At 39.0% G+C, this 288,358-nt stretch overlaps 2 protein-coding genes across 2 annotated transcripts; both read right to left on the bottom strand.

The window, feature by feature from the left end:
- Positions 1–25,963: 25,963 nt before the first annotated feature.
- On the bottom strand, positions 25,964–91,124 carry ENPP1 (ectonucleotide pyrophosphatase/phosphodiesterase 1). Its single transcript, XM_004422326.3, has 25 exons — positions 90,870–91,124; positions 62,868–62,940; positions 60,203–60,319; positions 59,346–59,471; positions 58,370–58,430; positions 55,833–55,930; positions 54,292–54,371; positions 53,277–53,396; positions 52,111–52,220; positions 50,634–50,699; positions 50,268–50,340; positions 48,045–48,153; positions 46,938–47,069; positions 45,098–45,129; positions 43,996–44,123; positions 42,228–42,297; positions 41,409–41,496; positions 40,123–40,292; positions 39,245–39,296; positions 37,560–37,711; positions 35,893–36,022; positions 34,754–34,834; positions 33,764–33,896; positions 32,103–32,265; positions 25,964–30,045 (listed from the first exon to the last, which is right to left on the bottom strand). The coding sequence occupies exons 1-25, from the start codon at positions 91,122–91,124 to the stop codon at positions 29,875–29,877; spliced, it is 2,790 nt and encodes a 929-aa protein (XP_004422383.2). The 3' UTR covers positions 25,964–29,874.
- Positions 91,125–152,504: 61,380 nt separating this feature from the next.
- Positions 152,505–276,004, bottom strand: LOC101406263 (ectonucleotide pyrophosphatase/phosphodiesterase family member 3-like). The gene is made up of 25 exons (XM_087444123.1): positions 275,818–276,004; positions 226,870–226,945; positions 216,040–216,162; positions 214,217–214,342; positions 211,019–211,079; positions 207,853–207,950; positions 200,228–200,307; positions 198,130–198,249; positions 197,462–197,571; positions 196,146–196,211; positions 193,116–193,188; positions 187,588–187,696; positions 186,024–186,152; positions 185,610–185,641; positions 182,573–182,700; positions 177,167–177,233; positions 175,024–175,111; positions 173,525–173,703; positions 171,634–171,685; positions 170,459–170,613; positions 164,008–164,143; positions 161,441–161,518; positions 160,694–160,826; positions 158,951–159,107; positions 152,505–152,760 (listed from the first exon to the last, which is right to left on the bottom strand). The coding sequence occupies exons 1-25, from the start codon at positions 275,899–275,901 to the stop codon at positions 152,590–152,592; spliced, it is 2,631 nt and encodes an 876-aa protein (XP_087300249.1). The 5' UTR covers positions 275,902–276,004; the 3' UTR covers positions 152,505–152,589.
- Positions 276,005–288,358: the final 12,354 nt, after the last annotated feature.

Genomic DNA, 288,358 nt, shown 5'->3' with positions numbered 1-288,358 from the left:
CTATTCAACTCTGCCTTTGTAGCTCAAAAGCAGCCATGGACATTATATCAACAAATGAGGATGGCTGGGTACCGATAAAACTTTATTTACAAAATCAGGAGGCAGGCCAGATTTTGCCTACAGGCCGTAGTTTGCCAACGCCTGCTCTAGAGAGAAATTGAGTACAATTATCAGGATGGAAGTCAGGCAACAAAAACAAAGAGTAGACATCTACTACATGCATCCTACAATATAGATAGGCCTGCTTCTCTGGGTCTTTAGCCCTTCTCCCTCTTTATAATAAGAATCTTAACAGATGACTTGAGAAGGCTGCTTTTCTTCCAAGTTCACTTGGCTTCAAATTAAAATGGTCTCCGGAGCGTCCAGGTGGCTCTTGCAAACACCTGGAACCCAGAAGGAGAGGTGACAGCCTTTATGGCAACAAGCCTGTGGGTTGTAGCAGCTCCAGCAACAGATAATTTGCCTCTGGATACAACACTTTTATATGCTAAGATATATAATCTTTCCCTCCAGCCCCCAAAACAATCTGCTTCTTCCCCAATCTTTCCCATGTCAGGTAACGGTACTGCCTTTTGCGCAGTCATTCAGGCCAAAAGCTGAGGTGTCATCCTTGATTTTTTTCCGGCTCACACTCCACAGCCAAGCGGTCAGCAAGCTCCACATCCAAAATACATGCTGAATCGACCGCCTCTTCCTACCTTCACTGCCACAACTGCAGTCCACGTCCCCAGTGTCCCCCTTCTCTAGTGGCCCCCCCACGGGTCTCCCTCCTTCTTCTTGCTCCTCTTCTATCCTTTCTCTACTCAGCAGTCAGAGTAATCTTTCTAAAATACAGATCCTCCCACGGCTTCCCAATAAACTTAGAATTAAATCTAAACTCCTTAGCATAGTTCACAAGCTCCCGTGATCTAGACTTTCTCAACCTTCCCGGCCTCATCTCCTAACACTCTCCCCTTTTTAACCCCATTCCAGCAATGTTGTCTCTGGCCATTTCTCCAATGGTCTAGGCTCAGCCCTGCCTCATGGCTTTGGACTTTCTATTCCCTTTACCAAGGCAGATCCTTTCCTAAGAATTTCTAACAATGTTAAATGCAATAGAACAGGATGTTGTTTCTCTTGTTCTCCACTACATCTGTAAGATATAGAACAGTACTTAACATGTAGTCAATAAATATTTTCTGGATGAATGAATGAGGCAAATGTGGTAAGACAAATGAGGGCAGATATGTAGACAATGGGCTAATGCAGAAATGTTCAGATCGGTGCAATGATTCCAAGGTTCCTAAAGAAAGACAGACAATCTCTCTGTTTAAAGTTTCACTGCCTGGTCAGATGGCTAAACTAAGAAAATTTAAAAGTAGCATTCACTCAATAAATAAAAATAAACCAGAAACAACAACAACGAAAAATCTTAGTGGTTGCAACCTTGCCATAATTGATGAAAGGTTGTGTTCTCCTGAGTCAAGGTACCTCATTTATCTAGAGCTCAGAGAAGAAAGTACAGATTCACACCCACTGTAGAGAAATAAGTAGTGTGCTAAATTAAGCCGTTGGGAGATGAGTTGATTTCATTAATGCTAATTTTCTAAGATGTGCAGAAAGAACCTTGCAAAGAATTCCTAACACTAGCAAAATTGGCAACAAAGAATATTTCACCCTTGTAATTGAAAAACATAAAATGCTTATGTCAGTAAATCCCAGAAGATGTCACTAGGGACAAATAAGGGACTTTATTAGTCATTCAAATATCTCCATGACTTCACTCCCAGCATTCTGACACCGAGCCTCATGGCCAGGTGACATGGGAGACACAGGGATTACCTTTAATGTTAACTTTCTAATTCTGTTAAAGTGCTAATTACTATAAAGTATGTACAACACTATTCTGGGAAGAGTGGAACATGCTGGTTTTCTTTACTGATGATTAATGCAAAAATCCTCTTTTTCAAATGGGATCAATAAAAGGACAATGAGAGGAACCCTCTCGCTTGGGGGCGTTTTCCTCCTGAACACCCGTATTAGTCACCTTTCCTTTGGTGACAGACCAGTCCCAAATCTCAGTGGCTTGTCACAACGAACATTTCTCTCTCTCACAATTCCATGTTAGCAGCTGCACCCCGGCGGCTGAGGCTGTGCCCCACGTGTCTTCTCATGCCAGGAACCAGGCTAAAAGAGCAGCCCCTATGTGGGACACTACATCCTTACTGAGGCCGAGGGGCAGGGGCAAGAGGGAGAGCCGACCACCCATTGCCCTTAAAGCTGTTGCTCCGATGTGGCGCTTGCACTCCCCCTGGCTGAAACAAGTCACATGACCAAGCCCATAAGATGCAGGAAGTGTATTCCACCCCTACGGTGGCTCTGGGAGTCACAGGGCAATGGATGGGAATGCGTAATTATCCTACAGGGAAGGGAATGAGTCTTTGGAGCAATAATGCAACCTACCAGAAGACCCAATTAGCACAATCATCCTAAGTGTATCCTTCCCCCAATAGACTGCACCAAATTATATGATTTGAGGTTCTGAAGCTTCCTGCAGTTTTTAAGTCTAGTTAAGTCCTTGATCCTGGGTTCAATTCTATTTCTCTGTTCAATTCTGTTCTCGCATGGGACACAACGATTTAACCCATCTTCCCTCTTTCCTAGACCCTACTACCAACCTACTAAGTACCAGACACATTTGTCATCTTATGTAATCTTCCCAGGAATCTCTGCATATTCAAATAAATGGAAGGTCTGCGAGGCTAATGAAGTTGCCAGACTTCTCACTGCTAGAAATTGATATGTCCAGGATGTGAATTCCACCTGTTTCCGACATACCTTGCTGCCTTCCATGTGGACTTGCCTTATCCAGGAACGGGAAGACCAGGTGTGGACTTGGGAGAGAGGAGTTGTCAGGGTCACATGAAGGCCTTGGTATGCCCTGAGTTCTTTCACGATGGAGGTTCCCCTCTGCATCATATAAAACATATCAAAATAAACCCTCATTAAATATAATTTTCAGCTGTAAAGTTTTTGAAAAGATGTTTATAATTTTACTTTTGAAATTATTTGTCTACAGGTAGTGTTTGATTTTTGGTTGGCTATGACTTGTCAGCCATCACCACGTATACTTAAGAAGGAAGTGTTTCAAAGTAAGAAATTCCAACTTCCAAAATTGTCTTCAAATGCAATGAAATTTGTATAAACACTAAATTTGACAATTAAAACAGTTGACACAGTGTTATATTTGTAGATTCAATTTTCCAGTTTTCTTATATTGCTTGGAGCCCATACATACTTTTTTTTAGGACTCAAACATTTTTGTATGTCTTTGAAAAGCTGTTAGGCTCCAGAATACATGTCTGTACTGCCTAATGGATGAAATAGCCCTGGAGATGCTTTTATCTCAGAACTATTCTGGGTGAGAAAAAATGTATCCTCAAAACATGGATCCCAGAGACAGAGCCTTGAGAAGAAACCAAAACAAAAAGTCAGATATTGTCCAAATGTCAAAGAGTAGCATCTATGCATGAGACAGCAGGAGAAAAGTGAGAAATTTGAGAGGAAACCTGAGAAGTAGGAGTGACTGGGAGGAAGGGTTGGAAGGGATGCTAAGCAGTAAGATCGCTGCAGCCTTTGGTGGCTCTGTGGCCTCTGTGGAGATGGGAGCTGTTGTAAAGCTGGCTTTTAAGCACAGCTCCTTTTTATGGTTGACCTGGGGCAAAAATACGCCTTTGACTTTCTGGCCCCACATGACTGCCCTCCTAGACTCCAGAACTCCGGTGCTGACACCATTCCTACGCTCAGTTTTCTGAGACATCTCTGCAGCTCCCCTTCCGGGCTCGCTGCGGGAGGTACTCACTTCCCTGAGCGGCCCCAAGGGTTCCTCCCTTGGACGTTTGGCTGTCCTGAACTTTCAATGAAGGGTCACTGACTCTGATCCCAGAAAAGCCTATATCCTTTCTGATGTGTTCCTCTCTTCTTGATTTGACTTGTCTAATGGAAATTGTTGAGTTGTTGAGGCAGATTCTTTCTGTAGGTGAAGATGCACTTCTGCTCCCCGGATTCAAAGCGATTTCCACGTCCACTCTCACTCCATTATACTTACACTAACTCTATTACTGTTAGAGTCATGTGGCCTCAATGATTCAAGGATTTCTCTGACTGTGATGGAGCATCTCAGCTCTCTGACTTCTTCCATTTCCCACTGAATTCATGTCTCCAGTCTGGAGGAGACCACTAGACTTCCATTTGATTTTGAAGCAGAGACAATTGATATACTATCAGTAAATTGTTTCCGCAGCTTCTCCCTAATGATAAAAATCAGGCGTCGTTTCATTTCACTTCTGGAATTTAATTACTGTTTCGTTTTTTTTACAAAAATGTTTTTTCACCTTTAGAAATGATGCCCTGATTGATGAGGACCAAGATTATGAGTCTGACCCCCGCCCAGGCCTAATCTCCTCCTTTCTTTATCATAAAACATGAGGACAAGACATTTTCTCAAGCGATCTCTGATCATGGAGCTATTATAGAGGTGTCTGTTCACGGTAAAGAGCTCCCCTGGAGAGAAGTATCATCAGGGGAGACACGGCCACCTGCTCCAATCCTGGTGGATTTGGAGGGAAGTTGAAGAGATGGAGGAAAGCACATCATGAGAGAAGCTGATGGACGGAGAACCTGGAGCTGAGGATGCTCTGGATTCTCCCAACCAGCCAGGCTTTAGGTGGGGAGGCTGAGCTGACAGCATCTTTGAAGGCCGCTAGCAGTGCACTGCAGTGTGAGTGGTGTCTCCTGGAATTATGCAGTGAGCCATCTGTGTAATTGCACAATGTGAGCCTGACAAAGGAACTGAGCCTGGTGCCAGAGAAACGGTGTTGGGAGCAGGACCGGCTAGGAGAGGGCAGAGCCTCAGCTGTCCTGGGTTTCAGAACAGGAAGAGCCAACCCGAGGCCTGGGGGTGGTCATACAGTTTGAGACTGCGTGGGAATAACATCACTGTCCAGAATGGTAGCCACCAGCCACACGATATTATTGAGCACTTGGAATGTCTCTAGGGTAACCGAGGAACTAAGTTTTAAACTTTATTTAATTTTAATTAATTTAACTTTAAAATTGATACTCAGTTCAGTTATTGGAAAACTTTTATGTGTGACTGGAATAACTCAGGTGTGTGAACCTTTTTTCAGCTATAAATTTTATGAAATCTAAACACATCAAATATTTCCCATGAAAATTTAGTGTCCAAATTGAGATGAGCTGTAAGTGTAAAATACACACCATATTTCAAGACAAGGTATGAAAAAAATGTGAAATATATCCATAATTTCATATTGATTTTATGTTGAAATAATAATATTGTATTGGGTTAAACAAAATATATCACTAATATATTTTATTATATAGATTAATATAGTGTTAAAATATATCATTTATATACTAAATATTTAATATTTAAATATAAATATGTTAAACATTTATATACTTTATGTAAAATATAATTATGTAAATGTAAAATTAATATTTTTAGAATGTATTAATATATCATTACAATTAATTTTATCTGTTTCTTTTTACTTTTTAAATGTGACTTCTAGAAAATTTTGTGTGTGTGTGTGAGGAAGATTAGCCCTGAGCTAACAACTGTTGCCAGTCCCCCTCTTTTTGCTGAGGAAGATTGGCCCTGGGCTAACACCCGTGCCCATCTTCCTCTACTTTATATGTGGGATGCCGCCACAGCATAGCTTGATAAGTGGTGCATAAGTCTGTGCCTGGAATCCGAACCTGCGAACCCCGGGCCGGCAGAGTGGAGCGCGTGAACTTAACCACTATGTCACCAGGCTGTCCCCTAGAAAATTTTAAATTACATATGTAACTCATATTTCTATTAAACAGAAACAGCTTCTTTATTATCTATTCATGTATATCCTCTAGATTGTCTAATAAATATAATTTTTAATGGTCAAATACGGTACAAACTATTTAATAACCTTTTTTCCACTTCTCAATATGTCAAGAACATCTTGTCGTATGAATAGAGAGTATTCATCTACAACCTCATAAGGATTAAAATAAATGAGGGGCCGGCCCTGTGGCTTAGCGGTTAAGTGTGCACGCTCCGCTGCTGGTGGCCCAGGTTTGGATCCCGGCGTGCACCGACGCACCGCTTCTCCGGCCATGCTGAGGCCGCGTCCCACATACAGCAACTAGAAGGATGTGCAACTATGACATACAACTATCTACTGGGGCCTTGGGGAGAAAAAGGGAAAAAAAAAAGGAGGAGGATTGGCAATAGATGTTAGCTCAGGGCTGATCTTCCTCACAAAAAACAAATAAATAAAATAAATGAGAGATCTTTGTTTGCTCGGATGAGCTTCTTACTGAGCCAATTATATGAGTTGAATCTCCATTCCTTAATTAGACTTTTTCCTAAAATATTGAGGGCAGCAGGCTAGCAGGTGGAGGAGCCCCAAACCATTCAATGAGATGTTTTTCCCAGAATCTGAGTAGGCTTGGATGAAAAGAGTGTTTATGAGCAAAACCTTTCAGATTACACTGGCCCTGGTTGCAGTAACAATAACAGACCATTGTCTGTCAGTAGCATCTATGGGCTATTCTCTCCTACAGGCTTATGATCAAGCAAGAGCGCTATTTTTAGGAGGTGACTCTGCAGAGCTGACAAATCCTGCAGCAGCCACAGACTGCCTCCAAGCAACCAGTGCAAAACAGATTGATGGGACTCACTGCATTTCAAGTCTTAGAAGAGGACAGGGAGCAATAAAGCCTCAGAATAGATTGTCTTATAAGAAACTTTTCCCTTAAATGTCAACTTTTGAAGTCCAACTCAAATATAGCAAATCTGGACTTCTCAGACATAAGGAAGAATTATTTTGTTTGTATGCCTACTTAGACTGGCACAGAAAGCCTAAATTTCTTTACAGATTTCCAGATCCCAAAGCAATAGTTAATGGCATCAATATTCCCTGCACAGGAAAAATTGTCCAGGACAATATTCACTATTAATGCTACTTCTCAGAGAGGTATTTTGGTGCTGTGAAAAAATCAGGAGTTTCTAGTGCTTCAAAGACTGGCATTTAAAGCCTGGATCCACATTTACTGGTTGTGTGACCTTAGAATATAACTTAGCCTTCCTAAACCTCGGTTTCCCCATCTGTAAAAGGAAGCAATAACAAATACCTTGTACATCAATGTGAATATCAAATTTACTAGTGCATTCAACAGATTCTAAGCATTTATGTGTGAGACACACAGTAGCCAATATATAATAAGAAATCAGTAAATATTCTTTTTTTCCTTTCCACCTTATCTTACTTAAACATCTACCTGGTTACATTAGAGAATACACAGGTAAAAGAGCAGAGATAAGGAGAAAATAGAAACAAAGCACAACCGCCCGCCACAACAGGCTAATAGGTCTATATATAGTTTTGGGGTTTTTTCTCATTTCACTTGCCTGTAATAATTTAGTTTTAAAAGACATTTTAATGGGAGTTCACTGCCATAAATCACTGGCTCTTTCCTTTAATTATACCGACGTTTGTTGGTCATCTCAACACATGTCTGGAAATTGAGGATTGTTGTTCCCACATTTTTAACCTTCATCTGCAGAGATGCCATATAAGGAGTTGAGTCTCAACATTCAAGAATTAAATAAAACAAGGCCCAAGTAGACACTTATTTTGGAGGCTTTATTACACATCATATCAAACATATTAAAATGCATCCACATCCACATTCCTAATTACATACATTATATAGATAATTGTAAGAATTGAGATTAGTTGACTAATTGACATATTGTTTTGTGTTGTAGGTCGTTAATGAAATACTTATTAATTTTAACTTACAGTTTGGTATTTTCTTTTTGTGACTTGGAGATAAAACTTTGCTTTTCAAATTATAAACATTTTTGTAGGCCTTCAAAATCTTGTGTCCCTGGGCATGCCATGTATCTTGAGCACCTAGCAGATGAAAGGCTGTATGTCTCAGATGGCAGGGCTTCTCAAACTTTAGGATCATGAGAATCCCTGCAGGGTTTGTTAAACAAAGACTGCTGGTCCCCACCCCTAGAGTTTTTGACTCAGTAGGTCTGGGGTGGGACCTGAGAATATGAATTTCTAACAAGTTCCCTGATGATGCTGAGACTCCTGGTCCAGGCACGACACTTTGAGAACCACCGGTGTTGTGTTTGCAACTATGAGAATCCAGACAATCAAGAACATACCATCAGCGCAGGGAACTACAATTAAATAAGCCAGGACGTGTACAGATATACAGGAAATATTTTGTTTTTACCCCAAACCACTTACTATGGGGCAAGAGTTAGTGTCTGAACGACATGGTGTTGGTGCAAAAACATGGAGTTCCAGTTTTTCCATTAATTTGTAGAATTCTCTTGAGAAAGTCACTTCCCCTCTCTCAGCTTCAGTACTGCCTGCAGAGAGTGGGTTTTGAGTATCAGTGAATTACGAAATGGTAAGGCATTGTATCGATGAAAGTTATTATTTTTATTAGTATTAAATGAGAAGTGAAACAAATGGGGAGTTTAACATTCTTGCAAGAAATACGTGCATCTAAACAATACTGCAAAGCAGGAGGGCAGGGAGAATCTGGGTGGAACGAGCTGGTTTGGCACAGTAGTTGGCTGAGGCTAAAAGGCCCTCAGGACCAGCTAATCTGTCACAGCTCTAGAAAACAGTTGCTGAAAAGCTGGTAGTGAATTAGAAGAGCTGTAACCTTGCTGTCCAAAGGAGAGTACCAGCAAGGATGAAATTGCAGCGGTAAACTGGCCCCTGGACCCAGCAGGACTGATGTTCAACAGCGCCACCATGTGGCAATGACTGACAATAGCTGCGCTGAGGCACAGAACAGTTCTCTGTCTGGGGCTTGGAAGAGGACAGACTCCTTTTGTATTAAATAGTCCCCAGGAGTTCTTGAATAGTTTGCTCCAAAGGGTGAAGCCTCAAAAGAGAGACTCCAGATTCTTTTAATAAAGGCCATTAGATTTAAAGTGATTACACAGAAAAATAAAGTGACCATATTTTTACACTAAAACTGATGACTTGGGTCATGCCTATAATCTATTGTTTCTGCCATGGAGAGAATCAGGCAGAATCAAGACTATAGAATCTATATCTTCACCCCTAGAGATACAAATAATCAGATAAGGGGCAGCTGCCATGGGTCCCACCCTGTTGTTGCATGTGTCTATGGATGCTAAGGTCTGCTTGAATAATCCTTAGATATGAAAGATTCGCTGGATGGATTTCTGTTTCTGGGCAGCAGATAACCTGAACATTCTGCCACTATGAACCTAGAAATTCTGGGTAAAATATAGCCAACATTCTTTAAAATGCATTTTTGAGCTCTCAAGGGAAAAAAAGGCAATTCTATAGGGCCTTCAAATCATAAGAAATGAAAAACTACAGCTATGAGTGTAAAATAACACTGAGGCTACTTGGGAGGAAAGAGGATTTTCACTTGCGGTATCCAAGAGTCTGGGGTTTTAGCACCCACATGAGCACTGAATATGAAGCCCTGACCCCAGGAGGTGGAGATGAAAATAAGACCACCATCCCAGGCCCCTGCCCCAATAAAGCTGGAACACTTGCTGAACCAAACCCTCAGTGAAAGGATGGACTAGAAAAAAACCACCCACTAGCACAGGAGTAGTTTGGTCTGCCTGGATAGGAAAAAAATCTCTGGCATTTATCACTGTGGGCCTTCTCATAAGCAGTTTAAAATTTGAAATAGCACTACTTATGTAGTCTGGGAACCCCCAAGCTGGGAGATTAATATAAAAGTTAGTCTCAAGGTGCTGATATGTCCAAGGTACCTGACTAAAGCAAATTGGAAACCTTTTTAGAGAGGCATATTCCCAAGCCAGACAGTGGGTGGAGAATTTCCATCTTTATGATGAGTTCACAATTCAAAATTACAAAACATCTGTTGAAATAATCTTTCATGGGGGGAATGTTAGAACACAAAAAGAGGAATTTTAGACCTCTAAGAATTAACAGAAAAGAGAAATAGAACATCAGTTAGGGACAGAGATGGGGGTGAGAAATAGGTCTCTGCTCAAAGCAAATGGTAGATGACTGGTGGTGGGCCCTGAGCTCTGTCTTGAGAGGAGCCCACGTCCAGACTCAGTGGAGAAGCGTGATTGTCATGTACAGTGTTCTCTTCCTAGTGGAAAAGTTTGTTTACTTTATCTCTCTGGATCAAGGATGCCAGGACCTGTCAGGTGGGGAGTGATGAAAAAGTTTGTGTCTAAAAAGAGGAAGAAGTAGCAGGGAAAAGTTAAGTCCTCCATAACGGCTTCCCCAACTTACTCCCTCCTATGTGTTCTCACCGCACCGTGCACACCCGTTTATTATCACTTATCAGGGACTAAGCTTAGAAGTTCACGAATCTGCCTCCAGCACTAGGCAGTGAGCTCTTTGGAGGAAAAAAGTTCAAGTTGGTATCCCTAGGACCGATAGTAGTACTTAGCACATAGCCTGGGTTTAATAAAAGTGTGCAAAATTCAACTGAAGAAGAGGAGTGAGTGAGGGGAGTTAAAAGTCAGAAAGCAGAATCATTTTTTTTTTTTTATGGATAGGGTCACATGCAGGGTATTTATTTATTTGTTTGTTTGTTTGTTTATAGGGAGATTGGCCCTGCGCTAACATCTGTTGCCAATCTTCCTCTTTTTCTTTTTTTTCTCCCCAAAGCCCCAGGACATAGTTATGCATCATAGTTGTAGAGTTGTGGCTCTTCTGTGTGGGATGCCGCTTCAGCACGGCTTCATGAGCAGTGAGTAGGTCTGCACCCAGGATCCGAACCAGAGAACTCCAGGCTGCCGAAGGAGAACGCTGAACTTAACTGGTAGGCCACCAGGCCGGCCCATAGAATCATTGTTAACGGAAGCAACTACTTCATTTTTTATGTTATCTTCTCAGACAAATGAAAACCGTTCACTTTATCCAAAGCACCAAAAAAATCAATCAACATCATATTTATTTTTGAACACCCCTTCCCCCAGCACCTGTCACTGTTCTTGTCACAGAGCAGGGCTCAACAAATTCCTGACAAGTGATTGGCAGGTCAGCTTTCCCGAAACAGAGCTTCTTGAACTCTTAGCTGAGCTGCCCGTCTTCCTGGAATCCTAGAGTCCATGGGCTGAGTAGTGACCCCAGCTGGTTAGAAGCATCAAAGACAGCAATCAGCCCTTGGAAGACAGTCCCAGTGGGGCACAGGGAGTCAGCTAATGACAGGGTTAGCAGCAGAACTGCCTCAGATACCACCTAAAGCCACTATTTTTACTCCTCACAAGATATTTTCCACTTCAAAATTGTTGCCTTTCCCCTTCAGTATATTTCTCACTTCCCAATTAAGTTTCAGGTTTTCTTTCTTCCAGTCTCAAACCAAAATTCCCTCCCCAGAGATATCTCTCCAAACACGGTTTTACAAGGGAGGCTGACAGACCTGGACTGTAGGGGTTGAGGCCACCTTTGATATGGATGAGAGCACAAACAGCCCTCTCTCCTCTGGGGAGCTGCCAAACAGGCAACCACTTTAAATAGACAGAGCGAGCCCCAGCAGCCCTGCCCTCCTCCCCTTCATTATACCCCACATCCAAAATCTCTATCCATCATTCACACTCCTGTTTGGTCTGGACAAGGGAGTGACCTTGGCAAGGCTCTCAGAATATCCTTCATGAACTCCAGCATTCCTCTGCGGTCTGGTCAACCACAGTGGATTAGTTCAGTTTCCCCTTTTAACAGAATTTTAGGAGTTAGTGGACAAATTTAAAGACTTGTGCTGTTGAGAGATCAGATTACTTGGAGTAGCGGAATAGAAAGGATAAGGAGAAAAAGCTCCATAGAAGAAATGGCGTTTGAACAAGATCTTGAGGGAAATGGGGACAGATGCTCCATGGGGCTGGGGAAGAGCACACAAAGATGGAGCAGAAGATGGGAGGCGGCTGCGGGGCGCACCAAGGGTCATGGTTTGAGTACTGTAACCAATATAATAGGATGAGTGAAGATGAGAAGTAAAAAATGATGCTAATAAGTTGGTTGGGGTCAGACGGTGAACGTAAAAGAATTGCAAAGATATTCTGTGGCAATAACCAAAACCACAACCATGGAGCATCTACCATGTGCCAAGTTCTACCATAGCCACTGGGGTTACCATGATAGCCCAGTCACAGGGCTCAAAGGCCCCACAGAAACTCACTGTCTAGTGTCTAATCACTAGACTCTTGAGAAACACACATAACAAAATAAGGCTATTTTACCCTGTGACATAAACAAAGTGCCTTAGGAAGCCAGAGGCATGGGGTGGGGGGAGTGGCAAGGGGCATGGAGGGCCAGTTAATGTCACTGCAGGAGGAGGTAACTTTGTGTTTTTTATTTTTACCTTTTGACCACCTTCCCCCATTTCCTCCACCCCCTAACTCTGGCAACCACCAATCTGTTCTCCATATCTATGTGCTTGTTTGTTTGTTTATCTTCCACATCTGAGTAGATCACACAGTATTTGCCTTTCTCTGACTTATTTCACTTAGCATAACGCCCTCAAAGTGCATCCATGTTGTTGCAAATGGCAAGATTTCCTTCTTTTTTATGGCTGAATAATATTCCTTTGTATGTATATACCACATTTTCTTTATCCATTCATCCATTGACGGACATTTAGGTTGTTTCCACATCTTGACTCTTGTAAATAATGCTGCAGTGAATATGCAGATATTTCTTCAAGACATTATCCTGTGGATAAATAATCAGAAGTAGGATTGTTGAATCTTATGGTAGCTCTATTTTTAATTTTTTGAGGAACTTCTATACTGTTTTCTATTGTGGCTGCACCAATTTACATTCCCATCAACAGTGCACAAGGGCTCCCTTTTCTCCACATCCTCACCAGCACTTGTTACCTCTTATCTCTTTGATGATAGCCATTCTAACAGGTGTAAGGTAATATCTCCTTTTGTTGTTGATCTGCATTTCCCTGATGATTAGTGATGTTGAGGACCTTTTCATGTACCTGTTAGCCATTTGAATATCTTTTTTGGAAAAATGTCTATTAAAGTTCTTTGCCCATTTTTAAATTGGTTTACTATTATTATTATCATGTTATTATTGAGTTGCATGAGTTTCTTATACATTTTGGATATTAACCCTTTATCAAGTATGTGGTTTGCAAATATTTTCTCCCATTCAGGAAGTTCCCTTTTCATTTTGTTGATCATTTCTTTTGCTATGCCGAAGCTTTTTAGTTTGATATAGTCCTACTTGCTTATTTTCGCTTTTGTTGTTTTGTGCTTTAGGTGTCATATTCAAAAAATTGTGAATAACAATATCAAAAAGCTTTTCCCCTGTGTTTCCTTCTAGGAGTTTTATGGTTTTGGGTCTCACATTTAAGTCTTTAACCCATTTCGAGTTAATTTTTGTGAGTGGCATAAGATAGTGGTCCAATTTTATTCTTTTGCTTGTGAATATCTAACTTTCCCAGCACCATTTATTGAAGAGACTGTCTTTTCTCCATTGAGTATTCTTGGCTCCCTTGTCAAATATTAGTTGACCATGGGACGGGGTGAATTGAACTGGGCTTTAGAGAGTGAGATAACCCCAGAGGTTTGAGAATTGATAGGACATGTGAGCAGAAGAGGTATTGCTAAGGGACAAAGCAAGTGCATTCGGATCAGTGGAATATTGGTAAATATTTAACAACCAGCTGGAGGAGGCAGAAGGCCCTGGTTGGTAGAAATAGATTTCTATGGTAAATGCTTCCATGATAGCCAGTTTTAAACTACCAATGTAAAGTCAGTCAGCTTGCAAAATCTCTGACAAATTATCAGTTGGCTTCTTTGAGCCCATAGAGGCTGGATCCAGCACACTACTGCCTGGTTTGAACATGTTGAATTTGAGATGACTGTCAGACATCTAGGTGGAGGTGACTAGTAAGAATTACAGGTCTGTTGTTCTGATGAGAAGCTGAGCCAAAGAAGAGTTTTCAAAGTCCCAAATGTGTGATTTTCTTGGGCAGAGTGACACTGAGAAGTTAAGCTCCAGGGTTCCTGCCCCTATTCAACTAAAGCAGCTCTGCTGTAAATCTGTTTTATGCTTAAACAGTAGGTACCATGTCACCAGTTTAGAGGCACCAGATAAAAGAGTATATCAGGTGATATTCAATTAAAAGCTAACTTCAGATGAGCATGATGTCCTATATGCTCTTGGAACTACCCTTTGCAAATAGCCCCAAGTAAACTCCAAGGTCCTTTACGCTGATGCTCATTACAGTATTTCCCGTGATCCCTCACTGCCACCTGCTGGCTGGAGAGATGCAGCACTCAAGGACAAATTGTATCTCAAGAACCAGTTGAATTCTAAGTAGCTATAACTTCTGAGCTCTTTGTCCTCTGACGTCACTGTTGGTGATAAAGCAAAAGCCAGTTGAAAAAAGATAGTCCAAACAGTTCAGAGAAATGTGCCCAGTGGCATCTGCAGCCATTGCTGGCCATTCTGAGAGCTTCCACATGCTTGGGGAGGGTCTCGACTGATTTGCCCAGATTTTAGTGACCCTCGAGATACAAGGGAAGGCACTTCTCCCATCTGATGCTCCTGCAAACGGTTCCTCCCGGTGGTCAGTGCTCCCATTGGATACTCAAAGGGACAGGCGTGGTTGCCAAGGGATTCTCATGGCATCTGTATATCTAGGACATGAGCATCATATGCCTGTAATATTTCCTAAACTGAAGATATCTTATGGTGATATTTCACCGAGATATAATAATATTTAAAAGGTTTTTGTATTAGCCACTTTATTCTATCAATAAGCTGAGAGTTCAATTTTTTGGCAAAGTGATTATAGCTCATCAATTCTACATAAATTGCAAGAACCAACTATAGCTGCTGACACCTTCTTTTCTTACTTTAATTCATAAGGATGAGGACTACATTAAGAGAAGAAAAAAACACCACTCAACAGAAGGCACAAAAGATATCTGAAAGTAATTGATCAGCTAATTATTAATGTGATCACTGCTTTTCATATAATCACTAAAAGGTGAAATTTAAAATTATTTATGAATACACCAATGGTTACTATAAAATTTTACCAGGAGTGCAAGTTTTTCTTTGTATTATTTAATATTTTTCCAGTATTTAAAAAAAATAACCACTCTTTTTATACAAAAAGTGGATGCTCATCATAAACATAACTAATTTTCAGATTTAAATTGATTGAGAAAAATTAAACTAAATGGTTTCTTGCACCTTAGAGTGATGGATAAATTACACTGTTACATATGTTTCTATCAAAAGAGAATACCAACATATGCCAAAAACCTTACAACTAACATCATTTTTAAAGGTGAAAGATAGCGTTTCTCTGGTAGGATCAGGAACAAGGCAAGGATATCCACTTACCACCACTATTCAACATGGTACAGTAACTTCTAGCCAATGCAATGAGGCAAGAAAAGGAAATAAAAGGCTTATGAATTAGAAAGGGAAAAATAAAACTCCTTATTTGCAGATGGCATGATTGTCTGCATAAAAAATCCCAAGGAATCTAAAAAAAACTCCTAGCACTAATAAGAGTTCAGCAAGGTTGCAGGATACAAGATCAATATACAAAAATTAGTTGTATTTCCATACCCTGGTATTGAACATTTGGAGACCCAAATTTAAAATATAATACCATTTACAATTGCTAAAAAAATATTTAGGTGTATCTCTAATAAAAAAATATGCTGGAACGATAAAACAATGATTAAAGAAATCAAAGATCTAAATAAATGCAGAGACATACTGTGGTCATGGATCGGAAGACACAAGATAGACAAGATGTCAATTTTCTCCAAATCGATATATAGGTTTATTGCAATTCCTCTTAAAGTCCCAGCAAGATATTTTCTAAGGGCAAGATTATTCTAAAATTTATATGGAAAGGCAAAGGACCTAAAATAGCTAAAACAATTTTGAAAAAGAAGAATTAGGTGGGAGGATTCACTCTACTGAATTTCAAGACTTACTATATAAGTAGAGTAAACAGACAATGTGATGTCAGTGGAGGGATAGACTCGTAGATCAATGGAACAGAATAGAGAACCCAGAAATAGACCCATAAAAATACACTCAACTGATTTTTAACAAACGTCCAAAAGTAATGCAATGGAGGCAGGGTAAACAGCCTTTTCAACAGCTGTGCTGGAGCAACTGGATATTCATAGACAAAAACATGAACCTTGCCCTAAACCTCATACTTTATGCAAAAATTAATTCCAATTTTTGGATTATAGATTTAAATGTAAAATATAAAACTACAACACTTTTAGAAGAAATAATAGGAGAATATCTTTTGGAAATAAGGCTTGGTGAAGATTTCTTAGACCTGATACCAAACACATGATGCTAAAGGAAAAAAAATGGATAAATTAGACTTCATCAAAATTACAACATTTGTTCTTCACAAGACCCTGCTACAGACTAGGAGAAAATATTTGCAAACCACATATCTGATAAAGAACTCATATCTAGAATTTATAAATAATTCTCAAAGCACAATAGTAAAAAAGTAAACTATCCAACTAGAAAATAATCAAAAGACCTGAAAAAATACATTACCAAAGAGGATGTACGCATGGCAAATAAGCACACGAAAACATATTCAACATATTAGCAAATCGGGAAATGCAAATTGAGATCACTATGAGATATTATACACCCATCAAAACAACAGAAATGAACTCTAGTGGCACCTGGAACGTTGGCAAGGGCGAGGAAAAACAGATCTTTTATATATTGCAGGTGGTGATGTAAGATGGTACAGCCACTCTGGAAAATAGCTTGGCAAAACTAAACATACAATTATTATACCACCCAGCAATCATCCTCCTGGGCATTTATGCCAGAGAAATGAAAACTTATGTCCACACAAAAACCTGCACATGATCATTCATAGCAGTTTTATATGTAATAGTGAAAAACTGGAAATAACCAAAATGTCCTATAGTGGGTGAATGTTTAAACAAACTATGTACATCCATAACAACAAGACTACTCAGCAATAAAAAAAAAACAGACTAGTGATATATGTAACAACTTAGATGAATCTCAAGGACATTGTACTACGTGAAAAAAAAAGAGCCAATATCAAAAAGTCACCTACTGCGTGATTCCATTTATAAAACATTCATGAAATGACAATATACCTTAGTGTATTTCCTGCATTTGATGTACATGTCTATGTCTCTCTATTAGATGTCATCTCCAGGGGCTAATGTCATCTATTAACAGATCAACAGTTGCGGGGGTTTGGGATGGTGGAGGGAGGAGGTGGGCATGACTATCCAAGGGTAGCACAGGAGGTCTTGGTGGATGGAACACTTCTGTATCTTGATTGTGCCGGTGCTTCCCAAATCTAAACATACGATAGAGTGACAGAGAACTATGCACACATTTTGTACCACTGTCAACTTCCTGTTTGGAAGATGCAATCACTGGGAAAACTGGGGAAGGATACATGGACTATCTGAACTATCTCTGCAACTTCCTGTGAGTCTGTAATTATTGCAAAATAAAAAGCTGTTTTTAAAAAATCCAACTAGAAAAAAAAAGAGAATGCTCTTTGACAATTAATATATTTGTGTGCCTATGTATGATCAAATTACCTCTTCTTAATGAATTCTAAGGGCAGGAGTTCAATTTACTAATTATACTTCTGCTGAACTCCTTTACTATATCACATGTATAACTCTTCACTGCATTTGATTTAATGATTTACCTGTCTGTTTCACTCTGTCAGATGGCAAACCCAGGTCCACACCAATGTCATCTTTGAAACCTGTGTTTGGCACAGCACTTGGCACATATTAGGGATTAAATAAAGGTTGGTGAATAAGTGAGTTATATCCAAATAAACTGTACATTCATTTTAAGAAACGGAAGAATGAATGAGTGAATAGATACAGATAATAGCTATGAGATTTTAGTGTCTATACAGTAAATATTTTGGAGAATAAAAACACTTAATCTTACAGGGAACATGCTTATTTCCAGCTGTCTTATTTCCTAAAACTGAGCAATTCCAAGATGGCCAGCAGGGGGAGAACTACTCCTTAGTTTAGAGTTGGAATCTAACAAGTGCTATCTGTGGCTACAGGAGTTTGCTATGTTCAATTTGATCTAATGCCTACATTCAGAGAACTAACAATGTTTCTAAAGTGACAACTGATTTTGTTATTTTTACTATTTATTATTGCTGTGAAGTATATTCATAAACTTGCAAATTTCCTATCTACAATCAAGCCTTACCACCTATCCTGTCAATACGTCCTTCCCCCCTCCTCAATTATTTTTTAAATTGTGGTAAAACAAACAAACAAAAAACACATAACATAAAATTTTCCATTTTAACCATTTTTAAATGTTTAGTTCAGTAGTGCTAAGTATATTCACATTGTTATGCAACAGATCTCCAGAACTTTTTCATCTTACAAAACAGAAACTCTTTACCCATTAAACAACAACTCTCCATTTGCCATCCCCCAGCCCCTGGTAAACATCATTCCACTTTCTGCTTCTATTAATTTGACTCCTTTAGATACCTCATATTAGTGGAACCATACAATATTGTCTTCTGGTGCCTGGCTTATTTCACTTAGGCTAATATACTCAAGGTCCATCCATGTTGTAGCATGTGACAGATTTTCCTTCTTTCTCAAGGCTGAATAATATTTTCTTGTATTTATATACCACATTTTGTTTATCCATTCACCCACTGATGGACATTTGGGTTGCTTTCACCTCTTGGGTATTGTGAATAATGATGCAATGAACATAGGTATGCAGCAACATGTCCTTTTAAATATGGAATCAATACACACACATAAATGACTTTTCTCAATTTTTAACTCAGCCTTGTCGTCTTCAGAGTGCTTCACAAACAACTGGAGACAGATTTTAAAGAATTGCGAGATTACATAACATATAACCTGGATAGCCCTTCCTTTTGCTTTCAACAGTCTCTTTACCATTGTCTGGTCTCTGCCCACTGCCTGGTTCCAAAGTTGATGTCACATATTTCCAGTTGTACTCACAGTGCCACCCACTTTCAGGTACCAATTATATATCGTAGCATAAAAACCACTTTAAGATGTCGGATCTTCAAAGAATGAGTTAATATTTCTCATGATTCCGTGGCTGTGCTCAGCTGGTGGTTCTTCTGATGGTCTCACCTGGGGCCACTAAGCAGCAGTCATCCAGCAGCTCCATTAGGGCTGGAGGGCAGAAGATGGCCTTACTCTTGTATCGGGCTTGGTGCAGGCTGTGAGTTGAGCCTCTCTCCTCCATCGTCTCTCATTATTTAGTAGTTTAGCCTGGGCTTCCTTACACAATGGTAGGAGCATCTTCAGAGCTGAAAGCATAAGCTGCAAGGCAACCTCATCAATGGACACCTCATCAGTGGAAATGTCACTTCTGCCACATTCTATTGGTCAAAGCGAGTCACAGACCTAGCCCACATTGAAGGGATGGAGCAGCAAAGTCACACTGCAAAGGGGCATGCAGGATGGAAAGAGCAAACAGTCTATTACAATGTAAAATGGGGACATAATGGAAGAAAAAAACAGTGAAACGAGGAAAGAGAAAATAGGGTTGACAGAGATGAGCAATCTCCTGGGTATGCACTAAATTGCCAAAGTCCAAGAGCATCCAACACAGGAATTGTTTATACCTCAGATGAAGTGCACTTTTGTGTGACACAATCTCTCAAGAGGGAAAGAGCCCAAATATCATAGAATCTCTAAGACAACCTCCACCAATCTTTTCTCCGACCCCTACTCTACCCTTGGGTTTCAAAATATAGGACACAAAATGGTCCTCCCGGATACTGTAGTTTAAAGGAAAAAACAAATGACTCTCAGACACAATTGGAAGATGGTCACTCACTCCATCTCAGGGTAAAATAGAATGTCAACCATGAGTAAGATAAAAAGAAATAGCATTAGGGGGCCGGCCCCATGGGTTAGCGGTTAAGTGCGTGCGCTCTGCTACTGGCAGCCCGGGTTCAGATCCCGGGCGCGCACTGATGCACCACTTCTCCGGCCATGCTGAGACTGCGTCCCACATACAGCAACTAGAAGGATGTGCAACTATGACATACAACTGTCTACTGGGGCTTTGGGGGGGAAAAGGGGAAAAAAAAAAAAGGAGGAGGATTGGCAATAGATATTAGCTCAGGGCCGGTCTTCCTCAGCAAAAAGAGGAGGATTAGCATGGATGTTAGCTCAGGGCTAATGTTCCTCACCAAAAAAAAAAAAAAAAGAAAAGAAACAGCATTAAACTTAGCACATGTTCTATAGGATAAAAAACAGGGGAGGAAGGAAGGAAGAGAGGGATGGACGCTTCAGTCTACCTATTCCACCTCGAAGAAAACAGAAGTCGAAGAATGAGAAGAAACATCAAAGAAATACTTCACATTATAGAACAGGTCAATAGGAACACGAATCCAATAAATAAAAATAAACTCAAAGAAGACATGATAAAACAATAGATTTAAAAAGAGGGGCTAGCAGGCCCAAAGAAATAATGATATAGAAATAAATTACAAATAGCAAAGAAGAGACAAATGTCACTGAAAAATGAAACCAGGGACATATAGGGATGCTTGAGATAATCAGAGTGATTGAAAATATAAAAGAAAAAGATTAATGCAATAATGGAGAAGCTAATAAAGTAGACTGAATGTTAAGAGTGGGAGGCTGCGTGGGATGATTGTGATTTTCCTCCTTACACTTTACATTACTTTTTTTATTTCTAAAATAAAAATAAAAATCTATCAATTAGGAAATCATTGTTATTTTTTAAAAGAGAGGTTATGGGAGGGGGAAGGTTTGGGGAGGTGGTCAGAAAACAGCTTACTGGAGTTTCAAAGAAAAGGGGAGAGGTTAGTGAGGAAATAAAGTCAGGAAATGAAAACCAATCACTTATTTGTCCTGTCCCACAGGTAAAGGAGAAGACCACTGTGAGAGCCAGAGGGGCAGACGCAACGGGGTAAGCACTTTAGGAAAACGGAAGGACGAGTGCGCGCTCAAAGCAGAGAGATGGAAGCAGCACAGAGGTAGGAATCACAGAGGTGTGTGAGAAAGAAGGGTAATAATCAAGAAAACAAAGCCCTGGAGGAAGTGTGGAGTCAGGTCTGAAGAAAAAGAATCACACTTCCTCTAGAGGGGCTAGAAGGAAGGTGGGCAGGTGAGAACACAGAAACGCTTGAAAGTGGAAAGGAAGATGATAAAAGACAAACATCTTGTGCGGTACGGCAGAATCCAAGTCAGAAGGGGCCTTTTGGAATTGTGTTAACATCTCCGTGGCGAATAGCGATGTAATGAGGGAATATCACGCATGCACTTTCATCTGCACCTAATCGATATCCGTTGTTGTTTGTGCTGTGGAGTCCTAGCACCCCTGCGCACAGCAGAGCAGAACTCTGCCTGGTCTTTCTGCACCACTCTCGCACCTCCCAGTGCTCTATCAGACAATGCTCATAGAGTTTTTCAGTATCCTTAGGTGCTGGATATTTTCTGCTGTTTGGACACTTACCACCACATATATAGATATGGGCAAAGACGCTTCAAATACTTTAAGAGATTTAAAAATATTTTTTGCCTAAATGAATTTCACCAGTGTTTTTTTCCAGGTTATAAAATTAATACATTATAGGAGAACAAGAATGTGAAGATCACTCCAAAGCCCACCATGCAGATATAATCATTGTCAACATTTTAGTGCATTAACTTCCAGAGAGAAGAAAGAGCGTGGAGAAACTGAAAAGGAGAGATACAGAAGTAGGGGAAGAGAGGAAAGAGGAGGAGAGAGAGGAGGAAAAAGGGATTTTATTTTTCTTTTCACTAAAATGGATATATTATCATGTGCTATTGCAGAAGCTGTCATTTTCAATTCCCATATTGCAAAGTTTTCCACTTCAGTAACTTTTGATAAACATGAAATTTTAGAAGCATATTCTATTGTATGAATATATTATTACCATTTCTCTAATAAAAGTCAGCCGTTTAGATTGAGCATCACTTTGTGTCTTCCTACAATGGCTTCTTCAGAATAAATTTGAAGAACTGAAATATGAGTCATAGTTTATGAACAATTTTTAGGATTTCGGAACACAATTATCAAATGGGCTTCAGATATGTCGTAGGATCTTGTCCTGCCATCCTCAAATTCTGACTGCCTGTTAACTTCACAACACTGGAGATCTGCATCTTTTTAATCCTTCCCCATGTGGTAAGCACAAAAATACATCATATGCATATCTTTAATTAATGAGCTAAAACATTTTTATATATTTGTTTGCTCTTTGCCTTTCTTTCCTATGAATGTCTTAATCCAGGCTTTTGCACATTTTTCAATTGAGAGTTAACATTTTTGGTTTTGTTTTCAAGTGCTCTTTTTTTATTGGTGATATTTCACGCTATTGATATACTATTAATAAATTTATCTAAAGAACTATTTTAGAATTCGGTTACGGATAGAGTAGAACTTGATGAACCTGAACATTTTCAATGTGCTTTTTAAGGAGGCCGTTATGACATACTGTTTAAACATATGAACTTTGCCAAGACCTTTGTTCAAATCTCTGCCAGGGATAACTCACTAGCCAGGGTTAGGATTAGTATTTTCACATTACAGAATTGTTGAGAAAATATATGTAAATCATTTATTACAATGTCTGGAACAAAATAAGCACCCAGAAATGGGTAGTTATTATAATTACATGGTATTTGATCTAGTTTCAGAGATCTTTGTTATCTCAATCACATTAATGATTCATCCAGTATGTGGAAATTTAAGTTTAATCACTGCCAACCTTCCATCAGACACCTGATGGATGGGATGATTTCACCCATCCCTAACACTTCCTAGTTCCCTACTGTCTTAGCCAATGCTAGATTCATGGCCCTGAATTTCAAAGACAGGAGGAAGGAGTGGGACGATCTCTCCTCTTTGGTAAAGCGAAGTTGCCTGAAATCTATTTGTTCCGGGTGCTCCAATGTGGTTGCTGTCATCTACTTATTTCCTTCCAGGCTGATGTGCTTTTCCTCACAGCAGAAGGTGTTACCAGGAGTTAATGGACATGAGAACTAAGAGATGATCCCGTGCATCTCCACCTCTGCAGTGAATGTTTACGACAGCAGCTTGTTGTCAGAGAAACACTATGTGCTTTGTAGAGAGGTTTTCATTTGAGATGTCAAAACTCTGAAAAGTTCATTCTTTCCTCTTCGGTTCACCGGGCATCATACTTTCCACGGGATGTAGTCAATGACACAACTGTGAATGACCCTTGAAAGGCGTTCTGGTCTTCTATTTACTATCTTTTAAAATTCTGCCTTGTGCACTAGGAAGATATCTATCACTGAACTTCGTTTAAAAAATATCCCATTGAAGATACCATCTGGCACTTAAAAACTAGGGATGCAAAGAGTAATTAATTTCTGTGTGATTGCTCTAGCTGCATTTCTGTAACCTGTGATTCCTTGGCTATCTTAAATGGACATTTTGGTAGGATCACCTCATTGGTTTTCATTCATCTGGACTTGTTCTTTTTACTAAGTTACTACTGTGTGCCAAACACTGTGATAGAAACAGTGGGTATAAAGATCATTTCTGGTCTCAATGACAGATGACTTTGGAGACAAGACAGTAAATACATGAAAAGGAATCTATTAATTTAAGAAATATATGCTAAATGCCAAAAGAGAATTACAACCACTGGAAAAAAGAATCCCACAGTGTTGAGTTGTAGTCCTTGTGAAACAACACACTCTTGACATAATCATTACCAAAGTTACAGTTTTCGGGAATAAGCTCAAAGGATATAGTATTAGGAAATCTAACAGAAGACCACAGGCTGGGATATGTTTAGATAGTGCAGCTTCTTGGGACTTCTCAATTTCCTTATGAGGTTTGCAGTAACCTGTTCTCTTTAGGATGCGATCCTGCCAGGTCTCTGGAAGTCCCAAGTGGAGGCTAACAATCCTCTTATACCTACAATCACACCACCTTGAAATTATTTTCTTTCCTTTTATGGTTTCAGACTGCCGTTAGCAAGCCACGTGTCTGGATCTAGCACCGGAATCTGGGTCCAACTTCTTAGTTGGTCACAATGTGATGTAACCACATTGTGCACAGGTTATGGAACAATAAATTGCATTAGATATGTGTAATTAGTTGCAACTACATAACCAGGACGAGCCTGTGGGTGTGTGCTGTTATCTCCAGTGTCTAGGAGAGTTCGAGCACAGGACCAATGCCTGCGGGGTACAGAGAGGAGGACTGGTGCCATAAGAACAGGGGACTTGGGCTGGACCTTGAAATAAAGGTGGATGTTGATAAGTGAGCACCAAGGGGGCAGGCATCCTGTCCGTCCTGTTCTCCAACATATTCCTAATGCCTCATTCCCCAAGAGTCAGCACAGTTCTGAAATCTATTGTCAATCTTGATCTAATGGACTCTCACCCAGCTGTAATGTCTGAAAGTGTGCTACTGAGTTCAACAGTGATGATACCTTAAGCCAAGTACACAAAGGAAAGCCCCACCCTGTTTACCACTCTGTTTCTGTTTGGACCTTCATACAAGTGAGTAACTCTTCAAACCAAAGACAGCGAAATTCTGTCAAGGTATAGAATAGTTTCTGATAGAGAATTCAAAATTCTAAGTGTTAGTTGAGACTTTAAAAATTGTGAAAATTTGAGCAATGAGATCCCTTCATTGGACTGAGAAAATTTTGGCCTCATTTAAGATCCTCTCAAGTTTTTATTAACTTATAAACTTTCAGTTCCAAGACCCCCATCTCACTTCCTTTATAATACACCCAGCATGATGCCATCCTGGTGTAGGTATAAAAAATTTTTGATAGTGAAAAATACCTGGGGCCGGCCCTGTGGCTTGGTGGTTAAGTGCGCACGCTGCAATGCTGGTGGCCCAGGTTCGGATCCCGGGTGCGCATCGAGGCACCACTTCTCCGTCCATCCTGAGGCCGAGTCCCACATACAGCAACTAGAAGGATGTGCAGCTATGACATACAACTATCTACTGGGGCTTTGGGGGGAAAAAGTAAAATAAATAAAATCTTAAAAAAAAAAAAGAAAAAGAAAAATACCTGGACATCATGGGGCAAAATTATCAACAAATGTTGTAAAAATCTCATTTCGTGGATATTCATTAAATTGCTTTGTGTGTCTATTCTGTGAAAGCTGAAGTCTATTCTGAGTTCTGAATTTCTGATACATAGTGAAATTGGACATGAATTTTAAATGAATGTGTTATTTTTATTAAAATCCTCAAATTATCCCCAAAACTGAGGAGTTATTGGCAGGTATGAAGTTAAATTTAAAACAATGGCATTGGGGTGGAATGAAAGGGGTTTCTTTTAGGTTGTTGCACCCTTTGGCATCCCAGAGATACAGTACCTATTCTAGAGATTTTTTTACTTCTAGTAGGCTAAAACGTACTTAACTATCTGTGGTTTCCGGTATGGATATGATTTCTAGCAAACATCTTTATTTTTCCTTTAATCACTATTTATATATAATGAAGAGGATAAACACAGAAATTTCATGTTGAAAAAAAAAATCTATGGAAGTTACAAGATGAAAACTTTCCCTCTGGTTTCAGACCATTCTAACTACTGGAAGGATTTTATATATGCCTGTTGCTTGTTTTCACCTGGAAGTAAAATTAAATGTAATTAAAATACCAAAGCCAAGAATATAGGTCACATCAGAAAGGGTGTTTACTCTGTGAAGCGGAAATGAACTTTGGATCTTTTTTCTCCTTCGAACAATACAGCTGTGGTTAATTGCCCAACACTTGTACTCAGTACCAATCCCAAGCAAACCACCACCAACCATTCCCTGGCCCCACCCTCCAAACACACACACGTCCACACAGGAAAGCAGCCAAGCTTCTGTACAGACAACTTTTATTTGTAAATCCATATTTTTTAGCTTAGAGACACTTATATTTTATAGAAGATTTTTTTTCTACCTTATAATATTTAGACTGGCCAAAAATCAGGGGAAATGTCCCTGGACTGTAGCCGTAGTAAAATTTTACTTAATGCTTGTGAAAGCACCTATGCACCAAATTCCTGTGATAGGCTTCAGCATGAAGTATAACCACCACATTTAGTTTCAAAGTTCAAATACCAGTTTCTTTTATAGATAAGCATGTACCTACAAAGCCGGGCAGGACAGTGATGCATCCAACGACAGAGAAAAGTCAGAAGGGCTAACATCCTCTCCTGGAGGAGAAGAAGGCCAGCTCCATCCCTGTCTGTCTTATCTCCTTAAACAGGACCAGGCCAACTGGGCTAAGGGTCCTCTCCATCTCCTTACCCTGCTGGAACCTGAACATTCACCTTCTTACCCCAAAGGTCGGCCTTCTTTTCTCTGATTCTTGGAACTATTTTTAAGTTCCACCTGGTTCTTTGCTCTGCCATGAATGAACTGACTAGCTACGAAATTTTGTGTGGAAGTTACTTACTTCATTTAAGAAATACCAATTGGAGACATGGCAGTAAAATTAGGGATAAATAAAGATTTTGCTGGGCACTTGAAAAGCAAAGAATAGCCCTTACTGAAAAAAGCAGGATAAAGGTGTTGCCATATATGGTTGTGAATTTACCATTCAAATGGGGGAAGTGGAGCCCAGTTACATGTTTTAAGTTGATGAAATAGTGAAAGGAGGGGTCTCTTTCAAGATAAAAACTGAAAAAACAAATAACGTATAAGAGCAAGGAACAGATGTGGATGCCTTTTCCTTTAAATTCAGCATAGAATTTATAATCTGACACTTCCTTTAAGAACAGGAGATTACTATAACAAAGGAAAAAAATGAAATACTTGTATATCATAAATTGGTCACAAGGACACTTGTAGAAAATATCAGAAGTAGCAGTAAATGGGAAACTGCCAAAAACATAACCATCCAAGGCAGGCCAGAATGCACTTCCTCACCTGTTCACCTGGAGAGCTCCAATTCACCCTTCAAGTCCCAGCCCAAATGTCATCACCTCCAGGAAGCCAGTGGTGACACTGCCAAGCAGCACCAATGCCTCCTTTGTACCCCTTGCACCCTGCCCATGGCTCCATTGTAACATTTACCACCCTTTAGGGATCATTTACACTTCTGCTGCCTCCACTCTCTTTCCAGGACTGTAAGGACTGTTAACTTGTTTTTCTTTGTATTCCCAGTGTCTGGAAAAGGGGAGAGACATCTATCCACTTAATTAAGATCTACTAAAATGCTTTATATAGAGGCAATCACGTGTCTGCATGTGTTTTGAAGAATATATAAAAATCAATGAGACACTTCAACAAAGAAGTAGATATCCTTCTGCTAAATACAGATAAAAAGCTTAGACATTACATATAAAACAAACATAGGAAGATTCTGACAGGTGGAGAGGAAAGGCAGACAGGCGAGGGACCTCGGCAACCAAGGAGGGACACTGCGACGAGTTCCCCCGAGTTTGCTTTTTAGCTCATATATCTCAGACCTGGAGCTGAAGTAGTCAGTAATCTGAAAATGTCAACGAGCGCAGACGGAAAGAAGCCCTGAGAGGGCTGCTCTCTCTCTAGCCAAAGGACCAGAAGAGGAGCAGCCCAGCAAGAGAGAAAACAATAACTGTTCCACTCCAGCCACACACCACAGAAAAGACCAGGACCCCACCCATGCCAGCAAAGACTGAGTGGGAAGCCTAGACTTCCACATTTGCCAGGCTGTGAAGAGATGCCCCAAGTGTGGTGGTGTCAGAGAAGGCTGGTGGTGGTGCCAGGGTGCTGTCAGAGAAGGCTGAGGAGGGAAATGGTAATTTCATCCTCACCTGGTGATAATAAAGCTTCCCTGTCACCCCTGTCCACAGCGTCAGTGGAGACCACAAGGGAGCAGTAACAAGGTGCCCTGCACATCCCCAACTAGGGAGGCATCAACAGATGCCCAGTGGGGAGCTGAATTCCCACCCTGCCCAGTAACAACCAGGGTCCCCCTCACCCCCAGTGTCAATGGAGGCTGAGCAGGGAACCTGAACACTAGCACATCTGGAAATAATAAGGCAGTGCCCCCAATTCCCCTCCTAGGGTGACATCAGAGAAAGTTAGCTAAAACAGAAGGCTTAAATAAGATCCATAGTCCCATAACATAATACCTAAAATATCCAGGTTTCAACTGAAAATCATTCATCACACCAAGGACCAGGAAAATCTTTTTGAATGAAAAAAGACAAGAGGTGGCAACATAAAGAGGACACAGATGTTGGAATTATGTGACAAGGATTTTACAGCAGCCATGATAAAAAGGCTTCAATGAGCAATTACGGACATATTTGAAACAAATGAAAAAACAAAAAGTCTCAGCAAAGAGAGAAAAACTCACAGCAAAGAAATAAAAGATATAAAGAAGAACCAAAATACAATAACTGAAACACAAAAATCAATGGATGGGCTCAACAGCAGAATGGATTAGACAAAGGAAAGAATCAGTGAACTTGAAGACAGAACAATAGAAATTACCCAATCTGGACAGCAGAGAAAACAGACTGGAAAAAAAAAAAGGTACAGAACCTCAGGGACCTGTGGGACTAAAACAAAAACAAAGGAAACTTTCTACATTATTAAATAATTTTCAGATGCAAATTGTATTATCTAAAGGTCTTTGTGACCCCAAGGCTGTTGAGCAATGAGTATCATATGAAGGACAAATACAAACCTTCGGTGTACTAAAATAACACCTAAATCAGACCCCGGTAGCCTAAAAGTGACTGTAGCATTCAAAGGTTCACAGGCTGGGACTAAAGGGTATAGTCCATACAGTGGAGAAATCAAGTTCTTTTATCATACCCACCAAGAAGATATTAAGTGATGATAACATGTTCCCTTCAAATCTACGAAACTTCAAAATGAATAGCTCAGCACAGTATAGCTCTGCTGCTGATGGGGTCATTTTTGTGCACAAAGGAAAACATTCCCACCATCTTGATGAAAAATGCCACCTTGCATATGTTGACAAGTTCTCTGAAGTATTACCAAGATATTTTTAACAGTCTAAAATAACCACTTTCAGAGCTATTTTCAACCTATGTTAATTACCAGTGAGCAGGAGGGGAATATTTGTCTTCTCTTCTACAAATGTAGAATGAAATTTCATAACAGGTAGATATGATCAATTCACAGATCTTCCCTCAAAGTTTAACTTGTTACAGCCATTAAATCTGGAAAGGCCCAATCACAATAAAAAATTAACACAGGATTACATATTTTGGCTTTTCAGGGGGTGTACAGAAAAGACAGAAATAGGACCCCAGAAATATTTTTGCTTCCATTAATTTTTTTGATTAAAACTGAAAGAAATGAAACTCCAAGTTAAAAGGAGTCCAGAACCACTTTTAAATTCTTGTGAAGAGACTAACGTAACACGGACTATTCCAATCCTATTCATTAGTCTATTATTTGCCAGCTGCATAAAAGTTTATTAATGATAATAAGATTCAAATTATCTGTTGTCCAGACAATGTTCACAGCTACTTCTGCCCTTAAGAGAAGTAGAAGAGCAGTTTTTGGTATGGTCTGTCTTTATTCCCCAAACCTGAACAATGCTCACAGCTCTTACACATTCAAACATGTGCGAGACTCAACAGGAACACTCCCCTACTGCTATGCTAAGGCCACAAGTTTCCCTGAGATGGTCGTATCACAGAGGATTCCCAGTTCTAACTCTGGTTGACAGTTTCCAAACAATGCAATAATGTGAATAGAGGACTGTATAAAATAGAAGGTTCTTTCGAAAAGATTTATGGTGTGTTTCTGGAATAAAAAAATCAGTCTTCTTGGTTAAAAATTGGCAAGTGTGTTTTCAACTTTAAAATGTCTGAAACTGGCTCTTTTCTTTCTTGATAGAAGCTGAGTCCAGTGATGAGTTCAACATCGGTAATCCGAGCTCTGTGTAACCTCAACAACTCTTCAACCCATGAGGATTCATGCTTCCCGTGCTATGAGGGTGGGACATAAAGAAGAAAAGTCACTGGAGAAGTGAGAAAAGTCCTACAAGCTCTCCATCTCCCCACTTTAATCGGCTATGACACTTTGGCTTGCAAATGGCAGATGCCACAAGATTTGTTAGACATAATCTCTGCTCTTGAGTAGCTCACCATCTAATATATACCACGCATATTTGTTTAATTAGACATATCAAATCTGGGAAGAGGAAGGTATACCAGGAACAGATGCTCATCTATTGCATTGCTGCAAGAAATTTCAACAGTGTGGGGTTTAAAAATGTTGGAAAAGAGAAGCAACACGGAATGGTAGAAAGAATATAGGAATTAGCATGAAGAAACTTGGACTCAAGTTCTGATTCTACCATTATCCTACCAGGGTACATCTTCTAGGTACATTGTCAATTAGCATTTGATAAAATGTTTGTATTTAAGATATTGGTAAAATAGCTTTTGGAATGGTAGAGACAGAAAGGGAATTCAACACCTAACTCATGGCACTTAACATCATTTTGGTCAATGAGATGTAAGTATAAGCCTAGTGCTGCTTTCCTTTTTTCTGGGAGAGCCCAGAATTCAGACGTGACATCTAGAGAAGTAGAAGCCATCTTTAGCCCACATGGGCCATGTGCTAAGAATAGTGGCGCAGGAAGACAAGAAAGATCTGGGTCCCTAATGGTGCTGCTGTCCCAGTACACCATCCCAAGACCATCTCCCTCTGGACTTTCTGTTACATGAGGATCCCCTTAAATGCTCAAGTCACTGTAACTGGGTTGTCTGTTATTTGCTGCAGAATACAACACTAACCGATACTTTTATTGACAATTTAATCTCTCAAGGAAGAGAAAGCAATGAAGAAGGGAATACTTGGTATGTGTCCAATAGTGTCCACCATATTGACCAGTTAGCAGAGTTTGATGCCCAACAGGCATCCAAAGAGTTAAAATCCTGCTATTCTGTATTTAATTCTAAAAAATAAGGAAAAAATAACTTAAGGAGAAATGTGCTCTATGAGGACTGGTCAACTAATACTGAAAGCTTATCAGAGAAACAATTAGAGAGAGACATATCTTCATTAATTTTATGAATGATACATAGAAAGACTACGAGATCAGGGATGGCAAGTGGGTCACCGTATCCACTCCTGGGCCCACAGCAGAGACCACTGTCTGTTCTGTTCACTGCTGGGCCTCGGTATCTAGAGGACCTGGCAACAAGTATGTATTAAAGGAATGAATGGCTGGATCAAAGGAGGGATAAATGAATGAATGATGGGATGAATGAATGAATGATCACAGCCCTTTTTCCTGCCAAGCTCAGACTGGATGGGCCTCAAGATCCTTTGACCACAGGACTCCAGGTATGCACCGCCCATCCATTGAGGCTGGTGAGAAGCCAAATCTATTCACCAGCTTAGGTCTAGACTTACTTTGTGTAACTTCAATGGACAAAAAAAAAAAAAACAACTAGAAGTCTTGAAAGGAAAACATTTTGGCTCACCATAAAGAAAAACTTAAAAATTGCTAAAGTTTTAGTGCAATCTTGACATTCAAAGACTATAGTTCAGATGTTTTAAATTCTGAGCAAATAAGATAACATGAAACAACTATTTCTAAACACTGGAATGACAACAGAATAAGAAAATTACGGAAAAACATGATTTTTATAATAAAGTGACACATAGAAAATTAATTTGAAATGTTGCCTAACCACAACTTTAAGACTAATTTATAACTTGTGGAATTATAAACCCAGTTTTGAAACAACAATGAATTCACACTTCAAATAAACCTAGAGTTTAGTGGCTAAGCTACACAAAAGCACTAAGTTTTTACAATTTGATCTGATTTTTAGTGTTTTTAAAAGACAAGGGTGTTCTTTGAAGATATGTCATCTGAGAAGATCAAATTTAAAACCATCCTGTAATTTCAAAGTACATATATATTCAAGTTATGGGGTTGCTCCCACAGTAATGGTAGATGTAAGACATACACAAATATACTTATATTTATATATTCAATGTTTAAAGTAAATTAACGCAGGCTACTTACCACACAGCTCTCAGTGTTATCAGTCCTGTGAGGCAAAATGAAAGCTGAGGCATCTAAATTTTCACACTGTGGGAGAGCCCGCGATGGATTGTTACAACTTGTTAGCACAATAAAGAAGTGAGTTGGAATCAGAACTTCTTGATTATGGATGAGTCTGCTGTTCCTGTAAAATACGGCAAGACTCACTTTAAGAAAGAAATAACTATCTTCCTTTTAATGAATATTTCAGTAAAGCATATTTTTAATACATCTAAAAATAAAATTCAAAGAATTAAATGTACTATAAGAAATTAGTAATCATAATACCTCAACATATTCTGCCAGATTGAGAGCAAGAATTAGAAGACAGATAAACATGATCCAAATAGTTTTTATTTTCTATAGAAATTTATTGAAGTTGGGAATTGTTTTTTAATCCTACCTCGAGACACTGAAAAGAAAATATCATTTCTGAATACCTACAACCAAGATTCTAAAGCACGACTGATAGTCTTTTAAACTCTCTGCAGTTATCGGCAGAGAGTAGACAGAGAGAGAACTGGTTTGGGACTTTTTTACTCCAGCTCCTTCAGAGAAGCCATGTTGCTGTGAACTCTCCTTTGTTTTAACTGGATTTCCCTTCCTATCCCAATAACTTTATTTTCTTTTTAATTGCAGCATATTCTCAAAGATGTCCCAAGCACTTTTACACCATTTTAATTCTCCTGTTTCCTTTGGTCTCAAAGCTAGGTTCGTTAGTTGGTTTTTTCAACATCTTTCAAAGTTTAAGGTGGTGGGATCACTGTCTTCAAATATAATTTTATGTGTACCATAACACGTAAAACAGAGAACTCTGGTTGAAGCTGTGAATGGGAAAGGTACGAAGTTCTCTACCCCATTCTGCTGTGACCCAGGAGGCAGCTACGGGGAACCCTCATGCCTCAAGAGATATAGTAAAAAAATTGACACTTTACCAACAAATGTGATCACTGATATATGTGTATAAGCCGTAACCCCTAAGTCAGCCTGGGAGAGTCGTTCTCACAAAGGGGCTGAATCTCAGGGGAGGTTTAGGTCTCTTTTTTAAGTAGCCTTAATAGCAAAAGTTCTTCAAAAAATCTTTAGTTATTGTTTTAATAAAGATCACCCAGTTTCTAAAATGTTTTCCCCCTCTCCTTTATAAAAACAGCATCACTGATGGTTTTCTCAAGATGGTCGCTCCAGCCAGAGTTGGGTAAAAGCTGTGACATTTCCCCAAGACCTACAGCTGGGCACAACAGCTTATACTCCTGTTGATTCCTTGACTCAGGATGCCCCTGGCCACATCATATGGTTCTTCAGCTTCTCACTGGCAGTATGTTTATTAAAACAGGATCTTAACAATTAGCCACACATAGAGTTATCTTCTTAACATGTGGCCGAGTTCAGTATTTAATCTAAGCTCAAGAATTACTCATCTGAGCAGAGTGGGGGAGAAACTCTACTTCTTTTACCTAAAAATATTTTATGAACACTGAGCAAAACATCAAAATTAACCAGATGTTTCAAGGGGCTTCCAGTGTAATCAGAAATATCACGTATGTTAACACGAATAGTATCAGATGGAAAAGGTTCTGCTGACTCAACTGGAGAGTAATCCCACTTGATAGCTGTTTTTAAGAGGAAAGGAAGTGCGTTCTTACTGCTTCAGAGTCTCCCAGGAATCAAAACGTCCATCGTAGTCATGGTCAAACACGGGACCGCTGACAACATTGACGCCACTTCTTTCTTTGGCGTACCTTGGCAGTAGAGTGTCATGAAAGTAGCGCCATATAACTGAAATAAGGAGGAAGACAGTGCAGTTTCAGAAGAACAAGGTGCCATGCTGTCGTGTGAAATAAATCAACACCATGATTCAAAATTAGCATTTGTAGTAATTAGAGATGAACTCAAGTTTGGCTTCGGTCTTAGTGTGAGGCCAAAAATCCGTTGTTCGGCTCTGGCCTTTGGAAGGACTAATGGGCAAATATTGAATTCAACTCTATTTCAGGCCTCCCTGAGCAGGTACATCATCATGGATTTGTGATCACATTTCTTCATTCAGCATAAAAAAATCATGAACACAAGCAAGGCGGGTTATTCAGATTCATTGTTAATTTCTGAATATTCCCTTTGAAATAGTCACAAGCATTCTAGATAAAAAGTAGAGTAAAAATCGCCTTGTATGCTGTATATTTTGAAATTCTATGTCACTTGAAGTGTAAATGTATATTTATTCTTGTAAGAGCCAAATGCTGCAATAATTAATAATGACATAAAATCTATTCATTTTAAGATCAAAAATAATTATCAAGAACTTCCAAATAGTTAAATACAGAAACGGACTGAAATTAATATAAGCGCTAGTAGACTGTATTAGCTAGATAACTTAGGAATAACATTACATACTTTTTCCACCAAAAGTGTTTATAAACATTTAAATACAAAGCAGAATAATAGATATTGGAATACATCGTAATTCAATGCTTGCAGAATTTTCTGTGTACTGGTATTCTCAAAGTTAAACAAATCTATAAGAATGTATTTAATATTTAGTCATTTAATTTAAAGCATCAGTCTTATTACATATAAATTACACCTATAATGTACAGAAAATCATTAAAATTATGAGATATAGGGTTAAAATGTTTTACCTTGAAAACTCTGGTACATTGGCACTATATTAGTAGTAAGCAATGCTTCAGAATATATTTTACTGGAACCTTTATTTAGTTCTACAAAGGAAATAGAGAAAACAACTATTTCATTCTTCCCAAATAACATTAGAAATTATAATCTCTCATGGGGGGCACTTTAAAAAATTAGCTGAGTATCATCTTAAACCTGTAAAACTTTCCCAGGTACTGGTCCAGTAAAAATGCAATGTGTTTGGTCAAGTCCCTTAAAAAAAACAAAATATTTAGATCTTTTATTCTTCAAGGTGAATTTATCAAAGAAACAAAAACTATAATAAGAAAGGTCCAAAATTAAATATATTCAAATTTTCCCTTATCGGCCTTATTTCAACTAAAGCATATTGTGTGGACAATCTTCTTTCCTTACACTCTTTCACAGTGAAAAGAAAAAAGAGAAAATCTGGCTTCAGAACAATACCTACTACCCAGAAAAAACGTCACAGGGTGTCCGCCTCGAAAGGCTGCACAAGGCTTCTTTGTATGGATTTGCGGCTTGGAACTGGTCTGCTTTTATAAAGCAACAGCCAAGTTCTGACTTCAGACACTCACTCTGGGGACTGGACTCGGGTTTTTGAGCACCTGGAGCCTTTGGATTTTTGCCTTTTAAGGCCAGCCTCAAAATGTCTTCTTATTAACATACACATTTGCCACTTGAAAAACTAGAACACTTAACTGGGGAAAAAAAGCCATTCCCTAGGGGCTCTGCCTCGGCGAAAAGGCAAGCGCATCAGTCTCTACTTTTACCTAACTCGCCGACAAATTACACTTTTCTTTTTAAACAACAAAATGATATCTCCTTCCTAAGAACCCTGCTGCATCCTTGTGACCTCCCTGAGTTTGCCCAAATTCTGTTTAAAAGAAATGCAGCAAGTGAAGAATGTCCTATCCACAGTGTCTGCACTGAATCAACCACCCTCCAAACAAAAGTAAAAAGTTTCCTAAAACTCAAGTTTTAAGCACTTTAAAACTTTCCCTAATAGTTATATTTCTCATTGACAATTTTCACCAATAAATAAACAAGACAATGTACACTGCCTCCATAAGAAAGAAAAGGAAGAGAAAGGAGGGAGAGGGACGGTCGGGGGGAAGAAACTTACGTGGCGGGGCGAGGAACCCATAGCTCAGTTGAGCGTTATTTTTATAAAATGAACATTTATGGACAGGACTAAGAGAAATTCGAAGATCCTGATAGAGACAGTCGGAAAAGTCTTCTGTAGAGAAGCGGTCCTGAAAAACAAAATGAAAAGAACCGTCAGGTATGAGGCCTACAGAAGAAAAGGAGACGATAAATAGTGAAAGGTGAACCACATGGAAAACTGATGGAGCTCTGGTTGTCTGTTCACATCCTGCACCATTTTCCATTTTTCTAGTGGTGTAATCGTCTTTTTTTCCAACTGGAGTGCAAAAACTCTTTACAATATTAAGGATGTTAATCATTTGTCATATATGTGCAAATATTTTCCTATTAAGTTGTACTAATTTTGTTTATCATGTTCTTGATTACTCAATTTCAAATTTTTATATAGTAAATTGCTGATTTTTAGAGATCTGAGCCTATCTTCCATACTCGACTACACAGACTAAAGTTGGTGGGGGGGTGGGAGTCACTGAATAACAATGCAATAGGAAAACCTCGGGAGTAGTGATGACTGTGAATTTATGCAGTGTTGATTATATAAGAAAACTGAAAATTCAAACAGAATCAAAGAACACCATAATTAAGGTATTAAACAACAATAAATAGGATGAGGACCCATAAAACATTGTGCAGACTGCTGTATATACAAAGTCAAGTAAGAAGTGTTTCAAGTGTTTGAAGATAGTCTTCAAAAATTTTAAAAAATCAAGTTTAAGGTAGAAACTTTATGTAAATGTGTATGATATATATATATTTTTTAAACACAGAAACTACATATATACACACATATCTCTATCTCTTTATTTAGCAATCTCGGTGAGTATTAACAATAGCTTTATTTTTTAAATACAACTCAACTAAGCACTCTGGAATCCCCTTTCCACCCCCCAAGGGCATCCAAGAGCTTGCCAGATACTTTCAGTTTCTGAAAATCTGGTTGGTCTAATTTAAACTTCAATTCCAGGTCAGGTGTAAATCTCATCTCCTCCCCCTATTCTCTCTTCCCAGGTCTGTTTCCTTCACCATTTTTCTTTCCACCATGGCACCCAGGGGGTGGGGGTGGGGGAATGGTGGTCTTATTCTGGGATATTTTCCCCACTCCTTTCAAGGCCTAGCTCCTCTGGTCTGGGAGATGGACAGGATCCCCAGCCTCTCCCCAGTTGGGTCTGGGGGGTCTTCCCATAGATGGCATATGCAGTGGTATTACTGAGTTTAATGGCCTTCCTTCTCCATCAGTGGGGAGCCCCTGAGACTTGGGCAGCTGAGGGAAATCCTTGTGCTCACACAGCTATGTATTTAGAGATGAATAATTGTGACTGATTTAAAACTGATTTCAAGAAATTAGAATCATAAAATATCAAAACCAAAAAAAAAAAAAAGCAAAGGAGAATTCTTGACTGCACACCCTCATTTCACAGGGGAAGAAAGGTGCTCTGAGTCTCAAAGTCATGCAGCTAGTTAGGGGCAGAGCTGGAACTTAATTTTCCTGACTCCTGGTTCAGAGATCTTCTACTTTGGGAACTGATTATAGAGCCAAGATTAACCGGGAGAAACTACTCTTTTCCATGTTTTGCTTAATGATAATTTGAACAACCACCCATAGCTAAAGAGGTGACAAATACTTGCATTTCTGTTGACAGTATAGGACGTCCAAAGGGGCATCAGGATGTCCTCGCTGTAACCACTCACAAACTGGTGCTGGTAGAGAAGACAGATGGTGCTGTTCTGGAGAACTCTGGGCCTTCCATAGGGTAGAGTGCCACGCTTAATAATCTCCTCTTAGGTTGTATCGGGAAAATAAAACCACCATTTAAACGTACTTAGTGTGCATTATATAATAATATATAATGATACACTCCTCTAATTCTTTCCTCTACTTAACCCTATTGAAAAATTATTATTTGTTTATTGACGTCATAATAGTTTACAACAACGTGAGATTTCAGTTGTAAATTATTATTTGTCAGTCACCATATAAATGCGCCCCTTCACCCCTTGTACCCACCCTTCATCCCCCTTCCCCCTGGTAACCACCAAACTGTTCTCTCTGTCCGTGTGTGAGTTTATCTTCCACATGTGAGTGAAGTTATACAGTGTCTGTCTTTCTCGGGCTTATTTCACTTAACATAATTATTTTTAACTGTAAAAAAAATCTAATTACAAAGAGCAGAACCATAAACAATTAAGAAAACAAAAGGGATTCAGTGCAGTTTTTACCTATGAAGATTCTGAAAGACCCACGCAACATCAAGATGTCACAAGAAGACACTACATGAAATTGCTAGAAATTTCGGCAATTAGGACATAAATTATATTACCAAAATTCTTTCACATTATTTTAATTACTTGTTCTTCAGGATACACTCCAGAAGGAAAATTTTCTGGATGATGTGTGTACTTGGAAAGCAAAATTTAAGAACTGAAATTATGAGACTAAACTGAATGAAACAGTAATAGTATATACTGTTTATTGTCCTTTGCCCAAGTGTCAAGTGCTTTGTAGAGTTCTTTGTTTACAGCATCTGATTTAATTCTTATAGATCCCTATGAATTAAGGTTACACACCCATTTTACAGATGAGAAAACAGCAGCTCAGAGGGAGTAATGCTTTTTCCATGGACACATAGTTCCTAAGGTCATATCCAAACCTAGATCTATTCAATTCCAGAAGTGTCATTCTTCAGCAAAACACTTTGCTACCTTGGGATCATCAGAGATTTCTCTAATGCAAACATTTACATAAATTTTATATAGACAAGTTTAAATCAGGAATAGTGCAGAATTCACCTTTTTATTCCAGCAGGAAACAACTCTGAGCCCAGTAACTTAAGGATCAGAGACCATATCAAAGTGACGCTGAACAGTGAAGCCACAACCAACTAATTTCATCAGGTAGCTGCATATTCTTTATTTTTATTTAAAAGTTATGAAGAAATAACTTTATATGAATAATTTATACTCTCTTGTAATTAACTAGGAACCAAATGAAATAGAGATTTAATAGGTATTTTAAGTGGAAATCTGAGGATCTATTATAAACCTATAAAAACACTTCCACTATGTTCATAAAAAGTGATTCAGCTTCCATTAAATATATTACATGCTGTTTCCACTGCAAATGTCCCTTTCCTTACGACAAACAGTCTAGACTGTCAAGCAAAGAAATCTCTATGTTTCATCAGGTGGTCCTCCATTACTCCCTTTATTTTATTGGTTTTTCTGAAGTAATGCCCCCAAACCAATTCTCTGTCTCACACCGTTCAGAAAAATCCTGCTCCCACATTCCAAGTTCAAGAGTAAACACGCCTTACCTTCTGCCATGGTCAGATTCCACAGTGTCTGAAAATCCACAGCTGGCAAAATCTAAAAAAGTTAATAACACTATTTCTAAGGATTAAAAGACATGTTTTAATTTTGTAACAGACAACTTCCATAGCTTAATCATTCCATCATAGAACAAAGATAACATTTTAAACCATCTTGTACAAGTGAAAGTTATTTTTTTAATGAAGATAAAAGGATAGGAGTGATGGTTACAAAAAGACAAAATTGTTAGCATAGCACAATATTAACTGAAAAATAATATAATTGCTGCTTTATAAATTCTTATATCTACTCTTAGTCTTTCTACAAGCCTAAAACAAAATGGAAAGCATCAAATCAGCTACTCTCCAAATTTCTATCTTTATGGATGCGATCAATTTTGTTTATAACTTGTCACATATTTTTATCTTGGTACAACAACTATATATTAAAATAGGGGTAAAAAAGGAACAGTGCCATATATCCATTTCATACCAAAAAATGATATTTTCCCCCTAAATTTAAAATAGGTCGGGATGTATTCTACAGAAGGAATATTGTGATTGGTTCATAATCAAGACCTCACTGATAGGATATGACACAGATTCTAGGATTCCAGATGCTCAAGGACTCAGCTAGACTTCTCTCAACGTGCACCCAAGTCAAGTCACAGCACCAAAGGATAAAAATAGAGGTGAAAATGCAAAAACTAGGAAGAGGAATAATAAATAATACAAGGTCTGCATGTGTCACTAGAATTAAAAATAAATATGTTTACTTCCACTTATAAGTTTCAATTTGATCATTAAGTACTTTTACAGCACATGCTCCAGAGAGGGTGCTATACAGTCACACACAGAGGGCTAAATTTCTCAGCAATACTTACCGAGGGATCACACGAGCAGCCAAGGTTATCTCTGGGGGTTCTTGTGAAGGGGCACTGTACCAGGGAGCCGACTTCTTTGGGATGCTTTGGGGTATAAACAGGATTCTTTAGAAGGTGGTTAAGACTTCCATGAGTTCCATTATTGGAAGCTGGTCTCAAATTCAGTAAATCTGCATAATTCCAAGAATGGTAAAGAGTCACTTAGAAGTTTCAAAACCAAATAAATAAAAATCATAGTACAAGTCAACCATTTTTTTAAAATCAAATCTATGCAAGTCCTTTACTCTTTACCTAAGATAAAATTATGAAACGTCCTTAGATTTTAGAGCATTTATGACTACGCTATTCTCATTGGAAATACTGATATGTATACCGTATTTTTCTATAAAAATTTCTGAATTTTCATGTGTATAAAAACTATAGTATCACCTGCTGAATGCTTATGAAATGCCAATCACTGTGCTAATATGTCTTTCTTACTTAATCCTCAAGACAATTTAATAAGTTATTGTCAGTATTTGGTCGATGAGTAATCAGAGTGCTTTGCTCAAGGTCTCAGAGCTACTAATGTAGTCAAAACCAGCTAGGATTCAAAATTAGCTCTGAGTCTAGGACTCCTGCTCTTAATAATAATAATAGCTAACACTTATATAGTAAAGCATTTACTATGCCAGGCCCTGTTCCAAGTGCTTTAGGATATATTAACTCATTTAAGTACATAGGCTCCCACTAAAAGAATTCAACTTAGGACATATTTAAGGTTTTGCAAATGCCCAGTATCATTATCCAAAAAAGGAAGTGATATTTAAAATGCAATACCCAACCATAAAAACACTAATTAGGAAGGGATAGAGTAAACCAAGAATAATCTAATGGCCCTCCTCCACTTCTATAAGCTTGACATTGCCATCCATTCAATGATTACTGCTACCAGTGGTTCTGCCCGGTTTGTCCACCTTTCACAGCCTCCAGGCTCATTTCTCTGGCCCCCAGCCCTGATCTGACTCAATTGTCACGTAATTAAGCCCAGGGCCTGGCAAAGTGCTAGGCGCTAGGGATGGACACACGGCCCTGCCCTTCCACTAGCGGGCAGCCTAGGAGAAGAAACAGGTTAGCAATCAGACGGTATGTTCTGCACATTTTTCCAACGACTCTGGGTCAGGAGGAAGAAGGAAATGAGAGGGTCTGTCTGGCCTCGTCATCATCTCCCACTATGTGACCTACTTGTGATAATCCTACTCCAGCTCTGTTTTCAGAAGGGGTGAAAGCTGCCTGTTCACACTTACCGCACATTAAGTTATAGACTTCGATATTTTCAAAGGAGTCCACTTTAGTGCCGTGCTTAAATCCAGGTCCATAGCCAATGAAGAGGGCCTAGATTGGCCAGAAAAGTAACTGCTTATCAATTCATTTCAGTCATGTATGTAATTGGTCAAAAACTATTTTGTATTATCCATACTGTACATATATAAAGTGGCTATGTTAAGATAAGGGGAAAAATACTATGCCCAAGGGACTTTGTAGGATATCATTTTAACCCCCATTGCACATTTAATCTAAGGACATGTAGGGTATTTCTCTCAGCTTTACTACAATTCTGACTTGACAGTCAGAACAGAATGGATGATGAAATCCTTTTTCATCTATGAAATGGGACATCAACCTCACCCTGCCCACCTCACACAGTGCTGTAGGGATCAAATTAGATGATTACTATGAGTATATTTAAATAATTTTAAAGTACTAGGTAAGTGTAAGGTCTTATCTTCACTTAGCACATAAGTATGATATCTTTTCACCTATTAAATCACTGGCTTTCATTTACTATGGAGCAATAATCTCAATGGAGCATAACACACGAAAAATTATTAGAAATTTAGTAGGAGGTATAAGTCACATGTTCATGAAATGTGAATATAAAACTTTAACAAAATTCTATTAATTTAATGTCCAAAGAAAGATAGCTATATGAAAGTATAAGCTTCATTAATTCTTATGCAAGACATATAATCACAATCTGTGTTTTTAAGTCTAAAACTTCACATACCAGTTTTTCTTCAGATATAAACTATCATTTTTTTAAAGAGTAAAATAGATTTACTCACTTGCATATTTGAAACTAAGTTGTCAGAGCCATGAAATCCACCTCCACAAGGTTTCTTTCCTGAAGGATTCCTAATTTTTACATAATGTGAATTATAAGTCCATTCAGCAAAATAGATAACCATAGTATTATTTTCATTAATAAAGAATAAGGAAGTATTTTGTTAAACAAAGCAAAAACGGTAAATAAAACCACCTGGCTTTGAAAAGCATGAAGGGGCCACCTTTATCTTTTATTCTGTAGACAAATCAACCAGAAGCAACATGGTACAAAGGAGAAAAACCACCAGCCTTCAGACAGGCTGGTTCTGAACCCTGACTGTGCTATTTACTAGCTGTGACTTTGGCAATTTATCTTCTCTAGGTTTCAATTTTGTCATGTTGGGTTGTTTGTAAAAATTAAACAGTTTAACCTAAAGAAATGCTTGGAACACAGTAGATGTTCACTAAATATTAGTTCTCCCAGGAGGGGGAAGACCATCCCTTCTTTCCTCTTCTCTTCCAAACACTAAAAGCTCAGCTCTCTAATAAAGCAGAGAGTGCCACTCTGTTGACTGAATTCTGGTTCACGGCTTAGGTCTTGCTTGATGGGGTATTCATCATCCCCGGCTTCCTGGCAACCATCAGAAAGAGTTAACGATAAAGTTTCCCCACCCCCCCGCAAAGCCCCAGTAGATAGTTGTATGTCAGAGCTACACATCCTTCTAGTTGCTGCATGTGGGACGAGGCGTCAGCATGGCCGGAGAAGTGGTGGGTCGGTGTGCGCCCGGGATCCGAACCTGGGCCACCAGTAGCGGAGCGCATGCACTCAACCGCTAAGCCATAGGGTCGGCCCCAATGATAAAGTTTTGAGATGTTAACACTATTAACCATCCAAATAATTTGCCGAACTCACCAATAAACTGACGTGTATTGATGGATTAGTATAACAAGAATGAAAAAACAACTCTGTATAATGATGAAGGTAATTGCTCATTATTATAAAGTAAAGAGCTGTTGACACTTATTTGTGGACTTGGAAGGTATTCGGCATAACTGTAACATGCAGAAAAGATACAGTGACAACTGGTAACAAATGTGGAACATAAGAAATAATCAATACTGGGCCGGCCCCATGGCTTAGGGGTTAAGTGCGCGCGCTCCACTACCGGCGGCCCAGGTTCGGATCCCGGGCGCGCACCAACGCACCGCTTCTCCGGCCATGCTGAGGCCGCGTCCCACATACAGCAACTAGAAGGATGTGCAACTATGACATACAACTATCTACTGGGGCTTTGGGGGAAAAAAAAAAGACGATTGGCAATAGATGTTAGCTCAGAGCCAGTCTTCCTCAGCAAAAAGAGGAGGATTAGCATGAATGTTAGCTCAGGGCTGATCTTCCTCAAAAAAAAAAAAAAGAAATAATCAATACGTATGTGAGCAGACAGAGCAGTGATTCTGAGATGGGGGGTGATCTCCCCTCCCCAGAGGACTCGGGCAATGTCTGGAAACATTTTTGGTTGTCACAACTATAGAAAGGGTGCTTTTTCATCTAGTGAGTAGAAATCAGAGATGCTTTCAAACATCCCAGAATATACAAGACAGCTCCCCATGAAAAAGAATGATTGATCCAATACATCAATAGGCCAAGGTTGAGAAACCCTGGGACAGAGTGAAGAGAATCATACTTGTGCAGTTTTCATGTAACAACATTGTTGGAAAGGGCCCCACGGTGACCTTGAATTCCTAATAGATTGGGCTAAGTCTACCGGGGGCTCTGTCAGAACTTACAATGCAAGCTGCCACTGAGGGTCCAAATAGAAAGCCAAGGGCTCAATCCTGTCATTTTTGGCAAAGTGCAAACGCTTGGGTAAGAAATGTTTCAGGTAAGGTTTGAAGTGCTGGTTTGGTTCCCGGCACTAAAATAGTAGAAGGCAAAGATAAAACATTATTTCCATATTTTCTTAGGTGTAAACTTCTCTTGAAATTGTTTTCTAACTCCATATGAATTTTTTCTCACAATACTTTACCAGCATGCCCAGGAAGTCACACATGCAAAAATAACGGAGTTCTTACTACTAGTATAATGTACAAGTTCAATATTCCCACCTATTGAATATTCTTATTTTTACAGGAAATCCTAATTAATGCATAAAAGTCCCAGGATGCTTAGACTGGGTCACTAGATTACATTCAAGTTACTACAGATGATCCTATTTTCAAACACTCTTGTATTCTATCAAGTAAAAAAAAAAAATATGTAGTATAGAAAACTCAGCACTAGGACAAAAATTTACTTTAAAAAATAGGCATAGGGCCGGCCTGGTGGCGCAAGCGGTTAAGTGCGCGCGCTCCGCTGCGGCGGCCCGGGGTTCGCTGGTTCGGATCCCGGGCGCGCACCGACGCACTGCTTGGCAAGCCATGCTGTGGTGGCGTCCCATATAAAGTGGAGGAAGATGGGCACAGATGTTAGCCCAGGGCCGATCCTCCTCAGCAAAAATCAGGAGGATTGGCAAGGGATGTTGGCTCAGGGCTGATCTTCCTCACAAAAAAAAATAGGCATAAAAAAAAGACTGGTAGGAAATATATCACAGTGCTAACAGTGCTTATGGTGGTACAGCTATAGGTTTTTACCTTCTATTGTTTTCAATTATTTCTTTGTCCTGTCGTATAAATTTAACAATGTCAATAAATAAATTCTTAAAAACTTTCAAATCTAGATTATTGGGACGTGTCCTTAAAGAGCTTTAAGAACTATAGAGCAGTTAAAAGTTGGCCCAGATCCTCAAAAATTCAAATCCTACAATCCCAAGAGTAAATACTGAACTTTTTTCTAAATATATATTATACAAAACTAAAAATAATTAGATAATGGAAAAATAAAGATACTCACAGAGAGATTTCTGGCAACACCTTCATAATCAACTGAAGGGGGACAGAGATAAGAATTAATAGTTGACAGTATGCTACAATTAGAAACAAAAATAATAGAAAAATATAGAATGTCAGACCCAAATCCTATCTTTAAATACCAAAGCGGGTTTCAAACAGCTCATTTAAATCATTATATATTAGCCATTGACAGGAATAAGACAGATCTTTAGAACCACTCTCCCCGCCATGCCTGTGAAATTATGTCAAACTGTTAAATGAAAAGGCAAGTCACAAAACATCCATCTATCCAACCATCTGTTCATGTATCTATCCATGTATCCAAATATCCATCCCTCCATCCATCTATCTAGATCTTGTGTGATTTCACTTGGTAAAAATAAAATGGATGTGTTTTACATATGCAGGGAAAATATTTGGGAAGACACACGCCATCCCTTATCTCCAGAGAGAGGAATTGAGTTATGAATTAGGGGGGTTTAGGGTGGGAAACTATCACTTTTCACTTTATATACTTTGATATTCACTGATAATTCCAGAATTTCCAAATAAGAGGGACACAGAGGGACTTGGAAGAGAGGGCAAGCAGAATAGTTTTGAAACTGAATTTGCATAGCAAGCCCACAGTGTACTTACTCAGCGTACTTTGTGCTACAAATCAGTAACTGTCCAGCTTTTTAAGAGTCTTTGAGCTACACTTTACATAAGTTTAAGAAAATTATCCAGATAAGAGAATATGTATTGTATATACATTTTATGTATGTATGTATGTATGTAGATAAACAGATAAAGTTTTTACTTAATTGGGGAAACTTGAGGGCCTAGTTGAGATAAGGGTGTGGCTAAAGCTTGGCCATCCCATTCTAAACATCTCTGGGGGTTGCCATTGCCCCTATAGTTTTTATAAGAGGTTTTATAACCATCATGTACTACTTTTATAAATTTTTAAAAAATAGTAATTAAAACTTGTCATGCTATAGCGTTTTGGGTCACTATGTTAATATATTTGCAAAACCATTTTCCTGCAGTGAAATCTATTTCTCCCCATGAATATACAACAGAATCCACTGAAACACAGCACTGCAGTGCCCAAAACTAACCCAATTCTGCTAACTGTCACAAAAGCTTTTTTTTCTTTCTTTTTCAAAGTTCAGTGTAACAAAAAGATAAACAAAATTTGCACTGGGGATCTGAAAGTTACCAAGGATGGCAATCCAAAAGAGTGGCATAAACAGAGGTACAGTTTTGAAACAGGCTTGACTTGCAAAAGAATTAATATTTCAAAGTTTAGGTTCGACATGTGGTCAAGAGAGAACGTAAAATTTCTTCTTCTCCTCTGTTTATAAAATATATTCTTACTGTTTTTTTGAATGGTTTAATAAAGTCATTTCTGAGGACAGAAATCAGTGGTTATAGAATTAACCATCTCGGCCAGCATTCCTTCTCATAATAGAATATTATTCTGCAACATCTGGAAGTTATTTTAATGGAATGTCATTAATTAAAGTTGAATAAAGGTAGCTGAACTTTTAGGTTTTTTTTTCTTTTTTCCTAGTACAAGTAATCTTGAACCTAATCCAAGCAAAACACACACTACAACGTAAAATTGTACTAAGCTCATCAAATAACATGCTCGGGCCATGAACAACAAATATATAAGTAGTTAGACTTGTATCCTCACATCTAGTTCCATAAAATCCCTTTGGGTGCAGAAGATCTGCACTGGATTTTTAATCATGAAAAGGAAATCAGTTGATCCACTTTAGTTTGGAGATAGGATGATTTAGAGGAATGTATTTTGAACCGAATCATATTCAAAGTTAGTATAGAGATATACTTACATGAATAGTATTTATCTGGAACATCAGAGGGTCTGAGTCGAGCTGCAGGTCCATATATAACTTTAATATCTTTAACATCTCCCAAATATTTATTTAGGTATACATATTTCTTACAATTGTCTTGTTCCATGCCTAGGAGAAAAAAAATCCCAAAACATGTTGCAACTTTAATGAAAAATTTAATACACAGAATAGAATTTCTTTTACATCCAGAATTTAATTCACTAAACATGTGTTCAGCACTCATGTTAGTTGAACATCCAATCAGTAAGACACAGAATTTCAGCTTTTTCTACCACTTTTAAAAAATCTTTTCCCTTTCCTTCATCCAAAGTTTAATGTTTCTTCTTATTTATGTATTACAATATCTTTATGTGAGTGAGGAGGAATATCACAGTTTTAGACTGAATATGAAAGCCTGGTTCTTTTTCCAAAATCACCTAGGATGTTAACTGGGAGTATAAAACTCTCAGTCTCATTCCAGGACCAGAGCTTCTTTAAAATATAGCCTCTTAGGATTGTTTCTAGAAATAGTTTTCAGTAATTACTTCTGAAGCAACCAACAATAACAATAAGAAAAAACAAACAAATAAAAAGAACCTGTTTTCTATTTTCTTGTATACATACCATTTCTATAGTCCCAAAGCCATGCACAAACATGTGTTATAAAGATCACAGCAAGTAAAAGGGAAATTAAAATATTGCCAAAATTAACATAAACTCCCTCTAAAGTCAGATTAATCATGCTAAAGAAAATAAAAGTACCTAACATTCTGTACAAATTAAATCTAAAATTCTTAGAGTAGATTTACTAAAATTTAATATTGAAAAAAAATTTTTTTTTAACTATCCAAATTCCTGGTGCAAGCCTTCCCCAAATCAGCAGATGGGTGCACTGTGGCAGATAGGCTGGTGGGTCTCTGTGAATTCTGTATTTCACTTGTACTTTATATTGAATATAATTTTTTCCTAAGACTTTCCACAAGAAACAACATTTCAAAAAAAGAATTAACTATAACAATCAGAGGAAACAATGAAACAATAATCAATCAAACGTTTGGGGGGCACCATTTAACTTGAAAGGGAAATGATGAAAATTTAGATTACCATGATCTGAAACAAGGATGAGGTTCAGGCATCGATGCAACTTCAGCTCTTTTAGACCATCCATCAGCATGCCGACCACGTTGTCAACTCTCTGCAAAGCTCTGATGACCTAAGGAAGGGAAGCAATCTCACGTGATGCATTATATACTAAAGGCTGCTTCTATATAAAGCTATCTCTGCGAAGAAAGAAAAAGTGCAATGGATGCAAATACTCTGATGAACCGACTCACATTAGGCTAAGACAGTCAGGTAAGACAGGAAGGGCATGAGATATTTGCAAGTGTTTTCTGTAATGTACCAAATTAGTCTAATCTTTATTTATGGTCAGTGTATTTCACTGTAATATGAAACAAGCTCTTTCAATACAATCTTTCATTCACTCAAAGATATCCAAGCAACATGAATTGGAATTTTTAAGATAAAACGGGTTTTGATGTGCCACTTACATGAGAGTTTAAGAGAGTTTACAAGTTGGTGAATGATTTGCAAACCAATGGGCTCAACTTTGAATGAAGATGAATGAGGGTACTTTGGAAAATCTTTAGTGAATTACAAAAGGTAGCACTGATTTTAAAACTTATATGACCTGATAATCAAACAATTACAAAATAATTCTCAGATTTACTTGTAGCCACACTGACCTAGACATGGGTTTTAAGTGTCAGTGACTTTAGTGAAAGAATAAAAATTATACTAGCATCTGGGCAATTGTTGGAACCCAGATAATAGCTACAAGAAACTTTTCCCTTTGACCAATTAGACCTGGCCACACTGCTGGCCACATACCTTCCTTACCTCACCTCTAAGAAGGAGCATTGCTGCTTGAAGGGCAGAATCAAAGGAAGGACACATAGGTTACTAACTACATGGGAGCTGCCAGAGAGAAAGAAGACAACAGTAAATATAGACCCACATGAGGGTAAGCTTCCCTCTCTCTCTGTTCTCTTGTATCTGATGAGATGGCACCCATGAGGAACCCACTCTTTAAGAGGGGCAAACCTAGGGTAAGCCCAGGGTAATGGAAAGTAGGCGAAGGTGGTTTAGGCAGCTGCATTCAAGTGAGAAAAATGAGCACGTTTTCTCTCTTTCTTCTGCTGTTTCTGAAGTGAGCATTTAGAGCAGCAGCACCCTCAGAAACAGGCTCACAATGGACATGTCAGGCCAGGCTTTAGTCTGGACCTTGTGCTAAAGAGTCCCTGAGGCTCACAAACTGTCCAGCCTGGGCTCCCTGGGATGGGGATTCGGGAGTGAAACTCTATCAAGGAAGAGTGTGTTTTCCTAGTCTTTTATCTTTTATCTGTTGGAATCACCTGGGGCAAAAGATAGGTAGATAGGGATTCTGAGATTAGGGATCCTGGCCAGACCTCTTCTCCCTTTCATTATGAGCCACAATATTCACAGATCCTTCCTTATTGTTTCTTCTCCTATCTTAGGTCACAGATAAACTATAAATCATAAGGAAAGTCAGCTTAGAGGGACCAGGAAAGAAGCTCAAACCATTTTCTGTTCTAATGCTTCCTGTGCTCCAAGATACAAAAATGACATGCCCACACGAAAACTAAAAGCAGTATTTGATGTTTTAAAGCACTATACCAAATACAAACATAGCCAGGAGCAGGCTAAGTTCCTAAAACAGTGTCAGGTCAAATAAGAATTTAGATTGAAAGCATTAGTCCATGAACTGTTTCCTCATTTCTAGTTTCCTAGTAAGCACTCAAACAATGATTACTTGAATTTCCCTAAACTTTTGACAAAATCTCCCACCCTTCCATGCTCGGGCTCTGTTGTAAGCATGGTCTCGGAAAGTCAGAGATATATCTCCTAAGGAGGAGAGTTCATAGGAGGCTGCTTCTGCTATTTGACATATTATCTTACATTTTCATAGAAAATTGGAGTCTTACCCATTTACAACATTTTCAAAAAGCACTTACTTTTTAGGCTAATGTAGGGAGATATGGAGTGGATAAAGGCTTTGGAATTGAAAATCTAGAATTTAATTCATCATCAGGTCAATTTAGCACTGTGGAAAGTGTAAACAAAACAATTCTCCCAACTCTTATTTTGATTAAAGTACATCTTTTGGTTTAGTAAAAATGTGCTTCATACTCACTTTCTTCAGAAATCATGGAATCTCACAGAATGGTCTAGAAACCTGCTTCAAAGCAAGGTTCAGTTAGATGTTACCAGGTTTAATGAAGTAATCATTGATAAAGATGTACTTACTTCACTGCTGACTGGTCCGTATGAATGACCTGAAGAATCTGGTTCTTCTAAATACAGAGTGTAAAAGTGTGGTCTAAATCAAACAGTATCAAAATGTAATATTTTATGAACACATTGTGAACAGAATGGAAAGAATAATTCAACAGTTGATAGTGAATACAAATTATACAACATGGGGGTAATTTCTAAACTCGCTGAGAAATAACTTACAGGTTTGGAATTCTTCACAATGTGGCTGTAACAGCTCACATTTGGATATAAAACATCATAGCCAATAACCAAGTTTTCTTATCATCTGTTTTAAAATATTGTGTAATTTCTACAAAACAAAGGCGTATTTACAGCAGAAATCAGTCATCTACATACCTTTCATCTTTAGGAAGCTGCAGCCACTTAAGAACAGCTAAAATTCTTTCTTCATATGGTACTGTACTAAAATTAAGGATAAACAAAATGAAACAAACTTGTGACAAGTGTTGGGTTTAAAATATAAATGTTTTTCTTACCAAAAATTACATTAAGGGAGACTAAAACAATCCAGTGTATCAATTGTGTTTGAAGCAATGCAATTTTATTTGAAAATGTAAATTTGTCTTCCCAACAAAGGAACGAAAGTTAGGTTTTACACATATGAAAGTTGTAATTGGGCTTAAAAATTTGCTTCCTATACTCTACTTGAGGATATTATTCCTGTCCCCGAGAATAGCAATTGTTACCACATGAAAAACCCACATGTCAATACACCCCTCAAAGGGTGTCTCATGAAGAACTCGCTCATTGAAGTCTCTTAGTAAAATTGGGAAGTGGGCTCCTGAGGAGCAGACAGTTCCCCAGGCAACAATTCTTTTGCAGAATTAATTACGCCTTCCTCTGGGCGCAGGATTTTGTTTACATAAGTCCATCAGAGTCCTTGCTCAACCCAAGTACAGTTAGTTGCATTCTCTATTAGCCCTTGAGAAACCAGAGAACATATATCACTAATCTTTGGATCTCACATGCCTAGCACAGTTCATGGCACATAAAATATCAACTACCATCCATGGAAAAAAAATAATGGCAAATAATAAGGTGGGAAGTGGCACTGCACTGTGCTCATGTTTATTCTTCATGGTTTGAAGAATAAACAACAGCATAAGATTGCCAAAGAAAATCACTATGCGCTTCTTGTCTGGAATTTATGGTCTTTTCTGTTAGTCCTCCAAATCCAATGTTGTATTGATTTTGTGACATAAATTTCCTAAGTGTAAAATAAATAAAATTATTTTGGTAGTCTCACTAAAATTATCCAAAGGGAGTTTTCCAGAAAAAAAGTTTCTGTTTTTTTCCTCAATACCTCATTGATTTTGAATATCATAGGAAGGTTATTCTAATCAGTTTCTCACACTAGATGGCATATTTATTAAAGTAATTTGTAAATGCAAATCCAGAGATGCCATTAACATCTTCTTTTAAATCATATTTCCAGATACCAGAGAGTCATTCCTACTGAGTCCTCTAATACTTTCATCTCCTTCTCCTAGTTCTTTTTCTTCTTAAAGTTGTGCAGTGCCTCCACTCTGAGACCTCTACCTTCACCATGACTTCATCTTTTATTTCTGCCCAAAGATCTGAATGCCAACTCCACAGGTTGCTTTCTAGAAAACCTCTAGAAAAAAACTTGTCGTGTTTTACTATTTACCATCTAAAACTGTTTGAGATAGAGTCCCATATTCAGACAGTTCTCATGTGTTAGCCAACATTATCATTCAAATGCTAGAGCTTAGGACTTGATAAAAAAGAGAAGTTGAGGTAAAAATAAGCTGTTCTATATTATAGGCCCTAGAAAAAGTACATCTACACATACCTATTATATTTTTTATAGATGTCTGGGAAAATTCCATTAATTTTCACATCTGATCCTGGCCAAAAAAATGTGCCCGTCTTCAGGCCTTGATAGTTAGCTGTGAGCCAAATCTGGGGAAGACAAAGAAGGCAAGTCAGGAAATTATGCAAACATTCATCTTTTAGGAACGTATGCATTCATGCAACACCACTGCATCCCTCTCGAGTGCTGGAATGTTTTTAAGGTTAACCAGCTCCAATAGTTAGACTACAAATTAATCATATAACATGACTCTGAAGAGCAGAAAAAGAAATTAAATAACTAGAGATAAAATTAACCTAAAAATATGGACTTATGTCAGTTGGTAACTCCTGCAACTTTCAGAGCCATCCCTCTACTTAATAGGTTCTCCTTAAAAGAAGAAACATTTACAAATATACATATCTTTAATTTACTGACGTTTTTGCTTATGTAACTAACACTTAGGCACTTATTATCGCCAAGTACAGTTCTAAAGAGCATTCCTATAAGCATCCTAGATTATTAATTTAAATAATCCTCACAATAACCCTATGAGGTAGTTAATAGTATTATCTACAGTGTAAATAGGAGAAAACGGAAACACAGAAAGAATAATGTGCCTGAAGTCACACAGCTTTAAATGTCAGAGCTAAAATTTGAATTTATAACCTGCAAATTAAACATCATGCTCTTTTTCCTTCTAAGAGGAATATCAAGACTACTCAAATAGACCCTATGTAATTATTGTGGCAATTTAAAAAAATAAAAAGAACACATCTAAATGACAATCAGAGAGAATCTTCTGAGTTAGCATGTTCAAATGGAGTCAAAGTTTACCTCCTTCAGAAACAATTAGCTTTGTGTAAGTCAAAATATTACCCCCAGACTAGTGCTACACGCCATTGGTACAAGAAGGTAGAAAAAAAAATGGCTCAGCCCAACCCAAACCCAGCTCTGAAATAAACTACTCTCATTACATAAGGATACAATCTGCGTTTAGGATGACCCGCATTTTCCTCCACTTACGAAAGGACGGCCACAGACAGTAAATGAAATATGTTATTAAAAGCTCCAGGGAATCTGATATTTTACTCTGATTAAAATAAATGAGCATAATAAAAAAACTATTTTAGTAGCCAAAACAAATAAACAAACAAACAACTCACTGGTTCTCCTTTGTACCACTCAGGATTAAATTTTTCTTTACTATAAAGTGCAAAGAAAGCGTTCATTTTGGGATCGTACATTTTATTGTCAATTATGCCATGGGATTCTGGATAAAGTCCCTAAAAAATACAAAATACACGTTTTATGCAAGTTATGAGTTTTTTCATGTGAAATAAAGTCACAGGACAAAATCATCAAAGAGAAACAGATAACTGAAGCTACAAAGAACTTAACATAGTTTAAGGAGGGAAGAACAAAACAATGGGTGTTGTCAAAACACAACCAACCCGTCAAGATTTTACGTAGTATTTGTGTTTTAAATTACGTAATAGGAGAGAATAAGTTAGGAATGCTATGGATGAAGGTCTACATAAATAGACAGCCTCTCAAATTTGAAAAAAAGTGCTCTGTTGTCCTTTTGCATTGCTGAGTAAAGCATTTCTGCAGAACAAACTCTTTCTTGGTTAGGTCTGAGAACAGCTTGTATAAATACAAGCTAAAGTATTAATTTTCTGGCTTCAACCCTAAGGCCTAATGAATTCTACTTTCTTTCTGAATTCTACTTTCTTTCTGGATTCAAATTAAATTTGGAAACTTTTACTGAAACAAAACGTCAGGCAAAGTGGCTGGCTGAAATTCATTCATCAAGATGCTGGGAAAGACGAGTTGAGAACATGTGAGTGCGGGGCAGTTTGGGGCTGAAATAAACTAAGCTATAAAACCAGCAAGAAGAAACAGGACACAAGAATCAGAATCTTAAAACTGAAAGAAAACCTAGAAGTCATTTCCTGGGATCTTTAGTCACGACCTCTTTTCATAGATGGGGACATCGAGGCTCAGAAGGTAAAGTGACCTTCCCAAGACCACAGCTAGTTAGCAGCAAAGACCAGAACCCAGGTTTCCTTGCTTAACTACACAATGGACAAGAAGTTATTTTTTTCTGATCTGATATCTAATTATTCCCCTGAACATCTCACTTCTGTGAGCACATAAAAATTGAAATGTGTAGCTTACTGTAACAATGCTGTAGTGATTGGGGAAAGTTTTTGTTGGATATACTGGTCTCATGTTTTTAGTATACGTTCCACAGGTTTCTACAGGAAAAACAAATTAAAGATTGTTATTAAATACAACAAACAATCTGTTTACCTCACATAGCTCTGGTACCACAGAAATCTAAACAGTATAAAAAAATTAACCATGAGGGATTTATAACCATGTTAAAATTCAGGGTGAATTACAAAGGAACACTGTGTATTCAAATTCAATGTTAAGATAAGAGCTAATTTTTCTCTTAGTCAGAAAAACATTAAACAAAATAATTAAGCCAATGAAATAATCCCATACATATTAAAAACATTAAGTTCCAGATGGCCAGTTGTAATAATGATGCTTGCTAGATCTTTGATACTACTTGGTGGTGACATACCTAAATTACAAGAGGTAATACAAAAAACAAAACAAAACAAACAAAAAAACTGCACTAGTAGGTAAATCTGCAAAATTAAAATAAGGGTGAGGCAGTAGCTGGGCTGACAGTGGACCAACCCATTGACCCAGAACCAGCCAACTTTGGACAAACTCAACGCTGCTCTCAAGACAAAAGGCATCTTTTGGCTTCAAGTCAGAGAAAGCACAGAAGTCAGACGATTCCTGATGCAGCCCTGGTGTCATGCTCTTCTCCCGCCTCTGCTACTGAGGAAGGAACACATAACTGATGATTCTAGCATTTTAATACCTCATTGCCAAAAAATGTTCTTGGATTGGCATGTGTCTATATACCTCACTGCCTTCCAAACAGTTCAGAATTACAGGCTACGTTCCCCAATTATCCAAAGCAAGGGCTTAGGCTAACTGTGTGCAGTCATGCATAACGATGTTTCGGTCAACGATGGACCACATGTAGACAGTGGTCCCATAACCATACAGTCTGGGTGTGTGGTAGGCTATACCACCTAGGTTTGTGTAAGTACACTCTATGATGTTTGCACAACAGCAAAATCACCTAACAACACATTTCTCAGAATGTATCCCCGTCATTATGCGACGCATGACTGACTGTACACATTCTACTACTGCATCAATAACTTATAGAATAATCATTCAATTAAGACCTTTATTGAGACAAAGAAACTGGAAGGATGCTACATTAGCATGAGAGGCATATATTCCATGTCTACACTACTAGTATCATATCAGAAATAAATGATTTTCCCACAGAAGGAATCCAAAATTCTAAGAAAAATATTAATATATACTTATTTATATGTTTCTATTTTTATATTTATATATAAACTTATATATAAAATGTATATTTTTTATCAAAGTGTAAAAATCCTAAGATAACTGCATTATCTTAGCAGTATTTAAAGGGCAGTTTCAGAGTAATTACAATATGAAAGACTAGTTCCATATCATCAGATCCAACTACTTTGCAAGAGAGAAGTTTGGTCAAACAGGGTCTGCCAGTATTTTTCCAAAAAAGGCTGCCTCCCTAGGCTATCTCACTGAAATCAGGACACTCCAACAGTACTTTACACTCTGAAGTTACTCACTCAGTTTGTTAATAACAGGAAGAAGTCCACCCCAGGTGTGTAAATATTCTGCCCTGAAACCATCCAAAGAAAACAGGAGGGTAGGAGGAGTTTCAAACCTGGGTACGGAGAAAGAAAAAAGAGAATGTTTAAAGAAGCAGAAAGAAGACACCATCCAGTGAAGACTCCCTCCTCCCTGCGCACAGGTCTGGGGAGGATTCTCCACGGAGGTCGGTGTGTAACCTAAAGTACACTAAAGGGGCCGGCCCGGTGGCGCAGTGGTTAAGTGCGCGCGCTCTGCTGTGGCGGCCCGGGGTTCACCGGTTCGGATCCCGGGCGCGCGCTGATGCACCGCTTGCTAAGCCATGCTGTGGCGGCGTCCCATATAAAGTAGAGGAGGATGGGAACGGATGTTAGCCCAGGGCCAATCTTCCTCAAGAAAAAAAAAAGGGGAGGATTGGCATCAGATGTTAGCTCAGGGCTGGTCCTCCTCACAAAAAATAAATAAATAAATAAAGTACACTAAAAACCGCAGCAAGCATCCTCATAAAGGATACTTTACAAGCATCTATATTTATATGCGTGCTTTTGTATCTCATTATACACATAAATCTATCATCAAATAGTATTTATTAAGCACTCATAACATTTTGAGCCACCCTACAGAGAACATCATCCATGGTTCCTGCTATTCCAAAAGCTAGACCAGATGCTGCAAAATGTAATGATATTTTCCCAATCTGCAGGAGAATAAATTTAAACAGCGTTTTCTAAATTAGGTTCTTGTTTCAACTAATTTTTTTTCCTAAACAACTACTTCCTGATTATTGTCTCTACTTGAATCTAATAGATGGTACCTCATATCACACAAATTATATACAATATTTAGTTTTTAAGTCTAATATATTTAAAAGATATTAATATTTAATATAGAAGTTTGAGAAGTATTTACTACACTTAAATACATAAACAACAAAGAAATGATCCAAAGCTAGCAATGAACAAGCAACAAGGCTATACACACACACACACAAACAGAGTTAATGTGTGCGGTGTGGAAATCCAGAGGGAGGGAAAAAAACATGTATAATGATGGACCCAGAAAAAGAAAAGAACTATGGACGACTGTTACATGGCTATCCCAAAACAGACACGGTTCAGAAATTTTGCAGCTTCTAATGACATCTGGGAGGTGGCAGCAAAGTTGGATACCCCTGGATAAGCATGAAAAAACTTTCCACTGAATATTTACTTGGTAATTTAAAATTTGAGAGCAAATACTCACCTTATCTTGTCTTTTTCAATTCTACCTCCTCCCCAGCTTACTCTCATAGATAAACACAAATGCAAAAAGAAGAAAATGTGTATATAATTTCCATTAATATTTGTACCATAGCTCTGTTGGGAGACTCTGCAGAACCAGCTGCATATAGTCACAATGGTCCATAATTGTACAAAATTATTTATATTCAAACAACAGAAAACATAAAAACAGCTTACTGGGTCACCAGGTAAATACACTGGTATACTAATTTCCAGTATAATAAAATGTGTTCTAAATTATGATCTTCTTGTAAAGAAAGAAGGAATTATATTTTCCACTAAAAGAGACAACATTACAATTAAAAAAGAATGATCAATGTTTAGAAGGAAAAGAAAGATTCAAAATTCACTAAGTCTAAAATTTCCAATATACCTTCGACTTAAAAGACAGCTGAGGGTAAACGAGAAGCCCCTTTGCAAAAAAGTCTCTTCTGCTGGAATTTATTGGTTTGGGTTTAATTTTTGCTGCTGTTGTTACTGTTATTTTAAACAAAAAAATACTCTCCCATTCAAAAGAAAAAAACTATACATCTTATACAGCAAAAATAAATTATATATAAACAAAACAAGCTAAAATATAGCTTTAAAATTTTTAATAGTTTGGAAAAATCATTATGTTAAAAAGGTAAAAATATATTTCTGAAGATGTATAATTCAACTTATATGAGGCAGTAGATCTCAAGTGGATCAAAGATAAATATACCTAATGCTTTCATAAAATTTCCACCCTTTGAATTCCACACAAACTTTTTTTGATGGCCCAGTATATATAAGATACTGTGCAAAATACTATAAGGACAAAAGGAACAAATATGAATTCTAAAAATTATGTGACACCCTTTCACAGACATGTTGCTTATCCTAAAAATTTATAAATGAATCAAAATACAAAAAATTAAAAGAAGCTGTAAAGCAATTTGCTACAAGTTCAACTCTCAAAACTCCAAATGAAAGTAAAGGTCCTTCCTTCCTAAGAAAGAAGACACAAATACTTCCACCCAACACTCATGAATACTAGAGACTAAATATTCATGACTTCTCTTTTTCCCACCAGCCTCCAGAGTGGCATCATGCCACAAGCATCTCTATACCACCAGTGCAAACATAAGGCCCGACTAAAAACAATGCTTAATGAACCAATGAATAATTATTATTTTTATCTTTTTAATTTGGAAAAAGAAAACAAATGGTACTTCTAAAAAAGAAAAGATCAGCATCTCAGAATATAATCTTACCCTGCTGGACACTGTGGCTCATTAATGCTCTCACACTTTTCTTCTACCCAACTTTTCTCACCTAAAATATTTTCAAGAAACAAAATGAGTTGAAGACACTTGATAGTAACAACAATTGTGATGCTATGAGACATAGTAGGACTGATTCCAAAACCAAAATATGTTAACAGATATACAGATAACATGGGTCCTGATTCTAGGGAAATATGACAAATACAGGGAGTCCTTCTGTTTCAGAATAAGAGTTAGCTGATATCAGGAAGAAAAAAATGAATGTACAATTGCAAGACTAAAACATACTACAGTATTTATGAGAACTTGAAGGCATCGTTTCCATTTTCCAATTGTTAATACTTTCAGCCCAAATTTACAATCCTCCTTCTATCTACCCAACAAAATCTTCTGGTATTAAATCCTTGATGTCTTAGTTGCTCTCACAGAGAGCCAAGTTCTGTCAAGGAATTTCAAGGAACCCTGTAACACCCAGACAAGACACGGAAATAACATCAGTTTACATAACACCCTATAATCTTGGGCAGTAATTTCACATCTGCTCTCCCAAAGCGTGGCAGGCACTGTCCTCAGTTACTACGAGGGAACCGGGACATAGAAGTCAGAAAGACTGCTGAAGTGATCTTTCCACAAATACAGCATTAAATATATAGCTAAGAGCAAAAGAACATGAGAGGGTGGCAGCGGGAGAGTGAAGGACCATGAATAGAACGTGACTGGCCATGTGTAGACGATAATTATTAAGCTGGTTGATGGGTACAAGGTTCACTACATACTCTCTTTACTCACAAATATGTTTGAAATTTTCTTTAATAAAATGTTTTAAAAATATTTTGTCAGCTAATATAGTTGGTCAATCAATATGACTCCTGATATAAAAAATAACACCGATGCAAAAGCCAGCTAAGACCCAGAAGACATCAGGCTGCTGTAGAACCCGTGCGTGCATGCATGGAAACCTGACCTTGACACACAGAGCTGTAGTTGATGCAACAGTCGTCCTTGTCCCTGCAGTCATCCGAACAGGAGCAAAGGCTTCTAGACAACCTCTTCTCACCACACCTGAACTTGCTGCAAGTCCATATACGTTCTACAAACAAGTAGCAACAAAATACATATTACGGTCCAAATTCAACACATCCAAAGACAGCCCAGAACACGATCCATGAGAGACAATGAACTCCTTCATAACTCTTAGTCACTCACAGAATCTGCCACCACAGAGGTCAATCTGAACTAACAGATGAAAAACATGCAGGCAACAATTATTATTATTTCACTAAAAAAACAGAATTTCATCATTTTAAAACAGGGACAAACATAATTATCATCATATAATTCATATGTAGATCTTGGCTTCTTCCACCAGCCATTTTCAGAGTTCTCAAAATTTAATTGAAACCCGGCTCACTCCCATTTAAATATTTTTCCATGTCATATGTGGAGAAGTCCAAATGAAACAGAAAATTTACATATTCCAATAGTTATATTTTAAAGTTTAGGTAGACATCTAAGAACTCTTGTTTTAATAAGCCCATAATGAGAATATTCATGCATTTGAAGCAGCCTTTTTGAAATTAGTTTAAATGCAAATAAGACTATATAGGCTTTCAGCATACCTTAAAAACAGGCATGGCTTTGCTATCCATAAAATGTTTAATGAAGGCACAATATGTTAATATTTTTCTCTAAGGAAATATAAAGGCCAAATTTTTAAAACTCTCATATGAGTTAGGTAAATCACTTACGTAAAAGATACAGAACTCTCCTTTGATCTCTTACTACTGCCCATGACTCCATCTTTTCCCTGCACATCTTTACCTGGTTCTATACATGTCTCCTGGTAATCTAAACAACAGTTTCCAAGGTCAACGCAAGCAGCATCACAGCGACAGTTCCCAAATGTTCTCTCAAAACAGCGACCTTTGCAACTTTTAACTGAAAACATTGAATAGTGAGTTAGATGTTTCTAATCATCATATAACTACAAAGTAAATATCAACTAGACAACTAAGTTAGATTCAAATACTACGTTAAAGACACAGATGGGGTAATAAGTTACCCAAGAATCTTTTCACAAATACACACAGAAAGCGACACAAATAGAAGGTAACCTTAAGTACAGAGTTTGCAATTTTATCTCTTGCCATAGAAAAAACCAGCTTTTTTATTTATGAGAAACCCTGCTGGGTCTGATAAGACCTCAATACTCATGGTATGGTAAGGAAAAGTCAGAATACAAGTTTGTTCTGAATATTTTATACTCTGAAAAGGTTGGGTTAAACAGCCATGGAGTTCTCTAAAATTTCAAAATGTGAGAAAAGATTTTCAAAGTGATTAGCTATGAATATTTCAGAAAGAGAAAGAATATCTGACTTACTCTCAGTTGGTGTAAAAAAGAAGTAATCTGTGCAGACCACATTCTGCAGGACTGCCCATCCCACTATCACCTAAAACACCTGTTTCACCATCAGGTCCAGCCTGGTTCCCTCTGGGAGGCCTTCTCAAACTCCCCAGTCCAGGTCCGTTTTCCTTTTTTTAAGATTTTATAATACCTTGTCCTTCTCTTCAGTCACCATAATTTCATTTATTCCTAGATTATGTGGTTAGTATCCCAGTCTCACCCTAGACTACAAACTTCTTAGGAACAAAAAGCACACCCGGATTTTGCCCAGCATCGTGTATCCCTGGTACCCAGCAAGATGCTTGACTAGCGTTGGTGCTAGTATGTTTTTGTTAAATAGATAAATGACAGATATGGGAAAAAAATACTTTTCATTAAAAAAGACAATTTTATGGGCCTGGGACCGTGGCTTAGCGGTTAAGTGCCCGCACTCCGCTACCAGCGGCCCGGGTTAGGATCCCGGGCGCGCACCAACCCACCGCTTCTCTGGCCATGCTGAGGCCGTGTCCCACATACAGCAACTAGAAGGATGTGCAACTATGACATACAAGTATCTACTGGGACTTTGGGGGAAAAAAAAAGGAGGAGGATTGGCAATAGATGTTAGCTCAGAGCCGGTCTTCCTCAGCAAAAAGAGGAGGATTAGCATGGATGTTAGCTCAGGGCTGATCTTCCTCACAAAAAAAAAAAAGAAAAGACAAGTGTATGTTGTAACTCTACTAGATACCTGGAATAAGATAGGTGTTTATTGGATTACTAAAAAGTCAGGATGGTGAGAAAAAAAATCTACTTGTAAAATAATAGGAGTCCAACAGAAAAAAGGAATAACCCCTAGCTCTTGACTTTAATGGTTTCCTGACCCAATAAGACACTGCCACAAGATTTAATTCTCATGACACTGGGAAATTAGGCAATTTTAAGGACATGAAATGACAATAATTATTTCTAGAGTCAGAAATACTAACTTTCCTGAGCCGGGTGGGGGTGAGGAGCTTTTAGAATAATAGCTATTACTTGAAGCTTATTAATATGCACCCAGTAATTTTTTAAAATACTATGCATACTATGTTAGGTTTAGAGTAAAACTGCTATTTTTAATTCTTCAGTTTTATTTTTGCATGTCCAGCTGAACTCCAGGTGAATTACTCCATGCCTTAAGACCACGTACGGGAACACTAACGTCTGTAGCTTTTAATTCTGTTAACCTTAGATATATTTGCTCTGAATAGATGGCTGACTGAATACATAAAATTACTACATTTCATTCAACAATAAATGATAGCTTAACAATCACTATAATTTTTTTAAATGACTAATATTACAATTCCAGAAGAACTGAACAGGAAAAGAATGTGTTCAATTTTCAAAAGTGAATTCCTTAAGAAGACCATCAATGGTTTTACAAAGGGAAGAAAGACCTACCTCAGAGCCAAAATAATGACAACTACAATGCACTGTGATTCAAGGTTTTATTATTTATAGTAATCTTGTCAGTGCTGGATAGATTTCTGCACTTGACATAAGGAAAAAAATATAGAAAGAAGCTTAAAAATATCTCTATTCCTTCCAAATTGCCAATGTCTGCAATTTTAAGAGCCTTAGGAGCACATAACGATAAGTTTCTGGTTGCCCAGGGATGCTAACTGGTCACCTGGTAACCTCCAGGGCTACTTCAGTGACTAACTCCTTGGGGAGAAAGTGTCCTAGGAGTCCCTGGAGGAAGCCAGGGGGAGGCCTCCAGGGACGCCCCACCAGAACCTGTCGGCCATGGCTGGTTGTTTGTTTCTTTGTTCTTAATTTATTTTTTGTTGTTTTGGGGGTTTTCCCTTTGGTTGGTTGGTGTTTTGGTCATAGCCCCTCTTCGTTGTTTTAGGATGAAACTTTGCAAGTAAATAAAACATTATGTGGCTAAAATAATAAAAGAGCATCAAGAAGGCTCAAAACAGCATCAAATTTGCAATATCTCTGGAGTACCCACAGGATTAGGGCATAGTGCTTATCTCAATCACATTCTGAAGAAGGCTGAATATCAACACACACGTGTGCACGCGCACACACACACACTCACATTGTACTAATTACCTTCTTTGGCACAGCTTGGTTTCAACCCAAATATACAACCAAGGATTGTTGTTAACACACAGACTGACAATACCTGTGGGGAGAAAAAAGAAAATTACATAGCTTCAAAACCCTTTTATTTCTTCAAATGTGTCTAAACTTGCTGGTGCTGCTCCGTTTCCTGATCCGGGTGCTGGTCACACGGATGTGTGCACTTTGTGAACATTCAAACTGCACACTTATGCTTTATGCACTTATCTGTATGTAGTATACTCAAATGTTGGCAAATGAACCTATGCCATCCAAGGCTAATGCTGCCAGAAATTTCCCAGCTGATGTAAATGAATCCAGTCAGAGAACTTGTAATGATTAAGGGTGGGAGAGAGGAAAATCTATTTAGAGATTCAACTTCCTACCTGTTGTTCATAAGAGGCAGTATGAGAACATCAGATGCCTCTCTGAACAGCTTAGCCACCCACACCTAAACAAGATCCTCCCAGGCACTGTGGCAGCTTGCGGGGACAAGCATTGGACAGGGTTGGGCTATTACATCCTGGGCCCAGACGTTTCCACAAACTGGTTGTGCGATTTGGGGCAGGTCACTTAAGCATTCTAGACCTCAGATTCTTCACCTATAAATTAAAGGGTTGGACTACATGCATCTCTCAAAATCTTCCCAGCTCTCACACTTCACCATGTGCTTATTTTCCACTCTTCTGGCCTTTGACATTTTAAAATAAGTGGATACACCATACAACTCCTAGGAACAATGACAGAACTTTCATTTGTGAGTTAGAAGGAAAAAGAGCAGAATAATCCATAAAACAATCTTCTATATTTTTTAGTGGGATGGAGTTTCCTTGATGGCTCTCTGGAGCATCACTTTGCAGGGCACTTCAACAAAATATGCATTGAGTACCAACTATGTGTAAAGACTAGGTTATGCACAGAAGAATAAGTGATATCTCGGGGAGCTTCTATTTGTGGAGGAAAGGTAAAAATAACAGCATGAATGGCTCATATTTGGTAGGCTCTAGGAAGCAGTTGCAGCTCCATAGTTGTTTAAGGAAGAAAAAAGGTTGGGTGGTTGGGGAAAGGGAGATCAGAAACAGCTTCAAAGAGAAAGCCTTTGGGCTGGGCTCTGAAGGGGGAACCGATGGTATGATATTGCCAGGCAGAGCTGGGGGAAGGGAAGAGAGGAAGAGTAAACTTCTAGGAGGGAGGCCAGCATAGGGAAAGGCTCCAAGGAAAGCAGGCATATGGAAGACAGCAGATGAATAATGAGCAGCCTATTTGGCAAGAACAAAGAACATGCAAAGGGCAATGGACGCCGTATGGACAGATAGAGTGGTATTTCCTGAAAGCCAAGATGAAGAGATCAGAGAGACAGGAGGAACCAGTGAATGGGGCAAGGAGATGGTAGATGGAGGCTTTCATGAATTCATTCCCTCCAATAAAACATATTGAGTATTGATCATATGCCAGTCTCTAGGCTGGGTACTGGATACTCAGTAATAACACAGACACGACCTCTGTCCTCAAGGTGCCTACTGTCAAGTAAATGCAAGAACTAAAGAGGAAGCATAGAGAACTAAAGTTTTATTTCTTTGTAATAAACTCATCAAGAATAGTTGGAACAGTGCATTGTCTTCTTCTCAACATATAACTTACAGTACAGAGTGAGAATCTTTTCTATGCCTTGGTAAATTGTCACATTCCTTTCTAAGTTTAGATCAGTTTCCAATGTTTTAACCTTTGCACTTTCAATATTATGAAATATCTCCAAGAGTCCCTTTAATATGAATTTTTTGTGCCAGTGTCACTTCCTCGGGGACATCTTCACCCTTTTCATCCCAACCACGCTCCTCATTATGTCAATAAATTCAGTGTCACTAAGCTCTTCTGGGGCAATCCCAGAGTGTGTTGAACAGCAGCAGCATTAACATTCCCACAGTCAGCTATTTCTTCCACAACCCCATTTACATTTGATTTGAGTTTCACTTTCAGCATTATCACTTTTCTTTACTGCACTTTCATCTTCATCAGCCAACTCCCTCTTTCAGTTATCCAGTTTTATAAAGCGTCATGTAGGTTTACCACTGGGAGACAAAGAAGTAATACAACTACTTGCCTTGCTGTCTGTGTGGAACTGACAAACAGATGCATAGCAACCAATCCCTGACAGCCTTTAAAAAAAGTGACATTGGTCGCTGACCACGATACACATCCATTATTTACATAGGGATCTGTGGACTGAAAAAGCCAGCAGCAAAGATTATACTTCATGCAATTACTCACAGTCAATAAATCTTGGTAACTGAAATTTGAACCATGTTGTTGGGGGACTGGTGTGATTTAACTAACCAGTGGTAGCTGAAACTGTGCATGTCAGAGAGTCATGCAAAGCTAGGACTGCCTGTGCTCTCACAAGTGGGCAATACAGTTATCCAAGGATGTTTATTTCAAAACTGCTTGTATTCATTAAAAAAAAAACAGAAACAATCTAAGTTCATTTTAAGAAACTGGTTTAAAAAGTCAATTTAATCTGTACAATGAAATACTCTCAGGGGGTTAGCCTCACAGATAGGCGTGTCAGAAAAAGGCCGAGAAGAAGATATAAAACACAAAAAAACTGGGGTGTAGCCATAGGAAGTTGGAGGCAGCTGTGGATTGACCTCCTCAATCTTCATGGGCAAGTAAGAAGCACCTGCTGGGAGTGAGGCAGTCAAGGCGGGGCTCTGAAGTAATGGAGGGAGCTGAGGACATCCTCTGTGTGGGATGGCAGCAAATCAGTGGGGACAATGGACACTGAGTCAATAAGGGAAGAGTGAAAAGCTGAGATCATGGGTTGTAATGGACCCAACCTGCCTGGAATTCCAGGAGTGGGAGGGAGGAATGGGATAATGGGATAATAAGATAAAAAGATAAAAGGATAATGTGGCGTGGGGAGAAGGGAAGGAGGGAAAACAGAGCAGAAAAGGGGACAAGAGAGTCGAGGTGTGGCTACCATGGCTGAACAGGGTTAGGGCCACATGGACATGGGTATTTTAATGGAGAACCAGGAGAAGAGAGGGGGTCAGAGAGTCAGGGAGTGGGAACGAGGGAGGGAGGGAAGGAGGAAGAAGAACAGAAGAGCCCTGAAAAGAATTTCAGAGTCTGACTTCTCAGAAGTGGGACAGTTTGGAATAGAGATGAAACCAAACGTAGAAACCTGAAACTGGCATAAGGTTCTTGCTGGAATAAGAAGACCCAAAAGTTCTAGTACTTTCACTAGCAATCAGAGTTAACCATTTACCAATGAATGAAAATCACAATAAGAGAACTTTATTTATAGTTTTAAATTTATTGACTTAAAATACAGATTCCCTCACTGCTGTGAGAAATTCAGCCATGAAGATGTATTACCAATATCTTTACTATTCTTCCTAAATATAAAACAGAACTTATGAACAGTTCTGTTACAAATAAGTCTCATCTTGAGGAAGACTATGGATAGATTTGGTGGTAAGCAAGCATTTAAATCGTTAAGCATGAGTTTAAAACACACATGGTATATGCAGGGTTTTACCCTCTTGTTAAGCTGCAGAAGACACATGCTGACTTTTTTAATCACCTCTTCATTGCTAAAAGATGTCACCTTTTATATGATAACGTATAGCATGGAACTGAAACAAAAGTGTGACAATAAAAACAATCATTTCTCATCTATAGTCACATTCATAAAAGATGAAATTCAGATTACCTACTATCTTGTTACACAACACCCAGTCAAAATAGTTTTTAGCAGGAAATTCCTCTTCAACAATTTTCAGTGCTGTGAAATCTAACCCAATTTGAATTTTCTTCTGAAAGTAGTTTAATCCAGCAACATCAAAATCCACCACCCATTTTTACCTCTATAACAACTTAGGTGGTTTTCATATTTTGATATTTTCTTAGAAACTACAGATAAAACATTTTATCCTAGAAAACATGGAGCTAGGAGACATACTAGTACCAGTAAAGTTGTTGGAATGCTTGCTTCTATGTTAGAAGAATATTTATTTGGAGTTTCTTGCTTGGTTAGTTAGAATCTCTAAATTATTAGGTCTTCTTGGACATTTAGTGAATCAAAAGAAATAGATATAAAAAAGAAATCATGCAATTTTTTTCTCACCTATTTCCTCAAATATAGTGGCCTTAATATAATGCATATTATTCTTTCTTTATCAAGCATTCACTCAAATATGAGTGTCTACTATGCACAGTCCCTTTGCTAAAGGCCACAGACTCAAATGAGAGCAACTCCTACCCAGACAGAGGAGGGGTAGGGGGTGGTAGTTCAAGCAAATGATTACAATGGAACTGGACGAGAGCTACAGCAGAAATATGTAAAAAATGTTAACATGCTGATAGTACAATAGAGAGAAGAAAAGGAGAGAATGGTTACAAAAGGCTTCACAAAGAGAGATTTAGAGAAAAAGAGATTTCCCCCTCCATCAATAAGCAAATGTCTGAGTGTCTGCACCATGCCCTGTATTTAGATCTGTGGGGAAATACAAAAATAAAACATAAAAAGAATTGTGGTAAAACTGCTAACCTCAGAGTTCATAATCTAATCAGGGTGACAAGTCTAGAATTTGTTGATGATAAAGACCTGAAATAGAGAGAAGCAACCTAACAATTCAACTATGTAGTAGTGACAGTATTTGCAATGGTGCTTTGTGCAAATCCAGGGAAGTACAGACGATAACCCCAGCCTGGGAAAGATGGAATGACAATGACAACAGTAACAGCCATCCCTTCTGTGGTCATCACTATGTGCTGGGCACTTTTCTAAGAGTTTTATATCAAATCATTTAATCCTCCCAATAACATTATGAGACAGATTATTGAGATTAACCCAGTTGAAGGAAACTGAGCTGCAGAGAGGTTAGTAACTCCCAAGGATCACAGAGTTGATAAGTGGCCAGGGCAAGATGTGAACTTAGGAGTCAGGCTGTCAAGGGAGCAGGGCAGTAGGGGGCATGGGAGTCGCTGAAAGGGGGCTGCAGACTTAGGGGCAGTCAGTGGGCAGCTGTTGAGGCATTTAAATATGGAAGTGACGTGACTGGATTTCTAGAAAGATCCTTCGGCAGCACTGTGGAAGGCTGTGGTGTGAGTCCAAGTGTGAAATGAGGGCTTGGACTTGCCTGCGTCTCTCCTCTCAGGAGATGCTCTGTCCTCCTCTAGGTCCTTCCTCATCCCCCAGTCACTGCAGCCCTGACCACACTCCAGGAGATTTGTTTGTCTGTCTGTCTCTGAGCAGACTGTGAGGTCCAGGAAGGAGTAATTTACCATTTCTGTATTTTCCGTGTCTAGCAGGGTGCCCAGCACATAGCAGACATTCAACAAACAACTGTTGAGCTGAAAATCAGTAAACTGTGATTTAATTAAACATAACTTGGGGGAAACCCATAAACCTCGCCCTTTTCTTCATCTGAGTTGACGTCAAAGTGCCTTTGTGTCTGCTTTATATAAAGGATGCCTGTAATAAATACACAAGATAAACTTTTTTTTTTTAGGAAATGGTAGATTGCTGGATTTGGTAGTCAAATATGACAGATGGAACAGAAAGGCCCATCCGATGTGAAGACGAATTAGCTGACCGCACTGCCCATCAGTCCTCTGACCTTGACCAAAGCTGTGTGCTTTCTGAAAACAGCTCTGTGACAACTCAGGCCTGCACACTGCTGTGAGTCTTCAAGGATTTCCTTTCTCGGAGGATGAGGATTAGATCCTAATGCACTAAGCCCAGTGCTAAGAAACTTCTACATAAGATTCAGAGAGAGACTCAAAGACAGTGTCACGTTCTTGAGGAACTGTTATGCATTACAAAGTTCAAAGTAGAAGTTACAACAACTGCTTGTGTGGATTTAGGAACTTTTTACAGGAAAGGTTCTAACTCTTGCTTGGTTCTTATATGCTCAGTATTGTTTTAGTTACATTTGACTCAACAGAAGATTCTCCCAAAGGGCAGTAAAATTTTATGTGAAGCAATTTACCTAAGTGATCAAATGAAAATTGGGAAAGGAGACACTAAGCACTAAACAAGCACATCACTTAGGGGCAAACCTCTCAGTGAAACAGTGAAACTCTGAAGAAGCTGACATCTGCCTGGTAGAAAAAGTTTCAGGTTCAAAATGACTAGGGTTTGAATCCAACCTCTGTTAACATCTTTTTTCAGCGTTCAACAAATATTTCTGGAGAGGCTACTACATGTTGAGACTGATCTAGTGCTGGGTATACACCAGTGGACAAGACAATTTCAGTGCTCTCAAAGAACTTACATTATAGAGACTTCTAGGCAACCAACAACCATGTGACACAGCAATGTTTCACACCCTCATTAAACCTCATTTTTTTAAATCTATAAAGTGGTGATGATACCCACCTCACAAAGGTGGCACAAGCCTTGGGCATAACGTACAGAAAGTGCCCACATTGGTGCCTGGGGCACAGAGGTGCTCCATATATGACAGTTCCTCCTAGGATCTTTAACACACTGAGAGGACAAGCCCACTAGAGATTCTTCCACAAGACAATATAACCTTATCAATGTTTAATCAAATTACAGGGCATTCTTTTTTATTTGCTCTTAAAAGAAAGGCCATAAACTAGTATAGTAACATTTTCCTCTCTCTTTTTTTTTTTGGTTTGGATTCTGCCGTAATCTGTTTTCAGCAGTCGTTGAAGACCATGCAGCGGTAAAGAAAATCCGTCCAAAAGATGTAATAGAGAGAGAAGAAAGGCAAAATATTATTTTGCAGGGAATGGTGTTACTGGTAATTTTAGTTCTATCTACATAGCAGATCTCTAATCCAGGCTGCTGAAAAAGCGATCCGTGTAAACACCAATTTGCGTATTAGAGAGGACTACAGATTCATGCCTGCACAGTTAACAAAGGACAGCCTTAGACTGATCCAAGCATGCGGGTATAAGAAGCTCTAGAAAAATTCTAAAACAAACACCTTAACATATCCATATTCTTTGGCTCAAAAATTACACTTCTTGCAGTTTATTCTAAGTAAAAAATTATGTACAAATATTTAGATACAAATATATGCATGCAGTGCTATTTATAAGAAAAAACAGATATATACACAATGTCCAACAATAGGAAAATGGCTAAAGAAAATATGGAATATTTATATAATTGAATATTATACCACCATTAACAGTGATGACTTAGAAGAATATTTTAATGACATGAAGAAAGACTCATTGCTGAGTATGAATTTCAAATTATAAAACAGAATGGGAAATATGGTCCTAATTTTATGTTATACATGACGTATTTTATAAATAGTTTTATCTCTAGCTGATGGGCTTACAAGTGATTTTTGTTATCTTCTTGGTAATTAGGTTTATTTTCCATAGTTTCCACAGTGAATTCATACTTTTGGAATCAGTATACAGAACTAAGGGGACTAGTACGGATATTAGTGACCCAGAGGAAAGTGTTCCTCCTTCTGGCATTTCAGGGATTTTCAGCATAATAGGAAGCTCCTCTCTGCACACTTACTGGAAACAAACTCCAGGCTACAAAAGGTCTAAGATCAACGCCAAGGAAAATAAAGGGAAAGGAAGAGAAAAAAATGTTAAAAACACATCTAGCTAGTATTCTCAATGGGATTCAAGAAGATATATACCAATCTTTAAACCAAAAGGTCCTAATATCAACTATCTAGAATAATCAATCAAAGAAGACTCATACTTATTCACATCATTGTAAAATTCCAGAACGCCAAGGATAAAAAGATCTTAAACTAAAAGGCTATGCCAATTTCATAAAATAAGCAATAAAGATGCCTAAGATCAGAATCAGTTTTTCCTTGGAGGTTTAGTAGAACTCACTGGTGAAGCTCTCTGGGCCTAGAAGGATCTGTGTAAGAAGTTTATTGATGTCTGGTTCAGTCTCTTCATGGGTTATAGAATTATTTAGATTTTCTAATTTTTCTTGAGTCAGTTTTGATAAGTTGTATATTTTCTTGGAGTTTTTCATTTCACCTACATTTTCAAATATACTGGTATAAAGTGATTTATAATAGCCCCTTGTTATTTTTTCAGTGTCTGTAACATCAGTATTTGTGTTCCTTTTTTCATTCCTGATATTATTTGTGTCTTCTTTCTCTTTTTGCTTAATCAGGCTCACCAGCAGTAATCTCACCTTTTTTTTTTGAGGAAGATCAGCCCAGAGCTAACATCCATGCCAATCCTCCTCTTTTGTTGCTGAGGAAGACTGGCCCTGAGCTAACATCTATTGCCAATCCTCCTCCTTTTTTTTTTCCCTTTTTCTCCCCAAAGCCCCAGTAGATAGTTGCATGTCATAGTTGCACATCCTTCTAGTTGCTGTATGTGGGACACCACCTCAGCATGGTCGGACAAGTGATGCATCGGTGCACACCCGGGATCCGAACCCCGGGCCGCCAGCAGCGGAGCGTGCGCACTTAACCGCTAAGCCACGGGGCCGGCCCCAGTAATCTCACCTTTTTAAAGAATCTACTTTTTGTTTTGTCAATCTTTTCTTTAATATGTTTATTTTTTATTTTACTGATTTCTGGCCTTTATTTTTTCTTTCCTTCCATAACCAAGGTATAATTTTCTGGGGTTTTTTTACTAAGTTATTAATATGGATGCTGAGATTATAGCTTTTTAGACTTTCTTCTCTTTTAATATTACTTTTATTTTAACTTTTAAACTCCTTAAAATATTATTGTTTTATTATCAGTTCATTTATATTTACCCAATTATTTACAATTTTATGCATTTTAATGCATTTTTCCTTCACACCTTTCATCTGGAATCATCTGGAATCAGTTTCCTTCTGCATAAAGTATATTTTCTAGAATTTTCTGGATGGCAGATTCTCTCAGTTTTTGTCAGTCTATACATGTCTTTCTTTGGTTCTCATTCTTAAAAGATATTTCTCTGGGTATACAATTCCAGTCTGGCAATTATTTTCTTTTGTCACAGTGAAGATATCTTACACTATCTTATGTTTTTAATCATTAATCATTAATTCAGCAGTCAGTCTGTCACACTTTCGAAGAAAATCTGTCTTTTTTCTCCAATACTTTTAATTAAAATTTTTTATTTTTACCTTTGTATTCCACAGTGTTATTCCGTTGTTTGTTAATATTTATTTCTTTTATTTATTCAGCTTAAGATTTGATGACCTACTTGAATCTGAGGATTGGTATCTTTCATCAGTTCTAGAAAATTGTCATCTCTTCAAATAGAGTCCAAAATAAAAGGAAAAATGGATAATATTAACAGAAAACAGTAAACTATAATAAGTAACCTAAAAAGTTTTTTTATTTTTCCTTTGTGAGGAAGATTAGCCCTGAGCTAACATCTGTTGCCAATCCTCCTCTTTTTGCTGAGGAAGATTGGCCCTGGGCTAACATCCATGCCCATCTTCCTCTACTTGGTATATGGGATGCCACCACAGCATGGCTTGATAAGCGGTACATAGGTCCGCCCCTAGGATTCAAACCTGCAAACCCCAGGCCACCAAAGCAGAGTGCCCAAACTTAATGCCATCAGGCCAGCCCTAGAAAGTTTTTTAAAGAACTAAATAAAATTTTCTAGAAGTGAAAAATAGAGTGAACAAAATTAATTCAGTGATAAGGCTTCACATCAGAAGAGACACAGTAAAAGACAGAATTAGTGAGCTGGAAGATAGCTTAGAAGACATTATCTAGCATGTATCACAGAAAGAAAGATCACAAGAAATTATCCTTCTTCCAATTCACTATTATTTTTTCCATATTTTTTTTCAAACATAGTCAAGAGTTTCATAATCTGTGTCTGATAACGCCACCATCTGAAGTCTTTGTGTGTCTGCTTCTGCTGTGTGATATTTCTGCTGGTTTTTGCTCAGGGTACCATTTTCCTTTGTGTGCCTGGTTGTTTTGAACTGTATTCTGTTCATTGATGCTAAAAATTTTTAGCAGTCTTTGAAGCCTAGGATGAGAGTATTTTCCTCCAGAAAGGATTTATATTTGCTTCTGCCAAAAACATTGGGGAAACTTCAAGTTTGAGACCACTTTCACAACTAGAGGTAAAGTGAGATCAACTTGCATATATCTTTACATATGGGAATACACCACAAATTACGCAATAGCTATGTCCTTCACATACTGTTCTAACTTTGTACAATATAATACAAATATAATACAAAACATTTGTAACATAATATACAGCATATAAGGTATACAAGCATGCACAATTTTTACATAGAGTGAAATTATGACACTGAAACTTTATCTCCATTTCTAATTTATGATAGCTTCCAAAAATATATCTTTTATATCTGTCTCTCTGACCCATGCTCAACTCCATCAAATTCAATTTAAGAAATATTAATGTCTGCCTGTACCGTGCCAGGGAACATCTAATATGACAACTGTCTTCAGCAGAATGTACTTTATCCTCACAAGTATGTCAGCTTTGGCAATTATGGGAATAGTGATATTGTTTATTATCTCATTAACAGGTCTCAATGAAGAGTCACAGAAATCATTATAGCACTATCCATCAACTTACAACTAGTAGAGGGTGAAGACTACAATGACAGAAGGGGAGGTGCTAAAATAAAAGAGTAATGTAAGAGTCACTTTATGAAGTTTTAAGCAATAACTAGCAATTTATTAAGCTACACACACACACACACACACATATAGAATGACAACAAAACCACCAAATTATCTAGTGTTTGGCAGACAAGGCCATTTATTACCAAACCACTGCTTGAAATACAAGAAGTATTTGCCATTTTAAAAAATGGCAAAGGACCAATCAGAAGGCTAATGACAAAATAACAAAGGGGACACTACGGTGGGTCCTTTGGTTCCACGCAGACCCAGACGTGTGAGGCAGAACTTGTTACCACCTGCTCCGACCCAGCTGCTCAAGTGTGTCTAAGACCTCTCTGTTACAAGCAAGCGAAAATCATAAGCCACAGCACTTTCCCTCAGAGAGGCTCCTACTTCTGTGGACAAAAAGAATCTCTGCTCTGTGGATAGCAGCACAGCACTTTCCACAAACATAAAAAGGAAAATACTGGCTTTAAAACGAGAGAGGTTAACACAGGAGTCCACAAAAACAAGCTTCAAAGACACATCACAGAAATTTTTCTTGACTTTCCAAGAATCCACCATCAACACATTCTTTTACAATAATGATTAACAGAATTGCTGGATGTATACCATCATTTCAAACAGTACTTGCTTCTAATTTATCTCAGAAATAGTGCCATGAATTAGGTGCATTTTTTAAAAGGGTAAATACTTCTCATTTTTAGTAAGTGGGGAAAATCAGCAGCAGGCTGAGTTTAACAGACTTTACCAAAGTGGATTCTAGTTGTGAGTAAAGAGAACTATATTCATGTTGAAAAACCACATACTTTATTGGGGGATCTTTATGTTCTTCTTTTTCTCATATCTTTATTTAAAAGAACAGAAGAGAAAGTCAGAAGGAGATAGAGCAGATTTGTAAGGCACAAAATAGAAATCCTTAAATCATTACTACTTTAAATACTGGCTCTCTGAAATGTTCCCAAGTGTCACTCAGGGGCTCTGGGCTTTAATCCTTTCCTAAGTGAGAAAGAAAGATAATAGCAGATAGATATTTTTTAATATTCAGCTATGACACTACGTACATGAAACAATGGAGAAGACAAGACCCCCAATCTAATATAAATCTGTTAGGAGTTGCCGATGATAGAAAGCGCAGTTCAAAACAGTTATTTGAATAAGCACAGTACATATTTGGTTGAATCAGTCTCTTGGGCAGATAAAACTATGAGATTCTTCTCTAAACTAGAATTAATAGTCCAGAAAAGGCTTTTTGGCACCTTTGATATTTAAGCAAACAGTCATTTCATCATTTCCCTAATTTTCAATGACTTATCCTGGTAAATAAGCATTTGAAGAAAAGTCTCAAAGAAAGAGCATATCAGTTGCTCATGGGAGCTGGTAATGATAACTGAAAATAATTTTTTTTGGAGGACAGGTTAAAATGAAATACCAAATTGAAAGGCTGGCTTAAGAAAACAGAAACAATGTCACTGCTTTACCATAAACTGTAAGGAAATTATCAAAATTCTAGCTATCTTCAAGTAAAAATATAAGTATGGCAAAATTGTGGCCCTAACCACAAAGCGACCAATAACTCTCATGCCTTTATGTCCAGATTAAGATGTGAGTTGCATTTGGAGCTTTGTGATATTGAGAAAGCTATGTCATCCATAGTCCCTTCATTGGGCTGGACTGAATATTTTCTGTGGTCCCTAATAAATCTAAAATTGATCCTACCTTTATTTAGATCACTTCTGACCTCACATCCTGTACCCTCCTCTCTTAAGGAACATTGCCCCAAATACGTACATGTATTAAAATTCTTGGTTGTACACAGGCCAATGGAATAAACTATTAGGCCTGTCATGAGAAGTACCTGAAACACCAGCCCTGGAACCTTCCTTGCCCAGGCAAAGCAGAAAGGGGGTCGGGAACTTACCTGAGCCACATTCTTCATATGAGAAGTTTTTCCTGGGACCCTGCAAGGCCTCCAGAGAACTGATTTATCTAGGGCAGCGAGTCTCCTCTTCTATAATGTTCATTTATTTTTATCCAGTTTTATTGAGAAACAATTGATGTACATCACTGTATAAGTTTAGGATATACAGCATGATGATTTGATTTACATATATTGTGAAATGATGACCACAATAGGTTCAGCTAACATCCCTCATCTCATACAGACACAATAAAAGGAAAAACATGGTCACTTATTTTTGTTTCCAAAAGTACCAAGCATTTTCAAAGGAAAGAATATCCAGTACTTATAACTCCTGCCTGAGTGAGCCAATCACTCCTCCAGGTGTCACCAATGGCTCTCACGGACCACTTCTCTCCGAGGTTAAAGGTTAAAGGACACAACTTCCATCTGGTAGTATAAAGTAATGCTTGCAGGAGAGACTCAGCTTTGAGGGCAACCCTCACTTCATGACATGTACCCCTCACTGAATCCCGAGACCAAGCACCCAATCAACAAGATCAGTAACAGAAGACACCTCAAGACAAAGCAGGATCACTCTTAAGACTGGGGTCCCTCCTCAGACGCAGCCTCCTGCCACTAGAGCGTCCGTTACATCCACAGATGGATAACGTCCACAGTGATCACAGCATTATTAAATATCAACACTGGTCTTGGTCTGATGGCTACCTTAACTGTCTTCAACAGGACTGTTAGTAGGCAAAATACATTTTTATGGTCTTTCTATATATAATATTCTGATTTACTTTAGCTTCTTAAGAAAAGCAATCTATTGATAAAAGAGATCTTGAGGAAAGTGTCTAGTAAATTGGATTTCTATCTCTTGCCTTAGAACAAATAAAATAACAGATGGAGTAAATATTTAAAGGTTTAACATGAAATCACTACAAGAAAATACGGATGGACAAATATTTTTATAATTTTAGAGTGGTAAACATCTTTACAAGCCTGACACAAAATCCAGAAATTATAATGGAAAAGTTGATACATTTGAATCCATAAAAATTAAGAATTTCTGTAAAACCAAAAAAAGAACATCTACGAAATGAAAACTTGGAATGGGAGGGAACTAGGATAAAACATTTTCAACATATGACAAAAGGTTAATGTCCATGATAGATAATGAGCATATAAAATCAAGTAGAAAAAGATAACCCAAAGTTTAAAATACCAAAAGTAATAAACTAGCTATTTAAAGAAATAAAACAGCTAATAAAAATATAAGACATTCACCTTCATTAAAAATCAAAGAACCATAAGTCAGAGAGTCCCTTTTTTACCCAACAAAATTGACAAATGTTAAAAAGACTGATAATTACAAGTGTTGGCAAAGATGTAAGGAGTGACAGGTGCTTCCACACTGTGTTCAAACATAAATTTCTTTCTAAAAGGTAATTTAGATGAATCTATCTAAATTTAAAATGTACGTATCCTGCACTCCTGCGATTCTGAATCTATTAATTTATCTGATAGAAACTTTCACATAAGCGCATAAAAATATCCATACAGAGATATGTATTTATTGTAGCATTATTTGTAATGGCAAAAACATGCAAATAACCTAAATTTCTGTTAATAAACAATTGACTAAATATAATACATTATGGTAAACCCAAACAATATAAAATCCTATCCAATTACTTTAAAATTATGTACATCCATCCCTGGAATACTTACTATTAAAGCCTTCAGCCCCCAAGTAAGAAGTAGTCTACTCTGAGGCAATACTGTGAGTAAGCCCAAACCATCCCATTCATCGAGAGCATGTGGGGAGGTCTTGAACCTCCCCGAAGTGGGAGAGAGATGCTGGCTAGCATCTAGATGCTCCATTCCCTGCTGCTGCCACTCCAGCCTCCATCTGACTGCAACAGCATGACAGACCCTGAATCACACCCGCCCAGCCACACCCTTCTTGAATTCCTGACCCATCAAAACCCGTGAGAGGTTTTTGAGTCTATGGAGCTGATGACCAGATGCTGAACAGAGATGAATTTATCAAGTTGGTAGTACTAACAAATACGGCTCCCTGACCACAAGAGAGAACATTCTCGCTTTTCTCTCTTTCCCAGATTTTATGCCAAAATCATTCCCAAGGTGAAATGATCAATGAAGGAATCTAAGAGTTGACTCTGCTGAGAGTACACAACTGGACAGCTGCATTCAGAGGTAACGACCTAGGTCTTCTCTTCATTACTTTACGGGAGGAAGGGAAATGCCTGAAAACGACTCCACACAGTGATATGGAGATGTGAGTGTGTGACGCGTACTTTGCTCCCTTTGGTAAATGCACAGAGTTTAGGCACAAATGTTTATATAAGTCCACTTCCAATTTTCAGGTGGAGAAGCAGACTTTTGGTCATATTTACTAGTTTTAGATTATCAAGAATATTAGTAAACTTTCAGGAAAAAAATAGGAAAAGAAGAGCCTGAAACATCTTGTAGTATCAGAAAATTAGGAAGTGCTAAACACACACACACACAATGATGGGAGTATGTGAAAGGGATACAGGAGCCAACTCCCAATGGCTAAAGCTGGAACAATTTGAGCAAAAAGATAAATAATATATTATTGGGTTATAATCCAAAGTATAAAATAAATATCAATGAGTTCACACTGATATAAATAAATGATTGAATAAATAAATAAGTGGGGAAGAATAAACCAATCTCCAGTACAGAAGAATTCCAAATAATTTATGTAGATACTCCCCTGTCAAGGTGGAACATAACTCTCTACTCTTTAAGTGTGGGCTGGGCATAGTGACTTCCTTCCCAAGAGTACAGTATGGAAAGGCACAAAAAGGAGTATCTTTGCAGTGAGAAAAACCTGATAAACTCTACCTCAGCCAGGCAATTAAAGTTAACATCATCAATGATTAAGTCATATTAACGGCACAGACTCTCGATATGAAGCGTTGAGACGGCACTTCACCTCTTCGGGCTGCCTCCCAAAAGCACACGATCCCAGTCTAATCATGAGAAAAAACATCAGACAACTCCCAATTGTGGGACATTCCACAAAATCCACGATCAGGACTCCTCAGAACTGTCAAGGTCATCAAAAACAAGGAAAGTCTGAGAAACTTAGCAAAGTTGGCAGGTCAGAGAGGAAACAAAGGGGAAGAAAGAACATCGTGCTCAGTTATGCTTACGGGATTTCTTTCTGTATGCTTTTTTTTTTTCCTGAAATAAGTTTTGGAACATAATGACTATAGCACCTTGTATTTATTCTTGAAGAACAGGCTCAGTGGAAACAGACAAGAAAAAGTCAACTATTCAGGGGATTTTTGGTAATTCTTCCTGAGAAGAGGAAATGGGATAACAGGGAGATAACAAATGACATTTACTTCCTGCAAAGACCCAGGGGTTACTCCCTCACAGTTACAGTGGTAACTCAAAAACTGGGGATGGATACATGGTGTATAATTTAGGAGGCAACATCATTTCATAAATGTGTCACCTTTTAATGTGTATATTTAGCCTTAAGTCCACTTAATTACAATCACTCATTTGGATAAGGAATCTTAAAATTATCTTTGTAAGAACATTCACAACTTAATCCTTTCAAGCAATTTATTTTGTTCTAACAAATGTTTCTTGAACAAAGAACATTTGTTCTACGTACATTTTCATTATGACTTGCCGGAAGAACTATAAAAGTAGAAAAACCCTACATTTATCACAACCTTTGAGCACTACGTCACAGAAGTTTTTAAGACGATAATTTGTTCCATGCGTCTGTGCTGCCCAGTAGGACAGCAACCAGCACATCACTGCCGAGCACTTGAAAAGTAGCTAGTGTGATTGAGGAATTCAATTCCTTTTTAGTTTGTTTAACTTTAACTAACGTAAACTTTAATTTAGATAGCCACATGTGGAACTTAAACTCTAGCAGAAAAGAGGAAGTAGCTATGAAATGGCCAAGTGAAAACACAGGACTATGCTTTCTACACTCACCACGCTCTCTTTAACTTGTTTCCACCACTAGAGCTAAAATGACTTTTCCAAAAGGTAAATCAGATTTTGTCACAAAGAACAAAAGTAGAAATAAAAACAAACAAACAGAAAAAGACTTCAGTGATTTCCAACTACAATTAAAACAAAAACCAAAATCTCTAAGATGGTCTGCAAGGCCCCGCCTGGACCTGGCCCCTGGCCACCTTTCCAGCCCCGTCACCATCGCTCACCTGTCTGTACACCAGCCAGCCTGGCCTTCCCCCACTCTGGGATAGGCCATGTCCCTGCTATCTCAGGGCCTTTGCACGAGCCACTGCCTCCCCTTAGAATCCTCTTCTGCTCGCCTATTACTTCCCTGGGGACGCCTGCTCAGATCTCTGTGACTGAACCAATTCCCCCTCACTGCTCTCTCTCAGCCCTGTGGACAGTTTCTAGGCAGCACTTACCACAGCTGCAACATGAGACAATCTTGTAGGATTCTTGGGTAAATATCTGGTCCTGTGGGAATGGACCATGAGAACGGGGAGTAAGTCTCTCCTTGTCACCAGTTAGTCCCCAGTCTCTTGCACAGGACTGCTCACACAGCAGGAACTATAAATATTTGTGGAATAAGTTACTAACCATAACAATAACAATAACCCCTAATCTAGCATCAACTATCTCTCAGGCATTTTTATAATTAGTTTATAAATATTAATTCATTTAACCCTTAAATACTCATGAGGTAGCTACTATTATTATCACCATTTTACAGGTGAGGAAACTAAGGCACAGAGAAGTTAAGGGACTTGCCTAAGGACACACAGCAGTTACCGGCAGACACAGGATTCAACTCCAGCAGTCTGGCCCTTAACCACCAAGCCTATGGCCTCTATATGATTAAGCGGCAATAGAGTGGTTCAGGGACAGGGAGATGCGCCCAAAGAGCAGCTAAGGAATGTTTTGTGTGCAGAAGTCGACTGAAAAATGCCCGAGCCTTCAAAATCTTAAATCCAAGTTCTGCATATAACATACGCATGCCCTATAGGTCATATGGGACACCGAGTCCCACTGACGTGTGGGTCCCAGACCAGACTCAGTCACCACCCGACAGGTTTGCTCCCTCCTACCTCACACCATTGTGCCAATTAAAGGAGATAAAGTGTTTAACATGGGCTCCGACAAGAGTCAACTCACTAGAGGCACGTATCAACAACACTCACATCCACTGACGACGTGCAGGGGCCCACTCTGAGTGCTTGACAAATGGTGGCTAACAAACGGCCCCACATCTACGTCCCAGGCCTTCAGGCTGCTAGGAATGGATGGAACTGTTCACGCCAAGCCCTCGAGTGGTAACTGTTACTCGAGTGACGAAAAATAAGTCTGAAAAAAAGACTGAGTTTAGGAGCACACGTTGTCCCATGTATGTTGTGGCAGTCTCTGGGAAATTCTGAGTGGAAACGTAAGGAAGGAAAGTCATTACTTTAGGAAAACTAATAAGCGAATCATAAAAAAGAGACACGAGAGATGCAGGTGAGGAATGAATAACACAGAAAACGTCTACTAAAAAAATAAAAATAAATTCTTAGGGACTGATTATGCCTGAGTTACGAGTAGAGATGGTTTCAAAGATTACCCCATCAACTAAGGTTAGTAAAATAAGTCTCAAAATCTTATTCGTGAAAGGTGCATTAAAAAGCTGTCCAGCAATGGTAAAACCTCACAATGGAATATAAGTGAAAAAAGAAAAGGGAAGAGTACACACAGTATGATCGCACTTTTGTTAAAAAAGTGATTCATACACATAGAAGAGTTGAGTGAAAAAAACAAAATTTAAATAGCAGATAAGGAGAAGAATGCAATCTTTATTTTCTTTACAGTTTTTTGCATTTTCTGAACTTCCTGCAATAGGCAGTATTTTTATAACAAGAGGAAAATATTATAAGCTCTCTATACACAGATTTTAGATCCAGGAGAAAGTCACCTAATTCAAACCCTTCGTATTATGGTTAAAGAGACACTCAGAGAAGCAAAGCAACCATTCACAGGTCACATAGCAAATAACTCTTGTGATTCCAACTGCAGGACTTTTTACATGACCCCTGTCTCTCAAGATCTTTGCCGGAATCATCCCAGAAAAATCAATGTCCTCTTTTTCTTTGAAAGTTTCCAAGAGATGACAAATGTATAAAGTCTTTCATACGTCAACATTCTTCACATCTACTTCCTTTGAGCTAATTAGTAAGGTATTTAAATAGTGTACAAGTAGAAGTTGTTTTGTACTTATTTCTCTGGTTAATCCAAAAAGAGACAAGATTGACACAGCCTATTCATAATGCTCCTAAACCACACCCTTCCTACCTGAATATACGTCATTCACCTGTTTCCTAGACTCCAGAAGATCCTAATCTAAATGCTGCTGGGTGGCACTTTATAGGAAGCCAGTGTGTTTGGCGGACGAAGTATTATGGAATAAACCCTGTGCCAAGGACATTTAACCTGATTCAACGCCACCTGAAAATGCCCTGGGGTAAGATTCCTTTGTTTTAGTTTTATGTTAAGTAGATTGTAGATTGCTGAGAAGGTACTGCAGTGGAAACTTGGAACTAAAGAGTTCTATTGACGGTATGATGCAAAGTGAAATCTACTTGATACTCTGATGAATGGCTGGTTGAACTGCAAAGAACATCGCAATGTTATGGGATCACAGCAAAGGCGGAAGACTGGCAAAGCTGAGAGCAATCAAGAGCAATTAAAGGACAAGCCAGGGCTGAGCAGGAAAAGGCAATTCAAGTGCCAGAAACAAGAGAGCACAGGCAGGCTCCTGAGGGAAACTTCACCGTGAAGGGCGGTAGGAGGCCATGGGCAGAGTCCGCGACGCAGGACAGGGGCAATGGGCTACTTTAGCAAGGAAGGTCCAAGCAAGGAGAGGGGCCAAAAGCAACCAGGAGCAGCACCATTTCAACCCAACGCCAACACACCTGGGGTCCTTAAGGAACAGTTAGTAGTGTTTTTTCTTTTATCATAGCATCCTGTATGAAGTCCAAGGAGAACAAGGGTTGATTAGAACCCCAGCTAAAGAAATTCAGGTTGGTGCGTCTTCTGTACCACCTCACAGCCCTATGGAGCGCTGCTCCCCAAACTTCAACGTGCCAACAAATCCCCAGGGATCTGTGAAAATGCAGACTCTGGTTCTGCAGGTCTGGGGTGGGGCCCAAGATTCTGCACTTTGCACAAGTTCCAAGGAGGTGACACTGATATGCTAGTCTGCAGACCACACTTTGGGTAGCAAGGATGTAAAATATCTTCTGAACAGGGAAAAATAAAAAATGCAGTCACACTGAAGCTTATCAATAATAACAAGAAAAACAACCACTCAGGGCACACGATGTGCCACTTTGTATGCATTATCTAATGTAATTCTCCTAACACCTAACATGTTTTTTTCACCTCTGTTCTATGGTTGTGGAAGCTGATATTCAGGAAACTTAAGTTATCTGCCTACATTCAAACAGCTGATAACAGTACCAGGATTTACATCCAATTCTGTCTGACTTCAAAACCATTTGTCTATAAACTACAGCAATGAGATTAAGAGAATTATTAGTTTTGTGATCTTGGAAAGTCTTCCAAATTTTGTGAGCATGATTTTTTCATCTCTAACATGGGGGTAATGGCAGAGCTATGGTTTGGACCAAATGAGGTAGCAGATGTAGAAGTATTTTGAAACCTATAAAGAACTTTACATACATAAAGACGTAATTGTTGTAACTAGCTGATTGTTTTTATATGTCTTATTCTCCTTTCCCTCTCTCCTCAGTTCTTAAAATAGTATTGAATGCACACTTTTCCTTAAAAAAAATTCTCAAACTTCTGGTCTGAGAATCCCTTTATACCCTTAAAAATTAGTGAGGACTCTAAGAAGGCTTTTCAGATAGCTGTGGACATTCTTCTTTAAAACTACACCAAAATTCTATGAGTGGTAATTTCTTAAAGGCAAAATGCAACATGAAACTTGCAATAATATTACTGAACTTTTCATATTGTTACATTAAAATCCATTAGTCTGTCTTGCACTTTGAATGGCACTTATATCCATGCATGATTTTGTAAATCAGCCACTGGTCTTTTGGAAAATATTGGTTCACTGAGCTACACAGTTCTTCCAAAGGTTGACACATGTCATTATATCCTATGAGAAAATCACATTCCTTACTACCTCCATCGATTTCATCAGAAAAGTCTTTAAGGATTAGGAAGCTATCAAGCCTACAATGGCAGATATGAGTGCTCCAAAATTCTAATTTTTGCCTAAAAGGTCAGATTTTATCATAGGCAACAGGTACCTTAATTTGTTTTCCTTGAAGTGACAAGCTAACTTTATTCATTTTTGAGAAATGCGTGCCAATGCCCAAGTCTAAATAACCAGTTTGTCGGGTCTTCTTTCAGATAAAAATGGTGTTCCATGAAAAAAAGTAGCTAGGTCAGCTCACGATGCCAACAACAGCACAAGAGCTTTTCCTCCAGAAAACAATGGTACTTTAGTATGTAACAGATGTATAGGTATATGTATAACACACATCTATGCATTACATGTATATGTATGTAATGCATATGTATAATGTGTATATGGATAAACATGTATGTGTATATAATGATGTCTGTATAATGCATATATAGCATATGCTATATGCATACTTTCAACTTTTGTCACACAGAATACTAAAAAGGCAGGCAATTTAGGTTGAGATTTAATGAAATCTGCTTCATCAAGGACATTTTTACTACTTCACCTAGTACATACTTTTAAGAAATACTGGCTTCTTTTGTTTTAATTGCAAGTACACGACTACTTGTGCAACTGAAGCCACTGCCTTGATTCGTGCTAAGATACCAACAGTTTTACTCACCAAGGCTTTGATACTACCAGTGTGAACACCAACACGGAAAAGAGCAAATAATGTCTTACTATTGTTGTTAAAACAGTTTGAACTTTGAAGTCCCTCTGAAAGACTCTTAAGGACTCCCCAGACCACACTTTGAGAAATGCTGTCTGAAATATTTTTCTTTCTTTTTTTTTTTTTTTTTTTTGTGAGGAAGATCAGCCCTGAGCTAACATCCATGCCAATCCTGCTCTTTTTGCTGAGGAAGACTGGCCCTGGGCTAACAACCGTGCCCATCTTCCCCTACTTTATATAGGACGCCGCCACAGCATGGCCGGAGAAGCGGTGCGTCGGTGGGCGCCTGGGACCCAAACCAGGGCCACCAGCAGCGGAGCGCGCGTACTTAACCCCTATGCCACAGGGCTGGCCCCTGTCTGAAATATTTTGGCTGAAACTTTGTTCTACCTGTGTTGCCTTTTGCCTATAAACATATTTATCCATAATCATGTAAAGGTACTCTGGAGCAATGTGAGACTCTATCTGGAACAATCTCACAATGACAGTTGTATTTATTTTGCTGCACAATAGCATCCTAAGAAACTACTTGAGTTCCTTTTCCATTCTCTCTCTCCAGGAGAGACCACGGGCTCCAGGGGCTCACTGATGCCAAAACGCTATTCAGGGGAAAGAAATCAGCTTTAGGAACAAGCCACTTTCTCAGGAATATTTCCCAAAAACCCAGACAGAATGATCTTTAAGAGTTTAAACCACACCTGTGATAGAATGTTAGCCACCTAAATCTGTGTAAAGTTCTAAAATATGGTCAGAAAATGATCAATCCACACACGAGATACGCTTGCGAAAATTCATTCCCTCCAAAAAGATTTTCTATCATGACTCTCTATTTTCCTATTCCAGTACACGTTAAAATGCATTAAGAAGGAAACTCAAATTAAGAAGAAGAAAGTCACTTTCCCCAAAATTTGTACACTTTGGAAGCTCATAACATGATTATTGACTTCACACTGATAAAAGGCAAAACAATGGGATGCCATTAGCCATTCCTCCAAATAACAATCTGTAGTTAAAAGTCCTGTCGGTGATCACAGTCTTCTACCTACAAACGATGTGACTTTTGCCTATAAATTTAAGCCACTGTTTCTAGACGTGGAGTAAATGAAGCAACTACATCTGAGTAACTTGAGGAGCTGGTCTAAAAACCGCAGATTCTCAGGTTCCATTCCTATCTTAGTCTGTTCAAGCTGCTATAACAAAATGCCATAGACGACAGAAATTCACTTCTCACAGTTCTAGAGGCCCGGAAGTCCAAGATGAAGGCGCTGGCCAGTTGGCTTCCTGGTGAAGGTCTCTTCCTAGCTGGCAGAGGGCCTTTCCTTCCTGTGTTGGGGGAGGAAGAAGGGGAGGGGGTGCAGGGAAGGGATGAGGAGGTGGAGGGGAGGGAGAAGGAGCATGTGCTCTAGATGCCCTCTGTCTCCTCCCCTTCTTAGAAGGCCAGTAATCCCATCATAAGAGTCCCACCCTGATGATGTCATCTAAATCTAACTACTTCAAAAGGCCCCATGTCCAAATACCATCACATTGGGGGTTAGGGCTTCGACATGAATTTGCAAGGGACTTTAGTCCATGACAATTTCAAATCTTCTAAATCACAGCCTCTGGGACTGGAGCCCAGGAATCTGTCTTCCACAGTTCCCAGGTGGCTCCTATGCACACTGTTTAAGAAACCTGATTGCCACCTCGGGCACCTTAGTTTCCTCATCTGTAAAGCAGGATTGACTGTCACCATGCTTTCCCATTTCAGAGCTGCTGATGTTTGGGGATGAGTTAAGAACATATGGGAAAATGCATTCTAAAACTGCAAAGTGCTACGTGAATGATAATCATTTAAACTTTACCACCTGCATTTCCACCAAATCTTATTCTAAAAACCAAAAGTAAAGGAGAATAAAAGGAAAAATACTATAGATGTTATCTTAATTCTTGTAATTCAACTTCAGATAACTAAAATACTCAAGAAATTGAGTGTTCTAGTTAATATTTAGCAGAACATTCTGGTCACTTTTTTGAAAAGCCCTTTCAAATATATTATTACACTTTCTTGGTAAATACATAACTTGGATCTTACATGATGCCAAAGGGTTTTTATTTGGAGTCAGCATTCTGAATATCGGTTCTTGCAGCACAGGACAGGCTCAGCAGAGTCATCTAGGCTCTGCCTTGACCTCAACCGTTAAAGGGTTTCTTGCTTATTTCTTGTTGTTTGGGAGATATTTCATGGTTGGCAGAGGCGTGTTTATTTTAACCAGGGGCAGGTCTCTAATTACAAGTTGTATTCCAAAAGCTTATTTATTCCTAAGTTGTTTGCAACTTGACATGCCCCTCCCCCTACCAAAGAAAAAAAGGCATAAATCACACTTAAGTTTTCTGGCTTGTCCAAAAAGCCCATAATATAGATGAAATACATTTGCTTTGCATTAAAAATCACACAAATATTTTACAATGGAATTTACCAAACTTAAAAACAAAATTGAATATAAAACTATTTTCATTGACCTTTAATACTGATATCTGAGAAAAAGAGTTAGCTGGAGGATGATGAGATGCTGATAGATAAAAATTTCTGTAACTTTTCTAAAAAGGTTAATGGTCCCAGTTCTTTATTACACAGAATGCATAGGTCTCTCAACATGGCCACTGGGGATTTTCTCCAGAGTCAAGATTAGGAAATGATGCGGCAGGAGACGGCAAAACTGAGTGTCCAGAGTTAACTGAAAGAGTGGAAAAGAAGAGAAAAAAGAAAGGTGGTGAAGGGTGGCTGCGTATCCACGAGAGAGAGACTACATGGAGTGGACATAGCTGAGATATAAAAGGTGAGAGAGAGAAAGACCAGAATATGACAGGAAGTAACAGAAACCAACACTGGAGAAAAGAGTTCCCTACAAGAGCCACAAAGACTGAATTTGAGGTGTCATGGCAAAGTCACCTAAACAGAAGAGGCCCTGGAGTGAGGGAGACTCATCTGCACCAGAAGGACGGCCTCACTTGTACCTGCCAGATGGCCACACGTGGGTTGTTGAACCTGACGGATGCCCAGGGGCTAGATCCTGATTCTGAACCCAAGTTATCACAGAGGCCCTGTCTGGCCTCTCAGGCACGATGGCCTTAGCTGGTAAGCTCTGTTTATAGTTCACTCACTGCCTCTTCTATCTACCCCTGCGCTAACACAATGAGATCCCAGTTTAATCCTATCCCTAATTTACACCCAAGTGTCACCTCTATTAGTGCATCTGTATTTAGATTCCAGACCTTCAACTGGACATATGGGTCTTTGGTTGTGTATTCAGTCTTCCCATCTTGCCCTTTTCCAAGTCAAAGTGTCACTCAGGCTAAATAAAAACACAAGGCACTCATTCATTCAACCAAAAGCTGACACCGAGCGTCAGGCAATGTCTTGGGTCCAGTAGTAAACACAATGGTCTGTTGGGTTCCTAGAAATGTTTGGTGCATTTTATTAGAACATGTGAAACAAATACCATAAGGGGCAAACAGTAAACTTCCCTGGCCTCTAAGATGCTCTGGTCATTTTGAAAGAAAATGCTAAACTATGGTTGGATGGATATTAAATTTTACAAACCAAAGAGCAATGTGAATTCCAAGTCAAATCAAGAGCAGAGAACTATCTTGAATATTCTCCAGGCTGTATTCTGGAGATAAGATAATGTGTTGTAAGAGGAACTGGAGAGAAGCTAACAGAATTAATAATTTTCATACCCAAATTTCTGATAAACAAGGTCAACTTCTGCCACTTACAAAAAACTCTTTCCTTTAAAAGTGAAAGGAATCTTCACTCACCACCACCCCCACACAAGGGCCTTGACACACACACGGGTATATGTATTCATAAGCACAGCAGAAGGTCACAAACACAAAATAATCCTGTACAAGGGCTCAGCAGAGAAGGGAGGAATGTATTGCAATGTGGTTGAAAATTCCCTGTCCTTTAAAACAATGCCAGGAACAAGAAGGACATTTCAAATAAATCTTCAAGTCCAACCTCAGTGGAGGTTGGCACTTCAGTTCAAAACTTAGCTTCAACGAAGGAAAGGCATCTGGTATTCAACACGTCCACTGAAGCATATAGAGACCAATACCTGGATTTGCCCTCTGGCTGTTTTCCGGGGTCTGGCTCAGGGTCCAGGCATGAGCATTTCCAGGGCCCAAAGCCCCAGAGCAGAGCCTGCTGGTCTTCCCCTGGGATCAACACTACACTGGGGACGGGCGAAAGGGGGGCAGCATATTCCCTCTGCATCCACTCGCACATACCTACATCGTCCAGGTTTACCTGAAATATGTTCAGAAAAACGCAAGTCATACCACCACTGATCATCTGTCTGCAAGGCAACTGTTGGGTTTATCCCACTAGATAGAAACCGTGTGGCTGAGGACCACCTCAGCGGTCTGCCTCTAGTAATCCCAACCCCAGATGCAATTACTCATCCATTTCTTCAGCTTTATGAAAAGTGTGCTGATGTTTAACCTGAAAAAGGAATCCCATCGTTGCAGCTCCTTTCTAGAAGACACGTCCCAGAGAACTTCAATACCAACTGTCAAGTGCCTTTTGGAGACTTTTCCCTTCGGAAGTGCATCATTTGGGGAAGGTCTGGGGGGAAGAAGGGTATTAAAGCAGGGAAGGGAAAGAAGAATGGGTAAGAGGTTTCACTTTCAGCTCAGTTATTAATTAAGAATTTCAAAAATACAGCAATGACTTTTGGTCTATTAATGTCCCACAGTATTTCACCAAAAGACATGAGGTAACTATTCGTTCTGGCAATAAATAAACCAGAATGAAGATTAAAAAAAAAAAAAAAGACATGAGGTAAGAATGCTTCCCAATTCAATTTATGTTACAGCAAAAGGCCCCACCTTACGGGATAGAAAGTATCCAGACTGTCCTACTTGTGGAAGTCAGTCCCGAGACACTTTCGTGTCAAATGCCCAGGGGTGCAGCATCAGAGCATAACAATGCTGTTTGACCAGCTGACTTCAGGTGACAAAGACTGAAATGCACGTCCCAAAGGTAGACCTGTGCTGATAGCTACTGAGAAGGAAAAGATTTAAAAGCTGAATTTAGCAACTGGAAATTTAGCAACCTTTCAAGACTACAGGCATTTAGAAATGATTTCACATTCGAGTTACACACTGATTCAATGTACAATTATTGAATACCTTGTAGTATGCTCAACAACTGCAAGTACTGATACTAAATAATTTAAGTGACCCTGTTGTAAAAGCTAAGGTCTCCCATGAACAAAAACAAAAAAGGTGACTTAATAGACAAAACTAAGTTCTCATCAATATCACGTGTTCTAGACTCAAACGTGATATATGATGCAAAAATACCTCTTGAGATACACACATTATGATTTGGGATACTTACTCTTTGAACCTTAGGCTTATTTAAGGACTAAGTACATGACACCATCTCTTTAGGAATGTCAGTTCCTCAAAGTATTGTAACCTCTCCATGACACCCAAAATACAGTGAAAAGGGAAATGCTTACGAAAGGAAAAAGATTTCAAAAATCAGAAAAGATATTCTCCACCCAGCAATGTCCAATCATAATATGTAAGTGAGAAAGTATTTTAGGATACACTATGCATAGAAATCTGTTACTTCCATATAATACAATAAAAATGATTGCATCTCCTTGTAGTTTTCGATTTACTTCCCCATAGACATTGTTCCGTTTGATCCTCAAGATAGTCCCATGCAACGCACAAAGGAGTTGACGTTTTAACACAGAAAATGAGGTTTGGGGAGAGTTCTACAAGGCCTCTGCAATTAATAACGGCCATGAAACCACGGACCCAGGCTTCTCTCAGTCCAGTAATTCCCACCATAGATCCAGAATGAAAATCAACCCCCACATTTCCTAAAGTTGACTGTGGATCCTGCAGCTGTCATAACAAAACAGCAGAGGAATAACGGGGACTTTTGTTAGCAATAAAAACCCCTGTGGCCTATGGTTAAAAGAGTGGACAAAGAATCATAACCGTTTCATCACACTGACATAACATGAAGATTGACAGAATTTGTGAACAGCTGCAAGGAAATTCCTAAACACAGCCAAAGGAGAAAGTATTTTCTAAAGTTCCTGATAAAACTTCAGGATCTCTGTTAAATCTTTGCAAGCTGAATCAGTTCACGCAAGGAAAGTCATCAATACGGCACCCAGAGTCTCCCAAAAGACGGGGGAAAAAACCACCTACTTGGTCCTTAAGACCCCAACCTTTCGGGCTGGTCATTTTTCCCCTATGAAAACCTTGCACCGTCTGGGGGAAGAGGTGGTATTTCCCAAGAGCACACTTTTGTGCCTGCGCTCGTGAACAGGCCCTTATAAGCATCAGCGATGCAGGGGAGCGGGAGCTCTCCCCCAGGTACAGGGCAGGGAGCCGAGGGAGGCGCACGGACACCGCCGGCAGAGGCCCGCGGGGCGGCGCAGGGGGCGCGGAGAGGCGGCGTCTCCCCGGCCGGGGCTGACCGCGCTGGGGCGCACGAGCCGGGCGCGCCCTCCCGCCTCCCGGCCGGGCCCCGACCTACCAGCGAGAGCACCTTGTAGGTGTTGGGGTCCTTGGTCACGGGGGCGCGCGCCGCCTTCTCCGGCGGCTCCTCCCCCAGGTCCATGGGGGCCAGCAGGGACGCGGCCGCCTGCGGGTCCCCGGGCGCCTGGGCCGCACGGCCGCGGCTCGGGTTGCGGGCGTCCCCCGCCGGGCCCTCCCGGGAGCCGCGCGCGCCCTCGCCGCCCCCGTCGCTGCCACCCCAGCTCCAGCCGCCCGCGCTGCCGTCGCGCTCCATCGCGGCCCGGCTCGGCCCCGCCGCCCCGCCGCGCCTTTAATAGGCCCGCCGGCCCGCCCCGCCCCTCCTGGGCCCGCCGCCCCGCCCCTCCCGCCCCGCCAGACCATTGGCTCCGCCCCTCCCGCGGGACCCCAGGCTCCACGCCCGCCGCCCCGCCCTCCGGGGGAGGGGAAAGCAACCCAACGCCAGGATTATTTGGCTTCCTGTGTGATTTCGGGCACTCGGCGTATCGGTTATTTTGGGTCCTTTGCGTGGGCGCGTCTTGAACTTCCCTCCAAGCCGCCGCTGCTCGCGCCCCGGGCACCGTCCGAACGCTTGCGGGAATCGCCCTGCGTGGCCTGGCGGCGCGGGCAGGACTGGAAATGCAGAGTCTGCAGAGGGCATGAGCTCATGGGGCCCCAAGATAGAGCGGGAGGAGACCAGGCTGTGCAGCTTCTGGAAGGCGGGAGAGTGGGGTCAGGACAGACCTGACCCTGTGTTTCTGGATGGACGTGCAGATGGTATAGGGTGGGGCGTGGGGATGGCGATCGTTTTTCCTACGTAGAAACGGACAAGAATTCCCTAAAGCCCTGCCACCCACTGCCTACGCTAATCTGAGAGGAATATCCACCCTTAAAATATCTGTCTTTACACATATAAGGGATGTGTAGTTTTTCACGGTTTTGTGTGGTTTCTGGGTATTTGTCGCTGCTCTCGTTTTAATTTGTTTATTTAATTAGTCCTTTTAGACTTTGTACATTGAAGGCTTCAAAGTGTAGGCGTTGCGCCATCCTGAGGTTGACGCTGACACTTGGTTAGCAATATCAATCTACCACAATCTGAAACACTCTGATACTGAAGGGAACAGTGGGCCGTAATTCTCGGTGGGTTTTGATTCACCTCTGATTCTACAACTTTTACATTTCCTTCCTCATCAGTTAGAAAAACCACAAGCGTGTAGTGAAGCGTGTAGTGAAGTGAGTCTTGCCTGTCAAATGGAAACCAGGGACTTTCAACTGCTTCGCAGCACCCGGGCCTAACTACAAGGACCAGGCGAAGTTGTACAATCCAAAACCAATTCACTGTCAACTCATTCTGATTACACGAATATGTACAAGTGTTTTTAAAAATGAGAATGGATGTTAGAGTGTGTGTTGTCCTCTTTAAAATAGTCGGCTTGGGATGCTTTCCACTTATATTGACTCATTCATTCATTCGTTCAATAATGAATCCATCAATTCAATCTTTTGCCCTCAACTATGCATAGCATCTCAAAGATGAATAAAAGTATGTTTCTCCCAAGTGGCTTTCAGTTTGGTGGAAGGGGGCGAAGGCAATAAAAAAAAAAATTTAAACCAAGTCATCTCTGCAGAATGGAGTCACAAATAGGATATTATGGAAGCTCAATGGAAAGGGAAACTAACAGCTGGAAGGAGTAAAGGCCATCCCTCAAAGTGTTATTGAGCTTTTTTTTTTTAATTACCTTTGAGTCATCTTACAAACCACCCAAGAGAAACAGGTTTTCACTATTTCATAGTCACACATATTTTTTACCCCAAACTTGGCTCCAAATTTTCCTTTAACTGTTTCCAAAAATCAGATTCAAGGGCAAAGATTTGCTCCACGGAGACTGATCAAATGAGTGTCAGAACTTCTGAAAGCGACTCAGCAGAGACCTTCTAAAGAGGCTATGAACCTGACAAAACAAATGCCATCAGTGTATTGTCTGCATCCCGAGGCAAGGAGTTGCTGTAAAGGCTTCACCCATTGGAAAATCAGTGAACAGGGTGCAGGGTCACAAACTCAAAGGTCAAGGGATCGTGAGGACCATAGATGAGTGAGGCGGCCCCTGCAGGTGAACTGCCTGCCCTGTTATAGAGTGCGGCTTTCACTCAGCGCTATTGTGTGCCCGTTGTGGCCAGAGAGATTTCTCAAGAGAAACAGGAAATTTAGATGTTTGTGTGAATTCTCCAGATTGCAAAATTTTGTCTACAAAACTCAGAAAAACAATTTCTTTAAACACTTTAACAGCCAAACAAAATGTAACACATCTGCAGAGTGGGCCTGGCAACCAGGCCATCAGGATGTGGCCTCTGCCTTATGCTCATTGCTTCTCCTGTGCCAGTTGGGACTTTTATGGGTAACTATAAAAATCCAGTTGAAATTCTGAAATCGGAGGAGTAAAAATGGCTGGAGTATGGCACTCATATTGTTCAGCAGTGGGCACAGCAATGCCTGTAGTGAAGTCTTGCCTGGTCTTGTTTCTATTCCAAATGGTCCGAGGGACAGCTTCCCACTCCAAAGTACAACAAGGGCATGAGACATACAGAAAACATTCCTGAAGTTTTACTGTACAGAAAGATTTAAACGTTTCTCCCTTGGTGCCTGAAAGTTTCGATGTAGATAAGACCAAAACACTAAACAAAACCCACTTATCTATGTTTGAACTATGACTTCTCAAAGCTGAGAAACAGCTCCTCTCAGCTTTTAAAAATGAAATATGCTGTAGAGTAATTATTTTAGCAGCTGCTCCAGAGCTCCTCCAGCTTCCTCCAATTCTCCAGTAAAACACCAGAGACATCTAGCCCAGTCTAAAAAGAAAATAACCACATGGCTCTTTCATCTTTATGAGACTTAGAAAAAAAATTTTTGCTTGGCATTATTTTTAAGATTTTGCATGACATCCTGATTGCTCTTTCTTTTCTGTAAGCACAAAAATATGCCTTCTGGAAGTAGCTTGGATAAGTACATGACCTTGTACAGATTACAAGGACTCTCTGAGTCTTGGTCTCCTCATTTAAAAAATGGTGTTACAAATAATACCATAGAATTACACTGCTATCTCTAAATGGCGGCAAAATGTTTAATATTTCCCCAACTTTACATAAAAGTTTAAATTTATCCTTTTCATATGTAAATCAACTAGTCCCTACCCCTAAGAGAGAGAATGAAATGATTTAATTTTTACAAAAATTATGAGTGATTTATACATAATTTCTGGGAAGGTTTGGGAGCTGCCATTGGATATGTGTGTACACGGGGAGAGCCTGTGGGGTCTGGAAGGGACGCTGGTCCCTCTGGGATGGAGGAGAGACACCTTGTTATCAAGTCAGGTAACAAAATGAGTAAAAGGAGCCCAGAAGTGTAAGATGCAGTTGTGAGTAAAAAACTGTGGGAAAATGGAAAACGCACACCTACTCTAACAGGAGCTGCTGTCCCATCCTTCGTTTTTGGTTGTCCGCAGTCTGTGCCACTCCCCGTTGTCTCTTATGCCTCATTTGGGACAAAACCTCATTTGGTTGCCAACAATTTGAATTGGTGCCTGCCACTTTGCTATGGATTTTCTATATGCCTCTTTTCTGTGTGTGTCTCTCTGTTTCTCCTTCACTTCTTTAAATTTGTGTTAGAAATATTTTTTATTATGCCAAGTTAATTCTGCTATTGAATTTTAGCTTTTTTTAAAAGTGATTTTCTTAGTAGTTGCTCTAGACGTTATAATATGCATCTTTAACTTACCCTCTACTTCGGATTAATGCTGACAATTCTGGGAAAATATAGCATGTTTTCTGTAATACATCTCCATTTCCTCATCTCTCTCTTCTGCTATATTGTCAGGTATATTAATCGAAATGTGACATAAAGACAACAATGCAGTGTTATAATCATTGTTTTAAACAACCTTATGTTTTCCAAAGAAATTAAGAGAACAGGGTACACACACACACGCACACACACATATACAGATTTTTTTTTCCTGAATGTGTCACATTTTCTTGTTTCCTTGCATGTATTGTAATTTTTGGATGAAAATTGGATTTTTAGGTGATATAACAACCCTGGATTTTGATTATTTTCTTTTTCAGTACTCTCCTAGACTTACAGCTACAGATTTTTCCTGCTGTTTCCTACCAATTTGTCATTTTTACACACTACCATCACCCCACCAAATCAAGTCCACCCCTGGTGGCTAAAGGCTGCAGACTCCCACTGTTCTTACCCAAAGCACTAGCAGTTTTTCAAGAATAAATGCTTCTCAACTTGTCTGCCTTTGGTCAACTTACAAAACCCAGAAATGGTTGTTATTGAGAGTTCTGTCCATTTTTATACTTGCATTTTGTGGAGCGGATTTGCAAATCTTTTCACACTAACATAGCTGGAAGTCCATCCCAGATTTTTAAATAAATGCTGGAAATTGGGATGTTTCTTTAAATTTTTAAATATTAGCAACTGAGTCAATATTTTTAAAGACACCGTGGAGGCCAACAAAACATACCTGAGGGATTGATTGACTCACAGGCTCTCGATTTGCAAACTCTATCCTAGGAGTACACCAGGTGTGCCTGCAAAACACTGAACTTCTCCATCCGTCTTGGTTGTAACTCCAGGGTAGGAATTCCCTATCTAGGCCAATGTCTATTCTATAAAGACTATACCACAGTCCCTCAATCCCTTTGTATCTTTGGGGTAACTCAGTGACTGGGGTATGATATAAAGAGCCAAATGTGTGTGAGCTGAGTTAAGGTGTGAGGAAGGGACTGGTTCCCCAATATAGTGTGTTGTTCCAGAAGAAAGGGGATTGGATGATAGATAGCAAAAACAATAAATGTCCACCACAACCTCTTAGCTCCTTAAGTACTATTGGAACTCTCTAAGCATTGCGAGGTCTCCACGGGCAGTTTCATCTGAGATGACAAATTGCTACTAAAAAGATCACTCACTCTTCCTTATTGTGGGCATTGCGTGTGTTCTTTGGAAGTCTCTTGAAATTTTAGGAAATATGTGTAGAAGAGACACAAATTTACACATTACTATTCAGATGTGCGAAATAAATAAATGATCCAGCCTTCTTCTAAGCCCTCATCTCACTGGGTAACTAGATTGAGGTGGGTTGCAGGGAGGGCACTAGATCATGTTATCTCAATCTCTTTCAGCGGCTTTGGGCTGACTCAATGTTTGGGGGTAATTGTGCCCATTCTTTCTGTTTTCTCCTGTATTTCTGCTCCACGTGATGTTTGTTGGCAGGGGTTGGACAGGGTTCTTGAGGCAATGTGAGAGTGGCCCTGCATTGGCTTGCTTCTCTTTGGGTTGTTCTTTCTACCCTTGCTTATTTATGTGGACAGTGTCTGGTCTGATATGGCGCCTGAGCACCTTTCACTTGTGTCTTCTGAAGCGCTGTTAGTGAATGTCTGACTTGTTTTCCTGGTGCCAACAAGGCTCAGAAATCCTTCATAGTTGATGAAACTCTACTTCAGCTCATGGTAGGGATGCAAACACTTCTGAGTACGGCCACCTCCTCCATCCAACCATGGTCTAAGCTCTTCATATTTGGCCCTCTGAGTTTGAGTCACTGCGTCTTTAACTATAAGGCCCACGGTGTAACTCCACTGACTCTCAACTCAAGTACCTTCTACAGTCCCAAAAGGCATGTGGGAACTTCTGGATTGCTCCCTTCCTGCAGGAGAGCCAACGAAAGCTTTAGAGTGCTACCTCAGATTCTGCCTAGCCACATCTTGCAGATATTTTTTTATTTGGAAGGAGCCCCTCCATATTGATGAGGGGAGCATTCTACTGACAGTTCCTCCATGATGCCCAATCAGGAAGCAGGGTAAAAGCATCTTTGCTTAGGCTGTCTGTTCAACCTACCTAACACTTACCCCCAACCCAGGATTTCAGCTTGCAGAAGGTGAAGCCATCCTAACAGTCTCAAACTGAGGGCTCTCCTTAGTGCTATCACTCTTCTCCTTTCCACGCTCCACAGAACCAAGGAGTCAGCTTTCTTTCATTCTGACATAGCAGGGACTACTCGTACATCACCTCCTGAGTTCTATATTCCATTGTTTATAGTAAACTTAGTAGTCAAATCTTTCAGGCTTCACTCTTAATATGTCTGTGGGAACTTAAGAAATTGAGATATCATTTTCTCTCTTAAAACACTTGACTTTGGGGGCTGGCCCAGTGGTGCAAGCGGTTAAGTGCGCGTGCTCCGCTGCGGCGGCCCAGGGTTCACCAGTTCGGATCCCGGGCGCGCACCAACACACTGCTTGGCAAGCCATGCTGTGGCGGCAAGCCATGCTGTGGCGGCGTCCCATATAAAGTGGAGGAAGATGGGCACGGATCTTAGCTCAGGGCCAGTCTTCCTCAGCAAAAAAAAAAAAAAAAAAAAAGAGGAGGATTGGCAGATATTAGCACAGGGCTGATCTTCCTCACCAAAAAAAAAAAAAAGAGAAAAAACACTTGGCTTTGAAAACTATTGCTTTGCTACATATTAGAATTATATTTTTATAGATGAAAGCTGATAATAACACTTCCTTTATCTTTGTATATTTGGCATAATAAAGCCAAGGCTCCCTACCTTATCTTCCTTCCCTGGCTCTGAGGCAGGTGGATGATTCTCTCTATACCTTAAGCCACCTGAAACCAAGATATAGGAAAGATAGGACAAAAAAGGGATAGCTCACATTTTATTCCAAAATAAACTTCTAAGAGATAAAAATGTAAGCAAAAAATAAAAAAAAACCATAAGTGCATATGAAGAAAATAGAGGTGATTATCAAAAATTACCTCATAGTTCCTGGACTTTCAAGCAAATATTTTTTGAAAGAATGAATGAATATGAGCAATAAAGTACTACCTTTATTAATATGCAAGGAGCTTTATAATCATTTAAAGTTAATGACATTTTAAAAATTTTAAACTCTTTAAAAAATGACAAGCCAATTCTTTTTTTTAAAAAAACATAGCCACTTAGCAGAAATAGAAAAGCGTATGGCCAAGAAAACATGTAAATTGATGCCCACACTAGTAATAGAATCACCAATCAAAGGAACACTGACTTACCAATGCAATAAAATTAGATAAGACATATTTTTAAAAAGTGGGGTTTTTTTGGCACCAGCCCAGTGGCTTAGTGGTGAAGTGTGCTCACTCTGCTTTGGTGGCCCGAGGTTCACAGGTTTGGATCCCAGGTGCGCACCGATGCACCACTTGTCAACCCATGCTGTGGCGGCTTCCCATATAAAATAGAGGAAGATGGGCACGGATGTTAGCCCAGGGCCAATTTTCCTCTGCAAAAAAGAGGAGGATTGGCATCGGATGTTAGCTCAGGGCTAATCTTCCTCACACAAAAAAGGGGGGGCCGGTTTGTATTGAATAACAGGCAGCTAAGGACTGCTATCCTTTATGTAAGAGAAATAAATGAAGTGGTCTTTATATTTGCATCAGCTTATAGCCTAAACGCAGTTTTGAGGCCACAGTGCAGAGAATAGGAACCCAAACAAACTCTGTAGCATCACTGAATTGAAGAGTCAGATCTTGGTGTTCAGAAAAGCCAAAATAGCCATAATCTGTGGGGAAGATTACCAGATAGGAAGGAACTGGAGAGAGAGAGAGAGAGAATGAAAGGGGGAAGAATGCCCTGAGACTTTGTAGAGAGGTGCCCTTAAGACTCTGGGAATTGTTTGTGTTCCTACTGGCCAGAGAGGACAAACCTTGGATAACACAGGGCACTGTAGATTCCTCAGAAGATTATCAGCTTGGTAATGAAGTTAAAATAGATCCAGACCAAAGGAGGCTCTGGATCCAACCTAAAAAATCTTAAAAGTCAGCCTTGAAAATATCCAACTGATTCCAAGTAACCTAACTGTGTGTCAGAACAAAATACAACACAATTCAAAGGAATACAACAAAATCCAGCAGTGGAAAACATAAAATTCATCATATCAAACATGTAGTCAAAAATTACCAGCCATTCAAAGAAGCTGACAAATATGACTTTTAACTATGAGAAAAACCAATCAGTAGAAACAGACCCAGAAATGACAGGGACAATGGAACTGCAGATAAGGGCTTTTTCAAACATGACAAACAACTCCATTCTTTCTTTTTTTTTTTTTAAGTAGCCACTTAGGAGAAATAGAAAAGCATATTATAAACATTATAACACTATATAAATATTATAAATATAGCTGTTATAAATATTCTCCATATATTAAAGAAGTTAGAGGAAAACATCAGCATGATGAAGAGAGAAATGGAAGATGTAAAAAAAAAACCCCAAATGTAACTGCTAGAGATAAAAAATATAATATCTGAAAAGAAAAATACATTGGATAGGTTTAAGAGGATGTTAAAAACAGCAGATAATATGAGCAGTGAAATTGAAGACACAGCGATAGAAACTATCCAAAATAAGCACACAGAGAAAAAAAAATGACTAAAAAATAAAAAGCAAAGCATCGGGGACCTGAGGAACATGTAATTAGCAGTCATGTAACTAGAATTCCAGAAAAGGGGGGGGGGGTGTAGAAAAAATATTTGAAGAAATAATGGAACAAAATAATGGAATAAATAGATCAAAATTTTCCAATTTTAAAGAAAACTATAAACCCACAGATTCCAGAATTTCAACAAATTGCAAGCAGAATAGACACAAAGAAAAACACACCAAGGCATGTCATAATCAAATTGCTGAAAACTAGTATGAAAGAAAAATCTTAAAAGCAGCCAGAGAAAAAAGATGCATTATATGCAGAAAATAAAATAAAAGGGGGAAAATAAAAGATAAGAATTACAACAGAGTTCTTGTTAAAATCTATTCCAGCCAGAAAATGCAGAGAAACATCTTCAAAGTACAGAGAAAAAAAAACTTGTCAAACTAGAATTCTTTACTCAATGAAAAATATCTTTGAAAAATAAAGGCAAAATAAAGAGATTGTCAGACAAACTAAGCTGAGAGAATATATCCCCAGCAGAACTGCACTACAAAAAATATTAAAGGAAGTTCTTCAGCAGAAGGGAAATGATACCAAACCAAAATTTAGATCTATACAAAGGTATAAAGAGTACAGGACATTGTAAATACTTGGATAAATATAAAGAAATTTTTCTGAGTTTAATCTCTTTAAAATATAATTTATTTGAGCAAAACTAATGACAATTTATCATGGGGTTGACAGCATATATAGAAGTAAAAGACATGTCAACACAGGATGGGAACTTGAAATGGAAATTTACTGTCGTCAAGTTCATACCCTATATGTCAAGTGCTATAAAATTATTGGAGGATAGGCTGTGTCATGTTCAAAGATGTATAGTGTAAACCTTAGGTCAACCACTAATAAAATAAAACAAAAACCACTAAAATGCCAATAATGGAGAGAAAATGAAATCATAATTGATTGTTCAAATTAATCCCAAAAAAAGAGGAAAAAGAAACAAAAAAAGATAGGAAAATAGAAAATAAATAATGCAGTAGATTTAAATCTACTTAATTGATAATGACATGAAAAACAAATGGATGGAAACTATTCCAATTAAAAGGAGAGATTTTCCTATAGAATAAAAATGCAAGACCTAACTTGATGCTATGAACAAGATACCCATTTTAAATGTAAAGACAAGTAGGATAAAAGAAAAAGATGGAAAAGATATACCATGCAAACACTAATCAAAAGAAAGCTAGCATGGCTGTAATAATATTAGACAAAGTAGTTTTTATAACAAAAAAATTACCAAAGATAAAGGACATTTTATTATGATGAAGGGACCAGCTTATCAAGAAAAGCTAACAATCCCAAATGTGTATGCACCAATGACAGAGAACATGGAGCAAAACCTCACAGAATTGAAAGAAATAGACAAATCTGCAGTAATACTTGGAGATTTCAACATTCCTCTCAGTAACTGATAGAACAAATAGACAGAAAATCAGTAAGGATGTAGAAGAATTCAATAGCAATATCGACCAAGTTGACATAGTTGGCATGTATAGAAAACTCCACCCAGCAACAGCAAATGCACCTTTTTTCATGTGCTCATGGTACATAAATCAATATAGATTATAAAATAAGCTTCAACAAATTGAAGAGGATTGAAATCACATAAAGTATGTCCTCTGAACACAACAGATTCAAGCTAAAAATTAAAAATTCTCAAATATTTGGAACTTAGCACACTTCTAAATAGCCTTTGGTTCAAAGAAGAAATCCCTAGAGAAAATGGAAAATATTTTTAACTTAATGAAAATGAAAACACAATGTTTCAAAATTTGTATTAAGCAGCTAAACTAATACAGGAAATTTTATGACATTAATAAAGTTAGAAAAAAAAGAGTCTTTTCTTTTAGAAAAGAAACGTTCTTTTCTAAATGGTCTGAAATCAATGATTTAGAAAGAGATGAACAAATTAAATTTAGATAGGCAGAGTGAAAAATAAAGAGAAGAACAGAAATTAATGAAATTGAAAACAGAAAGAAGTGAAGAAAGTCAATGACATCAAAAGATGTTTCTTTGAAAAGCTTAATAAATTGATAAACCTCTAATTAGACTTACCAGGAAAAAAAGAAAGAAGTCACGAATTCCCAATATTGTGAATGAAACATGTGACACTAATACTGCAGATCCTATAAACATTAAAAGGATAAGGGTGGGCCGGCCCGTGGCTTATCGGTTAAGTGCGGGCGCACTGCTACTGGCAACCCAGGTTCGGATCCTGGGCGCGCACTGATGCACCGCTTCTCCGGCCATGCTGAGGCCGCGTCCCACATACAGCAACTAGAAGGATGTGCAGCTATGACATACAACTATCTACTGGGGCTTTGGGGGAAAAATAAATAAATAAAATTATTTAAAAAAAAAAAGGATAAGGGAACATTATAAACAATTTTATGTGAAATTCTAGAAAGGCGAAACTATAGTGACAAAAAGCATGTTAGTGTTGACTATAAATGGGCACAGGGGACTTTTTGGAGTGACAGAAGTGCTCTACATCATGATTGTCATGGTTACATGTCTGCGTGTATACATATGTGAAAACTCATTGAATAGTACCTAAAATCAGAGAATTTTACTATATATAAAATACGCCTCAATAAAGCCGATCTTTAAAGACAAAAATGAAATGAAATAATGCAAACAGGGAATTCTGGGAAAAGATGATGGATTAAACACATACATTTACTTTCACTTTCTCCCAAAACCACAATAAAACAACAGAATGATTTTTTTTAAAGGCATAAATCCACAAGGACAAGTAGAATTGGAGAAGAGACGACCAGAATAACACAACATTAGATGGAAAAACAGAAGGACACTTGATGACTGCTTTAGTAGACCAAAGAAAGCTTAACCCTAAACCAGAAGTGACAAAGGCCAAGATGCAGCAGATTTATGTGTGAAACGGGCTGCGCCAGGTACTGCTGTTAGACGACAGGAAGGTGGACTAAAAAACAGGAGAATTGGTTGAGTCTGTTTGAGAAGCAGTTAGAGGGCCAGAAACCCTCCCCAACTCCATGCAGCTGGTGACTGTCTCTTCCCCCCTTGTCAGCAGAAAGCTGGAGGTTTATTCTGTGAAGATAACAAAAAACGAGGCTTTGGATTCTAGGACTCCAGAACTGAGCAGCAGGAAATTATCATATCAATCTATTTAATTAGTTATCATATAATTACCAAAATAATATATTTTGGATGGTAGATAGATTGAAAATGTTCATACCAAATGCCAATAATACACCAGCCCTCTGAACACACATTTACTGATTACCTACTGTATACCAAGGGCTGTACTAGAAACACTGGGGATACAGAAGGAAAACAAGAATGGCCCATGCTCACAGGAAGCTGCTGGCCCAGTGGGGAAGGGAGATGAAATGTTAACAGTTAATCGCTCTACAGTATGTTGAAAGCTATGAAAGGGCAGCACAATATTTGGGAGCCCACTGAAAGGTACCAATCCCGAATTGGAGCACCATCATCATTGCCTACACCTCCCACAGTCCACTTTAGAAAACCTATTGCCCCGAGAGCCGCTAGAAGGGGCAGCCCCACGTATCCTGGGACATGGCCCTGCCCCTGTAGTCATGACTGATTTGCTCAGAGACAGATGCCTCCCAGAAATCCTGCCCATCCATTGACTCTGCTGTGACCGAGGTCTTCTCTGGCTTGAGCTGTGAGGTTTTCTGTCACTTGAGAATTTTGCATCAGACATAGCTGGAAAGTCGTAATGGAGAACGAGCAGCTGAGGGAGACCATGTTGGGTTGTGTGCAAGGCGAGTCAGCAGAGGAATCTGGTACAGACAGAGAGGGAAGCAGGGAGCAGACACTTGAGAGCAGCAGTCAGGAGGGAACATGAAGTGACCTCCTGATTCTCAGCCCAGCCCGGGACCGTGGGGCTCAGCTCTACCTTACTTACTGTCTTTGGATTTTATCTGTTGTATTCTTGAAAGAATGCCCCTCCTTTTTGCCATCATCTAATTTGCGTGGGCTTCTCTCCCTACATACAAAAAGACCAGGACAGGGGTCATGAAGACTTCCTGAAGGAAAATGATGCCTGAGGAAATCTTGAAGAACCAGTAAGAGTTAGTGAGGCAAAGAATGAGAAGGGTGGTGTTCCAGGGTGAGGATCAGCCCACACAAAGACTCACAAGCACAAGGAAGTGTGGCTCCTTCCAGGAACTACAGGACAAGCAGTTGGTACAGCTGAAGCACATGACATTGGAGAGAAAGAGACCAGGGATGTGCCGCTGTCCTCGGGGCACTGAATGAATAAGATGACTCAGTGAACTCTCAGCCCATCCATATCTTGAAAAAGTTATTTCTGCAACTCAAAAAGAGATAAATAAGTTTACTGGAAAGTTTGACAAGACAATTAAAAGACGGGATGAGTTGTGATATTCTGGTTCCAAGAGAAAAATTTACAGAAGTATTGCTGTGTATAAACATGCTATTTAGAAAATGATTTCAGTGGAGAAAAAAATGCTTCCAACATATCTTCATTGTCTATGAGTTATGAGTAAATTCATTTTAAGAAATTAAATATAAGATGAATGGAATGGTAATTATTCACACCTCAAACTTTCCATGTGGATCTAAAATCAAGTAATTCTGAGTTCTTGCTATCAATAAATTGAGAATCAAAGTTGAAATTATCTTTATTATAACAGAAAAATTGATTACCCAGAAATCCCCAAATTATTGAAGTCATCATATTTTTCTAAAGAAAAATGAAAGTCTTGAACTTGCAAATTTTATTATCCAAATTAAAATGAAGAAAATCAAAGTTTCAAAAAAATGTATGAATAATTAACTTTGTTTACTCCTGGTCATATATTTCTTGATTGTGGAAATCCTGAAAGGACTGATAAAACTTATACTAAATATTTAACTATTTTAATAAAATTAAATAAAATCAAGGTAAATATACATTTTAATATGCATGATTACTAAATAGAAAAAATAATTTCACATATTTTTACAACTAAAATTTCATTGATTTATCCTTTATTAACACTTTTACAGGTACTCGTACACACACATATAAATCTTTCTATCTCTATCTACATATCTGTCCGTTGCACAGCTGTAGAAAACAATTCAACTATAGGAAACAGCATATTTGAAGGAACAAATAACTTCCAGTTTCCGGAGCCATAATCGGGACTTCAACAAACTGAAAAATTCAGCAAATTGATTTGATCTGGAATGGAGACTCACAATAATAATATCGGCTATCATTTTATTGAGTGCCACCAGGATCTGGTCATGGTTCTGGTGACCAGAACCATTCATTCATTTTTTCACCTCTTTATTAATTCATTTATTTATTCATTTATTCACCAAATATTTATTGAATCCCTACTATGAGCCAAGCCTTATTCCAGCCTCTCTTGCCCTGAGTAAGGGCAAGAGAGGGCAATTAGGGCAAGAGAACATCAGTCTCCTCAAGGAGTTTAAGAGTCTAGCGAAGGAAGATAGATATTAATCAAATAAGTGCTGAGGTTTATAATAAAAGATTGTAATAAACACTATGGTGAAAAAACATAAGAGGCTAGATTATATTACTGGAGTGTCTGAATAAATCTGTGGTAGGGGAGGATGCGGTCAGGGAAGGTTTCGCTAGGAAGTGATGCTTGACCCAAGATTAAGAGATAAGTAGGGCTTTACCAGAGGAAGTGGAAATAAGACCACAGACCCAGATGATTTTGAAACATGGCTTCCGTTGGTTGTGTAAGATCTGTATATAGGAAGAAATGAGATATTCCGACCATGAGTCATAACCTGGAGACTATTCACGCTTCAGTTCTTCATCCACCAATTTTATGGGTTCCCTTTTATACTTGAGAACAATTCAAGATCCCCCCAACATTGCCAGAAATGGTTTTGGGATCCAGAGAGCAGGGGAGCACTGAATTGACAAGTAAAAACACAACTTCAAAGGAATGACAACAATAATATACATTTGAAATGTGACTCAGATATATACATTTTGAAAATAAGAGAAACAGTAACTCAGGCAAAATATACATTTGAAAATAAGAGGTGTCACAGTAAATAAGAAAAGTTATACATCTGAAAGGAGATTTGGAAAGAAAGCAAGTCACAGAATGATAGTGAGGAAGGAAATCAGTAAAGATATTCCTTGTTCTGATTTAACTTGTGTTCTGAGACACTGTAAGTAACAAGTGACCTATGGTAGGTTATAACAGGAAATTGGAAGTCTTGTGCTTTTTCTTCTCAATCACAGAAAGTTAAACTCGCAAAGAGTGTCACAGGAATGAGTGCTGACAACACTGAAAAAGTGCAACATAAAGATTCATTTTGGTTATTTTTATACTTTCTTGAGAATAGAGATATCTGAAACTTGTAAATCACAAGTTGTAAAATGTATCAAAATTTTATTTTAGTAAATTATTATGTGTCTTTCAAAACAGGGGGATGTGGACCCTGTGGGTCACAGTGTTAGGCCTTTGTCCATCCACAAGGAAGCAATTGGCTCCCCAGCTGGGAAGGAGGCTGCCACGTGAGCAGCCCGGGCAGCCCTCTCCCCAGCAGTTGCTGTTTTGTAAACACAGGGAGGTCATCCCAGTTAGAGACAAAAAGGACGTTAAGGATTCCCTCAAGCGTGTTCTTCTGCTCCCTGGCGGTGAGCCATGACAGGGGCTGGCTGGGAGACAGCTGTTGGCGACAGCCCGTCTGGCGAGCAGCTGAGGGATGGAGTTGCTCTGTTTGAGCAAAGGCTTAAAGCCAACGACATCTCCGACAGGCACTGATGCAAACAACCATGGGCGCCTCAGAGAGCCTTGTTGCGATGGGACTCTATTAGATGGAGAAAATAAATGATGATAAATAATAAAATAATACTATGCTTTGGAGCATATACGTACACTAGGCACTGATCGAGGCAATTTGCAGACTCTCTGCCTGTCATCACTCCAACTACTCTTCACAGTCACTGAACAGCCAGGGCTAGAGAGCTGTGCCGCCACATCCCTGAGCAAAGGGAGAGCTCCTCGACTCTGTTTACTCATGAGGAGACTAAAAGGGTTTCAGTAGTTTCACAATGTTCCATTGCACCAAGGACCCACGTTTTTAAACCAATTCCCTATAGATGGATGGAGATATTAGGCTGTTTCTGATCCTGCTGCTACACACAGTGTTACAATGAATACCTTTGCATGTGCTGTATTTCCTGTGTGTGTGACCACATTTGTAGGATGTATACTTACACATGGACATGCCGCATTGTCACTTTTTTTGGTTTCTAAGGATCGTGGCAAATGTACTCCTCTACATGGAGTTGATGAATTTACTCTCCCACAAGCAATGTAAGAGCGTTCCCGTCCCCACCCCCAACCTCTCAATATAGCATTAATACTAGCAATCCCACGTGGGTGCCCATTATACTCAGACGCTGTTCCAAATGGCTTAACTACATTAAGTCATTCAATCCTCACAAAACCCTGAGTTAGGTCCTGTTGTTATCATCACCGTTTTATAGGTGAGGAGCCTGAGGCAAACGGAGATTAACAAATTTGCCCAAAGTGACACAGGCAGTCATCCAGGCAGGCTTTGGATTCCTGGCCCCATGCTTTTAAATCCCATGTCATACAGTTCAAGTTTTATTTTTGCCAGTCTGTTGGGTAAAAAGGGGCACCTCGTTGTAGTATTTACTTGCATTTCTCAGTTACTGAGTAAGATTGACATTCTTTATATAAGAGTTTGTATTGCTTCTTTCTGTGAATTGGCTGCTCCTTTTGTTCCCTTCTGTATTGGGTCGTTGGACTTTTTCTTACTGATTCATCACATAATCAAGATCTTTTGACTTTACTTATGACTCTTGCTTATGGTAGTTTTTTTGCCTAAGCAATATATTATTATTTTTATGTAATCATATTTATTGATCATTTATTTTATGGTTTCAGGATTTTATATCACACTTAGAAAAATCTTCCTTCTAAGTTGTTTTTATAATGCTCCCGTGTTATCTTAGTAACTTTTTGTTTAAGTTTTTTACATTTCACTCTTTGAACCATCTGTAATTTATTTTGGTATGAGATACGGATTTTATTTTTCAAATGGCTACCTATTCTTTCCCAAACCATTTATCGAATACTCTGTATTTTCTTTACCTGTTCTAGTTACCATTGCTGCATAATAAACCACCCCAAAATTAGTGGCATAATTTAAAAACTCATCGTATGTACTAAACAATGTTATATTGTACTCACAGGTTCTTTGGGTCAGGAATTCAGAAATGTCACAGCAGGAAAGGCTTGTCTTTGCTCCACAATGTTTGGGGCCTCAGCGGGGAAGACCTGAGGGCTAGGGTGACTAGACAGCTGGGGACTGGAGCCGTCTGAAGGTACTCTCACTCAGTGGTTGATACTGGCTGTTAGCTGGGACCTCAGCTGAGGCTGTCGCTCAAAATGCCCGTGTGTCTCTCCATGTGTCTGCCTGGGCTTCCTCAGAATATGGCATCTGGGTTCTAAGAGCAAACTTCCCAGGAGAGCTAGGGGGTAATTATTGCATTTTATCACCTAGTTTCTAAAGTCACATGGTGTCACTTCCACATTAGACACAAAGGCCACCCAGGTTCAAGAAAAGGAAACATAAACTCCACCTCTAGAAGTGAGAAGTGTCAAATCACATTATAAGAAGAGAATTGCAGACATCTTCAGAAAATGTCACACACTAGAGTGTACACTATATAGTGTATGTATAGTATACTATAGGATAGTGTCATACGGAGAAGTTTTACTGTCCTAAAGTTTTACTGTGCTCCACAAAGGATTCATTCATCCCTCCCTTCCCTCTTACCCCCTGACAACCACTGATCTTTTTACCGTCTCCATATATTGCCTTTTCCAGAACGTCATACAGTTGGAATCATACAATATGTAGCCTCTTCAGATCGGCGTCTTTCCCTTAGTAATATGCACCCTCTCCCCTTTCTCGAGACTATTTTCTCAAGTCCTCCTGTTCACACCCCATCATTCACAGATATCACTGGTATCTTGCTCACAGAATTTCCTCCCGTGCCAACTCCTGCCATGATCACGGGCAATGCCAATGTTCACAGGGATAATGTTCCTTTACCTCCTAAGTCTGACAGTCATTATCTTCATTCTTCAGCAGTCCATGCTCCTGGCTGAACTCTGGATCTAATATCCACCTAGATTGCCTATCCTCTGGAAATGCAAACTTCAATATTCTAGTTTCTGATCAGAGCACTTGTTACCTCAACCCAACCTCATTTCCACTATCCCTGTTCTTTGACGTTATCATGACCTCTTTTCTTTGCCGCAACCAATCATATCCCTCATGTCTTGACTTCATGACCTTTGCAGTGGTCATGGGTTGAACTGTGTCGCCCAGAAAGATATGTTGAAGTCCTAATCCCAGGTACCTTAGAATGTGACCTTATGAAGTGAGTCTTTGCAGATGTGATCCATTAAGTTAATGAGGTCATGATGAAAGGGTGGCTCCAACCCAATGACTGGTGTCCTTATAAAAGGAGGGAAATTTGGACACAGACACAGAGACCAAAAGAAGACACCCTGTGAAATAGTAGATATATTAATTGGTCTCTGCCCCCAGTTCCCAGCACAGAGCTCCTAAAACCCTGGTAATTTCCTGAGTGATAAAAGCACTAGGAGAATCTTTTGTCTAATATTTGGTCTTTGACCCTGGTCCCTGACACTAAACTCCTAAATCTTTTGATATTTTCTAGGTGATAGGAATGTCTTTTGTTCTTTTTTTTTTTTTTGCTTTAATGACATCTTCAGGATGACTTTTTTTTTTTTTTTCTGTGAGGAAGATCAGCCCTGAGCTAACATCCATGCCAATCCTCCTCTTGTTGCTATGGAAGACCGGCCCTGAGCTAACATCTATTGCCAATCCTCCTCCTTTTTCTCCCCAAAGGCCCAGTAGATAGTTGTATGTCATAGTAGCACATCCTTCTAGTTGCGGTATGTGGGACGCGGTCTCAGCATGGCCAGACAAGCGGTGCATCGGTGCGCGCCCAGGATCCGAACCCGGGCCACCAGTAGTGGAGCGCACGCACTTAACTGCTAAGCCACGGGCCAGCCCGCTCTTTTGTTCTAATGAAGTCACTTTTGGTGGGCTCCTGTATGTGAGCTGGTCACCAGAAAAACCAAGCCATAATTAGAAGCTTGGAATTTTCAGCCTGTGAGATAATATGTTATATATACTGGTCTCTGCCCCGGGTTCCTGACACAGGGCTCCTAAAACCCTTGTAAATTCCTAAGTGATAAGAACACTTGGAGCATCTCTTATTCTAATATTTGGTCTTTGATTGTGTCCCTGACACAGGGCTCCTAAAACCCTTGTAAATTCCTAAGTGATAAGAACTCTACGAGGATCTTTCATTCTAAAGTGGCAACTCTAGATGGGCTTCTAGATGACACCTGAATGAGAGCTGGTCACCAGAAAGATCAAGCCATGATCAGAAGCTTGGAATTTCAGCCCTGCCCTCCCCACTTCTCTAGAGAGGGGAGAGGGCCTGGAAATGGAGTTAACAATTGATCACGCATACATGTGGAAGCCTCCACCATAATCCCAATAGTACAGGGTTTCAGGAGCTTCCAGATTGGTGAACACATCCATGTACCAAGAGGGTGACCCACCACAACTCCATGAGGACAGAAGCTGCTGTGTTTGGGGCCCTCCCTATGTATCTCTTCATCTGACTATTCATCTATATCCTTTATCATATCCTTTAATAAACTGATCAATGTAAGTAAGTGTCTGCTGTAGCAAATTAATTGAACCTGATGAGGGGGTCATGGGAACCTCTGATTTGTAGCCAAGTCAGGCAGAAGTTGTGGGTAACCTGGGGACCTACTACTCGTGATTGGCTCTGAAGTGGGGTAGGAGATTCTTGTGGGACTGAACCCTTAACCTGTGGGATCTGACACTCTCCAGGTAAATGGTGTCAGAATTTAGTTAAATTGTAGGATTCCTAGCTGGTGTCACAGAGAATTGCTTGGTGTGGGGAAACTCCCACACACACATCTGGTGTCAGAAGTGTTGTGAGCGTGGTAGTAGTGTGAAAGTAAAGGAGACACTCAGGAGGAGGAGTTGAGTTCCTACTCACACACACAGAGGGAAGATGATGTGAAGACACAGAGCGAAGATCATCATGTAAAGCTAGAGGTTGGGATTATGCAACTACAAGCCAAGGAATGCCAAGGATTGCCAGGAGTCAACAGAAGCTGGAAGAGGCAAGGAAGGATCCTCTTCTAGAGCCTTCAGAGAGAGCATGGCACTACTGACACCTTGATTTCAGACTTCTAGCATCCTAGAACTGTGAGAGAATAAATTCCTGTTGTTTTAAGCCCATGGTTTACGGTAGTTTATTATGGCAGCCCTAGGAAATGAATATAGCACTTTAGACCCTATATATAGGCTTCTGAGCATTAAAACTCATAATAAAAGAATGGATTCCACCATTAATTAATGGCCTTCAACTTTAGCTGGATCCTTAACATCATTCATCTGGACTTGAAGATATCTCTAGTCTTCCCGTTGTCAACTATAGCTATGCTAATCTTTATCAACTCTCTTCAAACCACCTAAGGAGGCCACCACTGCTCACCACCACGTATCAACAGCAGCTGTAGTTGGGTTATGACTTGATTATGTTTGCAGTAGTCACTCTCATCTGGCGGGACCTATCTGGTTTATGTAGGGACCATACATTTAATTTGCCAGTAAATTAATGTGGACATGAAAGGGACCACCACTTAGGAATCCTTTGGTTCTTTAAGAATGGCACAAATTTCTGCCATTTCCCTTGGGATGTACAATTGTTTTAGGTTTAGGATTTTGGCTGAGGAGGCAGTTTTAGAGGCTTCTGCTTGGACTTCCCACTATGTGATAGCTGTTATCACACAGACCAAAGAATCTAAACGAGCCTTCCTACAACTACCAAGTATGTCCACTCCAGTTACACATTCAGAGACTGAAGAACCAAACACTTTGTTAATCTATGGGCCCCACATGAGCTGGACATGAGCCTGGACTCCATTTATTGCTTGGCCAGCATATGCCTCTACCCTACTAGAGAGGCCAGGTTGAGGCTTCAGGTCCTTGACTATCAATATCAAGTCAGATCTTAGGTTCAACAGTTCCCAAAATGTCGAGGTATATCCCTTTTCCCAGAATATACTTACCTGGGAAATGGCTGTAGATTCCTTTCAGAAAGAATTGGAAAGAATCATTAATGTATCCTCTTGCTGTGGTGTTACAGTGGTCCATCCTCATGGGGACCCTGCATATTCTTGAGTCAATATGTTATGGGTCTGAAAACTGGCTCAGCTCTGGAAATTAGGCTAGGGACTGTGACATTTTATTGGGCTATCTGCCCTCACCCTCCTAATTATCCATCAGGATTTCTTTTGTAGTTTACATTGAACAATACCGTTGTCGTCTGCCCAGCTGTCTTGCGCTAGGAACATCATGCTCCATTAACTAACTTCATAGTTCTTGGTGGCTCAGGCTCTTCTGCTTGCCACTCCTGCAGTGCTGTTCAATATGATAATTGCATCCACTTTGCTCCTCCTGAAGGTTAAACCTCATCAACTGGCTTCCATCATCACCATGGCTTTCAGGGAGCCAGGTTCTGTAAAACTGTTCCTATCCTCAGCCCTGGCCTCCAGAAAAGAACATCTGAGCTCCACAACAACACTGGTGCCCCCTCACCAGTGCCTTCCTTATAGCTTTGGTCAACTGGTCGAATTCTTCTAGGCTCTCCCACAGCTGGTGGCCTCTCAGGCCCGACATAGTACATCCAATCTAGCAGACCTGCTTTCATGAGCCTCTTGATCCCTTGCTCAACCATTTACCACAGAGTTCTGGAATTTCTACTTTAGTGAGTGTGAGCCACCATTTCCCCAGTCTAGCATGTATTAGCATCATATTCAGTGGACCCTTCCAGTGTTAAATCCTGTGTCAAGAGAGGTGGTTCCCATATCAATAAACTCTTATTTTATTATATTAAATTTTATATATTATATTCATCCCACTGGATTTGGCACACTCCCAGAAGTTCTCTTCTAGAGACTGCCGGTATATGTTAGCTGGATTCTACATCTCGTCTGGTGTAAAAGGGACTTTTCCTAGCAGGCCGAACACTTTCCACTCTGGATGTCATTTCCCCAAGTGTGACTTGACCCTAGTTATTATTCTGGCAAGCAGGTGGCAGGGAGCGGGGGGAGGTCACATCCTGAGATGGCCTTGTGTTTTCTTGCAAGGCCTCAGCATCATCGTCAAGGTGGGAGTGCTAGCCTTTAAAAAGGAAGAGTGAGCCCATTCTGTGGGTCTGGAGTCCTGTTTTCTAGCAGAGAATAGGTACTTTTGAAGGGTAGTAAGATAAATTCTTCTGAGATGGGGGGCATGGACCCAAAGCAGTACCAACACATCATATTAGGAGTTGTTGCTTCATTGTTCTGATCATCTCTGGGAGGAGCGTGAAGCTGTATTTTTGATGTTTTGAAGGAACAGCAGGACAAGTTCTTGCTGAGTCAGGATGCTCATATTACTGCTTCAGTATTTCATGTGCTTTTTCGTTGTTTTCATTTTATCATTTCTGTGATGTTCTGAAGATCTCCTAAGTACTTATGTGGAATCCCAGAGGAGTCACACAATCTATTAAAGGTCTATTACAAAATAGCTGTTTCTGAGACTCCAACATGTTTGGAAAATCTGCTTCCTAAATATATTTATTTACACAACTTCCACCATTGGTCGCAGATATTTTATTAGGAAATTTTGTTCGAAGAGGGGGTGAAGAGAAGGGGAGGTGGTGACAGGAAGGCAGGGGAGTGGAGATGAGATTCATATCCGTGAACCCCAACTGGACTGCACCCAAATATCTTTATTTTGAAGGGTCTGCAGCTGTTTGAAGAGGTAGTTAAAGAAATATCATTTTGTGGTGAGTAAATGCTTTGGAACGAGAATACTTTGTTGAAATCCTAGTTTCTCTAGTTAACAGTTGGATGACCCTAGCCACGTCATTTAACTTCTTTCGGTTGTGGTTTCCACATTTTCAAATTAAGGATAGTAATACTATCCATTCTGCCAATTTCAAAAAGGTCTGTGTGAAATTTTAAGATTCTGGATATGAAAGCACTTTGTAAATTTCAAGAAACCATTAGGGTCGGTGCTGAAGCTCCTGTTTGAATTACTACGAAGCAGTTGCAAACTAAAGGCAAACTACTTATTCCTAAAGGGGGAATTTGCCACTTCAGGGTGGTGATTTATTTCCTCTGAAATTCCTAGGATTTTATTCTTTAGTTTCAAACAATAAATATTGGAAAACATAACTTGCAAACATTATATGATTTAAATTAATGCTTATTTCTAATTTCATACATGACTATTGAAAAACTATTTAATACATGACTGTTGAAAAACAATTTTTTTTACCCTGAAAAAAAAAAACTACAGGTTGTAACCACAGAGAAGGCAAACTGGTTTTTCTTAATTACTCCAAAGGACACTCTATTCTGAGGTGATAATTGTGTAGATTTGTACACATGTCTGAGGACTCAAAGTAAATTTCTAAACATACAGAACTCTGTGCAAGAAAATGATCCTTTATTTCAAAGTAAAATTCAAGTTTAAAAATAATAGTCAGTGTGCTTTTTTATAAGATCTGTGATGAGATAAACAGACCTGCCCTCCCGCTCCCCTGCCCCAACTGTAATGACTTTCTTTCCTAAAGAAATCACATACCATTTGTTTGCTACTTAATATTATTTCTTTTTGACCCAATCCTGGCCTAGTTTCACTCCCTTTGACTCTGTTATTCTAAGGTGACATCAGCTTTCAGGTAATAAGCAACATTCAAATATCCTTTCATAAGGAAGATTCTGGATATTCCTTGATCCTCTCATCCCCCCAATATCCTCTGTTTTTTTCTTTCCAAAGATGTGTTATTACTATATGATATATATAGTATAATTAGATACAATAATACAAAGATGTATTGTTATCATGAATAACTAAAGATTTTGCTGATTCTAAATTACTCTTTGGCTAATAGTAGAACAAAGTCTTTGAAAGATATCAACCTGGTAAAGAAACAGCACTTTGAAATGACTCTCCTGCATGTATAACAAGCTTACAATGGGAAATAATTAAGCTCATAAAAAAATGATCACTTGGCTTGTATAGCATCCTATGTTTCTAAATTTTCAACGAGTATTAGAACGAATCTGTGCTCAAGTTTAAATTTGGGAATCATTTCCTCTTTTCCATGAACACAGGGAAACTAGAAGGGAAGAAAAAAAATATGCTTATCAAATTGAATTATTCAGTTGGCTGTTCCCTTTAATCAAGTCACTGGGATAATTGCTAAAGCCTTTCCTTTGAGTGGCATGCCACACACTCCTAACAGAACCAAAATACCAAGAGTGTTTATAAAGGTGAACCCCCTACAGAGCAGGGATCTGGGCAATTCCAGTGGCTCTCCACCTCCCCACCCCTCACTTCCATGCCCCTGGTGACCAGGACCCCTGGGGAGATCACCCACATTTCAGACCAAAGATCTTCTATGGGGTATATTAGACTTTCAGGGAGGCATGTGTGTTTCAAAAAAACCCCAAAGCATATCAATATTATGATACAATTTTATATTTGGAAAACCAAATAAGAATGTTTATTTTGAAATTTCAAATAATTTATCATTAATTTGTTTTTCCAGGGGAGGCATAGATTTGATATGTTGAAATGCTGTCCATATTTTTCTCCCTTGCTGCTCCTTGTGAGAATTTGCCTGACTCATGCCGGAGCCAATACCTGTACTGAGGGTGGGTATCACTGAGACCACCAGCTTCCCAGGGTGCCAGAAAAAGAGATCCAGCCTCCATCAGCCCCCTGGCCCAGGGCACAGACACCCTGTGTTTGCCCCCATCCTTCTCTTCCTCCATCGGGCTTTCTGTAGAAACTAAACCCAATGCTCAGGGGCACACATGAGGCTCGAGTTACCTGCCTGCAGAGTGAACTGACAGAGCTCTGGAAGAGAGTTTGGAGACAAGAGGGGTCGCCATCCCAGACAGAGCAATTTTCTTCCACATCAATCTCCTAGGAGAGAAGTAGGATGGAAGAGGGGGAGGGGAAACCTGGCTCCCATTTATCAGCATGGGCTTACTTAAGCCTTTTTCTAAGTTACCATAGAAAAATACATGAAACCAGACTTCATTACTACAACCAGAAAGTATTTTTTATGATTAATTGCTGCTTAGTCTCCAAGTCCTGGAACACAGCTCTGCTGACCAGAATGCACTAACGGTTCTCAGAAAACCCACAGGCAAAGTTAACTTCACGTGTGCTGGAATTATCAGGAAATATTAATGCATACGTATTGTGATGTTGATAATTTCTTATGAAGAAATAAAGATGGAAGTCAGTTTACCACACCGAGTAACCAATGGGGATTGACAAAAAGGATGGTGAATTGGCTAGCTTTCTATACCTAAGATTTACTAAATCTTGACATTTCTTCTTGATCAATGGCGATTCCAGAGGAGTGAGGTCTAAAGATTTTATGGTCTCTACATTCTCTGATAAAAAATGGAGCACCTTTGTACATAGATCAGTCTTTCCAGGGCCTTGAGGATCCTCAGCCTTAGGAAGCATAGAACTCACTGAGGTGACATTTAAGTAAAGACCTGGAGGAGGTGAGGGAGGAGATCTGGGAAAGAGCGTTGCAGAAAGAGGGAAGCAGTGAGTGCACAGCTCTGAGGCCAGAGCCCACCTGGCCTGTCTGAGGACGAATGCTCAGGAGGCCAATGTGGCTGGAACAGTTAGTGAGGGAAGATCAGAGCAGGTGAGGTGAAAGAGGTAAAGAGGCTGGGCCTTGGAGGTGAGACACAACCCTGACCATCCCCAAATCCCACAAATGCGGAGTACCACTGTGGGACACCCCGCTAGGGAGCTTCCACTAGGTCTTCACATCCTTCCTATGTGAGAGCAGCCAGAGGACTGGCTACACACATCTAGATGTTCTGCCCTCTGTTTGGAGCCTCTGCCGATTTAAGGCAAGATCCTTGTGTATCAATGGCAGTTATGTTGGTAGGTTTTTATCAGGAATTGTGTTTGCTCTCAGTTGCTATGGAGATGTAAATTTGTGGGGATTTGTTTGCTGTTGACTTTTCAGCCAATTGATTCAAGAGCAGAGAAAGTATACCGAAGGACTCACAATCAGAGTTACAGGTGTTTTTCAGCCATGTCACCAAGTATATTGAGATGAGATAATCACCTACAGAAGATGGCAGAGGTGGTTATGAATCCTAAAGGGGACACAATTGGCTTGCGTCTGTTGCAAGGTGTCCACAGTGCCTAGATCGGCTCTTCAGTCTCCCCTCCACTGAATAAATGCTTGCTTCTCCACAAACTAGTACTACCTTGTCAGTTAAGACTTGCTACCTTTTGAACTATTTTATATTTCATAGTATCCAGATGTCATTTTAATTTTTTAATGAGGAGGAGCCTTTTAAGAAAAGCTTAAGATTGAATCCAAGGGTGGGGAGCAGTCAGCAGCAAAGAGAGATGAATAGACTCTGGATTCTAACCCCACCCTACTCTTTTTATAATCACCATGGTGTGCCATACAACTTCTCTGTATTAACAGCAATTATTTAGAACACTTACTCTGTACCAGATGCTGTGATAAGCACATGTTAACTCTTTACATGTAGTAACTGTGGGAGATCAAAATTGGCCACCCTGAAATATATCTCTTTACCTTAATTACTTTCTGACAGACATTTGACCTCCCCCAAACTGCCCAAAGGAATTTAATTCTGGGTATGGACAGACTGGCAGGGTCCTCGCTAAGCCCATTCTTTTCAAAGTTCTGTTTACCAAATATTTACATTTGTAAAGGTATCTCCGTCTGTGTGCTGGGAAGAAGGGGGTGATGGCCTTGTCTCTGGAAACTCTTATCAGTACGGAAGGAGAAGACTTAAGTCTACATACTCTAGATTACTATAATTCCTCTCTATCCGGCCACATTCTCTATAGGTGGCCCTGCAAAACATTGTCTGACAAACATTTCCATTTCCCTCTTCATGTAAATTGTCTTCTTCCTCTCTGAAATCCCAAAACACCACCCACCCCCAACAACCTCCTTTGTCTTTGGCTGAGGATGGTATTTAAGACAAGAATCTCTGCCATTGTGTTGAGAAACTCAGTGTCCCTGGTTTCTCCCATGTATACATGTTATTAAACTTGGTATTATTTTCTCCTGCTAACCTGTCTTGTTAATTATTTGGCCAGCCATAAGAACCTTAAGGAAAAGGGCAGAGGGGTATTCTCCCTCTTACCCCACATAACCCATAAAAAATCTCTGACAGATTCTATTATTATACCATTTTATAGATGAAAAAATTGATACTTAGAGAGTTTAAGAAATTCAAACTGTGTTTCTATGTGTAGCTGCCAAAGACACACATTTTCACTTAGTCTGCAGAGGGAGGCATGGAGAACTGGTAAAATACATTCAAATTTAAGAAGCAATGAGCAGACTGATATCATTAGATTTGTGATATTGAGTCTAGTTTATTCCCTGGTAGATTCTCTGATGGACAAGGGTATGTTCCCTTCAGGAGCTGGGTGTAGGTCAGGAAAGTCGTTGGAAATCTTGGCTTGCTCAAATTGTACAGGGCTGCCAATTGGCCCGCAAACCTTGTAAAACAGATACAGACACATTATTTCACTTTTTCCGTATCTAAGCCCAGTTTCAACCAACGAGGTCAGAATTGTGTGCTTAGGGAAAAATCATGGAAATAAGCTACACAAACTGAGACACTCCCAGGTAGACCGTTGGTCCTGCTGGAGTTCATGCAACACTGCTTCTCTGTGATCTAGTTGCCTCTTCCTTATCTCAGAGTGAAAAACCCAGAAAAGTCTTCAAGAAATGAAAAAAGGAAGATGTCCATGAAGGGTCTTGGCCATTCCTTTCCTTAGCCACAGCTGACAGAGGAGTGGCTCTGAGATTTCAGGAAACTCCCCAGTGGGGACTCTGATGAATCCAAAGACACATTGTTTACTTTCCTAGTGGTTGGGTCACTTAGGAGCACACAGAGTGCCTAGAATCTCAAAATCCAAACTCCCCATTAATTTTGTGTTAAAATCCTTTACCCTCTGTTCCCCCCGCCATTTCCTTGTTCTCTTATTTCATTGCCAATGACTTAAATCCACAGCATTTGCATCAAGTGAGTCTCTCTCTATAAGTATGTAGCATTCTGGAAAAGTTCCGATTTACTTATTTGCAATTTTTATAAATTTTATTATAAATTTATAATTTATAATAAATGGGGTACATCGTCATTTCAGACATGCCATCTCACTTGAAAAGGACAATTTATATATATACATATATATTTTTAATTTGTATGTTCAATATACATATACTATTTTACAAGCTATATTGATAGTCACATGTCCTGATGCCTCAAAGTTTTTGAAATCTCATATTTAAGAAGAATATAATTTCTAATAAAATCATCTTTAATCTTGAATTAAAGTTGGTTTACTTCTGGTAAAATAGCATGGTAATAAGATTTGAAAAATTCAAAAAGACCTGTTTTTATCTCCAAATATTTTCAGATCAACATCCCTCTTCTAAATTAAAAAAAGAATTCATTCTTTTAACAAATATCTATTCATTTAACAAATACTTATTTGGTGGTTGATATGTGCCTTGAACACCCACCACCTGCTGGGCACAGTTGCTAGGCAATGGAAATACTATGAAGAGATGAGCACCAACAAAGGTGATCCCTGCCCTCATGGAGTGTAGAGTCTAATGAAGGTGCTAACCAAAAATCACACAAACAAATAAAATTTAATTATACTATATGATTTGATAACATAAATATAAGCAATAAAGACTCTGAAGGAAAGATATCCAGGGTTTACCAAAAATTCAAACCATTTATATGGTAAATGGTTTTTATCAATAAACTATATTAGGATGCATATAAATTGTTTGGGAAGTATCCAACTGGTTACTCAACCACTGCATTTAGATGTCTAATCAACACCTGAACCTCGGTACGTCAATACTAAGCTCCTTACCTTCTCCCTGGCCTTTTCTGTTTTAGTGATTTTAGTTGATGTCAACTAAAATGTCAATCCATTCAGTTGCTTAGGACAAAACTCTTGGTGTCATTCTGAATTCTCTTTCTCCTTCAATCCTTTTATCCAATCCTTCAGCAAATCTATAGATCTACCTTCAAAACACCTGCAGAATCTGACCACTTCTCACTCCCTCCACTGATTCCCTAGACACTGAGGTCTCAATTATCAGAATACAGGTGGTATTAACTCTTTCCCGGATTTTACAATACCTCCTAAATAGCCTGACTTCTACATTTTCACTGTTAACAGCCTAGTCTCAACGTGGATGATGCAGTGACTCTGCTAAAAGCTTAGTTAGAGCGTCACATCTTTGCTCAAAACGTTCCAGTCCCCCCTACCCATTAAATTCACAGCCCAGCCCGGGGCCCCATTTCCCCTCTGTCCTCACCTCCTGCTCCTCTGCTCCTCACTCCCTCTACCCCGCTGTCCTGCCCTCCTTGCTTGTCCTGGGACTGGCCAGGCTCATCCCCTCTTCAGAGCGTTTGCTCCCCCTGTTCCTCCTCCTGGAATGCCTCTCCTCGGAGATCTGCGTGGCTCACCCCCTCCCTCACCTCCTTCAAGTCTTTGCTCGAATGACACCTTTCCAATGAGGTTCACCCTCTATTTAATATGGCAACCTACCCCAGCCCCCACTGCCCAGCATTCCCCATTCCTCTGATTCTGCTCTTTTTTTTCTTTTTGCCCCAGCACTTAGCACCTGTTAACACGTATATAATTATATATAAAATTATATTATTTCTTTTGTCTGCTGCTCCCACTGGAATCTAAAACTTAAAAGGGCAGGAAGCTTTGTCTTTCTTCACCTGTGTATCATGCATATTTAGAACAGTACCTGGCATACAGTATGCACTCAAAACATATTTTTCAAATGAAAGTAGTATAAGAACGCAAGCTTTGCTAGGCCAACCTGAGTCCCAACACTGGTCTGCACTTTCTAGTTGGGTGAGCTCGGGTGAGTTACTACATACGCTGAAGCTTCAGTTCCTCCAACTGTCAAGTGTAAACAATTGTGTCATTTCAAGAATTACAGGGGAAGCGCCCAGTGTGACATAGGTTTGATAGGTGTAGTTATTACTAATATCATTACAATATTTTTATATGAAATAGTTCACAAAACATATAATGCTATATTTTCTCAAGCCATGTTTTGTAAGTCATAAACATAGCTTGAACACTTAATAATACTTGCTCACTTTGGCACCCTAGGTCCTATTCAAAATGTTAAAACTCATCAACAGCATAACCTCTTCCAGGCTTCTCTGTGAGAACTTCAGCAGTTCAGTTAGTTACTGGAAGGTATTAGCGGCTGGAAGACACGATTGTCTGACACCAGGGTTTTCTTAAGTCATAAACACCTAAGGATAACCAAATGGTCCCACTAATAGTATTCAAAGTTAGAAGACTGGAGAAGACAGGCTCATTCCTTGTGGTAAGTCGTGTAATATTGACAAATGACCAAGAGAAAGCAGGAATAAAAATTTGTCCAATTTTGCTTTTTGCTTTCTTTCAGGAAGAATGGACTTCATACCAAGAATGGTAGAACAAACAATAATGAGAGGATATGGAAGCATAAGAGATGTGAGATTATGAGAGAGAAACGGAGGCTCCTCTGAACCAGTTCATCCGCACAAAGTGGTGGGTCCCCAGGGAAACTGCTCTTAAGATCTCTGAGTTGTTTCCAATCACTTTTGAGAAATGAACTGAAATATACTGTTATGAAACAGAAGATGACAGTAGGGCTTACTATAGTCACAATTTCCTAAAGTAAATTGCACAAGCCATAGCCTGGCTTTAAAACACATATGTTTTTCATTAATGACTGATTGGATGAAGGTGACGAGAGAGGGTGGGGTTCAGGCTGAGTCCCACTTTTCTGATGTGGGCCACTGAATGAATGCTAGTACCATTACCCAATCAAATACAAAGAAAATTTAAAACACATGTATTAAAACCAGTCAGAGGGAGTAATAGAAGCCCACATAATTCAGGAAGTACAAATGCATTCGTTCATTCAAAAGTGACTTACTGAGTGCCCACCATGCGCCAAGCACTCAGTAAATGTCTTTTGAATGAAAACAATCCCCACCCTCATGGAAAACGACAGCGTGTTCTTTTTTGGTGGGCTGTAAATGAAGGCAATGCTGTAGTCAGAGAGCAGGCGGATCTTCAAAAAGCATTTGACAAAGACTTTCATGGGATCCTAATAAAGTAGGTGTCTTCCCAACGGATTGACTGAACACGTTGAGTGAGCCAAGAAGATAACTTTGGTGGGATATTGTCTTGACATGAGTACAGCCATGTTTGGCTGCTCCATTGACCTACAGCCACCAGCACAAAAAGAAATATAAAAGCTGCTTTCTGCGTGGTGGGAACTGGCCCTTCTCCCACGGAGAAAGTTGCAAGTTGTAACATTTCAAGGCTCTTGGAGCATCATAGCACGGGATGGACTGGCCATCTGTGCCAGGCTAAGACGATAACCAAAGAGAACAATGCACGTACAGAACTACTGGGCTGGGACGTTAGCCAAGGGGCTCAGTACACGTATGTCACTGATAACCATTTGTGCATGGGAACACTAGATGCTTGCTCTGCAAACTCTGTAACTGCTTATATAAACTGCTGGAGACTGAGACCCGGTGAGAGTTCCACCTGTGGAAGGGACACCTTGCCCAGGATGTGTGATCCTTGCCCAGCCATGTTGATTGACAGGACTCTCCCGGCAGTGGGGCATGGATGTTGTGAGTAATTGATTTACTGTGAAGTAATTGACCTGATGTGTTCTCTTTTCAGTCAACCTGGTGTTTCTCTTTCCGGTTGATTTGTGTCATTTCCCTTCAGTCGATCTCGTGTTTCCCTTTCCAATCGATCTGATATTTTTCCCTCTTATTATATGACCTATTCGGATCTGCTGCTATCTCAGCCGATGTGGATGTTTTCCCTTTCCAGTCGAGCTGGTGTTTTTTCCCTCTTATTATTTGACCTATTCGGATCTGTTTGCGGACTATCGCCTTTACTATCCTCTATATAATAAAATATACCTTCAGTCCATTTATTTGGAGTAGAAAATTTCTTTTACGTCTCCGATCGAATCCCCAAACCTCTCATAACATAATTGGCGCTGTGAGCAGGATTCGATTAAGGAGATGGCTTTCCTGTTCAAACAAAAGGTAACTGAAGCCAAGGTGGAAGAGATCCCAGGATGGGAGGACCCTCCCTTTTGCACTCTGGCTGGGGAGTGGACTTATAGGTCAGGATTATGTGAATCTTGGGATGTTCATCTGCGAGATATGAATCATTGGATGTGACCAAAGCTTTGCAGACGATAGGAAAAAAAGAGATGATGTTTCTTTTCTGGCCCAGCGAGGTTGGTGTTTATTGACTGCTTATCGTGGGGCTGTAAAGGATAGGGATAAAATACAAGGGAGAATGTACTTTTGGAAAAAGAAGTTTCAGATTTACAGTCCCGGCTGATGTCACCCAAAATAGAAACTCTTTCCTTGCCACGAGCCTGGCATTCTAGTTTTATTTGGCCCCTCTTAAGTGACAAATAGAGAGCCTGAATATGTATCCAATAATAATTTGGCGAGCCAGCTGGGAGGCTCTTTGTCTGTGGCTCGGTGGGCCTGGGCCGGCTGGGATGTCCTGGGAAACAGTCCAGCAGCTGCCTAGGTGATTTGCCCTAGGGACTGCTCCCAGTGCTTTCCATCTGACCTGGCATTGCTGACCCTGGGCGCATTTTTCTTATGACAGGGAAACAGGCTCTAGAATTATTTGTTTGTTTGTCTATTTGTTTGTTTGTTTTTGCTTACACCAAGAACTCCCTTCCCCTCCATCTGGAGTCCTGTCTCTTTAAGAGGCAGGGCTATCCCTACTGGAGTGGGAATAATTGTAGAACTTTTACCCGGAATCTGTTAGATGCATCTATCTGTTCTGTTTGGGATCCCATTTCACTGTCTGTTCTGTATGTTTGTTATTCTTAAGGGGGGAAGTTCCATCTGTCCCCAAGGAGAGCCTCTGGGCCACCTCTTGGCTAAACGGGCTATATTCAGCTAGGAGCTCATGTCCAAGAAGAAGATAGTTTTTTTCTTGTAACACCACATGGCCACAATATTCCATAGACTCCAGACAGAAAAAGTGACCAAAATGGGTGTCCTGACATGAGTACAGCCATGTTTGGCCGCTCCATTGACCTATAGCCACCAGCACACAAAGAAATACAAAGCTGCTTTCTGTGTGGTGGGAACTGGCCTTTTCCCGGGAACTGGCCTTTCTCCCACGGAGGGAGTTGCAAGTTGTAACAGTTCAAGGCTCTTGGAGCGTCGTAGCACGGGATGGACTGGCCATCTGTGCCGGGCTAAGACGATAACCAAAGAAAACAATGCACGTACACGACTACTGGGCTGGGACGTTAGCCAAGGGGCTCAGTGCACGTACGCCACTGATAACTGTTTTGTGCATGGGAACACTGAATGCTTGCTCTGTAAACTCTGTAACTGCTTATATAAACTGCTGAAGACTGAGACCCGGTGAGAGTTCCACCTGTAGAAGGGACACCTTGCCCAGGACGTGTGATCCTTGCCCAGCCGTGTCGATTGACAGGGCTCTCCCGGCAGTGGGGCGTGGATATTGTGACTAACTGATTTGATGTGAGTAATTGATTTACTGTGAAGTAACTGATTTGATGTGTCCTCTTTTCGGTCAACCTAGTGTTTCTCTTTCCGGTTGATTTGTGTCATTTCCCTTCAGTCGATCTGGTGTTTCCCTTTCCGATCGATCTGATGTTTTTCCCTCTTATTATATGACCTATTCGGATCTGCTGCTATCTCAGCCGATGTGGATGTTTTCCCTTTCCAGTCGAGCTGGTGTTTTTTCCCTCTTATTATTTGACCTATTCGGATCTGTTTACGGACTATCGCCTTTACTATCCTCTATATAATAAAATATACCTTCAATCCATTTATTTAAAATAAAAAATTTCTTTTACGTCTCCGATCAAATCCCCAAACCTCTCATAACAGATATGCAAGAGAAATCCCGTTCAGAGAGGGTACAAAGACAGCTCTGTTCTGCAGAGGTCACCTCACCTGGAGTACTGAGTTGAGTTCCAAGCACCACAATCGAAATGAAAAGGAATACTGTTAAGCTGAGAACAATAAAAAGGTGCTGAGGGGGTACACAGCCTCTGTCTTATGAGGGGCAACAGAAAAGAAAAAACCAGGTTTGCCCTGAGAGAAAAGAAGATCCAGGGGACACACGATAGCTGCCTCTGTAGTAGAGTGAGTGCTGCCGGGTGCGGAAGAGGAGAAAATGGCTGAACGTTCACCGCCCATCTCTGAGTCAGGCACTGCTCTGATGCATTCTCTCATTTAATCCTCACGTTGAGCTTTAAAGTGCCTGGTCCCTGATGGACGCAAACAGGCGTGTAAGGAACATTGAAAGACATCTCTTCTGTACGGCCGGTCCCATCTTCCGAGACTCCGAATTACTGCCCTTGTATTAACTGATTCTCTTTGTTTGAAAAGTTCCAGCAGTTAAGGTCAGTGAAAACTAAGAAGAGACAAAAAGAAGTATTTTGTCCTTGGGGGCAGATGTTTAACTAAGAGGCAGAGGGAGAGAAATCACTCCAGCCATCACAAGTGACTGTGTGATCTGAAGGGACACGGGGAGTGCAGCCTATAATGTTGCTTAGAGCAGCCCAATCCCATAGAGAAGTGTGCTGACATAGCACGATCCTGCGCAAGCAGAGCTGTTCACTGATTGCCAAATGGAGCTCAAGGACTTTCAAATGTGGGGTCTGCTTTGGAAATGAAAAAAGCCGGTCTGCCTGATGGGAAAGTCAGTTGGGTTTCTGCAGTTCAATAAACATTTCTGAACCAGGCTTCTGTTCCTTTAAGCACCATGCTTACCTTCAAATTCATTTTGGTTTATAGAGGCCCTCCTTCATAGCAGTGCTCAGGAAGAAAGGAGCCCTTTCAGGGAGACCTCAGAAAATATATGAAAAGATTCTTTGAAAGCTATCACATTTTGAAACTGCCTTTCAATGAGCTGCTGCCAGCTGCAGTGATCAGTTTAAGCAGAGTCAACGGCTTTTCTTTATTTTTGTATTTAATAGTTCACTTTTTCTACTATTCTCAAATAACCTAAATATTCTGAGCTTTCTGTTGTTCCCTTTACAAGGAAACCGATAGCATAAGAAGCAGCATTCTTTTTCCCCTGGTAACGTTCCCAGCAGATTTCTGCACATCTGAAGTTCTGTGGTTAAAGGGCATAAATTTATAGGCATACATTTAAGAGCTATTCAGGAAAACACACATCTAAAATATCACCTTCATGAAACGGTAGTGCTGTTTTAAATACTATGTTTTGGGGTTTGGGAATAGAAAGAAGTACTTTTACTGAATAAGTAACTGCCTAGATGACTCCACTTGGGTGGGGGGGTCACAGTCCCCATGCGGTGGATTCTAGTCACAGACTCCATCCAATCTGTCCTTCCACTGCCTCTCAAACCAGAGTCTGGTCAGTCCTTAACTCCCCCAAAGCTGTTCTTTGCTCACGTTGACTTTTTTTTTTTTTTTAAGGATTCACAGCAGGGTTTTCTTTTGTTGTTGCTTTTTTTTTTGGTGAGGAAGATTGGCCCTGAGCTAACTAACATCTGTGCTAATCTTCCTCTATTTTGTATGTAGGACACCACCACAGCATGGCTTGATGAGCGGTACGTTGGTCCACGCCTGGGATTCGAACCTGCGAACCCTAGGCCTCCAAAGTGGAGCATGCAAACTTAACCACTACACCACAGGGCCGACCCGTCATGTTGACTTTTATTAAATACTTATATGCCAGGCATTTAAGGACACAATTGAATTTCATCTTCACAGCAATCTCTTGAAGTGGGTACTATTTTGACTCCCATTTGACAAAGGCAGAGACTGAAGATTAGAAATTCTTCTTCAACCGTTGGCTGGTAAGTGGTGACTCTGAGCTGGAGTTCTTCACTAATATGCTAACAGGCCTCTCGCAGCCAAGTTCCTTCCACCTAGGATGGGTCCATAGAAGCCTGAATTTAATCAGAGGTGTTCTCATGAAAAGGAAAATCCCAGGTAAGAAATGAGCTAGTCAGACCTAGAATCTTTGGCCACTAGAAACAAAAGGCAGGAGTGACAGCAAGCACTATGTGTGAAATCAGTTATTCTGTCCGTCCACCCGCAGCCGTGGCCACAGACTCTGCAAGGCTGGCCGCACGAGCACCGAGGAGAGACTCCAGTGCTTTCCTGTCCTTTTCCATTTTCATTTTTCCAGGTTTCTGGGCTTTGGAAATCCACCAGAAATATCTGAGAATAGGCTTAGGAGAGCTGTTGGCAGCACCCCTAGGAGTTGTCAGCCAAAGGCTTCAAACTCCTCCCCTCATCATTGAGACTTGTCTGTTGGGAGTAACTCAAAGATGTTATTTCAACCAAGATAATTGGTTTAGCAAAAGGGAGTCATTGTGGTTAAGAGAGCTCACCATTGATTACTAGGTCAGGATAAGAATTCTTCTCTCCTTTGTCCCTCTTGAGACCTTAGATAATAAAGGACTTTTGACCATGTGCAATAGATATCCTCTTTCCTATTGAGAACAATGGGCGGAGGGACTGGAGGGAGGAGGGAGGAAGTAAACATCCATTGTACCACTTCTCAGCACTCGTGTTTACACCATCAGCCTCCGCTTCACCCACAGGCATGTGGCCCTCACCAGTAGAGTCAGGAGAAAAACATGGCATTCCTAAGGCTGGCGATGGTCCTGAAGGTGTTCAGAACATGCCACCCTGAAATATACTGCTTTGGCACATCGGTTATTTTGAGCTGAAGGCACTTGAGAAATGGTGGATGCAGGAAGGGCTCTCTGACCTCTCCTTTTCTACCTAAAAACAGGTCCTAAAATTTCGCATGAGACAGGTGCCCTCCCTGCCCCAGGAAGAGAAGACCATTCTCATCACAGGGAATAGTATACAAACAAACCTACTAAAATAACCCTTATCTTCCAGTAGTTTCCCCCGTGTACTTTCTAGTCACTGTCTCATAATTTACTGCCCCTAGCCCAAATCCCCTTGTCCTATCACATCCCGCAAATTTATCATTCTTTGTTTAAAAAGATATATAAGCTTTGGGCCTAATGGCTTCTTCTGCTCGTGATTTTCCTTTTGAAGAGTCCCATGTACACATAAAAATATTACATAAAATTTGTATGATTTTCTCCTGTTAATCTGCCTTCTGTCAGTTTAATTGTCAAGCCCAGCCTCAGAACCAAGGAGGGGGGAAAGAAGTATTTCCTCCCCTAGATCCCTCTTGGAATGCCTGGAAACTTTTAACTCAAATAACTTGATGACAAAAACTAGCCAAACCAATGAAATGACTCTTTACAATATTTTTCTCTTTTTTTGCCCTTATGAATTCTATTCATGCTCATTGAAGAAACTTTAGAAAATACATATAAACAAAAAGAAAATAGGTAAATTAAAACCACTAAAATACCACTGCCCAGAGATAATTATCACTAATAATTTTGTGCAGGTTCTTCCAAGATTTTTCTATTCAAATATAAACATTAAAAGTTACTCTTTTTAAAAAAAAATGAGATCAAATTCTACACATGGTTTTGTAACTTTTTCCTTAAGAGTATATCATGAATTTTTCATATAAAAATAAACATTTCTCTCATTTTATTGCCCTGTAGGTTGCAGTATATGGGCACCCCATCCTTTATCCGTCAGTTCAACATCAGGTCGTCCTTCACCTTTCACCTTTACTTTAAGCAACAACACAGCAGCAGCATTCATACATTTTTGAGCACTTGCCAATTATTACCTCAAAATAAATTGCCAAAACTAAAACCAGTACACGTATTAAGGTTTCTGAGACACTGCCCTGCAGAAAGATGGTGTCCAACAGCAGTTTCACCAGCAATGTTCGTAAGTGCCATAAAGCCCTTAGCATAGCAAACCAATGACCCCAAAATAATCCCAGGAGAGGGAAGATGCAGTTCCACTGCTTTGCCAGGAGGCGCCTCTACTGGGGCGCTTACATTTCACCAAGATAATGCAAATGATTGTCACCCTGTTCCTTCACCCCGAACTTGTAAAATGAGACAGCAGCGGAGTTAGATCATTGTCCCAGAACAATGGAGAGTCCCAGGGGCCTCCTGAGAAGGTATTGCTGTGGTGTGCAGCGTTGTTAAGAAAAGAGAGCAAAAACCAGCATTTGGTGTAAAAGCTCATCTGCGGCAGTTGGGGAAAGCTGATGCTTCAGAGGAGCAGAACATAATTATGAATCCAATACTTATACAGCATTGGAGCTACATATTATGAGCCAGCTCCTCTAAGTGCTTTATAAATCTCAAATCATTTAATTCTTATAACAACCCTATAATAGGGCAGATACCACTTCTACCCTCAGTTTTACATGGAGGTTAAGTAACTTGTTGGGATTAGTTCTAGAGTTTGTGTTTCTAACCACAATGTAATGTTGCCTTTTAGAGAATGTCCCTGATCCAACTAAGAGCATCTCCAACTGCCCCCACAAATATAGGACAGTAAATACCCAATTTTCCAATCAAACAGGAAGCACCATTTCGCTGGTGTCACCACAGTAAAAACAATGAAAATGGAACTTTGCACACAAAAAGCCACTTAATACCTAAAATAACTAAAATAATGTTAGATAATAACATGTTCCCTGTACCTGAGTTGGCCCTGGCTTCATTTGCCATTTATTAATTTTAACTATTTGTTTTCTTGGGCAGATTCCATTTTTTCTTCAATAAATCATGGTTAAACTATTTAAGGCTTTATACTTTCCAAAGCCCTGTGACACATTTCATCTCATGTAATCCCCTAAACAACCAGTTTGGAAGGTCCTGAGGCTTAGAAAGGCTAAGTGAGGTATTTGTGGTAACAGAGGCAAGACGTGAACACATCTAACCACTTCCCCACTCCGTCACATCTCTAGCCTCCATAGGCTTGCAACAGGTATGGATGCCAAGCAGAAACGTGAAAGAGTGTGCTGATAGGTTAAAAGACATAGGTAGCTAGATAGATAATTGTCTAGATACATACACGCTATAATATTTCATGTATTTTGAATTCAACCATCTGAACTCAAGACCATCTGGTCTATTGATCTATCTGGCTGTCTATCTATCTGTTTATTTGCTCATCTCTAGTCAGCTTCCTTTTCCATACCCCACAGAACTGATTCTTAAATTTCACCACATATCAAGTCCTGTGGCTTCTTTTCTCTCTGCAGTTGACAGAGAAAGTTAAGGCCATCTTTCACTCATTTGTTCATATGTGCACTCGTACGAGTGAACCCGCCCTGGCGCCTTCTACATAACTTACCAAAACACCCTCAGTCTCTCTCAGCATAAACACACACACACATACACGCGCGCGCGCGTGCGCGCGAACACACATGCACACACCTACATGCTGCAATCTTGCATTCCCTCTGGCTTCTATAGCTTACAGATAATATCTCAATTTCTTCTCTTATTCGTTAAACCTTATATTAAGATATTTCAAGCATTCCCCAATGCCTCATCTACTAACCACGTAGCTTTGACAAATCTTAAGATTTACCTTAATTTTTTTCCATTTATGAAAGGAATGCAACATTATACATACCACAGAAGCTCTTATACACCTCTCCTTGACTCTTGCTATCTCTTCTTCACCAGAGGTAACCACTAACATGACTATATAGGGGTTACGTCTTTTATTATTTATACATGTATTAACATTTTTTAATCTTTTGTATTCTTAAAATTTCCTTTAAATGGAATACTGGAGTATCATTCTGGAATTTTCTTTGTTCTTTAAACATGCTTTTGAAATTTATTCATGATGACACATGTAGCCATAGTTCATTGTAACTGCATTTTACTAGCATGCTATTGTTTGTACTTGCTACAATTTCTTTATATGGTTGCCTCTTTGTGAATATATAGGCTAGTTTTAATTTTTTCTAAATTACAAGATCTCATCTCCTGCTCCTTCATGAGAACTAAGCCCCTGACACCAAGACCGGTAAACTCCCCCAGGGCTGCTAGGGCACCAGTTCACACACTCACCACTCAGGTGTTGAGTTTTCTCTTTGTATATGGGTCCTGGGAATCTCACTTTTTGAAGGCTTAGCTCCACATTTAAAGCACGTGTGTCATATTTTATCCAACATATCTGGTTGTTACTTAGCAAGGATGTTTTCTGGTTAGCTAGTCCTTCATACTGCCTGAAATGGGAAGTCACTACTTTCCTTTCTAAACTTTCAATTTCTTTGGTGTCACCACATTCTATTGCTTCTCTTCCTCGTTGCTCCTCTCCTGATTTCTCGCCCTTTAAATATCAGAATTACCATCAGGTTTGTCCTGACTCTTTCTCACCCTAATGTGCACGTCCTGTGTGATCATTTTCATAGACATAACTGACAACAATGTGCTGATGACTCACAAATCAGGAACCCAGAATTCTCTAACCAGAATTTTCTTGACTTCCAGATCTGTGTATCCAATTCTGCCTGTATATTTTCACCTGAATGGGCCACTAGCATTTTAAATTGAGCATTTCCAAAACCTAACTATTCTTTCCCCAAAATCTTCTCTTTCTCTTGTATCTCTCAGAGACAGGAGATATCTTCCACTCAAGTCAGAAAACTTAAAGTTACTCTTGACTCCTCCTTTTCCCTGAGTCTCCACTTCCTGTCTCCCACCAGAGTAATCAACAACCACAGCCCATCCGGTCTACCTCCCTTCTCTTCTACTCAATGTTCCACTTTCCTATCTTTTCAGGCCTTTGTCATCCCTCTTTGAGCAATCACAATAGCTGCCTCACCTCTGCTCTTGCACTTTCCAACTAGGGTTGCCAAGTTTAGGGAATAAAAATACAGAATGCCCAGTTAAATTTGAATGTCAGACAAAAAATCAATATTTTTTTAGTGTAAATATTTCCCAAACATGAATGGGCAACCTATGATTTACCTGGCAACCCTACAAACACATCTTCAATATTGCCATCAAAGTGAGCCAAAAAAATGTACCATAGTATTCCCAGCTTAATGTCATCAAAAGTTCCCCATTGTCCACAATATTGTCTTTAGCAAGGCACACAAAAACCTCCATGATCTGGCCAGTTTATACCTCTCCAGTTTTTCTCACATATGTCCCCCCTTGTTCACTGTGTTCCAGCCAGACTGGCCTCCTTCTTGGTCCTGGAACACATGGAGCTTTTCTGCCTTGGGACTTGCAGGTCCATCTTCCTGGACCACTCTCCCTCAGATCTCTGTATGGCTGCCTGACTCTCCTTTGTCAGAACTTAGCTAAATGTCACTTCTTCAGAGACAACTTCTCTGGGCATTCTATCTAGCAGCTTCCAGTTACACTTCACCTCATTTTTGTTTCTTTTCTTGAATGCAATTTCACAACCTGAAAGTATCTTGTTTATTAGCTTATTACCTATATTTTCACTAGAATGTAAAGACTATGAAAGCAAAGACTTTTCTTGTTCACCGCTGTACTCCCAAGGGTTAATACACATACCCTCTTGACACATAGTTGGTGTTCAATAGATATTTATAGAACAAATGCATAAGTGAATGAATGAATGAACAAATGAATGAATAGTTAAGCCCTCTAGCCGTGAGTTCCTTGCTTATGCCCTGTGCTTCATGCCCTGTCTTAGTCAGTTTGGGTTGCCATAACAAAATACCCTAGACTGGGTGGATTACACAATAGAAACTTATTTTTCACAGTTCTGGAGCCTAGAAGTCCAAGATCAAGGTGCCAGCATGGTCAGTTTCTGGTGAGGACTCCCTTCCTGGCTGATAGATGGCTGCCTTCTCACTGAATCCTCACACGGTGGGGGGAGAGAGAGAGAGCAAGCTCTCTGTTGTTTCTTCTCATAAGGGTATTAATGCCATCATGAGGCCTCACCCTCATGACCTCACCTAAACCTAATATCTCCCAAAGGCCTCATCTCCAAATACCATTGCATTGAGAGTGAGGGCTTTAACATATGAAATTTGGGGAGGCACAATTCAGTCCATAGTATGCCCAAAGTGTAATGCCCTCTTTTCCCTTCTGTGTGCTCAAGAATCACCATCTCTACAAAGAGGCTCCAGGTAAAATAAGTCACTTCTTCCTTGAACCTCACCAACATCCTATGAACCTGAGTACTTCACTGTAATTGGTTTCTTACATTTCTTAGACTGTAAGCTCCCTGAAGGCTGTACCAATACCTCATTGTGCCATGTCTGGTACATAAAAAGGGCTTAATAAAAATTCATTGATTGAATAAATAATTGGATGAATGAATACCAGCATCTAAGAAGGCAACATAAAATGACTAGGACTTGGGGTAGCCAATGTTCACATCGTAAAGCTCATAAGAACTACTCATAGGAGATATATTCTTGGATTCTCTTAAAGTCTATTTATAGTTAGTTTTCATGGTATTAATTAATTTGGTTACATGATTTCCAAGTCAACCTGTATTAGTTTGCTAGGACTAGGTATCAAAGTACCACAGATTGAGTGGCTTAAACAACAGAAATTTATTTTCTCACAGTTCTGGAGTCTAGAAGTCCTAGACACGGTGTTGGCAGGGTTGGTTGCTTTTGAGAGGTGTGAGAGAAGGATCTGTTCCAGGCCTCTCTCCTTGGCTTGGAGATGGCCATCTGCTCCCTATGTCTTCACATTGTCTTCCCTCTGAAAGTGTCTGTGTCCAAATTTTCTCTTTGCATAAGGAGACTGGTCATATTGGATTAACGCCCACCCTAATGATCTCATCTTAATTTGATTACACTTGCAAAGACCCTATTTCCAAACAGAGTTACATTCTGAAGTATTGGGGATTAGGAGTTCAATGTATAAATTTTGGGGAGAGCACAATTCAGCCCATAACACAATCTCTGTTATGCAAATTAGAAAAGGGGTAGGCAGGACTGGTCTAAGCAGTCACACAGCAGCAGAGAGAGAAGTGATATCCAACCACCTGAAACCAAGGGAGAGGACATGGCAGGCGATGGGGTGGGGATGGGGGGGAGCAGTGGAGAATGCAACAAAAAGCAAGCACAAAATTTCAAAAAAAGGAGACTGACCAAAGGGCAGAGTGCGCTACTGTTCACGATAATGAACAGGGTCTTTAGGAAAATATTCCGTTATGTTTAGAGTAGCCTGTTTAAAGGGGCAGGAAAGGCTGTAATACATTTTATAAAGTGGTCCTTGAAGTATGGTTACACAGTTTTAAATTTGCTTCTTAAATGTCAACTTCCAGGCACATGAAACATTTAGTTACTTAAAGACTCAGCCCCCCGGTCGTCCCAATGGTTTCTGATAACTTCTATCTCAAAGTGAATGACCACAGGTCCTAGAGGAGAAATGAAAAAGCAAAATATCAAGTGGTTCCAAAAGATGGGTGAAAATATCAGGAATATGCATTCAGGTGAGAAACACCGATGTGTAAAATAAGACACATTCTATTCTCTAATTCTTATGCTTGCTCTTAATTTCTCTTCTTTGCCACCCACCTTTGAGAACATCTGCTTAGACATCCTGGAAGAGTGAATCACCATGTGTAAGGAAACCCAGGAGTATTGGTTTCTTGGAAGTCTGGCATGTGACTCATATTTCATAGATTTGCCTTTAACAATTTCATTTGGAAAAAAGTTTTCACATTTCCCAAATATACAGTGTGTCTGTTAAGAAGTTTAAACGTGATAAAATAGTGCATAGCCTGTTAAAGCTGGAAAGTGTTGTACACTTTTTGTAACATAAGATATTTTCACTTCACCATGTTGTCGTCTACATTCATTTTTTTAACCATAACTGTTATCAGTAATTGTATTAATTAGGGTAATGCTGTTTTAACAAATATCCTCCAAATATATGTTTCAAACAACCACCTTGAGTATTTTACTTGGGACGGCTCAGCTTTTCCTTTGGCAATCTTAACCCTTCCGTATTTGAAAATGGGTCAAGTATGAGGATACTGTTATGTTCCAATCAACAAAGAGAGAACCCTTTGTATGCTGGATATTCCTGAATTCTTTCCTCAGTATAGATTAGGAGATTTGGCTTTGGTTTGAATTTCTTTCTATTCCTAAAATCTCCTCATGGAATTCTTCAACTTGGGCCAATGTCTGGACAACTAGAGTTATGGTGAGTCCTGCAACTTAAGTGACGATGAGGCTTACCTACTTAATGTGCCATAGGCCATAAATAAATAGGAAGACTTCTCTTTGGAGAACTCCCAAAGGGGTCAATTTCTACCCCTTTGAACAGCCAAGTGTTTCCACATGTGTAAAATAGCATTTATCTCATGGTATAAAAAGAAGTTTAATGAAATATTGTACGTAGAGCACTTAGCACAGTTCTTGAGTATAGGAGACAGATAATAATCAACACACAGACTACGACCTCATACAAGCAGCACTAGAATGAAATGCATCCAGATATTAGTGATGATTTGCTCTGCTTAGTAGTATTTTGAGTGTTATGTCTTTTGCTTATCTGTATTTCACCGTTTATAGTAAACATTTATAGCTTTATAACAAGTAAAATTAATAAGTGATTTTTGGTTTTTAAGATAATATTTTAAATTCAGTGCAAGTATTTTTTAATTCTTCTCTCTTTACAACTAAAATTTCTCTGTTAACTGGATAGTCCAAAATACCCATTTGCAAAATGGGTCCTATTTCTCCATGAGGAGTTTAATGTATTCAAATTTTTGTTAGTGACATACAGATATAATCATAAAGCATATATGAAAGAAAGTACTTTCTCCCTAAGAAAGTAGTCATCTTTTTGTTTTACATTCTAAATTTGGAGAAAAAGTATTAACAGTAGATAATCTGATAATCATAATGGCATTTTCAATTAAGAAGAGATAGATCAGTGCCTGAAAATTGAGGTAACCCAGATATGCCTGAACTTCCGTGGTGGCTTCTGTTCTCACCCTGTGCCTCCTCTGAAGCCAAACTCAGATTTTCCACATCTCCAAACCAAATCCAACACTATAATGCATTCATCAGTAATGTCAACTTTACTGAATACTTACAGGCGTGATGAGGAAAAGAAATTATATCACATATCACCCAGAAAAACTTAATAAAAGTTAATCTTCAGGGGCCGGCCCAGTGGCATAGTGATTAAGTTCACATGTTCCACTTCAGCGGCCTGGGGTTCGTGGATTCAGATCCCAGGCGCAGACCTACACACTGCTCATCAAGCCATGCTGTGGTGGCATCCCACATACAAAATAGAGGAAGAATCGCACAGATGTTAGCTCAGGGCCAATCTTCCCCACCAAAAAATAAATAAAGTTAATCTTCACTATTTGCCCCCACACTCCCTTTCATCTGTCAATCAAAAAATCTTCTCTATTGTCCTCACATTCAAATCCAGCCTTTGGCTTGAATTCTTTATTTACCAAAAAGAAACCCAGGTCACCAGCAATGCCCTCTACAAACAATAGCCATCACTATTGCAATAAAAAACAGATCAATAACTATTTAGGGTTAGTTAAGTATGTCCTGTGGATGTTTTATGCTCCATCTCAAGGAGTTTATCAAAATATTCACTCAATCAATTATTATACTATATATTATATTATATATTATATTATATTATCAAATATTCACCACATGTCTGGTGGTTGTGGTGGTGGTACCAAAATTCTGCAGCTGAGAGAATATCATTTTCACCAGATGGATAAATATACAACGTGGTCATATGTCCATAAACACATTTGGATAAATACACAATATGAAAGTGACAAGGATTCCTTCACTTCTGCTCTCAGCCTGTCCTTGCCTTGAGCTTTGGCTTCTGATGAGAATGAGCCAGCCAGCCCTGGAGCCCCTGGTGACAGGACTGGGGATCTTTGACCTAAGTTCTCTCTACGTGGAAGCCTTCTCTATACCCTCTCACAAAGCACATTGCAGTGGCTTATGAGAACACGTGAAGCCTCTCAGTGCAAGTATTTTTTAAGAAAACTTTTAAAAACCAAAAAAAATTTTTCTCTATACTTTTGTACAACACACTTGACTGATCAAGATGAATTTTAATTAGAAATACATAACAAACTTCTACTTTCCTTCAACAGCCATGTGTCCTATTAATATATAAAACTGTCTATACCATGAGACTAAGAAGACTCCCTTGAGTCTTGAGCTGTCATGAATCCAAATTCAAGCTTTTTTCCAATTATTTATGCCATCACTCAGCAACCGTTTAGTAATTGCCCAGTTACTGTTTCCAAGTCTGTGGGCTCTGGCTCGTAAAGTCACAGTGGGAAGGAGGAAGACCCAGCCTACAAAGTTTCCATCAAATAAGCCTAAACTCCAGACATGTTTTGAGTCACTCCGACTCTACTTGGTTATTGAAATTACATGGAAACTTTTCTGGTCATTTGCCAAAACCTCCAGACAACCAATTTCCAACCTTATGGTGTGGTGTGCCGTTTTTCCCTAATTGCTTTCTGAAACATAAGTGAGTTTAATACTTCTACTTTCATCCTTGCTGTTTTGGGGTTTCAAAATTTATGCTTGCATATTATCTAGGTTATTCTTGTTTTCAAATAAAGATGATTACAGTTTTAGACTGCAATATTTGACTTCTTCATTTGCCATTGCTTTTCAAAACCTAAACCACCCAGCTTGTCTGAGGCGGCCACATTCCATGGCTGTCCCAGACTTTCCTGATGAACACAGCTTTCCCGCAGCAAATCTGTGAAGGAGGAGAGCGCGTTTGCCCTCGATAGACCTGGGCTCCCCTTTTGCTGATCCTTCCCCTACTAGCAGCATCTTACCCCCAAAGTTTTACACACAGCTCTCAGGCAGTTACCATCTCTCAAGATTCCAGAAAAAATAAATTAAGAATTGAATGAGTCAATCTCTTAGGGACAGATACAATTCAAAAAAGGCGCAAAGATGTAGGATGAATTTAGAAGATCTCTGATGGGAATAGTTAAGACTCCAGAGGGGAAAAGTGTCAGAGCAGAGCCCTTACACGTGGTGGGTTTCACTCTGTTGGCCATCCCATGGTCTTCAGAGGGGACCTCACACAGGACTAAAGACAGCACTGTGAATTCTCTGAACCTCACTTGCTGCATCTGTACCTACTCTCAGGGTGATGTAGAAAAATGAGATTGTGTAAATATAAATAAGCAATATTTTATGAGTGCGTGTAAGAACTGGTGAAATCTGAATAAGACCAATAGGCTAGTTAACAGGATTGTACAATGACATTTCCTGGTTTTGATATTTTACTATAGTCATGTAAGATGTTACCCCTGGGGGAGTCTGGGGGAAGGGTATACTGGGCTCTTTGTACTATTTTTTCAACCTTCTGTGAGTCTATAATTATTTAAAAAATAATTTTTAAAAAATGGGAAAGGATTTTAGTCTTCCTAGAAAGGTACAGTACGTTAAAGAAATAATATTAAAATGTTACTGCCTCATTTCCAATGTCTTTTATGTCCCTAAGTGCTGCGTGCATCATTTTAAAGTAACTAATAACTACCCCCCCATACAACTCATTAAGCAAGAAACAGCTTCAATTCTCAAAAAAATTTTTTTAGAAAAACATTAATGTGATTTTTTTTCTTTTGTCTATTTTGAGCACAAGTCGTTCATCCTGACTTGTCCAAATGTAGATATTGGTGAAATGGGGGAAATTAATATGTTTTGCATTCTTTTATCAAATACCAAAAGAAAGACTGATTCTGATATTCAAAATTAGGACTTTGCATAAAAACACTAGTCCTTTACAACAATTTATTATTTGGGGAAATGATTATCTAAATTCCTTTATCTCCCCTTGAACATATCCAGGTACTGACTTGACTGCCCAAACATGCAGTTTTCATCAGAAAAGGTCCAGATGGAGAAAATGTAAGGATGCAATAACATGCTCCTTTTCGGCCTCAGAGGACCGTGGAAAGAAGGAGAAAAAAGAAAGAGTAGCAGAAGCACTCAGATATGTGTATCAGTTTTTACATCTCTGGGCTACAGCCCAAAATGTGTTCGGTTCATGAGGAAATAACATATGGGTGATAGGGTAGGTGGTCTTGCATTTTGAACTTGGAGAGGAAGCTGCCCTGAACCAACATAGGGCTCATGTGGAGCAGAGTGGTAGGCAGAGGGAGCCCCCGAAGTTAGCTTTCCTGAGCTACTCAATTTTCCTGTGGCATGGATCCTAAATTCAGGGCCAGCTTGCATGGGAGAAGAAATCCACAGTAGGGATTGGATTTAGGGGTCAGTTGGTTAGAGGGAAGATGTGGTGAGAGGCTCAGAGGCTGAGGTCCCTAAGCCAAATGGATGGACCTTGAGTTCACCACTGATAGATTTCAACATTGGAGACCAATAGGGCAATTCCATGACAAGGCAGAGAGGAATTTACCTCTGAGTCCAAAAGATGCCAGCCAGCACACACTCAGGGACAACAGGAGGCCAGGAGTCTCTTCCCTTCAGCACTACAGCATCACAAAATCCACTTTTTCTTCTATTAAACCTGGACACCATCCAAGAGGGAAAAAGAGGAGAGACACTATATGTGAACTAAATATTTTCATCCTAGAGTGTCTGAACACTACCCAAAAAGATTGCTTATGTTATAAGGTCACACTAGGCTTTAAACTGGACTAGACTTTTGGTTAAATTTTTTCCCGGTCAAAGAACATATGGTGACTCCTCTGTACATCTGAATTACAGCACAGTTCGTTATGAGTTAAAATTTTTTAGTCTGCTTTCTATGCATCTTTTAAACTACAGGCACTCTACAGGGTACCTGGGCAGCTAAAGAAGAGAAAAAAGATTAAAATTGAGCAGAATTTGTTCTCACTCAGATTTAAATATAAGGCAGGATAAATCATGTTATTGCATCCTTACATCTAAAGTTTCTCTAAGCATAGTCCGGTAGAGCCAAAGCTCTTAGCACTTTCCTACCACAAGCTGAAATGGGCCCAGATAAGTTTACTTAGCATTTATGGAGCCCCTCCTCAATCAGACACACTGGTAGGGACTGGTACAAAGATGAATAAGACAAAGTTCCCACTCAAATCATTCATAAGCATCTAAATAAATAATTGTGATACAATATATGCACTTAAAATTACTTTTAAGAGCAATGGTGTCAACAGAAGTTCTGAAGTTAAGATACAAAAGAAGATTCATCAGCCAGCCTTTCACTAAGACTCCAGCCAATAATGGATCTGATTCAATAATGTGTCTAATAATAGTACCAGGCATAGTGGTTCAAAGAATTATATTTAAAAATTTGTGGATTGCTTTCTATTTTCAATAAAATGCATTCTTTTTCTGCAATCTAATTTTTAAGGCTAGTCTAAGCGCTTTCACATTGGGATCCATAGGCTCATGGTAATTTTTGGAGCAAGTAACAGATCATAAGAGCAGCACTTTTCACTTTCCTGAGTACGTTTCATGTGTTATCTCACTTAATCCTCACAACATGCATTAAATTATCTCACTTTGCTGATGAAGAGGAACCACACAGAGTTCACTCAGTTATGGCACAGGAGCCCCGCCTTTACCCACTGTGCTGCACTTCCTCTTCCCCGTGCTTTCCCTAAAGCACTTGGCGGGTCCTTCCATGTGGTGCTAGTTTGTACAAATTGGCTCTGTTGCTCCATATTTGTGAAAGTGTATTCTTTAGAACACCACAACTATATGCACAGGTTACTGGTACCTTTTGTTTTTAATTTTTAACTATAGTCAAAGTTTTTTATTTTTAACTCAAAAAAATTGTTGAAGGCTTTGATATATTAACGTGCACTGTATACATTTCCAAAGGACATAATAGTGCTCAGGGCTTCCTAAACCCATATAGATGCTTTTGTAATGGAGCATCCCAGGTCTACCAGTGTTCTCCAGAGACACAGAACTCATAAGATATTATCTGTGTTTGTGTGTGTGTGTGTGTATATATACAAAATAAGATTTATTTGTTTATTTGTTTGTTTTAAGGAATTGGCTCACACAATTACGGAGGCTGGCGAGTCCAAAATCTGCAGGGTGGGCTGGCACACTGGAGACCCAGGGAGGAGTCAATATGCAGTTCAAGTCTGAAGAGCTGATATTGCAGATGAGGTCTGAAGGCAGTCTTCTGGAGAATTCCCTCTTACTTGGGGAGATCAGGCTTTTGTTCTATTCAGGCCTTTGACTGACTAGATGAGGTCCACTCACATTATGGAGAGCAATCTGCTTTTCTCAAAATCCACAGTTTTAAATGGATCAAAAATACCTTTACAGTAACATCCAGAATAGACCCAGGCAAGATAACACATAAAATCAACCCTCACACCTGGAGATTAGGATTCCACAGAATTCACCTTAGAAAACACTTCCATCGCTTCATTATCAGCTCCCTGAAGGCAAGACCTGGGTTTTGAAATCCTTGTATCCTTCAATATGCTGATGTAGTAGTAAATAGTAACAGACTGTGATTGTGGTAAAATGGAATGAGCACTGAAATTGGAGTCACAAATCTGGAGTCAAATCCTGGCTCAGCATTCTAGTAATTTTCTGGTCTTGAGTAAATACTTCAGAGTCTATTCTTATCAGATTTGTTTTATGTGAACTGGGAATAATCCTAACTGCATCAAGATTGTAGAATTAAGTGACGAGATATGTGAAAGTGTTTGCTACATAATATAAGTTGAAAAATGTTTCATAAAGCAAACAATTATAAGTCCATGATGAAAGACTATATCAACTTATGATGATGTCAAAGCACATCTCTGGAAATCAACACACTCCATGCTATTTTAACGTTACCAAAATGTGGTATAGGTTAAACCATATGAAATTGTCAACATTTAGCAGTTTTTGAGTTACGAGAATGGCAATTTCATATGGCTCATCATAACACAATAATGTGAATAGAGGGCACAATGCAAAGTTATACTTGGGGTTACTGCTAACTAGAACCTGATATGCCCCATTCATTATTGTCTCTGCCTATAAGGAGATTTTGGGACAGGGCGACTCAGAGTACCTATTAAACACAACACAAAGAAAAAAATTTGATCACTTTTTGAGTTGGCTGCAACTTAGAAAAAAAAATCTCTTTATCTAGTTTTTTATTCTTAAGGCGGATCCCAAGAAATGGTTATGAGAGGTCTGAGAGGACAAGGAATTTTTCCTAACAGCCATGCTGGCTTCCTACTGCTCCTTGAACACACCAGGCACACACCTTCATAGCTTCCGCCATGTATCTGCCTGGTCAACACCTCATCTCCTCCAAGTCTTCGCTCAGATCTCAGTTTCTCAAGGAGGCCTACCTTGACCACTTTGTTTAGTATTTTTTGCAACCTGCCCCCACATCCACACAACCCATTGTCCTAATTCTTTTTTACTCTGCTTTACTTCTCCATAGCACTTATCACTTTCTAACATATATAATTTAATTTTCTTATTTGTTGTATCTGTTATATATTGTGTGTCTTCCCCATTGGAATATAAGCTTCTCAAGGGTAGGGATCTTTGTCAAGTTTGTTCACTGACTATCCAAAACCCCTAGAACAATGCCTGGAACATAATAGAAGCTCCATAAACATTAGTTGAATAAATAGATTTGGTGAGAAGGTCTTGAATCAGTAAGACATGCAGCTAGAATGACTAGGAAAAAAGGCAGTTGGTTCCAGATTCAAAAAGACAGCAAGAGAGGAAGACACTGAGTCTTGAAGTCATCAAAGATTTGATTCTAGGGCCTGGCTGGTGGCATAGTGGCTAAGTTTGGCACGTTCCGCTTATGCAGTCTGGGTTCACAGGTTTGGATCCTGGGCAGTGATCTACACCACTCATCGAGACATGCTGTGGCTGTGATCCACATACAAAATAGAGGAAGCCGGCACAGATGTTTGCTTAGGGCCACTCTTCCTCAAGCACAAAGGGGAAGATTGGCAACAGGTGTTAGTTCAGGGCCAATCTCCCTCACCAAAAAAAAAAAAAAAAAAAGTTTTGATTCTGTTTCTGTTCTTAATTTATGGAAAACTCTGCTTAACTCCTGGAAGAGGCTGAATCAGAATCTGAGGTTATAGTTGATGAAACCTCTGCAGAATGAATCCATTTTCTGAGATGAGATCCAGACAGATCTGGAGGACAAATGAAACTACCGCCAGGCCAGTTGACCTAAGCCACTGAGGCCAAACTGTTTCTGGTTTTTTTCAATATCCCAGAGTAACAGGATTAAACACACCATGGTTCCTTTTTTTTCATCTTAAATTGCTAATGTGGCCATAACTTATAAAAATATTCTTAGTCCTAACCAATGAATAAGGATTGTAATAGAGGCAGGCTAAATTTAAAGATCAGGGCAACCACAAACCATGATGGAGGATGCTATTAATGTGACTAACTCATCCTGGCAGGAAATATAGGAGTCAAACCCCCAAATCACAGGGCAAAGATTGACCTGACACAATCCAAAATTTGAGTCACTGAGACCTGAGCCTAAACCCACGAGAAGCAGAAGCAATTGCCTGGTTAGTTCAAAAAGAGTCTTTTCTATATGACTGAGGGAAGGTAATGCTACCTACCATGTTAGTGCCTCTGTTGTACACATCCTATATCTAGTAACTTATCGGATCCCCACAACAGCTCTGTGGGGCAGGTACTAAATGATCCCCTTTTACAGATGAGAAAACTAACTTGTAGATTTTAAGGAAGCTGCTCCAGGTCACACAGCTAGGAAGCCAGGATTTAAACCCTTGTGTCTGCAACTTAGGAAGGCGTGGTCTTATCATACACTCCCGCCTCATAACACTCAAATGAGAATAGATGATTCCTTAGGAAAGTATATAAGCAAAATTGACAGATATCACATTACAGACAAGACACTGTGCTAACCATTAGTCAAATTTTCTTAATTTTAAGAAATATGAAAAATTGTTTAAGGTCTTTGTCCTTCCCTTAGAGATACGGAACATTATTCTTTAGTGGAGTGAACCTTAAGAGATGAACTAACTGGCCTCTCCAGATTTCTTCTAGACCTATGGATCTTTAGTTTACATTGAGAAACATGATATGTTAGGATAACAGAACCAGGCTGGTTCTAAGTCCAGGGTTATACCTTACTAGTTGTTATCTGGCTACGTTTATACTGTGGCTTTGGGATGAGTCAGAATTGCATGAATTCTCTGTCATTGGAAGGCTGAGGTTTGTTTCTGTCTGGAAGTTTGTTCAAGCGTGAGTCCACTGATTGAGGGAGTGATTGTGGTCTGCCAAGGCTGCTCTGTAAAAAGGAAGTTGTTTCTTCCAACAGCCTTGTTTATGTTTGTGAAAACTGTTTCAGTTTATGTCCTGTTTCCATTCCCATGCCCAGCCCTCCCAAAGTAAACAGACGACAAGGAGCAGTGGTGGGGTAGTGGTGATGCAGGGGTGGGCATGGAGGTGGAGGAAGGAAAGAGATTTCCCTAGGGCAAGAGGGTTGTCAAAGGACCCAAATGTAATTTGGAAATGAATTCAAATGCCAAAACCAGATGGGGTTTACAGTGTCAAGAACAGTATAGATATAGACTCCTAGAAATTCCATTTACTTATTCTAAAATGATCAAACACAGAAGGGACATTCTTATACTGAATTCTAGCTAAACTCGCGGCTGAAGATGAATCCTCGGCACATCAGTAGGTGTACCTCTTTATCCCATTCATCTCTACCCATCTACTTCTACTTGGCCAGAAAATTCATTTGTTTCTAATACTTTCTAGAAGAACAGACCCTGAGCTCCCTTAATTCCAACTATGGCACTAAAACCTGTGAGAGGTTAAAAAAAAATAAAATAAAAAGGAAAGAAAAAAGAAAGAAAGAGAAAAGATAGAAAGAGAGGGAGGGAAAGAAAGAACAAACAAAAGATAAAGAAAGAAAGCAGGAAGAAAGATGAAAGAAAGAAAGGAAAGAAAAAGAAAGGAAAGAAGGAATGGAGGGAGGGAGGGAGGGAGGGAGGAGGGAAGGAAGAAAGAAATGGATTGAGAAAATAAATTCCCAGAACTTTAGCTAAATCAGGAAAATAACCCAACATTTAGAATTTCCCTTCTTTCCAAGTCTGCTCCCAAGACCTTAGCTGACCTCACTTGGACTAGAAAGTTCCCTTTCTACAAAAAAGAATTACTTGTAATGCTGGATTCAGTAACATTGGAACTCACAAAAATGTCCCTCTTATATGGCTGTCTATCAAAACACATATAACTAAAATAGCAGTAATATGTGGTTTCCTCTATTTAAAAGCAGGCAATTCTATTGTATTAAATTCTCACATATAAAAAGCACTCGTCAAAAATTTAGTTGATCACATATTTCAATGTCAGCAGAACAGAAAGGAAAGACAGTTACATTAGCTGAGATGATATAGTTCTATTGTCCACAAGTCAAAAAATACCTCAAGAAGACTGGTGTGATGATTGTTCATGGATGCTAATGTGGATTCTTACTACACCCACATGAGTCTCCATTAATTCTCAGTTACATGTGACTTGGGCACCAATTTGTAAAAAATCAAGACATTTGTTGAAATGTCAAGCAGTCATTTACTTATTCCAATAAATTACACTTTCATATAGAAAGGATTTTCTAAATCCCCAAAACACAAGTATTTTCCTGAAAAATTTGAAATTCCCCCGAGAAAAAACTAAAAGTAATATGGATTGACTTTTCCCCAAAACCCATGTTCAAATACTACATTCAAAGGAGAGCTATGCCCAGGGGCCATGGGTTAATAGGGTTTAATTGTTATAATCATTGGTTGATAGGACTAGGTGTGATTTTAATATATGTATTATACATATATAATATATGTATATATATAGTTAAGTATATATATGTGTATGGTTTGGAAAGTCTTACAGAAAGTATGCATTACTTTTATAATTCAGAAAAAATAAATTATTTCCATTTTTGATGGGGGAAAATGACATCTCAGTAAATGCAGATTTTGAATATAGTATCAATTTAGGAATGAACACTGTGCCAACATAATACTTTTATTTTTAAAAAGTAAAACTTATTATATACATATAAATATATACGGATATATACATATGTTTACCCACTTCTAGAAATTTTCCAAGAAGATACACTTCCAACTAAACTGCATACGCATAAGAGTATTCACTGCTGTATATTTGTAACTACAAAATATTGGAAACACTCTAAAGGCCCTTATATAGGAGATTGATTTAATAAACTATGGTAGCTCACAAATGTGATAACTTAGATGAAATGGACCAATTCCTTGCAATACACATCTGCCAAAACTCACACAAGAGGAAACAGATGATCTGAATAGTCCTATACCTATTAAAGAAATTGAATCAATTATTAATGACCTTCCAAAACAGAAAGCACAAGGCCTAGATGGATTCATTGGTGAATTCCACTTAAGGAAGAAATTATGCCAATTCTCTACAATCTCTTTCAGAGAACAGAAGCAGAAGGAATACTTCCTAACTCATTTCATGAGGCCAGCATTACCCTAATACCTAAACCAGACTAAGACATTATAAGAAAAGAAAACTACAGACCAATATCTCTTATAAACATAGATGTAAAAATTCTCAACATAATATTAGCAAATCAAATTCAACAATGTATAAAAAGAATTATAAGCCACACTCAAGTGAGACTTATCCCAGGTATCCAAGGCTAGTTCAACATTTGAAAAACAGTGTAATCCATCACACCAACAAGCTAAAAAAGAAAAATCACATAATCATATCGATAAATGCAGAAATAGTTTTTGACAAAATCCAGCACCTATTCATGATAAATAACTCTCAGTAAACTAGGAATAGAGGGGAACTTCCTCAACTTGATAAAGAATATCTACAAAAAAAGCTATCACTAACATCAAACTTAAAACTTTCCCACTAAGATCAAGTACAAGGCAAGAATGTTCCCTCTCACCCTTCCTTTTCAACATCATACTGGAATTTGTAGCTAATATAATAAGACAATAAAAGGAAATACAAGGTATACAGATTGGGAAGGAAGAAATAAAACTGTCTCTGTTCACAGATGACATGATTGCTTATGTAGAAAATCCAAATCAACAAAAAACTTCTGGAACTAATAAGCAATTAGAGAAAAGTTGTAAGATACAAGATTAATGTACTAAAGTCAATCACTTTCCTTAATACCACCAATAAACAAGTAGAATTTGAAAATAAAAACATAATAACGTTCACATTAGCTCCCCCGAAAATGAAATACTTAGATATAAATCTAACAAAATATATGCAAGATCTAAATGAGGAAAATTATAAAACTGATGAACAAAACCAAAGAAGAACTTAATAAATGGAGAGATATTCCATGTTTATGGCTAGGAAGACTCAATATTATAGGATGTCAGTTCTTCCCAACTTGATCCATAGATTCAATGAAATCTTAACCAAAATCCTAGCAAGTTATTTTATGGATATCAATAAATTCATTCTAATATTTATAGAGGAAACAGACCCAGAATAGCCAACATGATATTGAAAGAGAAGAACAAAGTTGGAGGACTGAAGCTACCTGACTTCAAGTCTTACTATAAAGCTATAGTATTCAAGACAGAGTGGTATGGGTGAAAGGATAAACAAATCAGTGGAAGAGACTACAGAGCCCAGAGATAGACCCACACATATAGTCAACTGATATTTGACAAAGGAGTAAAGGCAATACAATGGAGCAAAGATAGTCTTTTTAACAAATGGTGCTAGAACAACTGGACATCTGCATGTGAAAAAAAAAAAAAGAAAAAAGAATCTAGATGCATACCTTACATCCTTCACAAAAATTAACTCAAAATGGATCACAGACCTAAAACTAAAATGCAAAACTATAAAATTCCTGGAAGATAACATAGGAGAAAATATAGATAATCTTGGATTTGGTGATGACTTTTTAGATACTAAACCAAAGTCATGATCGATGAAAGAAATAATTGATAAAGTGGACTTCATTAATATTTAAAACTTCTGCAAAAACAATATCAAGAGAATTAGAAGACGAGCCACAGACTAGGAGAAAATATTTGCAAGAGATATATCTGATAAAGGACTATTATTCAAAATATACAAAGAACTCTTAAAACTCAACAGTAAGAAAACAAGCAGTGTAATTAAAAATGGTCAAAAGACCTTGACACCTCACATGTACATGTTATACAGACACCTCATCTGTATAACAGATATACAGATGGCCAATAAGCATATGAAAAGGTGCTCCACATCATATGTCATCAGGAAAAGGCAAATGAAAACAACGAGATACCACTATACACCTATTAGAATAGCCAAAATTCAGAACACTAACAACACCAAGTGCTAGCAAGGATGGAGCAACAGAAACTCTCATTCATTGATGGTGGGAGTGCAAAATGGTACAACCACTTTGGAAGACAGTTTGGCGGTTTCTTACAAAACTAAACATACTCTTACCATGTGATCCAGCAATCACACTCCTTTGTATTCAACCAAAGGAGCTGAAAACTCATGCCCACACAAAAACCTGTATACAGATGTTTATAGAAGCTTTTTCATAATTGGCAAAACTTGGAAGCAACCAAGATGTCCTTCAGTATGTGAATGAATAGACTCGTACATTCAGACAATGATTATTATTATTCAGCGCTAAAAAGAAATGAGCTATTAAATTATGAAAAGACATGGAGGAACTTTAAATGCATATTACTAAGTGAAAGAAGCCAGTATAAGAAGGCTACATAGTCTATCATTCCAACCATATGACATTCTGGAAAGGGCAACACTGTGGAGACAATAAAACAGTGATTGCCAGTGGCGGGAAAGGGTGGGGGGGAGAGAGATGAATAGGCAGAGCACAGAGGATTTTTAGGACAGTGAAAATGTTCTGTATGATATTATAATGATAGATGAATGCCATTATTTGTACAAAACCGTAGAGTGTCCAAAACCGTAGAGTGTACACCAAGAGTGAATCTTTAGGTAAACTATGGACTTTGGATGATTATGATGTATCAATGCAGATTCATCCTTGGGAGAAAATGACCATTCTGGTGAATGATGTTGATAATGAGGAAGGTTATGTATGTGTAAGAATAGGGGATATATAGGAAACCTTTGTACTTTCCTCTCAATTTTATTGTAAACCTAACACTGCTCTTAAAAAAGAGCCTTTAAGAAACAAACTACATACATCCATGCAATGGAGTACTATGCAACAATAAATGAGGAAGATCTATACAAACTGATATGAAGTGATTCCAGGTATGTCATTTCTTGTGTAAGAAAGGAAAAATTTTTAAATATATCTGTTTATTTTTGTGAAAGTGAATACAGGAGTGATAAAGCAGAAACTAATGACATTAGTTGTCTACACAGGGTAGATGGGAAAGGGCTGGAAGGAGAAAGGGAGGACACTTCTTCTCATTGTCTTTTTTCATCTAATTTTAATCTTTGGAACTATGTTAATATTTCACATACTCAAAAAAATAAAATTGACTCAACAAGAATGGGAAAACCTGTAAACGGAATATAAACAAAAACGAATACTACTGTATTTCAAAGAATAATGTAACTGCACTGAAGGAGGGGGAAATTTATCCAAGTAATTTTGAAACACAGAATTCTAACTATGAATTCTTAGCTAGAGACACAAAGAACTGGAAATATTTCTTGAATTCTACTTAGAAGATTTGTTTGCCTCAGTGGTATTCGTTAGCAATTCCAATGTTCCATGTATTGGATTGAGCAAATGAGTAAATATGTTGATAATGTTGGGAAGCAAATTTCTCACTATTGGAGAAGGGAGATACAATTGTGAAATAAGAAAGGCTTAGAAAGAAAGAACCATGTAGTACTGCATGGTAATTAAATTCATGGCTTTTTACATACATAGTTATAAATATAGAGATAGAAACAGAGAGACACAGACAAAGAGATGTAGACATAGATTATACCTTTGTTGACTAAAGGGACCTGGATGCAATGATACCCCAGAAGTAATTAGGGCACCAGCACTCACTCAATGTAACCAGGCCTCCTTGGAGAAATGGCCAATTCGAGTTAGCAGAAGGAAAGCACAAGATGAGCCTAAAACATTTTTGTTTGTACCTAAAAGTAAGGAAGTGCTCAGAAATGAAGAGGATGTGTCAAAAGGATACAAGAGCCCACTTAAAGGAGTTCCCACAGGCCAAATCTGTGACAATTTGAGTACCAAAGTAAGTAATGATTATAGTGTATTTTAATTCATTGGAATAAAAAAGAATCCATGAATCTATACAGATAACGAACAAATAATAAACAAACAAATAAGAAGGGAACAGTAGTATGCTAATAAATGCAGAAGGAATAATGGTGGTTTAAAAAATCACCCTTTGCAAATGTCATAGTAAAAATTGAATCAGGGAAGAATTATGAATGGATACTAAAGCCAACGGGTGAAAATTTAATGAAAAACAGGATATTTATAGGATTTCAATTATTCCCCCTAACAAATAACATAAACTACAAAGGCAAAAATACTGTCTTTACAGAAGAGATGCCTGGTGAACACCAACTTCACCAAGTGATCGACTTTGGCGTCAATAATAACAGCACAAACCACCATCTTGTGCTTCCAGATATGAAGCACTGAGGACACACTATCACTAACACAGTGTTCCTGCCCAAAATGCAAAACATGGACCCAATCATGAGGATGTCAGACAAACCCATGTGGAGAGACAGTCTACAAAATAAATGACCTGGACTCATCAAAAATGCCAATGTTATTTGGTAAAGGCTGAGGAACTGCTGTAGGTTATAAGAGACCAAAGAGAAAAGAAAACTTAATGCAATGAATGATATTGTTTTGGATCCCAGGAAAGAAAACATTATGGACATTATTGAAAATATGAGGAAAATGTGAATTAGATCTGTAAATTAAATAATACTATTGTATTGACACTGAACTTCCTGATTGGGGTTGTGTGAGTTAATGTCCTTGATCTTAGGAAATACACTCTGAAGTATTGAGAGGTAAATGGGCAGAAACTTCAGGGGAAAAATAGAAATATATATATACACAGTGAGATTACTAATTGATGAAGCTGGGTGAAGGTTATACAAGTTCTTTATACTACTCTTGGAACCATTCTTTATCTTTGATATTCTTTCTAAATAATACTTTCTTTTAAATGCAACTAAGTTGTTTAGATTTTCAGATTTTTAAAATAAAACATGCTCATTATAAAATACGGGCTATACACTGAACATTATAAAGTAGCAATTGAAATTCCCTGTAATTCCATGTCCTGTTAAATCATCAGTGTTCCTTCAGAATTTTACTCCTACATATCTTTTTAATGGGATAATGAATATAAAAAAGGAAGGTATAACATTCCACAATCTCTATGCAAAAAAATGTAACTTTAATGTTTCTCTGAAATCTTTCTATGTTGAGCACCCATTTGATCTGATATGGAAAACAATTTAGTCCCTTTCAGAGAAACTCAGAAGCAATGAGAGCGTCCAGAGTTCAACTCAGTTCAGGGTTGTAACCATCCTCCACTTGTTCCCCCCAGTGGAGTCTCAATTCTGGGTGATCTCTTCTAGTTTTCAGGCTGCAGTGGGGCAGGGGGGCATTGATTGGCGGAATTCTATCTATATACAGGATATTAACATTTTTGCCATACAGCTGGATAGTTTCCAATTTATGTCTTGTCTTTCAGCCTCTCTGTATTGTAGATTTTTCACTGAATAAATTTTTAAACTAAATCCTAAAAGTGGAGAAAATGTGTAAAACAAAATCCAATGGCACTGAGTTAACATTTCAATTAGTTATTAATGACCATAATTCAATTGAAATCCTGAGAGAAACTGATTTTTGAAGCTTAGGCCACAACATTTTTCATCACCAGCAAAGCCTCTGTCCCCTGGACAAACTGGTCTGTATTATTAGAAATGAATCTGAAATATTTCCACTCTAGCAATACAAATATCTGACCAATGGAGTTGCCCCTCAAATAAGTACTGGGATCTCTTTAATAACCACATTTTGAAAAATTAAAGAGATTCAGTACACAGGTGTTCTTTTTAAATTTTAGGCAATACCAAAGGTCACAAAATAAAACTTTTATCTTACTCTCTCTCTTTAGTATTAATTCCTGCCTCTCCCCACACTGGCTTTATTATATATATCAGGGGTTGACAAACTATAGCCTGTGAGTCAAATCTAGTCCTCTGTTTTTGTAAACAAAGTTTCATTGGAATAGCCACTCCCAATTCCTTTCATATATTACCTAGGATACATCCTTGATGTAACGGCAGAGTTGATTAGTTGCAACAGACTGTATGGCCTAAAAAATTTTATCTGGCCCTTCATACAAAAAGTTTGCCAACCCCTAAAAAATGACAGCACACGTACTACACATGCTATTCTGCCCCCTGCTCCTCATTAACAACAGCCACACAGTCAGTGTACAGATCTACTTCTCTCTTTATAGCATTGGAACAGCAGTCCACTGTTTGTTTAAACAAATTCCACAACTTGTTGGACCAGTCTTTTAGGTTGTTTTCTGGCCTTCACTACTGTAAAAAATGATATTTTCACGCATTTGTGCAAAGTATATCTGTTGGCACAGTTTTTACAGGTGAAATTACTGAATAAAGGTAATGTACATACTTTATTTTAATAAATATTGCCTAACTGCCAAATGTAAAAAGTTTTATGACAAAACTGATTGTAGAATGGATTCAGTTTCAAAGTGATACCTACTTCTCTTATACTCCATTCTGTTTAGATAATGCTGGGCAGAAAAATATAGGCAAAGATTATAAGAGAAATAATATAATAAGGAAGGTATAACATAGTATAATCTCTGTGCAAAAGAAAATGTAACTTTAAAATAATACATGTTCATAGAAATGAGAGAAGGGAATATGTATTGAAAATTGTGCAACATGGCTTTTAGAGGAGTTAAGGAAAAATAGAAAACTTTATTTTATGATTCTTCAACAGAAAAAATCATTTACATTTTGCCAAAACTCTTTTACAGATGAAATTAAATAATGGTTTCAAATGTGGGTAAATATGTCTTTAGTTGCAAAATTTCAGAGACAGGCTGTACTTTTTCCTGATAAAAGTCAAGTCCAGTAAGAAGTTCCACATCGCGGACCCGGGCAATGTGTTCTTTCAATCTTTCTTCAATCCATTCGGCTTCCAGTTTATCTTCCTGTAAAAGAAACAAAAGGCTATTTTCTATAGGGTATGATTTTTCTTTAACAGGAAGATCTTTATTACTTAGAAATCGTCCTTTTTCCTTTTTTTTATTGAGGTATACTTGACATACAACATGATACTAGTTTCAGGTGTACAACTTAATTTGATATTCCTGCGGTTTTTATTGCCTTAAATCTTTATTTGATACAGCTAAATTTTGTTTATTAAAAATAAAACTAAAAGTACAAAGTATACTATAACAGATCACCACAAAGTCATAAAGTTTAGCTATTTTTATATTTACTTCAGATAGAAATTTTTTAAAGAAATGAAATCTTACGGATAAAGTTAAGTCCCCAGTGTTCCTCTACTCAGAGCTAATCATTATCATGAGTCCGTGTGAATCCAGACTGTTGTTAAAATTTTACTGCACATCTATATACAATATATGGAATTGATTTATGAGTTTTGAAATTTCTAGAAATGATATTGTAAGTGGCATTCTAGAATTACTTTTTCATTTAATATTATGTTTATAATCTATCCATAGTGACACATCTAGATTTAGTTAAGTCATCTGTTGTTAGCTGTGGTTTGTGGCAGCACAGCTTTCTTCATTGCCATACTGACAGTATTTTGGGCATTACAAATAACACTACAACGGATAACTTGGCCCATGCCTCCTGTGTTCAAGAACATGAGTTTCTAGGACATACAAATGGAGTTGTTGGGTCTTAGAGTACATGCAACCTTGACTTTGCCAGATGTTGTACCTAGCACTCCTCAAAGTGTTTGTGCCAGTTTACACTTCCATTGGCAGTGGAGGATAATCCCCATTTCCCTGCATCCTTGTCAAACCGCAGGGTGAAACAGCGTTTATCCCTGTTTAAATTTTATTACCGTGAGAGTTAGTACAGTTGAGCATCTTTTCAGATATTCCTTGGCCATTTGAGTTTTAATAGTTTTTTTACTATATCAAAGTTAGTTCAATAATTTAGAGCCGTGGATTTCTATGAAATTCCTTACTCTTTATTTACTAATTTTCTGATATTCATATAATATTGCTAATTTTCAGTTAAATTTTAAAAAGTAAGAAAGTGTAAAAGTTTGCTTAATTAGAGGAGTGTGTGTTAAAACTCTCATTTGATTTCAGTGCAGTGGTTTACCAGTTTTTTAAATATGCCAGCTTAAAATAAGTGGCTACTCTTGGAGCCAGAGGAAGTATATGGGGAAATTACTCTGTTTCTAACCACTGAGGCATTTCTCTGTGTGCGATTCATGATGTGAGTTAATTTGTTTTTCTTTTTTTTGAGGAGGACTAGCCCTGAGCTAACATCCAATGCCCACCCTCTCCCCTTTTTTTTTTCTTGAGGAAGAGTGGCCCTGAGCTAACATCCGTGCCCATCTTCCTCTACTTTATATGGGATGCCGCCACAGCATGGCTTGACAAGTGGTGCGTCAGTGCACACCCGGGATCTGAACCTGTGAACCCCAGGCCGCCGAAGCGGAGCGCGTGCACTTAACTGCTTGCGCCACTGGGCCTGCCCCATGAGTTAATTTTTTAAACAACAAATATGCTGTGTACTAATTTGAGCTCATATTTCCAAGGAGAATCTAATTCAGTCTTTTTCACCTGCCTTTACTAATTCACCCATCAGCAGCATTTAGTATTTTTGATCACTTTTTTCATAAAGTTTCCTCCCACTTGGTTTATAATCCTCTACTCTCTCCTGGCTTATTTGGTATCCATCCAACTAAATGTTTAGTGAACACCTGACAGTCTTCCCTCTCTTAAAATTGCAATTAAATGATCTTAAAGTAGAACACATAATTGTATGTAGGCAGGGTGATACTCACGCTAGTTAGTACTCAAGCTAGTTAAATCAACGGCAACAACCAATCTGAACAGAAGCCAGCTGTAGACAACTGCTCTAGCTGGACCAGTGAGTCCCAACAGAACAGCAGCCTTGCATATACACAGTTTTTATGAGCTATATTTAAATACATGCTTTTGACTGTACATGTAATTGATTTATATACATATATATGATTACATATGTATTAGAACTGATACATAAATAGAAATATTTATGTATCTACACTGAAAATACAACTCATTTTGTTAGTTTCTTGAGGCAATATCAGTTTCAGTATTTTTCTCCCCAAAGCATGTCCTCATTCACTCTCCTTAACCACCGACAGTCTGCTTGTGGCTGCTACCACACGAATGAAACTGCCTTGTCAAGGATGACCTCACTGAGTGGGTTTTTTTAGACCTTTCTCTTGGTTAATCACCTCTAGGTTCTGAAAGTTCCTCCTCTGTCTCGCATAGCTCTGACTGCTTACCTCTTTGACGACACCTTCTGTTCCCTTAACTGACTCCAGTTTTTTCCATCCTGGGAAGTACAGACATTTCCCGCAGTTCCATCTTTGGAACTCTTCTCTCTGCTTTCTTCCCTTTGGCAATTTTAGTTCACTCCCGTGATTTAAATCCAAATCTATCTCTATGGAACTTCTCTTCAAAGTTCCATACCTGTATTTTTTCCAATACCTGCTGAGTGATTTACAATAACGATAGTCACTGGGACTCATGGCAACATTCTCATTTATCTGACAGGAATTTCACAATACAAAGTTGAGGGAAAAAAGAAAGAGGAAAAGGGGGAAGAAAAGATGGAATGAACAAGGGAAGGAAGAAGGTAAGTAAGGAAATATGAATCTCGTTCCCTAGACCACGTGTGAAGTGGAATTGTGACTCTCTCATTTCTACAACTGGTGCCAGTTCCCTGAAACTCCTTCTGGTGGGAGTACCTCCCCACACCCAGTGATTAGAATACTTAACAGCGCGGAATTTTCATACAACATGACCCTTAAAGCAGGCCAACTATTTCACTGAGTGCTTAAAGCACAATCACCTGTTCTAATGCTGGTGGACATACTGGCTATTTGCACTTATTAAGGGACAGTTTGTGTATGTAACTGTACTCTCTGGGTGATTTTATTATAGAGGATTTTCTCTGCATATGATTTCACTTCATGTTGACTTTAGAATGTAACTCCATCATGATTTCTTCATAATGGCCATCATTTGCTTACTATTTATTGAGAATTCTTTGGGTTTCATACGAAATATCTCATTTAATCCTCACAATCCTCATGAGGGGAAGTGAATTTTTTTATACAGTTGAGGAAAGTGATATTCAGTTATTTACCCAAAGAGGTCAAGTCAGTAACTGAACCCAGGATGCCCAACTCCAATACCCATGCAGGTAAGTTCTATTCTATACCACTCCTCACATATCCTCCTAGAAAGTCAACTAGTTTCTCAACCTGAAGACCACCAAGAGCAAGTCTGTCCTTCCCAAAACAACTGATTGTCTTATATATTTCCTGGCCAGTCACGACTAAATTTTCAGTCACCTTTGACTCTCTCTCATCCTGCCTCTCCCCACCCTCATATCTAATTGTCAGCCACATCTTATTAACTTCACAGTCTCTTATAATCATAGCTGGGATTAAGTTTGCTTTATACTCATCATATTTTGTCTTGTAATTATCTTTATAGATGTCATATCCTTATTACTATACTGAAAATTGCTTTAAAACCTTGTATAACGTCTGATTCATTAGTGATGATGTCCCACTCAACAGAGATGATGCCCTACTAATTTTGAGATCATCTCTGCTTGGATGATCAGGGAAGGCTTCATTCTGTTTGTACTTTATCTTGAAGTATAGGTGGAATTTCTAGCAGATGCAACAAAAGAGCATTCTAGAGGAGAGAAGAGTATGAGCAATGATGCTGAGGTAGGGAAACTCAAGATGGGTTCAAGCAATTCCAAGGACTTCAGTTGACATGGAACTTGGGTCTATAAGATGAACTGAGAGTAAATTGTGAAGAGCCTTAAGCACAGACTAGGAGATTTTTGTTTGTTTGTGTATTCTTATTCAGGGTAGATAATCAAAGTTTGGGTATGAGAAAGTATGTCATAATGAAAAACTAAATTTCAAGGTGAATAAGTTGGTAGTGTACAGAGGTGAAGAGCAGGAGGACAGGAGACAATGAAGCTACTTAAGGTTCATCTTCATAAGTCCTAATAGAAGGTGATAAGGGCCTAGACCAGGGAGAGCAAAGAGTTTCTTCTTTGCACATCCATTCTTTTTTTTTTTTTTTAAAGATTTTATTTATTTATTTTTTTCCCCCCAAAGCCCCAGTAGATAGTTGTATGTCATAGCTGCACATCCTTCCAGTTGCTGTATGTGGGACACGGCCCCAGCATGGCCGGAGAAGCGGTGCGTGCCCGGGATCCAAACCTGGGCTGCCAGCAGCGGAGCGCGTGCACATAACCGCTAAGCCACGGGGCCGGCCCTGCACATCCATTCTAAACAACCCAAAATGGTTACCTAGCACCTCTGTGATAAAGAACTTTTAACGTCAATTCAGTGGTAAAGAGCACACATTGTTTCAGGTAACCAATGTCTGCCACCGGAAGAGGAAGTGAAGAATGATGGCTTACCCTGGTTTCAACTCAATAAAATTCTGATGAGTAGGAAGAGATGCAACTACACAACATCTGACAGCTTCTTGTTTGCAAACTCTTCCTCACTCTAGGACTATGAGTGACCCACTGTTTAGCCTCTAACCTTTGCCCTCCATCTTCAATCCCTGAAAGACCATTCAAACACTCAAGTTTAAAACCTATCTTCAAGACCCAGCTAGAATGTCACCTTCCCTACCAGGAAGTATTTCTCTTTTGAAATTCTACAGCAATTTTATTTGTCCCTCTTTGTGCCACTTATCTCTTCCTTCTTGTATTTTACTAGGCTTCTAACTGCTAGACTATGAGCCCCTTTCGATAGAATTCACGTCTGATTTATCTGTGTATCTCCCACAGTACATAGTATGATGAAGGCAGCTACATGTTGAACACCTGAAAGAATAGAGGTGAATCCCAATCTGGCCTGGAACCTAAGCTTTAATTTCCAGCCTCTAATAGCCTCTGGAATTTTCCATGTGAAAGCCCATTTCTACAAACTTGACATGCCTAAACTTAATTATCCTATCTATCTGCCAAAATAGTTCTCATTCCTAACTTCCCTCTTTCTGTCTTTTTCCTAATTACCCACATTTAAATCTCTGATTCATCTTTGAGTCTCCCTTTTCATTCGGCTCTTGCATCCAATTAGTTACCAAATCCTCTCCATTCTTCACTGGAAGATTTTTCCTGATCCTCTCCATCTATTCCAATTCTGCCCATTCTTCAGGGCCCAGCCCTACTCCCACCTCATTTCATGTAACCTTTATTGAATATTCCAGCCAAATGTGTTTTTAATTTGAAACACTAAATCTTTATAAGAGTGTTTAGCAATTAATCCCAACTTTGTGACATCTCTTACTTTTTAATTTTTAAAATAATTCTTATACTATTGGCTGACCCATTTATGTGTCTCTATTTCATTTATCCTCATTTATATATCAAAATTATATATGAACTCCTTGAGGGCAGAGACAATGCATTCCTCCTCGGTGCATTATAAAGAGTTTCTATCATAATACTGCACATTAAATAGGTACTCAATACATCTGTTGAGTAACTTCAGTAAAACCCAATCACCAAGATACGTATTTTTTCCTATAAAGAACATATATGAAAGTTAAAGTAACTATTTACACATAATTTGCCTTGATCCAAAAAGACTTTGAGGTCTTATCTAATACATGATGTTAAAAAAGGAATGTTACTTGAACTAACTTATTTTGTATATGCATATATATAGATGTAATTAATTGCAGACTTCATGTTTCAAATTGATGGAGCTTTTATATTTACATAGTCATTCAGGAAACCTTAATTTAGTGCCAACTTTGGAACAGAACTTTAACGTTTGTATCCAGAATCAAAATATTAATAAGATGCCACCCCTTCCCTTATTAGTGAGTGTGAATAAAATGTATATAAATAAAATACATAAGATATGCATATATAAACACATGTTCATGCAGACATATACATGTTTAAATTGATATTAATTACACAGACATCAATAGTCAAAGGAAAAGTTAAAAAATGAGGTCATTTTTAGTACAACTCTACCCATGAAACACCTGAAACATGCATTGTTGTCAGATCACTTTTCCGAAAGCCCAATGAGCTCTGACCCATCCTTTTCTTGAGTCCCAGACTCTCCCAGGGCGTACTCACAGGGCAGCTCTCCACGTTGGTGGGGCGGTGAGGGATGATAAAGGGTAGGACATCCAACCACCCCGGGCAGGCGTCAGGGGTGTGGCTCTGATTTTGACAGCTAGTCAGCACCACAAAGTAGTGTGTTGGGATGGGAACACTGGTGTTCACTACATATCTGAAAACACAATTGAAAAGACTGGATGTTAGTATACTTTTGCTTCTAAAGATTAAAAATGTCTTTAAATATTTTTAAAGAAACACCAAGGCAAAAGAAGAGTAAAAGAAAGTAAATAAACAGAAAGTACAAAATCTTATCACATATTTTTTGACTTCAATGAGCCAGAGATTTACAGAAGTCCAAGCTTGGTCATCTTAATATTATAGGAAAATATTAGAATACAAAGAAAAGCAGAGCGTGATATGATGCCCTCTGTGTTTCCTAGTTCTGTGGACTCCACACTTCACGTGACCTTCTCTAACAGAAGAGTGGCTGGGAAGGAGCCCTGACTTGGACTCCAGCTGTGCACTTCCACATGTGTACTAATCCTCTCACGTTCCATGACTTACTAAGTCTCCTCTACTTTAACACAGAGGTGATCCTGTGCTACCATCTCCTGTAGACGTGGAGATAAATCCTTGAGTTTCAGATAACAAACATGAAAGTACTTTTAAAAGCTTTCAGTGCACAATAAAGGTAAGTTATTAGAATGAGTCCACTGAAAGGAACATGAGCTGGTATAAGCAGTAACGCATCACTATGAATCAGAACTTCTACACTGACTCAAGCTAGACCGCTTGGGTTCGTATTCTGGCTTTACCACTTATTAGCTGTGGAACATAGACAAGTTACTTAACCCTATCTGTGTCTCAGTTTCCTCATTTGTAAATGGGGGTCAATGGAATCTAACAGGGATGTTTTGTGGATTAAACGAAGCCTATGAAAGTGCTTAGAAAAGGAGCTAGCACACAGTAGAGTGCTATCAAAGAGTTTGCTAGAATTATTAAATGGTGAAATGCAGGCTCCATAAACACTGAAATAGGGACAAAGCAAACAGTGTAGGACAAGGCCACACACTCAGTTGTCATAAATGTTACGCTGCAGGAAGGCGCAGGCAGAAATCATTGCTTTTCATAATCTAGGCTTAGACAGCACACTTATTTACTTTGGCCCTACCTACATTTTGATAATAAAGTAAAATAATGGAGGACACTTCTAAACCTCTCTATTCTTGTGTGCTGCTTTCAAAGGTAATTCTTAGCAACCTGTTACGACCAGGTTTAGTACAAAGATGTACAGTTTAGTAGGACTAGTTTTCTACATGAAGCCTACACCCTCCCCTGGGAAATACTTTTATGAATCATCCACTATTGGACAATATTATGAATCGTCACTACTTGATTTTTTAATTTATTATATTGCTGGACTAGTTCTATATTTATCAATAGTATAGTGAGTCTTGCCCATCTCCTTAACCTTTACAGAATCACCTTCTTCCTTTGCCCATCAGTTTAGAAATTTTCTGAATAAAAATGTTGCTAAAGCTTTCCTGGACAATTTTTCTTTGCCCATTAGTTTAAATTTTTGCCACGTAAAGTTTTGGCTGAATATTTAGATAGTCTAGTTGAAAATAATTAGATAACATCTCTATAAACATACTGTGTATTGTTTAGAATACTGAGCTTTTGTTTAAAATACCAAGGTTTACCCTCACGATACCCTACTGCTAAATCAAAAAGTCCATTTGGTTTCAAATTACTTACTCTGTAATTTCATTTGGAGCATCAAAATGACCATCATAATTATGATCAAATACTGGTCCACTAACCACATTCACTCCATTTCTTTCCATGGCATGTTTTACAAGAAGAACACTGTGGAAGTAATCCCATATTTCTAAAAATAAAAGAATAAGGTGTTAAAAATATCTACCTCTATTGAACATGGAACTATCTTCTATTATAGACAGGTACATTTAAACAGCATCAAATTCTGCTTTAATAATTGTCAATGGTGATTGGATAATTCTGTAAAACAGTTCATGCAACAAAAATAAATGGCCACATTAACGATAGATTTTTGTTGTTGATATGGTTGCAGTCTTGAAATTACAGTTAAATATGTCTCCAAATTCCTCCCTAGGGCTGAGTTGCCTTTGAGACCGTGAGTATTAAAAATGGCCAGAACACACACGCTGCCTTATTAATTATGACTCTAGGGACAAACACCTTTCACTTACTTATGATGAGTGTCAGTAGAATTTTGTTTTGTGAATAGCTCTTTACAGTTAAATTAGGGTCAAAAGCAACTTATCAAAATTCTAGCAACAAGTCACCCAAAGTTGAAGGTGAAAAGAAATTATGTTAGACATCCTTCCTGTTTCTATATTTAAAACATTAGAACAAAATGACTCAATATCAGGAACAAATTGCAATAAAAGATGTGCTTAGTTTGTAAGTTCATAGAGTCACTTAGGTATTTTTAAATTAATGATCTAAATATGTACTTACTTTTGAATGCTTCATACATAGGAACCAAATTACTTGCAATTAAAGCATCATATTGACTCTGAGAAGTTCCACTGTTTGCTGCAAAACAAATTAAATTTATTAAATCTAGCTATAAGAGAAAATACGACATATTACATAATGGGTAAATTACTATTACATACGAATGTTAATTTATTAGCAGTCTAAACACCAAGATACTAAGTACTCTCCAGTAGAGGTCATCAGTAACGCAGGCGGTTTTATGCATTTGATACTGTAGTGGGTTGAATGGTGACCCTCAAAAAGCTGTGTCCAAGTCCTAACCCCCTGTACCTGTGAAGGTGAAGGTAGGAAAACAGGGTCTTTGCAGATGTGATTATGTTAAGGGTCTTGAGATGAGATTATCCTGGATTTAGGCTGGGCTCTAAATCCAAGGACTGGCGTCCTTATAAGGAGAGAGAAGGCTGAGAAGAGGAGAGACTCAGGGGAGAAGGCCATGTGAAGACGGAGGCGGAGACTGGAGAGATGCAGCTACAAGCTAAGTGATGCCTGGTTCCCCCAGAAGCTGGAAGAGGTAAAGAAGGATACTCCTCTGGATTCTCTCCTTCAAAGGGAGCACGGCCCTGCTGACACCTTGATTTCAGACTCCTGGCCTCCAGAACTCGGAGAGAATACATTTCTGTTGCTTTAAGCCACCAAGTTTGTGGTAATTTGTTACAGCAGCCCTGGGCAATGCATATAACACCAATATGAATGCATAGCTATTGAATGTTCACAAAATAGTAAGGCAATTGTAAATAGTTCTTCCGAAATAAAATTTTCTTAAGAAAGTGAGTTTTAACCCAATGAAGACTGCTGACTGATGACACCACAAATGATCGGCTCTGAGGACTCATGGACGTGCTATCAAGCAGAGTGAGTGCTGGGCATGTATGCTCTGGAAGCAGACTGCCCGGTTTGGAAGCCCAGCTCCACTGTCTCCCAGCTGAACCACCTGAGCAAAGTGCTCTGTCCTTCTGGGCTTCATTTGTCTCATGGCATCTAATTCATGGAAATATTGTGAGGATTAAAAAGGTACAAGCCCATAAAAGTTTATATTTAAACTCCGCTTGGGTATCTTAACTCAGACTTAAATGAAAGGCCAGTGGGTGGGCACCAAAAGGCAGGGACAAACAAGTTGTTCGTGGTTTTTTCCTTAAGGTTTCTCATGCTGTTCACTATCCTCAGATCCCCTATAAGCCTTTTCTACTTTTTAAGCTGAAAGTTGGGAGGACAATCAACACAACATTACCTCCTTTTCAGAGGAAAATAAGAATTAGCTTATAATGGAATTCTAACAAACAGAATTTATAGTGGAGAGTTAGAAGGGAGTTTCATTTTATCCTTAATATTTTTTGAGATAAGCTGTTCAGTTATTAAAAAATTTCATTTCCTTCTTGAGGCAAACATTTATATATCAACCTATATCTTATTGCTTAAGACACAATTTTATATGCCCATTTAAAAAATTCTTTTTTTTTAATTTTATTTATTTATTTTTTTCCCCCAAAGCCCCAGTAGACAGTTGTATGTCATAGCTGCACATCCTTCTAGTTGCTGTATGTGGGACACAGCCTCAGCATGGCCGGAGAAGCGGTGCGTCGGTGCGCGTCTGGGATCCGAACCCGGGCTGCCAGCAGCGGAGCGTGCGCACTTAACTGCTAAGCCACGGGGCCGGCCCTAAAGAATTCTATTAATAAAGTGTTGCAACTATTTAAGGTTTATCCTAGGGTTTGCATAAGTTTGGTAGTTCTAATTGACTCTAGATATGTTAATAAGATATATCAGTTTATTTGTCCTAATTCTGTGTTAGGGGCTTAAATTGTTGTGCTACTTGCCTTTCACGCCTTTTTTTTCCCCACTATAAATCTCACAATCTCTAAATTATAAATCTCTAAACTGACCTCTTTGGTCATGACTTCCAGAAAAATGAAGTCAAATATCAGGAGTAACCCCATTCCCAGAAGCTGAAATTGCTGAAAATCTCATGGGTGAGTTAACGAAAATGACATTTACTGCTGAACAGGGAAGAGATTTGAGTTTTAGAGAAATCACACTGGCTTTTGCATGTTCCCAAGAGAGACAGACACTCTCTAAAATGAACTTAAAGTTCATTCAGCTGCTTAATCTACAGTTTAAAATTGGTGAACATACACTGTAGGAGGCCTGAATTCCTGCCTGATTTCCTTTCACAGGCACAGCTGCATTCCCCATGCAGGCCTGAGCTTGGGCAGTAGCCAGAAAAAATGTTTTTTTAGACACTTGTGTCCCTTTCCAAAGAATCTTCCGTTTTAAAATTAAACTTAAACCTGCCGAACTCTCTGAACATCTGGGCCAGATTAGAGCTGATGTGTGGTTCCCACTGCAAAATTTATTAGTCTATATTATAGCTGTGGCACTGCTCTGGGCCGGCCCACAACCACTGGAAGCCTCCTGGGCAGCTCCTTCAGCCCAAGCAGGTAGTTTCGGTGGGGAGCGTATGTTTAAGGCACATGTCCACATCCAGCTGATGAGGGCTTTCTAAGCTGTTAAAAAAGAGTTATACCAACCAGGAGGATAGAGGAAGCCGTGGGAGATATTCTTGTCTGCTGAATAGAAGGAACATTTTTGGCTCTCAGAAGGAGCAACCCTGACATCAGCCCGCAGACAGTCTGGGACAGTGGGAGGAAGAGGCGATGTGTCTCCCTGTTGAAAAAGAGGAAAGAAAAAAAAGAGAAAAGAACGCCCACAGTGTGGCTCACCCATCACCTTATATGGTTTGTAACTTCCCTAGAATGTTTTTCATTTAACCTTTTCCTATTTTCTTAGTGAATCAGGTCTACGCAAGCAAGGGAAATGGATGTCTTCAGCAATGTTTTCTTCTGTGGTTCCCTTCTGTTTAGGGACACCAGGAGGGCAAATCAAATACACCTGGGAAAGGAATATTTGCAGAATAAAACCTGAATTGAGAGCAGAGGAATAATGGGAGCTACTGCTAAAAACCAAACTCCTTTTCAGGATCTAACTTTTAGGTGGGGATATATGTTGTATTTCAATAAAACTGAAAATAAAATATAAAAAGTTTATTTTTAAAATATACATATGAACTAAGGATATTATTTTTCAGTTGGGCAGGAACTTTTAATCAACCTAAGATTAATTCAAAGTAGCTCTAGTTGTCAAAACTTACTCATTTGGGGATTGAAATAAATGTGTAGCTATGCTTCATTTACCGTGAAACAGAAGAATATATTTTTTTATATTTTATTTGTAACTCCACTTAAAGACTAATACAATAATTTATTCGCTAGCAGGCATCCTATAATTGTGCTGCCTAATCCTAGTATTGCCCAAGGTAATACAGTATTGCATAATTATCATATTTTGATTAGCATATAATCATGAGTAAGTAAACATTTTGCTATTCATTTAATTTTTTCAGAGATTTTGACTTATATGCCCTCTACTGCCCATAATGTATACATTTCTTAATAAAATTTTTTTATAATTTATAAAAAAGAAGACTAAATTAAATTAGGATATCCTTCCTCTATTCACTGCATTGTACTAAAAGCAAAAATTAGCAATGGAGTCTAAAATGTATGCAGTAATCATTTTAAAATATATATGTGTATCAAATCATGTTGTACACCTTAAACTCACACGATGTTGTATGTCAATTATATCCTAATAAAGCTGGGAAAAAAATAAAATGTACAAGATCAATTCACAAAGGAAAAGGCAACTTACATTGTGTGCTATATTCATAGGCAAGAGCATACCACGAGAAGGTATAGAACAGGTAGGAGTTGAAGATGAGGGAAGTCTGGGGAAAGCCAAACAGAGAATGTAGCCGCTAACACACTGCAACAATCCAGTTGGAAAACACTATACAGAAGTCAAGGAGACTTCTCAACTTGACTGAACACATTTATCTCTGCTTCCTTCCATATCCCATGAAAAAGACAGTAGAAGAAGATATATAAGGGATGATAAGAAATTTTCAGAAGCTGGAAATCAGATAAACATATTTGTTTACTGCTGTAACATGACTTAACACACCAGCAAACACTGACAACCAAAAGCTTATGGTTAGGGAAAGCACAAAGAAGCTGATTCCTACTGCAGAACCTCAAGGGTAGAAATTGTAGTCTGCTAAAGACAGGGGATATGCGTAGCGCTGGAAAGAAGGGGATAGGCTAAAAGTCTGTAAAAGAGGCTAGAGAGAATGTTTACTCACTGGAGAGGTGGAACCAGAGGGATGATCAGACTAAAGGACACAAGACACACCAGAGAGCAGGCGCACCATATTGAAAGCAATGGGATTCAATAAAAATCTATATGCTGAGTGGTAAGATTCCCCCCAGTCACACTGTCCCCATGTAGCCTGCCAATCTTATATGCTGGATCACATGAGAAGTGTCCTTTCTTTGGAAAACAAACCAGCCTGAAAACTAGATACTTACAATTGGGAATCTCCAACAAAATGGCTGGCTCTCATTCTGATCAACCAATAGTGAAGCCTATCAGCGGGCAAGCCCCTGTCATGTAGCTTAGTGTCTCACCCTTAAAATATCAGCTGACAGCCAAGGACCACTAGATATTTTCTGAGGTTGGGGGTAGAAACCAAGAAGAAGAAAACTCGCTCCTCAGAGAGATGAGAGTACATATGGCATCCATACAGAAGGATCAGAAAGCAACAGAAAAGGAAACATAACAGAAAGAGCCCTTGGGATTTAAAAATATAACAGCAGAAATAAAATATTCAGTAAGATCTATAAGATGAAGTTGCACATATCTCTCAAAAAGTAGAATTTAAGACAAGAGATGTAAAAAAGTAGGGAACATATGAAAACATTGGAGGATAAGTCCAGGAAATCTAATGTCCTACTATTTTTGAAGGAAAATTATTTCTAAAATTCTAAAGATAAACCATCAATTAAGTATGTAGACTGAATAAGAATCTTTTGAGACACACAAAGTCTCAAAAACGTATCTTCCTTTCTTCCTTTCTCAGGAAGCTCCTGAGTGGTATAGTCCACCAAAACAAGAAGTGAACCAAGAAATATGAAGATATTTATGTCAGAGGCAGTAAATTAGTTCTCACTATTTATTTCACTCTCCTGGTAGCAGACACTGGAAAACTAAAAACATTTGTTTATATTCTTTAAAAGAATATATCATGGTAAACAGCTATGAACGACCAGGTTTCTTCACTTGGCAGAAGGGCACATAAAGATGTCATAAAATGGGAGAACCAAGAATAGCAACTGCTGACTGAGTCAGCCCCACAGACATCCAGAATATTGTGAGTTGATGTTCCCTACCACATATCTTTATAATTTTACTCTAAAACTTCACGTTTAGAAAGTTTTACTTGAAGAAATGCACAATACATAAATGTAGCCATATATGCATTTTCCATAATGTAAGGAAAACGAAATGCCTGTATTCAACAGCTAAAATTACAAAAATAAAATTATGAAAATGTTAAGGAGGGAAGTTCTGCAGCTGTGGAAGTTGTGCTCAAACAATTTAGTTGGACAAAATGTTGACTGTTTTCTCAAAGTGGCATAGACTTTGGGTTGGGGGAGATGGACCAGGATGGCTTTAGCCAGAAAGTACTAAAAAATGTTACTGTTTTCTGCTAACTGAAATCTTTTTTCTTACATACCAAACTTGAATCCCTAAATAAAAGTGCATCAAGACTAGGAAAGACGGGACGTGGCCTCCTTTACAAACGTGAGATTATGCAATAGCCACTCCTCTAGAAGGATTGAGCGAGATATGGTCATGTCATCTCTGAGTCTTCAGCTCCTGACAGAAGGCATAGAAACAACACCCCCACCACACACATAAACAGCTTAAACCCTGCCAGCTTTTCAGAGTTCCTTAGAGTTTTTTAAGCCAGGGGATAGAAAGTCAGGAAAACAGTACATAGAACTGAGACACACAGACAAAATCTGAACTCCCTTGCTCTCAAAATTCTTCAAGAGAAGTAGACAATGAGGACAGACAGGAAAGTGAGATTCTTTCATTTATAGTGTGGTATGGGGATAAAATAAAACTTGAACAGGAGATAAAATTATTTTATTGAAGTTATACACTGTCTTTCCTGCAGGCTGAATGTAAAAGCTAAAACTTAAGTATTTGCAGATTGGATAGTTACAATCTTGCCTTATGGTAAGCATAACAACTTTATAAATTTTTAATTATTTTTCTGGTCATGTGATTTTTTTCTACAAGGAACAAGATTTCTCATAGTTCAAAAAAAATTTTGCAATACACAATAATGTCTCTAGTTTTTGAAGACTTATAAAGCATGATTGGGTCATAATTTATAATATCAGAGCTAATAAACTTTAGAAACAATATAGGGTTTTTAAACAATCAGTGGTATGGGAGATATATACATACTTAGATAAAGACAGAGAGGGAGACATATTCAAAGTACGTTAGATTTTCTTCTGTGCAAAAGCCCTTTGATTTCCTATTAAATTTCTGAAGTATATATTCTAAATAATAATTGTAATTCGTGCTTTTATTTTCAATTTTTCACTTAGCAACAGAAAAATACAGTTCACATTTTCCTACTGAGTAGGCCCAGAAGAAAAAACCTACATATAGTTTGATTAACCTTAACAGTTTCGAAGCAGTTGTTGTAGGACCATGATTTCAAATCACGACTACTTCCTCAGAACTCTTCTGAGATAATAACAACAAAAACAACAATTTAAAAACCCATCTAAACCACAGAAAAACAAAAACTCCATAAAACTTAAAGGCACAAGCCAATTGGGCCCATGCCCCAAAGAGTGCTTATTTAAAGTCTGATTTTTCAAACACAGAGCTGATTTACAACATTTTTATGTGAATCTCAAAACATCCTTGTATGTAATTTTCTTGAACCACAACATAGTAACAGAGTAACTTCTGAATTAGAAAGCAGAAAATTGCTAGAATTCCATCCTGTCACATGGAGAGAGAAATACATAAGTGGTTCTGCGGGATCAGTACAAGGACAGGGACTTCTGGTGACAAAGAAGCTAGTTTTAAAGCAACAACAAAAAAGAATTGTACTAAATGCCTAGTCTGAGCCCACTTACAATCTCTCTGCCTTTGATTTCCGCTAAAGCTCATACAAATTCAGGAATGCAATACAGCAGAAGAAAGTATTAAAAATATAAACATTCCCTTAACTCCACACAATCTCTAGTACCTGGACTTTTCAAAATAGAGAAGTGACTCGTAAGACCAGCTTTGAATATACTGCCCCTCTCACAAACAAAAACAAATAGAAATTATTTTAAGGAATAAATAACTTCATATTGCTGTTTATTAGTACTTTCACAGTAGGTTGAAGAAAATCATGAACAACTGAACATTGTGCATATGAAGAAAGCGATGTTGCCATTAACCATATATACCAACTCAGATGACTGTAACATATTTGCCCACATTGGGAAACAAAATTAGTGCTCCCCCACCACTGACCACAATTAAACCATTGTCAGCAGCAGAGTTGGCTTTCAGGACACACAAAGCTTTAATTAGTAGTGGGGAAATGTGCTTATTTTTCTCCAAAAATCTTGAATTGGAACAAAAAGGGTAAATAAACTGGATACAATCAATCACTTCCTTTCCATAAAAAGAGAAGGAATATCTGTACCCATAGCAAGAACAGTAATAGGTTGAGGTTTGTCATTAGAGTCTTTGGATCTAAAATACTAGGGTTTTCTCTACAAAAACAGCTTCCTGACTATTTACTTCTGGTTGAAAATACTGCTTTGTCATTAAGTCTTTAAAAATTATGGTTGAGATGAATTCATCCAATGCATTCATTCAATAGGCATTTACTGGGCAACTCTACTGTGCTGGGAATACATTAAATAAAACCACCCCTGCCCTGAAGGAGTATTTGGACTGATTTTTGGCAAATTTTGATTTTTGCTTTAATTTACATTTCCCAGATTGCTAATGAAGGTCAATTGCTTGGCTCATATCCTTTGCCCATTTATTAATTAAGATGCTTGTCATTCTCTTGTTTATTGGTAGAAATGTATTAGCTATTCTGGATCCTAATTACTATTCTAGATATTCATCATTTGTTTCTTACACGCAATGTAAATATATTGTCCCATCCATAACTTTGTCTTTTTATCACACATTAAAGCTAATATAGTCAAATTAATCAACTGCCTCTGTATTTTTGCTGTTGTTTTTCTTGTGTCCTAAGAAATCCTTCTCTATCCCATGGTCATAAAGATATGCACAAAGGAAAATATGCATTTGCTGTTCACACGTAGGTCTATAAATTCACCAACAATTTAATTTTGTATATGGTGTGAGGCAGGGATCTGATATTTTCTTTCTTATGGTAGCCAAACGTCCCAGCATCATTTATTGAAAAGAAGTTTGCCAGATGGTGAAGAGGGGTGAAGAGGGAAGAGGATTTAAACAACTGGATTCCAACCTCAGTCTGGAGAGATCTGTGATGTAGCTCACCTGTACAGGTAAGTCTAGCCTGACTTACTCGAGTGCTAGATCCTTCAGGGAAGAAGTATCTCTTTTTACATTGTGCTCCTGTGCTTACCATAATACACAGCAGACAGTAAAGTATTTGTTAAATATTCAAATAAATACAAAGCCCTTTATAATCTGGTTACCCTCACCTTCGAGGTGCACCCACCATGTCCTTAGGATATACCAAATGAACAGTGTGCCTCTGTACTTCTTGTTGCTTTTCTTTGAAATCTTGTTTTCTCCCTGCCTTATCAGTTGGACAGATGGCCTGTAAACACTTTCCAATTTCTCCTCCAGGTAAAACACAATGTGTTGCTCTTTTGCACCCACAGGGCACCTATAAATACCTTTAAGCAGTACCTGGGAGACTGTTGTACAAGCCACAGGCCAGTGAGCTCCCTTGGGGATTTCTACTGAAAATCAAAATTCAACTCTCAGAATATTAGAAAACTACAAAGTTTTTCTAGCCTGCATGGATCAATGCACATAGGAACTTACTGGCTTGGGGACTGTATATGAGCTCCACAGGGGCATCCTGATAGCTTTTCCAAATCCACTGACATATTCTCTATGGTAAAGGAGACAGTGTTCCTGGTTCTTCTGCATAACCCTGGGCCTCCCAAAGGGCAAATTTAGTTTCTCTGTTGCTGTCACTAAAATAAAAATAACAAAATAAAAACGTTTATAAAATTACCAAATGCTTCTATGCATAATAACTACCATTCTCAGATGGACTGTTATGTGCCAAGTACTCTGATAAATATTTTACACACTTAACCTCTTTTACTTCTTACAACGGTATGAGGTAGGCGTTATTATTCATTCTACAGATTACAAAACAAAGGCTTCAATGAGTAATTTAGCCAAACAGCTAACAGGTCACAGGATATATCTGAAGAGATAAAACCTCAAAATCAAAAGTACATACATTACAACAAAGACGACCTATGTTAATAATTGTCATAGGGAAGATACTGGAATTTTATACAAAGTATGTCCTAATGTATTTACTTTTAATTGTCTGCTCCTATAATCTAAAAATCCATCAATTACTGATATTAAAAAACCTGCAGGGTATTCATGCCATGGAATAACACACAGCAGACTATAAGAAGCTTATCAAACAACCAACATATTTACTGAACTGTAACTGGGTGCCAGGCGCTATTCTAAGTGCACAAAACAGGCCTAGAGAGTTTAATACAGGAACACCTAAAATAAAACCTGTAATAATAACATTGCTATAAATTCTTTCCATGGATTAACTCCTTAAATCTTTACAACTACATGAGGTGGGTACCATTATTACAGATGAGGAGACCGAGGCACAGAGAGGTTAAGTGATTTGGCCCAGGTTGCCCAGCCAGGAAGCAGTAGAGGGAGGACTCACACCCAGGCAGTTGGTCTGCTCACATCTAAGAAAGGGAACAGGGGACTGAGCATGCGGCACGACCATTTCAAGAAATTTGTTTTGTTCCTGGAACCACTGCAACTACCCCACGCTTGCTATTGTGGTTATTAGATCTGGGTTTTCTTTGCCTCCTGTATATTGGCAATAAAATCTTTATGTTCAAAAGCCCCTGTGAGCTTCTTTCCAAGAATCCCCAAAAGAGCAGTACTGTGTTTTGTTAGGTCTAAACATCCAAGACTGAACATGTTTTCTACTGACTTACCTTCATCCTGGGTGAGATTCAGCATTTGATTCACACGTTCTAGAGAAGCATCCTGCAAGATGATGCGGGAGGGGGAGAAAGTAAGTCACAGTAATAACACACGTTTTAAACAGTGATCAGGATTATTTCTGCAGTACTCACACGAATGTTTTACTAGTGAACAAAGAAGCCAGACTCACTGGAGTTTAAATTCCAATTCTGTCACTTACTCAGAAGTATAGAGAAACTACTCCCCCTGGAATACATTTTTTTTGTGCGAGTTTGTAAAGATAAAACTGATAATGGGGCACAGCATTCTGACCAGAGCTGGAATCAACGACTAACTTGGGGTGACAACATCCCAGGGCTTCTCAAGCTTTAGAACACATACAACTCACTTGCAGGCCTGTTCACATGCAGCTTCTGATTCAGGGAGCCTGAGCTCAGTGGGGCCTGAGACTCTGGACCTCTCACCAGCTTGCAAGTGGCGCAGATGTTGACCCTGGGACCACACTTTGAATAGCAAAGGGCATTCTTCACAGAGAGGAACTTGGGGTTTGCAATCAGGGAAACCAAGCTCCTGTGACCTTGGACAACCTACCTAACTTCTCTAAGCCCTCCTTATCTCTAAAATGGGAATGAAACACCCATTCTGTAATGTTTATTATTGTTACCTTAAATGGTGGTTCCATGAGGTTACTGGAAGCAGTAGGTAGGAAACCCATACCCTCCCTCAGATTTGATTTTTATTGGGAAGTTTGACTGGACTTTTGTCCCTCAAAGCCTCTTTGGTTGGTTACTTATTTATGTGGTGCCATGTTGTTCTGAGGATTAGCGAGTGTGGAGTTTTGCTGACTCCTTCCTGTGAGGAATAACTCTCACCTGAGGCAGCAGGTTTCTCTTGAGCTCTACAACCACATTTGAACTCGGCCTCAAATGCATCTAGACATTAGTTTTAGCTTGATGGACTCCTGATATCTGGACTTCAATTCCATTCTGAAATTGCAGCCCCACCATGGCTCCAGTTCTCACAGGTGGGCTTGGTCCTTGCTCTCAAAGCTCCCGTTCTGACCCCTGGCCTTTGGGGGTCCCCTCCCAGCGCTCGAATCTCACCTTCTTGAGAGTCTCCTGGGATCTGAAGTCCTGCTCCTGAACTCAGCCAGGTGCCTGATCCACTAAAAAGGCCTTCCCAATGCTGACTGACTGTCAGCCAGCCTCCACACGCTGCCTGATGGGATTCTTCACTGCTACCCAAAGGAGTACCCCCACTCTGAAGGCTAGGCTTCTTGCTGGGTAGACTCCACAGCATCTCCCCTCATGGGTGTATCTGACGCTAGACTGCAATCCTGTAGCCTCGCAGCTATTTCTGCTCTAAGTAACCAAGCTTGACCATCTGATTCTTAAGCTGTAAGAGGGATGGTTTATGAGGGAAATCAAAGTGAGCTCCAGGAGTCTACTGTTCTGAATGGTTAAGGACAGTTAGCTCACAAGGGAATTAACAACTTCCAAATAGTGCTTCCCAGTTTACAAAGCATATTTACATACTTTTAATCTTATAATGTATTTCTCATTTCCAGATAAGGTTCAGAGAAACCACATACCTTTACTGGGTAAATATCTGCACTAGAACACAAAGCTGGTTGTTGGCTACCTGGTTATACATTGGTTGTTCCTTTACATTCTTATGGATACATGAAGTTATTACTTATGGGTTTTTTTTGTTTTTTTTGCTGAGGAAGATGCGCCCTGAGCTAACATCTGCACCAATCTTCCTCTATTTTGTATATGGATTGCCACAATAGCATGGCTGCCCAGGAGTGGTGTAGGTCTGTGCCCAGGAACCGAACCCGGACCACTGCAGCAGAGCACACCAAACTTAACCACTAGGCCACCGGCCTGACGCATTACTTACCCTTTGTAGCTCAGGGCATGAGCAACCTAGATCATCTGTGGGCAACGGAACAGTAAAGCCACAAACAGAAAACTCGGACACTTCCTTGGCATGGGATGGCTCATAAAAAGGCACCTTTAGGAGATGGTTTAAACTGCCATGGGTACCGTTGTTTGGTGCTGGGTGAATGTGTAGAAGATCTGTTTTAAAAAATTTAGAGTGGTTTTAAATTGGAGGCAACAACATATCTGTAGGAGCTGGGAGAAAACAAGCCCCTCCTGTTCACTTCCTTTAACAAATTCTGCTGCAATGCAGTCGCGTCCTGCACACGCCATTCAGTGTACTAACTTTCTTCCCCTGACTTGCCATCACCTAGCCTTTCCAGTTGCTGCAGATGAGCTGCAGGAACTTTTAGGAAGTGGTTCTGTTCCTCCAGAGAAAATATCATTGTTTAAATCATCAATTTGTTCCTTAAACATATCATGGTTTTCTAGCATAAAAAGCTATACTTTTAGTAAAAACAAATGGAAAGAAGTTAAACAATTTACAACCTTATTTGTAGTATATTTACTTAATTATATGAAAATTATCTAAGGACAGATACTATTTAAACATTAAACTAGGGAATTTTGCTTAACATATAGAGAACTTTTTCTAGGTTTTTTTCTATAAAAGCAAAACATGCAAATATCTCACAAACATAGGCTTTCACGTGGCTCCCCCTGAGTTCTACCAAACAGATCTCTCCTTGACCTGGAATCCTCTCTAGTCCCTTCTAAGCCTCCTCCCAAAGGGCCAGCAGCCCTGACCACAAACTCAGCTTTGGGAACCAAGAATTTGAGCTGTTAAGGCTACAACACATTATTTTTAAGTGGATACTTTTTGGTCTCTAAGTCACATTCCATCACCACAGGCCAGGACAAGATTAAGAGCGACAACTGTGAGCATATTTATGCCCAGATTCCTGTAGCTAAAGGTGAAATTGTAACTTACCCACTGCCTTGCCTAGATGGGTGACTTGTCAATACAATGGTCTGAGGTAAGCATGCAGGCAGAAAAGGTAGGTTAGATTCCTCAAAACTCTAATTCTTTAAGGTTTTTTAACATTGATTGTACTAACAAGCGTCTATCCAAATAGGACTTACCATCCTTTTATGCCAGAAGCTCTCTCTGTAATTACAAGAAAATACTTGTGTTTTTCAGCGTGTTTTTCTTGCTTTGAAATGTTGGAAGTGTAATTTTATTTAAGTTTTATTAAATTAAATTTTCATATAGTAAATAACTAATAGAAAAGCTGGTCTCCTGGGATCTAACGTTTATCATTACTAGAAACACAAAAGAATTAATTCTTATCGCTGAATAATTCTGAATAATAAATAATTCTTCTCCATCTTTTCTATTTTCTGTCTTCTTAGTGCAGAGCATCCACCTTTGGGGATTCAATTTACCACCAATTTCATAATACATATTTTTAAAACTATATCCACATTTTGCTGTTGAATTTATATAGATATACTTACCACATATTAGATTATAGACTTCAATATTTTCAAATGGTTCAATTTCAGTCTTCTCTTTAAAACTGGGTCCATACGCCAAAAAGATAGCCTAGGTGGTAACAGTCCTACCATTACTAGATGCATCTAAACTCAGAAACAGATGGTAGGAGAGATACACTGTGGTTCTGTAACAGCTCTCCTATTTGTACTTAGGCCTTTGTAAGGATTTCTTTTCAGATTTCAAAGTGATTTTTATATCACTTCCACCTGTGATGTTGTACCAATCCCAATTAAATACAATCCGTCCTGTGCTGACTTCTCTCTCTACCTGCATCCACAGCACCTCAGATGTCAACAGACTGGGAGAATACAGGCAACAGTGGACAACCAACGTCAGCACAATGCTACCACGTCTGGGCAACAGAAATTAGAAATTCATCCTATAACATCATGTATTCTTTTCATATTCCTTTCATATCATTTCTCAAATATGTTAATTTACGAAAAAAATGTTGAAGTTTCTAAGCATTAAATTTTTGCACTTCTACAAAACCACTGATTTCTTAAATATATCTCCCCTTTATTTTTCAGATGAACAGACCTAAATATTTTTATTTATATTTAATTAATTAATGTTAATTATACTCTTTATAACAGATCTAATTATTTTAGATTGCAAATAACTAGAAGAAAAGTATCAAACATAAGCTATTCTTTTCTGGTAACAGGGGTGTACATATATACATACATATATATGTATATACATATAATACATATTTTTTCTTCCCCAAAACACTCAGCAAAGAATTGGAGGTGTAAGTTTTTCTTGCAGCAGTTAACTTAATAGTCAAATAGTGCTCTAATTAATAGAGAAGCACTTTGTCTCCAGAGATTTTTCAAATATTTGCAGAGATATAACTCATCATGACAATGTTAAGAGGCAGTACATTCGATAAGAGTCTAACATTTTTTGCTATTTGGAAAGGGATATACATGCGTGTATGTGTGTGTGGTATGTGTGTTTTATGTAGTGTGTGTGTGTGGTGTGTATGTATGGTGTGCAGTGTGTGTGTATGTGTGTGGTGTGTGTGTATGGTGTGTAGTGTATGTGTGGTGTGAGTGTGTGTGTGGTGTATGTATATGTATGGTGTGCAGTGTGTGTGTGTGTAGTGTGTGTGTATGTGTGGGGTATGTGTGTGTGTATGTATGGTGTGTAGTGTTTGTGTATGTGTGGTATGAATGTGTGTGTGTGTGTATGGTATGTAGTGTGTGTGTATGTGTATGGTGTGTGTATGGTGTGTAGTGTTTGTGTGTGTGTGTGTGTGTGTGTGTGTACGTATGGTGTGTGGTGTGTGTATATGTATGGTGTGCAGTGTGTGTGGTTGTGTGGTGTGAGTGTGTGTGTGGTGTGTGTGTGTATGGTGTGTAGTGTGTGTGTGGTGTGTGTATTACAAATGGAACCAGATAAGACCGTCAGGGTGTAACAAGCATCAAGCTTCACCAATGGGGAACACGGCTACACTTCCTCATGGGCTCCTCCAAGAGCTTCTTCCTGGGCTTCCAGGACACCACAGCCTCCTGGTTTTCTTCCTGCCTCACTGGCTCTACTTCTAGGTCTCCTTGCTGGTAACCCTTTTTCTCCCCCCTCTTCTAAGAGAAGTGCTTAGGGCTCTATACATGGTCCTCCCCTCCACCTACGCTCAATCCCTGCGGATCTTATTAGTTGCATATCTTCTCAATGATTTATACGCCTCAAACTCAATTGTTTATCTCTGGGTAGACTCTCTCTTAATTGCCTATCTAACATCCCTACTTGCACGTCTGATAAATGTTTTGAACTTAACATGTCCAGCTGAATCGCGCTCTTCCCCTCCATCAGTGGCAGCCACAGTCCGACATCCGATGGCTACGAAGGCTCTCGCCCCAATACAGCAGACACTCCCACCCTCTAACACTTATATTTCCCATAACACTTATCCCCTAACATACCAAATAATACATTCCTTTACTATGCCAACTGTCCGTATCCCCTTGTTAGAATGAACGCTACATGAGGGCAGGGATCTTTATCTTTCTGTTCACAGATGTATTCAAGAGTCCTGAACATTGCCCATCACAAAGTAGGTGCTCAATAAGTACTTGTTAAAAGAAAGCAGTGAATTACCTCCATGCTCTTAAACTTATTGTCGTAACCATGGGTGCCTCCTCCACAGGATGAATAATCTCTACTCCTATAAGGAATAATAGTAGTACACTGTGATCCATATATTGATATGAGACCCTAATGACTGCAAACTGAGATTTAATGGATTTTTATGTAGCTTCCGCTTTTATATAAGCAAATTTTTCTGTCAGCAACAGCATAAATATGGTTATTTTCATGCTCAAATTCATAACCACAGAGGAACAAACAGAATGGTCGGAGAGACGGAATGAGAATTCCAGGGTCTGTAAATAGAATTCAAAAGCCTTTGACTCTTAGACGTAGACAAAAAGATAATAACAAAGGCATAGATTTTAAAAAAGAATTTGGCTTCGAGCTTACCTGTCCCTTTACACATGTCTGTGTGATTGAGAAGAGTTTGATTAATATGTAACTGCAAGCATTTTAGTACTTTAGAAATAAATCTTTGGAACTGGGGAAAATATTGATTCCTATTTTACAGTGGAGATGTCTAAGGAAATAATATAAAAGTATGAGTAAAGAATACTCAGTAAGTTACCTATAACACTTGGTAAGGGGAAGCCAGTATATTCTATAAATTCAGAGTTTATTTTTAATTTTTGGGATTTTCTTCCATAGGCCATTGCTCTACTACTTGAATGACTTTCCAAATTTAATTAATTTGTCTTTTGCCTACTTTTTCATATTTTAACCTTCGAATTGCACAGTATTAGCAATTTTATACATTCTTAGATTTTATACTTGAAAACAAAATAGCAATAAATGAACCTAGACTTTTTTTAAAGCAACAACGTTATACTGGTTCAAATTAGGTCTCTAAAGGGAAAAAAAGACTCCTATTTCCAAAGGTTGGCCTGAAAAGATTCCTCTCATTTGCTTCCCCACTCCCCACCTCTCACTCCCCAGGGCAAATACACACACAAACACACACACACACACACACACTGTTTCTGTTTGTTTTTACATTTTAGGCTCAACTGAAAGCAGGACTTAAATGTAGTGTCTTAAAAAGTCAACATTTTAAAAATGTATAACTGACTCTAACTCAGCTTAACTAAAAATAAATTACAAAATAAGAAATAAATCACAACACCAAGCAGGCCACACTCAACTCTACCCAACAGGGGGAAGAAAGGAGAGGCTAAGCAGTACCTGCAACAGGGAAAGCCAGAGGAGTCCTATTTAAGGGGCTTAAATTCGGTTACCCTAAGGAGCCACTTCACGTCCTTGTCTTAGGTAACTCCAGCAAAGTTGTTGGCATAAGGTAAAAGCGGTTTAGAAAATATTTTTATCCTTATTGCACAGATATTTGGTTCCCCAAGATTACCGGATGTATTTGACTGGGGATAATTAAGTTTTTTTTTTGTTTTTTGTAAGGAAGATCAGCCCTGTGCTAACATCTGCTAATCCTCCTCTTTTGTTTGCTGAGGAAGACTGGCCCTGGGCTAACATCTGTGTCCATCTTCCTCCACTTTATATGGGACACCGCCACAGCATGGCTTGACAGCGGTGCATCAGTGCGCGCCCAGGATCAAAACCGGCGAACCCCAAGCCACCGCAGCGGAGCACGCACACACAACCGCTTGCGCTACTGGGCCTGCCCTGGGGATAATTAAGTTTTATTTTATTATTTTATTTTATTTATTTATTTTATTAAATTCTGTGTGGGAGGCTAGAGTACTCATTAATGAAAGAAAGGTCTTTTGAACTGAGTCGTTGGTAAAATTTTCTAAAATTGACCCTTTATTTATCTTTCAATTTTCAGAAAAATCTAGTTTTTTTATGTTTTTACCTCCTAACCCAACTCTATTAGAAAACTTTAGTAAATATTGCAAAGCTTTATTTGGAAGCAAAATACTCTTAGAAAATGCTCTATTTTCTATTGCTTTCCAAGTGAAAACTTTAGAGGTTTGCTCTTCTAACTGTTCATGTTCATGCTTTCCAACCATTCATTTGACTCTAGAAATTACATATGGAAAAATGGAAGCCGGCATTTGGAAAAGACGAGTGGATTTTAACTGTCATAATTTAGCTCAGCTTCCAAGTACTATATGAAATCTTTTGGAACAAATTCTCTTTTATCTTCTCCATGTCTAATTAACAAAGTTATAATCAAGGCCAGGTTTTCCCCCATGGCTGGTGATGACACAGATGGGAGATGAACAAGACTTCTCTCCTGGTACCAATCAGTCGCCAAGTCCTATCTTTCTCTGTGGTATCCTTCACATTTTCCCTTGCTTTCCTCTTCTACTGTCACCATTCTAAGCTCGATCCTCATTACCTCTGACCTGAACCAACTTCCTAATTGGTTATCTTGACTCTGATCTTCAGAATCTCCCCCCCCACACACACACGCATATCCACACTCCTAATCATATTTAACACTATTTATGACTGCTGGAAATGGAAACATATGTTTAATGAGCACAATGTGGGATAAAATGCGATGAACCAGTACTACCCTGGGAAATCTGAGTCATAAGTTCACCACATATATTTTCCTGATAATGTGCTACCTAACTAGTCTCACCATCCCACGTGGCTCCATAGCCTCCCTCGGGCTGTCATAATGCTGAAGAACGGGTCACTACACATCTTTCTAACTGGCCTCGCTGCCACTCACTTGACCATCCTCCTCCATATGGCAGCTGGAGTGAGCTCTCTGAAACGCAGATCCCACTATCTACCAGTGGTCTCCTACTTTCTTCACGGTCAAGGTCACACTCTTTAGTCATGACAGATAAAGTCCGTCATGCAGAGGGCAGCTTCATTCACCCAGTGCTCTAGCAACACGGGACTACTTGCCATTTCTGGAATCTAGTCCTTCTGTCAGGAAATCTGACTCTTTCTTTCTAATCCTCCTTGCCCCAGAGCAGCTGCTGGCTTTAAAAAGGTGCCCCACTGCTCTGGGCAGAGCATTTAGAAGAAGAAGCACCTCTGAGAAGACATAGCCTGGCAGTGCTCAAGGCTTGGCAAGCAGATGGATGCCTTCCAGCAAAGAAAAGTGGTCCCTTTCTTCTTGCAGACACAGCCCCAACAGGGCTTGATGAGCTGACCAAGGGTTACATTTCAGCACCCCACTCATCTTCTTGGCTGAGTACCTTGTACAATGCACAGACTGCACAACTGCACAGGGCAGACCTGCTGTATGGCAGCAGCTAGCCTAACCCACCCTGAGTCTTCAAAACCCAGAGTAAGAATCACCCTACCAGGAGGCATTCTCGGACATTCTCTGACATCCTCGCCTGGGATGTGTGATCACTCTTTGTGTCCTTGAGCCTTGTACTTGATCGTAGTGCAGAGGTTGTTACACCTGATTATAATTGTTCTCTTCCTCCTCACCTGGGCTAAGACCCTTATGGTGGAGACTGTGTCTTTATCTCCAGTTCTTAGAAAGGTGCCTGGGACATATTTATCAGTCTCTAATCATAAAATAAAAAGCTATTATTCATGTTCTCTAAAAGGGCACTTTAACAATACTTCAACTATAGTTTCAAATAACTGGGTTTCCCCAAATTAGTAAAATCCAACATGTTTTAGGCAAAATAAGAATGATTACAAAAACAGATTACACTAAATGATGAAATCTGCTATAATTTTGAAAAGAGAATCTAATCTAGTTACTGAATATTGAACATTATTACTGAAGACAACATACTTTCACTTAGAAAATAGGTCTCCTGAGACTCATGTGTTGGAGATAGAGCGGATCCAGGATTGGATCAGATGAAACTGCTGGGTTGATCTGGCAAGAGCTGCAGTTAACACTCCTCCGATCTAAGTTAATTTACTTTGTGTGCTAAGGGCACGAGAATAACAAAACCAGGCTAACCTTGTGTTACAGATGAGGAAAATGAAGCCCCGAGATGCAATCTGTCTGAACTCCCACAAGGAGCCAGGCATGGAGCCAGGCCTTGTAAGCCAGGCTCTTTTTACATCTCACTGCCAGCTGTTCAACGTACAGCTCACAGTTCGAGACTGAGTATTAATGAGAGACACCCAGAGATGTTCTGGAGGCTGGATTCTCCTTCTGTAACCCACTGGTCATGTTGTCGGACGGATGGGCACGTTCTCGTTTTGCACCAGTGGCCTCCTAACTACTTTAATCTCATATTCTTAACAGTAAATATTTGGAGAACTTACTCACATTTATTTATATATTATATACATACATTACTAACAATCTTATATACTTAATATTAGTAAAGCTTAATTTTGTTCACATAGTTTAATGTTTTTTCAGAGAACACTGTCCTGAGCCCTAGACCAGCCCGCTGACCTACACAAAAGGCTGTGAAACTCCAATCCCAAGAAGAGAGGCAGCGCCATCTAGTGACCGCTGTGAGCTGCACCCTCTCTGGCCTCGAATGCACTGCGTGGGTTTCCTGGTTACACATCTTCAAGCAGAGGCTCTGCCAAGTCTCTAGTTCCTCCCCCTGCACACACTTACATTAGAGCTCAGCTCTCTCATCTTCTTTTGTCTCCCCTCTGTTAAACATATCTCTCAGCCACTGTATTCCCATCGTCCTCCGTAGCCCCTTGGCATTACTCAGCACACACACAAGATAGGCCAGAAAACACAGCATGATCCTGATTCTATTTATAACCTCCTATGCCCATGGAAAAAACACGGGAATGAAATACAAAAGTAGGAAACGTTCATTAAACTACCAGACAGTGTGTATTTATTTGTTTACTGGCTTGTTATCAGTCTTGTCCATTTGACAAGGAGGGCAGGAATCATGTCTGTATCCCAAACGCCTGGAACCGACCCAGCACACACGTAGCAAGCATCAATAAAACTGTGTTGTATCCATTAATTACTTGGTTATTTTGGGAAGGAGAGATTCAGAATGCTTTTCATTTTCTCTAAACACACTTATATTTTGCAAATGCTGAACAATCAAATAAATTATAATTGTAACTAGAAAAAAGAAATAAATGTTACAACTAATTGGTTAGCCTGGCTTTATAGCCATAAACATGCTCTTTTATAAAAACCACAAAGACGACAAAGATCTTAATTAAACAGCCATCTTACTACCAGCCTGGAAGACAGCTGTCATCTTTATATCCTGTCGGCTGCCTAAAGGAGATCCCAATAGGGATTAAGACTGCGTCGCTACCGACAGTCTCTGGAACAGTCGATGAACAGTCTCAGCCTTCCTCACTCTCATCTATATTTGTGAACATTAGGATGCTAGGATCAGCAATCTAATAACAGTCATTACAAATGCAGGAGTGCTAGATAGCATATAAAATGTTGAGAAAATGTCAATGCTCAGGAAAAGTTACATGATCGTAGTAGCAGGGTAAAGTGAAGAAAATTTATAATGAAAGATGGTTGTTAAAAGTATTACGAGAGAAGTAAAAAGACACACGAACCTCACAGCCAGCCACGGTTGATCCACCAAAAGATGAACTTTGTCGATTCTGATATTTTTGGCAAAGTGTAGTCGTTTTGGTAAATCAGGACTCAAATAGGGTTTGAAATGCTGATCAGGTTTTCGGCACTGAAAAACAGGTAAATGATTTCTTCATGATGCTTAAAAAATATGCAAGCTAGGGCCGGCCCTGTGGCATAGCGGTTAAGTGCGCGTGCTCCGCTGCTGGCGGCCTGGTTTCGGATCCCGGGCACACACCAAGGCACCATTTGTCAGGCCACGCTGTGGCGGTGTCCCATATAAAGTGGAGGAAGATGGGCATAGATGTTAGCTCAGGGCCAGTCTTCCTCAGCAAAAAGAGGAGGATTGGCATGGTTGTTAGCTCAGGGCTGATCTTCCTCACAAAAAAATAAATACATAAATATGCAAGCTAATTCAACAATTTCATCTCCTAAAACAATTTATTAAGCACTTTTTAAAAGTAAGAGGATTTAAGCTTGGTGAATAAAACAGATATTAAACCTATTATCAATGCAGCTACATTCCCTCATTATTAAGAATAGGCATTTTTATTGCTGTAACAATAATTAGGTTGCAATTAAAAATATGTAAATTAGTTTGATATTCTAAGTTTTTATTCCTGTGTATATATCTTAAATCACCATAAATCTCTCCTCCTTTTTTGACAGAGAACAGATATAAGTCTAGATTTAGAAAGGCAATTACAACTTTTGTGTCTAAATTACATATGAAAAGTATAAAATACACTAGTAGATGTGAGTAAAAATTTTAAAAATCAGTTTAATTGAACCCCAAATCCCTTCACAATTGACTCAATTTACCCTTTAAAAACCTACACTTGCTTAATTTTCAAATCAATTCAACAGTTTTTGAAATCTAGTGCAGTCTTCCTATTTGTGAAAAATTCATGGATTTCTCACAAACTGGAGTGAAATTTTGTTTCTTTAGTAATTACTGCTGTAACTAGATGGCATATTTTAAAACTACATAAGAATGCAAATCATATTATCTCTGTAAAAAAAGTGAGGAAATGAGGAATAGAACTACAAAGGAACTTTTTCTCCCTCGTGACCTTTTTGACAAACAAGAGAAAAAAAAAATACAGGTAAAAATATGAGGAAATGAATTTTTTCTACTTCCTCATTTTCTCATTTAGTTTAAGCCTTGATAATCTCATAAATATTTCAAATCTGTCACTATTATCTCATGCTCAATTTATATAAGAAAAATAGGAGACACTATGAAATTGAACAAAAAAATTTAAAAAGAAATATAGAAAACGAGAGAGTAAAGAGAGTTAAGGAATGAAAAAGGGGAAGAGAAAAGTATTTATTGCACAGATATTTCTGCCAGTTTTTTTCTTGCCTATATTGGTATCTTTTCCAGGCTTCTTATTTTTCTACTTTTTCATCTGTCATTACTTCCTTCTTAAGCCAGTATTTTTGTAACTTCCAGACAAGCGCATAATGGCAGCTGCAGTGTATGCAGCTTCCTCAAAGACACAAGGGACTAGAATGCGCCCTTACGGACCGCAGATCATTTGAGGAGTCAGTTTCCTAGCTGGGTGTGTAGCCAGAGTGAATCCAGAGAAAATCAGGGGTACACCCGCCAACCTTTGAAGAAGTACTGGGTTATTCTTTGCATTTGAGAGGAAGACACCAGAGTTGAGATAAAATTTAGGTCATTTTATCTAAGAACAAAGTTGCTGCTGCTGTCTGTCACGCAGCCAGAACTTAGACCTGCCAGTTCATGTCTGGTTATGTTTGTCTAATATGCGCTCAATACAGGCCCACAGAACAGCATTACTGGGGATATTGTACTACCACATGGAATATTTTCCTGGCAATAACAGACTACTTCAGGAAATGGTAGTCCATTTCTTCAGGGTTCTGTAGCTCCAGGCCCAGTCCATATCTGTGCTGCCAAGTAATAGATTTCCAAAGCCTGTGGGATCCAATCCCCTTGCACCACAGGGATTACTGGGGATTTGTCCTTCCTCACCCACCAATGGGACTGCAGCTACATGGATCATGAAGTGATGGGAAAATGGGAAAACAATGTGCAGATTGAGAGTGTCCACATGTTAATTCTTGACTACCCACCCAATCAGCATGAACACACTGTGTGTACACCCTTCACCAGCAGGGGGTGAGACTGTCTATCTGTTTACTCAAGATCAGAATCTCAGAAAGGGCAAGAGGAAAAAGGAGTGACTGACATCCTAAGGGAATTCTGCTCTAGCTGCCATTCCTCCTTCAAACTCACAGTGGGCCCCGGGGTTACAGTAACCATTCCTTACCTGGTGTGTCCTTATCTTCAGTCATTCACATTCATCCTAACCATTTTTACTATAATTGCACACCACTTATACTTAAATAAATTGAGCCCCATGCCAAGCAATGGTAAACTCATGAATTCTATATAATAAATATGTATTTGTGAATATATTTTAAATAGAGCACTATTAAAACTACCACACAAGAATATTTCAGGTCTCTCCAGGTGTAGTGAACTCCACCTTGAAAAACTCAGATTGTTTTAAACTACTTGGAATTTGTCCTGCTTGTTTACTTACAACCTGGGATATGGAACCAATCAAAAGCAGCTGCAATTATACTTAGAGAGTAAGGAGATGATCTTTCTGACCTGTTCAAAAAGATCCGTAGAGTCTGTGATTCCCTATTTTCTGATATTAAGTCACACAAAAAATGTGAAAAGCGATGCAGCTTGAAGCTCTCTAGCACAGCCCCTTTGAATGAAACCTCAGCCCATTCAATGAAAACCAGGAGTCAGTGCCACTGTTACCCCAAACTAATTTCCTATGACAGTGTCAACTCCAAAATGAAAACAACTAAGATAAAAGCAACTCATATGCATATAAAATAATGCAGAGGGAGGGTTTAAAAAATAAATTACAAGTGGCTTGGACTCAGAAGTATAGAATATAAATTTCTTGAAACCCAGATTAAAGACATTACATTAACTTAAATAGATTTATTAGGAGATTGTATACTTACAGTGAGGTTTCTAACAATTTCTTCAGAATTAACTGTTTAAAAAGAAAATAAATAAATCACATTACAATTGATACTTGATAACTGAAAAATGTGAACAACTTACATGAATTTGACACATTCATTTATTAAAGACTATGATCTGGTAAAATTAAATAAAAAATGATTTTAAGCAAAAAATTATTTTAGCATTTAAGAATGGATAGAATATATTTTAACCTAACAATATTAGATATTACCACAGACTCCATAGACTGACTATCCTTAAACATGGGAATTTCTTATTTGCTTCTGTGTGGTCTTCCCAAGAAGTCAGAAGAGGTGCCTAGTAATCCCTACATCCTCAGACTTGGGGACTACGGTTATTCACCTTAAGTTTTACCTTTTTTTTTTCCACATGGGCATCTTCATACTTACAGCTATAAAAGTCTTGAGGTACATTATCAGCCCTGATGCGGGGGGCAGGCCCTTCATACATGTAGAAGTTTATTTGGGGTAGATAATCAGTCATATATTCCACCTTGTCACAGTAAGTCTGATCCATTCCTGAAAAAAAAAAAAAAATTACCCACTGAATGTATAGACGGTAACAGTTGGTTGTCTTTAATCATGTCAAATAGGAGACACTTTACTTCACAGATCTCAAACCAGGTTTCCTGTGAACCTATATGATCTACCCTGTACTCTACTCCAAATGGCAGATCTTGAAAATCTTGGCAGGGGAAGAGAAGGGTCACGTTTATAAGAGAAGAACAGACAGGAATTATCAACAGATCATCTGTTGAATGTCGATCAATTAAAGTCATTTCGAAGAAAATCCTCTGTAGGAAGCTAATTAGATCTTTATAACATCTGATTTGTATGTAGGGCAACATGATATATTTTTAAATCAAAAAGGCAACATGCATTTTTATGAAACAATAGATTAAGAGAATAAGGACTAGAGAATATTTACTTTCCATAAGCATATTATTTAAATTTATATAAGCAGCATGTGCTCTAAACCAGGTTTAGCAGTTAAACCTTTCTTATTTGAAGATTCTTCAGACTATATCACAATTTGTATTTTTATGATTTTTCTTTTTATATATCTTATATTTTATAATTTCTTTTAACAAAATGTGCTAAAATATTTCCTTTAATTTTAAAACAATAATTGTTAGGGAACTATTTTAGAAATTTTTAAAATAAATTACTGTTTCACATTATCTTGATGTCCTAAAACGCAAACAAAAGTTCTGCAGACTGCTCCTTTTCCTCTTCTTGCCCCATGTCTGGTTCCTTCAGAGATACTGGAGTTTAGCTTGAATGTCCTCCTAGAAAAGATGGTTCTGATGACCCAACTAGAAAAGGTCCATTTCTGCTATAGGTACCTGTGAACGTGCCATGTCTAGTGAAGTACTCAGCATTGAGTAAGGGCTTAAAAAATATGTGTTGAATGAATGAGGACTTCAAAACTGTGTGAGGTGGCAGAGTGGCAGCTGTTCCACTTCCTTGAACTTCAGGTTAGCTGAGATGAGAGTTCACCTCAAGCAGACAAACGTGGGGTGACTGGGACTTCATAGAAGTCTATTCATACAAGTCAAAAAAAATAATACACAGGACACGGTAAAACCAGCCAATATAGTAAACTGCAGCCAATCCATGTGAATGAAACTCCCGCTGAAAAGAAGGACTGAAAAGTACTTTTTGTGACTGAATAACAACCCAATCACATCTTTGTTAAGTACCACTAACTTCATTTTTACAGAAAATTAAGTATATGGATGGATGTTCAGATGGAATGTTAAAATAATTAAACTAGAAATTTTAATTTTAGTCCTCTGTCCATCACAGCCTACCACTAACTCACTCTTGGCTCATTCAAGCGCTTCTAGGTGTAGAAGTACAGACTTTAAAATATCATTATTATTTTTGTCTGCTCCCTGAAGTGATAAGATAGAATCAACGATAAAATACGATCTAAAAAAAAAAGGCCTACCATGGTCAGTCACAAGGATTATGTTGACACAACTGTCTAAATTCCGCTGTTTCAGGCCTTCCATCAACATTCCAAAAGCGTTATCTACTAACTGTAATGCTTGAATTACCTAAGAAAAAAATTGGAGTTAAGATGGTCTTCATGAATTAAGGTATAATAACCAAATCATTTTCTAATCAAAATTTTAATTTTAATTTTTAATTTAATCAAAAATTTAATTTTAATTTTTAACTCAATCAAAAAATTAAATACATTTCCTTCTCTGAACTGCTGAGTTTTGAAATAGGACATCAGAGCCCAGCATCCACGCTACCACATTTATCAAATATCAATTCCCTAAATTTCTATAAACAAAAATATTAGACCATGTTCCTGACAAAGGAAGATAGACTACTGGCCAATAAATATCTGAGAAATATGTTCAACCTCAACAAACATTATACAACGGCAAAGGTGTTCATGATAATGACCAATGCTGGGGAGGGGCGTCCACAGACTCTTCTATAGGAGCCTAAATGGTTACATGTGGTCTGGAGGATCATGTGACAATGTGTAACCAGAGAGTTAAAAAGGAGGGGGCATATCCTGTAACCGAATAATCCTACTTCTTGGCATTTGGCCTAAGAAAACACTTAGAGTACAAATGGAGACTTACATACAAGGATATTCATCACCTTACTTATAATTTAAATACACGAAAAAATAAATTATGCCACATTCTTAAGAAGGCATACTTGACAGCCTTTAAAAAATGTTTTAAAGAACATGGCAGGGCCCGCCCAGTGGCGCAAGTGGTTAACTGCGAACGCTCTGCTGCGGCGGCCCAGGGTTCACCGGTTCAGATCCCGGGCGCGCACCAACACACTGCCTGTCAAGCCATGTTGTGGCGTCCCATATAAAGTAGAGGAAGATGGCCACAGATGTTAGCTCAGGGCCAATCTTCCTCAGAAAAAAGAAGAGGGTTGGCATCAGATGTTAGCTCAGGGCTGATCTTCCTCACAAAAAAAATAAATAAATAAAAAAATAAAGGACTTGCCATAGGCAAATGCTCACAATACAATGCTAAACATAAAAAATTAAAACCAAACTGTTTTAATTTGATTTAACCAAACTGTACCCAGACATACTACAGAATCCCAATTTTGTTTTTAAATGTATTTAGCATTTCTTAGTAAAGCACACATACAGAAAACGAAAAGGAAATATATCAAGATACTATTAAGTGGTTGTCTCTGCCTGGGGAATTGAATTCATTTTTATTTTATTGTTTATATTCTTTTATGTTTTTAAATTTTTCTACACTTTATCAATATAGTGCATTGAATTGACTTAAGGTTCAAGTGAATAACGTTTACTGATATAACTTTTCATTATTCTTTTCAGTGAATAAGAAAGTGTCACAGCAATGGGATTGGGAAACAATGTTTAATCTCTTGTAGTACTATAAGAGTACTATAATTAACAATGATTGCCTTTTTTTAAAATTTTTTTGAGAGAGAATTTTTCAAGCCAATTACCACTAAGAAGTTTAGTGCATTGTCTCACAAAATCCTCACAGCAAACGTTCATGGATGGTACTATTGGACCTTCCAGTTGTAGAGACCAGGAAACTTGAGGTTTAAGAAGTGAAGAAACGTGTTCATGGCCACACAGTTAATAAGGGACAGAGCAGGACTTGAACTCAAACCATCTCTATCTACTGTTAAATCCATCAACTCCAACATGCTTTCCTGAGCCTCATTCTCAGGGTGACCATGCCCTCTGGTATGCCAGTGAGAGTCACGGTTTCCACCTGTCATCGTGACATAGTTGTGTCCCCTCTCACAGAGTCACCCTACCCACTCCTCCCAACTGCACTGAGAGCCCTCCTCCTCTGTCCTCACCCAGCACCCTGGTATGCTGCCACCACCGGACTCTCCACAGTTTTGAAACCATCTGTGCATGTGTCTGCCTCCCCAGGAGAGCACGAGCTCCCGCAGGGAAAGACCGTCCAACCTCACTCATCACATGCTTCCCAAGCACAGAGCCCCACAAAGTGCACACTCCATAGATGGCAATCTTACTGAACGTGACTAGATGTCAGCCCCCTACTCCAGCCCAGAGAAAGGAAAGGAAGAAGAAATCCCCTTAACAGGCAATGAGTGAGCAGTTTTTTGAGCGGTAAGATCATTAACAGGCATAGAAATGTTTGCAGCTGTGGGGCAAACCAAGTTTGGGTAGAAAACCCTGCTCCTTTCACATGGAATCACGATCATTCACCTTCACAGTGGGTACTGTGGAAGCAGTAAAACCAGTCCTGCTACAATGAATTAACTGGTAAGACCCTCAGTGAACAAGTGTTCTTTGTCTCCTGAAGTCCCTTTCTGTAAAACGGAATTCAAGGTTGCAGAGGAAGCTGCTACCCCGAAGTTCTACAGTGCACTGAAATAATCTGCTTTTCAAAAGGTACAACATCCTTCCTCTCGTTTTACCTCCACATGCTTCCTCAAGAGTTGAGTTCTTCAGTGCTCTGAATTCTTCCACCATGTACACGAGCATGACCAAGATTTAAATCAGTCTGTTCTTAATTTCAATTTTCTTTTCTCAATTGAATTTTTCTTCCCAATCTTACATTCCATCTAAGATGTAATAATTTGTTTTTCAGTAATGAATAACAGCTGAATCTTATTAAAGTATTAGGTAGGTCATTTATTTAAGGTTCTCAAGACCACTCAGGACATTCTGTGCCTAATTTAACTTCAATGCTAGAGACTCAATGGAACAAATTTGCTATTAAGAAGTTGCTAGCGGGGCCGGCCCCGTGGCTTGGCGGTTAAGTGCGCGCACTCTGCTGCTGGCGGCCCGGGCGTGCACCGATGCACCGCTTCTCTGGCCATGCTGAGGCTGTGTCCCACATGCAGCAACTAGAAGGATGTGCAGCTATGACATACAACTATCTACTGCAGCTTTGGGAGGAAAAAAATAGATAAAAATTAAAAAAAAAAAAAGTTGCTAGTTTTGGGGCCTGCCGGTGGCATTGCGGTTAAGTGTGCGCTCCCCTGTAGCTGCCCAGGGTTCGTGAGTTCAGATCCCAGACACGCACCGATGCACCGCTTGTCAGGCCATGCTGTGGCGGTGTCCCATATAAAGTAGAGGAAGATGGACACAGATGTTAGCCCAGGGCCAACCTTCCTCAGCAGAAAGAGGAGGATTGGCATCAGATGTTAGCTCAGGGCCGGTCTTCCTCACAAAAAAAAAAAAAAAAGGCCTTAAGGGGCGTGTAGAGCAAGAACAAGAGTGTTAACTGAAAAATCTAGAACAAGTTAATAAGCTTTCAACATAATAAATGAGTCAAAACAAACTAAAATAGCCTTTTTACTTTTAAATTGTCATACGAACTATGAATTAAAAGTATGTGATTAAAACTAACAATAACAATAAAGCTATGAAGCCCTCCAGTTTCTCCACCATTCTGCCTCTTCTTCTTAAGTTTTAAATGAGGCTTGGTCTGAATCCCTCTTCTGTTTTCACTATTCACTCTCTTCCTAGGACATCGCCTCTTCCATGAACCATCTCCACGCTGCCAAGCTGCCTGACCTTCATCTCCTTTGAGCTTTAAATCCATATTCGATGGTCTTCTGAATATCTTCCTTTAGACGTCACAGGCACCTCAATCACAGCATGATCTTCTCCCCCAAACCTATCCCACTTCAGCAGTCATAATTAATGTAAACAGAACCACCTGCCTGCTTATGATAGAAACCTGAAATCATCCTTGACCTCCCAACCCAGTCACCCATCTCACACCAAGTCATGCCAAGTCTGTCTCCTTAATGCATCTCAAATGCATCTTCTTCCATCCATGATGGTTGCCACTACCCCAGTCCAAGTCACTATAATCTCTTTTCTGGAATGTTGCAAAAGCTAACTTGCCTATCCCCATTTTCTTTTGCTCCCTCCAACCCATTCCTCTTACACAATAAAAGTGATTTTTAAACACACACAGATCTGATCATGTCACTTCCCTCGATGCCTCCCATTGCACTTTTTATGGCCCATAAGGACGTGCATGATTTGGTGCCTGCCTCCTTCTCTAGGCTTCTTCTGAGCCCTCTCCCCTGGTTCACAATGTTCCCCACATTGGTGGGAGATAATACTCATACAGCAATTCGAACAGTACCTGGCACAGAGTAGAACGCAATGAGGGTTAGGTGCTATTATTATTCTTACCATTATCACACTGTCCATTTGTCTCGCCATCTGTCTATTTGTTCATTCTCTGTGTTCCTCTAATGTGCTCAACTCCTCCCTCAAGTGGGCCCTTGGTGAACTTTTTTCCATTTTGTTATTCAGATGAGAACTTTCTAACCAGCCCCAACGCCCACCCCACCCAGACTAGGTTAGGACCTCCTCAAAGACCCTTCAGGGCACCCTGATCTTTTCCTTTGCAGCACTTTTCAAAATGATACTTAAAATTTACTTGGGTGCTAACCTGGAGCACTGAATAGAAGTTATCACACTTAATCTTAAGTCAGCGGTATAGTTCAGACACACACAGACTGTGGTGTCCCCTCTCAAGTAATTAATCATACCAAATATGGGTAACAAAACAGAAAAGAACAAACAGTGAATATACTTTAGATATTTACTAAGCCATTCACCGTTAGAATAACCTGATTAAGTGTTCAATCCTGTGATGCAGTGAAGAGTGGTGTTGGAATACAGAGGGGGACTAAAGGGTTAAAGCGGTCAGACTTGGACCCAGCCTTGTATTGAGAATCATTTTGGCTTAACGGAAAGCAGGAAGAAGGGCATTTCTGATAAACTGCAAAGCCATGCTGCCAGAATAAATACGCTTGCATTCCAATAGAGGATGATTGTGTTCCAACTGAGGACAATTGTTAAATGAGTTTCCACGGGGTAGGGAAATGCCATACTCGTGGGCACCATTGCAGCTTTCAGTCATGTCCAAGACAATACAGGATGGAATAAATTTTAGAAGAGAGATGACTTTTTTTTCTTAAGCAATATTTAAGGACTATATTTCTGTAGTAAAAGTGTAACAGAACAGTTTACATAATGAAGAAACTAATAGTAAAAAGTCTACTGCAATTACAACGGCGGCCCAGGAGGGGAATAACTCTGTCTGAGGCAATATCTTAAGTCCAATTTTAAGGAGCTCATCAACAGAACTGTGCATGAACAGACAGCTGGATATTCCACCGTGGACTTACAGGGGACCTAGCTCGAAACCAGCTGCACTAATGCATTAACTTGCCACACGCGGTATCTATCTCGATGCTTTCATATATCAATAACAGTGCTACATCAAAGCACCTATTCAATACGTGTTTATCAAATGAATCAAAACGTGGTTAATGAGGTAGATATCCTTTTTAAACTATTTTGTGGACAAAAAGGCAGATATTCCTTTTAGATTTTTAACTATTTTATCAAATACATTTGTATTCAATGGGAATTACAGAATATCATTTTATTTTGTGGGTTAGGGCTAGATGGTTTTACATGTGTTTTAAAAAGAAACTTACTGCAGCACTGACTGGTCCTTTTTCGTGTCCTGCAGAATCAGGCTGTCCCACATACAGGGTATAAAAATCAGGTCTAGGGATGAAATGGAAACAGAGAAGGACATCAGTAAACCCGGAGTAAACCTACAAGTTGGATTCGGGAACTTTGTAGATCTAGAACTTTGGGGCCGTCTCCTCTTTTCCTCTGGCCTCCGTCTCTTCATCGGGGTCCCGTGGTCCCACTTGGCCCGAGTAGGGACAGTCTCCTGACAGGAATTAAGACCTTCCGGGCTGTAAGCGCTGGTCGGACTCAGTAACGAAAGCCTGTCTTGTTCTTGCTGTGAAGACCTGTCTCGGTGCCCCTCAGCCCTCATATTTCCGGGTTTCTGACTTTTTGCTGATTCTGTTCTGCCGCTCCTTGAAATTTCCTTTAAACGTCTGGTCTCAGATGCACCGCTGACCTGGCGCTCTCTTCCAGGATGCTCTGACCGCATCCCCGGGCCGGCCTTGCCCCGGCCCCTCTGGCTCCGGGGTCAGTCCTCACGACCAACTTGCAGATCCACCGCAGTCCTGCTCCCAGCCCATATCTGGTTCTGAGATCTGCCTCCGCTCTCTGGTACTAGCTCTGTCTATATCGTCCCATCATGTCAACCACATTCTCAAGAGCAAAAAGTCAACTGCTCTCAGAAATAATTCTTGAAAAGTGCCCGTTGAAAGGAAATGCCAAGGTTCCCCCCCCCCAAAAATGGTCATTTAAAGAATTAGACCCCCTCCTCTGCCCGTTCCGGCCCTGGGTCGGGGGTCCGCGGGGCCTGCGGTGACCCTCGGCTCCAGGCACTGGGGGAGCAGCGACACGGGGCCCACGGCCACCGCGGCGACTCCGTCTTCCTCCGCCCTCAGCGTCTCGAGGCCGGCCGCGGCCCGCAGCCCGTACGGGGTGGCCTGCAAGGGGCTGTCCCGCACGCAGCTCGCCTCTTCGAGCTGGCCTGGCAGCTGCACAGGAAGTTTCCCTACTTCCAAGTCCCGGGCTCCTTGATCCTCAACACCCGCTTGCAGGCACACACTTAGCGCCGTAACTGAGACACCGGCCTCGGGGCAACCACAACGATGTACTCCCATGAGGCCCCGAGGCGAAGCGGACGGCCGCAGTCTCGCGAGAATGCCTGGGCGCCCTCCGCGGCTGCGCTCTGCCGTCTTAACCCGGCTCCCAAGAGGTCGCGGAGCGCGTGGCGTGACTAGAAAGAGGAAACGCGCCATTTTCCGGGAACAGCGAGGAATCTCGGTTAAGGCACACGGCAATATTTAATAAGCTGTGCATCCTTAAAACAAAAACAGGTCGAACAGGATGCAGTAAGAAAAAGAAGGCTACTAAAAGTTTAGGGAAGAAAAAATTTTAAGTTACAAGCTTATGATCCAAGTTAAAATAAGAAATCATAAATTCCAGGAATATTGGATTGGATTGTAAGCAAGACGTTGAATGAGTAAGAAGGTGAAAATCTTAAGGATACGATGTGGAAGGCATACATTTCTTCATCCCACAAGAGAAAACAGTGACAATCAGAAATTTTCAGTGAAAACCGAAAACTGTACAGGAAAAGCATCCTTCTGATAGCAAACAACGTAAAATGCTGCAGGATTTTGAACAGAAGGTTGGAGTGTAAGAAAGTGGACTCTGTTTCAGAGTCCCTGTGAGTAGCATGTGGTTCAAGACCTTGGAGCCAAAGAGAAAGAAATCCAGTTATATAGCACAAAGCTTGGCTATTTAGTGAATAACACTTAGATAATCATAATAATGTAAATGTTGTTTATGGTTTTCCTCTTTTAAGAGAATACTTAATTAGGGTTACAAAGTAGAATGCAAATATTATCAGCCTTGATAACGTAAAAGTACAGTTTTCAAGTGGGGATGTTGAAGGGGGAGGGGAAGGTAAATGGAATGGTAGTGGTGTTCTTATAAAGTGGGAAGTTCAAAGACAGTCTGTTGATGAGGAAAAAATGCATATTATTTAAAGAATAGCTATAAAGTTGCTAAAATAGTAATACAATTATATTAAAGAGGGAGGAGAGTAGGGGAGAACAGCATGAAGTCAATAAGAAATGCCTCAAGATGGAGAGTTCAGGTGGCATGTCTGAAAAAGAAAGCTGGGAATACCTCGTGTGTTTGAATACGGAGCCAAGAGATTTTTAGTTTTTCAGTCTGGAGATGAGTTAGTGGTCTGCAGATTTTTTAAAAAATTAAGAAAACAAAGCTGAGGCAATTATGAACCTCAGGAAAAATAAAAGTTTTTCAAGAAACTACACTGCATATCTCAAGTGTAATAATACTAATCATATAAAGTCAGTCATAATTATGTAAATACTGACTACCAATGTAACAAGAAATGATTATGTAACATTGCGAGAGAGGTGTGTGTAATAGGGGAAAATCAGTCAAGATCTAATATAGAAAAGTCAATAAAGAAGCAGTATAAATGTGTTATTAGAAAAAAACTGCAATAAGAAACAACTAAGAATTAAAAGTGGTTAAGAGAAAAAAAATTAGGGAAGGGTAGAGAAAAGGTGGAGGATTACTATTTTCCACTACCCATCCAACAGTATTATTTTGACTTTTCTTAACTATATATATTTCTTTGATTAAGAATTAATTTAAATAAACTTCATTTTTAAAATTCCCAAGTAATTGAAATGTACACTACTGGTTAAGAGCCACCATAGTAAAATGGGATTGAGTTTTGAAATCAGGCCGAATTGTGTTAAAATACAAACTCTAATTTTGTGGTGTTAGGTGAGTCCATTAATCTGCCTAAACCCCAGTTTCCTCAACTATTAAGTGAGGGTAAAAATACTGACCTTTAAAAGTTAGTCTGAGAATTAAAAATAAACCTGCCTGAGTGCTTGATATATACACAATAAACAGTATTTGTTATAACAGAATATCTAATTAACGTGAATAAAACTTAAAACTCACTCATGAAAAAAATAAAGAATTAATTTTGTTTTATTCCCACAAATATCCCACTGTGCCAGCACTTCTCTGACACTAGACATTACCTTTTTGCTTTGGGCAGGTCCAGCCAGTTTAGCAATGTAGAGATCCTCTCTTCATATGGCACACTTCTGAAAAGAGCAAATAATTTTTAACAAATTAATAAAATAAAGAATAATTCCATTATATTCCTGCTCAGGAAGGCAGGTTGATATTTTCAGGTATCCATTTTGTGTTCATATGTGATCAAAATACTGAAAGGGATTCAGCATGACTCAGAGGAATTCCTGTTTTCAACACTTATATAGAGATACACTTGCCACACTATAAATTAAATATATATTGTTTTCCTTCCTTCTCATCCTTCCCTCCTTCAGTTTTCCCCCAAGTAAAATAAAAGACCATTAATTATTATCCATTCATTTGATTTATTTTTATTCATTTCATTCATTTACGCATTTAAGTATATTGAGCATCTATTGCCACTATTTGTTCAGTTTAAACAGAATTTATCAGTGAGCAAACCCAAGATGCTTTTTTCCTGGAGATTACATTCTCTAGCAGGAAGACAAATAATAAACAATAATCCTAATGCATAAATAAATTATATAGTGTGTTAACAGGTGATAAAAAAGAGAGAGAGTAGAACAGAGAAAGGGGCACTGAGAAAGTGGGATGGGTGAATTGGAATTTGAAATCTTAGTGTGATCAGGCTAAGACAATATTGGGAAGGTAATTTCTGAGCAATGGCCTAAAGGAGGGGAGGGAGTGGGCTGTGCAGATTCTCAGGCAGAGGGAATAGCCCGCACAAAGGCCCTACAGCAGAAGCAAGCCTGGGGTGTTGCGGCCACCAAGGAGTCAGCATGGCTGGAGAAGACTGAGCACCCAGAGGAGGAGCAGGAGAGAAGGTCTGAGAGGCAGGGGGACAGTCGGGGTCATACCATGTGGGGCCTTGTAGGCTTGCAGTCTCAGTGAAATGGGGGGCCACTGAAGTTTTTGGTTCCAAAGAGCATCACGGTTAGAGTTGTTTTTTAAGTAATCATTCTGGCTGGTAGATTGAGAACAGATTATAGGGGACAAGAATAGAAGCAGGAGCTGTGTAAAGAGGCGACGGCAGGAAGACTGGCAAAAGATGATGACAGCTCAAACCAGAGGGTTAATGCTGGAGGCAATAGGAAGTTCTCAGCTGCATATATTTTGAATTAGAGCTACGAGCATTTACTGACAGACTGAATGAGGGACCCAAGAGAGAGGAATCAATAATGACTACAAGATTTTTGGCCCCAAAACTGGAAGAATAGAATTACCACCAAGATTAAGACCAAAAAAATTCCTAATCATGTCTGCCCAGTCGGGGAAATATCTACGAGTGCTTTACTACCTGTTGTAAATCCTATATAAGGAAGGAAAGGAGCCATTTATAGCCACGTCTGATCCTGGCCAAAAGTAGGTACCAGCTTTTAAACCTTGATACATTGCTGTCAGCCAGACCTATAAGAAGAGAAAATTTAAGATAAGTGGAAGTCAAGAGAATAATCAGTTTTGTAGAAATGGTGCCACTTGTTAGAAACTGACCAATATTAATAGTTGAAAAATTTATTTATTAAAATTTATTTAAATTAGGGGAAATTTGTCTTTGTATCAGTTAATTATCCAGGGATCCACCTCAAAAATCAAAAATGTAGTAAGGTAGTAAGAAAGAAGATCATTTTTTCAAATCGGTAAAATTGTACAGTTTCTCTTTCCTTTTTAAAGAATGAGGAAAAAAATTAACAGATAATCTTTCAAAGTAACTTCCAGATTAATATGTTTATAATACAACATCCAAGTTTCAAGAGAAGACCATTTAGGTGAACTACATGTTTAAAATGAACTATAAATGTTTATAAAATTTGAATTATAATTATAAATAGTGGTGAAACACTTTCCCACCCACAGCCCTTAGAAATTAGAAAGATAATGTAAAACTCAAAGCAGAAAGAGAAAAGTGATCCACTGTCACATTGGAAAATGGAGGTTACTTTGGTGCCACATGTAGAAGCTACATACTGGTTGTCCATGCCACCAAGCTGGATCATATGTCCCGTCTGAAAAAATTGAAAAACTCTTCTTGAGATTTACATCATACATATTATTGTCAATGATGCCATGTGATTCTGGATATAAGCCCTAAAAAGATCATTTCAAAAAGAGATTTAAGATAAAATATTAATAAAACATATTTAAATTGAAAGAGCATAAAATCTATAACTCATATCTTGGAAGTGTGTCATATATCTTTCAATACAAAACTCTTGGATCTGAACCTAAATGTATATATATATGTATGGTCTATAGCAGCAAATGAATGATATTAGGCAGCTGGTTTGTGTTGGTGCTATTAATATAAGTGTTGAGTGATTAATACCTATTTGTGAATTAAAGTTTCCCATATTATAATGATCAGCCACTGGCTATATTGGCAATAATAGCAAGAAATTTACTACGTAGAAGCTGTTAAGTATCAAATATCCTGGTTAAGTGGGTTAAAGTGTGTTCCAACACTTTAGAAGGGAGCCTGCCAAGTCTCCATCCATCCTCCCTTCCATCCATACCTCAATCCAATCGTTCCTTCAGTGCAATCACAAATATTCATTCAATCATTCCACACATTTTCTATGCCTATGATATCCCATGCTGTTGTAACTACTTTTAGATAGATTTTAGAGTAATTATTTCAGAACATTACTATATATATGAATATGAATACATACACATATTTACAGTGACTGAATAGCACTTACATGCAATCCCTTATTTATGTACACATACAGGTATACATATGTATGCATATATGTGTACAGACAGTCGATTCTTGTAGTTACGCAGTAGTTATGTTCTATAAAGTTGCTGCCAACACTAAATAGCGAACACGGAACCATTGCTCCTAGGGAAAATACAGGGTTGGGTTTCTGTGAACCTCTGGTCACATTTTCGTCTACTGATCAATATATAATCTTGTTTTATGTGTATTTCTGTTTAAAGATAACTTATTTAATATATATTGTTGATTCACAATGACTCATGCCTGAACGGAGCTTATCTAAGAAACGTATTTTCTCTATAAGGCACATCACAGCCCTCTTGCTCTTAGGAACGCTAGACAGCATTTCAGCACTACGCTAGAGGGCCATTTAAAACAGCAAAATCAACAAAAAGCACGAACATGCGAAAAACATGGCACTAACTAGACAACAGACTGTGAAAACAACATTTGTTTACAGTGTGAGAGCTAAAACAGGAAGGCAGAGTGTCACCTTGTTAGACCTCAGCTGGGAACATATGAGCTGGGCAACTCGAATGTTTTGCCCCTCTGTGAATGTCCACAAATGACTATGAATATGTCGCAGGTATTGATTTTGGGGTTACAAATGAATTTTAGTGAGTAGGTGAATCTGCAAGTATAGAATCTACAAATACATATATAAATATATATACATACATGTAATTACTTACAGGTTAAAATTTAAATGTTATAGTTACTGTTCCACAGTAACAAAAGACTAAATGCAAAGTAGTAAAGACACAATAAAGGCTTTGGCAGTGGCCTCCTTAAGATGTGTTCTAAATCTATAAGTGTCCAATAACCTAATTTTCCTTTGAGTTCATTTTGATCATTTCACTTTTGTCTTTTCATACATCGAGGAGAATTTACTTGCTTTATCTAAAGAGATATAAACAATCTCAATTCATTTATGAATTAGAATCCTTTATCAAGTTAAATATAATGAAAAGACTAAGGAAGAAATTCCCCACATCCAGGGGCTGTCCTCATACACAGCCTACCATTCCCAGCAGACCTTCAGATAAGTAGAGGCTAAGCAAAAGATCAGAGGACAATGGTATTTCTCACATCCCAGAGGCCACCTGGCCTATCACAGAGGTGAAGTAGCCTAGTGCTAGGACACTCATTCATAGTTAACTCCGCACAGCCCTGGATCGGCCTCAGTCCGAGACACTCCTGCCTGGCCTGACGTAAGCCATGAACTGTCACCACATGTACTTGTGAAATGTGAGCCATGGGGTGTGGCCACTGCCTGCCTGAGCACGTCTGGTGGGGTCAGTCACCTGTCTGTGGCCTCAGTCTTGCCACTGGCCAAGCACTTACCGTGACAATGGTGTAATGATTTGGGAAGGTTTTGGTTGGATAGACAGGTCTCAGGTATTTTGAATGAATTCCACATGTTTCTGCAACCAAGTAGAGTGGGAAATGAAGAAGGGGTTACTTCCTCAGAAGTTTTTCAGATAATCAAAAATCTGAACATGCAAGTTTCCCAGAGGAATAGAAATCTAAAGAGTGGACTGAAGATAGAAAAAGGTTGAAATTCTGGCACCTAGAACTCCTCTGTTCCAAGGAATGTCAGTTTTTAGGAGAGGAGTGAGCTAATGCAAGGATCTGCGAAACTTTCCTGTAAAAAGCCAGATAACAAATCCGTTACGCTTTGCAAGTCCATACGGTCTCTGTGCAACAGTTCAACTCTGCTATTGAGGCCCCAAAGTATCCATAGACAATATGTAAAGAAATGAGCATTCCCATGTTCCAATAGGACCTCATTTACTGACATTGAAATTTGAATTTCATATAATTTTTACATGTCAAAAAATATACTTTAGGGCCGGCCCCGCGGCTTAGCAGTTAAGTGCACGCGCTCCGCTGCTGGCAGCCTGGGTTCGGATCCCGGGCGCGCACCGCTTCTCCGGCCATACTGGGACTGCGTCCCACATACAGCAACTGGAAGGATGTGCAGCTATGACATACAACTATCTACTGGGGCTTTGGGGGGAAAAATAAATAAATAAAATCTTTAAAAAAAAAAATATATATATATATATATATACTTTATTTCCCAACCATTCTGGAATGTAAAACAATTCGTGGCATATAGCAGGCCATACAAAAACAGGCAGAGGGGGCTGGGTTTGGCCCATGGACCACAGCTTGCTGACCCCTGATCTAAATGACTCTAAACGATACACTACCTGCTTTGTGTCCTTTTGCTGCTTCCCTCTCTCTGACCAGGTCATTACAATAAGAATTTCTATGTAACTTTACATGTCACTAGCAACTCTTATATGTAAAGTATCCGATATAGCAAAAGTCAACACAACTCTCTAGAAAACGAAAAGGAATTTGACTGTATAAGTGCACAAGCCCATGTCATGTAGCAACGTTTACATAGTGAGCCAACTTTACTGCTTGTTATTTTCAGTACCGTTTCCACTCGATCAGTGAAGTTTCCTGCGATCTGTTTTCCACAAAGCATGGCATTAATTTTGCTTTTAATCATTCTGTTGTTTCCGGTGTGTGCAATAACCCTGCTGAAGGAGGTCAGAACTGCTAGAACATATTATATTTCCTCTGCAGAAGTGAAATACAAGAAATTTCCCATTCCAAAATCCTGTCAACTCTAATTCTAAAAGAAGCTTCACCAGATTCTATTTAGGTTAAAAGAAAAAGTGAAAATGACTGTTGTTCAGAAAAGGACAAATTTGCAGCTTGAAATAATGAATCTTTTCTAAAATACACTTGGAGTTGGTCTCCTTCCCAGCCTCTAGTTCAGTGTTTCCAATATGATCCAGGAATGTCCTTCTTCAGAATCTTCTTGGCCCCATATTAAGTCTACTATATAGGACTTGGTGGGGTTGGGGATAGGAGGTGGGTGGACGGTGGAGGAAAGGGAGGTCAAAAAAATCTACATGTTTAACAAGCACCCCAGGTGGTTCTGATGTACATAGGTTTGCAGCCTGCTCTGGACCTTGACTCATAAGGTATAATTAAAGATCAAAATAACCTTTTTTTCTTTCTTAGTCAATAACACCAATAAATAAACCCTGTCCTCAGTCAGGGAAAGACACATTTAATATTGTTAAGAATTTGTATGATAAGAAAATAAAATGACATCCAACTCACTTATATAACTAAACGAATTTAAGTAGGGAACAAATCATACAATAAACAGAGATATAACATCAGTTTCTGTTTTTATTGCCTTGAAACATAGCTGACTCAGTCAAATTCTTAAGTGCTTAAAGGCACAGGGTATAAAATAAAATACAAACTAAGCTAGCAGTGTTGTGAAAACATGACACCTCCCTAGTCAGGATGTCCTAAACAGGACACACTTGCTGACTATGTACAGACTCAGGCTACCATTTTGATCAACTGTCTTTGAACCAGAGCTATTGTAGAACAGCTCTTAGAAAGCAAGATCTTGTACCATTGTTTCTTCCAGGTCTTAATAATCTAAATTATGACTGAATAGAATAATTCTGGAAGGATAGACAATAAACCAATAAGAGTAGTTGCTTCTGCAGAAAAAAAAATAGATCAGGAAAGAGAGGTTTTTTTGTTTGTTGATTTTTTTACTATATACCCTTTAATATAATTTTTAAAAGCTTATCATTTTCATATTTTACTCCTTAAAAAAATCATTTTTTTAAAAGAAAGTACCGACCAAAAAAATCTGAAAATATAAATAGAATAAACATATATCCATAGTAACTATAAACTAAACAAAGAAGCAGAAGACTAATGGACAAGTAGGTGAAACAGCTGAAGAATGTACAGATGCAGCAAAAGCAGTACTAGGAAGGAAATTGATAGTGATAAACTCCTACATTGAAAAAGAAGAAATTTCAAATAAACAACCTAACTTTACACCTCAAGGAACTAGAAAAAGAACAAATGAAACCCAAAGTTAGCAGAAGGAAGGAAACAATGAGGACTATAGCAGAAATAAATGAAATAGAGAATAGAAAGATAATTTCAAAAATCAGCAAAATTAAAGTTGATTGAAAAGATAAACAAATTGATAAACCTTTAGCTAGACTAAGAAAAAAAGAAGCCTCAAATCAATAAAATCAGAAATGAAAGAGAAGACATTACAACCAAAACCACAGAAATAAAAAGGATTATGGGACTACTATGAACAATTATACCCTTCAAACTGGATATCATTCAAGAAATGGGTAAATTCCTAGAAACAATCAACCTACCAAAACTGAATCATAAAGAAATAGAAAGTCTGAACAGACCTATAACTAGTAAGGAAGTTGAATCAGTGATCAAAAATCTTCCAACAAAGATAAGCCTGGAACCAGATGGCTTCGCTGGTGAATTCTACCAAACATTCAAAGAATGCCAATAATTTTGAAACTCTTCCAAATAATTGAAGAGAAAGGAACACTTCCAAAATCATTTTACAAGATCAGCGTTACCCTAATACTGAAGCCAGACAAAGACACCACAAGAAAAGAAAATTACAGGCCAATATTCCTGAGGAACATAGATGCAAAAATCTTCAACCTAATACTAGTAAACTAGATTCAACAGCACATTAAAATAATCCTACACCATGACCAAGTGGGATTTATCCCTGGGATGCAAGGATGTTTCAACAAATGAAAATCAATTAATGTGAGACACCACATTAACAGAATGCGGGATAAAAATCACATGACCATCTCAATAGATGTAGAAAAGGCGTTTGATAAAATTCAATACGCTTTCATGATAAAAACTCTCAACAAAATAGGAATAGAGGGAAATTACCTCAACATAATAAAAGCTATATGTGGAAAGCCCACAGCTAACATCATACTCAACAATGAAAAACTGAGAGCTTTTCCACTAATATTCAGAAGAAGGCAAGGATGCCCACTTGCACCACTTCTTTTCAATATAGTACTGGAAGTACTAGCCAGAACAATTAGCAAGAAAAAAAGTAAAAGTCATAAAAATCAGAAGGGAAGAAGCAAAAGTGTCCCTGTTTGCAGATGATATGATATTATATATAGAAAACCCAAAGACTCCACACAAATAACTGTTAAACTAATAAATGAATTCAGTAAAGTTGCAAGATACAAAATCGTCATACAAAAATCAGTTGTGTTTCTATACACTAATAACAAACTATGAAAGGAAATTAGGAAAACAATCCCATTTACAATAGCGTCAAAAAGAATAAAATACTTTGGAATAAACTTAACTAAAGAAGTGAAAGATTTGTACACTGAACACTATAAAACTCTGATAAAAGAAATTAAAGAAAACATAAACAAATGGAAAGTCACCCATGTTCATGGATTAGAAGACTAAATATTGTTAAAATGTCCATACCACCCAAAGAGATCTACAAACTCAATGCAATATCTATCAAAATCCTCATGGCATTTTTTACAAAAAAAGAAAAAACAATTCTAAAATTCTTATGGAACCACAAAAGTACCTAAATAGCCAAAACAATCTTGAAGAACAAAGCTGGAGGCATCACACTTCCTGATTTCAAAATATATTACAAAGCTACAGTAATTAAAACAGTATGGAACTAGCATAAAGATAGACATATAGATCAATGGAACAGAATAGAGAGTCCAGAAATAAATCCACACGTATATGGTCAACTGATCTGCAACAAGGATGCCCAGAATACACAATGAAGAAAGAATAGTGTCTTCAGCAAATGGTGCTGGGAAAACTGGATGTCCACATGCAAAAGAATGAAATTGGACCCTTATCATACAGCATAAACAAAAACCAACTCAAAATGAGTTAAAGACTCAAACATAAGACTGAAACTGTAAAACTCTTAGAAGAAAACATAGACAGAAATCTTCATTACATTGGTCTTAGTAATTATTTCACGGATATGATACCAATAGCACAGGCAACAAAAGCAAAAATAGACTAGTGGGACTATAGCAAACTAAAAAGCTTCTGCACAGCAAAGGAAGCCATCAAGAGAGTGAAAAGGTAACATATGGAATGGGGAAAAATATTTGCAAACCATATATCAGATAAAGAAATAATTTCTAAAATACATAATGAACTCCTACAGCTCAATAGAAAAAATAATAATAACCGGATTAAAAATTGGGCTAAATATTTGAATAGATATTTTTCCAAAGAAGACATACAAATGGCCAACAGGTATAAGAAAAGATGATCAGTGTCGCTAAACATCAGGGAAACGCAGATCAAAACTACAATGAGATGTCACCTTGCACATGCTGGGATGGCTAGTCAAAAAAACAAAAGACAAGTGTCGGCGAGGATGTGAAGAAATCACAACACTTGTGTACAGTTGGTGAGAATGCAAAATAGTGCAGACACTATAAAAAACAGTATCAAGTTTCCACAAATAATTAAAAACACAACTACCATATAATCTAGCCATCCCACTTCTGGGCATTTGTTCAAAAGAATTGAGATAAGGATCCCGAAAAGATATTAACACTCCGTGTTCAATGCAGCACTATTCGCAATAACCAAGATGTGGAAACAATCTAAATGTCCAGCAACAGATAAATGGATTTTTTTAAAGTGGTATATATATGTGTGTGTGTATATATATATGCATATATATAATGGAACTTCATTCAGCCTTACAAAAGAGAGAAATCCTATGATATGCAACCACATGGATGAACATAGAGGACATAAAGTGAAATAAGCCTATTTCAGAAAGACAAACACTATACGATTCCACTTATATGAGGTATATAAAAGAGTCAACTCATAAAAGCAATGAATAGAATGGTGGTTTCCAGGGGCTGCAGGGAGGGGAAAATGAAGAGTTGCTAATCAGTGGGTATAAAATTTCAGTTACCCAGGATGAATAAATTCTAGAGATCTGCTGTACAACATTGTGCCTGTAGATAACAATACTGTATTATACACTTAAAAATCTAAGAGAGTAGATCTCATGTTAAGTCTTGTTACCTCAATAAATACCAAATAAATAAATAAATAAAAGGCAGATGGCAAATGGCATCTGCTGTGGAGAATGTAAGAGTTCTACTGTCCATGAATGTCAACCTTGCTGCTCTAATCTGCACAACTCTGCATGTGCTGCCTGCAGAGCAACCTGTTACTACGAGTCTTGTTCTATCTGAGTTTCCTACCTAACTTTCCAGGAAGCCTGATTTCTAGCTCCAGCAGAAGCACTTCCATCTCACCTGACAGTTTCCTGATCTTGGGCCTGGCCCTTCTTTGTCTGCTCCCACCCACACTGAGACAAGACAAAGACCTCACCTCCTCACTAGAGTTGAGTCCCAGAGTCCCCTTAGTCACCGACATGACTCACTCATGCTCAGTTTCCACAACCACTGTAGCCCAACCCAGGAAGCTTGATGGACACCAGAGATGGGGTTCCAGACTTCCTGAAAGTGATGCCTGCTGTCACATACCTCACCTCAAGCCCACCATTCCCAGGAGCCCTGATCCTAACACTTCTACCACATCCACTCTTAACTGGGCCTCCTAGAAACTAAGAGCTCATTCTGCCCTGGTGGAGCTAGTTAGTGAGGTCTGCACACATGAAAGGATTGAGATGTCATCTGGATGACTTAAAAAAATATTTTAAAGCTTAGAAAGAGGAAAGCTCTCAGTGGCCCAATATTTCATTGATGTCATTTCCAACTCTCAATGAGATGAGAAAATCAAATAATTCCACCTCCAAAGGGGTTCAGTTCAGCCTGGCTAGTTCAATTCCCTTTTGGACACAGGATTTGATATCCAGATTATCAAGGGCAATGCAGTTAAGGAAATAGAAACTGAGAGGTGTTAGTTAACTTTCCAGGCCAAAGTAAATCAGCAGCAAGTGACAAGTCCTGAATTTGAAGCCAATTCTGTCAGAGCCCCAAGATCTGCCTCAAAGCGTGAGGGAGAAGCTGAAGGGACAAGGCACCTTGTGTTGTAGGGGGAGGTAGTTTCTCTCTCTACAGTCACGGAATTTTAGAGCTGGAATTAACAGCAGGAATCCTTAGATCTAAGCCTCTCATTTTACCACTGAGGAAACTGAGACCCAGAAAAAGTAATCGACCTACTCAGGGTTAAACATCTATTTTTTAATAATTTGGAGAAAAGTGAAAACAGGAAACCAGTAAAATAGTTATAAACTTTGAGGACCTTGGAAGTAAAAGAGGGCCTGGTAGAAGAGGGAAGAAAGAGAGGAATTGCAGGGCAGGAGAGTGTGGACTCTGGAGCCAACCCTCTGACACTTCGTAGCTCTATGTCCTTGGGGAGTCAATTTCTCTTTATTCTTCACTTTATGAAACTATAAGAAGGCAAGCGCCCTAACGCAGAAGTACAACATCATGATAAAGATGATAATAAAAACAGTAATTATAGTAATAACATAAAATCATCCAAAGTACACTACGTATATGTTCTCACAGAATTCCTCTCAGGTGGGAGGTGACCATTTTATAGACGAAGAGACTGGGGCACCAATAGGTGAGGTAAACTTCCCCAGGTCTCACAGCTGCTAAGTGGTGGAGCCAGGTTCCAGGCACTTGGAGTCCAGAACCAGCTAGAGATACTGGACTTTTCACCTCCTGGAGCATTGGTATGTGCTGGCTCTGTCCAGTCTACTCAGGCTCCTTCAGGATCTTGACCTGGCTGGTCATAGTCACCTTGCTAAGACCCAGAACCCAGGTCTGACAAATGCCACTTTTGAGACAGTATACATAAACAGATTTCCATAGAGCAGAAGTTATATTCAAATACAAAACAATCAAAATAAACAAACAAAAAGATGAACACGCTAAAAAAAAGGAAGGAGGAGCCAACAAGCATGAAAATAGACACCACGTAGTAAAGTCATCGGGATCTTGAGAGGCCCTGTGCTGACACAAACACTAAGGTTAGAGATCAGAAAGAAAGGCGCACCCCCTAGACATTGACTAATGAGGCGTCTTTATGATTCGCATCCTCAGTTGTAGAAAACTTACTCAGTTTATTAATATTAGGTATTAGAGGACTCCACGTCTGTAAATATTCAGCTCTAAATCCATCCATGGAAAACAAAATAACTGGTGGCAAGTCAAATCTGAAAATGGAAAACAAAAAATTAGTCCATTATTTTGATGGGGAAAAAATAGACACTTTTCTATACTACTTACAATTCTATAAATTAGAAAATGCTTACAAAGTACAGTAAGAAAATAGTTATAGGTCAAATTTTCCTTTCTCTTGCTAAAAATTATTTCCCTTAACAGTCTGTACTTCCAGTATCTTAGTAATCTCTAACATAAATGTACAATATTTTTTTTTAAAAAGTGTGACATAAATTATCTGAATCTTTCAACTTTAAGGTCTACCAACCTTTGAGTTCTAGAGTTTAAATAACTTTGGCTAACTTTCTTTATTCCCATTGGCTCCTTGGCATTGGCGGTCTCTGAGAGCCAGGTATGACAGGTATGAAATTTCTCTAGCCCCGAGAGTCTATAATGAAAGGCAGTGTGCTGTGGAGAGGATGGAAGGGTTTTGGCCTCAGCAAGACTTGAGTTCAACTCTCTGCTTCATTCTTTATGAGCTGCTTGACACTAAACAGTTACTCAATCTCTCAAAGTTCAATCCCAACCCACTTGGGAATCATTACAACACAGCACATTATTATCACTGCCTCACCTCAAATATATTTAGTATTTTACGGTGAGAGGTATACACGGAGCTAATTAATTGTAGTTTTACAACAGAGGTCAGCAGCATACAAGCAGAGCATTAACAAAACATCACCAGAAACCAGGTTCTAGATTGCAGCCCTTTCCCAATTCTGGCTTTGGGCAATGAGCCAAAAGAAATGATAACCGAATTCAACGCTCAAACTTAAACATTATAAAAGTTAAAATTATTCTACCATCTTTTTTATATAATTATGAATGGAATTTAGGAAGTTTGCAGCTTATGAGGTATTTTATTATTCTAAAGTCTACATGTTTAACTCTTTATTCTAATATCTCTTTATTCTAATATCTAATAATACTAATGACTCTTTAATTAATATTAACCTTAAAAGCATTACAATCTCTTTTTAGATGAGTATTTAAGTTAAAATGATGGAAGGTAACTTTTGGGTTGTAGCCAGAGACTGTCTTTTTTTCATTCAATGTTTTTCTCATTTTTAAAATTTTACTTGTATTTTATATACATACACACACACACTTTTCAGAGTTTCATAAATTTTTCCTAACTGAACTCCACTGTGTGGCATCACCCAGATCAAGAAATGGAATGTTACTAGCACCCTAGAATCCTGCCCCCACACTCCCCTCTAATCGCTAGCCTCTGCCAACCACACCTCCACCCATGGTGATCACCATCTTGACTTCTAACGGCATAGATTAGTTGTGTCTATTTTTGTACTTATGTTTACATGCAAACAGAATCATAGAGTACATATTCTGTCATGTCTGGCTTCTTTCACTTAACATTATGTTTGAGATTCATCCACATTGTTGCATGTAGTTGTAGATCATTCATTCTCATGGCTGTCTGGCATTCCAGTGAATGAATAAAGCACAACTTATTGATTCTCGTGTTGGTGGGTATTTGGGTACTTTCCAGTTCAGGGCTATTATAAATAGCAATGATGAACACAGTAAGTTTGTTTTAGATTCCAAACATAATGCATGCAAGTGAGAATGCAAAAGAAATTATTTTCAACACTATGCTCAAGCAGTATCACATCTAAATTTTTTAACAAGAACATATTTTTCCAAGAAATTTGGTTAGAATAAGTCTCTAAAAATTCTGACAAACACCCAATATTATTATAAAGAAAATTCTGAATGCTGATAGCAGCTAAAAATAAGAAGAATAATTTCAGTTTTTTTCAATGTGCTTGAGTAAAGCTAGAAAAAATATCAGTGTAGCAACCTAATTCCACATTGTGAATGAACACATAACGTGAGCATTTCAGTGTATATAAACTATACCTTGAAAAATAAAAATGGAATATTGGGACTGTTTTAACTACAATGTGTAGAAAATTCATCAAGAAATTAAAGTGGTATATTGCAATTTGCATTGGAAAATACTTATTTCTTTCACAAAGTTATTAGCATAATGCTGATTTAAAAATTTATATTCATCAATACATGATTAAAATAATCTTGCAGCTGAAAAACAGGGTCAAACATCTGTGGGGTCAAGATGTTGACTTAATTCTTACAAGAAATCTTCTGAACTTGGCCATCATTATTATTCTGATTTTATACATGAAGTTCAGAGAAGTGACTAATGCAAAGTCCCACGAGCAAAACCAGGACTCAAACTCAAGTCTCCTTTTTATTCTAAATTTTTGGTCTTCTACCCAGAGGCTGCTGAAGAGGACAGCTGGATCGGAGGATTGCGGTAAACCAACGTAGCATGGTACAAAAACAGACAGGTTATCCACACACATTTTTTAAATGAAATAATGCTATTTACAAATGCCTCTACCAGTTCTTCCCATAACCAGGTATTCTTTTCTCCTTCTTCTTCCTCACCATCATCCTCTCACTGCTTGGGCCAGAAGACTGAAGTAGGTGAAGGGCAGAAGGGGCAACTGAGGGAAAGGGGAAATCCACCCTGACTCTGAGGTGATGTTGGGCACATTTCCAGGGCTAGGCAAGTGTGGGAAACAGCCATCATACATATGTGGAGGAGATGCATGGAGGAGTGGGGTGAGGGGTGTTACCTCACGGGTCATCACCTGTGCCCACCTGACAAAGTCCCCCTCCTCCATTCTTCAAGGTCCACCTTTCCCTGTGAGGACTTCCATGGACAAACCTCCTCCCCTTCCCTCAGTAAGAACAAATTTGAGGTGCCAGGATGTTCACAGAAAAGAGTTCCAGCTGGAGTAATTTAGATAGAAATTCTAGGCCTGACAATACGACCTTGAGAATGTTAGGATAAAGACTTCAACAAATTTTTTAAGTCATTGTTGTAAGACAGGAATGTAATAAATTAATATAAAAATGCTTTGTAAACAATAAAGCTAACAAAAGTCGTTATGAGTTTGAAGCCACAAGGAATCTAATCTTTTGTTAACTTTTTTATTTTAAAATGTAAACAGAGCTACATTCCCGTGTGCCATCCGGTAAAAGAGGATAAAAACCCCCAGAGCATTCTCACCCCTCTGGACACTGAGGCTGCTGGGCTGTGCCACACTCTTCATTCACCCACGGGCTTTCTCCTGAAAAGCATCAGATCAAAAGCTTTAGACGGCTGCCCCAGAGACAACAGAAGGGAAACAAATGTTCAATGGACATGATCTTTCCAAACTACTTAATTCCTGTTACTCCAATGACTAAATTCTTCCGGAATGTGTTTAGTGCTATTTCACATGTTTGCAAGGTCATTGCCTCTAGTGCCTCGCTCGATCAGAAATCTACACTAACTGAATACCAGGAAACCCATCTTTACTGAGAAAAACAAAGGGGTTTCCTCTAGCCTAAAAGGGACAATTTCTTCTTCCTTTTCTTAATAATGTTTTTTTCCTCATGGACAATGTTTTCCAACTGCTTAAAAAAAATGACTTTAATAAATATGGATATACAGTATAAAGTAAAGAGAAAAGAAAGCACGAAAAAAAAAAAAAAGGAAATGGCCAATGAGAATAATTGATATCAAATGGGCAAAAGTGAAAAAACAAACAGTTAAGATCTTAACTAAAAAATTCTTACTCCACGGATGTTACTGGTTATAGAACACTCAGCTAATTAATGAAGTAGAAATGATAGAATATGAATGTCATCATTTGCAACACCTGTGGATCTAGGCAGTGATCATCAACAGCTAACATCCCCAAAAAAGAGACAAGATGTGCCTCTTAATGGAAGTAATACCTCCTCCTATGAAATATATGTGCTAAATAAATAAATAAAACCTGAATCTAAACGGTCCTTTGATTCTAACTACCAATTTTCAAGAAACATTGGAGAGGACAAACTGCTTAAGTCACAGGACATGCAATCTGCAAAACCCAGACAGGAAAACTCTACAGGACAAATGACTCATTTCTCCAACATGTAAATTGCAAGGGGAAAAAAGGTGGAAGAAAGAATCTACTTTTAAAGGACTTAAAATATATCATCCTGTTGCAATGTATGAAATCGATTTCAATCTTACTTCAAACAATCTTTTTAAAAAATATTATGAAACAAACAGAAAAATTTGAACACTGGGTATTTGATGACAATAAATAATTATCAATGATATTTTTAGATATATTGATGGTATTATAATTTTCTTAAATCTTTATCTTCTTTAGATATATACTGAAAATATTTACAGATGAATGATATTAACTCTAGAGTTTGCTTTGAAATAATCTAAAGTTTGGGGAGATAGGTTGGGGGGGAATAAAGTGTATATTTTATTATCAAAAAAAATTCCAAAACTTGGAAGTAAGCAAAAGGAGGACTGATTACTAAATTTCATTTTAATGTCATGGTAGGAATTATCTAAAAAGCCCAACTACAGATTATCTAATTACCTAGGAGTATATACCTTTACCCAGCTTATTCTTTACAATTCACTTTACAACTCAGTAGTGGTAGCAGTTAATTGGTAGGTACGAATAGCCATATAACTGCTTCTTGTCTGATAACAAATAATTTGCCCTGTAGAAATACAAATCATTTCTGTCCCACCAGAAATTAGAGTTTTAGTGATTTTATTCCAACATTCTTTCAGTGCCTATATATTCTTAGTCTCACTGATTCTCTTTGAGCCAGCTTAACATTCCAGTTGGTTAACTCATTAATGACTTAATAAGTCTTTGACATCTTCACTTTACATTCATATGAGTCTTGTTTTTATGTTTCTGAAAATTATACTGTGTCAATATGAGACAAGATAGGCCATGAGTTGATCATTGCTGAAGCTGGGTGACAGACATACAAGGAAAAGATCATACTATTCTCTCCTTTGTATATGTTAGAAATTTATCATAAAGTTTTAAAAAATTCTTAACTTAAAATATAAAAGTAACTAGCTGTTGATTTCTTACACAAAAATTTTTCAAATCCCCTCAAACTCCTATCTGAAGGTATAATTTTGGTAAAAATCATTTAACATCTTTAAAGTATTGAATCCTTAGAGTGAGAAAACATTTACATTTATTTAAATAATAAACTGAAATGACTAAATTAACTCCATCAAAGTAATCAGTTAGTAATGGCAAACTTCAACACTGCTTATAACAATTACTTTTGTTTCTGTTAAATTCAAACAGTCTTGTGCAATGAATTCTGTGGGAAAATTTACCGCATGACATGAGGATCAGTCTTGAGATAAAAAGTTAAGAATTACAAAATTGGGAAAGAAGGTGGGAGAATATAGAGGTCAGAGGTAGTATGGTCAGTTAACTTGTTAGAGAAATAAGCAAACTAAAAACCATACTTGCCTTTATCAATTTAGAGAGATTTTTAATGATACAATATTCACCATAAATATAAAACAATTATCATTTAAAAACAGAGTTACCATTTCAGGCTTTTGTTTTCCTTTCTGATTGCCCTTTTTAGCTGATTTTTCAATAATATTTTGCATAAAAATTGATTCCTCTGCTAGTGCAAAACTTATTTTCTACTAAGGGATTATAGTTAATAATGTTTCTACGATAACATTTTACTCCTTTTTAAAAAATCAGAATTCAACCAAATCCTTTTTTTTTGTCTAAAAATATTAAAACTGTAAGTTAGTTAGCTCTACTGGATGTAGTGTTATGAAAAAGGCATTGATAGCTTGAAGCAATTTTGTTGCTATGTGTATAAGTGCATTTTTCATAAATATCATCAGATGTTCTGAGGGATTGGTGATTTAAGAAAAAAATCTGCACCGTCTATAAAGTGGCAAGGGGGTGGCATCAGAGGTGAATAACCTGGATTAGAATTTTGGCTCTGCGTTAACTCTCTGAGGGCCCTAAATCAGTAATTGAACCACTCAGGACACAATCGTTTCAACAATAACATTGGTTTAATGGACTGATGTTTGGGCCAGATAATCTTTTTCGTGATGTTTTAACTTTAGGATCTGCCATCTGGTGTCCCAAACCACAAGTCTAGCAGAGTCAATGGACTGAAAAAGACCTCGTCTTACAGAGAAATACAGGACTTGAGGCTTTCTCATCTTTTCTATAATATCTACGCTATGAGCTCTCTTCCTCTATGGGGCACAAACCACATTTCTTCCCACAGTAAACACATGTGGTCTTTGCTTCTATATGGACTAGCTAAAGATTCTCTGACTTATTTTAATTTTTGCAGCCCAAGCCAGCTTTAGGTCACTGAACTCTCAGAGGCAAATGGGTTGACATCCTTTGCTTACCTTGGCAAACACTCTTATAGTTAGTACAGCAGTCTTTCCTCTGCAAACAGTCATCTGAACAGGAGCAAAGGCTGGATTCTAGTCTGGTCTCCCCACAACGAAACTTATTGCATGTCCATATTCGAGCTGTAAAATTACACACTTTGGTTCTGAGCATTTAAATTAAGTATCCAATACCAAAAATATAAATTTCATGCATTTCTCCCTGTATTATTGTACAGTCAAATTCTCAGTTTATCTGCATTAATAAATGAAAACACATAATACAAATAAGGCACAATCCACCACTTTCACCTCTGAGTCTGGAGAAACTCTGAACACCAGTCCTATTCCCACCCAGGGGTAGGAGCTCCCGATGGTGAAGAACCACTAACCCTGAGTGATTGCTGCCACTCAAGAGCAGCTTTGCCCAGGCTTGTCTAAGGACAGGCAGCAAGGAAGAGACAGTGACAACAGAACTAACAAGAACACAGTCAGGTCTGTAAGAATGTAGGCAGGTCAGGGTGCCTGCCAGCTGAGAGTGACAGAAGTGGTAGATCAGCTCCTACCATGCCTCTCCTGTTCTCCCAGGCTATGTACTTAGTATGAGATCAGTTTAAATAAGTCCCAATGCTAAAAACAACAAGAGGCTGGACCGAGGCTACTTCCCAGTGTACCAGCTAGGAAACGGTGACTAAAATCAATGTCAGCCCTGTGCTTAGACAAATACTGACTGCTGTGTGACTGCTGTGTGCTTCAGTTGTACACAGAGTTCTTCATTCCTCATTATTTAGTATTTACTTAGAAAGAAAAGATTTTGGGAGATTAAGCAAAGGGAACACAGATTTTATTTAGACTAGGTTATCCCCTCCCTCCTGCCCTTTTCAGAGAGCATAGTGTAAGGAGCTCTACTGTTCTAATCTTCACTCTCCTCGACCCTCTAGACTCCCCAACTGCCCTGATTTCTCAGAAAATCAAACATCACAAACTGTGTCTTCCACCTAGAGAACAAAAGTTCTTAAGTTGTGTTCTGTGAACACTGGCACCAGAATCACCAAGAATCACCAGCTTTCTTAATAAGCCTTATGCACCTGAAATTTGAGAACCACTACAAATGAAACCAAATAAGAGGATTAACTTAAGCCATAGTAAAACTCCATTGAAATAGATGTAATTATACAGCATTTCATCTGCTATAGACTGTTATTCCTCAGCCTCAATTAAATAAGTGTGGACTCCGCATTTGGCACTCTAAAGGGAGACATGATAATACTAGACCTTGTATACAAGGTATTATGGGTTGAAATGTGTCCCCCTGAAAAAATTTTGAAGTTCTAACCCCCGTTACTGTGAATGCAACCTTACTTTAGAAAAGGATCTTTGCAGATAGCCAAGTTACAATGAGGTCATTAGGGTGGGCCCTAATCCAGTATGACTGGTGCTCTTATAAAAAGGGTAAGTCTGGACATGGACACACCCAGAGGGAGGACTGTGAAGACACAGGGGGAAGCCCATGTGAAGGTGAAGGCAGAGTTTGAACTTAGGCTGCCACAGGGCAAAGAATGCCAAGATTGCCAGCAACCCCCCAGAAGCTTGGAGAGAGGCATGGGGCAGAGTCTCCCTCACAGTCTTCAGAAGGAAGCAACCCTGCCAACACCTAGATCTTGGATTTCTAGCTTCTAGAACGGTGATAAAATGAATTTCTGTGGTTTAAGCCACCCAGTTTGTGGACTTTATTATGGCAGCCCTAGCAAACTAATACACAAGATGTAAGGTGAGCATTTGTGCATGCATTAATGATAGCACCATCAACATGCTAATAAACTTAATCTCAGAATTCATACTTGATTCCACACAGGTGTCTTGAAAATCCCAGCAGCAGTCACCTCGGTCTTGACATCGCACATCACACCAGCAGCCCTCCAATCCTCTAAATGAAGAATCAAAGCATTTTTTCCTGCAGCTGCCTGTAGAATGAAGGAAATAAGGAAACAAACACTTAGAAGGTATCCAATATCTCATAGACAGATGGTGGAAGCACACAGAAGTACTAGCACAGACAATGCAGACAAATAGGTAATTTTTATTGTGCTGTATGATCCATCAGTGCAAAGTAATAAGTAATGAGTGACAAATAATGAGTGATTTTTCCCAGGGCCCCAGAGAGGTCCCAGACTCAGAGACATCAGGCACCATTAGACGAAGGTAGGAGGGACAGGCAGAGGCTAAACACAGTGGAATCAGTTGAAAGTCTGAATATGGAGCAGTGACTACACACTCCACTTCCTACTACAGAGTAGAAGGATCATAATCTGGAGGAATTCAGGAGGAGTGGCTCTCATCACAGAGACAGCAGACATAGAAGATGAGCTACAATGAGAAAAGATGAACAAGCCTTACTCTTAAATGTGAACAGATAATTACAGATATCTGAGGATGACAGGAAGCATCCAACATAAAAGACAAAGACCAAAACAAGAAAAAAAGAAAAACTTGGTTGAAAGGGAAATTATGCAGGGAGCGGAAGAGTTACACACATGCACACACACACACACACACACACACATACGCTTAAGTAATATTCAGATCCTCTGAAAAGAGAAGATACTGCATCCATGAAATAAGAAAGAAAGCTTAATCAAAAAGAGAGAAATAGTGAGTGACGTCAGCATCATGGAGGACTGAGCTCTTCCCTTAGCCGTTCTCCTCTAAGATACAATGAAAAGAACATTCATAAACCAACAGAGCACCTTGATACAACACAATAGACATCTGAGAGATCCACACAGCCATACGTCTCTAGATGGGGGTGCTGGACCTTCCCGGGAGGCAGTGGAAGGAGGTAAAGGGATCTCCTCTCCCTCCCGAGCAGCAGTGATCTAGGGCACAGGACCTTGCACGGCAGCCAGCATGCGACCCTAAGAGGAGAAGGGGGGAAAGGCCAGCCCTACACGGGACTGCTCTCACTCTTGGAGTTGCCTCCCAACCCATGGGAATGCTCCACACTGAGGCAGCTAAGCAACTTGGGGGGGCGGCGTCCCCACCAAGCTGAGCAGCCCAGGCAGGCAAAGAGGGCAGAGTGGAAGCACATGGGATCACGTGTGTGAAAGAAAGCACCCCTCTTGCCTCGCGCACCAGATCAGACAGTTAGCCAGAGCAGGGGATCTCTGCCAGAGCGCCTGTGCCTACATGTGTAAAGCAGCAGTGACCAGCGGAAAAATGCAGACAGGGCCTGTCAGCACAGCTTGCAACAGACAGGCACAACTCCCAAGGGTCGCAGCGGGCTCAGAAAACACAGCACTTAGCCCCCAAGTGGCAGCAGGTGGAATCTGTGGCCAGATACTACCACTATGTGATGGAAAAAGTCCAATCCGTAAAGTAGTATGAAGAAGTATATTAACACTCCAGACCAGAAGGAAAATGGCAAGCACCCAGAAATCAATCCTGAAGTCACAGAAACTTACAACCTAAATGACAGAGAATTCAAAATAGCTATCATAAAGAAATTCAATGAGTTACAAGAAAACTCACAAAGACAGTTCAATGAAATCACAAATAAAATTAATGAACAGAGGGAATTCTTCACAAAACAGATTGAAACTATAAAAAAAATAGGAAATTGTGGAGATGAAAAATACAATGAATGAGACAAGGTAAAACCTGAAGTCCTTAAAAAACAGAGCTGATATTATGGAGGATAGAATTAGTAATACAGAGGACAGAAAAAATAAATGCTTCAGAAGGAGGAGGAGAGAGATCTAAGACTAAAAAGAAATGAAGAAATTATCCAAGAAATATCAGACTCAATTAGGAAATGCAACATAAAGATTATAGTTATTCCAGAAGGAGAAGAGAGGGAGAAAGGAGCAGAGAGCTTGTTCAAAGAAATAATAGCTGAGAACTTCCCAAACCTGGGGAAGGAGCTGGAATTATATGTAAATAAAGCTAATAGAACTCCTAATTACATCAACGTAAAAAGACCTTGTCCAAGGCATGTATCAGTAAAACTGGCAAAAGTCAATGACAAAGAAAAAATATTAAGGAAGGCAAGGCAGAAGAAAATAACCTACAGAGGAATATTTATCAGGCTTTCAGTGGATTTCTTGGCAGAAATGTTACATGCTAGAAGAGAGTGGAATGATATCTTCAAAATTCTGAAAGACAAAAACTTTCAGCCAAGAATACTCTAGCCAGTGAAAACATCCTTTAGATAAAATCGAGAAATAAAAACTTTCCCAGATAAACAAAAGCTGAGGAAGTTCATCGCCACAAGAAGCTCCCTACAAGAAATGATCAATAAGGCCTTCATATCTGAAAAAAAAAAAAAAGCGTTTACAAAGCCTTGAGCTAGAAGATAAATAGACAAAATCAGAAAACTACAGTTCTCTATCAGAACAGGTTAGCAAACACTTAATTATAACATTAAAGATAAAGAGAATGAAAACATCAAAAATAACTATAATCACGTAATTCTAATCACAAACTCATAACACAAAATGGAATAAGTTGTGACAACAATAACTTAGATGGGAAAGAGAAAATGGACGAAACGTGCTTAGAGTAAGGAAATGAGAGGCTATCAGAAAATGGACTATCTCATCTATGAGATCTTTTATACAAACCTCATGGTAACCACTAAACAAAAAATGAGAACAGAGACACAAATGATGAATAAAGAGAAACTGAGAAAACCATCATAGAGAACCACCAAACTGAATTGGCAGTTGGAAATATACCAGATAAGAAACAAGGGAAATATAGAACAACAAGAAAACAAGTGATAAAATGGCAGTATTAAGCCCTCATGCATAAACAATCACTCTAAATGTAAATGGATTGAATTCTCCAATCAAAAGACACAGAGTGGCTAGATGGATTTAAAAAGAAGACCCAACAATATGCTGCCTCCAGGAAACACATCTCAGCTCTAAAGACAAACACAGGCTCAGAGTGAAGGGATAGAAGATGATACTCCAAGCTAATAGCAACCAAAAGAAAGCAAGTGTTGCCATACTTATAACAGACAAGTAGACTTCAAGATAAAAAAGGGAATGAGAGACAAAGAGGGACAGGATATAATGATAAAAGGGAGACTCCACCAAGAGAACATAACACATATAAATATATATGCACCTAATACAGGATGGAAAGGGAGCAACTATTAACAGATATAAAGGGAGAAATTAACAGCAACACAATAATAGTGGGGGACCTCAACACTCAACTTACATCAATGGATAGATCAGCCAGACAGAAAGTCAATAATGAAATAGTAGAATTAAGTGAAAAACTAGATCAGATGAACTTAGGAGATATACATAGAACATTCCATCCCAAAACAGTAGAATACACATTCTTCCCAAGTGCACATGGAGTATTCTTAAAGATAGATTATATGTTGGGAAACAAGGCAAGCCTCAATAAATTTAAGAAGACTGAAATCACATCAAGCATCTTTTCCAATCATAATACTATGGAACTGGAAATCAACTACAAAAAAGCTGGAAAAGTGACAAATATGTGGAGATTAAATAACATGTTACAACAACCGAAGGATCAATGAAGAAATTAAAGGAGAAATCAAAAATATCTGGAGACTAATGAAAATGAAAAAACACCATACCAATTCCTATGGGATCCAGCAAAAGCAGTCCTGAGAGGGAAATTCATAGCAATACAGGCCCACCTTAACAAACAAGAAAAACTGCAAATAAGTCATCTTAAACTTCACCTAACAGAACTAGAAAAAGAAGAACAAACAAAGCCCAAAGTCAGTAGAAAGAGGGAAATAATAAAAATTAGAGCAGAAATAAAGGAAACAGAAACTGAAAAAAAAAAAACAAAAAAACAGTAGAAAGGATCAATGAAACTAAGAGCTGATTCTTTGAGAAGATAAACAAAATTGACAAACTGTTAGCCAGATTAACTAACAAAAAAGGGACAGAAGGCTTAAATAGATAAAAATAGAAGTGAAAGAGGAGAAACTACAACAGATACCACAGACATACAAAGGATTATAAGAGAATACTATAAAAAACTATGCTGACAAATTGAATAACATAGAAGAAATGGATAAATTCTTAGACTCATAGAACTCCCAAAACTGAATCAAGAAGAAATAGAGAATCTGAATAGACCAATCACAGGTAAACAAATTGAAACAGTAATGAAAAACCTCCACAAAAATAAAAGTCCAGGACCAGATAGCTTCTCTAGAGAATTCTACCAAATATTCAAAGAAGATTTAATACCTATCCTTCTCAAACGATTCCAAAAAATTGAAGAAGATAGAACAATTCCTAACACATTCTATGAGGCCAACATCACCCTGATCCCAAAGCCAGACAAGGACAACACAAAGAAGGAAAATTACAGGCCAATATCGCTGATGAACATGGATGCAAAAATCCTCAACAAAATATTGGCAAACTGAATACAGCAATACATTAAAAGGATCAGACACCATAATCAAGTGGGATTTATACCAGGGATGCAGGGATGGTTCAACATCTGCAAATCAATCAATGTGATACACCACATTAAAAAATGAGGAAGAAAAATCACAGGATCATTTAAATAGATACAGAGAAAGCATTTGAAAAGATTCCACATTCACTTATGATAAAAAACTTTCAATAAAATTGGTATAGAAGGAAAGTACCTCAACATAATAAAAGCCATATATGACAAATCCACAGCCCACATACTCAATGTTGAAAAACTGAAACCCATCCTTCTGAAAACAGGAACAAGACAAGGGTGCCCACTCTCACCACTCTTATTCAACATAGTACTGGAGGTTTACACCAGAGCAATTAGGCAAGAAAAAGAAATAAAATGTATCCAAATAAGAAAGGAAGAAGTGAAACTCTTCCTGTTTGCAGACAACATGATTATATATGTAGAAAACCCTAAACAATCCATCAGAAAACCATTAGAAATAATCAACAACTACAGCAAAGTTGCAGGGCACAAAATCAGCTGACAAAAATCGGTTGCATTTTTATACTCTAATAATGAACTAACAGAAAGAGAACTCGAGAATACAATCCCATTTACAATCACAATGAAAAGAATAAAATATCTAGGAATAACTTCAACCAAGGGGGGAAAGACCTACACACCGAAAACTATAAGACATTATTGAAAGAAATCAAAGAAGACATAAAGAAATAGAAAGATATTCCATGCTCATGGATTGGAAGAATAAACATAGTTAAAATGTCCATATTACCTAAAGCAATCTATAGATTCAATGCAATGCCAATGACATTCTTCACAGAAAAAGAACAAAAAATCCTAATATTCATATGGGCAAGAAAAGACCCTGAATAGCTAAAGCAATCCTAAGAAAAAAGAACAAAGCTAGAGGCATCACAATCCCTGACTTCAAAATATACTACAAAGCTATAATAATTAGAACAGCATGGTACTGGTACAAAAACAGACACAAAGATCAATGGAGCAGAATTGAAAGCCCGGAAAGAAAAGCACACATCTACGGACAGCTAGTCTTCAACAAAAGAGCCAAGAACATACAATAGAGACAGGAAAGTCTCTTCAATGAATGGTGTTGGGAAAACGGGACAGCCACGTGCAAAAGAATGAAAGTAGACCACTATCTTTTGCAATACACAAAAATTAACTCAAAACGGATTAAAGACTTGAAGATAAGACGTGAAATCATAAAACTCCAAGAAGAAAATATTGGCAGTATGCTCTTTAAAATCAGTCTTAGAAGAATTTACTCAAATTCCATGTCTACTTAGGCAAGGAAAACAAAAAAAATAATAAATAAATGGGACTTCATCAGATTAAAGAGCTTCTACAAGGCAAAGGAATCCAGGAACAAAACAAAAAGACAGCCCACAAGTTGGGAGAAAATATTTACAAATCATATACCCGACAAGGGGTTAATCTTCAAAATATATAAAGAACTCATATAAATCAACAACAAATAAACAACCTGATCAAATAATGGGCAAAGGATATGAACAGATGCTTTTCCCAAGAAGATATACAGATGGCCAACAAGCGCCTGAAATATGTTCAACATCACTAATCATTAGGGAAATGTAAATCAAAATAAGGAGATATCACCTTACACCTGTTTGAATGGCTATAATTACCAAGACAAAAAATAAAAAATGTTGGAGAGGATGTGGAGAAAAGGGAACCCTCATACATTGCTGCTGGGAATGTAAACTGGTGCAGCCACCATGGAAAACAGTATGGAAATTTCTCAAAAACTTAACAATAGAAATACCATATGCCCCAGCTATCCCACTACTGGATATTTATCCAAAGAACTTGAAGTCAACAATTCAAAGGGACTTATGCACCCCTGTGTTCACTGCAGCATTATTTACAATAGCCAAGATGTGGAAGCAACCCAAATGCCCATCAACTGATGAATGGATAAAGAATATGTGGTATATATCCACAATGGAATACTACTCAGCCATAAGAAAAGACAAAATAGTCCCATTTGCAACAACATGGATGGGCCTTGAGGGTATTATGTTAAGTGAAATAAGCCAGACAAAGAAAGACAAACACCACATGATTTCACTCATATGTGGAAGATAAATAAACACATCGATGAAGAAAACAAATTAGTGGTTACTAGAGGGGAAAGGGTTTGGGTGTGGGCATAAGGGGTAAAGGGCACATACGTATTCTGATTTACCAATAATAATGTACAACTGAAATTTCACAATGCTATAAACTATTATGACCTCAATAAAATAATAATGAATAAAGAGAGAAAGAAATAACATTCAGGGTGCTCTTGGAAATAAAAACATGAGAGCAGTAATAAAAAATTCAATAGAGGGGTATGGTAGGGAGAATTATGGTTCCCAAGAAGATTCTATGCCCTAACCCCCAAGGTGTGAATATGTTGCCTTACATGGCAAAAGGACTTTGCAGATGTAATTAAGGCTACTATTTAGTTGACCTTAAAACAGGGAGGTAGTACCTTAAAGTGAAAACAAAGAAAATGGAGATGATATTATCAAAGAAATCACGTTATAAAATTTCCCATAACTGAAGAGCATAAATTATTACAACAAAATTATCCAGTCATATATATATAAAGGGTCACAAGTCAGAATGGTTTCAAATTTGTTAAAAGCAACGCTGGAAGCTAGGAGACAGGAAAGTAATGTCTTTAAATTTCTAGAGGAAAATTATTTTCATCTTAGAATTCAACATCTAGCCAAACTCTCAAGTGTTAGGCTAAGATGATGAAGACGTCTTTAGATGGGTAAGAACTCAAGTGATGTCTCTCATGCATCCTATGTTAGGAAGCTACTGAATGATGTTCTTCAGCAAAATGAAGTAAAACAAAAAAAGAGATCCAAAAAATATGAGATCCAGTACAATGGAGAAGCTAGGGAAACACCAACCACACACCAAACAAACCAAGAGAGCAAGCAACACAGATTGGAGCAGGAGAACAGAGAAACAAAAATTAAAATTAAAGATATCACTCTATACCCAACTTTAGACTACCAAAATGAGGGAGCCAGATAGTGCCAAGCGTTGGTGGGGATGCGCGGTAAAGGCAGGGTAGGCTGTAGCAGCCATTCTAGAAAGAAATGGGACTACTTATCCAAAAAAAAAAAAATGTAAACTCTAAGATCTAGGACTTCCATTCCTGGGTGTGTGACAAAGCAAATCTCACACAGGTCCCTAAGGGAACCTGCAGGATTTACATGGTGTTAGGGAACTAAAGTTACCTGGGTATCCAGCACTGAGAGAGGGCATAAGTTAAATGGCATGTTGGATACACTCCGAAGAGTCTATATAGTAAGTAGATAGATGCATAAGAATTGATGCATGCATAGCAATTTAGATGGATCTTAAAAAACATTCAATGAGAAAGTAAGGAAAAAAAAGGTTTATATACCATTTACATAAAAGGCCTTCAGATTTTTACATTCATTCTCCTCCTTTGAAACATTTTCCACACTTGGCTTCCAGGACCCAACAATCACCTGGCTTTCCTCCCACACTCCTGGCTGCTCCTTCCTAGTCTCCTTCTGTGTTTTTTTTATTCCCCTCATCTTCCCAATCCTTTAAGGTTGGCATACCCTGGTCACATCGCTTTAAATCCCATCTATCATGCTGAGAGTCACCACATCGTAAGTCCAGCCAGGAGTCGCCCTCTAAAGTCAGCCTCAACTACCACCCAACCACCATCAAGACTTTTCTACTTGAACATCTAGTAGATGTTTCAAATTTAACACTTCCCAGACTGAGCTCCTGATTATTTTCCCCAAACTGCTCCTTCTACAGTCCTCCCCATCTCAATTACGGAAATGCCACATTTTCAGATGTTCATGCCAAAAAGCTTGAGGTCACTCTTGACTCCTCTCTTTCTCACTTCACAGCCAATTTGTCAATAAAATCTATCCACTACATCAAAAGATATCCAGAAACCAAATACTTCTCACCAATTACAATGCCCCACCCTGGTCTGAGACACAAGGCCTGTCTGTATTATTGCAATAATTTCCTAACTGGTCTCTCTCCTTCTCCTGGTCTCATTCTGCCATTTGTTCATAACACAGCAGCCTGAGTGACTGTGTGAAAAGCAAACTGCACATGTCATTCCTCTGCTCAAAACCTCCAATCACCTCCCATCACACTCAGAAGGGAAGCCGAAGGCCACACTGTGGCCCACCAACCCCTCTCTGATCTGGTTTCTCTTGGTCCATCTCGTTTTATGACTCCCTCCCTCTAGTCCTCCTAGTTCTAGCTCACTGATCTTCCTGTTATTCCCTAAATGGTGTTCTTTACACACCAGGCAAGCTCTGGCCCTGGCCCTTCACACTTGCTGTTCCCTCTTGCCTGGACTGTTCTTCCCCAAAATATCCCTGTTTCCCCCTCACCTCCTTCAGCTCTTTAGAAAAGCTACTTCATACACACAGCCCACCCTGCCTTGACTCAATATTTCATATTCCCCTTTTCAGGTTTACTTATCCCTTAGCATTTTCTCCATCATATTATATATATTTTGCTTATTTATATTTTTATTGTCTGTCTTCCCTGCTAGAATATAAACTCTTTGAAGGATTTTTGTCTGTTATCTTCACCACTGTATCCCCAGTAATTGGAATAGTACCTAGCACATAGTCAGTGCTCAGTTGTTAAAGAATAAATAAAAAGTATGTGCATGCATAATAATAAATTTGTAAGAATGCTTACCAACTCAAGCTAAAAAACCTAGTTTAAAAACTCACAGTAGAAAAAAATAGATTGCCTATGAAGAGTGGGTTAACTGGAGCAGAGAGTGGTGAAAGTGGTCCAGAGTGGGCTATTAGGACACAGTTGTGGTGGAAGATAGAGGGGGGATGAACATGTTAAGGACGTTGGCAAAGAGGGACTGGAGTTAAATATCAAGGGGAGGGCAGGGGGAAGGGAGCAATGCCACCTGAGGGCTGATGGACTGAGATGAAAGGAGAATAAGGAACAACGACTGTGGGAAGCCAGCCAGTGGGTGTGCTAAAGGAAGGAAGGGAGTGAAAGAGGTGGAATAACGTCAGATTTTGTTCGGAGATTAGTATATGCCTCTTGCAATTAGTTTAAGTGATTTGTGGGATAAAATAAGCAAGAAATGACACCCATTTGTGTACACTAACATCAGAATACTACTACCAGAATGGCCTGCCGACATCTGTTAGATCTAGGACTGGTACTATAGTTGAGAAATGCAAGAGCCAAGTGACCAAGAAAAGACGGTAACTTTCCAGCTAATGTCCACGTTTTCCGTTCCACTGTGCTCCCCTGTTACACGAGGGGTCCTGAGTGCTCATAAATTCTTAAATGGAACCATAACTGGAAATCTGTCAGTCATCCTCACCAAGAGTCTCCCTAATGAAGAAGCGATAAGACTTTCCCCACTGGAGTCAAACTAGAAGTTAATGAGCCAAATTAAAAAGGGGAATAATTTACCTAACATTTGACCTCCTACTTCGCCTTAGTAAAAGTATCAAAACAATCACAACAAGTTTATAGAAAGTGCTTTTTATACAGTCACTTGTAAGTGGTTTATTTACTATTTCTCCTAATGGGATATGACAAAAGAGAGGTGAGGTCTATTGATATTTTGGGGCATGTAGCTCCTCTTTATTTTTTGCTTCTTGTGAGAAAAAAAATGTGAAGCTTCTATTCTGCACTACATTTCAAGAATGTGACACTGCCTGACCAAGAAACAGGGAGATTTCAGGGATGGAGCAACACTAATGTAATAACCAGGTGCAGCATTGGTGGCAGGAGGTCCTGATAGAGGAACCACAAAGACTTTCGAGGACAAGTTTATCAACAGATAGTAAAGATCAGAGGAGGACAAGGGACAGAGGAATCTCTGATCAGTTATCAAAGTCCTCGATGAAGGTGAGGAAAAGTCAGAGAAAAATACTGAAGTTATACAAATCTCAAAGTAGCAGGGGGATGAGGACAAAGAGTGAAGTCCAGAAATGACAGTGGGTAATGCTAACCAGGGATGCGGGCTTCCCATGAGCAGGGCTGGCAGAAGGAGAAGCCTAGTAGGAGAGTGCCGCATGTAGGAGGGAAAGGGCTCCGGAGAGGAGCGTACAAGTTTTAACAGGTGAAGGTGAGGAGAAAGAAGCAACACGGGATGTTCCGAGACATTGCTGAGGGTATACCTTGCTGTTCCGGTTGCCTGAGTCCAAGGCCCAGCCCTAATCCAAGTGACACAATCACCAACAGAGCGAGGAGAACCTATTACAAAAAAGGAAAGTGACCTTACGATATTTTTAAAATACACAAAGATCCAGATAACCATCCTCCCTCAGTGAGTATTAAGGGTACACAGCGTGCTAGTTATGCCTGATACCAGATCCAACAATGATAGAAGTACACAATTTTATTTAACACCTGGAAATAAGAAAGGTTTGGAAAGAATTTTTAAATACTATTTATTACAGATCTTCAAATTCAGATACATGAGTCCCAGTGAGTTTAACCCCAAATTGAGTTAAAGTGTGAATGAAACCAACGGAACCATTTACCTTTTGCCCAGTTTTCTTTCTTAGCTAGACACCTGTTTGGAAATCATTTATGTAAAAGTATTCCAAAACTGTGAAATTGTTAACTACCTCGTTCCTAGGGAGCAGGGTTCTTTTTCCCCACCCTGTCCATCAGAGGATAATGAGAATATGTAACACATGTAAAAATACAGTGCCCAAATAATTAACTGGCAAATGATCTGCTTTCATCTACAGCTCAAACCAATCATTTAGAGTAACTTGGAAGCTGTGCGACCAAAAATCGTGTGTGTCATTCATTATCACGACTGCTGACAAAGCTCTTCAGTGTAGTGGACTTTATGCTCTGATTAAAATTAAACTGCGATATAATTAAAGAGAATTCTTCCCGCTGACCTCTTTCCCCATCCATTAAGTCCAATGATAAGCATGCTGGATGATAGAGCTTGAGTAATGTGTATCGCCATAAAGAATATGAACGCAATGGACACACCAATTCCTTAGGAAAGTATTTTACAATACCACTAACCTTTGTTATTTTTTAAAAATACTGCTTTTATGAAAGAAAAAAACACAAAATCAAAATTTGCTTAAATAATAAGGACCTACATAAACTATTGATATCTTGTTTATTTTTATTCTGAAAATCAACTGAAAAATTAACATATCTAACTCATAAGAGAAGTGAATTCAACAACTGGGAAAATACGTTAAAACACTATGAAAACAATTCTCATACGAAGTTTCAAAGTTAGCCCCAGGGTCAATGACCTTCCAGCAGCATTCATTCAGTGGAGTGAATGAAGAGGGAAAGGGGAACATAAACAGTTGTCAAATAACATCATTAGCACTTAGTTCCTTATTATGATGCTCAAAAGCCACAGGTGACCAAGCCTGGGAATACTACAAAGCAACAAAACGCTGGGAAACTTTCCTATAGTAAACCTCATGCATTACAGATTTACAAATTGGTGTATTTTGGTTGACATCTTATATTTGGTCTGTTCACCATTCAAAGCACTGGAAAAATAAACAATATCTAGATGTCCTTAGGATGCTTTAAAACTTTTTAATGTTAAATCTTAGTGTCTGTTTCTTCATGACTTTGTACTTGTTCTATATATTAATGGCTTGCTCTCTGCACTATTCTGTCAGCTTCTTGAGAGTGAGAAGGTTCATTTTTAACACATACAATCATTTACTCTAAACATGTAATTCTGAATAAGCTTCTTGATATTGAGGTGCATATGTATCTTAACCTATCTCATGCTATCTACAAAGTGGAGAGAGGAGTACTGCAGGCTCCAACAGTCACTGAGAGCCGAGCATTTGGCTTTGGCTTGGCTGAATAAAGTGTACTAGAAACACAGTAGAGGACCTTTAAATTTGTTCAACGAAACTTTTGTTAAAATTTGGAAACATTAGGGTACCTTTGAAACTATGATTTTAAAATATTATATGTAATAATACACCACTAGAAAGAAACAAAGAAGGGAAATAAATGATGCCCAAGTTTTGTTCCCAAGGAGTTTATAATTTCCTGACTTTATAAGATAAGATACATTTAATAAATGGCACAGGAGCTAGAAGAGCACTCTAAAGTTCCCAGAAGGATACTGAATAAATAGAATATCTTCAAGGTTTGCTGTGTTATAGTCCCCGGGCTCAATGCTTCCACACATGTTTCGTTTACTCCTCAAAACAGTGCTTGAGTGACAGGATGGTGATGACATTAACTAAAGTAGGGAATTCAGGAGAAAACTGTAGCAGGATATGTGATGGAAAATTATGCACTTGGTTTTGGCTTGAGGTCCTGGATGAGGAGCCAGCAAGCAGGCATCTGAAATTGAGTGACAAAAGCTCAGCAAGATGTCAGAGCTGGTGGCTTACTTGGAATTCCTGGTTGAGAATATGACTCTTCAAACCATGGAAGAAGATGAGATTGCCTAAAGAAAAGATCTTTAGATAGGGTTTGGTGGAACACTTACATGCAACGTGCAATGAGAAGAAAGATAAATCAGTCAAGAATGCAGGTAAGGAGAAACATCATAAAAATGGGAATTTCAACGCCATCATGCAAGCAAAGAGAGAGAATAATTCAAAATGAGAAAAGACTCAACAATATCCATGTATTGTCATTCTGGAGACTCAGCAGGAGAATGCCAGGGGAGAAGGACTGACTTTGAGAGGGTGACTTCAGTAGAGTAAAAACAAAGCCAGAGAACAGAAGTTGGACAGTGAGAAAACCCAGGCAGTGGATAGAACTCTGCTTTCCCTGAAAGAGTAACCATGGAGGGAAAAGAAAGAGTAATACAATCAAAGGAAATTTTTTTTTGAGGACAAGGAAGATCTTATGATATAAAAGGACAAGAAAGAGAAAATAGGCAAGAGAGACTATCTCTAGGAGTGAAGTAAAATAGGATAAAATCAGTAGTCCAATAAAGAATACATGATCAGTGATTTTAATTTCTCACTCTCTGCTCTTAAAATAGTCATGCAATAAAAAGGTGACTTGAAGGTAATTATAATCATGCTAACATCAATGTTGCAAGGTGTTCTGCCACAGATCCCAACTTTCTAGACTGATCAAATATTAATTTGTTACTCAAATTTATAAAATATGATTAAAAACATTAACTTTGCATTCAAGTTGTCATAAGGGATAAAACTGAACACAATTACTTAAAACTTTACATTTAAATAGCAACACAAACAAATATAAATGGGGAGTCATACACTTAACATTTGTCACAAAGCTAAAAAGACTAGAATTAAGAACTGTACTTACAATACAAATTATTTTAAGTTTCTTAACAGAGTTCTTCTTAATAGGTTCTTCCACTGATAAAGACAGCATAGAATCCATTGTTCTGTTAACTACATAAACCTGTTTTTACCAGAAGACAGTAGCACTCTTTCCTTTTCCCAGTCTGGCAAAGAGAAACTGTATGAGTTACGTGGCTGTGGCTGACTTTTAAATGTTTGGGAAGATCGCAGCTCTTTAGTGATTGGGCAATCAAGAGAGAGGAAAAAAATTGTAATAACAATACTGTTGAGAGATGAAAGTCCATTTCCAGTACATTGTAGACGATTGTTCTTTTCCTCTTTATAGTTTATACTAAATCCTAATCAAAATAATATGTAACAAGAATAATACAATAATCAAATTTTAATACAATCTGATCATCTATTTTCTTTAAAAATAACCCCTAACTAAAGGTCTTGTTACAGAAATTCCAGGGAGTTTCTACATTTATATAAACTTCATGTCACAGTTGAAAGCCAAAATATGAAAAATGTGCTTTAACAAGAGTAGGAATTCCAACTTTGCTGAATCTATGTAAAGTACTTAATTACGTGATAATTATGTCTTGCATTTTACATCGTTCACAATTTGGTATGTTTTTATACACATTATCTCACGTCAAAGCTAATATCCCTTATAAACATTTTATCCCTGTTTTGTAGATGAGTAAATAAGGCTCTGGTTATTTACACTAAGTGACAGGACTTGCCTGTCCCAAGTCACATAGCTACCAGATGCCAGAAGTGGAGCTGGAACCCAACTGTTCTAACGCCCCAAATCCAAGGCAACTTTCGCTAACTAATTACACTCACTCTTTTCTCATTTATGTAGACGAGAGCATCCTGACACACGTACTGCCCGCGGAGAAGGGGTTACAGGCATATGATGAGAGAAGCTAACTGAATAGCGGTGTGGCCAAAGACGGTCATAGTAAATGGCGGGGGTTAAGCTCTTCCAGTTTCAACGACCCTGAGACAGTAATTCTCAGTGTGATCCCATGGAACATTAGTCCTATGAAACCTCCTGGTCAAATCAAGCTTGAGAGCTCTTTTCTAATGTAAAGATTGTAAAAATCCTGTAGGCCGCAGTATACTCTTTGGAAAATACTATTCCAAACTATTCCAACCCTAAAAGCAGTGAAAAGAACAGGAAAAGAATCTGTGCAAATATCCAATGACTCCTAAATGTTAAAAATATTTCTGAAAATCACATCTAAATCCCTTTTTCTGTTATTGAAGTCCACTCCCTTAAGGAAAAATCTTCAGCATAAGAGCCATGTTTCCTTTATGGCTTTGAGGGTCTGTGCTCTTTTTTCCCATTACTTCCTCAGTCCAGTATACCCACCTTCACCAGTTCCACCCATAGGCCTCACCAGTGGAAGCATCTGCATTAGCTGTTGTGACAGAAGTGCAAGTGAACACAAGCGAGGCCATCTTGTTACACTAAATGACCCCAGCCCCTCCTCTGTGAGACTGCTTGCTGCCCTGCACATACTCTAAAATAAGTCATATGCTCTCCTGATTTATGGCCTCTGCTTACACATGTACTCCCCTATAGCTTGATAAATTAAAACTTTGTGGGGCTGGCATGGTGGCATAGTTTAAAACTTAACCAAGTTTGCACACTCTGCTTTGGCGGCCTGGGGTTTGCAAGTTCAGATCCTGAGCGTGGACCTACACCACTCATCAAGTCATGCTGTGGTGGCAGCTCACATATAAAGTAGAGGAAGATTGGCACAGATGTTAGCTCCAGAACAATCTTCTTCAAGCAAAAAGAAGAAGACTGGCAACAGATGTTAGCTCACAAGCAAAACAAAACAAAACTTTATTCTATGAATTTCTCTCCAGGAACAGACTGACCACAGGTGAGAAACACACCTACAAGATGTTCATCATCACTGACAGAAGAAAAGAACAATGAAAGACCCTGGAGTCTGTCATGCCTGGAGGCTGACATTTCTAAACCCCTTCCTTACTGCCCATTTTCCCTATATAACCACCTCAAAATTCTGTAATTTTCTAAGATAGTTTTTCCAAGACATTAGTCTGCCATCTTCCCAATTATGCTGGCTAATCAAATTAAACTTTTCTTTCTCAGTCCCTAACTTGTGATTAATTGGTTCAGATCACGGCAAGCAGAGCGAGCCCATTGCTTTGTATCAAATTTCTGGTGACCCAGATGGGACTATAGCCTGTGTTCATGGCTAGTTGACTTGCAGGAGGCTGTTCTAGGACTTTCACAGCAGCTGCCAGGCAGCTTTTTTCCATGCCTGGGGAATTCTCCTTGTGGCTTCCTTGCTTGCGGACTGCCTCTAACACTTCAGTGATCAGGACACGAAGGACTGGATTGTGAGCAGATGAGCTTACGTCTGCAGCTAGGTGAGTCATCCTGGAGTGCACTCGTGGGTACTGTATTCCTTTTTCCTTGTCTGGAGGCCTTGGTCAGGCCAAGGTCCATCTGGTTTAGGCATCATTATTGAGGGATAAAGGAAAGTACAGACTGCCTAGTATATTATCTGGAAGACTGGTCTCTGGTTTGTCTGTGGTGTGTACACTTATATGTTCTGTTCTCCTGAATGTGTCATTCCACTAGTCTGTGTGCCAGTTTTTCTCTGTGTCAGAACCCTACAGCATACTTTCAGTGCCTGTTGCATCATCTGTGGGGACGTGAAGTCTGCAACCTTTTCTGTCAAGTGTGAGCCAGAATTGTACACCTCAATGGGGGTGGTACTGTTTGTGTGTTCCCTATCTTAATAATCATTGGGAGGAAGCTGTGAGAGTATGGCCTGACAATCTTTTCCCCCTCTTTGTCTTTCTTGTCTGGCATATTCTGTGCTGTCATTGTAGGGAAGTTAGGTTTGGGCTTAAAGTAAGCTGGACTTGGACTTCCTGCAAAATAGAAGATTTAAAAAACTTCCTGCCAGGCACCTGACCTCCTACACTGGTGTTGGAAAATTAGATCTTTACCCTGCCTTAAACCATTACCTCTTGCCTCTTTGGCTGGTTTAGCATTGGTGTGAGGACTATGCACTCAGGCAGAGTTGGATTTGGATAAGTCTTATCATTTTCTGGACGCCTGGAGTCGAGCCTTGCACCCTTCTCCCAGTCCATTAATTGTTGGACACGAGCTTTATCGCCGTGGGAACCACTCTGTCCATCCCAAGAAAACAGCCCACTAGTGTGCATCCAATTGACCACTAGGTCAATTGGACTGATTTCAGTTATGAGCCCACGACAAAGAAAAGGATGATCTTTTACTATAATGTAGCCTGGTCCAAGTATACACTAAGCTCAGGAAAAAAGTGGCCCCCAAACAGGTTGCTCAGTTATGATACCATCTTGATTCTAGAACTGTTCTGCAAGAAGGAAGGAAAGGAGGATGAAATCCCCTTTGTTCAAGCCTTTAGGCTGCTATATCTAGATCAGGGAAGGGGCAACAATGGACCCAGGAGTCACCTAATGGTACAAAGACCTTCTATCATGCAGGTGGGTCAAAAGGTGGATGAGGATTTAATGGCCCTGCAGACCCTGAATCCACCTACATCACTCCCGGCTCCTCCTCCTCCTCGCCCTTTTCCAGGCCCACTGCTTGCCCAAGGGGAAATGCCTAAGGGATTGCCAGGTCTAAGAGAGGGACTCTCTCCTCCTTGAGCCCAGCAAGGGACACAATTCAGTCACGGAGCCCTTCCTGGAGCGGGGCAATTTCTGCTGCGACAATATCCCATAGGCATAACTGGACAAGGGCAATTGGCCAGCTTTGTTTGAATGCACTCTCCTTTCTGTACTTTGGATCTTTTTAATTGGAAAAATAATAACCCACCATATGGAGAAGACCCTCAAAGGATGACTGATTTGTTTTTTTCCATCTATCACCCCACATGGGCAGATATACACTTTTTGTGTGTGTGTGAGGAAGATCAGCCCTGAGCTAACATCCGATGCTGATCCTCCTCTTTTTTGCCGAGGAACATTGGCCCTTAGCTAACATCTGTGCCCGTTTTCCTCTACTTTATGGGATGCTGCCACAGCATGGCGTGACAAGCAGTGCATCGGTGTGCGCCCAGGATCTGAACCCGTGAACCCTGGGCTGCCGAAGCAGAGTGCGCACACACAACCACTTGTGCCACCGGGCCGGCCCCCACATTTTTTTATATATGCCTGAATGCCCTGTTCCTCTCCTGAGATGAAACCTTCTATGTAAACTGAATGCTCAAGTGACTTTTGCTCCAGGCCAACTAGAGGTACAAATGCCTCCAGAACAAATCTTATGGTTCTAGATGGCCCTACTAGGTGTTCAAACACCACCACCAGACCCGCTACCACCAGAGATTCTCAAGGAGGTAAGACTGGATGTGTGGGCAGAGGGGAAGCCTGGGAAAGCAAAGAATGTCCAGCCAATACATATACCCTTAAAAACCCAAAAGATAAAGCCTAGCCTGAAACAATATCTGCTAAAACAGGAGGCTCAGAAGGGCATTTAGCCAGTGCTGCAGAAATTTCTGGTGGCAGGATTAATCAGACTTTGCCAGTCGCCATATAATACTCCTATTGTCCCGGTCAAGAAACCCAATTCAGAGGAATCTTGGTCTGTTCAGGACCTTCATGCCATAAATGAGGTGGTTCAGGACCTGCACCCTGTGGCGCCCAGCCTTTACACCTTGCTAACCAACATTCTGGATAAATATGGCTGGTTTCCAGTTTTGAGACTTAAAGGATGCATTCTTCTGCATATCACTCATGGAAGAATTGCAACAACTCTCTGCCTTTGAATGGCGTGACCCAGACACTCAGACCACTCAACAATATTGCTGGACAGTGCTCCCCCAGGGTTTCAAGAACTCCCCTATGTTATTTGGGGAGGCCCTAGTTAAAGACTTGAGCCACTTACAATTACAAGAAGGAATGCAGGATTACTGTTACAGTATCTTGCTGATAGCGAGCCCCACTTATGAGCAATGTCCGGCCAACACAATAAAGATCATTTGGCTAATTGTGGGTACAAGGTCTCACAAAAGAAAGCACAGATCTGCAAACAAAAAGTTACATACTTAGGCTTTACATTGTCAGAAGACCAGAGGGGACTGCTGCCAAACCGGAAAAAAAGGCTATAGCATGCCCGAGCCCACCCACCACCCAGTGACAACTATGAGGATTCTTGGGCATGGCTAGTTTCTGTCGAATCTGCATTCCTAATTATGGTCTCATAGTAAAACCCCTCTATAGGCTCTAAAAGGGAGAGACCAGGAGCCACTAGAATGGACAAAGGAGTGTCAGGTGGCCTTTGATACCATTAAGACAAAGTTAACTTCAGCCCCACCCTTGGGTCTTCCTAATTTGGACAAGCCCGTCAGCCTACACTTACATGAAAGGCAGGGAATAAGCTTGGGGATTTTAACTCAAAAACTGGGCATGGCCCCTTGACCAATGGCTTACTTTTCCAAGCAATTGGATCAGACTGCCAAGGGATGCTCCCCTCCTCCCCCCCACCCCCCTCAGAACAGCGGCTGCTACTTGTGACATTCTGCAAGAAACTGAAAATTTTACCCTGGGCCAACCCACCACAGTATATTTGCCACATCAAGTACTCATATCATTGGAACAAAATGTGGGATACTGGCTCACTTCAGGAAGGATGAGCAAATACCAGGCCATCCTTTTGGAGAATCCAAATGTACGCATGCAAGTATCATCCTCTCTAAACCAAGGCAAATATACTTTACCCAGATGCCCTGGGCAACTGGGAATTTCAGGTTTTTGTTAGTGTTTGTGGACACCTTCACTGGATAGGCAAATGCCTTTCCCACTCAGACTGAGAGAGCATCAGAAGTCACTCACGTGTTGCTAAAAGAAATCATTCCTAGGTTTGGTCTGCCTAATACCTTGCAGAATGATAGACCAGCTTTTGTCACCCAAATAACCCAACAAGTGTCCAGAAGCTTAGCCATCTGATGGATACTACACTCAGCTTGGAGACCTCAATCAAACGGAAAGATGGAGAAAATGAATCACACCTTAAAAAAGGCCAATGCTAAAATCTGTCAGGAATCACAACTAACTTGTGATAAGGTGCTGCCCCTTGCCCCACTACAGGTTAGAGTAGCTCCCTGAAGCGGACTTAAATTGAGTCCTTTCCAAATTCTATATGGGAGATCCTTTCAGGCGTCTTCCCCTGGAACTAAATCTCTGGATGTTTTAAGAAATGTTATGAATGCTAATTATGTTAAATCATTAAGCTCCGTATTAACTTCTATCCATGAGTTTCCTTCTCATAGGTCTGTATATCTGACATCCCTCTACATGGCTTTCAATCTGGTGATCATGTTTTGCTGAAAACTTGGAAAGACAAGGGACCCAAAAACCACTTGTCACCCAAATGGACAGGCACCTTTGAGATTCTTTTCACCACTCACTCATCCATATAACTTGCAGGCGTGAAACTCTGGATTCATCACTCCTGGATCAAGGCAGCCCCCAAATCACAGGAAAGTATCCCACTTGTATCGAGGGATAAGTGGGTGGCAGAACCCCTTGGAGAACTAAAATATGTCTTTAAAAGACAATTTTGATCTCTTCTATCTAACCCTTCTCACAGTTCTATTTGTTGGGGTATTAATCTTTCTCAACAACACAAAAGCTCCCCTTAAGGGACCCCTCCAATGAATTCAAAAGGAAAGTAACTCTTTTCCACGCTGTGGTCCCCCTACGATGTCCTGATTCAGCAGGAAGTAGCCAGAGAAATTATGACGCCCTGTCTCCCCCTTGACCATAAGATTATGAATGGATTACTACTGACGGGGGGGAGTTGTAAATGAACATAAGTGAAGACATCTTGTTGTGCTAAAGGACCCCAGCCCCTCCTCTGTGAATGACTCATTGCTCTGCACATACTCTAAAATAATTCACATGCTCTCCTGATTTATGGCCTCCACTTACATATGTACTCCTCTATAGCTTGATAAATTAAAACTTTGTTCTATGAGTTTCTCTCCAGGAACAGGCTGACCACAGGTGGGAAGAACACCTACAAGATATTCATCATCACCGACAGAAGAAAAGAACAATGAAAGACCCTGGAGTCTGTCATGCCTGAAGGCTGACCTTTCTAACCCCCCTCCTTACCGCCATTTTCCCTATATAACTACTCAAGATTCTGTAATTCTTGAAGATGGTTTTTTTGAGACATTCATCTGCCATCTTCCTCATCATGCAGGCTAATCAAATTAAATCTTCCTTTCTCCATCCCTAACTCATTGTGATTAATTGGCTCAGATCACAGTGAGCAGAGCAAACCCACTGCTCAGTATCAGAAGGAATTAGTTTTAGAACTAGAAGATGCCATAGAGATAATCTCACCAGTGTTTTGCAGACTTCTTTCCACAGACCACAATGGACTACCAGGTCTTTAAAAATCAGAAATGAACAAAAACATATCTGAATACCTTTGGCAAGTGGTTCTCTACACTGGATAAACTTAGAAGCACCCAAAGCAGTTTCTTAATTTTAATTTTTTTAATTCTGAAGCCCAGGCTCCACTTCATTATATTAGAATCTTTAGAGTTTTGGCTAAGGCAGCAGTGTTTGTTTATATGGGATTTGATACGTAACCAAGGGATTTTATATGTAGCCAACGTCAGTGTCAACACTTTGCTTTGAGCGGTGCATACACGTTTGAATTCTCTACTGCAAACATTCACTCTGGATTCTAATCAAACTTGCTAATTTTACAGATGAGGGTAGAGGACCCGAGGGGTTGGATCCCTTGCCCAAGGTCACCTTGGTTATCGATAGCTCAGAAGTGAGATTCCACCAGGGCCTCAGACTCCCTCTTCAGGGTATTTTGTTGTTGTTGTTGTTGTCGTGTCATACTGACTGTGTAAAAGAAAGGTCAAGCCTACATCACAATTTGCCTCAAAATTAGGAAATTTATAGGACCTATGGCTTTTACCTTGACATCTGGCATAGGTCCTCCATTTTTCTGGGCTTCTGGGTTCTAATTGCCTCTCTGCACTTACAACAATCTATCTCATCTGCTTGGACTCTGGTTTACAGCACTCCTGCTTTTATCTTCCCCTGTGTGGTGGTTAGTTTTGTGTTTCAACTTGGCTAGGCTATAGAAACCAGTTACATAATCGAACACTAATCTAGGGTGGTGTTGTGATGGTATTTTGTAGATGTGGTAGGACTTTAAGTAAAAGAGATTACCCTCAATAATGTGAGTGGGCCTCATCCAATCAGTTGAAGGCCTTAAGGACAAAACAAGTTGACCAGAGAAGAAGAAATTCTGCCCCAAGACTACAGCATTAGCCTGTGTTCCTAGCCTGCCAACCTGCCCTGTCCTATAAATTTTGGGGTTGCCAGCCCCACAATCAAGTGAGCCAATTCATTTCTCTCTCTTTCCCTCTCACTTTCTCACTCTCTCTCTCTCTCCTTGTTCTGTTTTTTTGGAAAACTTCTGTTTCTGTTTTTCTGATACACCTTTTGAACAGCTCACATTTTTCCTTCTTTTTTTTTGCTGAGGAATATTCACTCTGAGCTAACATCTATTGCCAATCTTCCTCTTATTTTTTGCTTGAGGAAGGTTAGCCATGACCTAACATCTCTGCCAGTCTTCCTCTATCTTGTATGTGGGTCACTGCCACACCATGGCTGATGAGTACTGTAGGTCTGCACCCAGGATCCGAACCCATGAACCCAGGTTGCTGAGGCAGAACACATCAAACTCAACCACCATGCCATGGGGCTGGCTCCCATCTTTCCTTCTTTTTAAAAGAAGACTTTGCCTCACTTACGACCTCTCCCCCTTATTTGGACCTCCAAGATCTGTTCTCTTGGTTTCTGACTGTCTTCTTGATTTTTAACTCCTTGTCTTGATATTTCGTATATTAATTTGTATACTTTGACCCCAGAATGCTTACCTGATACCCCAGCTGCACTTTCAGATGCTGCTTCCTGGTGCTCTCCAAGATGTCACTTGATCCTGCTCCAGCTTTGTTTACCAGGGTATCACTGACTCTGGCTTTATACTTTTACTTTGTGATTCATTATCTCCCACATGGCCAGAATGTCCCTCCTCTCTTCTTCCACCCTCATGCCCCATCTCCTTTCAATGCTGAGAATACAAAAAACACTAGATAAGGAAGTCAGAAGGCCTCTGATAAAGTATTGTTTCTGTGACTTCCAAGTTAACTGACCTTTGACATCAAAGTCTTCTTTATTTTTAAGGTAATCTCAGATTATCATTAAGTTACATTTTGAATATTATAATGGAGAAATATCTTAGTTCATTGGGTCCTGAAGTGAGTAAAACTCAGAGAATCTACCTGGGGCATGGACAGGTAGGTAGAGAGGTTGGCCTTGCCCAACATCTAGTTATAACTAGTCTCTAGTTATATTTCCTGCTATGGCGATCCCTCTAACTTGCTAGAGTCCAGAGAAACTAGATACACGGAGGGGGCTGGTGGAGGTGAAGCAGAGACTAGGCTCAGGTCCAGCAACAAGAAGGAGTCCATCAAGGCAGGGAGACCTCAGATAACATAATAGCAGGGATAGGTGGGCAGTGGCCAACTTCAAGGAGAGCCCATCATGAGGAAAAGGCAGAAAAACCTCCAGAGAGATGGCTGAGCGCCTAGCAAGCAGAAAGATAACCAAGTAGGCAGTTGGTATAGGAAGGACAGATGCTAGTCCTTGGCAAGTGGAGATCCAATACTGGAGCTGAACCTAGAACTAGCTGTCTAGGTGGGACTGGTGTTAGCAATACCAAACCAGGGCCAAGAGGCAACTTTAGACAAGAGAGGACAAGGCAAATGTCAGCATGGACTATGGGACCCAAGTCCCTGGAACTGAAATATCAGTAAAGTGGCTGGGTTCCTAGACAACCACACAATGACTATGACAAAGTAGAATCAATGCTCATGGATTGATATCAGTATTTTGCAGTACCTATGGTGTGAAAAGACATTTCCCAAGATGAAACACATAAAATCTCATGACTGGTCAGCAGAGATGAACATTTATAATCAACTTATAATCAATAGGGAACAGTAATTTTGAACCTCAATTAAAGAAAATGTTATCTCTCAACCTTGGGGGGAAAAAAAAAGAGTTCCATTCTTATTAGTAGACTCATATCACCAAAAAAAAAAAAATGTGCTCTGTTATTATACTATTTTGAATGTTATCAATAAAAATTTGTGAAAATTTGTTTCCTCTCTTGTAAGTGCACACATCTTTGATTTCCTATGCATACCTACATACTATCTTTGGTTTTCCTCTTGGCCAACAAAGCTCAAAATATTTACTAACTGACCCTTTGCAGGACTGCTGATCTCTGATCTACCCCTTGATTCTTCCAGGTTTCAAAGGCTGGCATGTACTTAACCAGAGGAAACTGTGCCAGCTTGTCACCTGAGCCATGGGTTACTACCTCTGATGATGTAGAAAGTCAGAAATCTGATGTGATGCCTCCTTGTGGCATTGCAATTGTTTTCTACTGGACAGCCAACATTTCTCAGGTTGTCTGTGGGGACTGGAGGACTGCTTCTCTTACTTTGCCTTGAGTGCAGAAATCTGCCCTACTGAAATCGAGAACTAAGAGTTTAAAAAAATCTTCCCTAGAGCAAAAAACTCTGAGATAAGTTTTGTTAACTGCAGCTGTGCGTATTCAGTGTAATCAATTGCTGTTTAAAACTAACCAGGTCTTTCTGTCCCTCCTTAGTATACGAGTGAGCTGTCCCTCCTAGAAATTCAAGGTCAAGATTCAGCCTCACAAGGCCAGAAGCAGGCTGATGTGAAGGCACAAACCAGCAAGAACACATGCTTCCCTTCCCCTACCTAAAAAGCCTGCACATGCTCTCCCTCCCCTACCTAAAACCCCTGATTAAAACCCCTACATTTTTCCTTTCAAGGAGGTGGTTTGGAGTTTTAGCTCCCATCTCCTCATCTAGCTCCCTTTCAACAATAATAAACCCTCTTTCCTTGCTACAAGCCTGACGTTTCAGTTATTGGCCCTGCTGTGTAACGCATAAACGGATCTGCGTTGGTGTTCAGTAACAATTTGGCAAGCCAGCCAGTACGCTCTTTGCCTGGGGCTCTGTGGCCCTCAGTCAACTGGGATTTCCTGGGAAGCAGTCCACCAACTGCCTAGGTGATTTGCCCTAGGGACTGTCCCCAGTACTTTCTGTCTGACCCAGCACCACTGGCCCTAGGCACATTTTTCTTGCAATAAGGAAACAGGCTCTAGATTTGGTTGTTTGTTTTTGCTTCTGGTGAGTCAGTGGGCTCATATCTGGAGTAGGGTAAGTTGCCTCAGAGTACACTCCCGAGTCCTTTTCCTCCCTCTGTCTGTAGATTCAAACATGTTTTTGGGTCCATCTGGTTTAGGTACCATCTCTTGAGTGAAAGGATAGTAAAGGGCTGCCTGGTATCTGATGGACTAGTCTTGGTTTTGCTGGTGTGTGTGTGCATGTGCGCCCACCTGTACTGTTCTGTGTTACAAGAAATAGGGCACTTTCACTTTTCCAAAACTGGTGTATTTGCATATGCAATTATAAAAAGCCAGCTATACAATTAAACCACCAATGGGAAGCTTATTTTAATCTTTTGAGACTTCTAAATGAAATCAGGAATACTTTACTCCCTCTTTAAAAGAAAAAAATTAAATAATTAAACATGCCAGATTAGGGGATGTCAGTGGACCTGCTAGCAAAATAAAACCTCTCACAATGGAAAGCAGTCTTTGATTAATATTGATAAATAAATGACAAGCAACAGGATATATTGGAGTATATGAGGGAGCAATCTGGGTTAAAACTAATCTGGCCTGTCCTTGTTTTTCCAAAAGGGCCTGATGTGGCCTGTTGAGCATGCCTTGTACATTGTACATGTAAATATTTGCTATGTCCCAAAGACAAGAACAATGCCCTTAAAGATAAAGATGTAACTTCCCCCACATTGGCATTTCCTTAGGGATAAGCATCTCTCCCTAAACTAAGGATTGATTGCTGACTTACCTTGTGACCACCCACCTTGTGAGCTTCTGTGTTCACCAAATTGCTGTGTTGGCAAAGCAACCTCATGACTATTGTAAAAGGGACATTCCTATCATATGTGATGCATGCTCTTTGATGATATATAACCACTCTGTACATCCCACTTCTTTGGAGTGCTCCCTTCCTCTGTGAAAGGACTCTCCTGGGCTATATGGTCATCAGGGTTGGCTCATATTGAACTCACCCCAATTTTGATTTATAGATTGGTTATGGATTATTTGTGTTGACATTTCTTGGTGTAGTCACAGTAGGATTTCAGTGAAACCTACTGGAGACCCCCTAGAATCTACACTGAACCAGTGCTTGGTCCCACAGGGGCCCATTGAGTCCCACCAATCACTGCATTCTTCAGGTGACACCAGTGAGTTTTCCTGAAACCCAGACCTCCTTATTTTAAGTTGATGGTCCAAGAGTTTATATGAGCTGTTTAAGGTCTTGAGACTAGAAAATTTTAGGAGTACAGGTACATTTACTAGGTGAAGAGAAACCTAGGGGAAATTTCCTAGTCCAGGGGAGCTTAGGGGAAGCTTGGAGTGAACTGGGTTGGTTGTCTTTTTAATTCGGCTTTAAAATTGCAAAGAAATGCATTTAAAAAGTCTGAACAAACTGCTTGATAGAGAAATGAGAGTCTGAACTTGTTCAGCTCAAAAGAAAAGGGACATCCAGTCCTCCCAGCCAAAAGCCACTTTCAGGTAACTGAGAACCACGTGGAGTGTCATATCATCAATCCTCAAGATGAGTGGTGGTCCCATAGGGAACTCCACTATCATTCATGTTAATTAATTAAAGGCTTATCCGGGGAAGTGCATATAAAAATGGGTCCCTCATGGGCTCCGAGCCACCATGGCAATTTTAGACTGCCAGCAGGAGAAACTGAGACATGTAAGAGAGTGTTTACAATTTTTCTTCAGGGAGTATCACTCACAAGCACACTTCTGACCCACTACACTGTCCTTAGAAATTGTTCAGACTTTATAATAAAAACAAAACTAAAAGAAAATGGGAGGGGCTGGCCCAGTGGCATGGTGATTAAAGTTCATGCACTCTGCTTTGGTGGCCTGAGGTTCACGGGTTTGGATCCTGGGCATGGACCTACACCACTCATCAAGTCATGCTGTGGCGGTGTCCCACATACAAAATAGAGGAAGATGGGCACAGATGTTAGCTCAGGGCCAATCTGCCTCAAGAAAAAAAAGAAGATTGGCAAAAGATGTTAGCTCAGGGCCAATCTTCCTCACCAAAAAGAAAGGAAGGGAGGGAGGGAGGAAGGAAGAAAGAAAGTAAGAAAGAAAGAAAATGGAAACCATGCTTCTAAAGCTGGCCAGCTCCTGGACAGACAACCCCCCCAGTGGAACTGCAGTTGGTTTCATGTCAAATGCATACCGAAACAATGTTTGCAAGTATTTAACAAAATGGGAAAGATTAACTAAGGATGACAAGTCTTAAATGGCCAAAGTGGGGGATGTTTGACCTGTCAAAACTACTATATTTGCACACACAAGTTGAAAAAGTTGTCTGTAAAACTAAAACAAAAGAATGGGAAGCCTATTACAATTGGCATTTAGAGGCTTCAAAACATAATAACGATAAAATGACTTCTGTACAGGAGACTAACTGTAAATTGGCAGAGACTGTGTCTGAATTAAAGAGAGGCAAGAAGTCAGAAGAGGTCCCACTCCCTTTATTTATTTCATCTCCTCCACCACTGCTTTTGGCACCTTAGAGCTCATCTTCTTCTTCTTCTCCATCAGCAGCCTTATATCCTTTCCTTTCAGAACTTCAGTACCCCGACCTGTCCACTCTACCTCCTCTTCCTCCTCCTTTACCCCTAGAAAAAACAAGGAGTAACTCTCAGGGAGCAGATACTGAAAGTCCTAAAGTTACAGTGGCTCCCTTTAAGGAGAAACTTGTTACTGGGGGAGGTGAGCCTATTCTTGTGTATACTCCCTGGACTAGAACTGAACTTAAGAATTTAATGAAGGACTTCCCCCAGAGCCTTTGCAAGATCCTTTAGGCTTTACTAACGAATTTGATTTAATTGTTAGAACATATGCACCAGGATATTCAGATTTATATCAGCTTGTGCATTTGCTGGTGTCTAAGAGAAAAGCAAAGGAATGGATAAAAGAGGCAAGTTGGAGAGATCCCCTGGAGGATTTCCATAAACATGAGCCTTATGACATTATGGAGTGTAGAGATATTGCTCAAGACTTATATAAAGCCATTCCTGTAATTTTTCCCAGGAAAATAGATTCAGCTAAAGACTATCAACACAAGCACAGACCCAAAGAATCTATATTTGATTATTTTGAAAGGCTTGAGAAAACCTTCAAACAGCACTCTGGGATGGCTCTCAAAAGTTTTCAGGTTCATCAAAATGATCCAATTTTAAATTCAATTTTCTTAGAAGGATTAGATGAAGAATTAGCAAAGTTAACTAACAGACATGAATTGGATTGGACTTTAATGCACAATTGTGCTCTTGTCACTACTGTGGATAAACTATCTAAAACCTTACAGAAAAAAGAAAAAACCAGTAGAGTTGTAAGTATACAACTGAAACAGCTTAGTGGCCCAACAAAAGCCATCCTTCTAAAATCTAACCAGAAAGGAAATAATTGTGCCTATTACTATTGCAAAAAGCCTGGTCATTTCAAACAAGATTGCATAAGCTCAAATGGGATTTAGGGCGTGACACCAATAAATAGGAATAGGGATGCTCTGAGGGTTATGAGAGGGTGTTTCCCCTCCTCCTCACAAATACATTAGGGGAAATTGAGATAACTCTCAGAGGGGAAACTTCAAATGCCTTTGTAGATACTAGGGCCTCATTATCTGTCCTCAATCCTACCCTTATTCATTGCCCTCTCTCTTGGAGTAAACAGATAGTTCAAATGGTAGGGGTTTCAAATTGTCCAGTGCAGATTTTTAAATCCAAACCAATAATTTTTCAATTAGGAACCATCACACGAAAACATGTTTCTCCTGGTAAAAGTGCTCCAATTCATTTGATTGGATGAGATCTTCTAGAAGCATACAATGCCCATATTGCCTTTTCACAAAAGGGTGAAATGCTTCTAGATTTAGAAAATCGAGGTGCTGACCAAAATTTAGTTACTGAAAGGTTGATGATTGTGAAATCAATGACTAAGAAGAAGAGAAAACTGATGACCTGTTATTACAAGTGCCTAGAGAATAACGGTCATCATCCTCTTCAGATATTGAGAAAATAAAATTGGCCACTTCTGTTAAGGTGACTGTTGACAACTCTAAGCTTCTACCTAATATTCCGCAATATCCACTTAAACCAGAGACATTAAATGGGATAAGGCTTATCATTCAGGAATTTCTTGAAAAGGGATTTATAATTCCTTGTACCAGTTCCTGTAATACTCCTATCTTGCCAGTAAAAAAGCCAAATGGGGGGCTGGCCCCATGGCCTAGAAGTTAAGTTTGGCATACTCTGCTTTGATGGCCCAGATTCGGTTCCAGGGCATGGATCTACACCACTCATCAGCAGCCATACTGTGGCAGCAACCCACATTACAAAATAGAGGAAGATTGGCACAGATGTTAGCTCAAGGTGAATCTTCCTCAAGCAAAAAGAAGAAGATTGACAATGGATGTTAGCTCAGAGTGAATCTTCCTCAGTCAAAAAAATAAATAAATAAATAAAGCCGAATGGGAAGGACTGGAGACTTCTTTAAGATCTGAGAGCTATAAGTAACATTGTCATTCCCCGATATCCTGTGGTTCCAAAGCCACTTACTTTGCTGTCAGCCATTCCAACTAACAGCTGCTATTTCTCAGTCATTGATTTATGCATTCCTGTAGAAAAGAATAGTCAATATCTTTTTGCCTTCAAGTGGTACGATCACCAGCATACCTGGACAGTTATGCCACAGGGCTATACTGAAAGCCCTACTTACTTTTCCCAGATACTCAAGGCTGAGTTAGCTAATATAGATTTCCCTAACGACTCCATTTAATTCAATATGTGGATGATTTGCTCTTGTGTTCAAAGACTAAGTTGGATTCTCATTTATCTGTTACAACAATTAGCATCTAAGGGGCATAGAGTGTCCAAGGACAAACTACAATTTTGCCTGTCTAAAATATCTGGGACACTTAAAATATCTAGGACACTTAATATATAAGGATGGATTCTTGATTGATTCTGAAAGGATTAAAGGAATCTTGGCTTTTTCTCTCCCTAAGACAAAGAAACAATTAAGAGGATTTCTAGGACTAATTGGATATTGCAGGAACTGGGCACTTAACTTTTCACTTATTGCCCAACCTTTCTTTATATTACTAAAGTCTGACCACCCTGATTTAATTGAATGGATGCCAGAAGGAGAGAAGGGAGTAACTACCTTAAAGTCTATTTTTGTTCAAGCACCAGCCTTAGGGCACCCTAATTACAGCATGCCATTTTTCCTCTGTGTTCACAAAGATAAAGAAAATGCCTTAGATATCTTAACTCAAAAACATGGAGGTCAACATGGACCTATAGGGTATTCTAGTCAGCAATTATACTCAGTGGCAAAAGCACTTCTGCCTTGTATGAGAGCCATTTCAGCAGCAGCTCTCTTATGTAAGACCACTGAAAAAATAGTGATGGGGTCTCCTTAAGCTATCTATGTTCCTCACTCAGTTGAGTCTCTCCTAAATTCTCATCACACTCAGCATTACTCTGTATGCTGAGGAGGCCAACTAGCCGCCTATAAAGTTCTGTTGCTCTCTTCACCTAATATTACCTTAGCCGATGTAATAATCTTAACCCTGCAACATTACTTCCGGTGTCACAGGAGGAAGATGACCACGACTGCATTTTATTAACTGATTTTCTACTTATACTTAGGAATGATTTGCCAGAAATCTCCATTGATAACGTTGATCTAACTTGGTTTACAGATGGGTCTTACTTAAACGATGAACAAGGACATCATGGGGCTGGATATGCAGTAAAGTCTTCAGTGGACATAACTGAGAGTTCTTATTTACCAGGTTTAAATTCAGCACAGCAAGCTGAATTAATTGCTTCAACTCGAGCTTGTCAATTAGCCAGAGACCAGGTAGCAAATATCTACACTGACAGCCATTATGCTTTCAGTAGCACATGACTTTGGAATGCTGTGGAACCAATGAGGGTTTTTAACCTCTTCAGGTCAACCTATAAAGAATGGGAAACAGGTTGCAGAATTATTAAATTCTACACAGCTATGGAGAAAACTAGCAATTATTAAAATACCGGGGCATTCCAAATCTATGGAATCTTTGGAATTCCAAATACTTTGGAAGCTAAAGGAAACTGAATTGCTGATTCAACTGCTAAACAAGCAGGCTTGAAGGCTTGCCCTGTCCAGCCTCAAGAATGCCTGCTGCTTCCTACTAACTCTGCTAACCCAGTAAAAGATTTCCTTCTACAGACTCAAGAAATCACCACAGAAGAAGAGAAACAGATATAGCAACAAAAACCAGGAATTTTTGAAACCCCCTCACAGATGTGGTTCAGGCCCAATAAGAAACCCATAGTGCCTACTGGAGCACAATTGCCACTGCTCCAGCATATACACCAACTAACCCATTGGGCACCTGAAAAGATGATTTTATGGTGAGAACAATACTTTTGGAAACTTTCTCTCACAGTGGCCCATAAATCCTATACTTGTTGTGTTATATGCCCAAAGTATCACCCAGGGAAACCACTTCTTGGGTCACAAGGCCACTTTCTCCTTCCTAAGGGACTCTTTGAGGTATGGCAATTGGACTTTGTCCAAATGCCACCATCTCAAGGATATAAATATATCTTGGTAATGATCTGTATGTTCTCACATTGGGGTGAGGCCTTTCCTTGCAAAAGAGCAATGGCTCTAACAGTAGGTAAATTACTATTGGAAAGAATAATTCCTGTTTGGAGAATTCCTACTGAGTTACAGAGTGACCAGGGAACTCATTTCACAGGACAAATAACTAAATCTATTTGTAACACTTGGCCAATAATGCAGCATTTCCACTGCACTTACCATCCCCAATCCTCAGGATTATTGGAAAGAACTAATGGCACAATAAAAACTCAATTGGCAAAGTTTTCAGAAGCATTTAATCTCTCGTGGCCAAAAGCTCTTCCACTAGTGCTTCTCAATCTTAGATCTACACCCTTTGGTAAACATCGGCTGTCTCCTTTGGAGATAATAACTGGACTGCCTATGCAATTAGACAAAGGAATGTATGAACCAACTTTGCTTAATGGAAGTATTTTACATTATTGTCAACATCTCAATGAGGCACTTAAAAGAAATGAGAGGTTGGTAGCTGACTTTTTCCACAGTGAGCTCCTGGGAGACAAAGACCTTAAGGATCATGGATTACAACCTGGAGATTTTTTTTATTGGAAAAGACACGAGATAAATGACTCTTTGCAGCCCCATTGGAAAGGACCATATCAGGTGCTTTTAACCAACATATGTGCTGCAAAATTAAAAGGCAAAGACTCATGTATTCACGTTTCTCACTTAAAAAAGTCTCTACCTGAGTGGGCTTCAACTCCGGTGTATGACACCTGACTTCAACTGACCAAGATGAATATCTCCAAACCAGGATGAGAAGAAGACAACATCTGTTGTAGACAACTGTCTCAAGACTCTGGACCAGGCCTGTATTCCTAATCTTATATCTCCCCCATTTAAATCCTTGTAATGTTTAAACTTTATGTAATTGCTACTATAATCAATTTCTATATTGCCTTACCTTTTTCCTACCCCAATACTTTACTACCCTCAATTTTATAAGATTGATTAAAACCTAATTACAAAAACTTTTAATTAACTACAAAAATGCCATTTAAGATTTTCCTGATACTATGTTTGTTTTTCAATACATATCCTAATGGGCCTGTGATGGCCTTTCTGCAATGAGCTCATTCCTTTGCTACACACAAAAATCAGTCCAATTGTTGGATATGTGGCCAAGTTCCACTTTCTGAGTTGCCTTGGTGGGTCTCTCTCTCTCTCAAGGCATGGATTGGAAAGCTATAAAGCAATTTATTGTGATGAAAAAATCTAGTTCAAATATTCACAGTTCTGATATTACTAATTATGATCCTGAAACATGGCCAATAGCCCATACTATTAATGATACAGGGCATGGCTACTCTTTTTCTGTTACTCAGTCCATCCAATTATCCCAAGAAGTTGCAAATAAACAAAAGAAACCAGATATTACAGTAAGAACTATTGAGGGTATCACACAAATTTGGGATGAATATGTTTGGCTTACTCCTAGCCATGGATCTTTTGTGTGTGTGTGTGTGAGGAAGATCAGCCCTGAGCTAACATCCATGCCAATCCTCCTCTTTTTGCTGAGGAAGACCGGCTCTGAGCTAACATCTATTGCCAATCCTCCTCCTTTTTTTTTTTCCCCCCAAAGCTCCAGTAGATGTTTGTATGTCATAGCTGCACATCCTTCTACTTGCTGTACGTGGGACGTGGCCTCAGCATGGCCAGACAAGCGGTGCATCAGTGCGCGCCCAGGATCCGAATCCGGGCCGCCAGTAGCGGAGCGCACGCACTTAACCGCTAAGCCATGGGGCCGGCCCCTAGCCATGGATCTTTAAACATACTGGCACTTTTATGTTGGGAACAAAGAAATCATTCCAAACAAAATCTAACAAATTACACTCAAAATATGGGCTGGAGATCCCGTGAGTCACTTCAGAATAATATCATACATAAAGTGATTGGTTTGGAACAGACTGGTCTCAGAGACGTGGCATTTATTGGATGGCTCCCAATGGAACTCATTGGTTATGCGAAACAAACCTCTGGCCTTGGCTGCTACCTGGATGGCTAGGGTGCTGCACCTTGGGCTTCACTGGGATACAGGGAAGGATTCGCCCTGAGCCAACCACATGTTGCCAATCTCCCTCTCCTTAAGGCCAGATGGGCTCGTTTGGTGTTCCACTGGTATGACCACCTAGCAACCATATTTGTTCCTTCCTTGGGGCTAGAAGATGTCATATCACATATAGAGGCTCTGACTAAATTTACTCAACAAGCCCTTAATAATAGTCAAGTAGGAATGGCTTTATTAAATACTGAAATGTCTTTAATGAGAAAGGGTATTCTTCAAAATAGAATGGGCTCAGATAGCCTAACAGCATCCCAAGGTGGTACGTGTGCAATCGTTCAAACTGAATGCTGTGTTTTTATACCCGACAAGTCTTCCAATGTGTTATCTCTGCTAAAGCGCATGAAAAAACATATGAATGCCTTAGGCAATCCTACACAAAGTCTTGATCTGTTTGGTTGGCTCCCTTCAGGTATTGGTTCCCTTTTTTGATCTGGATTGCAATTCCTACTTCTATTACTTCTTGGAATTCTTGTATTATTCATAATATTCAAACTAATTGCTCTTTTCATTACTCAGTGTTGTACGACTGGCATGTAAGATAGAGTAATGGTTGCTCTGAGACTTGAGATGGTTGATCGATCTTATAAGCCTGGACAAATTTCCTTTGCTGATAAGAACTATACCTAAGAACTCATTTTTAAAGTAATCTTTTCAAACATTGAATTATTATCATCATGACTGTACTTGTTCTATAATTTTAAACAATGTAAACATAAGGAGTCATAGAAAAACACACATACAATGTTTGTGCAACAACATAAAATAAATTGAAAAACCTATGAAATGCTTCCTCTGTTAATATATATGCCTCTATGCTTGTCCACTATATCTGATTATTTCCCCCTAATGTGGAAAACCCAGCAAATAAATGAGACAAAAGCCTGGAACCAAAGGATATGATGGATCCAGGGCAGGCAGCAACCACCCTGGTGCCAAGGGACAATATTTTGATCATCAATGCTTTCTATTGAAAGATTATGGAACAAAAGGGGGAAAATGATAAATAAATGACAAGCAATGGGATATATTGCAGTATGTGAGGAAGCCATTTGGGTTAAAACTAATCTGGCCTGACCTTATTTCTCCAAAAGGGCCTGATGTGGCCTGTTGAGCATGCACTGTATATCTCCTTTAAATATTTACTGTGCCCTGAAGACAAGAACAATGCCCTTAAAGATAAGGATGTAACTTCCCCCACATCAGCATTTCCTTAAGGATAAGCATCTCTCCCTAAACTAAGGATTGATTGCTGACCTGCTGCACTCACCTTGTGACCACCCACCTTATGACCTCTGGCCTGCTGTGTTCACCAAATTGCTGTGTCAGTAAAGTAATCTCATGGTATTGTAAAAGGGACATTCCTATCATATGGGATGTATGCCATTTGATATTATATAACCACTCTGTACACTCCACTTCTTTGGAGTGCTCCTTTCCTTTGTGAAAGGACTCTCCAGGACTATATGTTCCTCAGGGTTGGCTCATAATAAACTCACTCCAATTTGTAGATTGTTTATGGATTGTTTGTGTTGACAATACGCAGAAACTTCTAAAAGACAAAATGATTTCAAAAACAGATCTAAAAAGGATCCTTACAGCAAAAAGAAAAAAATCTTTAGTAAATATCTTTGGCTATCTGAACAGGTCCATCTGCAAGAAAAACAGTTTGGACCCAACTATTCTTTTGAGTTTTGAACCTGAGACCTGGTTAAGATTTTGAAGATCTCTCTTTGTGTTTATATATCTCTATATGTATTTGTCTGCCTCCAGATGATATAATTTCTAAAGGGGCTCTATTTAATTGGCTTGGAGTAAACCCTTTTATAAGTTATTTCTAAATGTAATAGAAACTAGCCCAGATATCTTTCAATTTAACACGATATAAAATGATCTTTGGTAAATGAAATCTTGTTTAAGTTTGTTGGTTTAATTGAAATAAACATGTTTGGGGAGTTATCAACATTGGATATGATGCAAACATGTTATCTCTGTTACAAAATTTGTCAGCAAAAAATAATAACAGAATAATACTGATTTTGTCTGATGTCTCATGAGGGTTTTGTAGGCAATCTAAATATAATTATTGGGAACAAGTAAACTAAATAAATGTGAAAAGGATGAAAGTCTTGGGGAGAACTTTTTAGCAATAATTATGTGTTATAGTGGATGTACTTAAAACAATTCAAGATAATGGTTAACTGCTCTAATATCACATGAAATTTTGGAGAGTAATCAAAACATAATTGTTGGGAACAAATTATTCATGTATTTATTTATTTGTCTATTTATTTATTTACTTATTTATTTTTAGGGGAAGATTCACCTTAAGCTAACATCTGTTGCCAATCTTCCTCTTTTTCTCCCTTACAGCCCCAGTACATAGTTGTGTATATTTGCAAGTTCTTCTATGTGAGTTACCACCACAGCATGGCTACTGACACACAAGTGGTGTGGTTCCATGCCCAGAAACCAAACCTGGGCTGCTGAAGTGGAGTGCACTGAACTTTAACCACTAGACCATCAGGGCTGGCTCAACAAATAATTCAAATAGATAAAAATGGGTAAAACTTTTCAAGTTCAATAATTATGTTTTATGGTATATATATACTTGAAAAATAGCTTCCAAAATCTTCTTGGTAACTTGAAATTTTAGAGTTTTACTAAATTAAGTTAAATAATAAAAGTTTATTGTGTATCCAAGTCATTTCCAAACAAGATTAAATATTAAAAATTGATTACTAAGCATAGATTACTCTGCCTTTGGTTTCTTATCTCAGAGAAACTAAAAGATGCTGAGGGTTTATTGATAAACATGTTTTGTGCATGCTGAGAAATTTTCTATGAGAAAATGTATTTCTAAAAAGTCTTTATACAAGAAAAGTAAAATGTATATTTTCAGTAAAGAAGGTATAAAAAATAGAGATATTATTGTTTGTTTTGTTAAGGGAGATAAATTTATCCTAACATACTAGGAAAGAAAAAAAGAAAAGGCACAGGACAAATTCTGAATGTAAAAAGTAAGTGACAGATGTTTGCAAGTAAAACCCTGGAGTTTTGTGCATGTTCAAGTTGGCTATATTAAAATAAATTCAATTAAATGAATGAGTTTCAATGTCAAAAGTAAGCTGGTGCAAAATTAGAATTTGTCTTTCTCTCTTAAATAGATAATTTTCTTGAACTTTTGGTCTGTTCTTGATAAAGAGGTTATAAAACATCTTTACCTTTAAGTAAGTTTACCTAAAAGACAGAAAATCTATGTTTTTAAAAAATAATTTCCTATGTTCAAAAGGACTGAGGTATCTCTATCAAAGTTTTTTTTTTTTTTGACTGTTTTAACTATCTGTTTGCTTTTGACATCTTCTGTTGTCACTGTGATTGAATGGATAACTAAGCACTGTTTCCTATTTGACCAAGTGTTTTAAAACCTTTTGATATCTTTGACAAACTTCTCCCCAAATTAAAGTCTTTCTTTTGATTTAAAAGGGAACTTTGAAAATTTCCAATCAGCTTTGAGACTTCTAAAAATTTTGCACTCTCTTTCTATAAGGAGGAAGATATTAAACTAATTAAACTTATTTGGTACGTTAAATTACATAGACAACACTATCAAATAGATGGTAATAAGTCTCCCTAGGTTATATTGTGTGCATAAGTGTTATTAATATGAATGTTTTTTTAAAAAACTATATAAGTGCGAAAATTCTGATCTGTCCTGATTGTCAGTCGTAACTCTGGTTATTATCTGAAAGTGTTATATGTTACAGAAATAGCCAAGTGTCTGTCAATTGCCATTTTTGAGTGTTTTGTTATTTGCAGACAGTTATTTTACTCTGATGTCTTTGCAAATATGTTTCGTCTTGAGAGAGATTCATGGAAAGGACTCTGACACTTGCTCTAGAATGCAGGTTTCTGATAAACTTTCAGATTAAAAAACTGAGCTGGGTAAAAAATTACAGAAGTCTAGTAGAAAAACCGATAGCCTCATAAAACTGTTAAAGATCAAAAATTGGTTATATGGGGGGTTGGCCCAGTGGCATAGTGGTTAAGTTCATGTGCTCTGCTTTGGCTGTCTAGGTTTGCAGGTTCAGATCCTGGGCACGGACCTACACACCACTCATCAAGTCATACTGTGGCAGGCATCCCATGTATAAAATAGAGAAAGATGGGCAGCAATATTAGCCCACAGGCAATCTTGCTCAGAAAAAAGAGGAGGATTTGCAACAGATGTTATCTCAGGGCTAATCTTCCTCACCAGAAAAAAAAAAAAAAAAAGAGGAAGATTGGCAATTGGATGTTAGCTCAGGGCTGACCTTCCTTACCAAAAAAAAATAAATAAATAATTACATGGAACTAAATAAATTGATGAGGATGATTGTAATGTTTATGATTTTTCCTTTGAAATATTACTGATTTTTTAAATGTTTTATTTTTCCAGATTTAAGGAAACCTTTTCCTCTTTTCTTAAGGACCTGACTTTGAACAAATCGTAAACAGAATTAAATGAAGCATTTTTCTTTTTCTCCCTATCTGATCCCTCCAGAATTTGAAAACTCTTGATGAGTGACTGTTCTTATATTCATGACAATATAGTTATTTGCATAAGATCAACAAGAATCTGTTCTTATAGCAGGACACAATTGGAAACACTGGTTATATTATCAAGGCTTTGACTGGAATGTAATATTTAAAAAACACATACAGACTCAGATATAACCAGACAGCCTTTGGGGAACAAAGACTGGACTTTACGGAATAAAGACACTTGGAAATATTGGCCTGGTACCTTAATTACAGGGTTCCCAGCAAGCTTACCAGGTGAGTACAGAAGGTCACTTCTCTGGAAGGTGCAGAGAACCCAAGGATATTTTGGGGACCTTGAGGAGAGAGGAATTCACCCAAATCTGTAGGTACTGCAGGCAGAGTCTGAGGACAAGTCCTTGGCTTGGCTTTCCTAGCTTCAAGAGGCCTTTAAAGTTCAATCTAAGATTCCTATAAAATGTTGCAGCAAAGCAGATTTAGAAGAGCCTATATGATCAATTGATATTCTTGCTGTACTTTTGTAAATAATTGGGGCAAGTTTATTAAAACTAATTTTACAAACCAACAACTCTAAAAAGTTTTTTAATAGAAACTATAATACACATTTGTGGAAGCTGGATTGTGGTTCTGCTAATTGTCCTTGAAGTTTTTGTTTTCTATCTGTAAACTGGACTGAATTCTGAATTCTTCTAGTTTCCTCATATATCAGATAAAGACCTCCAAATTAACGTTTTCAATTTCTTTCTGTCATTTTCATTTAAAATCATTAAAAACTGAAACCACCCTCATTCCTGAAGCCCTGCAAACTGAAGCTGGACAACTTAATATACGTAAGCCACTCAAAAGATACCTGAACACCCACTGACATCATCAGAGCTTCTTGCTTTGGGGGTTCAAGCATGACCTGGCGGGAAAAATTACTGATAATTCTAATTCCTATAATCTTTGTTGGTATTTGCCTCTCTTGTGATGTCTATTATTGTTATGATGTATACATAAATTTACAAGATAGGTTACTACAATGCCTTGTAAAACTCCTACTGAAAAAAATACTAAAAGTCATTTTATCACACAGGTCAAGTTGTTCCATTCCATGGCTCCCTTATGATACCCCCATTCAGCAGGAAGTAGCCAGATTTGAAATGATGCCCTTAATCCCACAAGATTTTGAAATGAACAGCTGACAGTGGGGGACTGAAACTGAGAACTAAGAGGTTAAAAAATCTTCCCTGAAGTGGGGCCAGCCTGGTGGCATAGTGGTTAAGTTCACACATTCCACTTTGGTGGCCCAGAGTTTGCAGGTTCAGATCCCAGCACGGACCTATGCAGCACTCAACAAGCCATGCTGTGGAGACTTCCCACATACAAAATAGAGGAAGATGGGCATGGATGTTAGGTCAGGGCTAATCTTCCTTAGCAAAAAGAGGAAGACTGGCAATGGATGTTAGCTCAGGGCCAGTCTTCCTCACTAAAAAATTAAAAATTTAAAAAATAAAAATAAAAAGGTAATAATTGGCACAAGAACAAAAAAAGATACTCATAAAAAAAATCTTCCCTAAAGCAAAAAACTCCATGATAAGCTGTGCTAACTGCAGCTGTGCATATTCAGCATAACCAACTGTTGTTTAAAATTGACCAGGTCTTTCTGTCCCTCCTTAGAATATGAGTGAGCTGTCTTTCCCAGAATTCAAGGTCCAAATGTCCATGTTCAGTTCAACGCCAAATGCAGGCTGGTGGGAAGGAGCCAACCAGCAAGTCCACATGATTCCCCTACCCTAACTAAAATGCCAGCACATACTCTCCCTCCCCTACCTAAAAACCCCTACCTTTTTCGCTTCGAGCAGGTGGATCTGAGTTTTAGCTCCCATCTCCTCCTCTAGCTGCCTTTAAATAATAATAAATCCTCTTTCCTTGCCACAAGCCTGACTTTTTCAGTTATTGGTGCTACTGTGTGTTGAGTAAACAAAATTTATGTTTGGTAACACTGCTAGTGTTAGAATTCTAGCAGCCCTCTCGTTTATTTCAAAACTCAAAATTATTTTACTTCCAATAATTTTCCAAGCTTTAGTAGGCTTTTCTTGTGTTTAGTGTTCTCAAGCAGGCCTCTTTCATGACTCAAATTCTAGAGACATCTCCAGAAGAGACATCCTAAAACCAGAGTGCCACCATGCTATCTGGGCTCTCCAAGGCTTGGGAGAGCAGCCCCACAAGTGCCAGTCCATGAAGGTACAGGCTGTGGATTCATTCTACTTCTCTGAACCCTGGCAGGAATTGGGTTATTTCCCCAAACCTGGGGACCTCTCTGGCATGTCAGCTCCATGGGAGCAGGGAGTGGGGTAATTTAGCCTTACCTTTTTCTTTCAGTGTCTAGCACAATGGCCAGCACCTAGAAGACATTCAGTGAACACTTCCTGAATAAATTATTTAATGATTTCAGAAATAACCTTGGAGGTCTAAGTCCACCTCATAAACGTCTAGTGAAACACATTCTTATAAATTCTGACAAACTTATATGTATAACTTTGTATGTCATCCAAATGTTTCTCTACACCCAGCATTTCAGAAATAGCTATTACCTCAAAGGAAGCCTCACCCATGACATCATAGTACTTTGGATGCTTTTACTCAATCCACAGTAACAAACGATAACTGAGTATCACCAAGGCCCAGAGTTTATGCCAGGTGTTAGGAGACGCAAGAATGTTCAGTTTCTGTATCTACTCTAAAGAGCTTCAGTCTGGTAGAATAAAACAGACATTTTTAACCATAATATAGTGTGATATGTGCTATACCAGTGGTATTAATGAAGTATCAGGGGAAAGGTACCTGTATTCATTGGTAAGGCTGCCAGAACAAGGTACCCCAGACTGTGGGGCTTAAACCACAGAGGTTTATTTTCTCACAATTTTGGAGACTAGAAGTCCAAGATCAAGGTGCCAGCAGGGTGAGTTTCTTCAAAGGCCTCTCTCCTTGACTTGCAGATGGCCATCTTCTCCTGTATCTTCACACAGTCATCTCTCCATGAGTGCACCTGTCTGGTGTCTCTGTGTCACAATCTTCTCTTCTCATAAAGAAACCATCCATATTGTATTAGGACCCACCTAATGACCTCATTTTAACTTAATAACCTATTTAAAGACCCTATTTCCAAATACACTCACATTCTGAAGTACTGGGGGTTAGAACTTGAACGTATGAATTTTGGGGGAACAAGTCAGCCCATAACAGTACCTTAAGAGGTAACATTTCTAAGAAACATCATGTGACTTAAAAACAAACTCAAGCACTGTTGCTGAGTAGGGGGAACATCAGTCCCATCACCCACGTCGATTGTGTTTACAGCAGAGTCTTTGCCAAGGTTTCATGCACTGGCATGCACAGGCTTCAGGGAAGGTCTGACCTTCCTGGGCCACTTGAAATTATGCACAAACTTTATTTGTGTATGTAAGCATATGCGTATGTATGTGTATGTATTTGTTTTCTATATCGCTTACATGAGTCTCCAAGGCAAAGAGCTAAACCTTCTAAGAAACAACCCTTTTAAGGTCATATACAACAGGAGCTATACAACATACCTATAGAAAATAAAGTTTGTTTAACCTGAATATAATCATGAGAAATGAAACAAATCCAAATTGAGGGATATTCTACAAAACAACTCTCCTAGAATCTTCAAAAATGTCAATTTTATGAAAAGTAGGAGAAAGAAAGGGTTAGTGAACCATTCTGATTAAAGGAGACTACAGAAACCTAATAACTAAATGCAGTGCAAGACCCATGATTGGATCCTGGGTGGAAGAAAAAATGATAAGTGAAGGACATTATTGTGACAATTGAGGAAATGTGAGTATGGATGTATTTTAGATAATAGTATTGTATTGACGTTAAATTTCCTGAGCGTGGTAAGTGTACTGTTGTTATGCAAGTTAAGTCCTACGTGCGTGACTTTCAGAAGGCACAAGATGAAGTATTTAAGGGTGAAGTTATGATGTCTTTAAATAATTCTCAAGTAGTTCACATAGAGATGATTAGATTGGTAGAGAGAAGGAGAAGGATAGAGAGGAGAGAGAGAAAGGAAGAGACAGGGAGAAATAGCAAATGTGGTAAAGTGTTTAAAACATGTGTGTTGATTGTAAAATTCTTGCAATTTTTCTCTAGGTTTAATTTTTTTTTAAATAAAAAGTTGGGGGGAAAGCGATAGTTTTTCTGAGGAAGTTAATGGAGGATGTGCTCTCCTCCATCCCCAAATGAAGGAGTAAATTGAGGAAGAGGAAGACATGAAACTGAGACACCACAGATGCGTATAGGAGAGAGAAAAGAGAACCTCTGGGACGCCACCCCTGGGCAGTAGTCATGAGGCAGCTCAGGGAGCAGCCACTCTGACAGGCAGGGGAGGGCAGAAGGTACAGGAGAGATGTCCCCTGGAGCAAGATGAAAGACTTCCAGAGAGGAGGTTAATATCTCAGGCAGAGGTTTCTGGATGAGTTACTGGTAGGTACATTCAAAACTAAGCAAAGAAAAAACATGAGACAATTATTAACTCCAAAGACAAAACAAAAAGCTGTACAGAAAAGGAAAGTATAAGCTCAATGCACTGTGTTGCTAAAGTGCAAATAACAGCTAGAGTCAGAACAATATAAACAGTCTGTAATTATCTCACCAACAAATTCTGACACATGAGAAGGATGGAAAAGGAGCAAATGTGAGGGGTCTTCAGGAACACTAAATACTCATCTTTCATAGTAAGAAGTCAATATATAATACCTAAAACTGAAATAGCAAGGAATAGGTGACCCAAGAATCCCAGGCAAACCCAAACACTTCTATCAGGCCTCACATTCCAAGAGTTTAGAGATTACCTTCCAGAAGTCAAGGACAAAGACCACACCTCTATTTGGTCAAAGCTAAATTCTTTCTATACAGGATCACAATACTCATTACTGTGCAACCACTCCCGTCCCAACCCTCACCCTCCATCACATACACAAACACCGAGATGGTTAGATGATGTTCCTTTACAGAGGTTCCCAGAACAGCTCCCCAATAATATCCTTCCAGCCTCAGAGCTACCAGGATACTTTCCCTTTTAACTACCCATGCACGAACATGATTGAATGTCTCCTCCAAAGCTCTTATCCCTGAGATAAGGATTTTCTCCCTCTTTTTAATTTATTTTGTAGTTCTACTTAACTGAACTCTGCTGATGAGCCCAGCCATCTTAGAGAGTGAGGGAGTTATAAAAAGTGCATAAATTAGCAGGAGCTACTGATTACAGATGGCTTACTCTATGCCTGGTACTGGATTGAATTCTTTAAGCACATGCCCTTTTCCTTCCCCAGGAATTGGCAGTTTTGCAGATGGTAAAATTGAACCTTCAAGAGATTAAAGGGCTTGGCATCAGTTAGTTAAGTGGGAAGTGTCAGAATGTGAACCTAGGCTGTTTAACACCAGAGTCTATTTGTTTGAGCATGTGTGTGTGTGTAAAAGTATTTTGCATGCTTGACAGACATGAATTTGGGGGGCCAGTGGGAGGAGTTTTGGGGCCAAACTGTATGCCCCCAAAATCCATATGTTGAAGATGTAACTGTATTTGGAGATAGGGTTTATAAAGAGTTAATTATTTTAAAATGAGGTCTTTATGGTGGGCCCTAGTCCAATATAACCAGTGTCCTTATAAGAAAAAGAAATTACCCACAGACACGCACAGAGGGAAGACCACGTGAAGACACAGAGAGAAGATGAGCATCTGCAAGCCAAAGAGGAAGGCCTCAAATGAAATCAACCAATTGATGTATCTATCAATTATAAACATATATAGTTGATATATTTATCAAAATAAATAATGATAATAATGGATTATGACTCCTTGACTAAAACAGGAAACCTTGATCTCAGACTTCTAACTTCCAGAATTATGAGAAAATAAGTATCTGTTGTTTAAGCCACCAGACTGGGTACTTTGTTATGGCAGCCCTAGCAAACTAATACCTGAAGCCTAACCCCTGAAGCTATTCTCCAGCAGGAAATTTGAATTCTTACATCTCAGTTTTTAGAAGCTATTATGTGGTAACAGTGGCATACAGTGGTTGCATGTGGATATGTCAGGGAACTGGGTTTCCGCCAGGTCAAAGCCGTGACTGGGACTCTGTGCTTCCAAATCAGCGTGTTCTCAGCAAATGCCAGCAAATCTTAACATTTACCAGGGCTCGTATAATAAAAAGGTAAAATGGTTGGGAAAGAATTGTATTTTTGCCATAACCAAAAACAAGTTGATTTTTATATCATGCTTACAGATGCTCCATTCACTGAACATAAATTGACCATCCATTTCTAGACCATTCTCCACCACCATTGCATGGAAATCCGCCAGAGAGCAAATCAAAACTGTCTTAGAGGTGTATCTGAGTAAACATGATCCACAGTAAGGTCATCTATTCAGCATACAAAAGAGAACCATAGGTTGTTAGTGGACTTGGATTTCAATAATTTTGGCTCTGTGATCCTTCTAGCTTGGACATTCTGCAAAATCAATAACTGCAATACTGTTCATTAAATCCCTAACACCCATGTCTAGCACAGAGCAAATGGCAGATAAATATTCCGTAAATGAAATACTCTACTATTCATGCACAAAGCTGTTATATGAGGATAAAGAAGAGACACCTAACTCAGCTAGAAGAAGGAGGGTAAGCATCGATGAATACGTCGGTGATGCTGAAAGAATAAAGCGGTGGAGGAAACACTACTCAGCGCACTTAGGTATCTGCTCTGACCACACCAGTGGACCAGACTTCTTCTTTGCCACCCTTCTCCACCACTACCCCACCAAAGAGGCTATAATTATTCAGTGATTGATACATATTATTATTTTTAGATGATTATAACTAAAAACAGTAGGTATTTTTTTTTATTATTCCAATTAAAAATCAAGTGCGATGTATTCATTCATTTTTTTCTTCATTTTTCAATTATTTAATTGAGGTCACAATGGTTTATAACATTGTGTAATTTCAGGTGTACATTATTATTTATCAGTTTCTGTATACGCTGCATCGTGCTCACCACCAACAGTGTAATTTTTATCTCTCACCATCCATCTGTGCCCCTTTATGCCTTTCACCAATCCCTCACCCTCTTTCCCTCTGGTAACCACTGATTTGTTCTCTTTATCCATGTGTTTGTTTATCTTCCAAATATGAGTGAAATCATGAAGTGTTTCTCTTTCTCTGCCTGGCTAATTTCACTTAACATAATACTCTCAAGTGCATCTGTGTTGTTGCAAATGGGAAGATTTTGTCTTTTTTATGGCTGAGTGGTATTTCATTGTGTATATATATACCACATCTTTATCCATTCATCAGTTGAAGGGCACTTGGTTTGCTTCCACATCTCGGCTATTGTGAATAATGCGGCAATGAACACAGGGGAGCATAAAATCCTTTGGATTATTGACTTCAGGTTCTTTAGATAAATACCCAGTAGTGGGATAGCTGGATCACATGGTATTTTTATTTTTAATTTTTTGAGAAATCTCCATACTGTTTTCTACAGTGGCTGCACCAGTTTGCCTTCCCACTAGCAGTATAATAGGGTTCCCTTTTCTCCACATCTTCTCCAACATTTGTTATTTTTTCTCTTGTAAATTATAGCCATTCTTACAGGTGTAAGTGATATCTCATTGTAGTTTTGATTTGCATTTCCCTAATAATTAGTGAGGTTGAACATCTTTTCATGCCCCCTTGGCCATCTGTATATATTCTATGAAAAATGTCTATTGATATCATCTGCCCATTTTTTGACTGGCTGATTTTTTCTTGTTGAGTGGTATGAGTTCTTTATATATTTTGGAAATTAACCCCTTGTCGGATATATGATTTGCAAATATTTTATCCCAGTTGGTGTGTTGTCTTTTCATTATAATTATGATTTCCTTTGCCTTGCAGAATCCTTTTACTCTGAGGTAGCCCCATTTGTTTACATTTTCTTTTTATTCCCTGCCCGTGTAGTCATGGTATTCAAAAGGATCCCTCTAAGGCCAAGGTCAAAGAGTGTTCTGCCTACATTTTCTTCTAGGAGTTTTATGGTTTCAGGTCTTACATTCAAGTCTGTAATCCATTTTGCACTAATTTTTGTGTATGGTGTAAGACAATGGTCTACTTTCATTCTTTTGCATGTGGCTGTCCAGTTTTCCCAACACCATTCACTGAAGAGATTTTTCCTTTCTCCATTGTAAGTTCTTGGATCCTCTGTTGAAGATTAGGTGTCCACAGAGGGGTGGTTTTCTTTCTGGGCTTTCAATTTTGTTCCATTGAATGTGTGTCTGTTTTAGCACCAGTACCATGCTGTTTTAATCACTATAGCTTTGTAGTATATTTTGAAGTCAGGGATTGTGATGTCTCCAGCTTTGTTCTTTTTTCTCAGGATTGTTTTGGCTATTCAGGGTCTTTTGTTGTTCCACATAAATTTTAGGGTTCTTTGTTCTATTTCTACAAAGAATGTCATTGGGATTCTGATTGGGATTTCATTGAATCTGCAGATTGCTTTAGGTAGTATGGACATTTTAACTATGCTTATTCTTCCAATCCATGTGCATGGAATATCTTCCCATTTCTTTATATCTTCTTCAATTTCTTTCAATAATGTCTTCTAGTTTTCAGTGTACAGGCTTTCAACTCCTTGGTTAAATTTATTCCTAGATATTTTATTCTTTTTGTTGCAATTATAAATGGGAGTGTATGCCTGACTTCTCTTTCTGCTAGTTCACTATTAGAGTATGGAAATGCAAGTGATTTTTTGAAGTTGACTTTGTACCCTGCAACTTTGCTGTAGTTGTTGAGTATTTCTAATAGTTTTCTGATGGATTCTTCAGGGTTTTCTATATGTAAAATCATGCCATGAGCAAACAGTGAGAGTTTCACTTCTTCCTTTCCAATTTGGGTACTTTTAATTTCTTTTTCTTGCCTAATTGCTCTGGCCAAAACCTCCAGTACTATGTTGAATAGGAGTGATGAGAGTGGGCACTCTTGTCTTGTTCCTGTTCTCAGATGGATGACTTTCAGTTTTTCACCATTGAGTATGATGTTGGCTGTGGGTCTGTCATATATGGCCTTTATTATCATGAGGTACTTTCCTTCTACACATATTTTTTTTTTCCGAGGAAGATCAGCCCTGAGCTAATATCCATGCCAATCCTCCTCTTTTTGCTGAGGAAGACCGGCTCTGAGCTAACATCTATTGCCAATCCTCCTCCTTTTTTTCCGCAAAGCCCCAGCAGATAGTTGTATGTCATAGTTGCACATCCTTCTAGTTGCTGTATGTGGGATGCTGCCTCAGCATTGCTGGAGAAGCGGTGTGTCAGTGTGCCCCCAGGATCCGAACCTGGGCCGCCAGTAGCAGAGCATGTGCACTTAACCGCTAAGCCATGGGACCGGCCCCTATACATATTTTATTGAGAGTTTTTATCACAATTGGATGTTGGATCTTGTCAAATGCTTCCTCTGCATCTATTGAGATGACCATGTGAAGTTTATTCCCCATTTTGTTAATGTGGTGTATCACATTGATTGATTTGCAGATGTTGAACCATCCCTGCATCCCTGGTATAAATCCCACTTGATCATGGTGTATGATCACTTTAATGTATTGCTGTCTTTGGTTTGCCAATATTTTATTGAGGATTTTTGCATCTATGTTCATCAGCGATATTGGCCTATAATTTTCTTTGTGTTCTCCTTGCCTGTTTTTGCTGTCAGGTTAAAGTTGGCCTCATAGAATGTGTTAGGAAGCATTCCATCTTCTTCAATTTTTTGGAATTGTTTGAGAAGGACAGGTATTAAGTCTTTGAATGTGTGGCAGAATTCTCTGGAGAAGCCATCTGGTCCTGGACTTTTGTTTTTTGGAAGGTTTTTGATTACTGTCTCAATCTCTTTACTTGTGATTGGTCTATTCAGATTCTCTATTTCTTCTTGATTCAGCTTGGGAAGGTTGTATGACTCTAAAAAATTTATCCATTTCTTCTAGGTTATCCAATTTGTTGGCACATAAATTTTCATAGTGTTCTTTTATAACCTTTGTATTTCCATGGTATCCATTGTAATTTCTCCTCTTTCATTTCTAATTTTATTTATTTGAGTCTTCTCTTTTTTTTCCTTAGTGATTCTGGATAAGGGTTTGTCAATTTTTTTTATCTTCTCAAAGAACCAGCTCTTAGTTTCACTGATCCTTTCTGTTTTTTGTTTTTTTTTAAGTCTGTATTTCATTTATTTATGCTCTAATTTGTATAATTTCCCTTCTTCTGCTGACTTTGGGCTTAATTTGTTTTTCTTTTTCTAGTTCTGTTAGGTGTAGTTTAAGATTACTTATTTGAGATTTTTCTTGTTTTTTGAGCTGGGCTTGTATTGCTATGATGCTTTTGGTGCATCCCATATCAGTTGGTATGTTGTCTTTTCATTTTCATTTGTCTCCAAGTATTTTTTTGATTTCTCCTTTTTTTCTTCATTGATCCAATGGTTGTTCAGTAGCATGTTGTTTAGTCTCCACATATTTGTGACTACCCCAGCTTTTTTCATAAGATTTCTAGTTTCATAATATTGTGGTCAGAAAAGATGCTTGATATGATTTCAATATTCTTCAATTTATTGAGGCTTGCCTTGTTTCTCAACATATGGTCTATCTTTGAGAATGTTCCTTGTGCACTTGAGAATAACATGTATTCTGCTGTTCTTGGATGGAATGTTCTCTATATATCTATTAAGTCCATCTGGTCTAGTATTTCATTTAAGGCCACTGTTTCCTTGTTGACTTTCTGTCTGGATGATCTATCCATTGATGTAAGAGGGGTGTTGTGGTCCCCTACTATTATTGTGTTCTTGTCAATTTCTCCCTTGAGGTCTGTTAATAGTTGCTTTATGTACTTTAGTGTTCTCATGTTAGGTTCATATATATTCATAACTGTTATGTCCTCTTGGTGGAATGTCCATTTTATCATTATATACTAGCCCTCTTTGTCTCTTATTGTCTTTTTTATGTTGAAGTCTGCTTTGTCTGATGTAAGTATGACAATATCTGCTGTCTTTTCCTTACCATTCACTTGGAGTATCGTCTTCCATCCCCTCGCTCAGAGCCTATGTTCGTCTTTAGAGCTGAGATGTGTTTCCTGGAGGCAGCATATTTTGGGGTCTTTTTTTTTTTTTTTTAATCCACATAGCTACTCTGTGTCTTTTGATTGGAAAATTCAATCCTTTTACATTTAGAGTGATTATTGGCATATGAGGGCTTAGTATTGCCATTTTATCTCTTGTTTTCTGGTTGTTCTATATTTCCATTGTTTCTTTTCCCTTGTATTTCTGACTGCCATTTCAGTTTGGTGTTTTTCTGTGATGGTTTTCTCTGTTTTATCTTTATTTAGGAATGTGGCTCTGCTCTTTTTTTTTGGTGGTTACCATGAGGTTTGTAAAAGATCTTATACATGAGATAGTCCATTTTCTGATAACCTCTTATCTCCATTAGCCTAAGAATGTTCCATCCCTTCTCTCTTCCCCTTCTGAATGATTGTTGTCACAAATTATTCTGTTTTGTGTTGTGAGTTTGTGACTAAATTGAAGTGTTTACAGTTATTTTTTCATGCTTCCCTTTCCTTTACCTTTTATGTTACAATTAAGTGTTTGCTAACCTGTTCTTATAGAGAGCTGCAATTTTCTCATTTTGTCTATTTACCTCCTTGCTCTAAGCTTTGTACACATTTGCCTTTTTGTTATAGGTAGGAGGGCTTCCTTTAGTCATTTCTTGTAAGGGAGGTCTAGTGAATTCCCTCAGCTTTTATCTGGGAAAGTTTTTATTTCTCCATCATATCTGAAGGATACTTTCACTGGACAGAGTATTCTCAGCTGAAAGTTTTTGTCTTTCAGTATTTTGAATATATCATTCCATTCTCTCCTAGCCTGTAAGGTTTCAGCCAAGAAATCTGCTGAAAGCCTCATAGGGCTTCCTTTATGGGTTATTTTCTTCCTTCTTGGTGCCCTTAATATTTTTCCTTTTCATTGACTTTTGCCAGTTTTACTATTATATACCTTGGAGAAGGTCTTTTTGCATTGATGTAAAGAGAAGTTCTATTGGCTTCATGTATTTGTAAGTCAAGTTCCTTCCCCAGGTTTGGGAAGTTCTCAGCTATTATTTCTTAGAACAAGCTCTCTGTTCCTTTCTCCCTCTCTCCACTTTCTGGAATACCTATAATACTTATGTTGCTTTTCCTAATTGAATTGGATATTTCTCAAAGAATTCCTTCTTTTTTTAAAATCTTAATTCTTGCTCCTCCTCCACCAGAAATATTCTATATTTCTATCCACTAAATTGCTAATTCTGTCCTCTATAACATCAGCTCTATTTTTTATGGATTCTAGATTATTTTTTACCTCATTGTGTTCTTCATATACAGAATTTCTGTTTGTTTGGGGTTTTTTTTGTAGTTTCAATCTTCTTGGTGAAGTATTCCTTGTGCTCATTAATTTTATTCCTGAGCTCAGTGAACTGTCTTTCCTAGTTTTCTTATAACTCGTTGAGTTTCTTTATGACAGTTATTTTGAATTCTCTGTCATTTGGATTGTAAATTTCTAAATCCTGTGACCTTAGGATTAGTCTCTGGAGACTTGTCATTTTCTTCTCCTCTGAATTGTTACTGTATTTTTCCATGGTGTTTGATGAACTGATCCTTTCCAGTGCATTTGTGGTAGTTTTAGGTCATAGATTCCACCTGCCACCACTGGGAGAAACAGGAGTTGTGTTTCTGATCACACCCTGTCTGTGGGAAGTTGTGTGGGTACAGAGGGTGCTCCAGCAGACTGGGATAGTGTCATGTATGCAGGACTGCCACCGCCTCCTCTTACAGTTGTGCCAGGGCATGTTCCCACTGGTGGGGCCCCGGTGGCATGGTGGGCGCTCCCACCAGCCAGAATGCATTTGCACGTGCACACAGGGCTGCCGCCACATCCTCTTACAGTCACGCCGAGGTGCATTCCCACTGGCGGGGCCTCGATGGCACAGTGGGTGCTCCTGCAGGCCAGGAAAGAGTTCATGCATGTGCACAGGGCTTCTGCCACCTCCTCTAACAGTCATGCCAGGGAGCGTTCCCACTGGTGGGGCTGCCACAGCATGGTGTGCACTCCCGCAGGCCGGGACAGCATTTGTCTGCAGTCTGGGCTGTCCCTGCCTCCTCTTAGAGTAGCACCAGCTGCTGCGTGAGGACCCACGATCTGGATCACTGCTGTTGGGGAGGGGTGGGAGAGCACTCACCTTTCTCCACAGCTTCCTCAGGACCCAGTCCATCCACCTTCAAATGTATAGCTGTGGATCTCTCAGGCATCCTGTTGTGCTGTATGGGTGTCCTCTATTGGTCAATGAATGTCCGTTTAGTTGTAATTCAGAGGGGGAGAGATAAAGAGAAGAGCTCACTCCACCATGTTGCTGATATCACTCCACATTCGCTTTTGTCAACCTTCATTGAAAGCCTGCAAGACACTGAGGTTACCACAGCTGAGAAGACTTGATCCCTATGGTCAAGAAAAGTATGGTGTCACCTCCTGCTCCAGGCTGCTGGCAGAGCTCCAGGAGGTCAGCAGTGTGCAGACTTCCAGTTGACCTGAGTTGCAGCAGGAGCATTTCCCCAAGGCTGCAGCCCCTGGGCTTCAAGCTTTATTCCTTCCCAATATGCAAAAGCGTTAGCCCTGAGCAGGAAGCAAATCCTGCTCCAGCCCGCAGGTGGTGGCCTGCAGCTGAGGACATCTCAGGGTGACTTGAGGCTCAACATGGGGGTGCTCTCATTGGGCTCATGGGCCGCCCTTCTCCACAGGCAGAACTCTTTGGCTGGTCTCTGGTTTCTGTGGGTTTTGTACTCAGCACATACCCAGCACTTCTGGGCTTCCATGCAGGCTGCCGTTGTTTGCCAGTCCCTGGAAGGAAAGCTCAGCTGAGTGCCTGAGGAGCCCAGGGACCCAGGTGAGCTGGTTGCTGCAGGCTCTCTGCCCTTCAGCCTCTATTCCTCTATTCCTAGAGCTTGGGCCTGAACCAGCCTGTGTGCTGGCATCCAATGATGTTCCAGATGGAGACACAACTGCAGAGCATTTTTGAGGAGGTGGTGGTGAGTGGAAGGGCCAGGGAGCCATGGCAATGGCGGAGCCATGGCAATGGAAGGACCATGGGTGGGGGTGGATGTAGGAGACAGGGCCCTGGCTCAAGGAGCCTGGCCTGGGCAACCTCTCCCCCATCTCTCCTTTGTTGTGACACCTGTGTGTCTGTTTGCGTGCAGAAGGTTAGTGGTTCTCATCCTGCCGTCAAATTCAAAGTCCCCTCTGAAATCCACAGTGCCCTTTGTGACAGGCCAGGCAGGTATTGTTAGTTTCTGCCTGTTGCTGATGAAAAAGACTTCCACTACGTTACATTGTAATATTTTGTTCAGGAAGGCCACTCCCCCCTTTTTTTAATTGACTTCATTTACTTTTGTTTTTTACAGAAACTGGAAATTATAGAAGAGGCTTTCCCTGGGTGAGTATATACATGGCAGATTTTTGTGTTTTTACATAAGCATATTTTGTAGGATTTTACTTAGGCTTATTTTTGGAGGTTTATAAAATCCACTATTCTGGTTATATTGAATAACCTTTTTTAAAACTAGTGGCAAATAATGTGATATCTGTTTTTTAGCAAGTTTATGGACATTCCTGAAGATGAAAAAACAAAACTAATTAGCTGTTTGGGGGCCTTCAGGCAGTTTTGGGGTGGTTTTTCTCAGGTGAGCACTGCATTTATAACATATTCAGCTGATTTTTTTTTTTTTTTTGGTGAGGAAGATTGGCCCTGAGTTAACGTCTGTTGCCAATCTTCCTCTTTTTGCTTGAGGAAGATTGTCCCTAAGCTAACATCTGTGCCAATCTTCCTCTATTTTGTATGTGGGACACCCCCACAGCATGGCTTGGTGAGTGGTATATAGGTCCATGCCCAGGATCTGAACCCACGAACCCCAGGCCGCCAGAGCAGAGTGCAGAAACTTAACCACTATGCCACTGGGCCAGCCCCTCAGCTGATGATTTTTGACTCCTTTTTTTACATTTGCTTTGATGTTGCTGTTAAGATATTTCTGGAAAGGGAGAAATAAAATCATCATCATCTTTTATTCATCTATTCTGGTTTCCATTTGTATTCTTCCAGTGGAAAACCTGTACTGACAAGTCAAGTTGATGACAAAACAGTGTAAGATGTTTTTAAAAATCTTCCCCATGTTCAATTATATAAAATCATTTTCATCCTATTCTGATTTATTTGGTGCACTTGAAAACAGCTATGTTAGGGATTGTAAAGGATAAAAATTTCATTCATTTACTCAAAATAGAACTGGCACAACATTGCTGCAAAGATACTATAATAAAGATACCATGGTGAAGATACAAAGATGCCACAATAAGGATACATAGATTCTATAATAAGGATACAAAGACATTATAATAAAAATGAGGAAAGAGCAGTAAAACTTAGTAGCAAAGAACAGATACCAGAAAATGTATCCATGAAAAAGACAAAATGTGTGATGTTTAAAGAGCTCATGCTCTGGTAGTGCATTATCTTCTCAGGGTGCATTATAGGAAGGAAAATGAGGACCGTTTGCAGCAGAGCCACTGGCATGGATCACAGACATGGGTCACATAGCAGCAATACATTCATTTTTTAAAATTTGTTTTAATTTTCTAATAGGTAATATATTCAAATGGTTCAAAATGGAAAAAGTATCTAAAGGTGGACCCAATGAATAGTCTGCCTTTTGTTTTGCTTATCTTAATCACCTGTTTTTTTCCTGTCTGCAGCCAGTATCCCCAGTCTGTTTACTTTTAGAAGTATTTTGTGAATATAGAACCATTTTTATAGAATGTCCGTATACTATGTACACTGTTCATTAGCGTCTTGCTTTTTTCCTCTTAACATTAAATTCTGAAAGTAATTCTACATGAATCCATTAAGAGTTACTTCTGCCTTCCTTTCTTTATTGCTTTCTCATAGCAGCATAATTCTCTATTATACGGCTGCACCTTCCTTTATTTAACCAGTCCCCTGGTGACTGACTAGGTTGCTTCTTCTCTTTTCCACTTTAAACAATACTATAATAATATTATACATGGGACACAATAAATTCCTGGAAGTAGTATTGCTGGGTCAGGAGGTAAGTCTACTTGTAATTTTTATACAAATTGCTTAATAGATTTTCAAAAATGGTCCTACTAATTTGTACTCCCCCAGCAATGTGTAAGATCATCTATTCTCTATAGTCTCACAGTAGAATGTTAATGAACATTTTTATAATGTTTCTAAAACATGAGAAATTTTACCTCAGTATGGTTTTATTTTGCATTTCTCTGAGTGATGTTAAACATCTTTCCAACATATTTTAATTTTTTAATAATTCAAAATGATGCCAGGGAATAAGACTAACATTTCAAAAAAATCTTCAGGCCACTTTCTCAGGAATATTTCCCCAAAACCAAGATAGAATGATCTTTAAGGGTTTAAACCACACCTGTGATAGAATGTTCACCACCTAAATCTGTGCAAAGTTCTAAAATACGGTGAGACAATGATCAATCCACAAATGAGATACGCTTGTGAAAATTCACCCCCTCCAAAATGATTTTCTATCATGACTCTCTATTTTCCTATTCCAGTACATTTTAAAACGTATTAAGAAGGAAACTCAAATTAAGAAGAAGAAAGTCACTTTCCCCAAAATTTGTACACATTGGAAGCTCATAACATGATTATTGACTTCATACTGATAAAAGGCCAAAGAATGGGATGCCATTAGCCATTTCTCCAAATAACAATCTGTAGTTAAAAGTCCTGTCAGTTATCATAGTCTTCTACCTACAAATGGTGTGACTTTTGCCTATAAATTTAACCCACTGTTTCTAGACGTGGAGTAAATGAAGCAACTACATCTGAGTAACTTGAGGAGCTTGTCTAAAAACCGCAGATTCTCAGGTTCCATTCCTATCTTAGTCTGTTCAAGCTGCTATAAGAAAATGCCATAGACGACAGAAATTCACTTCTCACAGTTCTAGAGGCCCGGAAGTCCAAGATGAAGGCGCTGGCCAGTTGGCTTCCTGGTGAAGGTCTCTTCCTTGCTGGCAGAGGGCCTTTCCTCTGTGTGTGTGTGGAGAGGTGGAGGGAGAGGGGAAAGGGAGAGGATAGAGGCAGAGAGAGAGAGAGAGAAAGAGAGAGAGAGAGAGAGGGAGGGAGAGCATGTGCTGGAGATTCTCTCTCTCTCCTCCCCTTCTTAGAAATCTAATTACCTCCAAAAGGCCCCCTTCCAAATACCATCACATTGGGGGTTAGGGCTTGAACATGAATTAGGAAGGGACCCAAACATTCAGTCCACGACAATTTCAAATCTTCCAGAACACAGCCTCTGGGACGGGAGTCCAGGAATCTGTCTTCCAGTTTCCAGGTGGCTCCTAGGCACCCTGTTTAAGAAAACTGATTGCCACTCTGTGCACCTCAGTTTCCCTATCTCTAAAGCAGGATTGACTGTCACCATGCTTTCCTATTTCAGAGCTGCTGATGTTTGGGGATCAGTTAAGCACATATGGGAAAATGCATTCTAAAACTGCAAAGTTCTATGTGAATTATAATAATCATCTAAACTTTACCACCTATATTTCCAACACACCTCCTTCTAAAAACTACAAGTGAAGGAGGAAAAAAGGAAAAATACTATAGATGTTATCTTAATTCTTGTAATTCAACTCTAGATAACTAAAATACTCAGGAAATCGAGTGTTCTAGTTAATATTTAGCTGAACATTCTGGTCACTATTTGAAAAGCCCTTTTAATTATATTATTTCACTTTCTTGGTAAATACATAACTTGGATCTTACATGATGCCAAAGGGTTTTTATTTGGGGTCAGCATTCTGAATATCAGTTCTTGCAGCACAGGACAGGCTCAGCAGAGTCATCTAGGCTCTGCCTTGACCTCAACCGCTAAAAGGTTTCTTGTTTATTTCTTGTTACTGGGAGATATTTCACAGTTGGCAGAGGTGTGTTTATTTTAACCAGGGGCAGATCTCTAATTACAAGTTGTATTCCAAAAGTTTGTTTATTCCTAAGTTGTTTGCCACTTGACATGCCCCTCCCCCTACCAAAAAAAAAGTTAGAAATCACAATTAAGTTTTCTGGCTTGTCCAAAAAGCCCATAATATAGATGACACACATCTGCTGTGCCTTAAAAGTCACACAAACATTTTGCAATCGAATTTCTCAAATTCAAAAACAAAATTGAATATAAAACCATTTTCATTTACCTTTAATACTGATATATGAGAAAACTGGAGGAAGATGAGAAGCTGATAAAAATTTCTGTAAATTTTCTAAAAAGGTTAATGGTTCCAGTTCTTTATTACACAGAATGCATAAGTCTCTCAACACAGCCACTGGGGCTTCTCTCCAGAGTCAAGAGTAGGAAATGTTGGGGCAGGAGACGGCAAAACTGAGTGTCCAGAGTTAACTGAAAGAGTGGAAAAGAAGGGAAAAAAGAAAGGTGTTGAAAGGGTGCCTGTGCTTCATAAGAGAGAGACTGCACGGAGTGGACATAGCTCAGGTATAAATGGTGAGAGAGAGAAAGACCAGAATATGACAGGAAGTAACAGAAAGCAACACTGGAGAAAAGAGTTCCCTACAAGAGCCACAAAGGCTGAATTTGAGGTGTGACAGCAAAGTCACCTAAACAGAAGAGGCCCTGGTGTGAGGGAGACTCTCATCTGCACCTGCAGGACTGCAGGCCTCACTTGTACCTGCTAGATGGCCACACATGGGTTGTTGCTACCTGAGGGAACGCCCAGGGGCTAGATCCTGATTCTGAACCCAAGTCATCACGGAGGCCCTGTCTGGCCTCTCAGGCACGCTGGCCTTAGCTGGGAACCTCTGTTTATAGTTCACTCACTGCCTCTTCCATCGCCCCATGTGCTAACACAATGAGATCCCAGTTTAATCTTACCCCTGAATTTACACCTAAGTGTCATCTCTCTATTAGTGCATCTGTATTTAGATTCCAGACCTTCAACTGGACATATGGGTCTGTGGTTGAGTATTCAGTCTCCCCATCTTGCCCTTTTCCAAGTCAAAGTGTCACTCGGGCTAAGTAAAAATGCAGTGCACTCATTCATTCAACCAAAAGTTGACACTGCGAGTCAGGCAATGTCTTTGGTCCAGTAGTAAATACAACAGTCTATTGGGTTCCTAGAAATGTTTGGTGCATTTTATTAGAACACGTGAAAGAAATACCATAAGGGGCAAACAGGAGACTTCCCTGGCCTCTAAGATGCTCTGGTCATTTTGAAATAAAATGCTAAACTATGGCTGGATGGATATTAAATTTTACAAACCAAAGAGCAATGTCAATTCCAGGTGAAACCAACAGCAGAGAACTAACTTGAATATTCTCTATCTATTCTCTATTCTAGAGAAAAGATAATGTGTTGCAGGAGGAAGGGGAGAGAAGCTAACAACAGAATTAATCATTTTCATATCCAAATTTCTGATAAACAAGGCCAACTTCTGCCACTTAGAAGAAACGCTTTCCTTGAAAAGTGAAAGGAATTTTCACTCACCACCACCCCCACACAAGGGCCTTGACACATACACGGGTATATGTATTCATAAGCACAGCAGAAAGTCACAAACACAAAATAATCCTGTAGAAGGGCTCAGCAGAGAAGGGAGGAATGTATTGCAATGTAGTTGAAAATTACCTGTCCTTCAAAACGATGCCAGGAACAAGAAGGGCATTTCAAATAAATTTTGAAGTCCAATCTCAGCGGAGGTCGACATTTTAGTTCAAAACTTAACTTGGAATGAAGGAAAGGCATCCGGTATTCAACACGTCCACTGAAGCATATAGAGACCAATACCTGGATTTGCCCTCTGGCTGTTTTCCGGGGTCTGGCTCAGGGTCCAGGCATGAGCATTTCCAGGGCCCAAAGCCCCAGAGCAGAGCCTGCTGGTCTTCCCCTGGGATCAACACTACACTGGGGACGGGCGAAAGGGGGGCAGCATATTCCCTCTGCATCCACTCGTACATACCTACATCGTCCAGGTTTACCCGAAATATGTTCAGAAAAACGCAAGTCGTACCGCCACTGATCATCTGTCTGCAAGGCAACTGTTGGGTTTATCCCACTAGATAGAAACCGTGTGGCTGAGGACCACCTCAGCGGTCCGCCTCTAGTAATCCCAACCCCAGATGCAATTACTCATCCATTTCTTCAGCTTTATGAAAAGTGTGCTGATGTTTAACCTGAAAAAGGAATCCCATCGTTGCAGCTCCTTTCTAGAAGACACGTCCCAGAGAACTTCAATACCAACTGTCAAGTGCCTTTTGGAGACTTTTCCCTTCGGAAGTGCATCATTTGGGGAAGGTCTGGGGGGAAGAAGGGTATTAAAGCAGGGAAGGGAAAGAAGAATGGGTAAGAGGTTTCACTTTCAGTTCAGTTATTAAGAGTTTCAAAAATATAGCAATGAGTTTTGGTCTATTAATGTCCCACTGTATTTCACCAAAAGACATGAGGTAACTATTTGGTCTGGAAATAAATAAACCAGAATGAAGATTTAAAAAAAAAGACATGAGGTAAGAATGCTTCCCAATTCATGCTCCAGCAAAAGGCCCCACCCAACGGGATAGAAAGTATCCAGACTGTCCTACTTGTGGAAGTCAGTCCCGAGACACTTTCCTGTCAAATGCCCAGAGCTGCGGCATCATAGCGTAATAATGCAAAGAAATTCCAAAACAGAGCCAAAGGAGAAAGTATTTTCTAAAGTTCCTGATAAAACTTCAAGATCTCTGTTAAATCTTTGCAAGCTGAATCAGTTCACGCAAGGAAAGCCATCAATACGGCACCCAGAGTCTCCCAAAAAGGGGAGGGAAAAAACACCTAGTTGGTCCTTCTTAAGACCCCCACCTTTCGGGCTGGTCATTTTTCCCCTATGAAAACCTTGCACCGTCTGGGGGAAGAGGTGGTATTTCCCAAGAGCACACTTTTGTGCCTGCGCTCGTGAACAGGCCCTTATAAGCATCAGCGATGCAGGGGAGCGGGAGCTCTCCCCCAGGTACAGGGCAGGGAGCCGAGGGAGGCGCACGGACACCGCCGGCAGAGGCCCGCGGGGCGGCGCAGGGGGCGCGGAGAGGCGGCGTCTCCCCGGCCGGGGCTGACCGCGCTGGGGCGCACGAGCCGGGCGCGCCCTCCCGCCTCCCGGCCGGGCCCCGACCTACCAGCGAGAGCACCTTGTAGGTGTTGGGGTCCTTGGTCACGGGGGCGCGCGCCGCCTTCTCCGGCGGCTCCTCCCCCAGGTCCATGGGGGCCAGCAGGGACGCGGCCGCCTGCGGGTCCCCGGGCGCCTGGGCCGCACGGCCGCGGCTCGGGTCGCGGCCCTTCCCCGCTGGGCCCTCCCGGGAGCCGCGCGCGCCCTCGCCGCCCCCGTCGCGCTCCATCGCGGCCCGGCTCGGCCCCGCCGCGCCTTTAATAGGCCCGCCGGCCCGCCCCGCCCCGTCCCGAACGCCGGACCCCTGGCTCAGCGCCCTCCGAGGGAGGGGAAAGCAACCATACGCCTGGGATTATTTGGCTTCCTGTGTGATTTCGGGCACTCGACGTGTCGGTTGATTTGCGTCCTTTGCGTGGGCGCGTCTTGAACTTCCCTCCAAGCCGCCGCTGCTCGCGCCCCGGGCACCGTCCGAACGCTTGCGGGAATCGCCCTGCGTGGCCTGGCGGCGCGGGCAGGACTGGAAATGCAGAGTCTGCAGAGGGCATGAGCTCATGGGGCCCCAAGATAGAGCGGGAGGAGACCAGGCTGTGCAGCTTCTGGAAGGCGGGAGAGTGGGGTCAGGACAGACCTGACCCTGTGTTTCTGGGTGGACATGCAGATAGTATAGGGTGGTGCGTGGGGATGACGACCTTTTTTCCTACGTAGACGCCCTGCCACCCACTGCCTACGCTAATCTGAGAGGAACATCCAACCTTAAAATATCTGGCTTTACGAGTATGCACACATATAAGGAATGTTTAGTTTTTCACGGTTTTATGTGGTGTCTGGGTTTTTGTCACTGCTCTCGTTTTATTTACTGGCTAGTCCTTTTAGACTTTGTACATTGAAGGCTTCAAAGTGTAGGCGTTGCGCCATCCTGAGGTTGACGCTGACACTTGGTTAGCAATATCAGACAATCTACCGCAATCTGAAACACTCTGATACTGACACGACCAGTGGGCCGTAATTCTCGGTGGGTTTTGATTCACCTCTGATTCTACAATTTTTACATTTCCTTCCTCATCAGTTAGAAAAATCACAGGCATGTAGTGAAGTGAGTCTTGCCTGTCAAGTGGAAACCAGGAACTTTCAACTGCTTCGCAGCACCCGGGCCTAACTACAAGGACCAGGCGAAGTTATACAATCCAAAACCAATTCACTGTCAACTCATTCTGATCACACGAATATGTACAAATGTTTTTAAAAACAAGAATGGATGTTTAACAGATACAGTGTGTGTTGTCCTATTTAAAATAGTCGGCTTGGGATGCTTTCCACTTATATTGACTCATTCATTCATTCATTCAATAATGAATCCATGGATTCAATCTTTTGGCTTCCAACTATGCATAGCATCTCAAAGATGAATAAAAGTGTTTTTCCCGAGTGGCTTCAGTTTGGTGGAAGAGGGCGACGGCAATAAACAAAAAATTTAAACCAAGTCATCTCTGCAGAATGGAGTCGCAAATAGGATATTATGGAAGCTCAATGGAAAGGGAAACTGACAGCTGGAAGGAGTAAAGGCCATCCCTCAAAGTGTTATTGAGCTTTTTTTTTTTTTAATTACCTTTGAGTCATCTTACAAACCACCCAAGAGAAACAGGTTTTCACTATTTGATAGTCATACATACTTTTTACCCCAAACTTGGCTCCAAATTTTCCTTTAACTGTTTCCAAAAATCAGATTCAAGGGCAAAGATTTGCTCCACGGAGACTGATCAAATGAGTGTCAGAACTTCTGAAAGCGACTCAGCAGAGACCTTCCAAAGTGGCTATGAACCTGACAAAACAAATGCCATCAGTGTATTGTCTGCATCCCGAGGCAAGGAGTCTCTGTAAAGGCTTCACCGGTTGGAAAGTGCTGTACAGCGTGCAGGGTCACAAACTCAAACGTCAAGGGATCGTCAGGACCATAGATGAGTGAGGCGCCCCCTGTAGGTGAACTGCCTGCCCTGTTATAGAGTGCGGCTTTCACTCAGCGCTATTGTGAGCCCATTGTGGCCAGAGAGATTTCTCAAGAGAAACAGGAAATTTAGATGTTTGTGTGAATTCTCCAGATTGCAAAATTTTGTCTACAAAACTCAGAAAAACAATTTCTTTAAACACTTTAACAGCCAAATAAAATGTAACACATCTGCAGAGTGGGCCTGGCAACCAGGCCATCAGGATGTGGCCTCTGCCTTATGCTCATTGCTTCTCCTGTGCCAGTTGGGACTTTTATGGGTAACTATAAAAATCCAGTTGAAATTCTGAAATCGGAGGAGTAAAAATGGCTGGAGTATGGCACTCATATTGTTCAGCAGTGGGCACGGCAATGCCTGTAGTGAAGTCTTGCCTGGTCTTGTTTCTATTCCAAATGGTCTGAGGGACAGCTTCCCACTCCAAAGTACAACAAGGGCATGAGACATAGGATTGCAACACAATTTCTCCGGTTCGTGCAAAGGTGAACAATGAATGTTTCATCCTTACTCTTAAACCCCTCTGCTTTAATGATGAGGATTCTACTCTAGTACAGCAGTAAAGGTGATAGTTTAAGGTTTTATAAGATTCCTGAAGTTTTACTGTACAGAAAGATTTAAACGTTTCTCCCTTGGTGCCTGAAAGTTTCGATGTAGATAAGACCAAAACACTAAACAAAACCCACTTATCTATGTTTGAACTATGACTTCTCAAAGCTGAGAAACAGCTCCTCTCAGCTTTTAAAAAATGAAATATGCTGCACAGTAATTATTTTAGCAGCCGCTCCAGAGCTCCTCCAGCTTCCTTCAATTCTCCAGTAAAACACCAGAGACATCTAGCCCAGTCAAAAAAGAAAATAACCACATTGCTCTTTAATCTTTATGAGACTTAGAAAAAAATTTTTCCTTGGTGTTATTTTTAAGGTTTTGTACGACATCCTGATTGCTCTTTCTTTTTTGTAAGCACAAAAATATGCCCTCTGGAAGAAGCTTGGATAACTATGTGACCTTGTACAGATTAAAGGAACTCTGAGTCTTGATTTCCTCCTTTGTAAAGTGGTGTTACATATAATACCATAAAATTACACTGCTATCTCTAAATGCCAACAAAAGGTTTAACATTTGCCCAATTTTACATAAAAATTTAAATTTATCCTTTTCATATTTAAATCACCCAATCCCTACCCATAATACAGTAAAATGATTTAATTTTTGTAAAAACTATGCATGAGAGATCGCTGGGAAGATGGTGCCATAGGAGAACTCTGAACTCACCTTCTCCCATGGACACAACAAATTGGCAACTACTCTTGGAACAATTACTCCTGAGAGAGAACTGAAAACTGGATAAAAAGAATTCCCACAACAAGGGACAGTGCTGACTGAGGTGGAAGAGGCAGAAATTCCTTTCTGGAGAGGAAAAAGCCACATTCTAGACTTGGCGCTTCATAGCCAGGAGCAATCTTAAGTCACATAGGGGATCGGCCCCACCTTCCAATGCCTGAAACAATTGTGTGCTGCCATGCCTGGGGCTGGCCCCACCCAGCTGCACTCCTAAGAGAGCTGACAACAGTCTTGCAGGCTGGAGGCCTACAACAATTGTAAGCCCCTGAGCCTAGCAACCAGTCATGCTGGGGGCCTACTCACTCAACAGAAAAACTGCAGCAGGAATGTGCTATTAGACCTTGCAGCCAGTTGTGCTGGAGCTCCCCACTCCTGATCAAGTGACTAAAAGGCCCATAGCAGCTGTGCACAGCTGAGTATTACAACAAGCCTAGTCTCTCCATGTATCTGCAGCAAGATCAACCCTGCCACAACAGAAAGACACCTAGAATAAAAATAACAAAATGGCAATAAGTTCATACTTATCAATACCTACTTTAAATGTCAATGGGCTAAATGTTCCAATTCAAAGACATAGAGTGGCTGATTGGATAAAAAAAGAAGATCCACATATATTCTGCATACAAGAGACACACTTCAGACCTAAAGATACTCACAAACTGCAAGGGAAGGGATAGAAAAAGGTACTCCATGCAAATGGCAATGAAAAGAAAGCCAAAGTAGCAATAATTATATCAGACTAAATAGACTTTAAAACAAAAACTGTAACAAAAGATAAAGAAGGGCACTACATAATGATAAAGGGAGTAATCCAACAAGAGGATATAACATTTGTAAATATCTATGCACCCAACATAGAAGCAACTAAATACATACAGCAATTATTAACAAACAAAAATGGAGAAATAGCGACAGAATAATACTAGGAGACTTTAACACTCCACTTACACCAAGGGCTAGATCATCCACACAGAAGATCAGTAAGGAAACATTGGCCTTAAATGACGCATTAGACCAGATAGACTTAGTAGATATATACAGAACTTTCTATCCAAAAACCACAGACTACACATTCTTTTCAAATGCACATGTAACATTCTCCAGGATAGATCACATATTAGGCCACAAAACAAGTCTCAATAAATTTAAGAAGATTTAAACAATACCGAGCATCTTTTCTGACCACAACAGTATGAAAATAGAAATCAACTACAGGAAGAAAATCAGAAAAGCCACAAATATGTGGAGATTAAACAAAATGCTACTGAACAATGATTGGGTCAATGAAGAAATCAAAGGAGAAATAAAAAAAACCTGAAGAAAAATGAAAATACAGCATGCCAAAATTTATGGGATATAGTAAAAGCAGTTATAAGTGGGAAGTTTACAGCAATACAGGCCTACCTCAACAAACAAGAAATATCTAAAATAAACAATCTAACAGCACACCTAAAGAAACTGGAAAAAGAAGAACAAACAGCGCCCAAAATCAGTAGAAGGAAGGAAATAATAAAAATCAGAGAAGAAGTAAATTAAATAGAGACTAATAAAACAATATAAAAATTAATGAAATGAAGAGCTGGTTCTTTGAAAAAATAAATGAAATGGACAAACCTTTAGCTAGACTCATGAAGAAAAAAAGAGAGAAGGCTCAAATAAATAAAATCAGAAATGAAAGAGGAGAAGTTACAACAGGCACCTCAGAAATACAAAAGATTATAAAAAGAATACTACATAAATGTATACACCAACAAATTGGATAATCTAGAAGAAATTGATAAATTCTTAGCATCATACAACCTTCCCAAACTGAATGAAGAAGAAACAGAGAATTTGATACACCAATCACCAGTAAGGAGGTCAAAACTGTAATCAAAAGCCTCCCCAAAAATAAAAGTCTAGGACCAGATGGCTTCCCTGGTGAATTCTATCAAACATTCAAAGAAGACTTAATACCTGTCCTTCTCAAATTCTTCCAAAAAACTGAAGAGGAGGGGAAGCTTCCTAGCTCATTCTATGAGGCCAACACTACCTTGATACCAAAATCAGACAAGGACAACACAAAAAAAGAAAACTACAACCCAATATCATTGATGAACATCAATACAAGAATACATTAAGGGGATCATACACCATGAACAAGTGGGATTTATTCCAGGGAGACAGAGATGGTTCAACACCTGCAAATCAATCATCGTGATACACCTCATTAACAAAATGAAAAATAAAAATCACATGATTATCTCAATAGATGCAGAGAAAGCACTTGGAAAGATCCAACATCCATTTATGATAAAAACTCTGAATAAAATGAATATAGAATGAAAGTACCTCAACATAATAAAGGCCATATATGACAAACTCACACCTAATATCATACTCAACAGAGGAAAACCATGACAGCTATCCCACTAAGAACAGGAACCAGACAAGGATGCCCACATCTGCCACTCTTTTTTTAACATAGTATTGGAAGTCCTAGCCAGAACAATCAGAAAAGAAAAAGAAATAAAAGGGATCCAGATTGGAAAGGAAGAAGTGAAAGTGTCACTATTTGCAGATGATATGATTTTACATATGAAAAACCCTAAAGAATCCACCAAAAAACTTTTAGGAATAATAAAGGAATATGATAAAGTTGCAGGATACAAAATCAACATACAAAAATGCAGTATAGTTTCTATACAATAACAACGAAGTAGCAGAAAGAGAAGTCAAGAATACAATCGCATTTACAATTGCAACAAAAAGAATAAAATACCTAGGAATAAACTTAACAAAAGTGGTGAAAGACCTATACACTGAAAACTATAAAACACTATTGAAGGAAATTGAAGATTACACAAAGAAATGGAAAGATATTCTGTGCTCTTGGACTGGAATAATTAACATAGATAAAATGTCCATACTTCCTAAAGCAATCTACAGATTCAGTGCAATCCATATCAAAGTTCCAACATTTTTCACAGAAATAGAACAAACAATCCTAAAATTTATATGGAACAATAAAAGACCCTGAATAGCTAAAGCAATCCTGAGAAAAAAGAACAAAGCTGGAGGTATCAGACCACTTGATTTCAAAATATACTACCAAGCTACAGTAATCAAGACAGCATGGTGCTGGCACAAAAAAAGACGCACAGATCAATGTAACAGAATCAAGAGCCCATAAATAAAGCCACACATCTATGACCCACCAAGTGCAGACTCAGCCCCTGTGTAGGTGTTCTTCCCACCTAGAGCACAGCAGCTCAGCTAGTCCTCTGCTGAACACAGAGGCCCTGCCCACCTTGCCTGGGCCGTTTGCCCAGTGTAGAGGCCATGCCCATGTGAGCGCAACCTGCAAAGCAGATGAGGTGTAATCAGAAACCACAGCTCCTGACCCCACCACCAGCAGTGGCAGGTGGAGTCTGTAAACTGATACTACCAAACATGCACAGGCAAAGGATCAGTTCATTAAAAACTGTGAAGAACTACATTAACACTTCAGAGTAGAAGGAAAATGACAAGTCTACAGAAACCAATCCTGAACTCAGAGAAATTTACAATCTTAATCACAGAGAATTCAAAATAGTTATCATAGAGAAACTCAATGAGTCACAAGAAAACTCAGAGAGTTCAGTGAGCTTAGGAATGAAATAATGAGCCAAAGGAATACTTCGCCAAAGAGATAGAAGCTCTAAAAAAAAGGTAAACAGAAATTCTGGATATGAAGAACATAACTAATGAGGTAAAAAATAATCAGGAATCCATAAAAAATAGAGCTGATGTTATGGAGGACAGAATTAGTGATTTAGAGGATAGAAATGTAGAAGTGTTTGAGGTGGAGGAGGAGAAAGAACTACATTTTTTAAAAAATGAAGAAACTCCTTGAGAAATATCTGACTCAATTAGGAAAAGCCATGGAAGGATAAAGGTATTCCAGAGGGAGAAGAGAGAGAGAAAAGACCAGAGAGCTGGTTCAAAGAAATAATAGCAGAGAACTTCTCAAACCTGGGGAAGGAACAGGACTTACAAGTACATGAAGCCAACAGAACTCCTAATTACATCAATGCAAAAAGACTTTCTCCAAGGCATATACTATTAAAACTGGCAAAAGTCAATGACAAAGAAAAAATATTAAGGGTAGCAAGGCAGAAGAAAATAATCTACAAAGGAACCTCTATCAGACTTTGAGCAGATTTCTCAATAGAAAGCTTATAGCCTAGGAGAGAATAGAATAGTATATTCAAAATACTGAAAGACAAAAACTTTCAGCCGAGAACACTCTATCTAGTGATAGAATCCTTTTGATATTATGGAGAAACAAAAGCTTTCCCAGATGAACAAAAACTTAGGGAGTTCATTGCCACTAGACCTCCCTTAAAATAAATGATGAAGGAAGACCTCCTACCAGTAACAAACGGCAAAGGTTTACAAAACCTTGCTCAGGGAGATAATAGATCAAATCAGAAAATTGCAGCTTTCTATCAGAATAGGTCAGTAAACACTTAATTACAACATAAAAGGCAAAGGGAAGTAAAGCATCAAAAATAACTATAAAAACTTCAATTTAGTCACAAACTCACAACACAGAAAAGAACAATTTGTGACAGTAATAACTCAGAAAGGGAAGAGGAAGGTGATGGAACTTGCTCAGGCTAAAAGAGATAAGAAGCTATCAGAAAATGGATTATCTCATCTATGAGATCTTTTAAGCAAACCTCATGGTAACCACCAAACAAAAAATCAGAGCAGAGCCACAATTCCTAAATAAAGAGAATACCATCACAGAAAACCACCTACGTGAAATGGCGGTCAGAAATACAAGGGAAAAGAAACAATGGAAACATAGAACTACCAGAAAACAAGAGATAAAATGGCAGTACTAAGCCCTCATATATCAGTAACATTCTAAATGTAAATGGGTTGAATTCTCCAATCGAAAGACATAGAGTGTCTGGATGGATTAAAAACAACATCCAACAATATGCTGCCTCCAGGAAACACATCTCAGCTCTAAAGACAAACATAGGCTAACAGTGAAGGGATGGAAGATGATACTCCAAGAAATGGCAAGGAAAAGAAAGCAGGTGTGGCCATACTTATAGCAGACAAAGCAGACTTCAAGATAAAAAAAGACAATGAGAGACAAAGCGGGCCAGTATATATTGATAAAATGAACATTCCACCAAGAGGACATATGACTTATGACTATATATGTACCTAACAGAAGAGCACCAGAGTATATAAAGCAACTATTAACAGACCTAAGGGAAGAAATTGACAGTGACACAATAATAGTAGGAGACCTCAACAGCCCTCTTACATCAATGGATAGATCATCCAGACAGAAAGTCAACAGGAAAACAATGGCCTTAAATGAAATACTAGACCAAATGGACTTAAAAGATGTATATAGAACATTCTGTCCAAAAACAGCAGAATACAGATTCTTCTCAAGTGCACATGGAATATTCTCAAAGATAGACCATATGTTGGGAAACAAGGCAAGCCTCAATAAATTGAAGATTGAAATCCTACCAAGCATCTTTTCCAACCATAATGTTATGAAACTAGAAATCAGCTACAAGAAAAACGCAGGAAAAGTCACAAATATGTGGAGAATAAACCAACTACTGAAAAACCATTGTATCAACTAAGAAATCAAAGGATAAATTAAAAAAATAGCTGTAGACAAATGAAAATGAAAAGACAACATACCAACTCTTATGGGATGCAGAAAAAGTGGTTATAAGAGGGAAATTCATAGCAATACAGGCCTACCTCAACAAAGAAGAAAAATTTCAAATAAGGAATATTAAACTACACCTAACAAAACTAGAAAAACAAGAACAAACAAAGCTCAAAGTCAGCAGAAGGAGAGAAATAATAAAAATTAGAGCAGAAATACATGAAACAGAGGCTTAAAAATAGTAGAAAGGATCAATGAAACTAAGCGCTGGTTCTTTGAGAAGATAAACAAAATTGACAAATCCTTCACCAGACTCAATTAAAAAAAAGAGAGAGAAGCCTCAAATAAATAAAATAAGAAGTGAAAGAGGAGGAACTACAATGGACACCACAGAAACAAAAAAAATTATAAAAGAATACTGTGAAAGACCATATGCCAACAAATTGGGTAACCTAAAAGAAATGGATAAATTCTTAGACTCATACAACATCCCAAAACTGAATCAAGAAGAAATAATCTGAATAGACCAATCACAAGAGATTGAAACAGTAATCAAAAACCTCCCAAAAAACAAAAGTCCTGAACCAGATGGCTTCTATGGAGAATTCTACCAAACATTCAAAGAATATTCAATACCTTTTCTTCTCAAATTATTTCAAAAAATTTAAGAAGACAGAATGCTTGCTAACTCATTCTATGAGTCCAACATTACCCTGATACCAAAACCAGGCAAGGACAGCCCAAAGAAGGAAAATTACAGGCCAATATCACTGATGAACATAGATGTAAAAATCCTCAACAAAATATTGGCAAACCAAATACAGCAATACATCAAAAAGATCACAAATCATGATCAAGTGGGATTTATACCAGGGACACAGGGGTGGTTCAACATCCACAAATAAATCCATGTGATACACCACAGTAACAAAATGAGGAATAAAAATCACATGATCATCTCTACAGATGCAGAGAAAGCATTTGACAAGATCCAACATCCATTTATGATAAAAACTCTGAATAAAATGTGCACAGAAGGAAAGTACCTCATGATAATAAAGGCCATATATGACAAACCCACAGTCAAAAATCATACTTAATGGTGAAAAACTAAAAGCCATCCCTCTGAGAACAGGAACAAGACTCGGGTGCCCACTACTGCCACTCCTATTCAACATAGTACTGGAGGTTTTAGCCAGAGCAATTAGGCAAGAAAAAGAAATAAAAGGTATCCAAATTGCAAAGGAAGAAGTGAAACTCTTGATATTTGTGGATGACATGATTCTATATAGGAAATCCTAAAGGATCAATCAGAAAACTATTATAAATAATCTACCAGTACAGCATAGTTTCAGGGTACAAAATCAACTTAAAAAAAATCAGTTGCTTTTCTATACACTAGTAATGAACTAGCAGAAAGAGAAGTCAAAAATACAATCACATTTACAATCACAACAAAAAGATTAAAATATCTAGGAATAAAGTTAACCAATGGTGAAAGACCTATACACTGAAACAATAAGACATTATTGAAAGAAACTGAAGAAGATATAAATAAATGGAAAGATATTCCATGCTCATGGATTGGAATAATAAACATAGTTAAAATTTCCATACTACCTAAAGCAATCCATAGATTCAGTGCAGTCCCAATCAAAATCCCAATGACATTCTTCAAAGAAATAGAAGAAGGAATCCTCACATTTGTATGGAATAACAAAATACCCCAAATAGCCAAAGCAATCCTGAGAAAACAGAACAAAGCTAAAGCTGGAGACACCACAATCCCTGACTTCAAAATACACTACAAAGCTATATTAATCACAACAACATGGTACTGGCACAAAAACAGACACACAGATCAACGGAACAGAATTGAAAACCCAGAAATAAAATCAAACATCTACAGACAGCTAATCTTTGACAAAGGAACAAAGAACATACAATGGAGACAGGAAAGTCTCATCTCAACTTCCCAATGGTGTTGGGAAAACTAGACAGCCACTTGCAAAAGAATGAAAGTAGAGCATTATCTTTTGCAATACACAAAAATTAACTCAAAATGGATTAAAGACTTAAAGGTAAGACATGAAACCCTAAAACTCCTAGAAGAAAATGTAGGCAGTACACTCTTTGACATGGGTCTTAGTAGCATCTTTTTGAATACCATGACTACACAGGTAAGAGAAACAAAAGGAAAAACAAACAAATGGGAATACATCAGACTAAAATGCTTCTGAAAGGCAAGACAAACCATGAACAAAACAAAAAGACAAACTACCAAATGGGTTGTGAATGAGAAAATATTTGCAAATCATATATCCAATAAGGGGTTAATTTTCAAAATATATAAAGAACTCATACAACTCAACAACAAAAATACAAACAATCCAATCAAAAAATGGGCAGAAGATATGAACAGATATTTTTCCAAAGAAAATATACAGATGGCCACGGGCACGTGAAAATATGTTCAACATCACTAATCATCAGGAAAATGCAAATCAAATTTCAGAATGGCTATAGTTACCAAGACAAAAAATAACAAATGTTGGAGAGGATGTGGAGATAAGGGAACCCTCAGAAACTACTGGTGAGAGTGCAAACTGTTGCAGCCACTATGGAAAACAGTATGATGATTTCTCAAAAAATTAAATATAGAAATGCCGTACGATCCAGTTATCCAGCTACTGGGTATTTATCCAAAGAACATGAAGTCAACAATTCAAAGAGACTTATGCACCCCCATGTTCACTGCAGCATTATTAACAATAGCCAAGACTTGGAAGCAACCCAAGTGCCCATCAACTGATGAATGGATAAAGAAGATATGGTATATATACAATGGAATACTACTCAGCCATAAAAAGACAAAATCATCCAATGTGCAACAACATGGATGGACCTTAAGGGTACGGTGTTAAGCGAAATAAGCCAGACAGAGAAAGACAAACACTTCACAATTTTCCTCATAAGTGAAAGATTAAACAAACACATGCATAAAGAGAATAGATTAGTTGTTACCAGAGGGGAAGGGGATTTGTAGTGGGTGAAAGAGGTAAAGGGGAACAGATATCTGGTGATGGATAAAAAGTAGACTGTCGGTGAGCACGATGCAGCCTATACAGAAACTGATAAATAAAATGTACACCTGAAATTATACAATGTTATAAACCATTATGACCTCCATAAAATAATTGAAATAAAAAGAAAAAAATGAACGCATCATGATTGATTTTTAATTAGAGTAATCAAAAAATAATACCTACCATTTTCAGTTATAATCATATAAAAATAGTAATATGTATCAATTACTGAATAACTATAGCCTCTTTGGTGGGGTAGGGGTGGAGAAAGGTGGCAAAGAAGTCTGATCCACTGGTGTGGTCAGAGCAGATGCCTCGGTGCGCTGAGTAGTGTGTCCTCCACAATTTTATTCTTTCAAGCATCACTTTGACATGTTCCTGGAAGCTTGCCCTCCTTCTAGCTGAGTTAGGTGTCTTCTTTATCCTCATATAACACCTTTGTGCATAAAT

Source organism: Ceratotherium simum, chromosome 19, assembly GCF_057802395.1.
Source record: "Ceratotherium simum simum isolate JZ-2026a chromosome 19, ASM5780239v1, whole genome shotgun sequence".
Classification (NCBI taxonomy): Eukaryota; Metazoa; Chordata; class Mammalia; order Perissodactyla; family Rhinocerotidae; genus Ceratotherium; species Ceratotherium simum.
This window is presented reverse-complemented; position numbering and strand designations above follow the sequence as displayed.

Coding starts and splice junctions, on each gene's coding strand:
- ENPP1 (XM_004422326.3), bottom strand. CDS start 91,124: ATGGAGCGCGACGGCAGCGCGGGCGGCTGGAGCTGGGGTGGCAGCGAC. Junction 58,431..59,345: donor CTACAGCTCTGTGTGTCAAG/GTCAGGTTTCCA, acceptor AAAATATTTTAG/GTGAGAAAAGTTGGGTAGAA. Junction 50,700..52,110: donor ATCTATAAAAAATATAATAG/GTATGTGTAGAT, acceptor CCTTAATTTTAG/TACAGTACCATATGAAGAAA.
- LOC101406263 (XM_087444123.1), bottom strand. CDS start 275,901: ATGGACCTGGGGGAGGAGCCGCCGGAGAAGGCGGCGCGCGCCCCCGTG. Junction 196,212..197,461: donor TTATATAGGATTTACAACAG/GTAGTAAAGCAC, acceptor TGCTCTTTTCAG/AAGTGTGCCATATGAAGAGA. Junction 177,234..182,572: donor CAACCGTGGCTGGCTGTGAG/GTTCGTGTGTCT, acceptor TATTCCTTATAG/GAGTAGAGATTATTCATCCT.